The sequence below is a fragment of the Microcaecilia unicolor genome, chromosome 3 (assembly GCF_901765095.1).
Source record: "Microcaecilia unicolor chromosome 3, aMicUni1.1, whole genome shotgun sequence".
NCBI classification, from domain to species: Eukaryota; Metazoa; Chordata; class Amphibia; order Gymnophiona; family Siphonopidae; genus Microcaecilia; species Microcaecilia unicolor.
In genome coordinates, this window is record NC_044033.1 from 168,353,412 (window position 1) to 168,641,769 (window position 288,358).

General features: G+C 43.0%; 3 protein-coding genes across 7 annotated transcripts; 1 reads left to right on the plus strand and 2 right to left on the minus strand.

The window, feature by feature from the left end:
- Positions 1-3,740: 3,740 nt before the first annotated feature.
- Positions 3,741-111,523, minus strand: STX7 (syntaxin 7). Of its 3 annotated transcripts, none has more exons than XM_030196556.1 (10): positions 111,419-111,523; positions 87,023-87,157; positions 64,086-64,155; positions 52,286-52,376; positions 47,880-48,017; positions 42,399-42,451; positions 36,338-36,434; positions 31,770-31,842; positions 16,004-16,086; positions 3,741-7,370 (listed from the first exon to the last, which is right to left on the minus strand). In XM_030196556.1, exons 2-10 carry the CDS (start codon positions 87,105-87,107, stop codon positions 7,278-7,280), a joined length of 783 nt encoding a protein of 260 aa, XP_030052416.1. In that variant the 5' UTR covers positions 87,108-87,157; positions 111,419-111,523; the 3' UTR covers positions 3,741-7,277. The 3 variants fall into 3 exon arrangements, with proteins under 3 accessions (XP_030052416.1, XP_030052414.1, XP_030052415.1); XM_030196554.1 differs by having other exon boundaries at positions 87,023-87,183; positions 111,414-111,523; XM_030196555.1 differs by lacking the exon at positions 111,419-111,523 and adding an exon at positions 88,743-88,878 and having other exon boundaries at positions 87,023-87,183.
- A 23,504-nt stretch (positions 111,524-135,027) lies between these two features.
- On the plus strand, positions 135,028-179,676 carry LOC115465813 (pantetheinase-like). Of its 3 annotated transcripts, XM_030196557.1 has the most exons (8): positions 135,028-135,265; positions 138,827-138,957; positions 144,524-144,716; positions 149,849-150,140; positions 152,782-153,152; positions 156,873-157,043; positions 157,488-157,567; positions 179,347-179,673. In XM_030196557.1, the coding sequence occupies exons 1-8, from the start codon at positions 135,053-135,055 to the stop codon at positions 179,402-179,404; spliced, it is 1,509 nt and encodes a 502-aa protein (XP_030052417.1). In that variant the 5' UTR covers positions 135,028-135,052; the 3' UTR covers positions 179,405-179,673. The 3 variants fall into 3 exon arrangements, with proteins under 3 accessions (XP_030052417.1, XP_030052419.1, XP_030052418.1); XM_030196559.1 differs by lacking the exon at positions 156,873-157,043 and having other exon boundaries at positions 179,347-179,676; XM_030196558.1 differs by lacking the exon at positions 179,347-179,673 and having other exon boundaries at positions 157,488-157,769.
- LOC115465814 (trace amine-associated receptor 5-like) lies at positions 169,607-171,763 on the minus strand. The gene has a single exon (XM_030196560.1). The coding sequence runs from the start codon at positions 171,093-171,095 to the stop codon at positions 170,061-170,063; it is 1,035 nt and encodes a 344-aa protein (XP_030052420.1). The 5' UTR covers positions 171,096-171,763; the 3' UTR covers positions 169,607-170,060.
- Positions 179,677-288,358: the final 108,682 nt, after the last annotated feature.

The following is a 288,358-nucleotide window of genomic DNA, read 5'->3' on the forward strand; positions in this document are numbered from 1 at the left end:
ATTTGCATTCTGCAGAGGGAAATAAGTATTTGATCCCCCACCAACCAGTAAGAGATCTGGCCCCTACAGACCAGGTAGATGCTCCAAATCAACTCGTTACCTGCATGACAGACAGCTGTCGGCAATGGTCACCTGTATGAAAGACACCTGTCCACAGACTCAGTGAATCAGTCAGACTCTAACCTCTACAAAATGGCCAAGAGCAAGGAGCTGTCTAAGGATGTCAGGGACAAGATCATACACCTGCACAAGGCTGGAATGGGCTACAAAACCATCAGTAAGACACTGGGCGAGAAGGAGACAACTGTTGGTGCCATAGTAAGAAAATGGAAGAAGTACAAAATGACTGTCAATCGACAAAGATCTGGGGCTCCACGCAAAATCTCACCTCGTGGGGTATCCTTGATCATGAGGAAGGTTAGAAATCAGCCTACAACTACAAGGGGGGAACTTGTCAATGATCTCAAGGCAGCTGGGACCACTGTCACCACGAAAACCATTGGTAACACATTACGACATAACGGATTGCAATCCTGCAGTGCCCGCAAGGTCCCCCTGCTCCGGAAGGCACATGTGACGGCCCGTCTGAAGTTTGCCAGTCAACACCTGGATGATGCCGAGAGTGATTGGGAGAAGGTGCTGTGGTCAGATGAGACAAAAATTGAGCTCTTTGGCATGAACTCAACTCGCCGTGTTTGGAGGAAGAGAAATGCTGCCTATGACCCAAAGAACACCGTCCCCACTGTCAAGCATGGAGGTGGAAATGTTATGTTTTGGGGGTGTTTCTCTGCTAAGGGCACAGGACTACTTCACCGCATCAATGGGAGAATGGATGGGGCCATGTACCGTACAATTCTGAGTGACAACCTCCTTCCCTCCGCCAGGGCCTTAAAAATGGGTCGTGGCTGGGTCTTCCAGCACGACAATGACCCAAAACATACAGCCAAGGCAACAAAGGAGTGGCTCAGGAAGAAGCACATTAGGGTCATGGAGTGGCCTAGCCAGTCACCAGACCTTAATCCCATTGAAAACTTATGGAGGGAGCTGAAGCTGCGAGTTGCCAAGCGACAGCCCAGAACTCTTAATGATTTAGAGATGATCTGCAAAGAGGAGTGGACCAAAATTCCTCCTGACATGTGTGCAAACCTCACCATCAACTACAGAAGACGTCTGACCGCTGTGCTTGCCAACAAGGGTTTTGCCACCAAGTATTAGGTCTTGTTTGCCAGAGGGATTAAATACTTATTTCCCTCTGCAGAATGCAAATAAATTCATATACTTTCCACAATGTGATTTTCCGGATTTAATTTGTGATGTGCTATCTCTCACTGTTACCAATAACCTACCCTTCAATTATGGGCTGCTCATGTCTTTGTCAGTGGGCACACTTACAAAATCAGCAAGGGATCAAATACTTATTTCCACCACTGTATAACAAAAGCTGTGTCATTAAAGAATGCCAATAACCTTGTTCATTATTCTGCATTTATTTGGATCTATTTAAACTATGGTGCCATTCACTATGCAAAATTTGTTGTTTACAAAGTGTGAGTTTGATTAGAATGCAAGTTATGTATCAATCTTGCAATTAAACATTTTTTTAGTAACATAGAAAACAATAGTACATAAAGATGATGCAGCCTATCCAGTCTGTCCATCTGTACCAACTACTAATCTCTACTATCCATCCTTTCCTCTCCCTTGTGCTTGTCCCATGCTTTTTTGAATTTATTTACAGTCCTCGTCTCCACCGGGAGGCCGTTCCACATGTCCCTCTGTCCAGAGCTCCCTTTTAATTGAAAGAGACCTGCTTCCTTTGCATTTATGGCATGGAAGTATGTCTCTAGCATATCACCGCTCTCCCATCTTTCTTGCAAAATACATATATTGAGATCTTTAGGTCTGTCTCTATATTCTTCATGACAAAGACAACTGACTTTACAACTTTTTTTTCTTAAGACCAAGTATGTATTACAAGAACAAAAACAACAGCCAGCTCATTGTTAAATGCACAAACACAGGAACAGTATCTGATAAATACTATAAGCCCCATGTAGCCTTTACATTTTCCTCTGCAGACTCTATCTGAATTCTTGTTTCATCTTCACTTCCCTGTAACTAAGGAGTGTCTGTGGCTATCATATCCCAGGGGCGTAGCTACGGGTGGGCCTGGATGGGCCCAGGCCCACCCAGTTTTGTCTCAGGCCCATCCAGAGTCCCTCGCCGTGTCTCCTCGCCGGCTCGCCCTCTCCCAGCCCCACCGTAGCGCCTGCATTTAATGTTATCGGCGCTGCCTCCTCCTGCACTTCAGTCTCCGCCTCCCACCCCTGCGGCAGCGCTTGTAATTTGCTCGGCGCTGCCAGTCAGCTGACAGATGTGGCGTGATGTCTTGCTCTGGGGCCTTCCCTCTGCCGCGGTTTCAACTTCCTGTTTACACAGGGCGGAACGCAAGTGACAGAGGGAAGGTCCCAGAGCAGGTTGTCGGCGCCTCGTCTGTGAGTTGATCAGGCTTTTTAATATATGGTTTTTGTTTAAATTACTTAGAAACTATTTTCTCTCATTCTTGTGTCATGCCATGGATTATGACAATGCAGCCCTTGTACTCGAGCACGGGTTCAACAGAATCAATAGTGGGTAGTAATAGATTATGAAAATGGCACCTTGACAGTGGTCCAGGGCATGAGGAGAGAGGAACAAGGTAACCTTGGGCCATTCTCCATGAATAAATAATTTAACAGGTACCAGATTTTTTTTTCTAAAGGACCCTGGTAGTTCTTTGGCTTAGGGCAAATTGTATGGTGAGTAGAGACGCTCCTGCTTTATGGCAGTATAAGAAATCCAAGGGCACCGTGAATATGAAATATATAAAATGTAAACAGCTCCCCTCCCTCTTCCGTGGCTAATTGAAGAATCTGAATGAAACAGATGTATCTGATATGCTGACTGTTAACTTCACTACTGTTTAAGAGATTCAGTTTGAAATAAATTCATTGAACATTCTTCAGCTGGTCTCCCTTCAGCATCCAGCCTTGTTCAAACAAAGGGATTTGCTTAATGTGCAGGGCTCACCCTTCTTAAGTAGTACAAAAAAACAGAAGAAACTAGTCTTCGCAAGGAAATCAACAAGAAACAAAACAGCGAAGATGACTAACAAAAACAAAAAAAAAAAATAAAAATAAAAAATATGTATTAAAAATGTCAAAATTAATCATAAAATATGTATTTAAAAAATAAATACATCAAGATCAAAAATTACATAAAAAGACGACACTTTGGATGTAAAAATGAAGAATCAACTTTATTAGCCAAACGGTAGCAGGGAGAAAGGGACTCGACACAGCTGTATTTTGGCCGTACTGGCCTGCGTCAGGAGTCTTCTCTGCCATATGTTGATTATTAATTCTATCCAAATGTGAAAACAATATGTGTGTCTTACCAATAAATTGAAGCTATAGCGCTCAATTATACTCGAAATGGAGTCGAGCGGAGAAAATCGGAGCAGCGTCTCTGATCTATGCATACATTTGGATAGAATTAATAATCAACATATGGCAGAGAAGACTCCTGACGCAGGCCAGTACGGCCGAAACACAGCTGTGTCGAGTTACTTAGAAATCCATCATCAAGTGCACTCTAAGGCATTATTAAGGAGTATCCCAAGAAACACTACTCACACCTACTGCCCACCCATATTAGCTCTGGGCCCACCCAAAATGTCAGGTCTGGCTACGCCACTGTCATATCCTCTTAGATTCTGAATTTTTCTCTCTACTATTTCTATTGGGAATGGTCAGCAAGCTAAGGTGCTCTCATTTACTAAAGAACACTAAAAACTTGCTTTAGTCTATTTATCTGTGAATGTAAGATTCACCAAAGGGTGTTAAACCCTAACTGAATCCTGCACTTGCACTGGACCCATCTGTTGCTATGGCGAGAAAAGTCTACATGATTTTGACCTCTGAAGCCACTATTATAGGGAGAGCAAGCCCTAAATAACTCCCTTCTAACTGCAAATTCTACAGTGAACACTTTCCCCCTCCTCCAGCGCTGATTCCTCCCTAAGAACAACCCAACCAGCATATCAACCCCCACTACTACTACCTATCATTTCTAAAGCGCTACTAGACGTATGCAGCGCTTTACACTTGAACATGGTGGACCTTCATTCTGTCTAAAAACCCTACCCTTAATTCAATAATAACTTCCCCACCATACTTCCTCTAACACCCTACTTAGCCACTGGAGCCCCTGGATCCCTATTGCAAGAGTGAGCCCCAATCACTCCTGTCCTGCCAACACCGATAAACAAACTGGTGCTGACTGTCTCAAGGTTCTCTGTTCTTTTGCATGTGAGGGGCAAGAGGGAATTTTGGGTGGACCAGCACCATTTAGGATTTCAGTGCAGAAGGGATAGGAATGACCGAGGATTACTCCTCCTGGATTTGAGTCCCATGGACTCGAAGCATTTGAACCGGCATCAGAAGGGCTATGAGTTGAAAGGGGGGGGTTGGTATCTACATAAATGGCCAGGCTATCTCTGGAGGCAAGGGGTGTAATGCCAGGCCTGCTTTGTGGGGTCGGTTTTACTGTGTGGTTTTCATCTGTGGGAGAAGAAAGGAGTCACCCAGGATAAAATGTACGGTTCTGGAGATGTAGTTATTTTTCTTTCACTAAAATGTGGTATAATCTGGGTTTAAAGTGTTCTAATGCAGGATTTTCCCACCTGCTAAGCCCAGATTTCATACAGCATTTGTAGGGCTTTCTTTTATTTTTCTTTAATTTTTGCAGGTCATGCACTAATGTCATTGATACCGCTAAGTGCCCCCATGTTAACCCTGTGTTATCCAGTCAATGTACACTAACCCTAATGTGATAACTGGATAACATGGGAACACCCACTCTCAGCCCAACATGCACCTTCCTAAAAATATTTTCCAAAAATAGGTAACATATGGGATATTGCTCACTTACAGTCAAAATACAGCAAAATACTAACATGTTTTGCAGTTACATGTTGGCATGTGCTAACCGTGCATTAAGGGATTAACGTCCTTTAGTAAAAGGGATCCTCAGTATATCACCTATACAGCTCCTGAACTTTTCCTTTTTAATGCCAGGGACTGGATTTCTGAATACATTAGCACTTTCTGTTTTGGATGCTGGGTTTTTCCATCTACTGCTATCAACATCCATCTCTATCACTCTATGGTAATTCTGAATATGGAGAGGAGGGAGAAAGGAATCAGATTACAGATATGTTCATATCAGAAGACATGACAACATTAAAGAAAAATGCTATTACTTTTTACAAATAGAACTTCCACTTCCATATATTCTGCACCCTGCAGAAAAGTAAGAATTGCCTTCCAGTATTCTCAATTATGTGTGAGACATGGCCTAAATGGTAAGAATTTCTGTATCTTCTGTTTTCCTGAACAAAGTGATCTCTACAGTAGTGTTTTGACCTTAAGCTCAAGGCATATCTACAATTTCAAAAACCTTTGTTTGGCACAGCAGCCTCTGGTGTATCAGAGAGGGCTTGTATAGACAAAAGAAAATTTATGGAAGCCCCTAAGGTTGGAAGGGCTCAAAAGAGGCAGATGAGGGGAAGGAGGTGGTGCTGCGTGCAATTTGTGTGTTGCACAAAGCCCAGATATTCATGTCCTAGATGCTTCCTGTTAAATCCCACCCTCCAGAACTCATGCTGTGTTTAGGAAGGAAAGTGTCATATGTGACTGGCTACACATGCTCAGATGGACAGGAACCACTGCAGGTGTCTTGTTGGTGCAAGGTACAGAAAGAGGAATCCATGTGCTAAGCAAGAGGCAGTGGCTATGTTTTTCTACAGCAACGGAGCAGATCTGAAGGTACACTGGCTAGGAAACACTGCTCAACAAAATGGTAATCTAATGACTAGAGAGGTCTGCATTAGGGTCCTGTTTCCTAAACTGCAATAAGATTTTACACTTACCACACCTCATGCAAAACAACGTGTGTCAAGTGAAAAATCTAAATGCCTTGAAAATACGCCCTGATTGTTACACACACACACATAAAGAGGCTTTTCTCCTATTCTGTCTCTATGGGAATAATGGTTACGAAAGCAGGCCCAGAGAGGGAATCAGCGAATATCGGAAACCTCTGAAAAGTAATACTAACCAAACATACTTAAACGTAAACTAGATTCAGAAATAATGGCACATCTTCCAATGTTTTGCAAAACGACCATCAACCGTTTCGTTCACTAGACTCAGTGGTTGAGAATACCACAAAACACTATGCAAAGAGCTGTATAATAAAGTCATCTTCAAATGCACTCATAGAAAGAATTTTTATTTAATCCTGTCACTGTGTGCACTGACAATTTTAGGGACAGATTCACTAGGACAAGTAAACTGCGCTACCATTTCCAGGGGTTACCATGCACATTAATTTCCACCAGTCCACTTTCAATAGGGCCAGCTCACTAAAAGCAACATGGTAACTCGCAGTAACAGAGACAGCACAATGAATCAGCGTGTTATTGGATAGGTGGAGAGAAAGCCCAGGGTACAAGCACCTTTTACTAACGGTAAAGAGAGAAACAGAATGTTTGAAGAACACATTAGGGACAAATTATATGATCTGATGAAAATAAGGATGTGCAAAAGCAGATGCAAATTCAGAGACCAGAGAAGGAATCACAACAGCACTTCCCCACTGCCCATAAACTACAGGTCAGAGCAGTGCTGTTTTTTTGCAGTGCAATATCTAACGTTAGTGCAAAATGAAAGAAAACACATTCCATAATGAGAGGTTTTAACTTGACTTCAGCTGTCATTTTTATGAATTAATTTCTTAGATTTTAATAGATTTTACTAAGGGTATAGATAAATTTCTTATAGAAAAAAAATCAATTGCTTTTTACTCACAATGGCAAAATTTTAAGTGCTATGTCTGATGAAAGCATCTTACTTATAACTTTTGTATTCTGATAAAAAAAAGTTGGCTGGTTATATAAGGGGACCACACACAGGTAATTAATTTTCATTGAAAGCCATCAAAAGCACAACATTTCATCCTTCAAACTCAGATTTGTTTTAGCACTCTAGACAGTCTGCAAGCCTAAAATGTGTCCAAGAAAATGCTCTGGTATTTTGGTCCAGTCAAATCTGGCCTAAAAGCCTCATCTGTGATCAGGAAGATGAGTGATGTGATCAATCACTCAGTTGCATACATTGAAAAAACATAATTATGTAAATAGTTTGGCATAAATGTTCCAAAGGCTCTTCATGGTCTTATTTAACAGATAGCCAGATGATAAGTGCAAGAACTACAGCTGCAATAGCAAGTACAAGAATGATGATACAAATCTTTCTTCGGGACTTGCGCTGCAGGGAAAAACAAAAAAGACAATTTTAGTGTAGAAACTGGAATATGAATACCTGATTCAACATTTTGGACTTAACTGCTCTCTTGTACATATATAATGTATACACTAGAAAAGAATTCAGCAATTAGTTTTTAGGTTTGTTTGTTTTTTAACTATAAGTTTTCATAAACACTGGATCAAGAAACCCTCTTTCTCGGAGGCAATTTCTCCAAATAGGTTAGTTTTGTGAATACCATGACAAGAATGAACCTCACTTCTAAGCCAGAGCATGTGGAGTATGATCTTAGTCTCTCAAATTTACTGCAAACGCTCACTGTAAAACTTGCATTCTGACAAAGAGAGCTTCCCTCTGAAGTCCCTCGTTCTCTCAGGGGCAATTTCTCCAAATGGATCAATTTTGTGCATACTAGCACAAGAATGAACCTATCTTAAGCAAGGGTATGTGGAGTAAGATCTCAGTCAAGGCAGGGCATCAGCCTTCTCATTTTGAACTCGTGGGAGCAAAGCCAAAATGAATTAAAAAACAAAACAGTGCCCACAGTAATTGTCACAGGCTCAGGGCTTTGGCTGTGCAGACATACTCCAGATTATGATATAAGTATCTCGCAGGATCCCAAAAGAGTAAGAGATTTCACGTTGCTTATTAAAAAACTAGGCATTAGATTTTCCCCCATGTCCACCTTAATAACGGTTGATGAATTTTTCTTTCAGGAACCTGTCCAAACCTTTTTTTCAAATCCCGCTACATTAAATGCTTTTACCACATTCTCTGGCAACAAATTCCAGACCTTATTGTATGCTGGATGAAGACACTTTCTCCAATTTGTTCTAAATGTACTACCTAGTCACTTCATTGTGTTCCCCCTAGTCCTTGTATGTTTGAAAAGAGTAAATAATTCACACCTATCCGTTCCACTCCACTCATTTCTTAGGCCTCTATCATATCTCCCTTCAGCCATCTTTTCTCCAAGCTCAAGAACCTTAACCTCTTTAGCCTCTTCTCCTAGGGGAGCTGTTCTACCCCCCCTTATTTCGGTTCCTCTTCTCTGTATCTTTTCTAATTCAGCTATATTTTTGAGATGCAGTGACTAGAGCTGCACACAATATTTGAGGTTTGGTTACACCATGAAGCTATACAAAGGCATTATAATATTTTCTATTTTATTTTCCATTCCTTTCTTAATGATTCCTAATGTTCTATTTGCTTTCTTGGCTGCTGCTGCCGTACACTGAGCAGAATGTTTCAATGTATCACCAACGATGACACCTACATCCTTTCCTGGGTGGTGATTGATATGGAACCTTGCGTCATGCTGCTCTTCCTGCATCACTGGTCAAACCTACTGTCATGTTGGGAGTACTGTGAGGAGAATATGCATGAGATAGATTTACATGGATACTGCCTCCACTGTAGGCACATCTATCTCATGCATATTTATTACCTTTCTTTCTTAATGAGGTTATCAATAGAAATCAAACAAAATAAAACATGGAAAAGAAAATAAGATGATACCTTTTTTATTGGACATAACTTAATACATTTCTTGATTAGCTTTCGAAGGTCGCCCTTCTTCCTCAGATCGGAAATAAGCAAATGTGCTGACAGTGTATATAAGTGAAAACATTCAAGCATTACTATGACAGTCTGAAACGGTGGGAGGAGGGGGGTGGGTAGGAAGTATGCATGGGGACATCAAAGCATATCATTGATATTCTAACAGGATGGGTGTGGATAGGTGAGGGGAGGGTGATCAACAGAGACATACAGCTTTATGGTTTATAATGGGCTAGGAACCCCAGATCCTTGTTAAGTCCTTTCTGTTGGGTGTTAAAATATTCAATCATCTGAGGAAGAAGGGCAACCTTCGAAAGCTAATCAAGAAATGTATTAAGTTATGTCCAATAAAAAAAGGTATCATCTTATTTTCTTTTCCATGTTTTATTTTGTTTGATTTCTATTGATAACCTTAAGAGTGGACTAACACGGCTACCACACTCCTTTTCTTAATGAGTAAATTAATTTCACTATAGTTACATAAATACTTCCACAAAAAGGAACTACATAAACTATGTTCTTACATAGTAACATAGTAAGAGACGGCAGATAAAGACCTGAATGGTCCATCCAGTCTGCCCAACAATCACATTCATTATCAATTCAAGATTAAATCAACAATGAACGTGATATTATATACTTGATCATGGACCTTCTTTGGTGTTTCTACTACTACTTATCATTTCTAAAGCGCTACTAGATGTACGCAGCGCTGTACACTTGAACATGAAGGGACAGTCCCTGCTCGACAGAGCTTACAATCTAATTAGGACAGACAAACAGGACAAACAAGAGATAAGGGAATAATAAAGTGAGGATGATAAAATAAGGGTTCTGAACAAGTGAATAAAGGTTAGGAGTTAAAAGCAGCATCAAAAATGTGGGCTTTTAGCTTAGATTTGAAGACAGCCAGAGATGGAGCTTGACGTACCGACTCAGGAAGTCTATTCCAGGCATATTGTGCAGCAACTGTTTCTGCAACGTGCAGCGTCAGACGGATCATTTAACAAACGGTCTTTTTAAAGACCATTTTTAAATCCTTGTCTGCACATTTCTCATTCATGACTTGAGTTCTCTTCATCAAGTCACTTGATGATCATATTTTATCATCGTCATTAGCCACAAGACTCCTGATGTAGGCCATCCTGGCCAAAACACAACGTTGTGTCGAGTCATTTTTAATATGGAATTGTGTTATTATTATGTTTGAATATTATTAAATTTTGTTTATTTTAAACTTAACTTCAGGTCCAATTATTGGATAGCCTGGCTCATATTCCCACCTTTTTTTTTTTTTTTACACTTTACGTTCCGTGGGATCTATTGAGTTCTCCACGTATGTGGATTCTCTTTAGCAGCAAGATAAAAGGAACAGAGTCTGGAGTTAGCAGTGGAGGAGAAGGGTACAGATAAGAGAGATTTACCCAGTGAATGGAGTTCCCGGGGAGGAATGTAGGGAGAGATGAGAGTGGAGAGGTACCGAGGAGCTGCAGAGTGAATGCACTTATAGGTCAATAAGAGGAGTTTGAACTGTATGCGGAAACGGATAGGAAGCCAGTGAAGTGACTTGAGGAGAGGGCTAATATGAGCATAACGACACTGGCGGAATATTAGTCGTGCAGCAGAATTTTGAACAGATTGAAGAGGAGAAAGATGGCTAAGTGGGAGACCTGTGAGAAGCAAGTTGCAATAGTCTAAGTGAGAGATGATAAGAGTGTGGATGAGGGTTCTAGTAGTGTGCTCAGAAAGAAAAGGGCGAAATTTGCTGATATTATAGAGAAAGAAATGACAGGTTTTAGCAGTCTCTTGAATATGTGCAGAGAAGGAGAGGGAGGAGTTGAAGATGACTATGTTTTTGGGACATAGACCGTCGAAGTCTGCCCAGCTCTATTATGTTCCAACTACTGGAGTTGCCGTCAAAGCCCACTCCAGCCTATCCGAATCCGTCTTGTCATTTGCAGGACACAAATTGTAAAAATCTGCCCGGGACTGTCCTCACATTTCAAACTACTGGAGTTTCTGTCAAAGCTCTCCAGTCCATCCTAAACCAGATTGCCATATATGGGACTCTGACCGTACAAGCCAGCCCAGCACCGGCCTTAGTTGATACAGCCAGAGTTGCCATCTAAGCATCACTTGACATGCAAACACATATGCAACCCTTTCAGTTTTGCTTCTTATACCATTCATTTTTTTCATTAGAGATCCTCTGTGTTCATCCCACGCCTTTTTGAATTCCACTACAGTTTTTTTCTTCACCACCTCCCTTGGGAAGGCATTCTAGGCATCAACCACCCTCTCTATGAAAAATAATTTACTGACATTGCTTCTAAGTCTACCTCCCCACAACCTCAATTCAGGTCCTTTAGTGCTGCACACCTTATTTTCTATTTTTTTGTATAAATGAACTACATTTGTAAATCACCCACAATTTACATGAACATTAATTGTGAATGATGACAACAAATTCTATAACCATCAATGATGACTAGGTTATCCAAATACATGCTTGTCCATATAAGAGTCCAACACTCATCAATTCCTTCAGTAGGAATGATAAACTTATAATCATAAGCTTTTGTCCATTGTTGTCATAATACGGCATTACAGCACTCTTTTCGGCTTTAAATCTCTTGTTGCTTAAAACTGGCGTTAAACCAGATGCAGTCGCTGCATTTCACCAAATGCATCATCAGGGGTTTAACTAAAAATAAAATAACATAACATAGAAGAAGCCTAATGCCATCACTGTACCCACTCCCTACCTATTACAACACTAATATAATCATCACTTTACCTTATAGAAGATTCTAACATTGCTTTGGCTTCATAAACAAAGCGGCCCACAAACCAGTGCCAGGGACAATAGCGCTCTGCTCTCCAAACGCTGGTGCATGCGCTGTGAATACATTCCGCATTCTTTTAAAGGCGCATTGAGCATGTCCGGTGCATATCCCTAACCATTCCACTTCCTTATTTAAACTCAATGGGCTCACTGTTTTCCATTCATAAATCAATCGTTCCTTAGAAAACATTTTCTACATAATTATTCCCCCACCACTAGTCTCAAATTGAATTAAACTCACAAATCTTAAATCTTTGATTTCATGTTTATGAGTAACCCAATGTTCCACTAGAGGAGTTTCTCATTTTGATAATCTGATGGTGCTTGAATGTTGTGCCAATCTATGCTTAATTTTTTTTTAACTGTGTGGCCAATATACCATAATCCACATGGGCAAACAATCTCATAAATAACCATATCTGAATTGCAATCAGATAAAACTTTTTATTTTTTTTATTTGTTTTGGACTGTCAATCCAGCTGGTTTCCAAAGCATACTGGCAACAGGTACTTCCCTTACACTTGGCATGAAACCCTTGCTCGTAATTTTTAATTCTATTTACTGACAGTTTCTCCCCAGTATTCTGCCCCTTTGTGTAAACAAAGCGTGGCACATCCTCAAAACCTTGATGTGTACCCAATATGGTCCAGTGTTTGCAGAAAATATTTTTTACCAAGATGGACTGTGGTCCATATGGTAAAACCCATATCTACCTATCTCCCATAGTGGATTTCTCCATGGGTCGCATCAACCATATTCTGTGTGAATTATAAGCCCATTATATGCTTTATTAATGATCTATTATAATAGAGCAGAGTATTTCTGTCCGTAGGTTTTCTATATGCCTTTGTTTTAAATCTCCCCCTATCATAATTTATCTTAAAGCCCAGAAATTCCACCTCCTGACCTCCAATATGCATTGTAAACTTAATATTTTCATCTGAATGGTTTAGATGACACATGAATTTCTCCAGCTGTTCTTTACTACCACTCCAGATTAACAACACATCATCAATATATCTCTTCCACATTTTGTTGTCCACCTCTTCATACACTATATTACAGCTGTTATCTAATCTGTGTTATCTTGTAAACCTGTTACATTATGTAACCCGCATTGAACCTACTAATCAGTGGGAAAAGCAGGGTATAAGTGTTACAAATAAATAAATAATGTACTAATTGTACACACTCATATACACAAACAGCTCTTCAAATAATGCCATATACAGACAAGCTATTGTAGGGGCTACAGCCACTCCTCTAACTTGTAGAAAATATCTTTGCTGAAAAGTAAAATAAATTCTTAGTAATAGCCATTTCAGCTAAATAATTCAAAAATACAATTTGTAATGTTGATAATTCCAATTTATTCAACATTTGATCTATCATTGTTGTGAGATACGAGTGTACAATGCATTCACATCTAATGTAATTAATGTGATAGTTTGATCTTCTGGAGCTTGAATTTGATTCAATAGTTGTAACATATGAGAAGAGGGTTGAAGGGGAGCAGACTCAGGAGTAATGTCAGGACGTATTTTTTCAAGGAGAGGGTGAGGATATATGGAATTCCCTCCCGCGGGAAGTGATGGAGATGAAAATGGTAATGGAATTCAAACATGAATGGGATAAACACAAAGGAATCCTGTTCCATGGAATCTTAGCGGAGATTGGGTGACAATGCCAGTAATTGGAAACAAAACGGGAGCTGGGCAGACTTCTACGGTCTACGCCATGATCGTGACTGAATAGATAGGGATGGGCTGGAGTGTAAATTTTTTTTTTTTAGTTCCAATATTTTTATTGTGTTTTATAAATGATAACAAATGGCTAAAATAAAGAAATTAGCCAGCTTAACAAGTTAACAGTAACAAGCATCAGCATACATGTTCAAGTTAGGGCAAGTCAGGGATTATTTCGATAACAGATCATAATCATAAGTCACAGAAGTAATACATAATTTCAATTCTGACAAAGGTTATTACGTAGTGGGTTTAGTAAAGGAGACCATATTTTGTTGTACTTAACAAGTGAGTTATGTTTTTCAGCCGCAGCATATTCATATTTAGCTAAAATACACACAGAATTCCACCATGATAAATAAGTTACTTTGTCAAGATCTTTCCAACAAAAGAAAAGTGTTCTAAGGGCTTGATGTAACATTAAATCCAGTAATTGTGCTTGATATTTGTCTATTGATGATTGTAACATTAGTGATCCACATATAACTATATTATATGATAAAACATCTTGAATATTCAAGGTGGAAGATATTGTGTCCCATACAGAATTCCAATATTCTTGAATATATGGGCAAGAATAGATGATATGTTTAAGAATTCCAACATCTTTTTCACAGGTCCAGCATTTATTCGCACTGTTTTTTGGTTTTATTTCAAAGGTCTTACGTTCCTGTATTGTTTTAAAATTACCTTTCAGTATTCTTACTGTGAAATCACTGGTGAAGTTCTGGTCTTGTGAAGTGTTGGCCCACAGGGGTGGGGGCTTGACTGGCACCGGCTATTTTCATGTGATGTCTGTGCAGATTCAATCTTGTCTTAAGCATCTGGCCTGTTTCTCCAATATAGCATCCTTCGTTACATTTTTTACACTGAATGATATATACCACATTGGATATATGATATCCAATGATATATATGATATATACCACATCGGTGCCAGTCAAGCCCCCATCCCTGTGGGCCAACACTTCACAAGACCAGAACACTGCACCAGTGATTTCACAGTAAGAATACTGAAAGGTAATTTTAAAACAATACAGGAACGTAAGACCTTTGAAATAAGAATGATTGAATATTTTGACACACACAACAGAAAGGACTTAATAAGGATCTGGGTTTTCTAACCCATTATAAACCATAAGCTGTATTTCTCTGTTTATTTCCCTCCTCTCACCTACCAACACCCATTCTGTTAGAATATCAATGAAATGCTTTGATGTCCCCGTGCATACCCCCACCCTCCCACGCTGTCAGACTGTCAAAGTAATGCTTTGATGTTTCTCTTATATATACTACCTGCTACCACATTTGCTTATTTCCGATCTGATGAAGAAGGGCAACCTTCGAAAGCTAATCAAGAAATGTATTAAGTTATGTCCAATAAAAAGGTATCATCTTAATTCTTTCCATGTTTTATTTTGTTTGATTTCTATGGATAACCTTTAAGAGTGGACTAACAAGGCTACCACACCTCTCTACTTAAGATTGTATTATGCTAAAATTGTGAGCATAATACCTATGACATATAAATGCTTTAATGTGTTGTCTATTAAGGAATTTTATACAAAATGTACTGACATTGTATCACATCTGTTATACGAATGTTCTACTGTGTTGCCTAAAGTTATTTCATTTGTGTTGTACTGACATTGAATCATATTTCTTTTACATACTGTGCTGTTTTAATGTGTATGCTACCAATCTTATATCATATCATTCAATTGCTAGGATTTGCCTCTCTCTAAATTTACCTCATTGTTCTGTGTATTCTGCTGACATTTGGTCACTCTACTATTGCTACACTGTTAATACAATGTAAGTTGTTTATGTCAAGCTATATTTGATTCTCACCACCTTGGATGAATCTCTTCATAAAGATGGTTAATAAACCATAATAAAATAAAATAAATAATACAAATCATTTAAATTGATTTTTTGCTACGGCACCAAATATCCTGAAAGAAGAGAGCTTACAGTTAAAACAGTTGTCATTCTCCTTTAAATCTTTGTAGAAACAATCACTTTTTGTATTGTGACAACCCTAAAGAACAGCTTAGGAAGGAAACCAAATATGTTTATGTTTATTCTAAAATTTGCTACACCGCTTTAACTAATGAAAGATCAAAGTAATTTACACAAGAATTGTCAACGTTAAAATAGCAAAAAGAAAATAACTCCGTTGAAAATAGAGAAGAGCACACCACCTGTACATGACATACACAATCTAAAAAAGAGAACATTAACACTTAAAATAGGCTGTTTCTCTAAGTGACATCACAGCTGCTAACTAACTGGTAGGTTAAATGCTAATTGAAAATAATGAGTCTTCAGTGCAGACAAACTTTGTAACAGAAAGTTCAGCTCTGATGTTGGAAGGAAGGTTGTACCATAATCTTGGTGCCAGGTAAAAAATGCTGAGGACCTAGTGGTTTCATAATGCACATAATGCAAATAAATGAAAGCTGTTGTACAATGAAACTACGTACCTGGTATTCTTCAGCTCTTGCCAGTTGTTGATTTGCTTGCTGGACATTTACCTCTGCACTCTCCACATTGGCCTCTATGCTATCTAAAAGATAAAAGCATGCTATCTATTAAAATGCATTTGCACTCTTCACCTTCCAAAATGAGCCTGAAATGGTTTGGAAATATATATATATATTTTTAACTGTTTATTTATAATTTTAAGACATCAAAGAAAGCATACAACTTGCAAAGCACTCCAAGTTCTTCGGTGCCTGCTGTAACAGAAGATACCAATATGAAACAAATAATGTTCAACATACTCCCCCCCCCCTCCCCACCAGCTCACATAAGAAAACTCTTACACATAAAACTAGCATCTCTTATCTCCCTCTTCCAGGTATCTATCCCATATTTGTTGAAATTGATGTCTAGTGTGCTTTTTGCAGAGCCATAAGGTTATATTTTTCACACAGCCAACTCAATGAGCACAAGCGTCTTTTAAACTAGGAGGTTCTGATGGTCTCCATTGTTGCGCCAGAACCATACGAGCTGAAGTAAAAAGCAAGCATCATTAGGTTATCTCTTGGACCCTTCAGGCCCTCAATCGGCGCATTCAGTAGGGCTATTTCCATAACAAAAGGAATTGGAATTTCCACTGAAGTTTGCACATAATCACTTTCTTCCAATAGGTCCGAAGAAGTGGACACCCCCATTGTCATGTCTCCCGCTCCTACCTGTGCCCCCGTTGGGGCAGGCGATGGCCCTCGGGCGGCGCAGCGTCCAGGGGGGCAGAGACGGACCGGTCAAACCGAGGCCGGCGGTCCGCTGGACCGAACGCCGGCCTCGGAGGAGGAAGCACGCCGGCCAAAATGGCGGCTCCGGCGTCGGCATCACCCTGGCTAGGGGCGGATCAGCGCAGAAGCTCCGCCCCCTCGCGCCGGATTGGAGCACCGGCGCTGGGACTCCGCCTGCACGGCAGTTCGGCCAATCGGGCCCCCTATTGTCTGCCAGGACCCGGGGATTGGTTCTCTCTCCGTGGGAGGGGCGGATTGGCGCTAAATTTAAATGGACAGACTGGAAGAGTCCAGTGCTTCCGGTTCTTTTGTCCGAAGCCGATGCCACGGATCTGGGAAGCTTGATTCTTCAGAGACTGTGTTCCTTTGACTTGCTGGCCGTCCTTGCCAGCAGCCTTCAGAGACTGTGTTCCTTTGACTTGCTAGGCGTCCTTGCCAGCAGCCTTCAGAGACTGTGTTCCTTTGCCGTGCTGGCCGTCCCTGCCAGCAGCCCTCGGAGACTGTGTTCCTCTTCGGGCTAGCCGTCCTTGCTAGCCACCGCCAAGGGATTGTGTTCCTCTTCAGGCTAGCCGTCCTTGCTAGCCATCCCAAGAGATTGTGTTCCTCTTCAGGCTAGCCGTCCTTGCTAGCCCTCTCCAAGAGATTGTGTTCCTCTTCAGGCTAGCCGTCCTTGCTAGCCCTCTCCAGAGATTGTGTTCCTCTTCAGGCTAGCCGTCCTTGCTAGCCACCTCCAAGAGATTGTGTTCCTCTTCAGGCTAGCCGTCCTTGCTAGCCACCTCCAAGAGATTGTGGTCCTCTTCAGGCTAGCCGTCCTTGCTAGCCACCTCCAAGAGATTGTGGTCCTCTGCAGGCTAGCCGTCCTTGCTAGCCACCTCCAAGAGCTTGTGTTCCTCTGCAGGCTAGCCGTCCTTGCTAGCCACCTCTAGAGACTGTGTTCCTTGTCACGCTAGCTGTCCTTGCTAGCCACCTCCAGAGACTGTGTTCCGATTCGAGCTAGCCGTCCGCTAGCCACCTTCAGAGACTGTATTCCCCTTCAGTGCTAGCCATCCTTGCTAGCTGCCCTTCAGAGACTGTGTTGCTGACTACCAGCCAGGCCGGCCGTCACCCCGCGGTTCCAGCAGTCCTGCTGACCGCCTGCAGCTGGGGGCTCAACCCTTGGTGAACGGCGGTCGCCGCGGGTGAAGATTCGGGGTGCGCGGCTGTCCTCGGAGGTCTTGCGGGGCCTCAGGGAACCTAAGGGCTCACCAATAACCGAAACAGGACACCCATCATATGTAGCCAAAGGTGCCCAACTCCCTGCACCCTTTCTAGCACCTCTTATCTCATTTACCAGAAATATAAAAAACTGTAAATGATGTTCTATACAAGCGAACTAACAGCTTTAAGAGCATTTTGAAAATTTGTAGTGACTGTGAGATATGATGTATGCGTGTTAACATGCCTTCCCATTCTTCAACAGAAAGGTCCCTACCTATATCCTTCTCCCACAATAACATTTACTTCATCTTCAACTCCTTGCCTTCATGCAAAAAAGTCTATACATTTGGGAGCTAAGGCCCCGTAATCGTTCAAATTTGGATTTAACTAATTGCCCAGGTGGAGGACCCCTTGCATATATAAATTTTCACCTGTAAATAAGGGAACAAATTCCCATATTGTAGCTGATATTTAAGCAGGAGATCCAGAAACTCCAGAACCTGTCCACCCTCCACAAATTGGCCCAAAATAGCATAATGACAAGCTCTCCCATTGCCTAAAGACCCCCTCCTTCCCACCCCAGTTGAAAGTCTTGTGTGAACCCTACAGACCTATAAAAAAGCCCTTTTCCTCCCTTCAGTACTTTGAATTTTACTCCCCACCAAAGCTGAATTGTGGTGTTTAGAAAGGGGGGTTTACCCCCTGTATTTCCCCAATAGTCAGATCTACCCAGGGTAGGTATCCTACACAAGGTATTCCTCAATGTAAAGAACCCACTCCCTGTTCCACCACATCCCACTGTGTAGGGGGACAAGTCAACTACCGCCCTAAGTTGTAATGCTTGATAATATTTCTCCAAATTAGGGACTCCCGAGCCTCCCTCACTCTTAAATTTAAACATAGATGTCCTTGCCACCCGAAGGTGTCTACCTCCTCATAAAAATCTTCCTATGCCAATTACTAAAGCTCTCAGAAGTGATTTCAATAGGCAAAGCCTGGAATAAATCCAAAATCATTCTGTGATATTTTTTTTTTTGCTTGAGCTCTCCTTTGCACCAATGGATCCTTTTCCCTACTCATAAAGCAGGTCATACTTTAGATTTGGTTTTTACTGTACAAGATTATCATTTACTTCCAACATCCTTCGCATTTTCTCCACTTCCCTGTCCAATCACTTCTTAATTCTGTTTGAGCTTTCCCAGGTCTCAGTCCCTCAACCACCCCCAAAGTCAATTGGCTATTGGACTACTGTTCTTTCTAAGGTCGATCTAACTGCACTATCCCCCTCTCTTTTTGCTCTTCCCCCAAATTTTTCCTTGAAATCCTTAAATGATCAAATTGGTCCATGGCATTCTATCTTAGAAAGTGGCCTTGACACAGCTGTCCCTAAAATTTTTAACTCTTGCTCCTCTTACAAAAGATCTACTCAGTACTCCCCTGAACTCCAACTCCTCAAGTGTCAATACCGTAGAGAAGACAGACTTCAGAAAAAACCTAGATCCCATCTGAATTCTTAAAATGCAGTCAGGTTCAACAGGCATATCATTTCTTCCTTAAGAAAGAAAAAAGGCATACATTGCTGCAAAATGTTTGACATCTCCAAACCCCTCTAAGGATCTCTATTCCATCTACTATCATCTTACACACTCACATGCTTCGGCAACATTAATTTCAATATTTTCAGTTGACACTCCTTCTCTATTCTTTATTAATAAAATTGACACCATCCTACAATCTTTTACTACAGTGTCTGGTCTGCCCCCTGCCGCTCAGATGAGCTCCTCATTTTCCCCTACAATCTTCTACTACAGTGTCTGCTCTGCCCCCCTGCTGCTCAGATGAGCTCCTCATTTTCCCCTACAATCTTTTACTACAGTGTCTGCTCTGCCCCCCTGCTGCTCAGATGAGCTCCTCATTTTCCCCTACCCTTGAGTTGCCTTTCTGATATGTACATCTGTTCTTCCTTCCAACCACAAACCCTTTATTCCTTGCAAAAATCTTTGGCTACATTGATAACCACCTCCAGCCATTGTGACCCTCTTCTCTCCTCCTGTATAAATTCATCTGAATTAGGTCTACTACCCCACTCTACTGTCTTTAATAAACCTCTGTTTATCAACCAGCCAACTCCCTGACCTATGGAAATTGGCCATAGTCCATCCTATTTTAAAAAACCCTCCTTAGATCCCGCTATTCCCAACCACTATTGTCCTGTGTCTAATCTCTGTTATATGTCAAAGCTTCTGGAAAAAAACAGCGTTTGATCAACTCATCTCCTTTTCTGAGAAAGTTCTGGCTCTACAACCCTGCCAATCTGGTTTTAGAAGGCATTTCAGCACAGAAACAGTTATGACAGCTCTTTTGAATGAATGAATTGAACTCACACTTTGAGAACCATAGAATTGTTTTGGCGTTTTCATTAGACTTATTTGCCCCTTTTGACCTTTTCAATCATTCCTTTCTTCTTTCCATCTATCATCTTCAGGTATCTCTGGTCCGGTCTTGTCTTGGTTCACTTCTTTTTTTATCCCATCGCGCTTTTAGGTTATCACTTCTGATGTCATCTCCGAGAAAAGGGAACTCCGCTGTGGTGTTCCCCAAGATTCAATCCTCTCTCTTCTTCAGTCCTCCCACTATGCTTATTCAAACTTTTGCAGTTCACATCTATGCTGAAAATATCCTTTTCCTCTTCCCCACTCTCTCCCTCAAATCGGTCCCCTTCAAACTTGCCTTGATTCAGTCGCTAATTGGCTAAAAGATCACCAGCTAGTATTAAATGCTGACAAAACCATTGTCTGTTGGTTTTCAAATACATCATTTACTCCTTCCTCTCCCATTCAGCTCAATGACACATCAATCACCCCAGAGCCCAGTTTCCGTTATCTTGGTATAATCCTCAATTCTTCACTCTCCTTCCAATCTCAAATTTCACATTTGTCCAGGGTCAGTTTTCTTCTCTTTTGGGCAATATATCACCTCTTTGACCGTAATCAGTTCCATGCTCTTATCCTCTCCTTTTGCACCTCTCAACTTACTATTGCAGTATCAATTATGTTGGTTTACCTCATATGTCCTCTAAGAAATATGGCTATCACATTACTTTGTTGCACTCACTGCTTTGATCATACAACCCCTTTATTGAAACAATATCACTGGCTACCAGTTCACCAACGCATTATTTACAAAGTGACTATCCTTACATTTAAAGCTTTCAGGCAAGGCTCTCCTATCTTTCATCTCTCACATAGTAAATAGTAACAAAGTAGATGACAGCAGATAAAGACCTGTACAGTCCATCCAGTCTGCCCAACAAGATAAACTTGTATTTGCTACTTTACATGTATACCTGACCTTGATTTGTCCTTGCCATTTTCAGGGCACAGACCGTAGAAGTCTGCCTAGCATTAGCTTTGCTTATTAATTACCCGGGGTTGACACCCAATCTCTGCTAAGCTTCTGTGGATCCATTCCTTCTGAACAGGATCCCTTTGTGTTTATCTCACTGTTCCCTACTCACCAGCATAAGTTCTCTGGTCATTTCAACGATCATTGGCTAGTCCAAGTCCCAAATTTACCCGTCTTGAGTGTACCAGACATAATGCTTTCTTCTTTTTATCATTACACAACTGAAATAATCTTCCCTTTCTTTTCCATAGTAACCTGTCTTTTAGCAATTTTATATGTGAATTGAATACATGGCTATTCAAACAGACTGATAGAAGCCACAAACGAAACTCACCTGGCCAGTCTTTACTCTCTTCCTCTTCCCTCACCCTTTTTGCCTTAGTTTGCTTTTCTCTCCTTTGTGTGACTGTTTTAATTTCCTATTTTTGATGGAATTCCTTTCTTTATATTATGTAAACCGCATGGCTCTGCCTACCAGTTAGAAAGGTATAGTAAATTGAAATAAACTATAACTATCCTCACTGCTTCCATCCTCCCCAACCATGAAACAAAGAGCTTATCCCACCTCTCCAAGACCCTACTAACTGATGCTAGAAACGGCTCGAAATTATGTTTATACAGGTTAATCCAATCTGCCCCCAACTGACACCACCAAAATATTTGATGGGTCTTATCACCCAACAGAATGGAAGACGACATTGCAGCTCACGTTGCCTCTGGAACTGACAAACTCAAAATTTCTGTTTTAGAGAGATTGGCCTTAAAACCAATCTTTTGGTTCCCATAGTGGGTCATCTGTTATTGGACAGCTTCTAGTGTTTCCCTTGTCCTGGAGGTAATAGCCAAAATATCATCTGCAAAAAGAGAACGTTTGTGTTCCTTCCCTGATATCTCTAATCCATGTATACTGTAGCTCTACACTGTCTAATACCTTGATCAAATGATTCTATCACCAATGCAAAGAGTAGAGGAGACAAGGGGCAAACCTCTACGCAATTCAAAAGATGGGGGATAAGCACTATTTATTTTCACACAGGCAATGGATGCCAATGGATAATTTTATCCAATTAATATGCTGTGGTCCTATGCCCACTCTTCACAACACACGTTCCATAAACCTCCAGTCCACCTGATTGCATGCCTTCTCGGTATCAACCACCACCGCCACCCATGGTAGCCTACTGCTCTACCAGGCAGACCATATCAAGCTAAGGACTCTCCAGATACCATCAGAAGTCTGACACCCTCCAATAAAATTCATCTGCTCTGGATAAGAGTAGGCATATAACAGGCCAGCCTATCTGCTAATTTATTTTGGTCTATACCCCCCATATTGAGTGGTACCCTTACCAGGTTTGGGTAAAAGAGTTATACTAGCCAATCTCAAAAAATAGAGCAACTGTGCACCCTCCTGCAATGTGTTGAACACATTAACCAAAAGAACAGCCCATGCTGCTTGCTCAAGCCAAGTAAAATGTAGCCCCTCTAGAAACTGTTCAATCTCCGTCAGATGCTTGGTGCTCTGGAGTATAAAGCTCCTCATAAAATTTCCCAAAACAGGCCAGGATCTCCTCCTCCTCCTCCCTAGTAAGAACTATTCCATACTTATTTTTAATAGACATAATAATGTATTTAGTCTTCTGAAGCTTCAAACGATGTGCTAGCAACTTCCCTGCCGTATTTCCTGCTTCAAACATTTTTTTTATTTCAAGCACTTCAATTTCAATCTAACTTCCTCATCCCACATTGCTCCTAAGGTGTATCTAATCTCTTGACTCTGCCTAAATATAGTATCTTCCTCTGCCCCTTTTTATGTTGTCCCATTAATTCTACTTCCTTGTCTCCCACTTAGCCATCTCTCTCCTCTTCAATCTGTTCAAAATTCTGAGTACGACTAATATTCCGCCAGTGTCGTTATGTCCATATTAGTCCTCTCCTCAAGTCACTTCACTGGCTTCCTATCCATTTCCGCATATTGACCTATAAGTGCATTCACTCTGCAGCTCCTCAGTACCTCTCCACTCTCATCTCTCCCTAAATTCCTCCCCAGGAACTCCGTTCACTGGGTAAATCTCTCTTATCTGCATCCTTCTCCTCCACTGCTAACTCCAGACTCCGTTCCTTTATCTTGCTGCACCATATGCCTGGAATAGACTTCCTGAGCCGGTACGTCAAGCTCCCATCTCTGGCCATCTTCAAATCTAAGCTAAAAGCCCACCTTTTTGATGCTGCTTTTAACTCCTAACCCTTATTCACTTGTTCAGAACCCTTATTTTACCATCCTCACTTTAATATTCCCTTATCTCTTGTTTGTCCTGTTTGTCTGTCCTAATTAGATTGTAAGCTCTGTCGAGCAGAGACTGTCTCTTCATGTTCAAGTGTACAGCGCTGCGTACATCTAGTAGCACTTTAGAAATAAGTAGTAGTAGTTGTGCAATGCATGTTCCTTCTCCTCCCTGGCTTTTTTCTTGTGTGTTGCAATGGTGATAGATTCTCCCCGTAACATAGCTTTGAGACATTCCCAAATACTTAATGCTGAATAATCTTCTGGCTTATGACTAAGGAATTCAGAAATAACTCCCTCTATATACCGGACCATTTCTGGGTCCTTGATCAAGCTGTCATTTAAGCCTCCAATAATGTGTGCCCTGATGGCCCAAACAGAGATCTAACCATATTGGAGCACAAGTCAGGAATCTTATGGTATTGCTAGACTCATCACTCACCCTGATCTCACAAATTCAAACAACCTTTAAAAATTGTCTCTATCACCTGCAGCAACTATGAAATCTCTCTCCATATACTGATGAGTCTGCCCATCTCATGATAACATCACGATTAGGCTACTGTACACTGGTCAAACCAAAAAGAGTTTACATCAGCGCCAACTAATTCAGAATGCTGCAGCCTCACATCTTTCCTGCAAAAGTTACACTGGCTACCAGTACCTTACAGGGCTAAATTTAAAACTCTATGGGGAAGATGCACTAAAACAATCGTTAATGCCCTTCCCTTACCAATTCCTTAGCGAATCGGTAAGCAACGGGAATGCATCAAGGAAAGGGAATGCAAATGAGCTGCTCGTTGTAGCTCACTTGCATTCTCTATTCCCTCGGAAGCCGGTCGGCCGGTCGAGCATGCGCAGAGCAGCCAAGCATTATGTCAGCTGCTCTGCGCATGCCAAGGAAGTCCTTTATGGATGTCCTTCAATCAAAAAACAACAAAAAAAAAAGATGTCCCTGAGGAGCAGTAAACTTATCAGCAGCCTGAACCTCAGAAGAGAAAGAGTGCTGAAAACAGCCCCAGTTAATTTAAGTGCTACTGCTCTTCCCTTGTGTAACATTTCCATTGTTTGCTGCTTTGCATATTAAAGTCAGGCTTACATCAGGCAATTAGGAAGGACTTCTGTGAAGAAAAAAAAAAAAATCCAAGTGCTCGTCAGGGACTTCTAACAGGAGCTGGACATCTTCCTGCAGCTTTTGTGATGGGCGTCCTTCTTGGATGTGTTTTTCCTACCTGCAATGTTTCAGCTTGCGCCCCCCCCCCCCCCGGATCGGAATGTGCGAGGACGTCCAAATCAAAACTTTTCTTACCTGCCTGAACTGACCACAAGCACAGTTCTCTTAACAGTCCCCTCCAAGGTTGTTTTCAGCTTGCGCCCGCCCCCCCCCCCCCCCCACACACACACATACACAGAGGACCGGGACGTGCAAGGACATCCAAATCAAAACTTTTTTGACGTCCCTCCCTCCAGGTCTCTCTCAGCACGTTCCAATCTTGTGGGGGAGGGGGAGCCCAAGCTGAAAACAACCTTGGAGGGGACTGTTGAGAGAACTGTGCTTGTGGTCAGTTTAGGCAGGTAAGAAAAACAGGGATGTCCTTTTTTTTCTCTCTTCAGAGAAGTCCTTCCTAATTGCATATAAGAAAAACACGTCCAAGAAGGACGCCCATCACAAAAGCTGCAGGAAGACGCCCAGCTCGTGTTAGACATCCCTGACGAGCACTTGGATGTTTTTTTTTTTCCTTTCGATTCCCTCACAGCACCACCCTGTGTGGGGACAGCAGAATCCAAGGCACACAAACCCTCCAAACTACCCAGATTTTCAGGGAACAAGACAAATAAGCAGCGCAGGAAGAGAGAGCATCCTCGTAGCCCTGTCTGATCGCTGCTTCCCATGAGTGTTTTGGAGAGAGAAGGCAGAGTAGTAGCCCTTCACTTAAGCTGCAAACGTCCAAGTGCTCGTCAGGGACGTCCTTTTTTGTTTTTGTGAGGATGTCTATGCTAGGATGTCTATGCTAGGCACTTTAGAAGGACGTCCCTGATGAGCACTTTTTTTTCCCCTTCTGATTCCCTCACAGCAGCCGAACGAGAGATGCAGACCTCCCGTTAGGGTTTCCATGGTAAGGGAATCGGAAAATGGTAGTGCATCTCATTACAATACGATTTATACACATTGGGGTACTAATTTGCTCATCTGCATTCCGTTTTCGTTACTTGCTACTGTGATCGGAAAATAGCTCGGAGAAGCCTTTTGTGCATGTCACGGTTTACTACTTGCTCGTTAAGTTTAGTGCATCTGGCCCTACGTTTGATAGTCAAGGTCCTTGGACAAAATGGGCCAGAGTACTTAAAGAATAAGTAAGCCCTTTACATACCTTTGAAACGTCTAAGGAGCATCACTATCTGTACCCTCTTCAAAAGAAATTTTACAATGTGATAACTACCAGCAAACCTTCTCAGGAGTAGCCCTCACACTCTGGAATTTACTCCCAGAGGGGCTATGTCTAAATCGAAACTACCTCTACTTCAGGAAGCAGGTGAAAGCCTGGCTTTCATCCCAAGCCTTTAATACACAGATGCTATATACACTATAACTTAGACCAGTTCCTTATATCTTGTCTAACTTTACAAAGAACTTGTCTAGAGTTTAGCCACCCATCTATTTATCCCAACTGACTCTGTACCACCCATCTCATCCCCATCTATATATCTGCACTTGGCCCCTCGGCTACATGGTTAAGTTGTGTTGTAGAAAAACATTAAAATCTATGTTATTTGAATGTTCTCATTTGTGCTTATTAGAAGTTTCATTAGTATTATGCTGACATCATATTATACCTCTGCTGTTAAATGAGTATATTTCTGATACTGTTTCATGTTAATCCTATTATTAGGTTTTTATTTGCTGCTCCCAAGTTTACCTCATTTATTATATTCATATTTGGCCATTTTTACTATTGTTATGCTAACAAAATTGTAAGTTTTATATTAAACTGTACCTGCTGTACACCACCTTGGGTGAATCTCTTCATAAAGGTGGTTAATAAATCCCAATAAATGACTAAATAAATAAAATATATGCACAAAAATATCCTGAACCAATAGCGAGGGTCTCTTGCAAAGTGAAGTACCTGTGTATTCTATATGTCATGCAACCACATTTTTATTCCTTCAACATCCATCCCTAATCCGCAAAATAAAGAAATATTGGTGTCCATGCCAGTAGCTTTAAATTCTATTATACATACATGCAATAAGCGCACGCTCTTGTATAGAAAATTTAAATTTCATCAGTAAAACAGGAAATTTGCTGGCACAGGTTATTAAAACCTCATCAGGTAAGAGACATGTCCTGGCCTTTAAAGATTCAAATGGTTGTATAAAACTAGGGCAGAAGACGTAGTTAATTATGCTAGAATTTCAGCAAAATATATATATAGGAAGGGTACATCTCCCTCTAAGGGCTGTATTCAGACCCATTTACAAAATTCTGGTTAACCTTGGCTATCCCCAGAGATAATTGAACAGCTGAATAGGTCCTTGCAAGCCAAAGAGATACAAAAAGCAATTATGGACCGATGATCAGAAGCCCCGCGCTGTTCCAAACAGTGCTTTAAAAATAGCGCCAGAAAAGCGCGAGGCTATAATGCCACTATGATCAAAGCTAATAGCATGCAAATTTATGTGCGCTATTAGCTCTGATCATGGGGGTACTTCTGCAGGAGGATTGTACCTGAATATGTGTGCAAAGTACAATCCTCCCGCAGAAGCCGTTTGACAGGTCCAGGCTGTCAAAAGCCCGGATCTGTCAAACAACAGAAGAGGACCTGTCAAACCTAAGCCCCCCCCCTCCCCAAAACACAAGATCTGGAGGTCCGGTGGACCTCCAGGCCCCCCATCCCGAAAGCAGAAAAACCCTGGTGGTCCAGTGGGACCGCTAGCTTTCCCCCTCCCACCACCCCCACCAAACAAAACACCCTGGTAGTCTACTGGGACCCCTATCTATCCACCCCCTCCCCCCAGCAACCTACCTCGTGGTCGTGGTAGTAGGAGGAGAGGGGACTAGCGCTCCCTCCCTCCTCTTCAGGCACCTTCCCAAAATGATGACGTCCCACCCTGCCTGGTGCATCCCGGGATGCGCCGGGCAGGGTCATGGTAGTGGGAGGGACCAGCACTTCCTCCCGCCTCTTTGGGCACCTTCCCAAAATGGCGGCATCCCACCCTGACCGATGCTTATCAGCTTAGATGTAGAGAAGGCATTTGATAAAGTGAACTGGGATTTTTTATTCCCCACTTTACAGTATATAGGCATCCAGGGCTGGTTATATCATGCGTACAGTTACTGTACACAGAATCTAGAGCTTCCTTGATAATCAATGAAGGGGGAACAACAGGGGTGCCCACTAGAGTGTTGCACAGGGGACAGAAATTTCACCCATCCCCACCCACTCCCAATGGTACGTAACCTATATCCACCCTTAGCACTAAGATCCATTCATTCCACACCCATCTCCACAATTAATCTCCTCCATCTCCACAGGAATCAACACTAAATATTATTTACTTGCTGACAGCCTTCTGTTTCCTCTGAACTACTAAAAGCTTCCCATGATTTTTTGGATGGTATTCACTATTCAACCAATGAGTGTTCCAAGCCTCAGTCTATTGTTCCAGCTGCCTCTCTGAGCATTTCAAGTTTCATTCTAGCGCTCCAACTGCCTCTCTCAGTGCATTCCAAGCCTCTGGAGTTATCAGAGATTTTGACTACAGTACCGCGGGAACTCCACTACAACTTCTTCCATCCCCGCAGGAATTCTGTGGCAAGTTCTTCCACACCTGCAGGAATCCCACAGGTTCCGTGGGATTCCCACAGTCCCTATTCCCATGCAGCTCTCTACTGTCCACTCCCACCCTTGTTCTTTCTCCTATCTTTAGAACCTTTACTATGCACCCTGCATAGAGACGTCAGCGTAGAGGGGATGACCATTACAATTGTGGTTTTGAAAGTATTAGCGTTTGCAGACTCTCTCTTCCTGATACTTAACAATCCGTAAGCATTGTTAAACAGTAATGTTAACTCTGGTGACAGACTATGGGAAGCTGTCTGGCTTTACTTTGAATCTGAAAAAAAATCAACTGCTCTCCCCATATTAGATTCCACCAGGCTGTTGTCCTTGCCAACAAAGTATCAAAAAAGTATGAGGTAGAAACAGAAGGCTGACTAGCCAGGTCAGAGTACCTCTGCTGCTCTCCAATACATGCATGAAAGACACCTGTGACATATCTGATGTTATGTTTGTTTATTTTTTTAATATTTAATGACTTGCCATTTCCAAATCCAGGCTCAAGGCATCTCTCTATATAAAACGCACCTCCAATGTTCTAATGAAGCCTCCACAAGTCCCAACGTTCTAAATCCATGGTGGTGTAGATCAAAATTTGCCCTTGAGTGTTTGCCCCGCCCTCGCGTCAAACGTGATGACATCGAGGGCGGAGCAATGGCACTCGACCAATTGCATCGCTACGCCCTCGACGTCATCACGTTTGACGCGAGGGCGGGGCAGACATCGATCTACACCACTACACAAACGTTGGAACTTTCGGAGGCTTCAAAAGAACCCTGGAGGTGCGTTTTAAATAGAGAGAAGAAAGATGAGGAAAACCAATAGGTGGCTGAAGAGGGGGCAGGGGAGAGATGACAATCGCTGGGTGGATGCAGAGGAGGAGGATGGGGGGGGGCAGGGGCACAGCACAATTGCTGGGTGGCTGCAAGGGGGCAAGGAAGAGAGCAGATTCGCTGGGTGGCTGCAAGGGGGGCAGGGGAGACAGCAGAATCGCTGGGGGGGGGCCAGGGGACAGGCCAGAATCGCTGGGTGGCTGAAGGGGGAGGGCAAGGGAAACAGCAGAATCGATGCTGCAAACCACGCACACACTCGTACGGTGCTGCAAACCACGCAGGGGGGTGGGGGGGAGAGGCAGGGAGTCCTGAAACCACAGGGGGGAAAGGGGAGGGGGTCCTCAGACCTCAGAGGAGTCCTGAGACCACAGAGGGAGGGGGAGGTATCTCTGTCACACACACACTCTCTCACAGTCAGTGTCTTTCTCTCTCTCACACAGTCTCTCACACTATGTCTCACACTGAATCACATTCACTCTCTATGTGTCACACAGTCAGTCTCACACACTCTCAGTCTCACACACTCACTCAAACACACTCTCTTGAACTCACAGAGAGTCTAGGTATTGCACACATACTCTCGCACACACTTTCTCTCACACACACTCTCTCTTACACACAGTGTATGTGTGTACAACACACTCTCTCTCACAGTCACTGTCTCTCACATACACACTCGCATACACTCTCTGCCTCACACACATACTCTCTGTCTCACACACACTCGCACATTCACTCTCTCTCTCACTCACACAGTCACTCTCACATACACTCTCTCAAGCAAACACACTTCTAGGAAAACCTTGCTAGCGCCCGTTTCATTAGTCTCTAAAACGGGCCTTATTTACTAGTATTATATATTTAGGTATAGTTGGTAGGTCCCTGAACAAAAGAGCTAACTAAGATGTACCTAGGGCAAAGAAGATTGAATTAACTTGCCTCAAACCAAAAGGAGAGTCAGTGGGAGAAGCTGAATTTGAACCCCCCCCCCCCCCCCCCCCCCATTACTCTAGCCACTTGGCCCTGCCTCCATTATAGGCCACTCCTCTTCTCTTCCTCCAATATTATTCTCTTCCAAAGTCAAATGAACTGTAACCCCAATTTGCAAAGAGGTATACGTATACTTAAATTATGTGATTGGTATCTAATAGGGAAAGGGACATCTTATGATAAATAGCTTGTAAGAGAAGTGACATATGGTCTGTTTATGTTATGAAAATGCACAAATTTCATTATATCACTATAGCAAGTACAATAACAGTATCTGGGCCATGAAAGTAGCGGAGGGGGAAAAATCATTTCAGAATACAGTTCACTCATATATCAATTACCTATCCTGACAATGATGACAAACAGTCTTACAAAATCTGTGAGATGTATTTACCAGCATACATCTAGCAAACGTATTTATAAAAGATTGGTGCAAAAATAATTTTCGCACTATTAACAGAATGAGAACCAAGGTATATTAAACTATGTTTTTATAAAGGGGTTTCCATGTGCAAAGGTTACTATACATGCTTTTAAAAATCACCCTGTAGTATGCGCATGTATAAGCACACATGGTAACAAGATAGTGTGCACTTCTCTGTGTATTACATGTACACATTCCCAGGGGCATACATTTTGTAGAGAAGGCAGAGTTGCAATGTATGCCCATACTACTACTACTACTAAGCATTTCTATAGTGCTACAAGGCGTATGCAGCGCTGCACAAACATAGAAGAAAGACAGTCCCTGCTAAAAGAGCTTACAATCTAATACAAAAGTAGAGTACCTGCACACCTTTACACCTTCATCTGGTGCATTAGCATGTGTGCTTACAAGGGCTGATTCTGGGAGTCTACTTCATAAAAGCACATAGAGGCGTATTTTCAAAGCACTTAGACTTACAAAGTTACATTGTAATCTATGGAACTTTGTAAGGCTAAGTGCTCTGAAAATGAGCCCCATAGGCACCTATGATGCCTTTATAAAAACAAGCTTCAAAGAGATGCGTCCTTCTATAAAATCATGCCCAGAGGAAAGTTTCAATGGGCCAGAAGAGCAATGCCCACAGGCCTTCAAGCACATTTTCAGAGGAAGACTTCACAACTGTCCAACTGTTCATGCAAAGGGGAGGCTCCTCTCCATATATTTAGCAGGAGTAAAAATATTCAGGGAGAGGATGGCAAAATCAAGCAAGAGGACTGCAAAATGAAATTCCCATTTATACTTCTAGCAACCTGCCCTACCCCTGACCATTTTCTCCCACAGAGGGGGAAGAGTGATTTTCTACAGGGGGAGGGGTTCTTCCATAGATAAAGCTCCATTTACTCATGAAATCCTTTTAAAACTTGTTCCCATATTGTGGTGTTGTAATTCAGGTATTAATTGTATTATTTATACAGTATATATAAACTATACACAAATCTTTATAAAACAAACTTACCTATCATGTCTCCTTGCTCATGCACCATCATGCCCAAATCTTTAAATATTTCATTTATGTTCATAATATCAGTCTGTGGTAAAGAAACCTTTGTTAAAATCAGTCTATAAAATTGTGATTCTTCACCGAGACCTGATTAAAACAAACCAGGTTCCTGCTAATGCAAGTTATTTAACATATTCCTTTCCATTTACCAAAAGCAATTCATAAGGAATTAGTTTAAAGTTAAGCAATGCTTTCCTAATCAAGGGCCCCTTTTATAACACTAAGCACACTGAACAGGTGTTTTTGTGTATGCTGCCTTCATTCCAATAGGAGTAAACCAAGATAGAAAGATAAGGGTAATGGATTTGATATACTGCCTTTCTGTGGTACAACCAAAGAGGTTTACATATTATATTCAGGAACTTTCTCTGTCCCTAGGAGGCAATAGAGGGTTAAGTGACTTGCCTAGGGTCACAAGGAGCTGCAGTGGGACTCAAACCTTCTCAAGTCCACCGCACCAACCATTAGGCTACATCTCCACTCTTCAAACATTTTTCAAACTCTTGAATAGATAAAGTTTGACAATGTACATCACTCGAGAGTCAATATTTATCAGTACAATAATAGAGGGGGGCCAGGGCAATTTCAGGGATGGGGTTGTAAGTTATGTAAGACCAGTAAAATCCGGCTGCTATCCCTTAACTTGTATACGTCTTGCATCAGTTGAACTTTATATGGAGAAATTATCCAAGTTAAGCATTTTGCAGCCAGCTGAACGTTGCACACAATGAATACAATTACACAATGTACTCTCTAACCTACAGTAAAATAGATAGTAAAATGGTGAAATACCTTGATAAGGAATGAAGGGTGAGAGGATGTAAGTGAAATGAACAGTGGTTTAAACTAAAGGCAGCTACAGAGAGAGCAATATATCTTTGTTTAGATGGTAAATAACATTAAGAAATAAAAAGACCAATATGATTTTTCAAAAGAAGTGGTTAAATAATACAAGGTATCCACCAAGCAAAGCACAATGAAGAATATCTAGTACAGCTGAAAAAGGCACAAAAAATGGTAGAGAAGCAAAGGTACAAGTGAAAGAAATGCAAGTTCAACCGATAAAAGTGCTGGCTTTTTTCTTTAGGTATTTCAGTGAAAGGAGAATGAATAAAGGTGGCACCGTAAGATGAAGAAAGGAAATGGAGAAACATAAGTAGAGAAGGCAGAAATATTAAACCAATACTTCTGTTTGGTTTTCAAAGAAGCAAATGGAGAAGATCTGCTAATTTCTAGCTTTGATAGATGCTATGCCATGCCATTCACGTAAGACAGTGGTTCATTCAGAACCAGAAAAATTCAACTGGACAAAGCCATCAGACTGGATGGGATATTGCCTAAGATATTAAAGGATGTCTGAAAGAGGTTTAGGGTAGATCTGCTTGAAGGACCTATTCTATGGATCTCTGAATTGGTCCCATAGACCAAAGAAGTGTGAATATTGTCCCTCTTTATAAAGGTGGTAAGTTAGAAATATATAAAAGTGTTAGCCTGATTTCAGTGATAGAATACTCATGTACACTACTATTCTGAAGGAAAGGATGGTGAAGCATCTTAAACCTGTACAACTGAAGGTTCTGAGGCAGCACAGCTTAACTAATGGGAGATTGTGTCAGACTAATTTAATTTTTTTTGACTGGATATGGTGCCTAAGTTAAGTGGGCTGGAAGGTGTCTATTAGAGGCAAATAGGCACCTATTTCCCTTTATAAAATACTAAAGCAAATCCAGCAGAGATCATTGCCCTTATTAAGGATTGCGGGTGTGGGCACTGTGTCTGCTTGAAAGCAGGTGTACATGTCCTGATGTAGATTATCAAAGACCCTTATTTGCTTATATATACTTCAATCTACACTCATTTCACAACTTCACTTATGCTCTCTGCACAAACAGTGCTCCTGGCAATGCCTAAAGTAAAAGTGAACACATCCAAGCCATATTTGGAATTATTTTATAAATGCTATTTTACGTGTATATATTATCAGACAGACTTTATAAAATTACCCCTTGTAGGTCCTGCCACCTTTGCTGGAAAAATTTCAGCCTCACTCCCACCAGTAGGCCATCAAGGATGGTTACTTGGATTGCAGCTTTGCTCTCCTGAACCCAGTCAAAAGCTCGTCCCTTGCTTTGAATGGGGAGTCAGCTGGGCTTTTGTGGACGTGACTGACATGACTAGGATTGCTGGACAGAGTGGGAAGGCGGCAGAAACCTACACCTTTGAGAGTAATGGTGTCACCACCTAGGCCCACTTGAGGACCTCCTAGTACAGGAGGGTGCAGCTGGAGGCTGCCAAGAGAAGGACTGAATGGTGTCAGTATGCTTCTTGATGAGGTCAATGACCTCCTCCACCTTGTCCCCAAAAGGATTATTGCGTCAGCATGATATGCCCACTAACCTCTCTTGAACCGCTGGTTCCAGGTCAGAGAAATGTAGCCATGAGTGTCTACACATCCCCACACCCATGTCAGACAGCCTGGATGCAATATCAAAAGTGTCATAAGTGCCCTTGGCCAGATAGGTTCTACAATCCAGCTGCATAGTGGCCAACTGACGAAGCTCAATGGCCTGCTCCTGAGAGAGAGCGTCCACAAGACTAAGCATACTGCGTGCCAGAGACTTAAGTATACGCTCATGTAGAGCTGGTTGCTCTGGATGCGGGCAATAAGCATCAAGGCCTCATAAAGTTCCCTTCTAAATGAGTCCAGGGTTCAGGCCTCTCTATCTGGGGGAACCGAGGCATGAGTCCTAGAATGATTTGTTTGGGCCCTTGGAAGCTTGGTAATTCTTGTGGTGCTTACAGCACGATTCCTGTTTTCCCACCTCGACTCAGCTGTCTGTGGCTCAAACTTATGGAGAGCCAAGTCATGGTAGGAAGCAGCAATTCCACTGTTTTCTTCTGCAGCCGAAGCCAAGTGAAGGGAAAAAAAACAAAACAAAACTGGGTGAAGGCTGGGGGGAGGGGATATTACATGAGTGAGAGAAACTGAGTGAAGGCTGCTGGGGGGGGGGGGGGGGGGGGGGGGGGAGGTTACAAGAGTGCGTATTTTGGCCCTCCAAATGTTACAAAATATAAAATGTGACCCCCAGATAGAAAAAAGGTTGGACAAGTCTGCTGTACAGGATTGGACAGAATCACAATATGAACCCTGAACCTTCTGTTCTATATCACAATGGAATGACACCCCCCCCCCCTTAAATTTACCATAGTTTAAAAAAGCATTCAAAACTCTTTTATTTCTTTAGGCTTTTGGTTCCTCTGATGTATATTACTTTGATACCATGTAAATTTTAATCTGCTGTATGTTTTAATTTTAGAGTAACATAGTAATTTTTGAATAGTTTGTTGTGTAAAGAAATAATTTTTATTGTTCTGTCCTTTTATATTTTGTATGTGATTTGTTCCCCGCTTAGACTTTTATAGATATAGCGGGTTATAAATAAAGCTTTATTATTATTATTATAGTAAATTATTCAAATAATGATCACTACCTCAGGAACTGCATGCACTCCTTCCACTGACAGACACTTTGTTTAAAGCAGATGGGTTTCCTATGATTCTCATGCTTCTCTCATGATTCTTTTCTGCAAAATCTGCCGGTTTTGATTGCCTTTGAAAGCAGAAGGAAGCCCGTGCAAGCCTTTAAATGCTGGTCATGAGAAGCAGAAGACCCAAACAAAAACACATGTTGGTGTCTGTTTCCTGCATCTAAATTAAAGCGCCCATGCTTAAAAAAAATTAAAAATGTTTATATTTAGGCTGCCGAAAACAGAGACCAATGTATGCTTCACATCTGGTTTTTGGTTTTTACCAGGCACGTACGCATAGGAGCCAAGCTTACCACAGAACTCTTCTGCGCCAAGAACAATCCTCCCCTCAAACTCCTTAATGCTCAACACTATGAGCGCGCCTATATTTGCATCTCATTAGCGTTGAACATTAGGGCGTTGTTCTTCTACGTTGTTCTGGTGGTAATTTTACGGCGCCGGAGTTTTGAGCACCCGGGCCTGCCATCCATCTTCCTGTTTCCCTCCCTCCCCACTCCCCCTCAGTGTCATCACTTTGAATACCGACCCCATAATTAACTGGATAGCACCGAATATCTGCACCATCCGCTTAGCGTTAACCTAGACCACTTAAATAGCTGTTCTAATGTTAACTGGATCTGTTGCTACTCTCAGCTCTTACAGTCATTAGAGCAAAACCCATAAACACAATAGCTAGAGCCATGTAGGAAATGTAAATTCAAAAGCCACAGAAGGCTTTCAAGCTGTTGCTGTTAATTTTCCCAGTAGCATGGCTCCAACACAACATCCTGAAACCTATTGATGTCTACAACATGGCTTTATTTGCATGCTTTTTTGGCTGTTCCCTAGTCTAAGCAGTGGTCCTCATGATCAGAAAACCTCTAGCAATTAACTCAATGTCAAAGCTGATTGCACTGGTAAATTACCTGATAATTATGAGAAGTTTAGTGTACGCTGGAAATTCTAAGGTTGAGGAATTTGGCTTCTGTCACTTACCTCAAGCTGCCTAATGGAAGACTCTCTCTCCTCAATAAGACGAAGATCATCTTCTGTGATGTCCTCATCTTGCATCTGAGCCTGAGGTTGGGTTTCCCTGTAAACATAATCATCAAATATTAATAAGGCTTTCTCATAAAAGTCTGGAAATACAATAAGCACACCCAATTTCTGTCTGGGCCTAAGGTGAAACTTGTTATCTAAGTAGCACAAGTGGATATAAATAAGCTGGGAATTTTCAAATAAATTGGTCGTCCAAGCTATCTGCAGAAATTTCTAATCTTTGTTCCTCTTCACCTTCTAGAATCAGTATAATAAGCCCGAGAGATAGCTGATAAAAGCCTCTTTTGGCACTTCCATCTGGTATTTCCACACCATACCACCATACTTAGAGGAGATATCAATGCAGTCCTTGAAAAATTCAGGAAGTGCAAATCCAAATGCAATCTTGATTCTCTGGGCCTTCTATTTTGAAACAATGTGGTTCTTATAAGGGCACTAGAACAAATTCAATTCCTGTACTTGTTCTACTCTTCCAGATCTCTCCACAGGACATCCCAGTTGCTCTTTGTGCCTACTAGTTTGGGTCTGTAGCAAAGAACAATGCTCACTTTGCCTAAACTCCTTAAGAAGGAACTTTTCATGATGGTTATTCTGCCAAAGTCACGTTCCAGGCTCTGACTGGAACCACCAAGGACCACCAGGGATAGCAACATCCCTTACAGCCAAAGTCTCAATGACTTGGGGACCCACATGCAAAACAGATTCACTCCCCAACTCAGAGGTGGCCTCACAATCTAACCACCAACAGTGTAGAGCAATGTTTCTCAACCCAGTCCGATTTTTAGGGTATCTGTAATACATATGCATGAAAGAGATTTGCATACCACAGAGGAAATACATGCAAATCTCTCTCATGCATATTCATTGTGGATATCCTGAAACCCTGACTTGCTGGGTGTACCCGAGGACTAGGTTGAGAACCACTGGTGTAGAGGAGGGAGGAACCATTGTTTATGAATAGAGAGATGTGGTAGCCGTGTTATTCCACTTTTAAAGGTAATCAATAGAAATAAAACATGGAAAAGAAAATAAGATGATACCTTTTTTATTGGACACTAGTAAAAAAGGCCCGTTTCTGTGAGAAATGAAACGGGCGCTAGCAAGGTTTTCTTCAGAGTGTATGTTTGAGAAAGAGTGTGTGGGAGAGATGGAGTGTGTGTGTCAGAGAGAGAATGAGAGAGAGAGAAAGTGTGTGTCAGTGTTTGTGTGTGAGAGTGTGTGTGAAGAAAGAGGCTGTAGCAAGTGTGTGTGGTTGTGACAGAGAGAGAGTGAGTGTGTGGGAAAGAGTGTGTGCCAGGGTGCCCCCCTCCCCCAAGGTGGCCCCCTTCCCTCCGTGGTCCCTGTCTGCCAGATGCAAGTGTATGTTTGTGACAGAGAAAGTTAGTGTGTGCAGTGTGTTTGTGAGAGAGAGAGTGGGTGTGTGTGTGCTTTCATCCCTCTGCCTCTCTCCCCACCTCCTACTCCTCCTGCAGCTTTTCGTGGCTGCTAGCCCTGATGTGTGCTCCTGCTGCTCCTGCAGCTTTCCGTGGCTGCTATCAGTGATGTTTCCTGGACACACCTCCCCCCCTCCGAGATCGATGCAGGCATCGTTTTCAACTGATTCACCTGACTGAAGTACTCCTGATTGTAAAAGATGCACAGAAGAGCAGAGGGCAGGCTGGTCTTGAGCCTTTCCCTGCTCTCTCTGCATCCCAGCCAACAGGAAATGAAGGTGGGGCGCTGAGAGAAAGGGAAAGGGTGAAGGCGAGGCTGCCCTGTGCTGTTCTATGCTTCTTTTACAATCAGGAGGACACTTCAGTCAGTCAGGTGAATTAGTTGAAAGCGATGCATGCATCGACCTCGGGGGGTGGGGTGGAGGATTCGCGTCGATTTTGGGGGGTAAGTGCGAGCTGTGCACCCGCTCCTCCTGTCGCAGCGGTGGGGTGCTTCCTTTTGAACACAGCTGACATCGGACGGAGGAAGGGGGGGCGATGTGTGAATCCGCTGCTGCTGTCGGTGCGCTGGGCGACTTCCTTTTTAATAGAGCTGACCGGAGGGGGGGGTGCAGCGGCGATGTGTGAGGCAGGCATCGGTGCTGCTGTTGCTGCGGTGGGCCGGTTCGTTGTGTAGACAGCTGACGTGGAGGGTGTGCGTCAGTCGCTGTTTGTTGTTGCAGGGGGGTGGAGCATCGGGGTCGGTGCGCGTGGGGGGGGTGGAGCGTCGGAGGGTGGTGGAACTGGGGATTGGTTGAGTGTCACAGCCCTGCCCTCGACTTCATAACGTTAGGACACGAGGGCGGGGCACACACTCATGGGGAAAAATTTTGGTCTCTGCCACCTCAAAAACGGAAGTGGCAGCTTCATTTAGAATGTTGGGGTTGCGAATTATGTGCGGAAGGGGCGTGGCTGAGGGCGGGTGTATGAGTGAGAGTGAGTGGTGCATGAGTGACAGTGAGTGTCCCTGCCACAGAGTGAGCTTCAAAGCTTCAGAATGTTTCAGGTGAGATTTATTTATATAGATAACTTAATACATGTTTTGATTAGCTTTCGAAGGTAGCCCTTCTTCGTCAGATCGGAAATAAGCAAATGTTGCTAGATGACAGTATATGTAAGTGAAAACAAAAAAACAGCACCACGGGCCTTTAAAATGGAACAAAGTTCTTTAATGAATGAGCCTTGACCCGACACGGGCCGTGTTTCGGTGACTAGCACCTGCGTCAGGGGTCACAGTGATGACGTGGAAAACTTGGGGAATAACTCGAATATTTTCATCTACAATATTCCTTACCCCACGTCTCACGTAGCAAAAGTTATAAAGCACCAAGGCACCTTCAAATGGATACAGAAAGTGAAGGTGCCTTGGTGCTTTATAACTTTTGCTACGTGAGACGTGGGGTAAGGAATATTGTAGATGAAAATATTTGAGTTATTCCCCAAGTTTTCCACGTCATCACTGTGACCCCTGACGCAGGTGCTAGTCACCGAAACACGGCCCGTGTCGGGTCAAGGCTCATTCATTAAAGAACTTTGTTCCATTTTAAAGGCCCGTGGTGCTGTTTTTTTGTTTGGACTTTAGTTTGTACTTTGTTCCCTCTCTTTTGTTATACCCAGTATATGTAAGTGAAACATCAAAGCATTTCAGTGACAGTCTAACAGGATGAGGGTGGGTAGGTGAGACAGGGAGAGTCCGGAGGATGAGGGGCAGGGAGATATGCATGAAGATAGGAGGGTGACAAAGCAGTACACTTTTATGGTTTATAATGGGCTAGAAAACCCAGATCTTTGTTAAGTCCTGTCTGGTGGGTGTCTAAATATGTAATCATTCTGACTTCAAAGGTCTTACGTTTCTGTATTGTTTTAAAGTTCTCTTTTAGGATTCTTACCATAAAATCACTGGTACAGTGTTTTGGTTTTGTGAAGTGTTGCCCCACAGAGGAGACATCCTGGTTGGTACTGGCATTTTTCATATGGTGTCTATGTAAATTAAATCTCTTCTTTAGCATCTGACTTGTTTCTCCAATGTAGCACCCTTCACTGCATTTTTTATACTGAATGATATATACCACATTGAAAGATGAGCAGGTGAAACATTCCTTAATGTTGAATATTTTTCCTTTGTGAATGACTGTGGGGTCCTGTGAAATGTTTTGGCATAGTTTGCAGCTGGATATATTGCAAGGATGTGTCCCATTCTCTTCTTTTTGAGTCTGTGTTGGGAGCTTACTTCTAATTAGCTTGTGTTTTAAGTTGGGTGGCTGTCGGAAAGCCATCACTGGTGGGGATGGGAATATCTCTTTCAGTAATTAATCCTCCTGGAGTAGAGGCTGTAGATCCTTTAATATTTTTCTTAATTTTTCCAGCTCTGGGTTCTATGTCACTATAAGGGGGATTCTGTCTGTGGCTTTCTTTTCTTTGTACTGTAGCAGATTTTCCCTGGGTGTTTTGAGGGAGGAGGCAATATTCTTGGAGATTATTTTGGGGTTGTAACCTTTCTGTTTGAAGGATGCAGTCAGGATTCCAAGGTGTCTGTCTCTTGTCCCCTGGGTCGGAGCAGATACGGTGGTACCTTGCGGATTGGCTGTAAATAATGGATCTTTTTGTATGTGAAGGGCAGAAGCTGGAGCCGTGGAGGTAGCTGCATTTGTCTGTGGGTTTCTTGTATATGGATGTTTGTATACAGCCATCGCTGATTGAGACTGTGGTGTCCAAAAAATTGACTTTTTCTGGGGAGTAGTCAATTTTGAATCTGATTGTAGGATGGTATGTATTGAAGGAACTGTAAAATTGTTTCAGAGTTTCTTCCCCCTCAGTCCAAATCATAAAAATGTCATCGATGTACCTGTAGTATTTTAGGGGTTTGGTCTGGTATGTATTCAGAAACGTCTCTTCCAGTTCAGCCATAAAGAGGTTGGCAAATTGGGGTGCTGTCCTGGTGCACATCGCAGTGCCCATGATTTGTAGATAGATATCATTGTTAAAGCGGAAATAGTTGTGAGTTAGAATAAATTTGATTAATTTTGTAATAGTTTCTGGGGAGTATAGATGGTCCAGTGTGGATGTTTTTAGGAGCTTCTCACATGCATCTATGCCATCCGTATGGGGAATGTTGCTGTATCGTGATTCTACATCCATCGTGACCAGAAGGGTACCCGGTGGTAATTGCTCGATATTTTTCAATTTATTCAGAAAGACTGTGGTGTCTTGTATGAAGCTGTTTGTCTTGTGTACGAGAGGTTTCAGAATCCCCTCTATAAGTCCAGATATTTCCTCCGCGAGTGTGCCAATACCAGATATGATTGGTCTGCCAGGGTTTCCAGGTTTGTGGATTTTGGGTAGCATGTAGAATGTGCCCACAGAAGGCTGGTTTGGTATGAGTTTCTTCAGATGTGGTTGTACTTGTTTAGGAAATGTTCTGATAAGATCTTTCAGCTGTTTTGTATAATCCTGTGTGGGATCCTCAGTTAGTTTCCTGTAGTATGTACTGTCTGAGAGCTGTCTGTGCCCTTCTTCAATGTATTTTTGTGTGTCCATATTGTTTATGAAGAAACACTGCTGCAGGTTTCCACACACAGAACAGCTTTGGTAGACAAAATGGAATTTAGCTTTCCAGTGGCTGATGAACATCCAGGCTTCTAGAGAGTCTCAAGACACTCCAAGCTGAATGAGAAATAAATCATCTCACATCATACAGGCCCTCCTCTATCCAATCCATCCACCAGAGCTCTGCTTCCAGCTACAGGCACCACAAAGGAATCCAAGTGTTGCAAGCCCACTGGCAAAGAAGTCACAGGCTCAGTGAGAAAGACATGAGTTGTCACTTTGCACTTCCCCCATGATGGGCTTGCACAAAAGCCAAGTGAACTGCAACTCTCTCAGACCTCAATGCTTACAACTCTGTGAGTGTTCCTGATGCCACCTTGGCCACCTCTCCCAGTAGAGATCATGTGTGAAGGCCATGTAGGCACCTTTTTCAAGTCAATTTTATAAAGACATGTATGCACCTATGTATCTTTATAAAATACTAGAAGCAAAGTGGTAGAAATCACAATTAGACTGAAGCTGCACACACATACTCAGGAGCAAGCATAAATATTCGTACTTTATAAACACATGTAAAGCAACTATGCTCACACTGCCCCGCTGAACACGCCTATATGTGGGTCATGTAAAAAACATGGGCCTTTTTAACGGCACACATACTATCAGATGCATAATCCCTGGGCTAAATTTTACAAATCTCTTTTACACACAAAACAATTCTTTATACAATTACCCTCATAGTGACGTAAATGGTCAACTGTCACCCATATAAGTGCCAACAAAATTTTATTTTATTTTGAAAAGGCAGTTGTATGATTGGCGCTTGCTACCAACAGCATATGAGCTTTTGAATATCCAGCACATTATGCTTTTTCACAAATATATGATTTTGCACTCACCAGTGTTTATTATTCAGATATGATCGGTTAGACCACCAACAGTATATCCACAACTATAAATGAAACAAGGTAGTCTCTTACCCTTCCCATGACACCAAAGTTGCTTCTTTATGACTCTCATCAGGAAAGCTGCCCTTTTTTCATTATAAAACATAGAACACATACAGTTAAAGTATATTCAGCAGGAATTTTCCATTATATCCTTACAAAATAGTTTTTACAATGAAACTGTAAAATCATAAACTTGTTCAGCATTCTGTATTAACAAAGTGAGGCTTCTTATTTTATATACAATCATTAGTATTACAAGGATCAGTATCTTTCAGAATACTACAGTTATGACATACCAAGAACTAAGCACTATAAAAATGTAACATGTTTAATAAAAGCAGAAGGAACAAATGAATGAGCCTTAGGGGCAGACGCATCAAGTGAAGAGAATCTTCTAAAGACAGAAGGAAAAATTTTCTTTTCTTGAGTCTAACCAGTCCAGTCCAGAATTCACAGGTTGTGTCCATCAGCCAGCAGATAAAGACAGAAACTTAAGAGCTGTAAGCTCTGTCCTATAAAAGGCAATGTGCAGGCATAGCTCACTAGTACTCCTTACTCTTCAGAGTTCAAATGAAGAAGAAATGAGAATACAGAAACAATATCAAGTCCAGGCCACAGGGACTCAAGAAAAGAAAATCAGATAAAAGACCAACTTTTTCCTTCCTTTTCGTCCCCAAATTAAACCAGTCCAGGACACATAACAAAGCAATCTTCACAATGGGTGGGATGAGAAAAATTCTGTCAACAGACTATTACATCAAAAGCATCCAATCTCTAAAGCTTAGTAAATGAATGCAAAGAAGACCAAGTGGTGGCCTTACAAATCTCCACCAAAGAAATCACCCTGGCTTCCCACCCTCATTACAAAGGAGTTATGGACCTTTAAGCTGATAGGCAGAAATTATTGTCTCCTTCTGCCAACATGCGATCATCACTTTTGGAACAGTTTTGCCCTTTTTAGCTCCATCAAACAATGCAAAGTCGGGGTGACCTGCAAAAATGTGTTACCTCCAGGTTCTGCAACATTACTCTATGCACATCTAAGAACTTTAAAATCCCTTCAAACCTTCTAACAGAAGACAGGCAATTCCACAATCTGGTCAACAAGAAAGGCCCAAAACACTGTCGGAAGAAAGGAGGGAACCATCCTTATCACAAATGCCTGCCTCCAAAAAGTCAAAAAGAGAGACATAGAAAGACCCTGAAATTTGAAATATCCACCCGAATATAAGATTCTTCAAGGAAGTTTTCTTCAGAGTATCAAAGAACTCAGTCATTCACTCCCGCAAAACCAAATTGAGATTCCAAGCCAGAACCACCCAAAGCAATGGGAAACATGAGTGTGCAATGCACCTAAGAAATTGAATATCAGGATACAAGCTTACCAAAGATCCTTCTAAATGAGTACAGTAACACTAACATTGCTACCTAAACCTCAAGGGAAGTCAATGTTAAACCCTTTTGGTGCCTTTCTTGCTAGAAGGACAACATTAAGGGGCTATCAACACTCAAAAAGGTGAAAATCCCCTTTCACCATATCATGTCTCAAAAATTCTCCAGACTTAAGCTAATGAAGTACAGTGCTTGCCAGCCTGCGAGAATGATAATCACTGTGTCCATATAACTTTTGTATCTCACACATGCCCTCTCAAGGGCCAGGCCCTAAGACAGAAGGGTCACCCATGATTATCAGTTCTTGCTGAAAAAACCAGTCCCTTATAGAAGTTTTGAACTCTCCTCTGCCTGTAAGCAAACCAAGTCTGCATAACCACGGACGCCTAGGCCAATCCAGCACCAACAGAATAACCAATCTGGATGAAATGACTGAATATTCTTGTCCCCCACTATGTGCACTGTCTTGGAATTCTACAACATGTAGGTGACTGCTAAAGGTAAAGAAGAAATTTGGCTATTTCAACTACACAATGCAGCTAGATGTGCAACTGTTGTAAATAATGAGCACTGTACATAATAATTTTGGAGTGGTGGTAAAAAGATCTCAAAGCACTGTATAACAGATGGTTGAATTACCAGTACTATGTGACCAAGGTGGTTGCTACAGGCATGGAAAATTGGTAGCTGCTTAAGCTGAGTAATACTGACTGCTTCTGCAACTACAAAACTACCCAGGTGACTGTTGTAACTACACAACAGACGTAAAAGGTAGCAAGAGCCACACAGGTACACGTTGCTGAACAGCTAGACCGACAGCCGTTTTAGAACAGCAACCCAGGTGGCCTGCTGCAATGTGCAACCCAGATGGCTGCTGCAACCATACAAATCTAGAAGGCTGCCATCCTGTGCAAAAGAGTTGGATACCGTCACTCTGCAACACAAGGAATGTCAAGTCAAATGCAAAGCGCTGATAAGGAAGGCTAAGAGGGACTTCAAAAAAAAGATTGCGTTGGAGGCAAAAACACATAGTAAAAATATTTTTAGGTATATTAAAAGCAGGAAGCCGGCAAAAGTTTCGGCTGGACCGCTAGATGACCAAGGAGTAAAAGGGGCAATCAGGAACGACAAAGCTGTAGCGGAGAGATTAAATAAAATCTTTGCTTCGGTCTTCACCCAGGAAGATTTGGGTGGGACACTGGTGCCGGAAATGGTATTCGAAGCTGATGAGTCGGACGAACTTAATGAATTCTCTGTAAACTTGGAGGATGTAATGGGGCAGTTCTACAAATTGCAGAATAGCAAATCTCCTGGACCAGATGGTATTCATCCCAGAGTACTGATAGAACTGAAAAATGAGCATGCGCAGCTATTATTAATAATATGTAATTTAACCTTAAAATCGAGATTGGTACTGGAAGATTGGAGGGTGGCCAATGTAATGCCGATTTTTTTAAAAAGGTTCCAGAGGAGATCCGGGAAATTATAGACCCCTTCCACTGGCAAAATGGTCTCCTTATTCACTTTTTTTTTTAATGTCTTTGAAATGATGCTCGTCTCGTTGTTACAGCATACCCTCAACATACGAGGTTTGCTGACTCACAGCTCGTTCTAGCTTGCTAGCTGCATACTTTCAGAAGATCTCTTCATCTTCCAGAAATCATTTTAGCAATAACACACAGAGACTCCTGAGGCAGGCCTGAGCGGCCGAAACACGACTCGTGTCATAGTAACATAGTAGATGACGGCAGAAAAAGACCTGCACGGTCCATCCAGTCTGCCTAACAAGACAAACATATGTGTAAACCTTACCTCGATTTGTACCTGCCTTATTCAGGGCACAGACCGTACAAGTCTGCGCAGCAGTACTTCCCGCCTCCCATCACCGGCTCTGACACAGACCGTATAAGTCTGCCCTCCACTATCCTCACCTCCCAACCACCAACTCCTCTTCCACCCAGATTTTAAGAATAAACTTTTGCTGTGAACTTTTTTGAGTCCAGTAGAAGTTTTTTGGCATCATCCATTTTGTCTCCTTCACTGTGACTTTCTTCTCCTTAGTCACTGCCATAACCAGGCAGTCCATCCTAAGAAGCTGCAATTATTTTTCTCCTTTGGAACTAACAGGTAGAGGTGAGCGAGCCATGGCTCTTCCCACTCTCAGCCCTGCATCTGGTGAGACACAGTCTGCTGTACTCAGGTCATGAATGTCTGGATGAATCAGCAAGGTCTTAGAAGGACCTGTAAACCCCCTCATGATAGACAGAGAAAACTCCTGATGGCGAAGCAGAAGGCTCCTCAATAGAAAGCACTACCAGTGCCTCAGAATTATGAGTACTGAGTTCCTCTTTATGAAAAAACCTCAGACAGACGCTGCTCCTCACTGGCAATCGGCACCGAAAAAATGGTGCCCATTCTCACGCTCTCCTGCAAGAAATTGTGCCCCGGCCCTGCCAAAGAGTCTGAACACCCCAGCATATTCAGATGCTGTGATGAATCCAAAGATATGCTGCCACCGTTGGTTTCCTCTGCGTCCCACAGGATTCCCAGTTTACACACACTATAACACCCAGACGCTAGCCAGCAGGTCGCATAGCAGGAACACTGCTGCTCAACTGCCTCCACAGGAGTAACCATTCACCCAGACTGTCACAAGCACAGCACAATGTGTCCCAAGCTGTGATTCAGGATCCCATCCCTGCAACAAGTAGTGCATGCAGCCCTCCAAGCAGTTCTAAGTCAAACTTTAGTTAGACATGCCATTGCTGGCTGCTCCCCCCCATCTCACAGTTTTCACAAGTCTTTCCACAGATAAGAAAGGCTCCAGACTGTAGACCCAAAACAGTTAAAACAATTTCTAGATGCTAGAGTGGAATTGAATGTTGTGTGCCCTCCCTAAATGCAGGCTGGGGTCTGAACCAGAGGTTGCAACCATTAGTCCGTAATTATTGCTATATGTTTTACTTTAAATTCTAAATTCTTGGATTCCAAAATTTCCTAAACTTGTGGACACAAAGGCTGTTAATGATATTTCTTTTTATTTTTGCCTTTTGTATAAATGCCGATTGCATATTCACGTATTGTGATGATATATGGAAATATATGAATAAAGAAATAATAAAAAAAAAAAAGAAAGGCTCCAGACTGATACTCAGTTCCACACTCTCCAGCAAACCTATTTCTTTCTCTCTTTTTTTTTTTTTTGTATTTTGTTTAAGGTTGTTCTGCTAGAAAAGGAAAGCTCCACAGGAAATAGGGGAGAGATGAAGGGAGGGAAGGAATAAATTCACAGGGCACCAGAGACAGGGATCTGAAGACCTCCAGATATGACTCTGCAGACTCAAGCTAGCCGCAAAGCTCAACTGGGAACCAGTTGACCAACTGGACCAGGAGCAAATCACTCAGAACCAGAAGCTGAAAAGTGTGTCTAACCACCTAGTGGAGACAGAAAATACTGACATGCTGGACTGGATTCTAAAAGAGATATGTTTCAGCTCAGTTTTCAGTTCTCCATCTAATGGACACAACTATTCCACAGGTTTTGGAATACTGGGAAGCTACGTAATGGAAAAATAAGTTTAGGGTCATTCCTTATATTTGCTATTGAATCTATTTGCTTGATGTAGTGACAAGGTCATGAGTTAGTATGTGTGAGGTATCAAAGCCCTTCCTGAACAGGACAGAAATCTCCTCCAGTATGATATGAATTTTATTTACTCTGCAAATATACCAATCATTAAACCTGACCATATTAAAAGGGCCAGCAGTGCCTGAAACATGAGCCTGTTAAAATAAAGACATCTATGTGCAAAGATATAATTACTTCTCCTGCCAACTTCACCTCCCATCATGCTTATCTATAACAGGTCTGACCTACAGCAATGTGCTCGTTTGCCTGCTGAGCCCCAGCTGTAAGTTTGCTGTAGCAGAGTGGAAAAATACAAGGAAGTATAAACCTAACAGCAACAAGGTTTAAAGCTTTGATGACTGGCATTCCTGTGCACGAGTTTTACATTGGCACTATCACCTTTCCCATTACACGTGTGTGTATTCTTCCATTAAACATTTCCAAACTCCTGAAACTTCTTTCACTTTTTTGGGTACTGATGCTTTACTTACAGATATTCTAGAACCAGCTCTGACTCTGGCAACAAAGTCTCTCTCTTTCTCTGCAGCTTGTCTTTGGATTCTCTGAAAGTTGGTGAGTGCTGTTGTAAATTCATTCACAAGACGATCTTTCTGAATCTTCCTTTGGCGCTACAAGATAAACAAATAGCTAGTTTCTCCAAGCCTTCATTTAGAAACTATTGCATATATCCTGTAGCATTTTAAAAGTACTATAAGCAGTAGTGGTAATAGTAAGAACATTTCTTTCCTCCTACTTTATCAATTTCTATGTATGAAAATGAAAATACAAATTCTGTCCCCTCCAGTCTCTTATCTCTAACACATTTGAACAAAAACATTTGGCTACTTCGCAGGCTTGACTAGCTTTCCATGCTTTTCAGAAACATTCACTTATTTGTTCTCACAACATGCACATTCTTCAGCTAAAAATCAATTGCTGCTTTGTACAACTGATAAGCAACATTAATGTATCATTTTATTTTTGTTCATTGGGGGGGGAGGGGCAATGCAGAATGCCACACAGTAGAGCTACATGACTCATGCACTGACAAAAAGGTACACTTAAAAAATAAAGTTGCCAGGTCTGCATCCTCCACCATCACCCCATATCCCTGTTAATCTAGAGCTCCCCACCACCATCCCAACATTAAAAAAAAAAAAAAAATCCCTTAGTCTAATGGCCCCTTTCCCCCAACACTAATTAAAAAAAAAATACATTTCTCTGGTATTCTAGTACAGTGTTTCCCAGCTTCTTCAAGCCAAGTACCTCCTACTTCGAACAAATTTCAAACGAGTACCTCTGAGCTCCGAGCAACAGAGATTTTGAAATTGACATTCTGTTGTTAAACAGTTAACTAACTAGGCAACCAGGACTTGTTTATAGGGATTTGGCGACTCAGCAAGACTTTTATTAGATTAAGTCACTGCAACTGGCATACAGACCAAGACAAGGCTGGCATGATCTGATATATTACTCAAAAATCAGGGTGACCTATAAAAATTGGTTTCTAATGTCAAAATTGAAAAACTAGTACAGAAACCACACTTAAAGTTCAATAAAATTAAGAAAAATTGTGCATATTTGTGAAAACGAAAAATAAAAACTTTTATATAAAATATTTGTGCTCAGTTTTTTTGGTGTATAGCAGTGAACTGACAGTTCAAATCATGTATGAACACCACATGTACATCATTGCACATCCCCCATCCTAGCCATAGTACAGAATAGATGAGTAGTATGCAAACGTCTAAAACTTTATCTATGAGAATTATTTTATAACAGCCACTTAGCTTGGGTCAGGTTTGTGCATGTCCAAAGAAATCTTCTTTCAGCAGATTCCTAATCACTGCTATACTTTTTAAATATCAGTCTGTGGGAATATTCAATAGAAAGTTTTCAAGATTCCTGGTTCCCTACATGGACCATGTTTTGCCAAAGTAACGGTGTCTTCAGGGGAACTGATTGTTCAGCAAAACCCAGGGAAGAATACCACCCTATCCGGTTGAGGTGAGAAAGGAAGTGATGAAGAATGACACCTAAGTAGCAGTAGGATATAACCAGAGGTACAGATCTTTCAAAAAGTATTTACGGAGAAAGTAAAAGCCTGTTTTGAGTACACTAGAAATTTGAGGTGAGAAAGAAAGTGATGAATCAAGAATGACACCTAGGTAGTGGTAGGATGTAACCAGAGGTACAGGTCTTTCAAAAAGTATTGGTGTTAATGATAGTGGTGACGTAGCCCTGGAGATCCAACAGGCCACTGTTTTATCTGGACTGAGTACAACTCAATGTTCCTGAAGCCAGCTGTCTACCTCATGGAGACAAAGTTGTAGGGGTTGATGAGCATGTAGGGGGTATAGTGTACGAAGAGAATATCATCTGCTTAAGAAAACGAGCTAATACCATGTGTCTGAATCAAGAAGGCTAGCGGACTTAAGAGGTTGAACAGAAGAAGGGAAAGAATAGATCACTGCGGTACTCCGCAGGATAATGAACATACAGAGAAGGAAGAGGTCGACTGCTTCACCTGAAATGTGTGAAAGGCCAAAAAAGAGGACAGCCAATTAAATACCATTCCAGTGATATCCAAGATGACAGAGAAGTAAAGAATGGTTCACCAAATCAAAAGCAGTTAATAGATCTAAAGACACTACCAGTGCTATACCGCCTGCATCTAAATGACTGTGTAATTCAGTAACCAGTGCAGTGACTACAGTTTCTGTACTATGTCCTACCCGAAAACCTGATTGTCGCAGATGGAGAGCATTAAATGATTCAAGATGAGATTGCAGTTGATTAAACACCACAGTTTCAAGTAGTTTGGAAAGAAATGAAGTCATTTATCTTAATTCCAACAGAAGCTAGGTCCCGCAATAAAAAAAAAATAAACACGCTCAATCTTCTTCCACGCAGACCTGATGAAAACAGACACATCTAACAAACATTTGCCCTGTGATCTTAAAGTTCTTAAATCCTCATAATAGAAGTAATGGCTAAAGGTTCATCATTAATTAGTGCTAGTAAGCAATCTACCAAAAGATCTTATGGATTCAAATGGAAGAGATATGCGGCTTGGTGTGCTAGCCAAAATTCTGATCCTGTTCATTTGCCTGTGCACTTGCAATCCCTTCTCCAATTACTGGACACATTACTTGCTACTTTGACGTCAGTCAAAGTACACCTTAGTGCTATATCTTCGTACCACGAGCAAGTGGATGCACAGTTAGTATAAGTATTTTCTAGCAGTTAGATTCATGAAAAACTCTTCAATTTCAGACCACCAGTCCATGGGATCTTAATTTAGATCTTTCACAATTAATGAAATTGCCTCTGAGCCATTAGACTCTTCTGACCTGAAGTTTCTTTCCTGGAAAATGCATCAGTGTCTTGCAAGCACAGTACATGCAGGTTTTTTTTGTTTGGGGGGCTTTTTTAAATAACAGAGTGGTGCTACATACTGTGATGTGGATAGTGAGCCTGTACTGGAGTGCCTGTTCCTTTTAATCAACAGTTAAATCCTTTTCACAGTTCATTCCATGGAAGTAAAATGAGTCAGTCCAAATTTTCCAGTTAATCAAATTAAGGGTCCCGTTTACTAAGCTGCGCTAAGGATGCACCAGTGTTTTTAGTGCACACTAAACGCTAAAGTCGCCCAAAGGAACATATGGATGACTAGCGTTTAGCACACGCTAAAAATGTTAGTGCACCTTAGTAAACAGGGCCCTAAGTGTTCTTTTGCTGTTTTTTTTCCCATACAGCTTCTTTAGTGTCAGGAACTCAAAGATTTAGGGAAAAAAAAATCAACACCAGTCTCAAAGCCGAACAAAACATTAGCTGAAGTATATGCATCTTAGCAACAAAATTAAGTACAGTTCTTTCAAATCAAGTCTTCCTTTCTTCTCCCCAACTGAGGTTCAAGTTTAATTCATCTGAAAGGCACACCCTTATCCTTCACTTGACTCACAGTCCCAAAAACAGCAAGCTCCCCTCCCGGCACTCCACATTGAGCAAGGTTCCAGAGGGGCTCACACTTAGTGCAAGCTCTTAGCAATCATAGTCTAAATCCTGAAGCTTCCCAAGAGATATCTCCCCCATCTCTTCTGGCTTCCATTTCCTTTGCCCCCCCCCCCTCCCCCGAAACCTGCTTCTGGAATGCAGGGAACAGGATTCTCTAGCTCTGGATGTTAGCTGTCAATTCATCCTGCTGCCTTCCTTCTTCAAGGAAGAGTTTTTATATGTTAGGCATGGCTCCTAGGCTTCCAGAGCTCCACCATAGCTTGACTCTGACTGGCTTAGCCTTTCTGCCCCTGGATTCGAGGACATTTTGTGCACTCCAACTGCTAGCATTCTAGGTTCAAACTATCCGCTTCCTGGGGTTGTACTGCCACTGCCCCTCCTCAAAGATCACAGCAGCTCCTCTTCCAGTCTTGTCTGCTGCATGGGATTTCTGGCAGTTGCCACTTTATCAGGTAGGAGGGTTTATTTCCCTTTTCTGTTGTCTGGTCTTGGTTCCCATGATAAGATATTGACCCCCTTTATTCCTTCCCCTAATCACTATATGTCATCTGAACCTACTGAGCATTAACATAGTAACATACATAATAGATGACGGCAGAAAAAGACCTGCACGGTCCATCCAGTCTGTCCAGGTTTCTCCTCTGACACTGGAATTCTAAACCTGTCTTACGGTAACCCCTGGGGATAATTCTGGTAGAGGGACACAACCCACAAGTCTCTGGATTGATCTGTGGGCGCTATGGAAAAAGTGGTTACAATTTTCATATTAACCAGCCAGTAGTACTGCCTGTATTTTACCCACCACTGCACGGTTCCTTTGTTACAGGGTAAGCAACTACACTTCTCTGTGCTAATATGATCAGCATTTTAGCAACATTACCTGTTCGGTTATTGAAGGCAGGGATCCAAACTGCTTTATGAATTTCTCTGTCTCTTTGGCAAGTTGATTTGTATATTCCTTCTTCTGCTGCCTACAGTAAAAGAAAATAAAGCATTATGTTGTTTATTATCGCAGAACAGTCTGGGGGCCAACATTCAAATAAAGTTATGCATTCACCAGCCACTAGTGAATTTATATGTTGCTATCTGTGTATTTTTAAAATATATATGGATAACATTAGGACATTTAAATCAGCCCAACATAATCTACAGGGTGAGGCCAAAAAAAAAAGTAACCCTTACTGTTTTTTGCAGTTCTCAGCAACCACTTTGAATTTCAATGAGAAATTTTACATGCTTATTTACTCATCATACTTATGTGTTTTTATTAAATATTTAATTAGCTCAAGCTATGTTGATGTTACTGGCATTTTAGTATTACTATGGGTAAATTAGACCTTACCTGCTAATTTGCTTTCCTTTAGTCCCTCCGGACCGGCTCAGAATGTGACTGATGGGTTGTGCACGCCTTCCAGCAGGTGGAGAGGTGAGAAAAAAAACTGTGACTCTAGCGAGCCAATAAGAGCCCTAGCCAGCCAGAGAAAGATCCAGTAATAAAGTACCAAAGCAGAAGTAAACCGAAAGAAGAAATAAATGGCCTGTGCATCCAAAAACCTGAGCAGCTACCGGCACATTGCCAACATAGGGTGAGTGCCTACAAACATATTGTGTCCAAAGATATGCCTCTGCATATCAGGATACTTAAAGATCCAGAAAAGATTCATTCTTTGTTTTTTTGTTTTAATAAAGAAATAAACTACAAAACCAGCAGCACAGCTCCGAACACAGAAATATCTCTTAACGCTTGAAAACACAGAATACCTGAAGGGAGGTATCTGGGCTGGTCCAGAGGGACTAAAGGAAAGCAAATTAGCAGGTAAGGCCTAATTTCCCCTTCCTTAGAGTCCCTCCGCACCGGCCCAGAATGTGACTGATGAGAAGTAACAAAGTAGTTAAATTATGGGAGGGACTCTAGTAGCCCCGCCGTCAAAACGTGCGCCCCGAAAACAACTTGCTGACGATTCAGGACGTCCAAGCGATAGTGCTTAGAAAAAGAATGCAAAGATGAACAAGTCGCCGCCCTACAAATGTCCTCTGGAGGTACCAGACAATGCTCTGGCCATGAAGCTGCCTGACCTCTTTTAGAGTGAGCCTTAACATGCTCTGGAACAGGCTTGCCAGAAAGAAGGTAAGCCGAGGCAATCATTTCTTTAAAATCAAATCCAAACAAGCAGCATGGTGTTGTCTATATCAAAACAAGGACATCAAAGCAGTCCAACTTAGGCCATGAAAAAGAAGGAAAAGAGGGGGAAAAGTCTCAACAAGTGGTGCAATATTGAATATTGTTCATTAATTGCATGCACAACAAGTCATCATAGACTGAAACCCCCCCAAAAAAATAAGTCTATTTTTATTTTCTTATATTTATAAATGCTTATATTCACACATAGTTCCAGCTCTAAAAAGTCAAACAAAACCACAAAATAACTTATCTTTTAACAAATCTGTCCTGCGTATAGACTCCGACGGTCCCGTTTCGTATTTCTTCCTCAGGGAACCCAGACGCAGACTTGTGCAAAAATTGAGTGACTAAAAAAACACTGGACGCTGATTGCACCATTGCTCCCCAGACATGGTCATCCAAGGAGTTTAGGTTTGGCAAATTTGGAAGCCACTGGTCCTATGTAATAAAATCTAAAGAGTTGGCATGGAGCCAGCCCTACGTAATGTGTGCTGTGTGAACTGGTACACCATCTTACTGGAAGATGAATCCTGTGGGCAGAAGTTGACTGCAGTCCTCAAAGGGATTAGGAGGAAGCCAGCCAACGTAATATGCAGAGTCAATTTTAGCTTTTCTGTCCACAAAGTACAGTAGTCCCTTGCCACCGAAACATACACCAGCCAAGACCATCATATGCTCAGCAAGCTTTTCACACTGGACCATGACACAAGCTGGCTTGATGTCAGCTTTCTTCCCACTCGCCTAGACTCGATTGTTTTGGTTATTTATTTATTGATTACTACCTTTTTGAAGGAATACTGACAGGAGTGTTCAAAATAGAAGATTTTCTCATCAGTGAAGAACATGCTTTTTGTGTCATGAACTTTAAGATGAAGCAGAGCTGTGGTGCACTCCACTCATTTCTATTTCATGGCGTTGTTGATGACTTGTGCTGGCACACAACGAAAGGCAGTGAGATGGGGATCTTCCTTCACGATATGCTGGACAGATCTGTCGCTGATGTCGAGCTCTTCAGCAATTTCATGGGTGCTTAAATGTTGGCCTCTCTCACCTTCCTGGGAACAAATCAACTCCTCAACACACACAGTGTTTGTCTCTGTACGTGTAGATTTCGACCACTGACTGCTGGCCTTGCATTTCGTCACAGAGCCCATTGGATCAACACGCTGTCAAATTTTCTTCACAATGCTGAGCTTCCAGTACTTGAGATGATATGCAGCTACTATCACCTTTTCTCCGAAACCTTGTTCGTGCAGTGTCTGGATTCTCATTTTGACTGCTACTGACACCTTGCCCTTGATTGCCATTCCAATCCGAAATGCTTTAAAAGAAATTATCTGTAAAATTATATTATCAAATACAAATTATTCAAATTTGAAGTATTTTTTAGAAAAGTCTATGTCACTGCTATATCATTAACAGTAAGCTGGTATCCCCCCCCCCCCCCCTTTTTTTTTCTTTTTTCAAATAATGGTAGTTTTACAGTGCACCAACCCAGCCATAAGACCATAAGAAATCACCACCAACCCAGAATGAGTGCAACACCATATCTATATATAAAGAATACAACCTTCAGCCTAAATGGAGGAAAAAGACCTCAGTGGCAGTTCAAGTTCTCATATACATAGACCGAACATATCTTACAGAAATCCAATCAGTCAAAAAACCTCCAAATTCTTCATACACATATCCCATTAAACTTAGAATACATTATCAAATAACTGTGAGCATGAAAAACATGCTGCACAGATAACTTTTCATACACTATCCCAAAAAACAAGAACTGGGAACTTATCTTTGTCAGGCTCAACGGAGCCGCCTGTTTCACTAAAGCTTCTTCAAGAGCAAGATCCCAATTATGAAATATTCAGTTCACACTGCTCGCATAGCAATCTTTTTCTACTCTATTTTCAGCCTCCTTGATTCTATTTCAGAGCAGAGACCAACAAATCACTCCAATTCCATCACATGCTGCGCAAGCTTTTCACACTGGACAGAGACGAGTTGGCTTGATGTCAACTTTCTTCTCACTCGCCTAGACACGGTTGTTTTGGTTACTGACAGGGGTGTTCAGCAAGAAGTTTTTCTCATTGGTGAAGGACACACGTTTTGTGTCACGAACTTTGAGCAGACAAAGCAGAGCCTTCGAATTAGAGAAGAAATACCTGTTTACCATTACTAAGGATTGATTTACCTTTATCAAATAAAGAATCAATCACAGTTTGTTCTGTAAGTTGAATAAAAATTGGGTTGAGAACAATGCAAGACACTATGAGAATCTAAAAATTCAGTTAATTATAGTAACTGTACCTTCCATCAACTTAGCAAAAGGTATAGATGTTACTGGTCTATAATTAGATACAAGCAGACTATATTCTTTTTATATCCTTCAAAATGGGTGTAATGATTTCACCTAGATTCACAGGAAAAACACCCAGAATCAACAGCGAATTTAGCCAGCTGAAAAGTTTCTATTTAAATTCCTTTGAAGTTGATCTTATGATGGAAGGTGGGCAGGAATCAAGTTTACAATAGCATTTAGGATATTTCTTAAATAAAAGATTGACTTGACATCAGTTTGCAGGACTGAAATCTGCCCAGATCCTATCTGCCAGAATAGCCTTATTTACTAACTGACCACCTGAAAAATAAATCTGCTAATTGTGAAACTGTAGGTGCCATGCCTACTGTTAGATCTTGACAACAGTGTGTATTAGTAAGATTATGCACAACCTGAAAAAGAACTTTATTATTAATCATATCTGTCCCTATTAATTTAGAGTAATACTCTTTCTTTTTTTGCTTTTAAGACAGTCTTGTAATCATGAATTGCTTGTCTCCAATTTTCTTTGTTGGAGATTGTATTATTTCTTTTGCCATGCACTTTCCAACCTCCTACAGTATTGTTTTAACTTTAGCAAATTCACATTAAACCACTTATTATTATGTTTGGTGTACTTCATCTTGATCTGTAAAGGGGCAATTTTGTCCAGCATTTTAGTACTCATTTCCCCAATGACCTACAAAAGATAAAGGGTCATCATCATCCCATTTAAATTAACTTTATTCCAAAGCAAATTTTGAACAATTTTCCCTCTTGTTTCAATGAATTTTATGCAATCTTAACTTCCCTTTAAAATTGCATACAGTTTATATTAAATGAAAATAAAAAGTGATCTGACCATAGATTGTTTAACCAAGAACAGTCCAACAAGTGAAATATTATTTGATTTCAACTCATGACACCCCTTGATATAAGTCGAATAAGATCCTGGGATATGAATTTAATGCCGAAAGAAATTTAAAAAGATCTTTAACATGAGGATCATCCACTTGTTCTAAACAAAGATCAATATCACCTATAATCAAATTATAAAAAGAATGTGATGAATTCCTAAATATAAAATGGAAATTTTGCAGTGGGCCATTTCCCGGGGGGTGGGGGGAGGAGTATAAAACAGCATACAAGTCAAAGTATCAGTTAATGTATTAACTTTGAGTTGGCATGCTAAAATTACTAATTCCGAAGTTAATAAGAGTCAATATAATGTAATATCAAAAAAGTCCTTACTAATAAAAGCAATACCTCCCCCTTCATAAATGGAGTACTTTATTAAACAATTGGGAAAAAGTTACTCATTAATTTCGGGGTTGTCACTGGAATATAAACAGGTTTCCATGAAGAACAGACTACCCCATCCCTAATTATTTGTCTTATTTCCAATTAAACAAATATTAATATACTAACAAGGAATAGGAGCTACAGAGAAGTTGGGCACATCCACAGAAGAGGTAACTTATAAATTGGCTCTGGTCTTAAAACTATTACCTGAAGAATGAGACTGCTGTAAACTTCAACAGTCCTTAACATTCTCTCCTCACAATCTAATAAAGTTCTAACTCTAGTTACAAAGTTAGAACAGATTTCACACATCTATTCAAAGAAATAGTAGGAATGTACCTAATATACAAAGAATAGCTAAAACAGAAACCCCAACCACTCAATAAGAAGAAATAGATCAATATCAGTTTAACCCACAACAGATCCTATATAATAATTCTCACCTCTAATGTTCTGTGCTTGGGACCGTGGCTCCCTGCAGGTGGTCTGCTAGGCAGAAACGCACTGACATCACTGACATCATGACAGCTGATTCCAAGGCAAGGGGAGGAGTCCCTACTCCTCCCCCTGCCTCGGAATCATCTGTCACCCCCCGCGCTACGGCCCCCTCGACACCCCCCTTCCGCGAACCTGTCGACCCCCCCCGGCCCGCCGAAGACCGCCCCCCGCCGCCGTTGTGGACTACCTGTGCTGATGGGGGACACAAACCCCCGACAGCCGAAGTGCTGTTGTGCCCTTCGCGTTGCTTCCTCAATCATCTTCTCTGCAAGTTTCTCTGCGTGCGTTTGACGTCAGAAGCACGCAGAGGAACTTCCAGAGAAGATGATTGAGGAAGCAACGCGAAGGGCACAACAGCACATCAGCTGTCGGGGGTTTGGGTCCCCCGTCAGCACAGGTAGTCCACAACGGTTGCGTGGGGGGCGGTTTTCGCCGGCACAGGGGGGGGGTCGAGGGGGCCATAGCGCGGGGGGGGGGGGGGGGAGAAATTGCCTGCCTAGGGCCCGTTTCCTTGCCTTCAGAAAGGGCCTTTTTTACTAGTAATTAATAAAACGTACCTTTTCTGACAAATTTGGTCCAAAACTACCAATAATTAACAAAAATAATACAGCTTATAACTTTCTGATATTCATGCAGTAGACACTCTGTTGCACAGGAAGGGGCACACAAAAGGGATAGGTTGAAAAGAATGACAACAAAATAAGAAACCACATAAAGCAAAGAGCACATGTACAAAGTTTTTAAAAGAATGAGTTAGAAGACCTCTCACCAAGTTTTACTAACACAGCCAGCATACAGATAATGCAACTGTGAGCAATTGCTAACAGTTTACAGGCCCACAGGTACTTTGTCTCCCTTTGAACATCCACCAGTGGGACCTTGCTGTGAAAAGTGTTTAACGGGCATATTTTGATAAGTGCAAAGCATGTGGATTAAATCATTGAAAAAGCTGGAATGGGGCTTTGAAAATTAAAAATTCCACACTTGCTGCCCCATCCCCAGTGCTGTTTTCTTTCCCTGTCTGGAAACATCATCAGTGCACACATGCTTCCCCTATAGAATGAACAAGTCAATTTGTAAAGGGGCTTTTAGTCTATGGGTAATCACAAATTTACCTGCACAAATCATTTTGCCGTAGCGAGGGTGCCTGACACCCGGGGCGAGTCACTGCTGCGCACCCTCCCCCTCCTCCGGGTGCAGGGCACGGTGCACCCCCCCCTCCGGAGTGCACCCCCCCCCCGAAATGCACCCTACCTTTCAGCGGGGGGCAGGCGGGAGGGCCGATCCGCCCCCAGTGCACGTCACTGGGAGCTGCATCGACTCTGCTGCTTCCCTGTTTTCTCTGCCCCGGAACAGGAAGTAACCTGTTCCGGGGCAGAAAGAGCAGGGAACCAGCGAGCCGACCCCCCCCCCCCCCCCCCCCCCCAGCGTGTGCACCCAGGGCGGACCGCCCCACCGCTCCTACGCCACTGTGTCTACTTGATATCCCTGTAGCATGATGAGAGAGAAGTGCTTTCTTATTATTAAAAAAAAAAAGTCTCTGTAAGAGTTTACATAAAGATAATGGGAAACAGCAAAAGAAATGGCAAGTTAAATGTAAAGGCCTTGTGGTAACTCCAAACTGACGCGCGTTGGGTGCACGTAGGCACCTACGCAGCTTAGTAAAAGGGCCCCTCAGGGAGGGCAAAGCCATAACAGAGAAACTAAATTAATTTTTTGCTTTAGTCTTCACTGAGGAAGATACCCATGCCAAAACTGATATCTAATGACAATGAGTCAGAGGAACTGAAGCAAATTTCTGTAAACCTGAATATGTAATGGGACAATTTGACTAGCTAAAGAGTAGCAAATCACTTGGACCAGTATATACCTTACAGTAAAGACAGAACTAAAAAAATGAACTTGCAGATCTTTAAAATCAAGCTTGGTACCAGAAAATTGGAGGCTGGCCATTGTAATGGCAATTTTTTAAAGGGTTCCAGAAGTGGCGGGGCAAATTATACACAGGTATGCCTAATGTTGGTGCCAGGCAAAATGGTAGAGACTATTATAATTAATAAAATTACTGAGCATATACATAATAGATTAATGGGACAAAGCCAACATGGATTTCGCCAAGGGAAATCTTACCTCACCAATCTATTACATTTTTTCGGAGGGGTGAATAAACATGTAGATAAAGGTGAGCTGGTTGATATTGTGTATCTGGATTTTCTAAAGGTATTTGACAAGGAGCCTCATGAACGACTCCTGAGGAAATTAAAAACTCATAGGATAGGAGACAGAGACCTACTGTGGATTAAGAATGGCTAAAAGTCAGAAAAGAGAAAGTATGATTAAATGGTCATTGTTGTCAATGGAGACGGGTAAATAGTGGAACTCTCCAGGGATCTGTGGTGGGACTACTGTTTTATTAAAATTTATAAATGATCTGGAAACAGAAATAAGAAGTGAGGGAATCAAATTTGCTGACAACACAAAGTTATTAAATCACAAAAGAATTGTGAAAAACCGTAAGAGGAATTACAAAACAGGGCATCCAAACAGCAGTGACATTTAATAAGACAAGTGCAAAGTGCTGCATGTAGGAAACTGGAACCCAAACAACTGTATAGCTACAGAATGCAAGGTTCCACATTAGCAGTCACCACCCAGGAAAAGGATTTAAGTGTTATCATTGATGATACAATGAAACCCTCTGCTCAGTGTACAGCATCAGCTAAAAAAGCAAATAGAATGTTAGGAATTATTAGGAAAGGAATGGTGAACAAAACTCAGAATATTATAACACTAGTAAAAAAGCCCCGTTTCTGATGCAAATGAAACCGGGGCTAGCAAGGTTTTCTTCTGTGTGCATGTGGGAGTGTGTGTGTCCCTGCCCTCTGCCCTCTCTCCCTTCCCCTGTGCTGTCTGTCCCCTCCCCTCTCGGAGTCGAGTCCTTCAGTGTTAAGTTTCCTGCTGTGCTGTGTTTGTGTTACAGAGATAGTGAGGGCTTCTGCCCTCTCTCCCCTCCCCCCTCTGAGTCCTTCACTGTTACAGAGAGAGCGATTTGATTTCGTGCTTTGCTGTGTTTTCCTTCACTATTTGTGTTAAAGAGAGAGCGAGGGCGGGGCAGACACTCATGGGGAAACCGGATATCTCTCCCCCTTCACACTTCCGGCTGGAGGCTTCATTTAGAACGTTGGTGGTGCCTTTTATATATAGAGATCTTTGTATCACTCTATGGTATGACCGCGCCTCAAATATTGTGTGCAATTCTGGTCACCGCATCTCAAAAAAGATATAGCAGAATTAGAAAAGGTACAGAGAAGGACAGCAAAAATGATAAAGGGGATAGGATGCAGAGCCAGTGTTAGACACGCTGGGGCCCAGGGCAGAAATTAAAGAGGGGGCCCCCAATCCCCTCTCTTCCCTGCCCCCTCTTTCGATTTCCCTACCCATCATTACTACCACACAAAAAAAACCTTAAATGACTTTTTCACACACACAAATCATTTATTTATTTATTAGGATTTATTTACCAAGGGATCACAGATTAGAAATATGAACACTAAAACGGAACTGGGAACCCCAAGAATTTAAACTCGGCAAAGTACTGCAACACTGGAGAAATAAAAATAGAAATGCACTTCATTTTCTACTGAACACAACGAAAGGGGGGGAGGGGAGAGAAGACATAGACCTCCCCCCCCCCCCAAATTAACACCTCCCTTGCTGTGACTGGTGGGGCTCCCCAGCTGCTCGCCTTTCACACATTCATGAAATCTGAACATGCGTGGTGGGGGGGGGGGGGGCAGTAGTAATTTGGGGATACTGCCACCAATTGCAGAGGTTGGAGATTTCTAGCTGCCAGACTGGAGGAGGAGATTTCAGTTGGCGGGGCTTCGGGGATTCCCGCCAGCTCAAGTATTTATATTTTGCATTGGGATGGGGAGAAAATTTGGTGCCCACCCATTTTGGGCTCAAGCCCCCTCCCTCCCTCCCCCAAATCAGCCATCTGGCTATGCCACAGAATACAATACAAAAACCATCTGTGATGCACATATCCAAAAGCTAACATATTCCCATTAATAAATTCAAAATAAAACACTTTTTCTACCTTCGTCTGGACATTTTATTTTTCCATCATCTTGGTTCCAATTTCTCTTTTTCTGCTTTCTTGTCTGTCTTCTGCTAATTCTCTTTTCAGCGTCTGCTGTCCATTTTTATTTTCTCCTCTCTTCTATCTCGTTCCATTCCCTCACTACACCTATCTCTAACATGTTGGTATTTCTCTTTCAGCTATTTCCTCCCTTTTTTTCCTTTTCTGCCTCTGTACACTCAAATTTCACCCTTCCTTCTTTTTAAATTTCAGCTACTTATCAATTTTCCCATCTCCTCTCAGTCTCTAGCTCTCCCATTTCCCATCTCACTCCTTTCCCAGCCTTCTATTTCCTTCCATCTACTCCACATTATCACATTTCTATCTCTGTACTCACTATCTTCTTGCCACCCCCTTTTATTTATTTATTACATTTGTACCCCGCGCTTTTTTAACATCTCCCATATGGTTCCACCATTTCCAGAATCTCCTCTCCCTCTTTCCACTCTTGTAGCCCATCCGAATCTCATTGCATGACATCTCCCTGTCCCTTTCCTTCCACCCCCTAGCATCTTTCTCTTCCCTTCTGCCCCCCCCCCCCCCAGGGTCCATCTCTCCTCATCTCTCTCCCCACCCCATGGTACAACATTTCTCCCTTCTTCTTCCCTCCCCCCCTTGATGTAGCATCTCTTTCCTCTCTCTATCCCACTGTTCAGCATCTATCCCTCCCTTCCACCCCCAGACTCAACATTTCTCCCTCTCTCTTCCCTCCTCCCATCCCCAGTTCCAGCTTCTTTCTCTTTCTTCCAGAATGCCCTCCCATTCAGCATCTCTCCTTTCTTCCCCACCACCCCGGGTCCACCATCTCTCCCTTTCTCTTCGCAACTACTCTTCCATCTCTCTTTCTCTCCCTCCGCACCACCCCCAGGCCTCTTCCAAACTGCCCTCCCATCCACTATCTCTGTCCCCCTCCCTGCACATCTCAGGTCCAACTTCTTTCCCTTTCTATTACCTCCCTCCATCTTTCTCCCTCTCTTCTATTTCCAAGCCCATTATTTCTTCCCTTTCATCTTCCCTCACCACCCTCGTTCCTACATCTCCCCCTCTCTTTGAACCCTCCTCCCTCAGTTTAGTTAAAAAACTAGTCCCGGGTGACCCCATGGGCTGTATGCCTTCCCCTTCTCTCCATCCCATTCCAGCGTCTCCTTCACCTTCCCAGTCTAACTTTAAAAAAAAACAATTCTAGGTAGAGGGTTTCTGGCGCAGGCATGCAATGAAGCTACCAAGTAGTAAATTTAAAACAAATCATAGAAAATATTTCTTCACTCAACATGTAATTGAATTCTGGAATTTGTTGCCAAAGAATGTGGTAAAAGCAGTTAGCTTAGCAGGGTTTAAATTAAGTTTAGACAAGTTTCTACAAGAAAAGTCCATAAACCATTGTTAAGATGGACTTGGGAAATATACTTCTTATTCCTGGTATAAAGCAGCATAAAATTGGATTTACTCTTTTGGGATCCTGGATTAGCCACTGCTGGAAACAGGATACTGGGCTTGACAGACATTTAGTTTGTCCCAGTATGGTGATGCTTATGTATTCATTGAAACTTTGCTACTGGTCAGAGACAGAATACTTGGCTCCACTGATCACCAGTCTAATCCTGTATGGCATTTCATATTTGACAGCTTGTCCTCTAATGGTGGACCTACCACTTGAAGTCAACCAGCAGCACCCTTTTGAACCTAGGGCTCAACAGGGAAACAGTGACTGGGGGACCACTCCTGTCTACTACTAGACACCAGGGAACCCCCGCCCCCAACCAGTATGTGCCAGAGGGGTGGGGGAGGTTGTGATTTGTGTAAGGGACAGATGATGGAGGCGGGGGGGGGGGTTAAGAGGCTTCTTAAGGTCATCAAGTCATGGTAAAAGCTGTCATTATAATTCCATGAATAAAGCAGCTTAGGAAGTAAAATACAAGCTGTGTTATTGAATTTGTATAATAATTTGTTTTTGGACAGGATAAATATTGAATGAAATAAACAAATGAGACACTTTGCTTCTTATTACTATTTAATTCGCCCTGAACAAAAACACAAAAAGGGTGCATTGAGAGCAAAACCACACAATTTTGGCAATTGATGCACGTTATTTGATCCAAATCATGTGTTATTCCCTCTAAGTGAATACCCTGGGGACTGAGAGAAAACGAAGAAAAAGACATTATACAGATATTTGTTTTACCTTCCAGACTAGCAATTTTCTGTCATGGAATTAGTGATTTAAAACAACTACTTACAGCTGTTGCCTCAGTTCTGATGTGTCCTGTGATGTTCCTAATAGATTGACAATTCTTTGTATCTCAGAAGCTGTTAGAAAAATTAAAAACAAATCCATTGAACAACAATACTTCATATAAAATCTCTGATCTGACAAAGTTGTTCCATTCAATAATGTTTATGAGGAGGCACTTTTTAAGCACCACCATATGATATCCTACTTAAACACTACACTACTAATTAAAAAAGAAGAATAGGACACAGTTGTCTCTATCAAAAGCATCATGTTTATTTCCTTCATGCCTTCCACAAAATTCTCAACTACGTTAACAAATTGAAAAAAATATAATAATGCAATACTAAGAAAATTAATTTAAAAAAAACACGTGAAGCCCAATTTTCTTTAGGACACCCAAGTCAGGATGTTCACAATTTGTGGCCTATCATGGAAAAGGAATGCTGAATCTGAGGCCCTTTGAAAGTGGCAACACTTACCATGAGTCCAAACAAAAAAAACAGCACCACGGGCCTTTAAAAATGGAACACAGTTCTTTAATGAATGAGCCTTGACAAAAAGACCCGACACGGGCCGTGTTTCGGTGACTAGCACCTGCGTCAGGGGTCTACATAGAATACAAAACATAGAAATAATATATTTAAAAAAAATTTTTTTAAATATAATGAGTAAAACCAAAGATTAATATTTAGACTGAGAATGTTAAAATATTAAATGCAATGTTAAAATATTAAATGCTTTAGGTGTTTATATAGGCTTATATATGTATGCTTGATGAGTCTAAATATTAATCTTTGGTTTTACTCATTATATTTAAAAAAAAATTTTTTAAATATATTATTTCTATGTTTTGTATTCTATGTAGACCCCTGACGCAGGTGCTAGTCACCGAAACACGGCCCGTGTCGGGTCTTTTTGTCAAGGCTCATTCATTAAAGAACTGTGTTCCATTTTTAAAGGCCCGTGGTGCTGTTTTTTTTGTTTGGACTTTAGTTTGTACTTTGTTCCCTCTCTTTTGTTATATCCAACACTTACCATGAGAACATCCATTTTACAAAAATAAATAAATAAAATAGAATTCAAAAAAGAGCAGTTATCACTTGTATGCTGGCACTATATATATATTTTTTATTATTCTTATATTCAGCCTGCAAGCCCATAAGCTATCAAAGCAGTGTACATTGAGGAATAGTTGTTTTTTTTGTTTGCTTTTGGGGGGGGGGGGGGTTGTCCCTGGAGGGCTCATAATCTTAGGGGGTCTCTTACTAAGCCGCGGTAGCGTTTTAGCTTGCGGTAGAAATCAGCTGGCGGTAAACACTGAGACACCCATTATATTCCTATAGGCGTTTCAACATTTACCACCAGCTGATTTCTACCGTGAGCTAAAAAAGCGACCCTGGCTTAGTAAAATGCCCCCTATGTTTGTACCCGAGGCTACACAGGCTTACATGCAGGGACGTAGCTATGTGGGGTCACGGGGGCCTGGGCCCCTGTAGATTTGGTCCTGGACCCCCCTGCTGACGACCCTCTCAACCTCCCCTCCTGCTGTCAACCCTCCCACGCCGTGGGCTACCTTTGCTGGCGGGGGACCCCAGCGCCCGCCAGCCGAGGTCCTCTTGCTTCCCGCGCAAGGCTTCATTCGGTTTCTGACGTCCTACACGTACAGACTCACTGAAACAGAATGAAGCCTTGAAGATCAAGGCTTTGTTCTGTTTCAATGAGTCTGACGTCCTGCATATACAACGTGCAGGACGCCAGAAACAGAATGAAGCCTTGCAAGGGAAGCAAGAGGACCTCAGCTGGCGGGGATTGGGGTCCCTCGCCAGCAAAGGTAGGCGGCGGCGGGTTGGCGGCAGGAGGGGGGGTTGAGAGGGTCGGCGGGGGGGGGCAAAGTTGGTGGTGGCGGCGGGGGGGGGGGGCTAAAATGTGCCCTCTCACCTGGGCTCTGGACCCCCCTCTTGCCGAAGTCTGGCTACAACCCTGCTTACATGACTTGCTCAGGATCACATGGAGCTGCGGTGGGATTTGAACCAGGCTCCCTCAAACATTCCAGTTAATAATCCTCAAACCATTGGCCTACTCCTCCACTCCACATATTTAAGCGGTAGATTTTGCTACTTACACAAACACCAGTTTTTGTAAAACTGCACATCTAGGATGAAACAAATACAAAGCCAAGCTCCAAAACACAATCTTTTGCTGTTTGGAAATTCTGAGTGCTAGAGAGGAGAGCACATTACCTCCGCCACTCACTCCTCCAAACCCCTGGTCCAACTGAACAGTTAGCTCATAGTTATCATTCTCAAAAGTGGTGTAAAGACCAATGGGGAAACTTTTTGAACTATGTCTCTTTCAATTGCAAAATAGGGATTTACATATGCTGGTAGTGAGAAGGTATTTTCCTTCCAGGTCCCTCTTCAGGGTCCATTACAGCCAGTCCTCTTCCCTTCTTCAGCTTTCAGGTGTTTATATATAAAATATCATCCATCAGGAGCTTGAGATAGGTATGGAATTTCAACGTCAAGTAAGCCACGTTTCCATTAGACAAAATAGATCTAATTTGTAACGCAAGATATCTTTAAGTAATATTTGCTACAAAGTGATCAGACATCAAGAATATATATGTTGATCAATAGAGAGAAGGTTGTGAAATATTAGCTACATACAGAGGTATAGTAATCAAATACTTTTGCTGAACAGAACAAGGATGACTCCTGGGAGGCAGACTAGAAGACCAACTGACTGGAATAGGTTGACCCATCCATAAAATTTCACAATAAGCCCAAATAAGAGAAGTCAAGGAATAGTGCAGTTAGCCAGAAAAAGTACAACTGACAAAAAAGGGTGCATACAAAGGAATGCACAAAGGAGAATGACCTGCTGCTCCTTGTGTGCACACGCCGCACAAAGTAATAAAATTTAAAATCAAAGTCAGCTGATGACACCATCAGGAGGCATGGTCTGAGTCGGGCCAAGAAATAAACATCACATTTGTGGCCAGCTTGAAATAATGCATCTGACTGCAGGGGATTAGAGATAACACACATGTAAAATAAAAACTTACAGCTAATACAGTAAACAAATAGCATGAAAATGATGTGCATGTAAAAACTGTAAGCAAACATGGGAAATCATGCCAATCACCACAGAAGAATGTGTAAAATTAACTCTCAGCTCCCGGATTAACTAGTTCTGGTGTTAATTTGGTTTATAATGTTCCTTGTATCACCAGACTTTAAAGCGAATGCTACATACCTGTAGAAGGTATTCTCCGAGGACAGCAGGCTGATTGTTCTCACTGATGGGTGACGTCCACGGCAGCCCCTCCAATCGGAAACTTCACTAGCAAAGTCCTTTGCTAGCCCTCGCGCGCCCGCGCGCACCGCGCATGCGCGGCCGTCTTCCCGCCCGAAACCGGCTCGAGCCGGCCAGTCCAGTATGTAGCAAGACAATACACTTCAAGGGAAGACACAACTCCAAAGGGGAGGCGGGCGGGTTTGTGAGAACAATCAGCCTGCTGTCCTCGGAGAATACCTTCTACAGGTATGTAGCATTCGCTTTCTCCGAGGACAAGCAGGCTGCTTGTTCTCACTGATGGGGTATCCCTAGCCCCCAGGCTCACTCAAAACAACAACATTGGTCAATTGGGCCTCGCAACGGCGAGGACATAACTGAGATTGACCTAAAAAATTTACCAACTAACTGAGAGTGTAGCCTGGAACAGAACAAACAGGGCCCTCGGGGGGTGGAGTTGGATCCTAAAGCCCAAACAGGTTCTGAAGAACTGACTGCCCGAACCGACTGTCACGTCGGGTATCCTGCTGCAGGCAGTAATGAGATGTGAATGTGTGGACAGATGACCACGTCACAGCTTTGCAAATTTCCTCCATGGTGGCTGACTTCAAGTGGGCTACCGACGCTGCCATGGCTCTAACATTATGAGCCGTGACATGACCCTCAAGAGCCAGCCCAGCCTGGGCGTAAGTGAAGGAAATGCAATCTGCTAGCCAATTGGATATGGTGCGTTTCCCTACAGCCACTCCCCTCTTGTTGGGATCAAAAGAAACAAACAATTGGGCGGACTGTCTGTGGGGCTGTGTCCGCTCCAGATAGAAGGCCAATGCTCTCTTGCAGTCCAATGTGTGCAGCTGACGTTCAGCAGGGCAGGAATGAGGACGGGGAAAGAATGTTGGCAAGACAATTGACTGGTTCAGATGGAACTCCGACACAACCTTTGGCAGAAACTTAGGGTGAGTGCGGAGGACTACTCTGTTGTGATGAAATTTGGTGTAAGGGGCCTGGGCTACCAGGGCCTGAAGCTCACTGACTCTACGAGCCGAGGTAACTGCCACCAAGAAAATGACCTTCCAGGTCAAGTACTTCGGATGGCAGGAATTCAGTGGCTCGAAAGGAGGTTTCATCAGCTGGGTGAGAACGACATTGAGATCCCATGACACTGTAGGAGGCTTGACAGGGGGCTTTGACAAAAGCAAACCTCTCATGAAGCGAACAACTAAAGGCTGTCCTGAGATCGGCTTACCTTCCACTTGGTAATGGTATGCACTGATTGCACTAAGGTGAACCCTTACGGAGTTGGTCTTCAGACCAGACTCAGACAAGTGGAGAAGGTATTCAAGCAGGGTCTGTGTAGGACAAGAGCGAGGATCTAGGGCCTTGCTGTCACACCAGACGGCAAACCTCCTCCAATGAAAGAAGTAACTTCTCTTAGTGGAGTCTTTCCTGGAAGCAAGCAAGATGCGGGAGACACCCTCTGGCAGACCCAAAGAGGCAAAATCTACGCCCTCAACATCCAGGCCGTGAGAGCCAGGGACTGGAGGTTGGGATGCAGCAGAGCCCCTTCGTCCTGCGTGATGAGGGTCGGAAAACACTCCAATCTCCACGGTTCTTCGGAGGATAACTCCAGAAGAAGAGGGAACCAGATCTGACGCGGCCAAAAGGGAGCAATCAGAATCATGGTGCCTCGGTCTTGCTTGAGTTTCAACAAAGTCTTCCCCACCAGAGGAATGGGAGGATAAGCATACAGCAGACCTTCCCCCCAATCCAGGAGGAAGGCATCCGACGCCAGTCTGCCGTGGGCCTGAAGCCTGGAACAGAACTGAGGGACCTTGTGGTTCACTTGAGATGCGAAGAGATCCACCAGGGGGGTGCCCCACGCCCGGAAGATCTGTCGCACCACACGGGAATTGAGCGACCACTCGTGAGGTTGCATAATCCTGCTCAACCTGTCGGCCAGACTGTTGTTTACGCCTGCCAGATATGTGGCTTGGAGCACCATGCCTTGACGGCGAGCCCAGAGCCACATGCTGACGGCTTCCTGACACAGGGGGCGAGATCCGGTGCCCCCCTGCTTGTTGACATAGTACATGGCAACCTGATTGTCTGTCTGAATTTGGATAATTTGGTGGGACAGCCGATCTCTGAAAGCCTTCAGAGCGTTCCAGATCGCTCGCAACTCCAGAAGATTGATCTGTAGATCGCTTTCTTGGAGGGACCACCTTCCTTGGGTGTGAAGCCCATCGACATGAGCTCCCCATCCCAGGAGAGACGCATCCGTGGTCAGCACTTTTTGAGGCTGAGGAATTTGGAAGGGACGTCCCAGAGTCAAATTGGAGCAAATCGTCCACCAATACAGGGATTCGAGAAAACTCGTGGACAGGTGGATCACGTCCTCTAGACCCCCGGCGGCCTGATACCACTGGGAGGCTAGGGTCCATTGAGCAGATCTCATGTGAAGGCGGGCCATGGGAGTCACATGAACTGTGGAAGCCATGTGGCCCAGCAATCTCAACATCTGCCGAGCTGTGATCTGCTGGGACGCTCGCACCCGCGAGACGAGGGACAACAAGTTGTTGGCCCTCGCCTCTGGGAGATAGGCGCGAGCCGTCCGAGAATCCAGCAGGGCTCCGATGAATTCGAGTTTCTGCACTGGGAGAAGATGGGACTTTGGGTAATTTATCACAAACCCCAGTAGCTCCAGGAGGCGAATAGTCATCTGCATGGACTGCAGGGCTCCTGCCTCGGATGTGTTCTTCACCAGCCAATCGTCGAGATATGGGAACACGTGCACCCCCAGCCTGCGAAGCACCGCTGCTACCACAGCTAGGCACTTTGTGAACACCCTGGGCGCAGAGGCGAGCCCAAAGGGTAGCACACAGTACTGGAAGTGGCGTGCGCCCAGCTGAAATCGCAGATACTGTCTGTGAGCTGGCAGTATCGGGATGTGTGTGTAGGCATCCTTCAAGTCCAGAGAGCATAGCCAATCGTTTTGCTGAATCATGGGGAGAAGGGTGCCCAGGGAAAGCATCCTGAACTTTTCTTTTACGAGATATTTGTTCAGGGCCCTTAGGTCTAGGATGGGACGCATCCCCCCTGTTTTCTTTTCCACAAGGAAGTACCTGGAATAGAACCCCAGCCCTTCTTGCCCGGATGGCACGGGCTCGACCGCATTGGCGCTGAGAAGGGCGGAGAGTTCCTCTGCAAGTACCTGCTTGTGCTGGAAGCTGTAGGACTGAGCTCCCGGTGGACAATTTGGAGGTTGAGAGGCCAAATTGAGGGTGTATCCTTGCCGGACTATTTGGAGAACCCACTGATCGGAGGTTATAAGAGGCCACCTTTGGTGAAAAGCATTCAACCTCCCTCCGACAGGCAGGTCGCCCGGCACTGACACTTGGATGTCGGCTATGCTCTGCTGGAGCCAGTCAAAAGCTCGCCCCTTGCTTTTGCTGGGGAGCCGCGGGGCCTTGCTGATTCGCACGCTGCTGACGAGAGCGAGCGCGCTGGGGCTTAGCCTGGGCCGCAGGCTGTCGGGAAGGAGGATTGTACCTACGCTTGCCAGAAGTATAGGGAACAGTCTTCCTTCCCCCGAAAAATCGTCTACCTGTAGAGGTAGAAGCTGAAGGCTGCCGGCGGGCGAACTTGTCGAATGCGGTGTCCCGCTGGTGGAGAGACTCTACCACCTGCTCGACTTTTTCGCCAAAAATGTTATCCGCACGGCAAGGCAAGTCCGTAATCCGCTGCTGGACTCTATTCTCCAGGTCGGCGGCACGCAGCCATGAGAGCCTGCGCATCACCACACCTTGAGCAGCGGCCCTGGACGCAACATCAAAAGTGTCATAAACTCCTCTGGCCAGGAATTTTCTGCACGCCTTCAGCTGCCTGACCACCTCCTGAAAAGGCTTGGCTTGCTCAGGGGGAAGAGCATCAACCAAGCCCGCCAACTGCCGCACATTATTCCGCATGTGTATGCTCGTGTAGAGCTGGTAAGACTGGATCTTGGACACGAGCATAGAGGAATGGTAGGCCTTCCTCCCAAAGGAGTCTAAGGTTCTAGCGTCCTTGCCCGGGGGCGCCGAAGCATGTTCCCTAGAACTCTTAGCCTTCTTTAGGGCCAAATCCACAACTCCAGAGTCATGAGGCAACTGAGTGCGCATCAGCTCTGGGTCCCCATGGATCCGGTACTGGGACTCGATCTTCTTGGGAATGTGGGGGTTAGTTAATGGTTTGGTCCAGTTCGCAAGCAATGTCTTCTTCAGGACATGGTGCAAGGGAACAGTGGACGCTTCCTTAGGTGGAGAAGGATAGTCCAGGAGCTCAAACATTTCAGCCCTGGGCTCGTCCTCCACAACCACCGGGAAGGGGATGGCCGTAGACATCTCCCGGACAAAGGAGGCAAAAGACAGACTCTCGGGAGGAGAAAGCTGTCTCTCAGGAGAGGGAGTGGGATCAGACGGAAGACCCCCAGACTCCTCGTCAGAGAAATATCTGGGATCTTCCTCTTCCTCCCACGAGGCCTCACCCTCGGTGTCAGACACAAGTTCACGGACCTGTGTCTGCAACCTCGCCCTGCTCGACTCCGTGGAACCCCGTCCACGATGGGGGCGTCGAGAGGTAGACTCCCTCGCCCGCATCGGCGAAGCTCCCTCCGCCGACGTAGTCGGGGAGCCTTCCTGGGAGGTGGCCGCGGTCGGCACCGCACGCGGTACCGACGTCGGGGACCTCAACCTGGGCGATGGGCCAGCCGGCGCCACGCTCGACGGTACCGGTGGCGCAAGCACCGCCGGTACCGGAGGGGTAGGGCGCAACAGCTCTCCCAGAATCTCTGGGAGAACGGCCCGGAGGCTCTCGTTTAGAGCGGCTGCAGAGAAAGGCTGAGAGGTCGATGCAGGCGTCGACGTCAGTACCTGTTCCGGGCGTGGAGGCTGTTCCGGGCTGTCCAGAGCGGAGCGCATCGACACCTCCTGAACAGAGGGTGAGCGGTCCTCTCGGTGCCGATGCCTGCTGGGTGCCGAATCCCTCGGCGACCCAGAGCTCTCGGTGCCGACACGGGGAGGAGACCGGTGTCGATGCTTCTTCGATTTCTTCCGAAGCATGTCACCGGAGCTCCCCGGCACCGACGAGGAGGACGTCGAATCCACCCGTCGCTTCCTCGGGGCCGAGACTGAAGAAGGTCGATCTCGGGGGGGCTGTACCGCAGGAGCCCTCAGGGTAGGCGGAGACCCACCCGAGGGCTCACCGCCACCAGCAGGGGAATGGACAGCCCTCACCTGCACTCCACCCGATGCACCACCGTCCGACGACATCAGCAGACGAGGTCCTGGTACCACCGACGTCGATACAGCTATCCGATGTCTCGGCGCCGATGCAGAGGCCCGATGCCTCGATGCACTCGATGCAGGGGCGGCCGAGGAAGATGGTCTGGACGCTGACGACGTCGATGCACTCGAAGATCCCGGTGCCGATGCCGACGAAGAGCCCGAGAACAACACGTTCCACTGGGCTAGTCTCGCTACCTGAGTCCGCCTTTGAAGCAGGGAACACAGACTGCAGTTCTGAGGGCGGTGCTCGGCCCCCAGACACTGAAGACACGACGAGTGTCGATCAGTGAGCGAGATAACCCGGGCGCACTGGGTGCACTTCTTGAAGCCGCTGGAAGGCTTCGATGTCATGGGCGGAAAAATCACGCCGGCGAAATCAAAAGCCGAAATGGCGAAATTTGAAGCACCAAATTTAGAGGGAGAAAAAATCTCGACCGAGGCCGAAAAAAGGCCTACCCCGACGACGAAAGAAAACTTACCGGGGCAAAAAAGCTGGAAGTACGGGGAGGATTTACACGAAACCCGGCGGGGGGTTTCCGGAGCACTTCCCGACTAGGACAATAGCTTTCCCGAAGGAAAAAAACCACGTTCAAACAAATTGGACGCGCGAGGTCGACTCTCCGGGGCTCGACACGGCGAAAACACGACCGTACCGAGTGCGGACAAAAGAAGACTGGCCGGCTCGAGCCGGTTTCGGGCGGGAAGACGGCCGCGCATGCGCGGTGCGCGCGGGCGCGCGAGGGCTAGCAAAGGACTTTGCTAGTGAAGTTTCCGATTGGAGGGGCTGCCGTGGACGTCACCCATCAGTGAGAACAAGCAGCCTGCTTGTCCTCGGAGAATTCTCTGTATACTTTATTTGATATTCAGTTGTTCTTTATTTCTACTACCTATTACAATTTTATTACTATTAACCATCCTTATGCTGTTATTATATCATGGATATCCTATTTTCTTAATGCTGTGAATAATCTGTTGAAAGCCACATTGAACTCGAGAATTCTTGGGATAATGGGATATTTATTTATTTGTTACATTTGTATCCCACCTTTTCCCACTTATTAGTAGGCTCAAAATGGCTTACATAGTTCCGGAGAGGTGGTTACAGACTCCGGTGTGAACAAATACAGTATAGGGGTACTACTACAGTGACAAGTACAGTAAAGAAGTATCGGTAAATAGGTTGGGGTGATTCAGGCAAAATATTAGGATGTGATCATGTGTCGGGGTTGAAAACTGTCCGTTTCCTGATTAAAATGCCATATTTCATTATTCTGTGTTTATATCTGATACTGTGGGGTATGCCTTCTTGAACAGGTGAGTTTTTAGGGTTTTTCAGAATGCTAAATGATTATTCGTAGATTTCAGGCGTTTTGGTAGAGAATTCCACAGCTGTGTGCATATGTAAGAGAAACTTGACGCGTATATTGATTTAAACTTCAGGCTTTAACAACTTGGGAAGTGAAGAGTTAAGTACGTTATGGCTGATTCAATTGTGTTTCTAATTGGTAAGTCGATTAGTTCAGACATATAGCTCGGAGCTTGACCATATATTATTCTGTGAACAAAGGTACAAATCTTGAAAGCGATACGTTCCTTGATTGGTAGCCATATAAATGTCATAAATAAATAAATGCTAGTGTGTCAGGCCCAGACCATAGTTGATCTTTGCACAGAGATTGTTCCAGGAACCAAGTAGCATTGTATGTACATATACCATAACATAGGAATATTGGGTTAGGCATATTTGGAAAGCCAAAATGTATATTCCATATATTTATTTATTACATTTGTACCCCATATTTTCCCACCTCTTGGTAGGTTCAATGTGGCTTACAGTTATCTGGAAGTGAGTGGGTTATAGGTTATATTGGTTCGAGGAGGATTACAATAATCTTAAATGGATAGGTCATACTGTAAATATAAATATTCTATAATATTTAAATTTCTGCAAACACATTGCCCACATTTGGCAGTATAATTACCTCTGCTCCTCAACCCCTTGCTGTTTTTATCTTACTTTATTCACTAGATTATCCACCTATCTCCTTCAATAAAACAAGAAAAAAAGTTGCAGATAGTTCACTCTGGCATGAGAAAAAAAAAGAGACACAAACCCCTCACTAACACAAACTTTATAATTCTCCTCAAGACCATACATTAAATCTCCAGGTGACAAGCCTCTGGGTCTTGTGTGCACTTCTTTGCATCCAGGTTTAATAACCAATGCCTTTATTGCCACTGGATTTAAACAAACAGTGCACTGATGGCCATACCCTTCTTTGCGCAGTTTCCTGTGTATAGGGCAGCCATAACAGCACAGAAAATTGTGCACAGGACTCATGCTGTGCATTAAGTCTCTTTAAATCTGAGAAGCTGATGAGCTTCTCAGATTTAAAGCACAAACTAGTTCTGTTGCATGTTTCAATAAATCCATTGATTCACTTTTGAGTCTTTGCTCAATTGCCAAAGCACATAAGGTCAAAAAGACCATTAATAAGTAGATCCTACTCCTGGGAGCGATCAAGAAGGAATAGATCTTCCCATTAGGATCTCCTGGGTTCTTCCAAGTGACCCAGACTAGAAAGAAATGAATAGCTTGATGGATTGGACTATTAGACTCGGTATATCATTTTATATGTTTCTCTGTATGAATACGTTGGGTGCTCAGGAAAAACAAGTAAAAAAACACACACAAGCACACTGCATGCAGCGAATATTAGAGAAAATATTAATTCAAATTTTAGTCTCATTTTCCATCAGTTCTCATCCTTCCCTTGTAGGTGTTAGCCTACCATAAACATTAATGTCTTGAAAAGAAGGAAAACATAGTAAAAGAAAAAATAATATAATGAAAACAAAATATACTACATTTCTGGCTGATGTGAAGGGAAGGCTTCAAAAGTCTTCAAAGGAGAGCTTGAAAATATAGACCACTATGAAAATTCAAAAGCAGTGCTCAAAGGACACTTATGTCCATATGTTTAAGAGCCACTATAAAAAGATAATACACCAACTGTTTGCCACTGAGGGCTCCTCAGCCTCTGAGAAAGTGCGACAAACTGTAACACACATTTAACTCAAACACTTTTAACACCCTTAACTTTTACAACTTTGAAGTATGTATCTCATCCTGATGTTACATGAATAACTCCTTGAAGGTTACAAAACTATAAACAGTCGTCACAGGATGCTTCTATACAATCAACAAGTCTCTGATTTGGACTGTTGTATTCTTTGTACATTCAGTGCTTTCAAGTGTCCACCCGCCTCCTGTCAAGGAGCTTCTTTTCAAATGTAGATAATCAAGAGTCTTGCATGGAACAAGTAGTTAAGGCACCATAGCTTTATCTAGCGCATACATAACACAAGAACAAACTCATTGTAAACACACACAATGGTAAAACACCGCAATTCAACACTTCAGTCATCAGAGTAAATAGGAGGAGACAGCATGAGAAGGCCTACGCAAGCAAAACTTCTGATTTCTTATTCTTAGAATACTTTCTAAATAGTTCCACAATTGTTCTTTCATATTGAAAGTGTGGAGTATGTTGTGTAGATCAATAAAACAAACTCCTACTTTAATACACAGTTAGACTCGAAAGTAAGTAAGAAGTTTTCTTTTATCAATTTATCCTCCTGTGAGAGCTCTATTTACAAAGGAGTGTTCTGAATAAAGGGCTTGTCTTTGTTCCAACAGTTTGGTTTGATCCTTTTGAGATGAGTGTATTTCTACAGAGATTTGTTCACGTTCTTAAACCGAAATTGCTTTTCAGGACCATGTTGAGATATCTAGAGACCCTGCAGTTGTGACTTAAGTCTCAGTGGGTACCTCGTGAACAAGTTGAGCCTTTAATAGTTGCTTTTGAGAGGGCAGTTGAAGTGATTTGCAGATTTCTGAGTTGTTTCTTGCTTTCCCCTTTATGAATCTAAGTGGAAATATGCGACAACAGCACCATTAAAATCAGATACTAGTATTGATTAAAGCCATGGATAAGGATGGTAGTGTGATAATTATGGATAGATCTGCATTTGAGATACAGGTTGTCAGAAAGTTAATGGATTTGACTTGCTAGGATATGGATTCCCCTTCAGAACTTGTATTTCTGAAGTTGTCTTAGGAGCTTTGAAGGATGGCTTTATAACAAAGATAGTAGTCGCCATTTTTGACTGAAAGCTTTCCACAAATTCAGACTTTAAAACATTAATAGTTCATAAATATTTATATACAATATCAACCAGAAACTTATAAACAGTATTACTGAATATTAATAAATATAGTGAATAGTGCTCAGACAGTGCATATCACTGATTAGGATTCATCTCCTCTATATTACACTGTATTCCACCATCACTGCACTAGAATCCACCTGCCTACCACTCTGTTTTGTTTTTTTGTTTTTTTTTATAACCTCTGGTTCAATAGTCTCAATGTTGTTACATCAAAAATTAAAGATAGCCAACTTCTTTCATTCCCAGCACCTCAACTTACCCAGGAGTTACAGGAGCAATCCCCATTTTCTCCTGCTCCAACAGCTCCTTCTACCAAAATGTTGGTAGAGAGTACAACTCAGGCAGGAGATAGTGGAACCACTCCTGCATCTCACATCCCGTGGAATCCCTGGATGAGTGAGGAAGGAGTGAGGTGGGGGCAGGGCCTGATTGCAGATTTATTTTTAGGGTATTGGGGGGGGGGGGTTGTTTTGTTTTTTTAACATTTTAACTTCATCTTTGAGTTGGGATGGGAGGTTGTGGAGGGCCACTGACTCAGCAAAGCAAGTAGGGACCAGGGATGCTACAGGCCTCTGACTCAGGACATAAAGACCCTTTCTTTCAACAGGCCAGAAAATGTGCCTACTCCTACAGATATGTAGCTATTTTTATGTCAGACATTTTTGAGTTGCTTTGCATGATTGCATTACAGCAGCTCATTAATGGCAAATGTAAATATATTTTTGCACAAAAATTTGCTAAAGTATTCTTGTGAAGTGATTTTGCACAAGTGCACTTCGCATGAAAAACTGAGCAATACACCTCAAATGTATTATTTCATGAGCATCCAGGTTTTTTGTGTTGTTTTTTCATGTGAAGGGCATTCCATATTCATAGAGGTCCTTGAAAACTAGGAGTGATGCTTCTTATTTTATTTTGGAAAAGAATTATAATGCTTTCTATGGTGTCTTTGTCAAGTTCTGCATAATGTCTTGTTTATCATTTGCTCTAAAAATGGGATGGTTTGTCCTTTCTTTCTTTGATTTTTGATTGTCAAAAAGTGAAGGATTATCTGTAGGCATTTATTTTATTTGTGTTTATTAGGTGATTGTTTACTTTGATTACTTAGTAAGTGGAGATCCTACTTATATTGTTCTTTTTTTCTTTGTTTGTTTATAAAATTGTTTTTCTCGTTTTTAGTTAAGCTTGTCCCCCAGACTGCTTTGGGTTCTATTCAGTTTTATTATTGTATGAATTAGGATCGAGTTAAAAGCATATTGTTCAGATCTGAAATGGAGTATTGAAATGTTCATAAATGTGTTCATATATATTTGTACACTGAGAAAACATTTCTTTATATTTTGCATTGAATATGTTAGCAAAATTTGAAAATATGAACCAACTGTATATGCACTTTGTTCAAAGCTTTATCTTTTATCTTTTCTGCTGTGTTGGAAACAAAATCAGGAGGTGGGGATGAGGACAATGTCTCCAAATATAGTGAATCCCTTGATGCAGTGACCTTCATTGTGGCAAATTCCTCAACAAAGGCTTAGTACAGCTCTGAAACTGTATTTGCAAGAACATATTTTCTAAAGCATAACAACCTAGTAATAGGCTTATGCTGCCCTTTTCCCAAAAGGGAAAAACAACAGGAGAGCAAATTAAAGTCAAAACTCATCTCACACTGTCATTAGCAACAGTTGGCAGAGAAAACATAATGAGATGCTATTTTCTCAGTTCATATTATGGAACCAATCATAAGATTTCTGTTCTATTACTGCAATCTCACCATTTAACACATATAAATGGGACCTACAGTGATTATAATCTTTCCAAATGCCATCCCTTTAGTAAACAATGTTGTGAGTATCTGACTGCTAGGGTCCCCTTGTCCTTCTTGGCCTAGGTACGCGAGTGCTAAGGCCTTTGCCCCTGTGTTCTAGGCTCAACCAATGCTGTTCTATATAATGACTGTTGTATCATTAGTATTCATTTACAACCTGGTGCCTTATCAAGTTCTAAAGGAAAGTCAGTTGAAAAACCTTTTGAGGCATGAGTTTCATCTCTTATCTCATTTTGCCTGATTTCAACATAGGCATTCCATCAAACAAGCAATGAGTCTCTGGGGAGATCAGGTGGATGAGTGGAATCTTAAACTAGTATCCAGTTAATTTTCCTCTCTGCCTTACGTCTGCTTCCTGATTTTATCAAATTTTAAGCTAGGATGCTGCAACTTCCAGTATAGGAATTAAGGAATTAAGAAAATATGGGAACAAGAACCGAATAATTCCCTTGCCTTTGTGAAAATTTGGCTAAATAACTACTGGTACAATCTCTCTTTCTGCTGGCCCACCATACTTTACGGACTCCTGTGAAGACCGCTTTATTCAGGACAGCTTACCCTGCAGCTCAGCACTGCCTTAATGTTTTCTGACCCATTATGTTGTGCGACCATACTGCATTCCTTACCTCCTCTCTCACTTCTCTCCCTCTGTCTCTCCCCACCAACTACCTCGCCCTTACTATGTCTGTTTATTACTAGATTGATGTGTCCTTTTATACTGCTGTTAGCCTTTTTGAACTAATGTAAGCCACATTGAGCCTGCCCATGGGCGGGAAAGTGTGGGATATAAATGCCTAAATAAATAAATAAAACTGGTAAAGCTAATAATAGTTTGGGTTGGTCATGCCAATATGATATATGCAGATACCCCAACATACGCTCTGTATGAGTATCCCAATATTAAAAATTTACTGGGGAGTGAGTGATCTGGTCAAAATTGTTTGACATTTTTAATTTAAATGAGCTATTGCTTAGTCGGGATATGGAAATCTTTAGCTATAACTAAAGGGTTAACTAAAGAGGCTACTTCACTTCTAGATTTCCTATTATCATTGCAGTCAAATTGTGTTAAATAGCTGGAAAAATATGATTGTGGTTAATGTACATATGTGGTGGAATACTGTCATTTTATTTCAGAAGTATGAAAATGAGAAGTGTTAGGCACATGAAAAACATTACATGAGAGGCACAATGTAACTATCGGACTCAAATCTGTCATCCTACAGCTGTTTGTTTCTTTTTCCTGTTGCAATTTCTGATTTGTGTTATTTTAAATCCAATAAAATATATTTGAACAAAACACAAAAAGAAAAGAAAGCATAAAAGTACTATAATACATAAACCATTAGATGTCACTGTCAACAGATTTCAGATATATTTTGCAATTTAACCACAATGGGTAGCTCTCCCACAGAAACGGGCAGAGGTTTTCAACCTAGTCCTCGGGGCACCCCAGTCAGTTGGGGTTTTCAGGATATCCTGAAAACTTCGACTGGCTGGGTGTGCCCCAAACGAATGGGTTGAAAACCCCTGCTATAGGGAATAGGGAAGGATAGGATTTGATGTACCGCCTTTCTGTGGTTACAATCAAAGCAGTTTACATATTATATACAGGTTTGGTCACTAAAATGAAAATACACACCTGAATCACTAAGAAGCAGCCCATAACAGATGAAGGTGGGGCAGTGGTAGTGCATGATGGGGAAAACATGTCTCATAGAATTATTTCCAGTCCTTGTGTGATGCATATATCTATCTATCTGTGGGAGTTTATCCATATGTATTCGTAAGTATAACTTCATTTATATGCTGCAGAAGCTGAAGTGCTTCTCCTACTATAGAAATGCATTAGACCATTCTCTGTGAAACTTTATTTCACTGGAACCCCTGGTCTGAACTGGCCAAGTTTTCCAAACTCAACACATCTTTACACTTTTCCCCACACCAAATCTGGTTCTGTTCTCTCCTTTCAATGAATGTATTTCTCCTTCTTTTTCTAGTAGTATATTTTTGATTTATTGTGAACCGCTCTGAATGCGGTCTCATTGGGTGAGTTATTTTGCCCCCAGACAGACATTATGAATATTTTTTCCACATCTATTTCTGAGGAATGTAAGAATTGCATAAATAAAGCTATGGATTTTTTCTGAAGTTCCCCACCCCCATTTTTGCTTGCTTACCAGTAAGTGACCTTCCTTGTTAACATCTTTCTCCTCTTACTGCATTTTGGTTTTTAATGAAGCTAAGATAAAATAATCTATCTAGCATCTTTTGCTTGTGATATTATCCAAGGGGATTCTTTTACAATAAGCTTTATACATTTTTTGGACTTAATTTATATGCTGGTTAGTAATCAAAAACTCTAGCTGCTCTCTGGTTTATGCTTTCAGAGCTCCGAATTACTGCATGCTTGACTTTCTGAACTAAGCAAGTAAAGATGATATGAGAAAGTAATGGCTTCTTGCTTGAGAGGAAACACCTGTAAGCTGAAGACTATTTATAGACTAACTTCTTTACGGTTAATATTTAAACCAGTGATCTGAAAACAAATGTTTATTGTCCTTTTCTGAGGAAGCTGTTTTAAGTAAAACACTGGCTATAATTTGAAGATTATGTTAAATAAATTTACAAATAACATTTCTACTAAAACACAAGACAACAGCAAGATTTATTTTCTCTCTTGCTCTCTCTCTTGCTTTTCATAGGCACCGCTTTTCCTAACAGGAAAATAAAGAACCACTCTTTCATTCAAATATTATGACTCAACGCCATGGAAAGCCCTAAACGCTGAACAGATAACTTTAAATCTAAGTTTCAGTGGAAACTGATATAGGTAACATAACAGCACAGTCACTGAGGCATATTTTCAAAGCACATAGCCTTCCAAAGTTCCATAAGTTTCTATGGAACTTTGGAAGGCTAAGTGCTTTGAAAATATGCCTCATCTCCCATCTTTTATTATGCATGATTACCCTAGGTGGTGGTGTACACAATACACTGAAATCTACTGCCTAGTGTGCAGAAGCGGTCAAAAAAGCAAACAGGAAGCTAGGAATTATTAGGAAAGGGATGGCAAATAAGACTGCGAATACTATAATGCCTCTGTATCGCTCTATGATGCAACCTCACCTTGAGCACTGCGTTCAGTTCTGGTTGCTGTATCTCAAAAAAGATATAGCAGAATTAGAAAAGGTTGAAAGAAGAGCAACCAAAATGATAAAGGGGATGGAACTCCTCTCTCAAGAGGAAAGGCTAAAGAGGTTATGGCTCTTCAGCTTGGAAAAGAGACAGCTGAGGAGAGATATGACTGAGGTCTACAAAATCCTGAGTGGTGTAGAACTAATACAATGAATCAATTTTTTACTCTTTCAAGTAAAAAGACTAGGGGACACTCAATGAAGTTACAAGGAAACACTTTAAAACAAATAGGTGGAAATATATTTTCACTCAACGAATAGTTAAGCTCTGGAACTCTTTGCTGGAGGTCGTAGTAACAGCAGTTAGCATATCTGGGTTTAAAAAAGGTTTGGACAAGTTCCTGGAGGAAAAGTCCATAGTCTGTTATTGAAGTGGAAATGGGGGAAGCCACTGCTTGCCCTGGGATTGGTAGCATAGAATGTGGCTACTATTTGGGTTTCTGACAGGTACTTGTTACCTGGATTCATAAGGAAATCATCTTTGAGTAAAAATGGAAGGCTAATGCATCTGCACTGGGCATGATAGACTAATAAGCCTGTTTAGCTTGAATGATTGATTGTTCATAGTAGGCTGCTTAAATTTTATATCTGTCTAGCGTGGAGGATAGCCTACTCTTTTTCCAGCTGCATTCTAATTGCCTAAGCTGTCTGCAAAGATGACAAAGAGCAGGAGTGAACCAGGGTTCACAGCAATGACGAGCATGAGCAACAGGAAGTAGATGCTAAGTGATTGTAGGCCGCAGACAAGGAAGTGTCCCAAGAGGCAGCCTGATCTTCCAGGGGAAGAGCAGAAAATTGAAGAACCTGGAGAGAGAATGAAAACTTCAAAGGTAGTAGTGGAAAGATCAGTAAAGTCCCTCCTTAGTTGAAGGGGTTGGTGGCTGTAATACCAGGGAGACCTGAAGGCAGAACTGGAGAAAGAAATGATCTGTCCAAGGTATAGGTAGAGATGGAAGTTCTGAAAGTGTACAAGAGGAACCTGATGAAAGATCATCATCAAAATGAAGGGCTGCCAAAGGGGGGGGGGGGGGGATTGTACACCTCAGGATGCAGGGAAGAGCTCCATGCGTGTGGGACCCCAACAGCAGCTCAGAGCTGTCAATAGTTTTTAGTCGTTAGGGCAGGGCTTTTCCGTGTGCCGTTTCTCTTAGCGTTGCATGGAATCACTAATGGCCTCATCTAAATATCAGCAAGCTTATTTGCTTAGGACTTTTGGTGGCTGCTTCCATGCATGGTAAAAGCAGCCACAAAAGCCTCTGTACATTAACCGCACAACAACATTTCATTTACACTGTGTAGTGGAGGAGTGGCCTAGTAGTTAAGGTGGTGGACTTTGGTCCTGGGGAACTGAGGAACTGAGTTTGATTCCCACTTCAGGCACAGGCAGCTCCTTGTGACTCTGGGCAAGTCACTTAACCCTCCATTGCCCCAGGTACAAATAAGTACCTGTATACAATATGTAAGCCACATTGAGCCTGCCTTGACTGGGAAAGCATGGGGTACAAATGTAACAAACAAAAAAAACAGTCTAAATGAAACATTGCAAGCCCAGTTTGCTTTGAGCATCTCCCCTAGGTGTGTTTGAAAGGGACATTAACAAAGAGGAAAAAATCCCTAAGAAGTTGTGAATGAAAGTTTGTGGCACCAGATCCCAAACCTGGTTTCAATTGTGCTACAATATAAGCATAATAGAGCAAGAGGAAAACTACCATGTCACAAAGAGTTAATTTCTTTAATCTTTTACTTAGTGCAATACTTTTTTTTCCTTCCACTTCCTCCATGCATGATACAGCTGCAAAAAAATGTGTCAACAGAAGCAGTGAATTTGTAGGTCCAGTGGCACTCAAATTGTAAGCAAATGCTACACAAACAGTAATATATATACAGACCGCCCGGTAATTGGAATGACAGCCAACCAATCTTCACAGACTTCATTTCATCTACTTGTGTAAACAACTCCAACACACTAATCCTAGGTGACATTAATCTCCACCTAGAAGACCTCAACTCTACCAACGCATGTGAATGTAAGGACTTCCTACACTCCTGGGATCTCAAATGGCCCCACATGCAAGCTACTCAAACCAAAGGACACACACTAGACCTCTTATGACACAAATTGTCCACAGACCATAACCTATTAATAACAGATATCAAATGGTCAGAAACACCTTGGACCGACCACTACAAACTGAACTTATCACTAAACTGGCGGAAGAAGGGATTAAATTGCATACCAGAACAAACATCATACAGTACAAGAGGGCAAATAGACCCAAAAATATTCTGGCAACAGATATACGACAACGAATGGACAGCACAACCGAACGCCTTACATTACCTTACTCAATGGGATGATAGATGTAGAAGCATATTAAATGAAATAGCACCCTTAAAAACAAGAATATCAAGAAGACAAAACTCGATACCATGGTTTAACAACGACTTTAAAAGACTCAAAACACAATCCAGGAAACTTGAACGAACATGGAAAAAAATGAAAGATGAACATACACTCAACACATGGAAACAAATACACAGAAAATACAAATATGCAATAAGACAGGCCAAAAGGTACTACTACAAAACCAAAATAGGACCAGATTATAAAGACATGAAGAAACTGTTTCAACTCGTAAATAAGTTATTAGACACCACTCCAATCACCACAACCAAAACAGACATCCCATCCGCAGACAAACTTGCTAATTACTTTAATGAAAAAATAACAAAATTACGCAGTATACTTCCTCAGCACAACACCGACATAGAAAACTTCATTGATGGTCTGTACCTAACTCCTGATGGATGCCCAGCTGACCATACCTGGACAACATTTACTCCCCTCATCACTGAATCAGTTAAACAAGCAATTCATAGGTTCGCCAACACCCACTGTAAACTGGTTACCTGCCCCTGACCGCTTCATAGCAGACCTCACATCCCACCTAAACTTCATGCTACAACAAGGTCACTTCCCCGAGGAATATGGTAACATCCTTCTCACCCCATTACAAAAATACACCAAGAAAAACACAAATGATCTCACCAACTACCACCCAGTTGCATCCATCCCACTAGTAGTCAAATTGATGGAGAGCTTGGTGACCAAACAGCTTACCGATTACATGGACAAATTCTCAATACTACAGAACTCACAATCAGGATTCCGTTCCCACTATCCCACCATAGTACTGAAACTGTCCTAGTCACTCTTCTGGCTAAATTCAAGTAGGAAATAGCTACAGGTAAAAGCATACTTCTCCTCCAATTCGACATGGTAAACCACAATATAATAATGAGACTCCTTGCCCAATTCAGGATTGATGGTAATATACTCAATTGGATCAAGGGTTTTCTTACCTCCAGAACATACCAAGTTAAATCAAATACAAACATATCTTCACCGTGGAAAGCAGTCTGCGGAGTACCTCAAGGATCACCACTGTCACCAACATTCTTCAACATATTGATGATCCCACTGGCAAAGTTCTTATCCAATCAAGGCCTCAATCCGTTCATCTATGCAGACGATGTTACAATCTACATTCCCTTCAGACATGACTTGTCAGAAATAACCAATGAAATCAAAGCAGGTCTGGACATCATGGACTCATGGGCTAACTCATTCCAATTGAAACTGAATACTGAAAAAAACACATTGCCTCATCCTCTCATCTAAACACAACAAGAACAAACCCACAACCATAACCACCCCAGAACACACCCTCCCTATCTCAGACAGCCTCAAAATACTTGGCGTCACAATCGACCGCAACCTCACTCTTGAGAGCCACATAAACTCTGTAACAAAGAAAATGTTCTACTCAATATGGAAACTCAAACACGTAAAAACTTTCTTCCCGAGGGAACTATTTCGAAACCTAATACAATCAGTGGTTCTAAGCCATGCAGATTATTGCAACAGAATCTACGCAGGATGTAAAGAACAACGCACAAAAAAACTCCAGACTGCCCAAAATACAGCGGCCAGGCTGATATTTGGTAAAACACATTTTGAAAGTGCCAAACCCCTCCGAGAAAAGCTGCACTGGCTTCCAATCAAAGAACGGATCACCTTCAAGATCTGCACCCTTGTCCACAAAATTATCTACGGTGTAGTCCCAGGATACATGATAGACTTCATAGACCTACCAACCAGAAACAGATCATCTCGCACATACCTAAACCTTCACTAGCCAACTTGCAAAGGACTCAAATACAAAACAATCTATGCATCAAGTTTTTCCTATATAAGCGCACAAATATGGAACACACTCTCAAAAGCTGTGAAAACAATCCACGACCACCTAAACTTCAGAAAATCACTAAAAACCAACCTCTTCAAAATGGCCTACACTACAGATCCAACGTAAATACCCACATCCGGCCACACAACTAAACCAAAGACCGTACTGGACAATATACAACCTCCCTCTTTTCGACCCTAATGGAGCTTGGAATACATCTCCCTTATTCAAACACAACATAACCTTGTATCTGTGCTCTACCGGATTTGGCAATGCCTTACGGTACTGTGTAAGCCACATTGGGCCTGCAAATAGGGGTACAAATGCAACAAATAAATAAATATATTATATCAGAACCCCAACTCCTTCAAATTAACAACCAAAAATTTGAAAACAACAAAAAAACAAACAGAAAAATGCTAAGAGAAAAAAGAAACTATAGCTCACTAACCTGATAAAAAAAAATTAACACCAAGAAACCAGAAGAATACTTTTCAGTACTGGCATTTTCCCATTATACCACCCCAAATACATGTTATACATTATTCAAAATTTCAATATTTTTTTATGAACTTAAAAAAAATAAAAAGGGAATGCCAGGGTTCACCTACGCAGAAAGGATGTCCAGAGTAAAGTTATTTTCCTTTCATAGCAGATAACTGAAGAGGGACTATGTAACTTTTTAGGTCTAAGTGCTTTGAAAATATGCCTCCAAGTAACCCAAAACTGTAATGAGTACAATACAGAAAAGTCTCACAAATCAAAGATATGACAATACTGAACAAATTTAAAGTTTCAAAATAGATATAAGTACAACTTACAGCACTGAGTGATCTTCTGGATATTGGTGGTTATCTTCTGGGCAAGCTGGGTAGCATCTTCCGCAACCCCTGGATTATAGGACATGGTTGATACTATTGTAAATTAAGTTCATCAGCTGGGAATGACGACTCTGGAAAGTAACTACACAAAACGTAGGCACCTGAAACACAGACATGAAACATACATACTTAATATACTGAGTTGTTGCATATTTTCTTTAAATGTAACAACCATGAAAATGAACCAGCGTCATAAGAATGCTGAGCAACAAATAACACAAAATGCTACGTAACATGATAGTAACATAGTAGATGACGACAGAAAAAGACCTGCACGGTCCATCCAGTCTGCCCAAGAAATGTGCCACTTTTTTGTGTATACCTTACCTTGATTTGTACCTGTCTTTTTCAGGGCACAGACCGTACAAGTCTGCCCAGCACTATTCCCGCCTCCCACCATCGGCTCTGGCACAGACCGTATAAGTCTGCCCAGCATTATCCCGTTATCTGCATCAGTGGTTCTCCACGCAGTCATTCTGGGTTTCAAATTAATTCTAATCAATATGCCATTATGCAGTGCATGGATGTGTATGCAAATCAACCTCATGCATACAGTGAAGTCAGTAGACGTGGTCTTTTAAAAATATTTTTATTTTGATATATAGCGTGAAATGTTTAAAATTTTTACACACGTAGTGAGCAAGAAATTTCTAGCAGAAATTATGAGCAATTCCGTGAGACAGGAATCATTAAAGGACTCAATTTACTTCCCTTTCCCACTTGATCTACTAAGCGTTTTTCTTCATACAGAGTTGTATTTATTAAACTGGATATACACCTGATTCAGAACCCTTCAGTGGTTTACAATTAAAATCAAACATTTCACATTTATTTTAAAAATAAGCCAAGATATTACGTCCATTTTACACAATACCTGTTCAAAAAAAAAAATCAGGCATTGACCACTTTTCAAAAATGTTAAATTATTTCTCAATGAAGTTAGTTTCCTTATGATACAGCCAGGAACATTCCAGTATGCTAATGCCACAGCTAAAAGAACATGTATACTAGTAGAACCCATTATCAACCCAGAACATCAGGTGGATTCTGAAATGGTCAAGGATCCAAGGAAAAGAAATTGTCAGGTAAGGGTAGTTTCACCTCTCGTAGTCTGCTGGACCAGGGATTCTCAACCCAGTCCCTGGGACACACATATTAACAGGTTTTCAGGATACCCACAACGAAGAGGCATGAAATAAATGTGTATACAATGGAGGTACAGCATGCAAATCTCCCTCATGTTTATTCATTGTGGGTATCCTGGAAACCTGACTAGCAAGGTGTGTCCCAAGAACTGGGCTGAGAATCCCTGTGCTAGCTAGATCAGTACAGACTAACCGGATGTATCAAATCTTTATCCTAGCAGATGAGAGGCTCACTACAACATGGCTCTGTCAAAGGCAGCATCTCCTCTGGCCTGGCCAGCAATCTGGTATTCTTTAAGAAAACAATACAGTGAGGACCAAGTTGCCACTCTGCAGATGTCTTCTGGGCTTGACCATTCAAGCTTCTAACTAGGAAGTCACCTGAGCCGGGGGACCTTCTTCTGATTCAAGCAGTAGGCTGCTCCTATTGCCTTCTTAACCCAGCAACAAACCAAAGACTTTAAGGCCACTTCCCTTTGCATGACCTATGAAACAATGCAAAACGTCTGACTTACCAAAAGGAATTTTTGACTCCCAAGTACTCTAAGAGGGCTCTGCAGACATTCAGCTTGTGAAGGGTTTAAGTGGAACCCAATTTCTCTGAAAAAGGCTGGAAGCAAGACCACCTAATTTAGGTGGAAGGGAAACACCTTCAGAAAAAGGTACCATCCTGATAGAAACAGAGTCAGCTAAAAAGAAAAGATAGGGATCCGTCAGAAAAAAGGCTGGCAATTCAGATATCCTCCTGGTCAAATAGATGGCTACTAAAAATACTGCCTTCAATGACAAATCCTTTGGCAACGTATGCTTCAAGGGCTCAAAATATGGCTTAGAAAGTGACTGAGGGACTAAATTGAGATCCAAAGAGGACACAACCCCTCAAAATGGGGGATGAATTTACTTCACTACTCGCAAAAAAGCAACCTTATGCCTGTTTTTGGAACACTTTAGGTACTTGGGGGATCATTATTGACTCACAGTTGTCTTTCACAGCGCAAGGTGTTGACTATGCAGAAGCGTTTTTTGTTTTACTCCTGTTGCGTTCCATACACTTTTGTATACGTTGTATCTGTCACGGCTAGATTATGGCAATGGTCTTCCTCTCTTTCTTAGACAAACATATGATTATTCTGAATTTAGAAGATATTTCTCTTTAAAAAGTATTTTCTGGGTTTGGATTCTTGACCTTTTTGTTGGTTGGTTTGTCGAATCTTTGCATTGGAATCCTTGAAGAAAGATTCAGTTTGGTCATTGTTACCCACACTGAACTTGTTGGTTTTTGTGGGATATAAGAGCATGATGTAATGTAATGTGTATATACTGGGATATGCCACTATTCCAATTAGGTGCTTACAAACACTGCAGAATGCAGCAATCCATTTTTTGGAAAGGGTGCAGCGATTTGACTCTGTCACACCTTTATTTCATCAATATCATTGGTTGCTAGTGGCTTACCAGGTGATGTTCAAAAATGCTTATTCTAGCACATAGGGTGCTATATGAACGTACTCCTTCATATATGGCATCTAATTGGGTTTCATATTCTGGGGAGATCGCTTCGCTCGGTTAATGCATGTAGAATGGCTATTCTGGCTCCTTCAGTGGCTCGCCTTACCTCAACATGGAAGTATGCTTTTTTTTTTTTTTTTAGCAGCACCTGCACTGTGGAACAAACTTCCACTATATTCATACTAAGGCCTCATAAACAAATTTACAATAATGTTAGAAACATATTTCTTTCAACAGGTGATTGGGACAATGTTAGATGGTAGCACTTCTCAGACATCTGGAAGCGGCTGGATGAGGTTTATACTCTCTTGTGTGATTGTGCTATCCTATAATGTTGTAGTTCTGCTCTTTTAAGATATATTTTACTGCAAACCACCTTGACCATCAATAGATTTGGCGGTATATCAAGAGTCGAACTGTAAACCTACATCCAGCTATGCAGACAGAGTCTGTCAATCCTACCTCTAAAACAAGAGAGCTGTCACTCCAACCTTAAAGGAATTAAGAGCTAGGCCCTGTTCAAGATACACTACAGAAAGGCCAGGCTGAAAGGCAGGACTGTACTCCGCATTACAAGCTGACTGAAGTCAGTGGTTTTGGTTCAGACTGAAACCATTTTGGCTGTGGAACCTGCAGGGGCAAGAGCAATCTCCAGTCACTCTTGCCCATGCAGGTTCTTCAGCCAAAATGGCTGCCAAGACTGCCGCTTGAGATCCCAGCAGCCATTTTGCTAGCAACCTATGGGAGCAAGAGTGACTGGGGATCGCTGTTGCCCAGGCTGTTTAAAGGTAGGTCCAGGAAGGGCCTTCGGGTGGTGGGAGGGCATAAAGGTAGGGGTCAGATGGCCAGCTGGTCAAGGAGGGCCCGCCCTCTTCAGGGGGGAGGATAAGTGGTGGCAGTGGTACAGAGTGATCACGGGAGGGGAGAGTTTCAGTTTAACCAAAAACGCATGAGCATTTTCGTCCGAAACCCAAACCCAGATTTCAGGTCTGTTTCGGTGCCAAATCTGAAACTCGGCTGGCCTCCACAGAGATAGCTCCTGCTCTGCACACCAGCCTTCAAATGTTGCCAGAAACGTGGAAGAACAATGAATCTACAGCAAGGTTGTGACAGGGGGCTGGTAGCCCCACTACCTAAGCTGCAAGCTCTCAAGGGCACGGTCATAAGCCAAATGAAATCCAGATCTTCCATCAGCACCAGCTCCTGCTGCAGGAGCCTAGACCCTCCTGGTAGCAGAATGATTGAATCAGATCTGCATACTTCGACCAGCAGACCCAATCCAGCTCTACCATGATCACAATAAATGAATATTTCATCACCTTTCAAAGGATCCACTCAATCAAGAACTACAACTGAAGGAACAGAAAAGTTCCACACCCGCCCATATCTTCAGAAGGGCACTGATCCCGCTGAACTGCTTTCTTTCCCTGTGGCTGAAATGCAGGCACTTTGGATCCAATATTCAGAAAATACCGAGTTCATAAATTAATGCTCCTAAGTCAGGCTCATAAATTTGTACCCTATTTTCAGCCACTTAGGAGCACAAGTTTCTACTTAAAAGTTCATCTTAATTTTGGGGCTTAAAACTTGTGCTTATAAAATTCATTTACCTAGATTTATGAACCTAAAGCTGAAAATCAGTGTTAAGCTCCTAACTTCTTTTCCCTGCCCTAAATCTGCCCGTTGCCACTATGTTCCTAAATGTAGAAGTTTAGTGACATTTTGAGTAAAATTTATACACTCAGTTCTAATAAATTTTCAAAGAGGCCAATTCGAGCATAACTCAAAGTCAGGAGCATAAATCCTTTGAATATCTACTATCCACTAGGATCTGGAAGGTCAAGGGACTCAACTCTCATTCCCCTGGATCCAGAAAGTACCTGCTAAGAAAGCAGGATTAGTCAAACTTCAAATGGACTATATGGGCTGCCTAAATCACTACCAGATGGCATTTTGTCCAGGATCAAATCCAGTAGACTTCCAATACTACCGCTGCACTCCTGGTCTCACCTAGCTTATTTGAGGTGCACCACCCTGTCAGACAGCACCCTAACTATATTCCCTTGTAGAAGTGGCCAGAAGTGCCAGAGTGCCAAGTAAGTGGCTCTGGCCTCCAAATATTGATATCCCAAAGGAACCAATGTCCCTGTACAACTTCATCAAGCCAGTAAGCCCCCACTCCAGCACTCCAGACTTGCATTGGTGATGAGCACCTCCCAGTCTAGAGGTCCAGCATGATGGGCTGGGGAGTCACACTTCACAGGCTAGATCTGCAAACTTCTGTGGATGGGAGCCCGACCTCAAATTGCTGGGACTTGGGGGACCAGAACAACAACACCCACTGAAGGGGTCTCATGCAAGCTCTAGCGCAGGAAACCACTTCAAGAGTTCCTACCATGGAGCACAAGAGCTTCAGTTTCAAGCCCAGGGTGTCGTCTGCACACAAAATGACTTTCTCTGACACCAAAGCTTGTACATCCACTCGTGAGTTAGAAACACCATACTGTGCTTGGTGTTCAAAATAACCCCCGAGGTAGTCCTACATATAAGTACATTAAGTGTTGCCATACTGGGACAGACCGAAGGTCCATTAAGCGCAGCATCCTGTTTCCAACAGTGGCCAATCCAGGTTACAAGTACCTACCTGGCAAGGTCCCAAAACAGTACAATACATTTCATGTTGCTTATCCTAGAAATAAGCAGAGGATTTTCCCCAAGTCCATCTTAATAATAGCTTATGGACTTTTCTTTTAGGAATCAATCCAAACATTTTTTTAAACCCACTAAGCTAACTACTTTTACTACATTCTATGGCAACGAATTCCTGGGTTTAATTATATGTTGACCAAAGAAATATTTTCTCCAATGTGTGTTAAATTTACTACTTTGTAACTTTAATGCGTGTCCCCTAGTCCTAGTATTTTTGGAAAGAGTAAACAAGAGATTCAGGTCTACCTGTTCCACTCCACTCATTATTTTACAGACCTCTATCATATCTCACCTCAGCTGTCTTTTCTCCAAGCTAAAGAGCCCTACCCATTTCCTTTCCTCATAGGGAAGTCGTCCCATCCCCTTTAGCCCTACTCTGTATCTTTTCTAATTCCATTATATCTTTCTGAAGATGCAGTGACCAGAATTGCACACAGTATTCAAGGTGCGGTCGCACCATGGAGTGATGCAAAGGCATTATAACATCCTCATTTTTGTTTTCCATTCCTTTCCTAATAATATCTAACATTCTATTTGCTATCTTAGCTGACACCGCACACTGAGCAGAGGGTTTCAACATCTCATCAACGAAGACACCTAGATCCCTTTCCAGGTCAGTGACTCCTAATGTGGAACCTTGCATCACATAACTATAGTTCCTCTTTCCCTTATGCATCACTTTGCACTTGCTTACATTGTCATCTGCCATTTGGATGCCCAGTCTCATAGGTTCCTCTTGTAATTTTTCACAATCCTCCCATGATTTAACGACTGAATAACTTTGTGTCATCAGCAAATTTAATTACCTCACCAGTTACTCCCATCTCTAGGTCATTTAGTAATATTTTTAAAAGCAGGGGTCCCAGCACAGACCCCTGGGGAACCCCACTAACTACCCTTCTCCATTGAGAATACTGACCATTTAACCCTACTTTCTGTTTTCTATCTTTTAACCAGTTTTTAATCCACAATAGAACACTACCTCCTATCCCATGACTCTCCAATTTCCTCTGGAGTCTTTCATGAGGTACTTTGTCAAATTACTTTTGAAAATCCAGATACACAATACAAACTGGCTCACCTTTATCCACGTTTGCTCACCCCTTCAAAGAAATATAGTAGATTGGTGAGGTAAGATTTCCCTTCACTAAATCCATGTTGGCTTTGTCTCATTAATCCATGCTTTTGAATATGCTCTGTAAGCTTGTTCTTTATAATCTAATCAAGAAATGTATTAAGTTATGTCCAATAAAAAAGGTATCATCTTATTTTCTTTTCCATGTTTTATTTTGTTTGATTTCTATTGCTAACCTTAAGAGTGGACTAACACGGCTACCACACTCCTCTTCTTTATAATAGTAACCATTTTGCCTGGCACCAACAATAGGCTCACCGGTCTATAATTTCCTGGATCACCTCTCAAACTTTTTTTTTAATCGGTGTTACATTGGCCCCCCCTCCAATCTTCCAGTACCATGCTTGATCTTTAAGATAAATTACATATTACTAACAATAGTTCTGCAAGTTCATTTTTCAATTCAGTCCACGATTTGCTACTGTTCAGTTTGTCAAATTTGGCCAATCATCTTCCAGGTTTATAGAGATTTCATTCAGTTTCTCTGACTCGTCAGCTTCAAATACCATTTCTGGCACCAGTATCTCTCCCTAATCTACCTCGGTGAAGACCGAAGCAAAGAATTCTCTCTGCTACAGCTTTGAATTCCCTGAGTGCCCCTTTTACCCTTCGGTCATCTAGCGGTCCAACTGATTCTTTTGATGACTTCTTGCTTCTAATATATCTAAAAATGTTTTACTATGTGTTTGTGCCTGCAATGTAAGTCCCTCTTTGCCTTCCTTATCAGTGCTTTGCATTTGACTTGTCATTCCTTATGTTGTTTCCTATTATTTTCAGTCGGATCCTTCTTCAATTTTCTGAAGGATTTTCTTTTAGCTCTAATAGGTTCCTTCATCTCATTTTTTAACCATGCCATATGTTGTTTTGCCTTCCTTTCTCCTTTTTTAATACATGGAATATAACTGGCCTGGGCTTCCAGGATGGTATTTTTGAACAGCATCCACGCCTGATGTAAAATTTTGACCTTTGCAGATGCTCAAGTTTTTTCCACCGTTTTCATTTTATCATAGTCTCCTTTTTTGAAAGTTAAATACTAATGTATTGGATTTCCTGTGTGTACTTACTACAGAGTCAATATCAAAGCTGATCGTATTATGATCACTGTTATCAAGTGGCTCCAGCGCCATTACCTTCTGCACCAGATCATGTGCTCCACTAAGGACAGGACTAGGTCTAGAATTTTTCCTCCTCTTGTTGGCTTCTTACCAGCTGCTTCATAAATTAGTCCTTGAGTTTGTCAAGGAATTTTACCTCCCTGGCCCTGATGTTATATTTACCCAGTAACTGTCGGGGTAATTGAAATCATCCATTATTACTGTGCTTCCCAGTTTAGAATCCCTAATTTCTGATAACATTTCTACATCTGTCTGTTCATCCTGACAAAGTGGACGGTAGTACACTCCTATCACTATCCTTTTCCCCTTTACACGTAGAATTTCAATCCATAGGGATTCCAAGATGTGTTTTGAGTCCTGCTGAATTGTCAATCTATTTGATTCAAGGCCCTCCTTAACATACATGCTACCCCTCCATCAATTTAATCCACCCTATCACTTCGATATAATTTGTACCCTGGTATGACAGTGTACCACTGGTTATCCTACTCCTACCAAGTCTCAGAGATGCCTTTAAATCTAATTTTTTATTTAATGCAATATATTCTAACTCTCCCATCTTATTTCTTACACTTCTGGCATTTGCATATAGACATTTCAAACTATGTTTGTTGTTCCTATTTACATCTTGCTCAGCAGTTGACAGTGATAATTTGTAATCTTCTGTCTGCTTTTTATTTAAAGAAACCTGGTCTATTATGGACTCCATTGCAAACTCGCTATCAGGCTACCCTATCTTCCCTGCTTTGGTGATATCTTTGAAAGATACCTTGTTCCGAACCATGCACTTTTGAGAGAGTACCAGCTGACTCTCAGCAGGGTTCACTACATAGGCCAAGGATTTCGAGCTGCTGTACCACTTGAGAGATCAACAGCCTCAAATTCATCTCAGAATCAGCCCAAATCAGTCAATTATCCAAGTACAGGCAGATTTTAACACCCTACTTGTGCAGAAAGAACCCTTCCAAACCTCTATCAAACATCCCATTCTTCCATCAGGCACGCCTCCTTCCCCTTTTCCCTCTAACTCCTTTCCTCAATAAGCACCCTTTCCTCCCCCTTTAGGCACCTCCATCAACCACCCTGACCCCAATTTTCCCATTACCACACCCTTCTCAAATAGGCACCCCTTCTTCTTTTTATGTTCCCCCTTCCTCTACCTCCCTCATCAAAGAATCCACCTCTTTCCCCAGACACTTTCCTCATTTTTAGGTATAACTTGTCTGGAATGTTTTTACGTTTGGGGAGCGTGCCAGGTGCCCTTGACCTGGATTGGCCACTGTCGGTGACAGGATGCTGGGCTAGATGGACCTTTGGTCTTTCCCAGTATGGCACTACTTATGTACTTATGTACTTATGTACTCTGCCTTTTAATCTGACCACTAACTGCATCTTTGCCTTCTTCCCTCCAACCCCCATGATCCACACGACCCAGAGCTTGCACCTGCTCTGCCTTTCTTTGTTCAAGAGCTAGCAGTCAGTGCCTCTCTGCATTTCTCCAGCTGATGGTGTCACATCTCTTCCAGAAGTTAAACAATTTCTTGTTTGAACTACAGAAATGGGTACCTATGAAGCCTGCATGCTTCAAATAGAACACCAGTGAACTTTGGAAGGGCAAAGGCAGGGACAGCACTGGTACTAGATGAGCTGCATGAAAAGGAGTGGGAGAGCAGCAGGATTCAAGCCTAACAATGTGATTTTTTTTTCCCAGTTCTTGTTCAGCGTATTCTATTCCTTATGGCTTCTGCCACCTATATCTCTTCAGAGTAGGACTATAAATGCTGGCCTGCCTCTTTTTGGGCCCTGAATAGCCCCCACAGCTTCATCTCTGGCTCCCTTGAAATCCAGTTCTGCATTTCTATTCTGCTCCTATAACATCTAGGACTTGTATAATTAGCGGAGGAGTAGCATAGTGGTTAGAGCACCAGTCTTGACATCAGAGGTGGTCGGTTCAAATCCTACAGCTGCTCCTTGTGATCTTGGGCAAATCAATTAACCCCCCCCCCCCCCCCCATTGTCTCAGGTACAAAATTAGATTGTGAGCCCTCACGGGACAGAGAAATACCCAGTGTACCTGAATGTAACAGCTACTACTAAAAAAGGTGGGAGCAAAATCCAAATAAATAAATGAACATGCATACGATTATACATGTAATTCTGCATGCAACAATTGTATAATTCCCCCCAGTTTACTGATGTTGTATTTTGACTTTCTGTAAAGGACACTGTCAGGCTTATTTTCGAAAGAGGACGCCCATCTTTCGACACAAATCGCAAGATGGGTGTCCTTCTCACAGGGTCGCCCAAATCGGTATAATGGAAATCCAATTTTGGGCATCTCCAACTGCTTCCCGTTGCGGAGACGACCAAAGTTCCCAGGGGCGTGTCGGAGGCGTAGCAAAGGCAGGACTTGAGCGTGCGTCCTCGACCCATAATGGAAAAAAAAGGGCAACTTTACCTGGTCCTTTTTGTCTTACAACGAAGCCTCAAAAAGGTGCCCGAACTGACCAGATGACCACCGGAGGGAATCGGAAATGACCTCCCCTTACTCTCCCAATGGTCACTAACCCCCTCCCACCCTCAAAAAAATTTTTTTAAATATTTTTTGCCAGCCTCTATGCCAGCCTCAAATATCATACCCAGCTCCATGACAGCAGCATGCAGGTCCCTAGAGCAGTTTTAGTGGGTGCAGTGCACTTCAGGCAGGTGGACCCAGGCCAATCCCCCCTCCCCCGTAACACTTGTGGTGGTAAATATGAGCCCTTCAAAACCCACTGTACCCACATCTAGGTGCCCCCTTTCACCCATAAGGGCTATGGTAGTGATGTACAGTTGTGGGGAGTGGGTTATGGGGGAGCAGGGAGAGAGAGACACACACAGGGGCAATGCTAGAGAAAGAAAGAAACAGACACAAACACACAGGGGCAATGCTAGGTAGGTGGATGATGCTGAATGGCATGGAGAGAAAGACAGAGGAAATACTGCATGGGGGAGTAGAAAAGGACATGGGCAATGCTGGATTGGGGAAGACAGACATAGGCAATACTGAATGGTGCAGCAGGAAGAGGGAAGAAAAAGAGAGAAAATGCTGCTGCTTACCAGATATACAGAGACAAGGACAATCCTGGATGGTGAGACAAGAGAGGATATATTCAGGGTTTTGAGGGGAGGGAGAGAGAGAGAGAGAAGAGCTGCTGGATGGCAGGGGAGAGACAGAGAGAGAGAGAGAGAGAGAAGAGCTGCTGGATGGCAGGGGAGAGACAGAGAAAGAGAGAGAAGAGCTGCTGGATGGCAGGGGAGAGACAGAGAGAGAGAGAGAGAGAGAAGAGCTGCTGGATGGCAGGGGAGAGACAGAGAAAGAAAGAGAAGAGCTGCTGGATGGCAGGGGAGAGGCAGAGAAAGAGAGAGAAGAGCTGCTGGATGGCAGGGGAGAGACAGAGAGAAGCTGCTCGATGGCTGGAGAAAGAGAGAAAGAGAAAGGAGCTACTGGATGGCAGGTGGTAGCAAGAGAGAGATGGTGGGAGGGAAACAGTTAGTGAAAGACAGGAATAAGAGGAAGGAGACTGGGAGGGCCAGGGTGAGAAAAAGAGATGGAAAGCTGAAGACAGAAGTAACGAGGGAGATATTGGATAATATGAATGAATGAAATCGAAATGGAAGAAACTGGATGTAATAGAGGAGGTGAAGAGAAAAATGACAAATGGAGAGGAGACATTTGGAAAGAGAATGAAAAGAAGACAAAAAGCAGTAACCAGAAACTGGGATCAACACAATTAGAAAAAATAAGTAGACAGACAACTAAGGTAGAAAAAGACATTTATTAATTTTTTTTAATATAAGACGACTTAGAGCCCTCTTTAGTGTAGGCCATGCTGTAGGTGCGCTAGCATTTTTAGTGCATACTAAAAATTAGCATACACTAATGCTAGAGACACCCACAGTAATATATGGGTGTCTCTAGCATTAGCACGTGCTAAATTTTAGCGCACACTAAAAACACTAGTGCGTCTTAGTAAACAGGGCCCATAATGTGATAGCCATGTTAGCCCAGTTTAAAGGTTAAATAAGAAAAAATGGAAAATAAAATACCTTTTTATTGGACTAAATACATTTTTTTTTTACTATTTTCTAGTTTTCGGTGACCAAAGCCTCCTTCCTCAGGTTGGCACAGTATACTGCTATTATAGTATCCTGTCCTGACCTAAGAAAAGAGGTTTTGACCTTCAAAAGCTAGTCAGAAATTGTTACACAACAAACAAAAAAAAGAGGTATCATCTTATCTTCCATTTGTGTTTTATTTATTAGTTTATAATAGTGATAGGAATATGACAGTTTTTGAAATTTACATCTGCTATCTTTATTGCACAGCATAAGGGGACATGCATCACTGCTTTTTTTTTCCCTCGTTGTTGCATTATAGGTACAGTCAGGCTTCTCGGGGGTTCAATTTAATGTTTGTGTACATATTTCCATTTTAAGTCTGCGATTACTTATTCTGTACTTGGTAAGATCAGTCTGTGTTCTGCATGTGTGAAAAAAAACAAGGTTCTCTGTTAGCACTGAATAACTATCTAGGATCAATCCTTACTAATCAGGCTTTAGTTTTACTTGATAGGTTCCGAGTGGCTTTTGTAGAGTTTTTTTTATTATTATTATTATGTCACAATATACCTGTTGTTGGATTTAGGATTTAGCTCGCAATATTTTTCAGTTGTAGTTCAATGTGAGTTACACTCAGGTACAGTAGGTATTTTCTTGTCCCTGGAGGGTTTACAGTTTGTTTGTACCTAAGGCAATGAAAGGTTAAGTGAGTTGTCCAAGATCTGAAGGAGTGCAGTGGGATTTCAACCCTGGCTTCCCTGGTTCTCAGACTATTGCTCTAAGCATTAGGTACAGCTACTATAGATAAAACGTATTTCATACGTTTGGAAACTCAACAATAAACTAAAGGGCAGCAGATCTGAAGCCTGGTGGCCATTTGCAAAACTACTAAAAACATTGATAGGCAAATAATTTTATGGCTATCATTAACCACAGGATTTTTGATACAGTGCTGCTGAACACCACTGTTCACATGGCCAACTGGAAGATGGTGGACTGCAGTGCTCGGGCTGACTGGGGGCCAAGTGTTAAAGTGCCTGCATATATTTCCAGAATACTACAAACATTGTTATACTTAATATATTGTATTTAGTACAGCTAATATGAAACAAAACATATTTTATACGTTTGGAAACTCAATAATAAACTAAACGGTAGAAGATCTGAAGTCTGGTAGCCATTTGGAAAACTACTAAAAACATTGACAGGCAAATCATTTTATGGTTACCATGAACCACAGGATTTCTGTAATAGTGCTACTGTTCACACAGCCAACTGGAAGGTGGTGGACAACTGTGTCAGGGCTGCCTGAGAGTAAGTGTTAAAATGCCTGCATATATTTCCAGAATTCTGCAAATATTGTTATATTTAATATATTGTATAGCTCTGGTGCATTATTTGATTTTTCTTTTTGTTATATAATTCCTGGAGCGTAATCAGTTTGCATATTACCATCAGTAACAGAGATATTGGGGGGGGGGGGGGGCGCGGGGGAATCCCTTGCTCTGTTCAAAAGTGCTCCACTGTCCCTTTTCCTGAAGATATAGGTATTTCCCCCACCCCAAGGATTTTAATTTGCTCAATTCTGCCTATACCCCGCTTTAGCCTCCCCAAACAGCTACATCCCAAGCACCTATGCATTAGATCTTGTGTTTTTGAGTAAAGAAACTCTGAAGAACTTGTTAAATTCTGTACTATTTTGTTTTCTATCAACCACCTTTTGCACAAGAACTTTTCTTTGAGAGACTGAGAACCGATTCCCTTAGGGCTAAGCACAGTACATACCTTGCTGATCCGTGCAGGGACAAAACTGTGGGGGTCGGGGGTTATCAATCTTTGGTGAAAACTTTTTGTGTGTCTTTCTTTAGATTTGTGGAACAGAAATTATGAATGAACAAATAAGTAGCATTCATTGCCAATTCTCAAGGGCCACAAGCAGATCAGTTTTTTAGGATATCTCTAATGAACATGCATGAAATATACAATACTAGTAAAAAAGGCCCGTTTCTGACACAAGTGAAACAGGCGCTAGCAAGGTTTTCCTCGGAGTGTGTATGTTTGAGAGAGTGTATGTGAGAGTGAGAGTGAATGTGCGTGTGTATGAGAGAGAGAGAGAGTGAGTCTGGGTGCGAGTGTGTCTGTGAGTGTGTGTGTGAGAATGAGAGTGTGTGCAAGTGCGTATGTGAGACACAGTGTGATAGTGTGTTTCACACAGATACAGTGTGTGTGAGACACAGACTCTCTGTGAGACTGAGTATATGAGACCAAGAGAGCGTGTGAGTGACTGTGTGACACATAGTGAATGTGATACAGTGTGAGACATAGAGTGTGTGAGAGACAGTGTGTGAGAGTGAGAAAGACATTGACTGTGAGAGAGAGAGAGGGGGAGAGTGTGTGTGTGACAGAGATACCTCCCCCCCCCCCTCTGGTGTTAGGCCCCCCCTCCCTCTCTCTGGTGTCAGGCCCTCCCTCTCTCTCTCTGGTGTCTGAGCGTTACTGTGCAGGACGCTGAGCTCTGGCTGTGCTTCAAGGAACTGACCAATCCTATTTAATAGAATGCACCTCCAACATTCTGAAGCCGAGAAACCTCGTGTGGTTGGTCACTTCTGCTTGTGACAAACCCGGAAGTACATGTCAATTCAGGATGGATATAGAGAGCAGGAATGCCTCAGCCATGCATGCAGTCAGCTTCAGAATGTTGGAGGTGCGTTTTATTATATAGAATTTCCAGAGTACATAGAAAACAAGACTCATTCTTTACTAGAAAATTTCTTGCATGTATTGATTTGGTTCCATTATTATGGATTTGATTAGATATAATTGTAGTTTATTTTCTTTTTTTTTTCTTTGGATATACTGTTTTCCTTTAGATACTTATTTGTATCACACCATATTTCTGTACAAAAATTATGTTTGGTAATTGTTCAATTTGCAAAATAGAAATATGTTTATTGGTCATTTGCTATACTGGCTTTTACCATAAGCAAAGTGGTTTACGATTTTAAAATGCATAAAAATTGGAAAAGAACTACAAGTTACATTAAAAGGAAGAAAAGCTGAAAGAAGAAAAAAACAGAAGGCAGCAAGGAAAACAGAAGAGATAAAACATCCATCCAACTCAGCTGCATCACGCTGAAGCTCCTGAGAAGGCTTGAGAAAAAAAAAACAAAAAAAAGGATGAGTCTTCAATAAGGCTCTGAACTTCAAATAAGAGGACTCAGCATGAACAAAAAGCAGAAGAGCATTCCACAGACTTGGGGCTGTGCAATAAAAGACATTATGCCTTGATTCAAGCTTAGAGAAATGGACAGAGGGAATTACCAAACAGTGTTTACTAGCTGAACAAAGGAAACATGACGAGGTAATAAGAGAGGGAGCTGGTTTGAAGAACCTTATAGGCTAACATCAGAATTTTACGTTGTATGCGAAACAAAACTGGCAGCCAGTGGTGTGTGGATAGTGAGTAGCACGGGAAAGGAGATGGACTGCAGTATTGTGGATCATCTGAAGTTGAACCACATGACATGACCCATTTGCATTCATACTACTCCCGTTCTATACACATCACATCCATAATCACTGGGGTACCCTGGCAATCTAACCAGTCTGTGGTCCTCACAAACCATCAACGAATACCACTGCTCTAGACACCAGGGACTGAACTTTGTACTATATATTTACAGGGGCAATTAAGCCTTGATTTTTGGTCTCACAGGTTAGACTTTTCGCCTCATAACTATACAGCTGACCTTTAGCTGCTGAACTTCAAGCAGAAAGAACCCAGAATACAAAACAATTTAACATATTTTTAAAAAAGTGGGGGGGGGGGGGGGGCAAAGCACTCCCAACACATCTGACTTTTCCCTACAGCTTGTGGTTCTGCAGTGTCCTGGTCTCCTCCTACTGACAAGATCATCTTCCTCCCTGTTTCTATGTCCCTACTCTTATGCCTCATCTTTCTCTGTTTGTCTTTATCCCCCTCTTACCTATTGTATCAGCTGGCTTCATGTTGGGCCAAAACCTGAGTGTCTCTGGCATAGCCTCTTCTACTTACAGAACATCCAAAAGTAATGGCTAGCTGAAAACTATGATAAAAGAATTCATTGTTGTACTGTGACCTAGTCTACTCATAATTTTTTATTAAAGAATTTACCCATCTCATTTATCCTGTCACAGCAACTGCTATAAATGTTTAGTACACAAGGCTAATTATGAACATGATTATCACACTCTTGCGTTTAATCCCTTAGAGTGCACATATACAAAACGGCACGGCTTCATTAATGCAGAGTGCACCAGTTATGTGCATTCCTAGAACCTTTGTGTTTTAGGACAATTCTGCAGACCCGACTAATAAGTCACTTGGACTATGCAAATGCATTTTCCTTAAAGACCTGAAACTTGATTGCTGATCTGCTGTTTAGTGTTCTGTAAACTGTCGTTAAAATCGTCCGTAGTACCTGAAGATTGGAGGGTAACCAATGTAACGCCAATTTTTTTTTAAGGGTTCCAGGGGTGATCTGGGAAATTATAGACCAGTAAGCACGACTTCAGTGCCGGTCAAAATAATGGAAACTATTATAAAGATAAAGGAACACAGACAAATATGGTTTAATGGGACAGAGTCAGCATGGACTCAGCCAAGGGAAGTCTTGCCTCACCAATTTGCTTCATTTCTTTGAAGGCGTGGATACAGGTGAGCCAGTTAATGTAGTGAATCTAGATAAGGCTTTTGACAAAGTTCCTCATAAGAGACTTCTGAGAAAGTTATAAGGTCATGGGATAGGAGGTAACATCATTTTGTGGATTAGGAAATGGTTATTGGACAGAAAGCAGAGGATAGGGTTAAATGGGCATTTTTCTCAGTGGAGGAGGGTGAATAGTGAAGTGCTACAGGGATCTGTACTGGGACTGGTGCTATATAATATATTTATAAATGATCTGGAAATCAGAATGACAAGTGAGGTAATTAAATTTGCAGATGACACAAAACTATTCAAAGTTGTCAACACATACAGACTGAAAAATTGCAGATGACCTTAGGAAATTGAAGACTGGGCATCTAAATGGCAAATGCAAAGTGATGCACATTGGGAAGAATAATTCAAATCTTAACTACCTGATGCTATGGTCCACCTTGGGTGTAAGCACCCAAGAAAAAGATCTAGGTAGCACTGTAGACAATACGCTGAAATCTTTTGCCCAGTTTGCAGCGGCAGCAGCCAAAAAAGCAAACAGAATGCTAGGAATTATAAGAAAAGGGATGGTAAATAAGACCAAGAATAGTATAATGCCTCTATCGTTCCATGGTGTGACCTCACCTTGAGCATTGTGTTCAATTCAGGTCACATCTCAAAAAAGATATAGCGGAATTAGAAAAGATTCAAAGAAGAGCGACCAAAATGACAAAAGGATGGAATACCACTCATATGAGGAAAGGCTAAAGAGGTTAGGGCTGTTCAGCTTGCAGAAGAGAAGGCTGAGGGGTGATATGACCGAGGTCTACAAAATCCTGAGTGGTGTAGCGCAAGTAAAAATGAATTGATTTTTCACTCTTTCAAAAAATACAAACAGCAGGGGACACTCAATGAAATTACATGGAAATGCTTTTTAAACAAATAGGAGGAAATATTCAAAGAATAGTTAAGCTCTGGAATGCATTGTCGGAGGATGCGATACAGCAGTTAGCTTATCTGGGTTTTAAAAAAAGGTTGGTCAAGTTCATGGAAGAAAAGTCCATAGTCTATTGAGACAGACACAGGGAAGCCACTGCTTGCCCTGGGATTGGTAGCATGGAATGCTGCTACAATTTTGGTTTCTGCTAGGTACTTGGGATCTGGAGTGGCAACTGTTGGAAGCATGATACTGGCCAGATGGACCATTTGTCTGACCCAGTAGGTCTAGTCTTACGTTAATCCTTCTATGGGAGGCCAATAAACAACTCTAAAGGATTCAGAACTTAGCTGCTAAAGTAGTTACACACAATTGTCCCCGGGACCAAGCCAGCCCCTTGCTGCATGTGCTTCATTGGCTGCCAATGGACAGTTGAATTAAAATGTGAACTATTATGCCTTTGAGGCACTGAATGGAATGGGCCTTGAATATCTGGCACATAAATTGTGTCTGGAAGTTCACTGCTTTCTTAGTACCACAGGAATTTTGTGATTCCATATCTTCATGATTCTGAGTACCCTCAATATGGCACTCCTTTGACTGCTCAGATTTGCATTATGGAATAAATTACTTAATTTAAAAACAAAAAAAACCACCTGAAAACATGGCTTTTTATACACACCTTTAGACTAATTTGAAAGCACATGCAAGTAGCTTGGGGAAGGTCTTGTGTTTCAATTATTTTATCTACTCTGTACTCTGAGGGAAAAGAGCAGTAAATAAATGTTTAAATTAAAGCTGTACGGGATTTACAGTGCTTTTAGGGGGTCTTTTTCTAAAGGTTAGCTCGTTATCTGCCACAAGTCCCATTTTATTCCTATAGGCCCTGCTGCAGACAACTCGAAGTAATCTTTAGTAAAAGACCCCTTTAATGCATTGATTCTAGACATTTACTAACATTGAAGGGACTTCATTTCAGAACAAGCCTCAATCAGAAAATTAAAAATTTGAAGGGCTATGAGTTCTTCTACTTTGTGAAGCGCTGCGTACGACTGGTAGCACTATAGAAATGATTTATAGTAGTAGTAGTAAAACCTTTGGTTTTATTAAAATTGTGTCTTATGTGTCATGATAAAGCTGTATCTTCTGTTTTCTAAGAGACAAAATTTAACATTAAAGTAAAAAATAAAAATTCAGTCAGTCAAAATCATTAGGATTCACCTCCACATTTTTATTTACATAGAAATACATTTTAAAAATTCTTTCCCACTTGTTTTATAGACCCTAGTTATCAGCCAAAGGCATTTAAACATGTATGCAGTTCACGAGTTATCAATGGCACTCCTTACATTAATTAAAATCAATAACAATAAGTGTATGCACTTTAATCCTGAAGATATAACAAAATATAGATATCAAAAGCCAAAAGTAATATTTTCACCAGTAGTACTACTGCTGTTTGTGAAACACCACATGACTTTGACAGTGATCAGGCCGAGTTTTGGTGTTTCAACACATCCTCCCCAAGCAGCTCAGAATTTTCTAAGCTGCAGGCAGATACAAAGACCCCACAGGTGTGATTTCAATATACCCATTAAAAGCTGATCCACATCTTTAAACTGCAGCCTCTGGACAGTATCGTTCTAGTGTGGTTATCGCGAAAAAGTGAAGATACCTGTAGCAGATGCTCTCCAATGATAGCCGGAATAGTATTCTCACATGTGGGTAGTGCATTTTTTCTAGCGAAAAAGCTGCCAGTACTCAAATGCCAGGCCACCCTCCAGTGACCCACCCCACTATAGCCAGGCCCCCTGCAGCCAGTCACAGAATCTATGACAAGGCAGAATTGGTGTGCACAGCCTGAGCTCTTTCATTAAAACTTGGGGATCATGTGTCAATTTTAGCAGACAATGGAAAAGATGCCGGTACTCAGTACACCCAAGTACCCCCTCAAAAAAGCCCTGCATGTGGGTGACATCATGCAACAGAGCCCCGATGTGGATTCTACCCAGCGTTCTATTACTTTAAGGAGCCTTTGGCAGTATCCTATCACGTATGCGCAAGTGCCTTCCTGCCCAATGAGAGCACACGGGACCAGCAATACAATAACTAAGCATAAAGAATACAACTCCCAGAGGAAGTGGAAGGGTATGTCAGAATACTAGTCCTGCTGTCCTCAGAGAAAACTTGCTACAGCTGAGTAACTTCACTTTCTCCAAGGTCAAGCAGGACTTAGTTTCTCACACATGGAAAGACCTAGCTACTAGGCACACCGAAAACAACAACAGTCAATAGTGACTTGCAAGAGCAAGGTCAACCAGAACCAATAACAAATTATATAGGCCTGTTGTGAAGGTGCAGCCTGGAACAGAAAAGAATGGGCCTAGATGGGTGGAGTGGGGCTCTAGACTCCAAACAAATTCTGCAGGACTGTCTGACCAAACCAGCTGTCGCATCGGGTATGCTGCTAATGAGATGTGAATGTGTGGACTGAAGACCACGTTGCAGCTCTCCAAACCTTCTGAATGGAGTCTGACCTCAAGTGGGCTACTGACGCAGCAGCCATAGCTCCAACATTGTGAACCATGACCTGATCTTCTAGAGTCAGCACCAGCCTGGGCATAAGTGAAAGAGATGCAGTCTATTGTGTCATTGCATATCGGACATTTGCCACATTTGTGATGTTTACCCTTAGACAACTTTTTTCTTGTGACAACTTTTTTCTTGTCCAAACATCTGAATTACAAAAGAAGGATCAGAATATGGAAAAATGGGCAACATAAGATTGTTTTAAAACAAATTGAGTCAACCAATTGCTTTCATCTATCCATGTGAGAAATTATATATTGGGCATACATCATGAAAATTTAAAACTAAGGTCATCGAACATAGACACTGTATTAGTAATAAGAAGTTGGAAGCACCAATGGTACGTCATTGTTAAAGTTCAAGACACACTTTTCAACAGTTGTTTTATATGGTTATTGATCAAGTCCCAATGGGTAGGAGAGGAGGGGATTAAAAAAAAAAAACCTTCCGTGGCGTTTCTTTCTTTACAACATCCGTTAAATCCGCCCCTTTCTTTCTGAGCACTCTACCAAAACCCTCATCCACACCCTTGTCACCTCTCGTTTGGACTACTGCAATCTGCTTCTTGCTGGCCTCCCACTTAGTCACCTCTCCCCTCTCCAGTCGGTTCAAAACTCTGCTGCCTGTCTCGCCTTCCGCCAGGGTCGCTTTACTCATACTACCCCTCTCCTCAGGTCGCTTCACTGGCTCCCTATCCATTTTCGCATCCTGTTTAAACTTCTTCTACAAACCTATAAATGTATTCACTCTGCTGCTCCCCAGTATCTCTCCACACTTGTCCTTCCCTACTCTCCTTCCCGTGCGCTCCGATCCATGGATAAATCCTTATCATCTGTTCCCTTTTCCACTACTGCCAATTCCAGACTTCGCGCCTTCTGTCTCGCTGAACCCTACGCCTGGAATAAACTTCCTGAGCCCCTACGTCTTGCCCCATCCTTGACCATCTTTAAATCTAGATTGAAAGCCCACCTCTTTAACATTGCTTTTGACTTGTAACCACTTGTAACCTCTCGCTTCTACCTACCCTCCTCTCCTCTTTCCTCTACACATTAGTTGATGTGCTTGCTTTAATATTTTTTGTCTATTAGGTTGTAAGCTCTTTGAGCAGGGACTGTCTTTCTTCTATGTTTGTGCAGCGCTGCGTATGCTTTGTAGCACTATAGAAATGCTAAATAGTAGTAGTAGGAAGGAACAACAATGGATTTTTCAACTAAACACTGTGAAGCCGCGGGGCTTAAATAAAAGCATTGAATGGATGGCGTTTTTTAAGGTAGTGTACCTTTAAAAAATAAATCTGAATCTGATTGGAGGATGTTTGAAGTGGCGTCCTTTTGAATTCCGCAGCCATCTTGTGGTTTGCGATCAAGTATATACTGGAAAGAAGTTCTTCCTGAAGCAGCGAGCTCCAGCGAAACAAGGCACTCTTGTAAAAGATATTGTTCTTTGCTTTTGGTTTTTTACTCAGAAGCAGCGAGTGGATGGTGACGCCGTAGAAAGTCGTTGGAAGACAGTAGGGGATTTTGATCTACACTGCCCCTTCAGTACTGACTGGTGCACCAGTCTGGGTTTTTTTTTTTCTAATTTAAATCTGCTGATTATTTTGGATAGATTGTTTATTTTAAGAGTAACTGAGCACTTCCTTGCATAATCTCATCTTCTTTAATTAAAGATTGAGAAACAAAGGGGGATTTTTTTAGGAACTAATGGTTTTTGTCTGTATAAACAGTTTTCTATACTGGGTTGTTTTTTTCCCTCTTCATTGATTATAGAGACCAATGATATTACTTTGCTCCAAATACAGCAGAGTCACACACGTTGTGGGTGCAGATACTCATTACTGAATTGTCTCACTAGGAAGCTTTGAGGTCTCCTTTATTTAAAATATTAATTAGTTCATAAAGACTGTGATGAACTGCTCAGTATTCAAGCTATTAGATCTGCAGCACCGACGTTATACCAGTTTGTTTCCCTTATAGATAGATAGATATTTTTGAAGAATAATCTAAACCATAGTTACCTGATGCTAGGGTCCACCTTAGGAGTCAGCACACAAGAAAAAGATCTAGGTGTCATTATAGACAATACACTGAAATCCTCTGCCCAGTGTGCAGCAGCGGTGACCAATAAACCAAACAGAATGCTAGGAATTATTAGGAAAGGGATGCAAAATATTATGCCTCTGTATTGCTCCAGGGTGCGACCACACTTCGGTACTGCATTTAATTATGGTCGCCATATCTCAAAAAAGACATAGCGGAATGAGAAATGGTTCAAAGAAGAGCGACCAAAATGATAAAGGGGAATGAACTCCTCCCATATGAGGAAAGGCTATAGAGGATACATAGGAGCTCATTTTCAAAGCACTTGGATTTACAAAATTCCAAAGAATAGTTAAGTTCTGGAACTCGCTGCCAGAGGATGTAGTAACAGCAGTTAATGCATCTAGGTTTAAAAACAAGTTCCTGTAGGAAGATTCCATAGTCTGTTATTAAGATGGACATGGGGAAGCCACTGCTTGCCTCGCGATTGGTAGCATGGAATATTGCTACTAATTGGGTTTCTGCCAGGTACTTGCGACCTGGACTGGCCACTGTTGGAAGCAGGATATTGAGCTAGATGGACCACAGATTTGATTCTTAAAGCAAAAAAAATAAAATACACTGCTTTTCTGTGGTTATAACCAGAGCAGTTTATACATTATATGCAGGTACTTATTTGTATGATTTAAATGACTTGCCCAGGGTGACAAGGAGCTGCGGTGGGAATTGAATCCAGTTTCCCTGGATCTCTGGTCACTGCACTAACCATTAGGCTACTCCTCCACTGCTTCAACACCAATGCCCCGGAGTTTTCAGTACCATGCTTTGAGGAGGACCAATGCTTATGCTTCTCCACCTTTGCTCAACGTTTGGCATTGGGATCCCTTCAGCCCAAGAGGACGATGTTGAATCCAAGTGTGTCCTCGGTGTCAGGTCCGAAGCAGACCAGTTCCGAGACTGCCTAGGAGACCTCCTCGATGTCGGTGCACTACCAGTTACAAGCAGCTCATGCAGCCATAGGGGGTCAGTGCCTCCGATGCAGATGGATCATTTGTAGAAGTGCCAAAAAGTTTCACTTGCTGGTCCAGACTGCTTTTCCCGAGTTCTTGTCTGCATTTTCAAACAAATAAGACAGATCACATGGTCAGGACCTAGGCATGAGACACACTAGTGATGGGGTCAGGTCCTGATATGACCCTGTTACACCAAGTACACCACTTCACCATGGAGCTTCTTAGACATGAAGGGAAAAACAACCAAAATGAAATCAAACAGTTTAATTGTGAGGGGGGAAAAAAAAAAAGACTCACAGCGAAGGAAAGCAACACGACTGGAGTTCAGGTATAAGTGGGCCTCAGGAGCCACCATAAACAAAGAAAAACTTGCTATAAACACTGAGGGACTAAAGGGGGTGTGGGGGGGGGGGGGAAGATAAATAAGAAAAAAAAATAGAAAGGGAAAAAAAGGGGTACCGCAGGAAAGGCTGCTAAAATAGCAGATGTATTGGAGGAAAGCTCACAAATGCGAGCTCCACAGAAAACAAAAGACTGCTGGTCCTACGCACTCATGATGGGCAGGAAGACACTCGTGCACGTGCCATCGGAAGATGCCAAAGGCTCCTTAAAGTAACAGGTCGCTGGGTAACATCCACATCAAGGCTCAGGCAAATGTTACCCACATGTGAAAAACTAAGTCCTGCTTGTCCTCAGAGAAAAAAAAAAGTAGTAAATTTAAAACAAATCTGAGAAAATATTTCTTCAAACAATGGGTAATTAACTCTGGAATTCATTGCCAGAGAATGTGGTAAAAAGCAGTAGCTTTGCAGGGTTTTAAAAAGCTTTGGATAATTTCCTAAAAGAAAAGTCCATAAACTAATATTAAGGTGGACTTGGGAAAATCCCCTGCTTATTTCTAGGATAAGCAATATAAAATCTGTTTTACTGTTCTAGGATCTTGCCATATACTTGTTACCTGGCTTGAAGGACTTAATGTACTTAAAACATCAACACAAACAATTCTGAATGTGTATCTGCAGAACGCATGAAAAGAGCTGTTCCAAAACAAGTCCCAGGAGACTGGCAGCTAACAAAACCATAAAATCTGTGCCGGCACACCCTGCCAGAAAACAGAAGTTAGGGGATGTATCTTTTACACTAGGACACCAGATTGTTTTTTTTTTTTTTTTTTTAAACCCAGAACTACCAAGTCACGCGCGTTCGGCTGCCAAACACCCCTCTCGAGACTCTGGTCTCCGCTCCCTTTCTCTTCCACTATCCCCGGACCAATATGTCTCCCCTTCCCTCCCTCTTCTCCTTCTCTCCATGTCCGCGATCCGACACCCCACCCCACCCCACCATCCTACTATCAAACTCATACCTGGGGGGTCACCCACCACCAGTCCCGCAGATTTTCTTCTCCGATGCCCCTACCCTTCTGACACAACTCTCTCCCTCGGCTCGGAGAATGCGCCTCGCCTTGCCGGAAACAGGAAGTTGCATTGGGTAGGGTTGGACGGAGCGCAGGAAAAAGAAAGCAGAAGGACCCAAGGAGGTTAGATTGACATCAGGAGACAATACGAGGCTATCCAATGAGGTTTGAAGTGACGTCAGAACGGTGAAACCACTTAGGTCAATCTATGTTTCCTCTTCCCACCGAAGCCGTCATCCCCATTCACTCAAAACAAAGCAAGCAAACCTATGAGCTGCTGCATTCACCTTGTCGTTCTTTATTGTTGGCAGCATTTTTATTTAATCTCACGTATATTTTCAAACACGCCAGCTTGTACACAGAGGAAGTATAATAACGGAATAACTTTTCATAGGTACAGTAGTAATTTGTTATAAATCTTAATCATAGTAACATAGTAACATAGTAGATGACGGCAGAAAAAGACCTGCACGGTCCATCCAGTCTGCCCAACAAGATAAACTCATATGTGCTACTTTTTGTGTATACCTTACCTTGATTTGTACCTGTCCTTTTCAGGGCACAGACCGTATAAGTCTGCCCAGCACTATCCCTGCCTCTCAACCAGCAGCCCCGCGTCCCACCACCGGTTCTGGCACAGACCGTATAAGTCTGCCCAGAACTATCCCCGCCTCCCAACCACCAGTCCCGCCTCCCGCCACTGGCTCTGCCACCCAATCTCGGCTAAGCTCCTTAGGATCCATTCCTTCTGAACAGGATTCCTTTATGTTTATCACACGCATGTTTGAATTCCGTTACTGTTTTCATTTCCACCACCTCCCGCGGGAGAGCATTCCAAGCATCCACCACTCTCTCCGTGAAAAAATACTTCCTGACATTTTTCTTGAGTCTACCCCCCTTCAATCTCATTTCATGTCCTCTCGTTCTACCGCCTTCGCATCTCCGGAAAAGGTTCGTTTGTGGATTAATACCTTTCTTAATCATTGGTCAGTTGGAGGGGCTGGTTACAGGGACACCCTAACACGTGTTATATTCGTGCAGAGATTTTTTTTTCTCCAGGTAATGGGCCACTAAAACAGACATCATGTTATGAGAATCAGGTGCTCAACATTCAGAGTTTTTTGTCTATTTATTCATTTATGACATTCTTATCCCACACTTAACATGTATTAGGTTGAAACCAGGGAGCAATTGAAAGCTTTTTTTTTTCCTGTGCCCAGATCAAAAGAGAAAGATGGTTTGTGGAAACTTGCTTCTTCTGTTTTGAACAATGCAGTGGTATATTATAAAAATGCACTTAATATTATTTATTACTATTATTTACTACTGGTTGATATACAGCAGAAGTTAACCAAGTCAAATTCATGCTTTGTAATATAATTTTAATAGCATTTTCTCAGTTATTACCCAAATACAAATAAAATTATAAAGTTAATTATATGAACGTGTCTGCCTCTTATGGTAGTTAGGATAACCTGGTCCTGGAGTTACCCAAGGCAGTCAGGTTTGTCAGGATATTGACAATGAATATTCATGAGAGAGATTTGCATACAGTAGAGGCAGTGCTTGTTATGAAATGCTTTGAGTCCTACTGATCTGTACATCTGTTGTGTTATTTTGGCAGGTGGAAACAGTCAGGTAGGTTTATAGGGAGGGAGGGGAGTAATGGAGGGGAAGGGTTCTTGGAGTATGTTCTCTGTAAAAGTTTTTATTGTGCCATGTTGGTTGGTTTACTGGTTTTACTTGTTCTGTGTGAAACTTATTAACCAACATGTTTTGCTTTTAATAAAGATGATCAAACATAAAAATAAGTATTGGATGTTACTGAATTCTATTATTCTGTCTCACTGTATTTCCAGTTATGGCACAGTATAAGCCATCACAAGAACAAAATATAAGAAAACCAATGGACTGCATTAGGGGCTTATAGCCCATCTATCTATATAATTCACAACCCCAACGTTCTAAATGAAGCCACCACTGGAAGTTGAAGCATCAAGATTGAGGCGTCGAGATATCCGCTTTCCCCATCAGTGTTTGCCCCACCCTCGCGTCACTACGTGATGACGACGAGGGCGGAGCACTGACACTGGACGAAACGGAGCGCCAGCACCAATGAAGACATAACCGCTCACTTACACTGCAGCACCGACAACACGGACAGCGCTGACAGAAGAAATCCATTTTGATGGCCAAGCTCCTGCTCTGCGTATGTGAGTCACCCCCCCCCCCCCAAAAAAAAAAACAAGCTAGCGCCCGTTTCATTGCTCTGAGAAACGGGCTTTCTTTAATAGTTTAGTTATGTTTCAAAACCCTAACTTCCTATTCTAGCAGGATATCTTCTACTAGTGAACATTTATGAAAATACTTTGGCCCAGCAAACTATTTAAAATTATTATTATTATTATTAATTATTATTATTTGCATTTTTACCCCACATTATCCCACCTATTTGCAGGCTCAATGTGGCTTACAGAGTGTTGTTATGACAAAAGTCATGACAGGATCTAAGATACAATCGGTAGTAATCAGAAGATGTATGAGGAATTAGAGAGGTAAGTGATTAGGTAGGGTGGTGTAAGATTAATTAAATTAAATTAAATTAAATTGTCCTATCTTCCAGGCCTACACTTTATTTTAGTGTCCCTAACTTCTCAGGAGTTGTTAGAACTTCATACTGCTGCACTGTCTCTCATTCAGCCATTCACAGTCAGCACAACACCCAACATTCCATGACACAGAACACCATATGATTTATGCCTGATTCCCCTTTAACATAGTCAAACAATAAGATTCCTTTCCAACAACTGAATTAAAGTTACCAGTTGCCTTCCGAAATAAGAGGGAAACAAGACTGAAACAATCTTTGTAGCTATTTTTCTCTCTATTTAGAATAGCCAATATACACTGTAACTCTCCCCTCAAATAACATAAGGTAATATCCCTATTTGGAGCACTACTCTTAGTGTACAATCACTCATGTACTTTCAGCTCTCAAAACTTTCATTCAATAGTTTTAAACATTTCTTCTCTCCTTTTAGTCACTGCCATTCAGCCCTGCACACCCTCTCTCACCAGCAGCTTCAACTCCACTCACAACTGTCGGCTCAGCTGTTGCTAAGCCAATGGAAGCTTGGCTTGAGCACTTGAGGACTCTCAGCCAATAAAAATGACTTTTTAGAATCCTATTTTTTTTTCTGTCAAGTTGGAATTCCAGCTGATCAAGCTAAATCTCCATTTTATTTTTTTTTTCCCATAGGAATCAATGTAAAAATAATATCTTTTTGAAAATTAATGTCAAACATACCCCGAACTGTACCAAATTCACTAATACGGTCAGGCATCACCCGCCCCCACGGAATTATGGCCTTACTTCTCAAATTTAACTATTTTTAATAGACGACCCTGAATTTTCTCACCTAAAACCCTTTTCAAAAATCCAAAATAAATTTAAACACCTATCACAAATTAAATTAACACTTTCTACACCTGATCTGTCAAATTAATTATTTTAAACCCCCAAGGAGACCCCTTTTTAGCCCCCCTCAATGAAACTACTATCTAAAATCTTATTTTACAATTTTAACCTCCAGAAAATTTTAACAAAATTCCCGGAACCCAAAACTAAAAAAAAAATTAAAATCCATTTAACCCCTTAATTCCCATAACCAAAAACCCCAAAACTCACAAATTAAAAAAAAAACTAAACCAAATTTTGGGCCACTTGACCCCTTACATGTCTCCTGAGGTCACCCTAACCTGACGACCTCTAACAGATCCGGTCCCAAGGGTCTCCTTCCAAAATCGGAACAAAAGGAAAAAAAAAATAAAATCCGCAAAAATCTCTGGAACTCCAGTCAGGCAGCTCAAACATTGAGCCCCAGGTTTCAGTGAGACCCGACCAGAGCTCCAGAGACGAACTCCACGTACGACATGTACGTGGAGCACGCGCACGGTACGTTCTCTGCCCCCCCTCCCAGCAGGCTGGCTATTTTCCTGCCGGGACCCTGACACCTCCGTCATTCACGTCCAGCGCGCCTTCGCGGCTGGACGCGTATTGACGGTGCTCTCAGCCTGAAGCCCTCCGGACCTCCCTCTGACCACCAACGGCAGCCACAACCGGCCTCTGACCGGGCCTGAAGACACCCCCAAACGCCCCCGGACCACCCAAACCAACAGCGCCGCCTCCCACGATCCCCCGATCGGCAACCTTGCCCGGGCGGCCCGTACCGCCACACCAGCCTCCAGGAACCCTCCGGAGCCCCTGAAAATGACCCCCCAGGTAAAAAAATTTTAAACTACCCCTATATTACACTCATACGTTTGCTTGCTTTGTTTTTGAATGAACAGGGATGACATCTGTGCTGGGAAGGGGAAACTTAGACTGTCCTAATTGGCTTCCTTGCTTACGGTGGACTAGATAGGCTCACTTCCACTCCTGTTTATTAAACCTCCTTGAGGCTATCTACATCATAAGTACATAAGTACATAAGTAGTGCCATACTGGGAAAGACCAAAGGTCCATCTAGCCCAGCATCCTGTCACCGACAGTGGCCAATCCAGGTCAAGGGCACCTGGCACGCTCCCCAAACGTAAAAACATTCCAGACAAGTTATACCTAAAAATGCGGAATTTTTCCAAGTCCATTTAATAGCGGTCTATGGACTTGTCCTTTAGGAATCTATCTAACCCCTTTTTAAACTCCGTCAAGCTAACCGCCCGTACCACGTTCTCCGGCAACGAATTCCAGAGTCTAATTACACGTTGGGTGAAGAAAAATTTTCTCCGATTCGTTTTAAATTTACCACACTGTAGCTTCAACTCATGCCCTCTAGTCCTAGTATTTTTGGATAGCGTGAACAGTCGCTTCACATCCACCCGATCCATTCCACTCATTATTTTATACACTTCTATCATATCTCCCCTCAGCCGTCTCTTCTCCAAGCTGAAAAGCCCTAGCCTTCTCAGCCTCTCTTCATAGGAAAGTCGTCCCATCCCCACTATCATTTTCGTCGCCCTTCGCTGTACCTTTTCCAATTCTACTATATCTTTTTTGAGATACGGAGACCAGTACTGAACACAATACTCCAGGTGCGGTCGCACCATGGAGCGATACAACGGCATTATAACATCCGCACACCTGGACTCCATACCCTTCCTAATAACATTCTATTCGCTTTCCTAGCCGCAGCAGCACACTGAGCAGAAGGTTTCAGCGTATCATCGACGACGACACCCAGATCCCTTTCTTGATCCGTAACTCCTAACGCGGAACCTTGCAAGACGTAGCTATAATTCGGGTTCCTCTTACCCACATGCATCACTTTGCACTTGTCAACATTGAACTTCATCTGCCACTTGCACGCCCATTCTCCCAGTCTCGCAAGGTCCTCCTGTAATCGTTCACATTCCTCCTGCGACTTGACGACCCTGAATAATTTTGTGCCATCGGCGAATTTAATTACCTCACTAGTTATTCCCATCTCTAGGTCATTTATAAATACATTAAAAAGCAACGGACCCAGCACAGACCCCTGCGGGACCCCACTAACTACCCTCCTCCACTGAGAATACTGGCCACGCAATCCTACTCTCTGCTTCCTATCTTTCAACCAGTTCTTAATCCATAATAATACCCTACCTCCGATTCCATGACTCTGCAATTTCTTCAGGAGTCTTTCGTGCGGCACTTTGTCAAACGCCTTCTGAAAATCCAGATATACAATATCAACCGGCTCCCCATTTTCCACATGTTTGCTTACCCCCTCAAAAAAATGCATTAGATTGGTGAGGCAAGACTTCCCTTCACTAAATCCGTGTTGACTTTGTCTCATCAGTCCATGTTTTTGTATATGCTCTGCAATTTTATTCTTAATAATAGCCTCCACCATCTTGCCCGGCACCGACGTCAGACTCACCGGTCTATAATTTCCCGGATCTCCTCTGGAACCCTTCTTAAAAATCGGAGTAACATTGGCTACCCTCCAGTCTTCCGGTACTACACTCGATTTTAGGGACAGATTGCATATTTCTAACAGTAGCTCCGCAAGTTCATTTTTTAGTTCTATTAATACTCTGGGATGAATACCATCAGGTCCCGGTGATTTACTACTCTTCAGCTTGCTGAACTGACCCATTACATCCTCCAAGGTTACAGAGAATTTGTTTAGTTTCTCCGACTCCCCCGCTTCAAATATTCTTTCCGGCACCGGTGTCCCCCCCAAATCCTCCTCGGTGAAGACCGAAGCAAAGAATTCATTTAATTTCTCCGCTACGGCTTTGTCCTCCTTGATCGCCCCTTTAACACCATTTTCGTCCAGCGGCCCAACCGACTCTTTGGCCGATTGAGAACAGGAGACGTAATGACGTCAAAACATTGAAGCTACTGTGTTTCCCCTTCCCCGTGCAGCCGTCGTTCTGCATACACTCAAAACAAAGCAAATAAACCTATGAGCTGCTGCGACCACGTTGTCGTTCTTTATTACTGGTACCATTTTTATTTAATCTCACGTATATTTTCAAACATGCCAGCTTATGCAGGATACGGATGTACACAGAGGAAGTATTATAACGGAATAACTTTTTATAGATAGAGTCTTAATTTGTTACAAATCATAATCTTAGTAACATAGTAACATAGTAGATGACGGCAGAAAAAGACCTGCATGGTCCATCCAGTCTGCCCAACAAGATAAACTCATATGTGTATACCTTACCTTGATTTGTACCTGCCTTTTTCAGGGCACAGACCGTACAAGTCTGCCCAGCAGTGTTTCCCGCCTCCCAACCACCAGTTCCGCCTCCCACCTCCGGCTCTGGCACAGACCGTATAAGTCTGCCCTTCACTATCCTTGTCTCCCAACTACCAACCTCTCTTCCCCCACCTGCTCCGCCACCCAATTTCGGCTAAGCTTCTGAGGATCCATTCCTACTGCACAGGATTCCTTTATGCACATCCCACGCATGTTTGAATTCCGTTACCGTTTTCATCTCCACCACCTCCCACGGGAGGGCATTCCAAGCATCCACCACCCTCTCCGTGAAAAAATACTTCCTGACATCTTTTCAGTATGCCATTGGGCGGGGACACCCTAGCATGTGTTATATTCGTGCAGAGATTTTTTTTCCTGTTAAAGGGCCACTAAAACAGACATGAGAATTAGGTGTTCAATATTCAGAGTTTCTATTTATTTAATGGCAGTTATATCCCACATTAAACATGAATTAGGTTGAAACCTGTTGGAAACCTGGGAGCATTAAAAAAAAAATTCTTCCTGTGCCTGGATCAAAAGAGAAAGAAGTTTGTGGGAACTTGCTCCTTTGTGGAATGCAGTGGTATATTATAAAAATGCACTTCATATTGTTTATTACTACTATTTAAAAGAAAGATATTAAATAATGAGGGCAGAGCTACCTTCATGCAGAAGTCCAGAGCAGTCTAATGTAATGTGCCAACATTTTCCAGTTCTGTGATATATATTTATTTCTTCTTCAAGTCAGTTTTCAACAGCATTTTCTCAGTTATTACCCAATTGTGAACAGAATTATAATGTTAATAAGTTTTGGATGTTTCTGAATTCTATTATTCTGTCTCACTGTGTTTCCATTTTTGGCACAGTATAAGTCATCTCAAGGACAAAATACAAGAAATCCAGTGAATTGCATGTAATGGAAGTGAATTTTGAAGATTGTTTTTCAACCCTGTCTGGACCGACCAGTGCACTCGGGGTCTGTATTGTTGATTAGAAGTAATTCTGTTTAAAAATGGTTGTTTAGCTTTGATTGTGTGAAAATAAGTTGGAATGCAGAAGATAAGACACAGCTCTAACTAATTTTGTATGTGAAGGGGAGGATGGCACTTGTTTTTCTGGGCCCAGCTTGGCCACCTGGACTTTGGAAAACATGTGACCACGTTCCTACAGTAAGCATTCTGTAGCTGTAATTTTCCATAGCTCTGAACATGAGCTCAGAGCCTAATAAAAAGGGAGGGCTTGTCACAGCAGAGCTGGGGGTTCATCTGTGGGCAGACGTGTTGTGCAGAAGGTTTGTTCCTGGTCCAAAAGCTCCTAGCTCTCGCTGTGAACCAGGCTCCCCCCCCCCCCCCCCAGCTGATGATAAGAGCCTGGATGACGGAGAACAGTGATGTTGTATGTATAGTGTATGTATTGTTTCTTTCCTGGTCTAAGAACTCTTTGCATTGCTTAGATGTACAGACCAGTGATGTAATGATTGTTTATGATTGTTTCTCATTATTGTGTGCAGGGGCGTAGCCAGCCTTCCGTGGGAGAGGGGTCCGAGCCCGGGGGGAGGGGGCACATTTTAGCCCTCCCCCCGGCGCCGCCCCCCCCACCGCCGACATTGCCACCCCCCCTCCCGCCGCGAACCCGCCGCGAACCCGCCGCCGCTGCAGCCTACCTTTACTTTTGCTGGCGGGGGATCCCACTCCCCGCCAGCCGACGTCTTCTTCTTAGTCGCTTCCCGCTCTTCAATTTGTTTGCTGACGTCCTGCACGTTGTACGTGCAGGACGTCAGACTCAGAGAACAGAACTGTTCTCTGAGTCTGATGTCCTGCACGTATAATTACGTGCAGGACGTCAGCAAACAAATTGAAGTGCAGGAAGGACTGAGAAGACGTCGGCTGGCGGGGAATGGGATCCCCCGCCAGCAAAAGTAAAGGTAGGCGGCGGCGGGGGCGGGTTCGCCGGGAGGGGGGTCCTGGGGTGAATCTGCGGGGGCCCCGGCCCCCTCAGGCCCCACGTAGCTACGCCACTGATTGTGTGTATACAGCTAATCATTGTATATATCTTAATCATTGTAGAATTTAGCTCCTCTAATAAAGGTTTCATTTACTTGATACGAATCCAAAAGTATCCACGGTAGTTATTGAGCAGTCTGTGTTAGTGAGACAGGCTGTAAATCCATAGCATTACACTGCATTAGGGGCTTATAGCTCATTTAGGGCCCCCGTTTACTAAGCCACGCAAGAGGCACGTTAGTGCTTTTAGCACGCACTAACCATTAGCATGCACTGTGTAGGCGCCCACAATATTCCTATGGGCGCCTACACAGTTAGCGTGTGCTAATTTTGTGCGAGTGCTACAAACGCTAGCACACCTTAGTAAACAGAGCCCTTAGTTATGTTTAAACAAATGAGATATCTGCATGAAAGAAAATAGTTATTTTTATTATTTTGACTTGTGAAAACCACTTGTCCCTGAAACATGCTCAAAACAGAATAATCCTATCTACACGCTTACTCTAAGAACCTAGACCAGGACTCTTCTGGGAGAACAAGGTACGAGTTCTCCCACACAGATCTCGGTATTGGCGATTCCTCAGGGAGACAGCAAATTTAAGTGATGTGCCTACCCAGTAACACATGTCTAACATGCAGTTCTTCCACATTGGGGGGAGGGTAGGGGGAGGGTAGGATGGGAGGGGATACAAATATAAAACTGTTATGGAGGTCATTGTGTTTTTTGGAGGGGCAAGATATCTTTGAAGAAGTTGTTTTCATGAAAGTGTTATGTTCTTGTAAATGGTAGAAGTTGTAATGTTAATGACACCATACATTAATAAAAATATTTAAAAAAACAGAATAATCCATTTGTTCAAAAGAGATGAGTTGAATATGTGATTCAATGTCCCCAAATGAAAGGAGAGTTTTACTTCCAACCTTTATAACACCAGTCTTCCCAAGGCAGATTACAACAACAGTTAGGAAGAACCCACTGAATATCCTCACTGAAATTTGGCCATGTATTACTGTATTGTATAGAACAGTGTAGAAAAACACGCACAAAATACAGCCTTTATTACTGCCGTTTCTATCAGCTACAATAATGTTTGAAGCTGTTTTAGTGTTTTGATTTCATGATATTTATATCTATATATGGGATACTTTCAAATAAATTAAGAAGCCGTCAAATAAGTAAAAATAACAAAAACATCTTTTGTCCTCCACCTTTTAAGGCACTGCCTATCCAATTAGAGCAGCTTTTGACAGTTTACAGATGGACCACTCATAGGCAGTCCGTTATCTATTATAATAATTTGCACCTCCAACGTTCTGAAGCTGACTCCATGGCAGACTGCAGTGAAGGGTTCGTAACTCTGTAACCATCTCTCTCTGTCCCGCCCTCGCGTCAAAACGTGATGACGTCGAGAGCGGAACAGTGAGAGGGAAGGGAATGCTGCAGAGTTGCTAGGCAAAGGAACGCAACGTCACACGCATGAGGGTCCTATCAGAGGGAAAGAAACGGTACGACAGCAGCACAAGGCAACCAACCAATGGCCTCAAAGAATCGCACCACTCGCATGCCCACACCGACATCCTCAAAGAACTACCCCAAAGGAGAAGGCTGCATAGCAACCCGCAAACAAACGTTAGTCTGTCCCAAACAGCAGCAGCTAAGTCCCGGCCGTCACAGGTCTCTCCTGAGCCACCCAGCGATTCTCCTCTCTCCCCTGCCCCCCCTCCAGCCACCCAGCAATTCTCATCTCTCCCCTGCCCCCCCCCCCTCCAGCCACCCAGCGATTCTCCCTCCCTCCCAGTTCCAGGTTCCCCCCTCCCTCCCTCCCAGTTCCTGGGTCATTCCCTTCCCCCTTCCCCCCTCCCTCCCAGTTCCAGGGTCCTCTCTCCCTCCTAGTTCCAGGGTCCTCCCTCCCTCCCTCTCTCCCTCCCTCCCAGTTCCAGGGTCCTCTCTCTCTCTCCCTCCCTCCCTCCCTCCTTCCCAGTTCCAGGGCCCTCCCTCCCTCCTTCCTGCATCGTTTTTCTTTCATTCCCTCATGCTGTGGTTCTCTCTTCCTCCCTCCTTTCATGTGCAGCCTGTTGCGAATTGGCAGCTGTCCTGACTTCCCCTGCCCCCCCCCTTCTTCCTCTTCCCTCTCATGCCTGTGGCGCTTCTGACCTTTATCCTTGCTGTGACAGCGATCGGCGCATGCTGTCTGCAGCTAATCCTGGAGTCTTTCTTCTGCACGTCCCAACCCCTGCGTAAACAGGAAATGTCATCAGTAGAAGGGCGAGATGTACAGGACAGAGGTACCAGAGGCAGCTGCGGGTGACGAGGGGGTTTGATGTGCTGGGGGGGTGGGGGAGGTTGATGTGCCCAGGGGGGGAGGGGGTGTTTGATGCGCTGAGAGGAGGGGCTTGGGTGATGCACCAAGGGGTGATTTGATGCACCGAGGGGGGGGGGGGGTTGATGCGCCAAGGGAGTGGGGTGCTCCTGCTCCTGACCGCGGCGGCCTGGCTGCTGCCGGCCGCCCTGCTGTTTCCCATTGACATCCCTGGTGGCGACGTGATCCACGTCCACATCATGCGTCCTGCCCACTCACTGGTCAGCCCCGCCCCTAGATAGAAAACAAAGAGTAGGGTTAAATGGTCAGTATTCTCAATGGAGAAGGGTTAGTGGGGTTCCCCAGGGGTCTATGCTGGGACCACCGCTTTTTAACATATTTATAAATGACCTAGCGATGGGAGTAACTAGTGAGGTAATTAAATTTGCTGATGACACAAAGTTATTCAAAGTCATTAAATCGCGGGAGGATGGAGACTGGGCATCCAAATGGTAGATGATGTTTAACGTGAGCAAGGGCAAAGTGATGCATGTGGGAAAGAGGAACCCGAATTATAGCTATGTCATGCAAGGTTCCACATTAGGAGTCATGGACCGAGAAAGGGATCTAGGTGTCATTGTTGATGATACGTTGAAACCTTCTGCTCAGTGTGCTGCTGTGGTTAAGAAAGCAAATAGAATGTTAGGTATTATTAAGAAAGGAATGGAAAACAAAAATGAGGCTGTTATAATGCCTTTGTATCGCTCCATGGTGCAATCGCACCTCGAATATTGTGTTCAATTCTGGTCACCGCATCTCAAAAAAGATAAAGTGAAATTAGAAAAGGTGCAGAGAAGGGCAACGAAAATGATAAAGGGGATGGGACGACTTCCCTATGAGGAAAGGCTAAAGCGGCTAGGGCTCTTCAGCTTGGAGAAAAGGCGGCTGAGAGGAGATATGATAGAGGTCTATAAAATAATGAATGGAGTTGAACGGATAAATATGAAGCGTCTGTTTCCGCTTTCCAAAAATACTAGGACTAGGGGGCATGCGATGAAGCTACAATGTAGTAAATTTAAAACGAATCGGAGAAAATTTTTCTTCACTCAACATGTAATTAAACACTGGAATTCGTTGCCAGAGAATGTGGTAAAGGTGGTTAGCTTAGCGGAGTTTTAAAAAGGTTTGGACGGCTTCCTAAAGGAAAAGTCCATAGACAATTATTAAATGGACTTGGGGAAAATCCACTATATTTGGGATAAGCAGTATAAAATGTTTTGTACTTTTTTGGGATCTTGCCAGGTATTTGTGACCTGGATTGGCCACTGTTGGAAGCAGGATGCTGGGCTTGATGGACCTTTGATCTTTCCCAGTATGGCAATACTTATGTACTTATGTGCCTGCTGTATGCCATCTTGGCTGAATCTCTTCACAAAGGTGGTTAATAAATCTCAATAAATTAAATGTAAACATATGGTTTAAAATCTATGTATGGCAGCAAAAGATCAAAAATTGAGCATTTGGATGGTCGTGCCTTCCAGGCTTTCTATAAACCCATTCTATGAGAACAATTTTCAAATTGGCTGCACGGTCCGCTAATACTTTTTTCCTTTGCCCTTTTCAGCCATTTTCAAAATGAAAGCATATGCATACAACTACTTTGAAAATTACCTGAAGGAAATATTAGTCACATAGACTTGCACCTACTTTTTCTTTAGGTACCTTTTCTGACTAAGGGGCAGTGGCAATCCTAGGTCGGCTGCCACCCGGGGCGGATCGCCGCTGCGTACCTCCCCCCTCCAGGTGCAGCGGCGTCTGTCCCCCCAGGGTGCAGCATGACACACATACACCCCCGGCGCAATAACACCCGCCTCCCAGTTGCAGTGACACCCCCCTCCCCCCAGGGTGCATTCTTGGCTGCTGGAGGGTGCAGAGAGCAGCCGCGCGCCTGTCGGCTCCACTGGCTCCCTGCTCCCTCTGCCCCGGAACAGGAAGTAACTGGTATAAATAACTTTTGAAAATAGCCCTTCCTATATGTGATAGCAATCTCTGACAGATCTATGAACTCCATATAGCTGAAGAGAGAGAGCGAGAGAAAGAGTCTCGGACAGACTTCCTCTCTGAAGATATCCTGAATTTTGAGGACTTGTAGTCACCTATTAAAATTCCTGAAATACACAACTTTGAAAACATCTGAATCATCTGCGGAGTGCCGCAGGGATCACCACTAACACCCATCCTTTTCAACCTCATGATGATGCCACTAGCCAAGACCTTATCCACCCAAGGCCTTAACCCATTTATCTACGCTGATGGCGTTACATTATATATTCCCTTCAAACATGACTTGGCAGAAATCACCAACGAAATCAAGCTCAGCTTAAACACCATGAACTCATGGGCTAACACATTCCAACTAAAACTCAATACAGAAAAAACACACTGTCTCATCATCTCATCACAATACAATACATACAAACCCATAAGCATCAACACCCCAGGATACACCCTCCCTATCTCAGACAGCCTGAAAATTCTCGGAGTAACAATTGACCGTAACCTCTCACTTGAGAACCAAGCAAAATCCACCATAAAGAAAATGTTTTTCCCAATATGGAAACTCAAACGCGTGAAACCATTCTTCTCGACGGAAATATTTCAAAAACTGATACAACAATGGTACTAAGCCATGCAGACTACTGTAATGGAATCTATGCGGGATGCAAAGATCAAATCATAAAAAACCTTCAAACTGCCCAAAACTCAGCAGCCAGACTTATATTTGGAAAAACCACTCAGAGAAAAACTGCATTGGCTACCAATCAAAGTACAAATCACGTTCAAAATCTGCACGATTGTTCATAAAATCATTTACGGCGAGGAACCTGGATACATGACAGACCTCATTGACCTGCCAACCAGAAATACCACTAAATCTACACAATCATACCTAAACCTCCACTACCCAAGCAACAAAGGACTCAAATATAAATCCACCTATGCATCTAGCTTTTCCTACTGAAGCGCACAACTATGGAACGCACTGCCAAAAATAGTAAAAACTATGCCAGACCACCTTAATTTCTGGAAATCACTAAAAACGGTCCTGTTCAAAAGAGCATACCCCATCGACCCAACATAAAAATACATGAACACCTGCGACATAATGCAACCAAAGAACGTAAAGGACATTACCTGACCCCCCCCTTTCTAAGCTCCTCCTCTACACCTACCTTACATGTACCTTATCTATCACAACATCACTTGTATTTATTCATACCATGTATCTGTTCAGACCGGAATCGGTTAACGCCGTTAACAACAATATGTAAGCCACATTGAGCCTGCAAAAAGGTTGGAAAATGTGGGATACAAATGCAACAAATAAATACATAAATAAATAAAATAAATCATCTACAGAAATCTAGAGGAATACTCTGCATTACTACAATCTACACTTGACGATTCTGAAATAACAATCTCAGCAAACATATTTCTATAGTTTGAATGATTATAATCTGGATTTTGGAATTAATTGCTGTAGTTTGCCTTTAAATTTTGGGCATGTATCAACAATGCATTTGTGAAGAAGGGTGCCATCTAGTGTCCAACATTATGAGAGTTTCCTAATTTAAAAAAATAATAATAGTAAGACATTATGGGGCCCTTTTATTAAGCTGCACTAGAAAGCAGCCTGTGCTATTACAAGCTCGTGGGCTTCCTGTGCACTAAGGGGCCCTTTTACTGAGCTGCAATAAAAAGTGGCCTGCGCTAGTGCGGGCACATGAAATTGGTGCACATGTTTTTTACCGCTGCGGGTAAAAAGGCCTTTTTAAAAAAAATGGAGCGGTATACAGCCGTGCACTAATATTAAAATTAGCACCCAGCTATTTACTGCCTGAGCCCTTACCGCCACCTATTTACTTGGTAGAAAGGGCTTTTACACTACTCGTGTGGTAATCGGGCAACGTGGCAGTGCTGCCGATTACCACAGGGAATGTCCCCCACAGTAGAAAATTAGTTTCTACTGCAGGAAACAGCACATGCCAGCTTCGAAACTACCGCCAGGTGCCCATGCTACCTCAGCAGTACTGTCAATTTGGCGCACCCTACCCCATGCAGTAGCCCTACCGCAGCTTAGTAAAAGGTCCCCTAAGGCTACTTTTAGCAAGGCAGTAAAATGGCCTCATTTTCTATTTCCCTTATTAATGGCCATGCGCTAATTTCCCATTAACGGTTGGCCATTAGCGCGTGAGCCCTTATTGTCACCTATTTTTTATTTATTTGTTTGTTTGTTTGTTACATTTGTATCCCACATTTTCCCACCTATTTGCAGGCTCAATGTGGCTTACATAGTACCGTAGAAGCATTCGCCAGCCCGGTAAAGAAACAAATTCAGGTGGTATTATGGTTAAGTAAGGAACATATGTTTCAGTTACAATGGGAATCAAGGAGAGGAACAATTATTTAGTGTCCAGTACAAGCTTTGGTTATGTTGTGTTGCAGAGTGCAGGCATTTATGTTGGGTCGGCGGGGTATGCCTTTTTGAACAGGTAGGTCTTTAATGATTTCCTGAAGTTTAGGTGGTCATAGGTTGTCTTCACAACTTTTGGCAGTGCGTTCCATAATTGTGTGCTTGTACAGGAGAAGCTGGACGCATAGGTTGTTTTGTAGTTTGGATAGTGGAGGTTTAGGTATGTTCGAGATGATCTGGTTATGTTTCTGAGTGGTAGGTCTATAAGTTCTGTCATGTATCCTGGGACTTGGCCATAGATAAAGTTTTTTGGACCAGGGTGCAGATTTTGAAAGTAATACGCTCTTTGATTGCAGTTTTAAGGGCTCTCACAATAACCATTTGCTAATTGGTTAGTGCATGGTGATGCAGCTGTGTTAACTGATTAGCTCTGGGCATGCCTGCTCTCTGCCCCCAGTGCTAAAAAATATTTTCTATTTTTTAAGCACTTGGGTAGTGCATGCAGAACACAAAACTTACCACAGGACGCCTCAGCGCACCCCACGATAGTGGATTTTAACCTGCAGTAAGCATGCATTAGTACTTAACACAGCTTAGTATAAGGACCCCTATATCTGAAAGGAGATTTTGCCTTTATTATTCTGCTCCCCTCCTTACCGTTAGTACTGTACTGGTCTTTTCTTACCTATAGCACCATACCGTCATCAGAGAGGTCAAAGGTAATGCGAGGCAGAGTGTTCCACATAGCTTAGAAGCAGATTGACAGAAAACATGCTGGTACTCTGCTAAGCCATTGTATTTGGTAGTCACATCTCCTCATATTACCTAGATCAGCATTTTTCAACCAGTATGCCGCGGGAGTTGGGCCAGCTTAATTTGTGCCAGAATGCAGTAAGTTTTCTAGTCTCTAGTGGTCAGGGAGCAGTGATTCATACAGCCTGTTTGCATGAACTACTACTACTTATCATTTCTATAACGCTACTAGACGTACGCAGCGCTGTACACTTGAACATGAAAAGACAGTCCCTGCTCAACAGAGCTTACAATCTAATTAGGACAGACAAACAGGACAAATAAGACATAAGGGAATATTAAAAGTGAGGATCATAAAATAAGGGTTCTGAACAAGTGAGTAAGGGTTAGGAGTTAAAAGCAGCATCAGATTTGAAGACGGCCAGAGATGGAGCTTGACGGACCGGCTCAGGAAGTCTATTCCAGGCATATGGTGCAGCAAGATAAAAGGAATGGAGTCTGGAGTTAGCGGTGGAGGAGAAGGGTGCAGATACTCTGGATCCTTCTCTCTGATTTAACTTCTTGCTTTCACATAGGTGGAAAGTGTCAGGTAGAACGCTCCAGGGTTGACACGAGCAGGCTATATGAATTGCTGCTCACTGCCGCTGACCACTAGAGACAAGAAAACTTTTAAAAGGTACAGAGGGGGTGGTGGTGTCAAGAGAGACAAGGGAAGATGCCTGGTTGAGGGGCTGGAGAGGGGACAGGAGGGAAAGATATAGGACTATTTTTGTGGAGATGGGGGTGAGGGGCAGAGAAGGTAAATGCTGAACTCGGTGGGGGTGGGAGAGAGAAGGTGAAATGCTGGACCATGTGTGAGGGTGTGCTTTGACAATGTTAGCGCCGTGTAAGTGTGCCGTGAGATTAAAAGGGCTGAAAATCTCTGACCTAGATCCAAGCACACTTGTCTACCAAGCACCTTAGCAATCTTCATAGTTGTTGTGTCTCAGTGACAGTACTGGCAGTGCACACTTGTAGATCATCTTTTCTTTTTGTTACATTTGTACCCCACACTTTCCCACTCATGGCAGGCTCAATGCGGCTTACATGGGGCAATGGAGGGTTAAGTGACTTGCCCAGAGTCACAAGGAGCTGCCTGTGCCTGAAGTGGGAATTGAACTCAGTTCCTCAGGACCAAAGTCCACCACCCTAACCACTAGGCCACTCCTCCATGGGTAAAGGGTCATGGATTTGATACTGCCTTTCTGTGGTACAACCAAATCAGTTTACATATATTATAAGCAGGTATTTTCTCACATGTGCTATTTTATTGCTCCCTGTTCACTGTCCTAGTTCTCTCTTTTATCTCATATCTCATAAAATCCTTCTTTTTGCTCTCATACTTTTTCACCAACACCACATAACCACTATGATGCTGCACTTTTATGTTCACAGTTGAGTTTTCTAATGCTGCCCTCTCTCCATCTCTCTTGCCCCTTCTCTTTGCATCGCTTTTATATCCCTTACTTTTCTTTTTTCTTTTTTCTTGCCCTTCTAAAATGTTTACATTTCTCCATTACTCAGTCTTCCCTCTACCACTCCTTCCTCCCCATATCTCCAATTGCCCAATATAGTCTTTTCATACAGTATCTTCATATATCTTTCCCTCTTACCTACTATCCTGTTCATTTTAGTTTCTCCTAACACTGCTACAAAATCTCATTTTTTACCATCTCACTAGGCTATTCCTTTGCTAACCTTTTTTTTTTTAACCTATTGCCTTTTCCTATTCTCCTGATGTACCCTTTCTAATCAACAGCAAACAGATCACCCCACACACTTGCACACATTCACATACACTCACTCTCTCTCCTCCTGCTCCAAGTTTGAACACGATCAATAAGCAGAAGTTGAAATCCAATGGAATCGTGTCTGGGGGCTTTGGCGTGAAAATGGGAATGGTCCAATATACCTTACAATTCATGGATTGGATTTCCAATAACAGCTTCATCTGGTATGTTTAAGGATTGCAATCTATCAAAATGCCCATACTGAAGTGGATTTGTGTGGGATGGTTGTTTCCAGAAGTTGACATCATGTTCATCTGTACTAAGTACACCAATTATGTAAACTTCATGAGTCATTCAAGTTCCCGGGCATCCTGCTTTTGAAAGGAGAGAAGTATGCTGTGGTAACCTGAATGAGGATGGGCCTGGTGCCCGGGTAAGACAGAGCCATACAACAGTTGGAGGTAAAGAAAACAAGCATTTATTAGAGCTGTTCCATTCACAAGTAGGAGGAAAAAAGCAACATAAAACTAGTCCATAAATGTAACAATGTCTTTCGAGGCCACTGTGTACCTTCTTGCCTCCCAGTACAGCAGCATACTTTACTCGTCCCTGGGCTGGCCTGGTTCCTCCAAGTTACCAGGGAAGTCTCTAGCAATTATTCAGGTTAAAGTACAAAATCAACAAGGTTCCAAGTGGAGCTTGGCCTACCTGACTGTAAGAGTTGCAGTTCATATGTACAGTGGTGGAGGCACATTCCCGTGGGGCATCACTGCTTCCTTCTGGGCCTCCTTAACCCACTTATGGCCTAAGCTTATATACTTCCTGGACAATGCCTTCCAAGCTCCACCCCTTCCATGTCATTATCCCCTTGGGCAGGATTATAGGGTTTAAGGTAAATCAATTTTTCACTCGTTCCAAAAGTACAAAAACTAGGGGACACTCAAGGAAGTTACATGGAAATACTTTTAAAACAAATAGGAGGATGTATTTTTTTCACTCAACAAATTGTTAAGCTCTGGAACTTTTTGCGGGAGGATGTAGTAACAGCTGTTAACATATCTGGGTTTAAAAAAGGTTTGGACAAGTTCCTGGAAGAAAAGTCCATAGTCTGCTACTGAGACAGGCATGGGGAAGCAACTGCTTGCCTTGGAATTGGTAGCGTGGAATGTTGCTACGATTTGGGTTTCTGCCAGGTACTTGTGACCTGGCTTGGTCAATGTTGGAAACAGGATGCTGGGCTAGATGCACCCAGTATGGCTATTCTTAAGGTGGCTCTGACTCTGTGAGGGAGTGCTATTAAGGAAGAGGGGCAGCATCCTATAGACTCCCTCATATACCCTCTCCCCCAGCTCAACCATGCCCGGTTGAGCACCTGCCACTCCAAGGGTGTTGCTAAGGCAATGGCTGCCACTGACACCCAAGGCTCCTAAATCTGCCCCAGAAAACATAGAAGCCACCCCAACAGGCAAGGCTTCCAAGCACTAAGCTGTGTGTGTGTTTTGCACAAGTTTGTGTATAGTGTTTTGCAGTGGAGAGAGTGAGGGACATAATCGAACGCGAATGCCCATCTCCATGGGCGACTATCTCCGAGGATGGGTACGCGAAGGGGCGGGACAGACCGTATTTTCAAAAAAGATGGGCGTCCATCTTTTGTTTCAAATAATACGGTTAGTGCCGGGCAAATGCATCGGATTTGGGCGGATTTGAGCTGGGCGATATCGGTTTTCAGCGATAATGGAAGCCAAAGGCGCCCAGCTCAAAAAAGAACAAATCCAAGGCATTTGGTCGTGGGAGGGGCCAGGATTCGTAGTGCACTGGTCCCCCTCACATGCCAGGACACCAACCGAGCACCCTAGGGGGAACTTGTAACAATTAAAAAAAAATTAAAATACCTCCCAAGTCCATAGCTCCCTTACCTTGGGTGCTGAGCCCCCCAAATCCCCCCCAAAACCCACTCCCCACAACTCTACACCATTACCATAGCACTTATGGCTGAAGGGGGCACCTAGATGTGGGTACAGTGAGTTTTGGGGGCGGTTTGGAGGGCTCCCATTTACCACCACAAGTGTAACAGGTAGGGGGGGTGAGCCTGGTTCCACCTGCCTGAAGTGCACTGCACCCACTAACAACTGCTCCAGGGACCTGCATATTGCTGTCAGGGAGCTGGGTATGACATTTGAGGCTGGCATACAGGCTAGCTAAAAAAAGTTTTTAAAGTTCTTTTTTTTTGGTGGGAGGGGGTTAGAGACCACTGGGGGAGTCAGGGGAGGTGATCCCCGATTCCCTCCAGTGGTCATCTGGGCAGTTGGGGCACTTTTTGGGGACTTGTTCGTGAAAAAAAAGGGTCCAAAAAAAGCGGCCCAAATTCTCGCTTCTGCCGCTCTTCTTTTTTCCATTATCAGTCGAGGGCGCCCATCTCTCCTCGGCCAATAAACACGCCTCAGTCCCACCTTCACCACGCCTCCGATATGCCCCCGTCAACTTTGTTCGTTCCCGCGACAGACTGCAGTTGGAGGCGCCCAAAATCGGCTTTCGATTATACCGATTTGGGTGCCCACGGGAGAAAGGCGCCTATCTCCCGATTTGGGCGTCTTTCTCTTTCGAAAATAAGCTGGATTGTGTGTTGGCTTACTGAGGTGGCGCCAAAACATCAGAAAGGGTGTAGAGCCTAAATCATGACACACTACCTCTTGAAGGATCTACATATGGTCGTTAATAAAAGGAGCTCATTGTGAACACTGTCCACCCTAGAAGGGTGTTTTGTGGCTCTACATGAGAATTGTGATATTATGATCCCTTGTTTCATATTGTTGACGGTCTGCATTTTCCATGAGGGTGATATATTGGTGTATTAGGGTCTGCCCAGTGTAATATTTATGGTACAATAAGGTTCTGAGTGTGTTTTTGCACAAATTTGTGCATAGTGTTTTGCTGTTGAGCGATTGTGGTTAGTATATGCTTTGAGCAACCACTTTATTCTTTGACATATGATACATATCTAATATCAATAAAAGGTATTAATTGTGACTATTTTATTTTTACTTATTTTTTTCTGTGTGTTGTCAGACAATTATGGATGTAAGCTCCACCCCTGGTCCCACCCCTAACCCTGCCCCCTTTAGCCTCCCCAAACAGTTGGGCTACTGACTGCCTATGCCTGGGGCAATGGAGGGTTAAGTGACTTGCCCAAGGTCACAAGGAACTGTAGTGGGAATCAAACCCAGGTTACCAGGATCAAAGTTGACTGCGCTAACCATTAGGTCACTCCTCCATTACTTACTACACACTAAACTTTCTAATATGGCAGTAGTTTGCAAACCTGATCCTGGAGGCACCCCAGCCCATATGCGCTGACTCCGTGAATGCTGTGGGTGCTCGAGCACTCCCAATAGTCACCCACTGGAAGTTCCCTGCAGGGCGTCCCCCCTCCCTCCGAAATTTAAAAGTCACTCATCTTACCTCCTCATTGGAGGAGTTACATCTGCAGCAGCAGCAGCCCAGCTCTGGTCCCGCCCTTGTGTAAACAGGAAATGAGGGCGGGACCAGAGCTCAGAGAGACCAAACGGAACAGCTCTGAGTCTCCTGCCTGCACGCTTTTTCCTGGGCTGCTGCTGCTGCAGATGTAACTCCTCTGATGAGGAGGTAAGATGAGTGACTTTTAAATTTGGAAGGAGGGAGGGAGATGGGGGGGCCACCCTGGAACTCGGAGGGAGGGAGAGGGGCCTGGAACTGGGAGGGAGGGAGGGTGGGTGAGGGGGGCCTGGAATTGGGAGGGAGGGAGGGTGGGTGGGTGAGGGAGGGAGGGGGGCCTGGAACTGGGAGGGTGAGAGGGGGAGGCCTGAAACTCAGAGGCAGGGAAGGAGGCCTGGAACTGGGAGAGTGAGAGGGGGGGCTGGAACTTGGAGGGAGGGACAGGGGAGGGGGAGAGGAGGGGAGGAGGCAGGGGAATGCACCACCTGTAAAAAAAAAAAATTCAGCACCCCCAATCATTTTGAAAAGTTGGCTCCTATGCCCCAGCCAGTCAGGTTTTCAGGATATCCAAAATGCATATTCATGAGAAAGATTTGCATGCAGTGGAGGCAGTGCATGCAAATCGTTTCATGAATACTCATTGTGGAGATCTTGAAAACCTGACTGGCTGGAGTACTTCCACGACCAGGTTTGGGAACCACTGTAATATGGAGTTAACTTGGGACCACTTATTGCCTCTTAATTTTACTTCTGGTTTTTAAGGTCTTGAATAATTTGGTATCACCTGTGTTTGGTTTAACCCTGCATATTTATCAACCAACCAGATCCTTGAGATCATCCCATTCTAGCTTATTAGAAGCTCCTTCTTTTAGAGTTATTAGATTAGGTGGATATCATTCTAAGGTTTTTAAAGTGATCGGTCTTAAACTGTGGAATGATCTACCACTTGGGTCTGCAAACAATGAAAACTGTTAATCTTTTTAAAAAAAGAGATAAAAACCTTACTGTTTTGCAGGCATTTGGTTCTTAGTACAGTTTTATGCTTTCCTTCTATGTCTTAACAGATTTCACCAAGTTGTGGTTGTATAATGATATAATGTATCTCAGTCTGTGTTTTGTTTAGAAAGTTTTACTGTTTTTTTTTATTATGAATGTACTGTTGTGAACCTCTGAGTACTTTCGGATTGCACAGTCTATAAATATTTTAAATAAAAATAAATAAGTGCCTCTGTGTTACTTGGGAGCAGGTATCGTGCATTAATCTGAATGTTCATACATGACCTGCAATAAAAAAAAAAATAGTGGGAATGACTCCAGTAGGTGCTGTGTTAAGTTTGTAGCTACCATATGGTAACCAGTGGCGTAGCTGGGTGGGGCGCAAGGGGAGCGGCCGCTCCCCCAATCAGATTTCAAATGAAAGCTGTGCCTACCTCACCTGCTGCTGAGCCACCACACAGCAGCATGGATTTTATTTCAAACTTTGCCACCCCAAACAACTGAGTCACTGACCACACACATATATGCCTATGAGGATTTTAACCCTTTCCTCTCTCCCGGCCCTTCAGCCTCGCACTGGCGCCTATTTTACAAATGTCTGCTCCCCCTGATGTCAAAACCTGGCTATGCCTCTGATGGTAACATCCCACATTAAGCCACGATAACTGCAAATTTTACTACAGTTTACAAAAAGGGCCCCCCCTAGATTGCCTCTTGAATAGACACCTAAGTCAGGCAGCTGAAAGGAAACATTATGATAAAAATTAATACCTAATGAGTGCTACATAGTGATGTCCTAAATCTACCTGCTGTCTAATCTCACCAGACATATCTATCCTCTTACCATTGCAACACTTGTTTTTCTATTGCGTATCAATTACAAAATCAGGTACATTTTGTAGAACATTAATAAAGCACTAGACTGTGAGTAAATGAACTTGCTGTATATGACGCCTGTCAGCTTCATATTTCACCATTCTGTGTATTGAGTAATAGTTCTGCTTTCAAATAAAAACACAAAGCCAGGCAACTGTTTTGGTCTCACTTGTCAGTGACTGCAGAATACAGCCATGGTTTTCATTCAGCTGTGTGTCGCCTTTCTATTTTTAGTTTTCCCAGTCTGTAAGTCCCAGGCCTCGGACAAGTACATCGCTGCAGTGTATGAGCATGCGCTAGTATTTCCAGATGTTACTGAGAAACCTATTACTCCTGCAGAAGCTCTGAGGATGATGAACATAAATCTGGATATTTTGGAAAAAGCAGTGAAAGAAGCAGCCAAAAAGGTAGTGTTCATTTCATTTGAAGTATACTCTAAGTGGCATGGGTTGGAAGTAAAAATAGTAGAAAATCCATGATGGAACCAAAATGGTTTTACAAATGCAAAAAAAAAAAAATGCCTCCCATATGGATAAATATGGGTAAAAGTGCTTGCATTATTAACGGCATAAGTACTTTTGCCTTCCATAAAAAGTGTGAGGACAGATCAGCATGGAAGAGGGGAATGTGTGTGCTGAAGTTTCACTTTGAATCTCCATGTGTATTTTGCACCCGCTCCCATGCAGGAATAAAGTATGTACAGATTTGGGCACTGTGCATGCTGTCCTGATTTTCAAAAAGAAATTCTTCAGAAACTTCCCTTTGAAAGAGAGCTTGCCGTAGTCTCGTTGCCTTACATGTGTACACCTGAATGAAGCAACCACATTAGCTGTCCATATCTCTTAATTTTTACCTTTATGCCACTAGAAATTTGCTCTAAGCAGTATCATTTCTAAGCAGAATTTTCATCCAGTATTTTTATTTATTGGATCTACTTTGTAGAATCTGGACTTTCTTAATGCATTTTGACTCAGATATGGCATTGTTAAGCAGACTTCTTGTGCATCAAATACTGAAAGAGAAATTAAATTGCATGTAAGTGAGGGGGAGATACGATGCAGATGTTTAAATACTTCCATGGCATAAATGCACAGAAGGCGAATCTCTTTCAATTGAAAGGAAGCTCTGAAGTAAGGGGACAAAGGATGAAGATGAAAGGGGAGAGACTCAGGAGTAACCTGAGGAAATACTTCTTCATGGAAAGAGTGGTGAATTCATGGAATGGCTTCCCAGTAGAGGGGGTAGAGATGAAAACTGTATCTGAATAATAGAAAGCTTGGCTCCCTATTTCATAGCTGCCAAGGGGGTCCTAATTTTTGAGAGGGAGATTTTAGCACATGCACCCAGCCTGCCCTACTCTGCCTTGGCTCCACCCACTCAACATGTCTCTGCCCCCTGGCACACCTCAATCCCACGGCCATTTCAGAAAATATTTTATTTACTAGCCTAATACCCTTTTCAATTAGTTTCAGAGTCCAAAACCTCCTGCCTCTTCAGGTCAGGACAGTATAATGCTGTTATGGTATCCTCTCCTGACCTGAGGAAGGAAGTGCTGGTCTCTGAAGGCTAATCAAAAATGTTTTAAAATCAGTGAAGGTATCACCTTATTTTCTATTTGTGTTTTATTTGAATTTATTAACCTTTATTAACACAGCTACCACATTACATTATCTTAAATTAAAAATGAAATTATTTTCTGTTCCTTTATTGTCTGGCCATTTACTTTTTCTAATTGTGTTGGTCCCAGTCTCTTGATTCTGCTCTCCTTTGTCATCTCTTAAGTCTCTTGCCAGGGTTTCCTGTCCATTTGTCATTTTCTCTCCTTTTTCTTTGTTTTCTTCTATTTACTTTTCTGCCTCTCTGTCCAGATTTAATTCATTCTTACTATCCATTCTTTAATTTCCATCTTTTACTTCATCTACCTATGGCTTTTCATCTTTTCCTCATCTCCCCATGCCCCTTCCTCTTATTCTCCAGTCTTTCACTAACTCTACCCTCTCCCCCTTTCCATCCAGCATCTTCCCTCTTTCTCTCCTCATCCTTCCAATGTCTCCACCCTTTTTCTCTCTGCTACTTTCCATCCAGTATCTCTTCTTCCTCTCCCTATCCTTCCATCCAGCACCTTCCCTCTCTCTTCTACCCTTCCATCCAGTGTCATCCCTCTTTCTCTCCCCATCCTTCCATCCATCTATCCTCTCCCAATCCTTCCATCCATTGTCTCCCTCTATCTCCCCTTCCTTCAAGCCAGTTCTCTCTCTCTCTCTCTACCCTTTTCCATTCAGCATGTCCTCTCTCCACATCCTTCCAGTGTCTTTCCTCTTTCTCTCCCTACCCTTCCATCCAGCATATTCCCTCTTTCTGCCCCCTCCTTCCAGCATTTCCCTCTCAATCCCTCCTTTCATCCAGCATTTCTCCAGCTGACCAGCAGCTTCTCTCTCTCTCTCTCTCCTGCCCTTTTCCATGTCCCCTCTTTCTCTCCTCATCTTTCCACTCATCTCTCTCTCTCTCTCTCTCTCTCTCTGTACCCCTCTTCCATCCAGCATCTTCCTTCTTTCTGCCCCCTCCTTCTAGAATTCTTCCTCTTTCTCTCCCTCCTTTCATCCAGCATTTCTCCTCTTTCTCTCTTCATCTGACCAGCCAGGGTCTCCCCCTTGCTCCCCTTCCTTCTCTCCAGCAGCTTGTCTCTCCGCTGCCCTTTTCCATGTCCCCCCCTTTCTCTCCCACTCCACTCATCTCTCTCTCTCTCTCTCTCTCTCTCTTCCATCCAGCATCCCCACTCTTCTTTTTTTTCTCCCCTCTGCTCTCTCCATTTATCACCTCCTGCCTCCCTCTCGATGCCCTTTCCCCCTTCCCCTACCCTTTTTCACCCAGTGTTTCCTGGCCGCTGCTGCTTCTCCTGATGTTGCAGCAGCAGCCCAGCAAAACAAACAAGAAAAACGAGGGGCTGCATCAGCCTTCAGGCATGCGCTGTTGGCTCTACTGTCCTCTGTCCCCGCTGACATCAATTTCCCGTTCCGGGGTCAGAGGACTGGCAGAGCCTAAAGGCTGATGCAGCCTCGCGCTTGTTTTTTCTTGTTTTGCTGCAGCTGGTCTCAGAGAAGCAGCGGCAGCAGTGGTGGTAGTGACCCTGGCACAATGTGTCTCAGCAGGAGACTTTCCCACATTGGCGGGAGTGCAGGAGATGACCCGGCAAAGCGGGAGTCTCCCGCTGAATGCGGGAGACTTGGCAGGTCTGCTATTTTTTCATCGGCCCAATTTCAAAATCCTCTGCTTGACCCATAAGGCTCTCCATACAGGATCCCCCCCCTTATTTGTCCTCCCTGGCAATTCCTTATACCCCTAACCGTACCTTTAGGTCTTTAGATGCCAACCTTCTTGTTTTGCTCCCCCCACCCCCCCCCCCCCCCCCCCCCCGTTTGGGACATTAAGAGTCTACCCGTTCCTCTGCCTTTTTTTTTTTTAACTCGACCCTAAATGACCTCCCCCATCATTAGATCAGAACTTTCTTTTACTAAATTCAAATCCCTCCTAAAAACTCATTTCTATTATCTAGCCTTTGGATCTGACCTTAATACTACTTAATTTTGAACCTCCGTTCAGGCTCCTCAGCAAACCTTTCCCTCTAGTGTGTTTGTTTCCTGTCCTTTCTCCTGATGGCATTCCTTTTCCTTTTTTGTTTAATTTGATATTTTATTGTCTTTTATTGTGTACCGCTGTTATCAATTTTGTTGCAACAGCAGTATATCAAGTTTTGAATAAACTATAAGTACACAGAGTCTTTAAAGGAAAGGAAGTGATAGTAGATGGCATGGATGGGCAGATTGGATAGGCTATATGGTCTTTATCTGCCTTCCTTTTTCTCTGTTTCTCTCTTTCTAAATGGAACTTATCAAAACCTCAGTGTTGATTTTACAGACATATTGGCATTTGTTTTTTGATGTACAAAATGTTGTGTCTCTTTTTGAAAGGGTGCACGGATCATTGTCACTCCTGAAGATGGCCTTCATGGTTGGCATTTCAATAGAGAAACTATCGTCCCATACACTGAAGATGTTCCAGATCCACAGGTGAACTGGATTCCTTGCAAATACCCCCAAAGGTATGAGTTATGAATACCTAGGTGCCCCATAGCGGTGCTCGAAATCTCAGTTATCCTTGCTTTAGCTTTACTTCTTCCCTGTTAAGGATCATTTGTGCTTATTACATGTTTTTTCAATTATTTTGCTATCTTTGCTCCCACCGCATCCACCACCCTTCCTGTGCTGAAATATTTACTGCTGCTACTGCAAAGGGTAATCTTTTGGAGCTCCTTATCATGATTCGTTATTCTCTGAAAACTTGTAGCTCCATTATTAAAATGTTTTGAGTATTTATTTATTTGTTACATTTGTATCCCACCTTTTCCCACTTATTAGTAGGCTCAAAGTGGCTTACATAGTTCCGGAGAGGTGGTTACAGACTCCGGTGTGAACAAATACAGTATAGGGGTACTATTACAGTAAAGAAGTGTTGGTAAATAGGTTGGTGTGATTCAGACAAAATATTAGGATGTGATCATGTGTCGGGGTTGAAAACTGTCCGTTTCCTGATTAAAATGCCATATTTAATTATTCTGTGTTTATATCTGATACTGTGGGGTATGCCTTCTTGAACAGGTGAGTTTTTAGGTTTTTTTCGGAATGCTAGATTATTCGTAGATTTCAGATGTTTTGGTAGAGAATTCCAGAGCTGTGTGCATATGTAAGAGAAACTTGACGCGTATATTGATTTAAACTTCAGGCTTTTACAACTTGGGAAGTGAAGAGTTGAGTACGTTCTGGCAGTGGCGTTCCTGGGGGGGCTGACACCCGGGGCAGATCGCCGATGCACCCTGCCCCCCGGGTGCAGTGCCCCTCCTCGGCACCCCCCCACCCGGCGAAAGAACCCCCCTCCCCCGGTGCACACCACTGGGGGGGTGTCGCTCGCCGGTCAGCTTCATTTGTTTCCATGCTCCCTCTGCCCCGGAACAGGTTACTTCCTCTTCCGGGCCAGAGGGAGCATGGAAACGAATGAAGCTGACCGGCGCGCGGCACGCCCCCCAGCGGCATGCATCCAGGGTGGACCGCCCCCACCGCCCCCCCCCCCCTTGGTACGCCACTACGTTCTGGCTGATTCAACTGTGTTTCTAATTGAATGTCACTGTCATATTCTCCTTCTCTCTCTCTTTTCCTCCAAAACAATGAGCCAGATATTCAGCCAGTGGTGATCAGCATTATAATGACCGCCATCGGTATTATGCCCAAAAATTCAATGCTGGGCCAAGCTTTCGCATTGAATTTATGACTTTGCAGAGTAAGCTAGAACATACTCTACAGTATTCTACACTTAACCAGCTATGGGTTAATGCATAAAGGTAGGAGTGACTTTTATGTGGTTAAGCTGGCTGGTTAAGTTCTGAGCCAAGTGCTAGCTCCACCTCCAGAACACCCCCATAATACCTGGCTTTCAATTCGGTGCTAACTGGTTATTTTCAGCTGTACTAACTGGTTAAGTGCCACTGAAAATTAGCGGTTAGCCCTGAACAGTCGATTTAACTAGCCAGGAGCTGCTTTTGGCCAGTTAAATTGGTTTAAATATCGACACCCCCCCCCCCCCCCCCCCAAGGTTTCCCAAACTTGTCCCTGTGAAAATACCTAATCCATCTGTTTTCAAGATTTCATAAGAATATGGGGCAGTTCAATAACAGGGACACCTCCATTTAGGCACCCCAATACGATGTGAGGAGCACTTGTTAAACTGTATCTGGGCACTCTAATTATTTTCTAGAATGCCAACATAAACCTGCATTGACTGGCCTAAATTTAGATGCAGCCATTTACACCAGCTATCTGGCTGGCATAACTTATAGCATACTATAAGGTGCACATCTGCTCTTGGTCCCTCAGCTATATGGTAAGCCATATTGTAGAAAATCTTTAGTGTCATATCTATGTTAATTGTACTCTGGATATTTCTCTGTCCCAGAAGTGCTCACAATCTAAGTTTGTACCTTAGGCAATGGATGGTTAAGTGACTTACCCAAGATCACAAGGAGCAGCAATGGGATTTGAACCAGCCACTTCCGGATTGCAAGACTGGTGCTCTAACCACTAAGCCACTCCTCCGTGTTATATCTCTGGTATTTGAATTCCAGTGCAGTTAAATATGTGTATTTTTTATCTGTTTCACAGTAGTTCTATTATTAGGTTTCAGTTTACTGTTTTCAAGTTTACCTCATTTATTGTATTTATGTTTATTTTTGGTTATTTTACTATTGTTATGCTGCTGACAAAATTGTAAGTTTTACGATAAACTGTACCTGCTATACACCGCCTTGGGTGAATCTCTTCAAAAAGGCAGTTAATAAATCCCAATAAATAAATATCCCGAACCATGCTCAAAAGCGCATCCTTCGTTATAATTGTCATCACCCTAAGAGATTGAAGGATGATGTTCCTATGGGTCAATTGTTGCGCATCAAGCAATTGTAGTTCATGCATCCATGATGGCAGGGAGGTTCAAACAGCCTGGGTACCCCAGTAGGGTGATATGAGCAGCCCATAAATGACTTGGCAAACTGCGAAAGCAAAAAACAGTAAGAAACAGCCGAGCATCTGAAACCTTTTCCTCCTTGTAATAACATACAAAGAAAAGTAGTAAGAAGATAGGGAAGATAGGGTTTATGGATAGTGAGGTTGCACAACAGACCGTGGTAGGCCAGGTGCCCTTAAATACAACTAAAGATCAGACAAAAGATGTCAAATCAATAGTGTCAGGTACTAAGCATCATGCAAATAAGAACAACAAACATACTCTGAAATGTCTATATGCAAATGCTAGGAGTCTAAGAAATAAGATGGGAGAGTTGGAATATATTGCACTAAATGAAAAATTGGATATAATAGGCATTACTGAGACCTGGTAGAAGGAGGATAACCAGTGGGACACTGTCATACCAGGGTACAAAGTATATCGTAGTGATAGGGTGGACCGGACTGGTGGAGGGGTAGCATTGTATATTAATGAGAGCCTTGACTCAGATAGATTACAAATTCAGCAGGACACAAATCACACCTTTGAATCATTGTGGGTTGAAATTCCATGTATAAAAGGGAAAAGGACAGCGATAGGAGTGTACTACCGTCCGCCTAGCCAGGATGAGCAGGTAGACACAGAAATGATAAAAGAAATCAGAGACGCAAACAAAATGGGCAATGTGATAATAATGGGTGACTTCAATTATTCAAATATAGACTGGGTAAATGTAACATCAGGACACGCTAGAGAGGTACAATTCCTTGATGAAATCAAAGACAGCTTTATGGAGCAGCTGATGCAAGAGCCGACGAGAGAAGGAACAATTCTAGACTTGGTCCTTAGTGGAGAGCATGATCTGGTGACGGACGTTATGGTACTGGGGCCGCTTGATAACAGTGATCATAATATGATCAGTTTTGATATCAACCTTGAAGTAACTATATACAGGAAGTCAAATACGTTAGCGTTTAACTTTAAAAAAGGAGATTATGATAAAATGAGAAGAACGGTAAAAAAAAACTTAGGGGGGCAACTGAGAGGGTAAAATCTGTACAACAGGCATGGACGCTGTTCAAAAATACCATCCTGGAGGCCCAGGCCAAACATATTCCACAAATTAGAAAAGAAAGATGGAAGTCCAAAAGACAGCCGGCGTGGTTGAAAAGTGAGGTGAAGGAAGCTATTAGGGCTAAAAGAAACGCCTTCAGAAAATGGAAGAAGGAACTGTCTGAAAATAACAAGAAGCAGCATAAGAAGTGTGACAGATCTGCTACCAGAAATAGTGAGTCCTTGAGCCAAACAATGTTCGGCGGTCGAACAACCCTGGCCTTACCTGCGGTAGGAGATGAAGAGCAGGGCACTGGAAGCTGGAGACGGAACTAGGCAAGGTCTCCAGGCCTGCGGTAAGCAGAAGCAGTAGTCAGGTCCAGGCAAAGTTTCTAGGTAAACGGCAAGCAAAAGCAGTAGTCAGGTCCAGGCAAAGTCTCTAGGCAGGCGGCAAGCAAAAGCAGTCTACCAAAGTAGAAGCTGAAGCAAAGTTAGTAAGGAGGTGCTGCCCTTAAATAGTCTCCAACATTAGGGAGACCACTGTCAGCTGGCAAGAGGCAGGGAGACAGAGATCAGCTGGTAGAGAGAGCACTGACAGATCGGCTTGCAGGAGGAGGTGGAGTCCAGGCCCGATCGGCCAATCCGGACATCGCAGGCGTGGCTACTGTTCCCGGGCCCTACACCCAGAAGAGAGGAGCTTCCCAGGAACGCCGGCGCGGACAAGATGGCCAGCGTTCCGAATGGCTGCCAGAGCAAGGTGCCAACCCTACCCCGACGGCTGGAGGAGCCAGCGGATCGGGGAGAGAGGCGTCGGCCTGGCCAGCATGGCCGATGCTCGCCTACACTAAGGCGGAGTCAAGGACTGCGCTGATCGGGAGAAGCGGACCAATCTGGAGGAGCACCGGACGGGAACGGGTGAGGGACGTGACAGAGTGTCAAAGCAAATGCAAGGCGCAGATAAAGAAGGCCAAGAGGGATTACGAAAAAAAGATAGAATTAGAGGCAAACAAACATAGTAAAAGAAATTTCGGTATTTTAAAAGCAGGAAGCCAGCAAAAGAATCGGTTGGGCCGCTGGATGAGTAAGGGATAAAAGGGGCAATCAAGGAAGACAAAGACATAGCGGAGAGATTGAATGAATTCTTTGCTTCGGTCTTCACCGAGGAAGATTTGGGTGGGATACCGATGTCAGAAATGGTATTTCAAGCGGATGAGTCGGAGAAACTTACTGACTTCACGGTAAACCTGGAGGGTGTAATGAGGCAGTTCAGCAAACTGAAGAGTAGCAAATCTCCTGGACTGGATGGTATTCATCCTAGAGTACTGATAGAACTGAAAAATGAGCTTGCGGAGCTACTGCTAGTGATATGCAATTTATCCTTAAAATCGAGCGTGGTACCGGAAGATTGGAAGGTGGCCAATGTAACCCCAATTTTTAAAAAAGGTTCCAGGGGAGATCCGGGAAATTATAGACCGGTGAGTCTGACGTCGGTGCCGGGGAAAATGGTAGAGGCTATTATTAAAAACAAAATTACAGAACACATCCAAGGACATGGATTACTGAGACCAAGTCAGCACGGCTTTTGTGGGGGGAAATCTTGCCTGACCAATTTACTTCAGTTTTATCACCAGGGGGTGAGGGTTATAACTTAACTGTTGAGTGGGACACAAGGGTGAACGTTTGACAAAGGGGCTTTTGGTATGGGGGGGAGTGGTAACTTTCTCACACTTATAGTCAGGAGAACTACTGCACAGCATTGTCTAAAGTGTAGTGCTCAGTTACCTCCATTTAGCTCATACTAGGAGACTTAAAGTGTGTTGAAACCAATTTTAACACTTTCTCATTATCACTTGGAGATTTATTGCTGTGTCTAATTTTTTTGAAAGTCTGATTATCACAAAATCGGGACCCATAAAGTTGCTTTTGTTCAGTGATGGCATGCTGCCATCTTCTGAAATAACACATATTATTTATAGTCATCAGTCTTCAGTTAAATAGTACTTTATGCATAATAATTTCTCTTGTCAGATGATTTAACTCTTTTCTAAATTTAAATTATCTAGGTTTGGCCCAGCACCAGTACAAGAAAGACTCAGTTGTATGGCAAAAGATAGCACCATATACGTGGTTGCAAACATTGTAGACAGGAAAACATGTAACTCCAGTGATCCACTGTGCCCCAGTGATGGTCGTTATTATTATAATACTAATGTGGTGTTTGATTCAGAAGGGAAATTGGTGGCACGTTACCATAAGGTAAGAGAGATATATATAAGTTCATCAGCTAGTTTATATACCTTTTGTACTCTCTACTTGTTGAATTCTCAGCACGAGTGTGTGTGTGTGTGTGTGTGGGGGGGGGGGGGGGGGTCATTATAAAGAGGTTCCAGTCCCCTTAAACTTTTAAAGAAGTGAGTATTAAACTTACCAGACTCTGGAGCTTCCCTTTCCCTGGTTGGAGTAAAACTAGAAAGAGAAGCATAGCCAGCAGACAGGTAAATGCAAAACCTAGAGTAGATTCCTTTAAACCAGAAGTGGGCAACCTGCAGCCCATGCAGCCCGCAAGACCATGGAAGTATACACAGAAAATGGCCCGCACAAGCATCATTAGCCAGAGTTTCATTATCAGTGGAACCATTGAAGGTTAGAACAGGACAAGATTTGTTTGACAGTGTCAGCAACAGTTTTGGAAGGACATAAGTATAGGGTAACAGACCGTTCTGGCAGTGGCGTACCAAGGGGGGGGCGGTGGGGGCGGTCCACCCTGGGTGCACGCCGCTGGGGGGTGCCGCGGTGTGCGCCTGCTCCGAGTTCGCTAAACTTCGTCGCTCGTTCGCTGCAGATCCCTCTGCCCCGGAACAGGTTACTTCCTGTTCCAAAGCAGAGGGAGCTGCAGCAAAGCGAAGTTTAGCGAACTCGGAGCAGGCGCGCGCCGCAGCACCTCCCCCCCAGCGGCGTGCACCCAGGGGGGGGGGCGCATTGGCGCTCCGCCCCGGGTGCCATCCAGACCAGGAACGCCACTGCGTTCTGGTAATAAATTATGTTCATCCAGTCATCTCGTTGAATTTTGTTGGCAGTGAATTATATGGCACATTTATTCATTTTTTTATGTGGCGCTCACTAGGGATAATGCTGACATTCATGCAACCCTCTGTTATAAAGGTTGCCCACCACCCACCCCTGCTTTAAAGCATGCCAGAGGAATTTACAGGACATTGCTGGACTTAATCTGCCTTTCTCAGCAGTAACAGGGCTAACTTCAATCAGGGCTGGTGCTAGACAGTCAGGGGCCCAGGACAGAAACTGGAGAGGGGGCCTCAAATCCTCCTTCAGCGTGAGGCAGGCTTGGGAGCCCCTTGTAGTATGGGGGCCCAGGTCAATTGCCCTGTTTGCCATCCCCTAACGCCTGCCCTGACATCAATGGGCTGTTTTTGAACTCCGGGAGACTGTTGGTGCAGTGGGGTGTTTCAGTTGAGAGTTGGGCTAAAAGGGAGCCAAGGGAGAGAGCAGGGATTCAAAGGCTGGTCTGTTACTTGGATTGGCCTCTGTTAGACAAAGGATACTGAGCTGGATGGCTATTCTTATGTTCTTATATCTAGCATCTCCAGTCTCTCTCTCTCACCCAACTCACCCCTGCCTCTCTCACTCCCCACCATCCAGCTCTCTCTCTCTCCCTCTCACCCCTGCCTCTCTCGCTCCCCACCATCCCGCTCTCTCTCTCTCCCTCTCACCCAACTCACCCCTGCCTCTCTCACTCCCCACCATCCAGCTCTCTCTCTCCCTCTCCCTCTCACCCAACTCATCCCTGCCTCTCTTACTCCCAACCATCCAGCTCACTCTCTCTCTCACCCTCTCACCCAACTCACCCCTGCCTCTCTCACTCCCCACCATCCAGCTCGCTCTCTCGTCACTTGATAACCATACCTCTGCAAGTCTGCTGCCTTCCTGGTTTTGTGGCATAGCGTCAACAACAAATGAAACCAGGCAATGTACCTTTGCACTGTAGGTGATGCTGCTCTGCCAGTCCTGCCCCCTCTGAGTCAAATTCATGATTTGGAGAGGCGGGATCGGCATAGCAGTGTCATGCATAGGGCAGTGGCTGGGCCAATGAGCCTGGTTTCTATTTGTTGTTTGCCACCAAAACTGTGGACCTGAGGAGGCAGTGGTCCCAACAGGTGAACAAGAGTGCAGGTGGGTGGCTTAGCCCCAATTTTAGGAAGGCAGATAGTGGCTAGAGCTGCCCCTGAGGTTCATGATCAGCAGAAAACCAGCACTTAGATTGGGTTTTCTTTTGTACTGCTAGTTGCTGGTTTCCCCTACATAAACCAGCCTCATAGTCATAGCCTGATGATGTTGTTTGCCCTGATTGATTCTTAATAATGCATCTTCTCTGATTGGCTCCCTACTTATATTTAAACCCTGGAGCTCCCATTCTGCCTTGCCCTTTGATACATTTCATTTGTGAGTTCCCAGAGGCTATCTTGCTTCTGCTGATCTTTGGTAGCTGAACCCTGCCTTCCTTCTGCAAATGAATCTGCTCTGCCAATCCTGACCTAAGTCTGTTTCCTAACCTCCTTCCTGCTATGTTGCTGCTGTTTCTATTCTTCAAGCCTACCCTTTTGGGTCTGACCATAGTATTCCTGCAGCCCAGCCTTCTACTGTTTTCTTCCATTAAGTGAAAAGGATCTACTCTGCCTCTGTGAGGACATTTGAAGCATGTGCCCCAAGTCCTGGCAGTAAATAGAATCTTAAGTATTATGAATACTTAAGGGCCACATCCAAAAAGAAAGGGGGTTGTTATAAGTGAAAATACACAACCTAGCCCCAGGGTTCCCTGGTGTTTCTTGTGGTGGTTGGCCCAGCTGTGGTACATATTAACCTGGAGGAATAAAAAGGTGGGCCACTTTGTTGAAACTAGACAGTATTTTGACAGCCACTTAATTTGAAACAGAAATTAGTGAAAAGCAAACTCTCAATACAAGTTCAAAAAGAAGAGAATGGCACACGTCCCTGCAATATGCTTAGCTGCAAACTGTGCCAAAATATCTCACAGGATTCTACAATCACTCACATGGGAAAAACATTCCGCATAAGGGGATCCTTGACATGCTCATCCTCAAATGTGGTATATATCATTCAATGCAAAAAGTGTGAAGAAGTGTGCTATATTGAAGAAACAAGGCAGATGCTAAAATGTATATAGATACAATATTAAGCATTTCAATGGCAACCAGGATGCTACCTCTGTGGGACAGCACTTCACAAAACCAGAACACTACATCAATGATCTTATGGTAAGAATACTAAATGGAAATTTTAAGACAATCCAGGAACATAAGACCTTTGAAGTCAAAATGATGAAATATTTTGACACCCATCAAAAAATTAATTTGCTCTAAAATTGAGTCCGATCCAAAATATAGTATATATGAAAGAAATTCTTTAAACAAAACGAAACCTCAACAGCCTGGGGTGCCTACAAAGATGGTCTTCCCTAATTTCAATGGCTATCACTGGTTTCAATATTACTCCGAAACCCATTGCAAAGGAAAACAACTCCCTAGTGGAGAAAAACCTTTGCAGCCAAAAAACAGAGGAAATAGTTATAGCTTCAAAATAATATATTGGGTTAGGGTCAATATCATGCTGAAAACGATCCAAAATTTAGAAAAATTATAACATGTGCACAGGGAAAACTTTATCACTTAGCTTAGCCACCTGGGTGGTAAAAACCATATTTAATTCCAACGGACTTACTCCAATATCTTCAACTGTAGCACCATGCAGTATCCTCGACAAAGGGACCCCTGTTTCGTCTCTGCCTCAGGAGGAATCCATCACCAAACAAAATCTCTCAGACATATGTAGGCAACAAAATGGAGACTGACTTTAAGAATGCTAACTTTAGACCCACCCAGTAGATGATGTCATCCTGCATACTAAATCAAAGAGAACCTATACTGAATGTTTTTAACTCCAATAAAACGGTTCCCATTCTAATGGGCCATTCAGTCCCCTAGGAGACGAAGTTTGTAATTTAAAGATCCATCTTTGTTCCTCTTGATGAAGACACTGAGACACATCTCCTCTACATCCATTATCATTAAGTTGTTCAATCACTAAACAGCGTAATTGTTCAAAGGAGTGCTTCATAGATACAGTGTTTTACCAGAGGCATATGAATCTTTTCAGTGTTAATACAATGTTTATGTTCAATCAGACTGGTTTTTAACCTCCGTTTAGTTTGCCCTATATATTTCAATACACATGGACAACGAATCAGATAGATAACTGCCTTAGACGAGCAGTTAGTAGAACATCTGATATAGATCCATTCGTTGTTATAATCATCCCAAAATTTAGAGGTTTCTTCCAGCACATCACACATAATAAACTGGCCACATTTAACATGACATCCACCACACAAGGCTGAACAAAGATCTGGGTTTCCTAACCCACTATAAACCATAAAATTCTACTGCTTTGTCACCCTCTTATCTACCATCCATCTCTCTCTGCCTCTCATCCACCCAGCTCTCCCTGTTTCTCACCTAATCTACCCCTCCCTCTTCCTGCGAGACTGTTATTGGAATGCTTTTGTGTTTCACATATATATTCTAATAATTGTCAACATTTGCTTATTTCTGATCAGAAGAAGAAGGGTTACCTTCAAAAGCTAATCAAAAGATGTATTAAGTTAGTCCAATAACAGGTATCATCTTATTTTCTTTTCTATATTTTGGTTTATTTCTATTTATTACCTTGAAACTAGAGGAACTCTGCCAGTCCCACCCAGTCAAAAGCCACATGCTCGATAAACAGTAGGCAGCATCCTGTCAAGCAAACTCAGATGACATCTGGACCCTCCAAGTAGTTCCTTCATCAAGATAAGGCAAACCCGCATACAGTGGATGTGTTGACAGCAAGGAGCAGGAAGGTACAAGTCCTCTGCTCCAGGGGAAGATAAGACTAGTGAAGAATGCTTTCTCCATTTAATGGCACCTAGTTTCCTTTATAGGATATGCTCCTACTGCAAGCCCTCCAGGTGCCTGATTGTAGGGACCCTGTTACAGAATTACCACCACACTGTCTTCGTTAATCAAAATACATAATGTCAAAACAAATTTTTCTGACCTTCTCCCTGCTGCTGACTTTGAAAAATTTGTGAGATTGGATTAGTTTACTTCTTAAATGTATTTAAATTCATCATTGACTTGTCACTAAAACTGCTGCGTATTTAAGTTTAGGTCATGGAAATTTGGATCAGATTTGGATAGAATGATGTATGTAGACTGTAGAGTATACTGTATGTAAAGTAATTGCATTCTAAGAAGTACATATAGGACTCCCAGTAGATATCTTATAATTTAATTGCATTTATTTTACAGTACAATCTATTTACTGGTGAAGAACATCTTAACCCACCCAAGGAGCCAGAGCAAATAACCTTTGACACGCCATTTGGAAAATTTGGCATTTTTACTTGCTGGGATATCATGTTTTACGACCCTGCTGTGATCTTAGTGAACACCTTGAAAGTGGATACTATCCTTTTCCCAACAGCTTGGTTCAATTTCCTACCACACTTGAGTGCTGTCAAAATTCAGTCAGCTTGGGCTATGGGAATGGGTGTCAATTTTCTATCTTCCAATATTCACAATACCAGTATTGGGATGACAGGTAATTACACTTACCATGAAATATAAATTTATTTATAATATTTATACTCCACATTTTCCTGCCCAAATTTGAGTTCAGTGTGGAGGAGTGGCCTAGTGGTTAGGGTGGTGGACTTTGGTCCTGAGGAACTGAGTTTGATTCCCACTTCAGGCACAGGCAGCTCCTTGTGACTCTGGGCAAGTCACTTAACCCTCAGTTGCCCCATGTATGCCGCATTGGGCCTGCCATGAGTGGGAAAACACGAGGTACAAATGCAATAAAAATAAATAAAACATAACAAGCTACAAGAAGACAGTACAAAATATGAAATAAAAACCATAATCCCACAAATAGCAAAGGAAAGAATTGTAATTGCCTATGCAAGGGTGGGGGGCAGGAGAGAAAAAACTAGGCATCAGCATCAAGTAACAGAACTTATTTTTAAAGGAAAGATTTCAGAAACTTTCGAAAAACTAAATAATCATGCTGGGACCTAGTGTATATTGGCAAGGAATTCCACCACTTAGCACCTTGGTAAGAAAAAGTAGCAGAATAAACTGACTTATAGACTACATTCTTACAGGTAGGAAAATGAAGACGCAGGTAGTCTCTCGCACCACAGGTTGCATTACAAGCAGACAAAGTGACAAGAGGCAACATTTAATCAGGTGCAGTGCCATATAAAGTCTGAAATATGAGAGTACAGAGCTTAAAAACAACCCTGGCCTTAATAGGAAGCCAATGCAATTGAATCAGCAGTGGAGTAGCTCTTCGAAAGCGTGGCACATGCAGGACTAACCTGGCTGTAGTATTCTGGGCAGTTTGAAGCTTCCTTAAAACACACTCTTTGCAATCAGTGTAGATAGAATTACAATAATCGAATTGAACCAAGATTAGAGGCTGGACAAATAACCTGAAAATAGCTATTGAAAAAAAAGGGCCTGATTCGCTTCAGCTTCCAAAGTACCTTAAAAGATTTAGGTCCCCTTTTACCAAGCTGCGACAAAAGGAGGATGGCACTGGCATCGGCGTGTGTTTTATATTCGCGCCGTGGCCCCTTTTAGCACAGCTAGTAAAAAGGAAGTCTCGCCTTCCTGCAGGAAATGGCCGTGTGGCAAGTAAAGCACGCGTTAACCTAGCTGGGTGCATTTCAGTGCTACAAAGATAAAAAAATGTTTGTAGTGCCGGAAATGATGGCGCACTAGGGATGGGAAGTACCACCAGGCTGCTATGGTAGCCCAGCGGTACTTCCTGTATAGCGAGTGATAAGCCTACATTGGTCTTACCGCCGCTTCGTAAAAGGAGCCCTTAGTGACTACAGAGGACACCTGAGATTCAAAGGATAAGTGCCAATCAACAACAAACCCCAATATTCTAAGAGTGGCTTCCAATGGATAAGTAATGCAGTCAATGCTAAAATTGCTGCAGGGATCACGGACAAACGGACCGTTTAATACCAGAAATGTAGTCTCATCCTGATTTCATTTAAGCATAAATTCAGAGGCCCAGGAATCCATTAAGTCAAGGCCAAATTTAATTCTATGGAGGATTCCATATGGAATCCCATAGACTTCAGTCTCCCTCCTAGCGAAGCCAGGATGACAATAAATAGTATTGGAGAAAGAGGAGAGCCTTGTGGTAAATCACAGTCCAGAAATCAAGGTAGAGATAAGGAACCTAATATCTTTACTCTGTAAGACCTTGACTTCAGGAAACTCTGGAACCAGGACATGACTTTCCCACAAAGCCCAAACTGGTCTAACTGGACTTCCTAAAGTCAGAGACTAAAGTGACAAGGACAGACTCGGTACTATAGTGTGGGTTGAAGCATGAAGCAGGTGAAAGGTGGAGAGGTAGTCAGTGAGCTGGGCTGCAACATTCCTTCCATCACCTTGCCTAATAATGCTATTTAAATATAAAGACCCGATACAAAATTAGATTGATAATTTAACAATATTTAAGTCTATTAGGTGCTACTTCTGTTAATAAGGGGCACAGTTATCAACATGAGCTACCATTAAGATGTGTTATTTTACCATGGGTCCCATTTAGTGCAGTTAAACCTAGTTACAAATAACGGGCTCGCATTAAAAAAAAAAAAAGACTTAACAGTAGCCCAGGTTGATAACTATGAGTTGGGTGAGAGAGAGAGGCAGGCAGGCAGGGGTGAGTTGGGTGAGAGAGAGAGAGAGAGGCAGGCAGGGGTGAGTTGGGTGAGAGAGAGAGAGACAGAGAGAGGCAGGCAGGCAGGGGTGAGTTGGGTGAGAGAGAGAGAGAGAGGCAGGCAGGGGTGAGTTGGGTGAGAGAGAGAGAGAGATTCTGTCCTCCTGGACCTCTAATGTTTGCCTATATGTTTTGATGTTTTCACTTCAGTTATGCCCTCTATCTTCTTCTTCTTATGTCTTTAATTTTACCCAACTGGCTTAGGTTTTCAATGACATAGGTCTCATTAGACTTGGACCACTTCCATCCAATATGCTTTTAGTTTCAAGGAGTGGAGGAGTAGCCTAATGATTAGTGCCATGGCCCCTGAACCGCTTTGATTGTAACCACAGAAAGGCAATATATCCAATCCTACTCCTTTCCCTTAATTTATCTAACAATTCATTAAGTCTTAATTAACAATTAGTTATACCAATCTTTTTTATTTATGCATTTACAGGGAGTGGTATTTATGCTCCAGATAAACCAAGAGAATATTATTACAATATGGAAACTGATGAGGGTAAGCTTCTGGTCTCAGAATTGGATGTCCACCCAAAACCCTCGGCCTTGTATTCTGTTGTTGATTGGAACCTGTATGCTAATAGCATCAAAAATTTCTCACCTGCCACAAATGTTACCCGTGTTGTCATTTACTTTGATGAATACATGTTCACGGAACTGACTGAAGCTGAAGGAAACATCAGCATTTGTCATGGAGATCTGTGCTGCCATTTGACTTACCGTATGGCAGAGAAAAGAAAAGATGAAGTGTACGCACTCGGAATTTTTAACGGGCTCCATGTGGTTGAAGGACAGTTCTATCTGCAGGTAATGCTCTAACTAATATAAAGTAAATTGAGCAATAATAGACTTGGAAACAGGTCATAATGGGGGTAATTTTATCATATGGATGCTAACCTTTACATGCCGAATAGGTACATACATGATTCGAATAACAGCATATATGGTGCACATCTACAGTACTATAAGTGTATGTGTGTGTCCCTGACACTTAGGAGCAAGCATTTACACCAACTCTATGACTGGCGTAGATGATCAGGGTGTCTAACCAATAGATGCTCTCTGGGTGCCTACATATAGGTGCAGTGTTATAGAATTGTTCCCGGTAGACCTAAACTAAAATTGATAGTAAGTATTTAAAAACTATGGCCCCAATATTTAAAATGATTTAAATGGCAGGAAAGGCTCCTGGGCATTTAAATCACCTGTCCAGGGATAACCTGGCATATTCAGTGGCACTTAACTGTATTCTAGGGACAGAGTCAGCACATAGCCATTTAAGTGCCGATATTCAGCACTTAGGGCCAGGGACGTAGCTATGTGGGGCCACGGGGGCCTGGGCCCCTGTAGATTTGGCCCTAGACCCCCCTGCCAACGACCCTCTCGACCCCCCCTCCCGCCGCCAACCCGCCATCGCATACCTTTGCTGGCAGGGGACCCCAACCCCCGCCAGCCGAGGTCCTCTTCTTCCTTCATTCTGTTTCTGAGTCTGACTGATGGTCCATCTAGCTCAGTATCCTGCTTCCAACAGCGGCCAATCCAGGCCACAAATACCTGACAGAAACCCAAATAGTAGCAACATTTCATGTTATCAATCCCAGGGCAAGCAATAGCTTCTCCATGTCTATCTCAATAGCAGACTGTGGCCCTTTCTTCCCAGAACTTGTCCAAACCTTGTTTAAATCCAGATGTGCTAACTGCTGTTACCACTTCCTCTGGTAACAAGTTCCAAAACTTAACTATTCATTAAGTGAAAAAATATTTCCTCCTATTCACTGAGTGTTCACTAGTCTTTATACTTTTTGAAAAAGTAAAAAAATTGATTCACTTTTACCCATTGTACACCACTTAGGATTTTGTAGACCTCTCAGCCATCTCTTTTCCAAGCTGAAGAGCCCTAACCTCTTTAGCCTTTCCTCCTATGAGAGGAGTTCAATCCCCTTTACCATTTTAGTCGCATTTCTTTGAACCTTTTCTAATTCTGCTATATCTTTTATGAGATACAACAACCAGAATTACATACAATACTCAATGAGGCATATTTTCAAAGCATTTTGGGAGGCTAAGTTCCATAGGTTTCTATGGAACTTTGGGAGGCTAAGTGCTTTGAAAATGAGCCTCAATGTGTGGTCACACCATGTCACGTCTGTGGCCGTGACCACCCTCAGACTTACCCTGTTTCTGGGAGTCAGTGTCTGTGCTGGCTTCTGCTTGTCTCTGTGTCTGTCTCTGTCTTAGTTTCTCTCTGGCTCTGTGTGCTGATTGCCCTACTGAACCTCACCTGTGTGGGCTATGCCTTTTCCAAGATGGCTGTCGCTGACTCCTCTATGCCAGTATCCAAGATGGCTCCCGCTGGGCTGACTTCTCTGTGTGTCAAGCCTCTGTTTGGATGCAAGGTGATTGCTGCAGCTGTGCCTCTGGTGTGGAAGGGCTTTATTAATCACTTAGAGACTACGGCCCTTGCCTTTGCATTTCGTCTAAGGGCCCTGGTGTGTAGAGTGCTCTGTACACTGTTTCAGTGTTTGCTCTGTGTGAGTTTCTATGTTTGACTAGATAGCTTGGGCACAGTTTGCTTGTTAGCCTGTGTATAGCTTCGCTAGTTCTCTGTGTATGTTCCTAGTGTAGGACTTGTTAGCTTGGGCACAGCTTTGCTTGTTAGCCTGTGTATAGTTTCGCTAGTTCTCTGTGTATGTTCCTAGTGTAGGACTTGTTAGCTTGGGCACAGCTTTGCTTGTTAGCCTGTGTGTAGCTTTGCTAGTTCACTGTGTTTGTTTCCAGTGTATGACTGGTTAGCTTGGGCACAGCTTTGGTTGTTAGCTGGTGTATAGCTTTACTATGTCTCCTGAATTTGCTCTGTGTATGTTTCCAGTGTATGACTGGTTTGCTTGGGCACAGCTTTGGTTGTTAGCTGGTGTATAGCTTTACTAAGTCTCCTGAGTTTGCTCTGTGTATGTCTCCAGTGTAAGACTGGTTTGCTTGGGCACAGCTTTGGTTGTTAGCTGGTGTATAGCTTTACTAAGTCTCCTGAGTTTGCTCTGTGTATGTTTCCAGTGTAAGACTGGTTTGCTTGGGCACAGCTTTGGTTGTTAGCTGGTGTATAGCTTTACTAAGTCTCCTGAGTTTGCTCTGTGTATGTTTCCAGTGTATGACTGGTTTGCTTGGGCATAGCTTTCCTACTAGCTTATGTATAGTTGACTAGTCTTCTGGTGTTTGCCTGCTGGTGTTCCGTGTATGTTTCTTTTGCTTCTGGAGCTTCTGCCCTTGTTCAGTCTGTTGCCAGTACTCCGTGATACTGAAGCTCCAGCCGTAGTCTTGTTCCTTGACTTGACCATTGCTTTGAACCTGCCTGCTGCCGGAACCCGGATATTCCCTACCTGTCTGCCTCGCCTTCGCCTAGGTGCCAGGGGGCACTCCTGGATCCTCATTCCTGCGGTTCCTGCTTGCAAGTTCCAGTTCCGGTTTTTCCTGTAAGCCCTGCCGGCCACCCGAACCTGAGGGCTCAACCCTCGGGGAAAGGTGGTTAAGCGTAGGTGAAGCCTAGGTCCAGTGTGTTCCAGTCCAGCGGGTTCCGGTCCCGTGGGTTCCGCTCCAGTGTGTTCCAGTCCAGCGGGTTTCACTCCTGTATGTTCCAGTCCCGTGGGGCCACTCCAGTGTGTTCCAGTTCAGCGGGCCCCACTTCAGTGCGCACCCGTCCAGTGCGTTCCAGTTCTGTGTATTCCTGTGTAGAACTCCAGTCCGGGGTTCAGGACCAGTCTTGTCTCATCTCTACATTGAAGGTGATCTTGCCTGCCACTGCTGCTGCACGGTAGTGGCCCAAGGACTCACGAACCCAGTGCTCCCGGGAATGAAGCCTGACAGTATGCCAAGGTCCTCGAGCACGCGACACACCATGGAGCGATACAGAGGCATTATAATATTCTGTCTTATTTTCTCTCTCTTTCCTAATAATTCCTAACATTTGGTTTGCTTTTTTTAGCCACCACCATGCACCGGGCAGAAGATTTCAGTGTATTGTCCATGATGACACCTAGATCTTTTTCTTGGGTGCTGACCCCTAGGGTGGAACCTAGCATCAAATAACTATGATTTGGATTATTCTTCCCCTGAAGAGTCAAACCTATATTGTCATGTTGAACTATTGGCAGTGGCATACCAAGGACGGGGCAGTGAGACTGATCCACCCTAAGTGCAGGCAATAATAAAGTACATCAAGCAGTCACGAGGCCACAGTCTTCATGCATGCACTGTCGGCTCTTCTGGTCCCCTGCGCTCTCCGACGTCAACTTCCTGTTTCATAGCAGCGGCCCTGCAAAGCTGACAGGGCACATGGAGGAGTGGGGTGTTAAAAGATGATCCACCCTTGGTGTCAAACTAGGTTCACAACTGACTACTGGTACCAGATGAAACATCCATAACTAGTTTTAGTCATAAAGTACTGAAGACAATTGATGAAAGGGCTAGGTTTTCCAACTGAAAAAAGCATGTGTCACTAACATTTTTTTGTATATGATAACTTGTTTTATGTAGATTTGCACTTTGGTGAAATGCAAAACCACAAACATGACTACATGTGGAAGGCCAGTGGAAACTAGTTCAACCTTTTTTAAAGAGTTTTCCCTCAGTGGAACATTTGGCACTAATTATGTTTTCCCAGAAGTTTTGTTCAGTGGAGTTCAACTTGCACCTGAAACCTTTAAGGTAGGTAACTAATGCCAAATGACTTTTTCATGCCAAAATCTGAGCTACTGGTTATATAAATAGAACAAAAAAGGCTTAAATGGAGTGTTCTACCTCTATTCATCATAATGTATTTTATACAGTTTATTTCTGTTTAGAGCGGGATAGATATTTAATGACAGAGCCTTTTCTAAAGTACATGCAAGAATCCATGTGGATGTGCCAGCTACATGAAGCAGGAGCAACCATGTAACATATGCCAACAGATCATAAATAGGACTTCTAAAGAAGGGCCTTAGGATCCTAAGTTAGGTGCTTGATGCTCCTAGCTTCCTTCCCAGCGTGCTTAAACTTAAGAATTCAACCATAATGTTTTCAAAAGGGCCAATTTAGGCTCCTAACTCCCAAATTTAAACTGCTAAACCTTTTTAATAATAGGCCTATTTATGTTGTGTTTCCTATTAGGTGCTGAAGGATGGACGTTTGATAAGCCAAAGCAGTGTATCCTCCAAACCACTTCTAACAGCAACACTTTATGGAAGATGGTATGAAAAAGACTCTGTTAAACAATTTCCTACCTTGTCTCAATATCAGAATTGAAGTTTACTAAAACTGTCAATCATTACAGAAGAATCAATTGATATGATAGTAAAAAGTCTTAAAACCCAATGAATCTTCAATTAGGAGCTTTTTTCATGTTATTTAAAATAATTGCGTTCAAAATCTGTACCCTGGTCCATAAAATCATTCACGGTGAGGCCCCGGTATATATGTCAGACCTCATAGACTTACCAACCAGGAACACAAAAAGGTCAGCACGCACATTCCTGAATCTCCGCTACCCCAGTTGCAAAGGACTTAAATATAAATCAACATATGCATCCAGCTTTTCCTACATCAGCACGCAACTATGGAATGCACTACCAAATGCCATAAAAACAATGCACGACCTAACAAACTTCCGAAAATTACTAAAAACCAACCTGTTCGAAAAGGCATACCACAATGATCCATCCTAAATACCAGACAACGAAATTCCTCAAGAACTAGACAAAACCGAACTCTCTATACCTGACTGCTTCAGTCACTCTGTCACTAATGACACCGGAAATGAATTGATTATCTAACTTATTCTATAATTTACTCTACCATTTATGAACTTAATACAATACCACTTTGTATTTCTTATTCCGGAAATGGCGATCACCACTACGGCATACTGTAAGCCACATTGAGCCTGCAAAAAGGTGGGAAAATGTGGGATACAAATGCAACAAATAAATTAAATAAATTTTATTACTCTAAAAGTGGGATCAGGACGTCAGACTCAGAAACAAAATGAAGGAAGAAGAGGAGGACCTCGGCTGGCAGGGATGGGGTCCCCACCAGCAAAGGTAGGCGACGGCAGGGGAGGGTTGGCGGCGGGAGGGGGTCGAGAGGGTCATCGGCAGGAGGGGTCAAAGGTGGTGGTGGTGGTGGCAGCGGCGGGGGCGGCAGCAATGGTGGGGGGTGTCGGCAATGGCGGGGGGGTCGGTGGCGCCAGGGGGGGCTAAAATGTGCCCCCTCACCTCGGGCTCTGGGCCCCCCCTCCCACCGAAGTCTGGCTACGTCCCTGATACATAACAATTAGAGAGTTGCACAGGGACAGAAATCTAACCCGTCCCAGCTGGAAATGTAATCCATCCCCTTAGAAATCCAACCCGTCCCACCAGTCCCTGAAGCAAGTAATCTCCATCTCGGCCCCTGCCGCACTACAGTCACCTTGCTCCCCCCCCCCCCCCCCCCCACACACACACACCACCAAGAAAGAGATCTGTTTGAAATATTAATTTTTATTATTTTGACTTATGAAAAAGTACTTGTCCCTGAAACATGCTCACAACAGAATAATCCATTGTACAAAAGAGATGAGGTGAAGATCAAATTCCATGAGCCCCAATGAAAGCAGAGTTTAATTTTACTTCCAATCTTTATAACAACAGGTTTCCCAAGGCTGATTACAACAGTTAAGATGAACCCATCAGTAAACAGGATATGCTCACTGAAATTTGGCCTTATATTACTGTATTGCATAGAACAGTGTAGAAAAAGGAGCACAAAACACAGCCTTAGTGCCAATAGTGCTGTTTATACCAGCAATAATTTTGAAGCTGTTTTAGTGATATTCAGTTTTTATTTCATGTATTTATATCTACATATGGGAAGCTTTCAAATAAATTAAATAGCTGTCAACTAAGTTTTAAAAAAAAATCTTTTGTCCTCCACCTTTTAAGGCACTGTCTATCCAACTGGAACAGCTTTTGACTTTTTACAGCTGGACCACTCATAGGCAGTCCCTTATTTCTAAAAATCTTTTGCTATTGTTTTGGGTGAACTAGTGTGGCGGCAATCTCCACCTACTGGCTTCAACCCATTGGGCTAGATAGCCTTGTACAGTCTTCTTGTTCTCAATCTAACCTCCTGTGGCTTGCTTCCTGCCTGCCCACTACCACTGATCCATCTCACTGCCGTAACTTGTTTAAAATGCCTGCCAAGACTACAAGCAGTGGCCTCGCAAGACTTCCGCTGAAGTCTCGGCAGCTATTTAAAACAAGCAGCAACAGTGGGCAGGAAAGAATGGCGATCTTTTCCTGCCCTGAAGCAAGCCACTAGACCACCAGGGTGGTTTCAGGTAGGTGCGAGGAGGGAAAGCATAGGTTGGTTGCCCTTGTGGTTCCGCGACTAGGTCCATCCCTGTGGATCCCCGGTCTATCCCCATGGACCTGAAGGGGATCCATGCAGAATTCCTGCGATACCCATGGGATTCCTGCTGTCCCCACTCCCGTGCAGCTCTCTAATAACAATGTACCCTGCCTCCATCAATATAGGGCAGAACAATTGTAGTCACTGAACAAAAATGTATCTAAATTGATGTATATTGATTATCAAATCCTGAATAAGAAGACCATTCCTCATCAGTACACCCTCCCACACATAAATATCATGTTAAACTGCTTGAATGGCAACAAGTAGTTCTTATTGTTGGATCTGCAAAATGGACATTCCCTGTGCCCAAGGTTCCACATTAGGAGTCACCGACCAGGAAAGGGATCTAGATGTCATTGTTGATGATACATTGAAACCTTCTGCTCAGTGTGCAGCATTGGCTAAGAAAGCAAATAGAATGTTAGGTATTATTAGGAAACAAATGGAAAACAAAAATGAGGACATTATAATGCCTTTGTATCTCTCTGCGGTGTCACCGTACCTCGAATACTGTGTGCAATTTTGGTCACCGCATCTCAAAAAAGAGTGGAATTAGAAAAGGTACAGAGAAGGGTGACGAAAATGATAAAGGGGATGGGATGACTTCCCTATGAGGAAAGACTGAAGTGGCTAGGGCTCTTCAGCTTGAAGAAAAGACGGTTGAGGGGAGATATGATAGAGATCTATAAAATAATGAGTGGAGTGGAACGGGTAGATGTGAATAGCTTGTTTACTCTTTCCAAAAATACTAGGACTAGGGGGCACACAATGAAGCTAGAAAGTAGTAAATTTAAAACAAATCGGAGAAAATATTTCTTCACTCAATGAGTAATTAAACTCTGGAATTCGTTACCAGAGAATGTAGTAAAAGAAGTTAGGTTAGTGGGGATTAAAACATGTTTGAATAACTTCCTATAAGAAACGTCCATAAGCCATTATTAAAATGGTCTTGGGGAAAATCAACTGCTTATTTCTAGGATAAGCTGCATAAAATGTATTGTACTGTTTGGGATCTTGCCAGGTACTTGTGACCTGGATTGGCCATTATTGGAAACAGGATGCTAGGCTTGATGGACCTTCGGTCTGTCCCAGTATGGCAAAACTTATGTTCTTAAGACGAGCATAAAATGACAAAGAAGTCAGCAGCAAGCTTCAGCTGCTGATGCCAGCACTCCCGCGAATGCTTAGTTCATACCGCTGAACGGAATATGTGCAGGAGCACCAACGGCAGTAGCTGAAGTGTGCCGCTGATTTCCTTGCCACTCAGCCAGCTTGAGAAGGGGCTCAACAAGTGGTCTGCTTCGGCTAGCAGCGTTTGGGCTTCCCCGCCATCCATTCCATGGGTGCACAATTTTGGAGGGGGCCTGAGCTCAAAGTGGCACTGGTTAAAGCAATGATCTAAACTAGGAAATATGTACCTTTGTGTCATCTAGGCATTATTAATATTGAAAAGGCTCAGAAACTGAGTGAAAGATACATGAAAAGCTAGGGGAATGTAACTAGGGGAAGTGCTGTTTTCCAGTGTTTATCCAATTGAACTGCTATGAATTTACAGCCTGCTTCACTGACACAGACTACTCAGTAATTACTACTACTACTACTACTACTATTTAGCATTTCTATAGCGCTACAAGGCATACGCAGCGCTGCACAAACATAGAAGAAAGACAGTCCCTGCTCAAAGAGCTTACAATCTAATAGACAAAAAATAAATAAAGTAAGCAAATCAAATCAATTAATGTGAACGGGAAGGAAGAGAGGAGGGTAGGTGGAGGCGAGTGGTTACAAGTGGTTACGAGTCAAAAGCAATGTTAAAGAGGTGGGCTTTCAGTCTAGATTTAAAGGTGGCCAAGGATGGGGCAAGATGTAGGGGCTCAGGAAGTTTATTCCAGGCGTAGGGTGCAGCGAGACAGAAGGCGCAAAGTCTGGAGTTGGCAGTAGTGGAGAAGGGAACAGATAAGAAGGATTTATCCATGGAGCGGAGTGCACGGGAAGGGGTGTAGGGAAGGACGAGTGTGGAGAGATACTGGGGAGCAGCAGAGTGAATACATTTATAGGTTAGTAGAAGAAGTTTGAACAGGATGCGAAAACGGATAGGGAGCCAGTGAAGGGTCTTGAGGAGAGGGGTAGTATGAGTAAAGCGACCCTGGCGGAAGATGAGACGGGCAGCAGAGTTTTGAACCGACTGGAGAGGGGAGAGGTGACTAAGTGGGAGGCCAGCAAGAAGCAGATTGCAGTAGTCTAAACGAGAGGTGACAAGGGTGTGGATGAGGGTTTTGGTAGAGTGCTCGGAAAGAAAGGGGCGGATTTTACGGATGTTGTAAAGAAAGAAACGACAGGTCTTGGCGGTCTGCTGGATATGAGCAGAGAAGGAGAGAGAAGATGACCCCAAGGTTTCGAGCTGAGGAGACAGGGAGAATGAGAGAGCCATCAACAGAAATAGAAAACGGGGGGAGCGGGGAGGTGGGTTTGGGGGGGAAAATGAGAAGCTCGGTTTTGGTCATATTTAATTTCAGGTGGCGTTGAGACATCCAGGCAGCAATGTCAGACAAGCACGCTGAAACTTTGGTTTGGATGCAAGGTGAGATATCAGGGGTAGAAAGGTAGATTTGGGAGTCATCAGCATAGAGATGGTAGGAAAAGCCATGGGATGAGATTAATGAACCAAGGGAAGAAGTGTAGATAGAAAAGAGGAGGGGACCAAGAACAGAACCCTGAGGTACGCCGACAGGCAGAGGGATAGAAGTAGAAGAGGATCCACCAGAGTGAACACTAAAGGTGCGGAGGGAGAGGTAGGAAGAGAACCAGGAAAGGACAGAGCCCTGGAATCCAAGTGGATTCTTTTGGATTCGTATTAGATAAATGAAACCTTTATTAGAGGAACTAAAATCTACAATGGTTAAGATATATATATATATATATATATATATATATATATATATATATATATATATATATATATATATATATATAATGATTAGCTATATAAACACAATGATTAGCTATATAACTGAAAAGAAACAATACCTATCTATAAACAAGTATTACATCACCAATCATCACTGGTCCTTACATCATCCAGGCTCTTATCATCAGCTGGGGGGGGGGCATTACAGCGAAAGCCAGGAGCTTTTTAGACCAGGAACAGATCCTCTGCGCAGTACGTACGTTACTCACAGATGAGCTCCCAATTTCACTGCAAGAAACTCCCCTTTTTATTAGGCTCAGAACTCATGTTCAGAGCTGAGGAAAGTTACAGAATGCTTCTAAGGAAAATTACAGAACGCTTCTCTGTTTAGGTAAACAAGCCATACTGTGGGAACGTGGTCACATGCTCTCCAACTCCAGGTGGCCAGACTGGGGCCAGGAAGCAAGCGCCATCCTCCCCTTCACATACCAAATTAATTAGAGCTGTGTCTTATCTTCTGCATTCCAACTTATTTTTACACAATCAAAGTTAAACAACCCCTTCTCCCTACTGCGACCCACCTTTCTGATGTAACTTTCCGTTCCTCGGAGGTGGGCCACAGTAGAGAGAAGGGGCAGGGACCAGCAGCAGGGCAGCCTATGGGAATCACTGCTCCACTTTGAAAGACAAGAAAAGAAAAGGTAAATTCAGGGAAGGAAGGGGGTGATGTCACACCATGGTCAGAGGGGACAGTGGAGAAGCAGGGGCAGCGGTGGTGGAGGGGCCAGGGTGGCAGCTCATTCCTTGCCTCAGATGGCAAATTGTCTTGGACCACCCCTGCTTCTCACACATGTTCAGTACGTGCAAGAACTGAGCATGCTTGGGGAGTCCTGGAGTCAGCAGCTGGAAGCATGAAACATAGAAACATGATGGCAGATAAAGGCCATATGACCCATCCAGTCTGCCCATCCTCTGTAACCTCTAATTCTTCCTGTTCCTAAGCGATCCCACATGCTTATCCCATGCCTTTTTAAATTCTGGAACAGTCCTCGACTCCACCACCTCCACCTAAGTCTATTCCCTCTTATCTTTGTCATATGCCCCCTCATTCCAGAACTCACCTTCATTTGAAAAAGGCTCTCTTCTTGTACATAAATGCCCTTGAGATATTTAAACATTTCTATCATGTCTGCTCTCTCCCTCCTCTCTTCCAGCGTATACATGTTGAGGTTTATAAGCCTGTCCCTATAATTTTTGCATTCAAGACTGCTTACTAATTTCGTAGCCGCTCTCTGGACCGACTCCATCCTGTTTATATCTTTCCGTAGGTGTGGTCTCCAGAACTGCAAGCAGTACTCCAAATGAGGCCTCACCAGAGACTTATACAATGGCACTATCACCTCCTTTTTCCTGCGGGTCATACCTCTCTTTATGCACCTAAGCATCCTTCTGGCTTTGGCCATCACTTTTTCTACCTGTTTGAAAGCTTTAAGGTCGTCCGACACAATCACCCCAAAGTCCCGCTCTTCCTTCGCACACTGAAGCACTACACCCTCTATATTGTACCGTTCCCTTGGATTTTTGCTTGACCCTGCATTTTTTGGGATTAAACCTTAGTTGCCAAATATCGGTCCATTCCTCTAGCTTCTTTAGGTCCTTCCTCATGTCATTCACACCCAACAAGGTGTCCACCCTGTTGCAGAGTTTAGTATCACCCACAAAGAGACAAACCTTACCAGACAGCCCTTCCGCAATATCACTCACAAAGACTTTAAAAAGAGCCGACCCTAGGACCGATCCCTGCAGTACTCCACTGACAACATCCTTTTCTTCAGAGCAAGTTCCATTTACCACCACCCCCTGTCTCCTACCATTCAAACAATTTTTTACCCAATCCGTTACTCTAGGTCCCACACCGAGGGCACTCAATTTATTTATCAGTCGCCTGTGCGGAACCGTGTCAAAGGCTTTGCTGAAATCCAAGTATACCACATCAAGTGCCCCTCCCACATCCAACTGTTTGGTCACCCAGACGAAGAAGACAGTCAGATTCGTCTGACACGACCTGCCACTAGTGAAGCCATGCTGCCTCAAATCCCGCATTCCATGTAGTTCAAGAAATGTCACAATCCTCTTCTTCTGCATTTCAGAACCACAAAAAGAGAGTAGCGGCTCAGGCACTGCATTTCTTTGGATGTCAGGGCCTCAACATCCCTGCCAGCAAAGGTATGTTTAACGTGCTTGCAGAGGTGGGGAGAAGCATGAATGCATTGCCTCCCCCAGTCCACCCCTAGGCACTCCCAAAATTGAAGGGCTGGCTACGCCCTTGCAAAACATATGATTAACATTTGATGGGGATGGATATAAGGAGTATGACAGAACTACAGCTTATATATGCACAACACATGACGATACCCTCCCCCTTCCCCACTCCTACCCTTCATTTCAAGTCTAAACTTCCAATTAGCTACCAAAGGAGTGCTGTAGAAAACATGATGGGCTGAGAGTGAGTGAGGAAACCTGAATACACACAGCAATTAGAGGTGACATTATAAAAAAATAAAACTTATTAATGGACAGCTGGGATTTGCACAATGCATCTGCTTTGTCTTTTCCTCATGTCCCAACTTACATGAAACAGGTTTCAACAGAGAATATTTGTTCCAAGGCTACCCCTCTTTTCATTGGCCTTTTTATATTTATCTCAGAGGAATTATAGTGTATCAGCAAATTATATAAACTTTTCATGGTAAATAAATTGGGGGGGGGGGGGTTGTTTGGTGACAATAAGATGATTATGCACTGTCTCCTATAATAAATATCATAATTAAAATGGCTATACGTCCTTAGACCTTTGCCTTTTCCTTCCCTTGCTATCTTGCTGTTCTGGAAAGCAGTGTTTAAGTTGACATTTTGCAAACTGAAAAAGGATTGACAACACAGAAAGAAAAATTAATATGAAATACACGTATTCTTTCAGGAGCTAATTCTGTAAAATACATTAGAACTCAAAAATCAGAGATGGGGTTGTTACTTTTTTAAAGTACTTAAGTAAAAAAGTATTCTTAACTAGTTTGACCACAGAATCTAGTATGTTTATAATCACTGTATTGTGATTATGTACCTGTCAAATTGTAATCTATCTATTTTATTTATTTGGCTTGCACCTTTTTTCAGTAGTAGCTCAAGGTTGAGTTACATTCAGGTACACTGGATATTTCTCTGTACCAGGAGGGCTCACAATTTAAGTTTGTACCTGAGGAAATGGAGGGTTAATTGACTTGCCCAAGATCGCAAGGAGCAGTAGTAGGAATTGAACTGGCCACCTCTGGATTGCAAGACAAGTGCTCTAACCACTAGGCCACTCCTCCAGTCTGTCTCTGTAGGTATAATGGAACAGAAACTTAATAAATAAAATTGCAAATTTAAATTAATACCTTTTTAACAAGCTTGTTAAATTTATTTGTGAGAGGGTGGAGGAGGGAAGGAGTCTTGTGTTTTACTTTTTCAAACGATTGTCACTATAAAATTTTTAATAGCTATATGCTGAACACAGTGTGCACATGATGACTTCAGCACATAAGCACTACTTCCTCAGAGTCCCTCTCGCTTCAATCAGCACAGCCGCACTAGTCTGTTACTAAAATAGGAAAAGGAGGAGGTGGGAGCGGGGGCAACCTCGGAGGACCCTGGGCAGATGAGAGGCTGATGGTACACTTCCTCAGCCAATCATACTCGGAGGGGGGGGGGGGAACTAGAGTTTCCAAATGATGTCAGATACCGACTTGCATCTGATTGGGTCCAGCCTTCCGGTCCCAGCTCAGCTGTTTCCAGGACCAGAAGTTCGGACCCAAACATCTGTAAGCCGGGTCTGACTTTACCTGTAGAGGAGGAGAAGCAGAGGTGTGTTTTCAAATGCTAGGGACAAGCAGGTTCCCTGGAGTCCTGCAGAGCTTGACTTCACCCTCACCGCTGAAAATGTAATAGTGAAACCAGGGCCGTGCCGATGCGGTAAGCGGGGTAAGCGCCGCAGGGGTCGCCATCTTCTGGGGGGCGCTGCCGCTACGTGCTTACCTTGCCCCTCCCGCTCCCATGTAGGAACTGCCCGCCCTCTTCTCCCCCCCCCCCCAAGATCCCTTTCCTTTTTTTTTTTCTTTTAAATTTACCTTCCTCCGGCAGCGCAGCGTCAGTGAAGGAGGCGGCACTCCCAGTCCTGACGTCTCTAGCCTTCCATTGGTTCGCTCAGTGTCCCGCCTTCTTCTGACGTCATCCTTGGGGGGGAGAAGAGGGCGGGCAGTTCCTACATGGGAGCGGGAGGGCAGGGGAGAGAGGAGCATAGATGGGAGGGCAGGGTTCATGGAAGGGAGAGAGGGGAATTGCTTGATCGGGATGAATGGCGGGGGCAGGGGACAGATGGGCATGGATGGGTGGGAGGGTAGGGCTCAGGGAGAGAGGGGAATCGCTGCCTTGGAGCCAGGCGGGGGGGGCGGCGCCGCCGCCGCCAACTGGTAGTCTGCAGGGGGGCGCCAGAGACCCTTGGCACGGCCCTGAGTGAAACTGCACCTCGTGCACGCTAATGATTAGCACGTGCTAAACACTAAGTTGCCCATAGGAACATATGGGTGACTCGAGCGTTTAGAGTGCACTAATTTTAGTGCACAGCAGTGGCATAGCTCCGGGGGGGCCTGCCCCCCCCAAATTGGCTCTGGAGCCCCGGTTTGGCTGGCGGGGGTCCCCAACCCCCACCAGCTGAAGCGTTTGTCCCACTGTGGTCTCTCTGCACTGCCTACACTACTCTTCTCAGTCACCCCGTGCACACTCGTTTTAGTGAAACTGAGCATATGTGACGGCGGGGGGGGGGGGGGGGCAAGCTTTCTCAGTCTTAATTTTAACAAACAAAATTATTCAAAAGAAAGGGAGTTTGAGCCCTCTCTTCTAGTAAGCCTAGGGCTCAAACACTGACAGACCCTAAACCCTGTACTCCCAATCCAGCAGGCTTATGCTGCATTGGGACCCGTCCCACTCTGCCAGCAAACAAAAACTTGAAAGAAACAAAGGCAAGGCCGCCGAGAGACTGGGTCAGGCCCGGGACAAGGCCGCCCCCGGGCCCCCCAACCCGAGGTCACCGGGCCCCCCTCCACCGGGCCGGGCCCTCTCTCCACCCCCGGGCCCTCTGTACTAACCTTAAGCGCCCCCCTCACCTTCACAGCAAGCACCGGCAGACCTCTCCTTCCTTCCGTGTCCCACCCTCGCGGACGTTACATCAGACGAGGGCGGGACACGGAAGGAAGGAGTGGTCTGCCGCTACTTGCTGCGAAGGTGAGGGAGGCGCTTAAGGTCAGTTCCGGGAGCGACGGAGGGCAGGTGGGCCAGACTGCGGTGCCAGGCCCCCCCCCCCCCCGGAGGCCCGGGCCCGGGGAATTTTGTCCGCCCTGTCCCCCCCTCTCAGCGGCCCTGAACAAAGTTATAACTTATTTCTTCGTAGGTTATTCACTCAGTTCATTTCTCTGAAGCACTGCTTAAAACTTGTGATGCTATCTTTATAGGAAGTTAAATATATTGAACTTCCATATCCTCTTCTGGGCTTTCGGCATCTGGTACACCTTCCTCATAGCCTTGAACCTCCTCTGTTCTGGGATATTCCTGGACCTCCAAGGGCTCGCTCTTCCCTTTCTCCTCTTCTGCTTCAGTATGAGTCTTTATATGCTCTTGCTCCTCCCTACGAAGCCTCTCCCCCCCCCCCCCCCCCGGGTGGTACCTCCAGGGTTTTTCTGAATTATTCCACCCTCTTCTGTCATCCCTCCCTCCTCCTGGCATAAGTGAGTCCCAGTGCCCTCTGCTGGGGGAACCTTTTATTTCACTGAATTTTCTTTGCTGATCTTTTCCCCTTGAAATAAGAGGGAAAGAGGGTGGGCTTAGGGAGGTTTCTCCTTTTGCTCCAGTTTCCCCTCTTACAGTTGAAACTGGCCAAAATTAAACTGGATAGTCAATGCTGGCCACCAGAAACATCCCAGCATCGAATATCCAGGCTCAGCATCGACCGTGGGAGGCAGCCCGGCTACTTCCTGCAGTCTGAGTATTGGCCTCACAATTATTAACTAGTACTGATGATCTGTATTTTGTCAGTCTCTTGCTATTGTCATTCTTTCAGAATTCAAAATTAAGCATTTTGGCTTTACCGGTAGTATTGGTTTATTGTCTGCAAAGCATTCTCAGTACACAACTAGCTCTCCATGAGGAGATGCAGAAAGCCATGAATTATACAGAAGAAAAGTGACTCATATATTAGAAAAGTGAAACATACAGGCTCAGAAAGTTATATGTTCTTACTATGAAGGGTTTACAATGCACAATATGTAAGACAATAGAAGCAGGCCAGAAAAAAAGGGCTGAGAAAGCCCAGTAGCCAGAGGACAGACTTGAAAGAGAAAGTACTAAGTGAGTTTCAGAGATTAGAAATAAGATAAAGTCATGGTTAATATTCAGGGAGGATTCTTTTCAAAGAGAGTTGCCCCAGGAAATACCTGGGCCTGAAAAGAGTCCTCTTCTCAGTGGCTTAATCTACTATAGCCACCACAAGGCAACTTTACTTAGCTGTTGGGGACAGACACTGGAGTACCTACAAGACATACCCGCACGGACCCAGCCCTCCATTAAAGCAGGTGTAACGTCCATGGCTTCTTTTGTACAAGCAAACCTTGCAGAAGCAGATTTTGAGAATTAAGTTGAAGGTCTGTTGGTAGAAAAACACCCTGTGACCTTATATCCAACTACCCTACTGAGTACTGGAGAGATTTCTAAGGACTCACACCATTCATTTTCTTTAAATAAATCTTTTTAGATCTAAATAATAAATCAACATAGAACAACTTGATTTCAAAGCCAACTTAATTCCTACAAATGTACACAGGCAGTTACTGATATTCGTTACTACATTACTGTGCAGCAATGCCATCGATACCTGTTTTTAATATCTAGCTACCAGTGCATAAACTGGGACCTGCAGTGGCTCCAGGTGATAATAATTCTAGCAGATAGTGGCTTACTCGAACTCCAGACCAACTGCATGTAAGAAGCTGCCGAGAACTGGAATATATTGAGAATTCAAAAGGGAGCAACAGTTCTTGGAAACATTTGTAATAAATTGAAACTGTTTCCTGGACTTTGATGTTAGCTGTATAATCCACAGTTGAGTTCATGTTATCTTTCTTTATCTCTGAGCCCAGCCACATATTATCTGTTCTTCTGGACCTTGCACAGCAGGGAATCCTAATTCTGCCAGTTCAGTTGGATTATTTAAACTGTTCTGCTACATAAAGACCCCGCACATAGTGCAAAACCTGCCCACAAGAAACCTCAAATTGTTACCAAAATAAAAAATAGTATCATTCTTGATAGAGGTTCGCTGAAGAAGACCCAGGTCGAAAGATCTGACGGGTCACAACAATTTTCAGAGCTTTTCTAAACCAGCTGTAGGAAAACACATAAATCAGTGGATTGCAGGCAGAATTGAAATAAGCAAACCAAATAAAGATGTCAAACAAGAGGGGTGGAGTACTGAAATTAATAAGGCTGTCTATCATACTGTCTATTGTGAAGGGCAACCAGCACAAAAGATAGATGCCTACAGCTATCCCAAGAGTCTTGGCCGCCTTTCGTTCTCTCTGAGATGCCCTCACATTGGTCGAACAACCAGCCATTTTCTCCAAATTGCTGATCTGTTTAGCTTGTCTACTAGCCACAAGGAAGATCTTCACATATAACGTTATCATTAAGAAACAGGGAAGAAAGAACACAGGGAAGTTTAACCACCCCCAGAGTTTATTGAACAGCAGTTGGCAGCTACCAATGCAAGGCATATCCTTTAATAAATGACCCAAGCCTTCTTCTACCACATTCGTGTATACAAAGACCGATGTGTAGGCTATAGGCAGACTCCACCCAACAGCTATGTAAATACATGCTACCTTGACAGTAAATTTAGCAGGATACAGCAGAGGATTGCAGATTGCATAATGACGGTCAATCGAAATAAAACACAGATGCAAGATAGATACCAAACAGAAGACTGTGTCCAGAAAGGTGTGCACCCTGCAGAAACTGTCTCCAAAGAACCAGCAGCTTTCCACTGATCGGACCATGCTAAAAGGCAACACTGTTAGGCCAAGGAGGAGGTCAGCCACAGCTAAGGACAGAAGCAGGAAATTGGTAGGGGTGTGGAGGATTTTGAAGTGAGAGACGGAAAACATCACCAACAGGTTGCCCAGTACCACAAGTAGCATGCCCATTGCACAAAACAGATAGATGGCCAGCTGAACTCCAAGCACATGTGTGGTTTTGGGACAGGAGCCATTCACTTTCTCATAGCATAAGGGGATTGGGGACAGCTCTCCTGTATTGTAGCTCTGGATGGCATTCATCTCTTGCCATAACCAGAAGGACAGCAGCTGTTTCACTTCTTCGCTTCTTCTAATTTTCTCTCACAAGAACAGCCCCCAGATGTTGGCTCACATTTATTCTCTTTAACCTAAAGGAGGGAGAAGAGAGAAAGAACCAACTATGTACTTACATTTTGAGGTCTGAATTTCACTATAGGGTTATGATGTCTCAAGTATCAGAATTATGGTAAAACACACAAAAATATATGTGTATATCTATAGGTACATATATATTCACCCCTCCTCCAGATCCACAGGCTCATAAAATGGTAAATAATAAAGTAAAAGGGTCAGAAACAGGGAACTTGTTAATTCTGTTTGTGACACGTGAGTTGAGAAGCCCAAGTGTCATACAGAACCTTGAGAAAGGGAAAGGGATCACTCTGAAGAGTAGAGAATTGTATGCATCAAACTCTTTAGTGCTGTGAAATCAGAAGTCTTAGATGAATGGTATATCTCTCAATCTTCAGCTGATAAAGCATAAAGTCTTGCTTACTGTTCTGAGAAACTCTGTTGGAAGAGCACTGTGAAATGAATAAACTTGCTATACTAGTGAAACGCCTATATAAACTGTATTCTGAAAGAGGTAAGCAGAAATAGGGTACTGATCTAAATACCAGATTAACCCTCAGAATTCTGTGATGTTCTAAATAAACTGCTTGACATGCCCTGATTACAGAGGTATATTTATTTTCTTCAACAGCTTGATTTCAAAACATGATGCCCTTGTGGAATGTCTGAGAAATTTCGTGCTTGTTATATAAAGTCATAATCAATTACTTCTCCAACCTAGATCAAATATCATTATATCAAAACAATCTTATCTTTTTCCCATGGCTCAGAGCCCTAGTTCTGACATAGATTTATATAGTAACAAAGAGAAGGTTGGCATGGAAATGCAGAGAACGCCAACTTAACTATCAAGAAAAGTTGTGTATATTAATTACACTCTTTACAACCAGATGGACTAAATTCTGAATTAGAATAGATGTCTCCAAGTTAAAAGAAATGTGAAATACTATTTGGGATTGGCTGAAATGAGTCATGTGAGAATATTTAAGATGCTAACATCATATTCTTGTAGGACAGAAGCAGAGAAAGTGGACTATCAGTCTATGTAGATTATCTTATCCTCAACATCACTCTGTATTTGCTTACACCGGAGTCTGCAATCGCATCTCCGGCACTATGTAAGCCACATTGAGCCTGCAAATAAGTGGGAAAATGTGGGATACAAATGTAAATTACAACAATAAGCAATAAGCGAATCTGGTATGTAGGATATCAAAAATAATTGGAAGGAAGGGAAAAGACCTCAGATAGGTGATAGCCAAATTGCTCACTAAGCATCACCGTACTTCAATCATCGGTCAGCCCAACCTCCTCCCTTAGAATGGACAAATATACCCTTTTTTAAAAAAACATTTTTTATAAAGAATGCTACATCCACTGTGCCAATCAAAACTTCAAGACATCAAAATGCAAAGAAAACTTAGCTTGAAGCAGCGTAAGGAACGGGCTCCCGGGGAGCCCGTTCCTTAAGCTGCTTCAAGTTTTCTGGATGTAGCATTCTTTATTTTTTTTTAAAAAAATTTTAAGGGTATATTTGTCCATTCTAAGGGAGAAGGTTAGGCTGACCGATGATTGAAGTACAGTGATGCTTAGTGAGCAACTTCAGCAATTTGGCTATCAGCTGTCTGAGGTCTTTTCCCTTCCTTCCAATTATTTTTGATGTCCCTACATACCAGATTCGCTTATTGCTTATTGTTGTAATTTACAAACTAAAGCGAAAGTTTCCTCTTTTGTGTTTGGTACCTGGATACAAATGCAACAAATAAATAAATAAAATAGAGGCCCCTTTACTAAGTTGCAGTAAAAGGGGCCCTGCACTAGCAGCAGTGGCCGTTTTTTGCCATGCACCAGGGCCCCTTTTACCACAGTGGGTAAAAAGGCCAAAAACTGAAATGTCCATGCGGTAAGTTCGCACTTGCAACGCAGCCATTTCGGTGGGGGGGGGAGCACTTACCACCACCCATCGAGGTGGCAGTAAGAGCTCCCGTGCTAACCCGGAAGTAACTGAGCAGTGTGCGATGCTGCTGCCAATTTAACGCCAGGTAACCCCCTGTGGAAATATTTTTAAAATATTTATGCTAGTGCCAGAAATGGCGAATGCTGGGGGTGGAACTACCACTGGCACCCATGTTGGGCTGGCGGCAGTTCCAGGTTGCCACGTGGCAACCCTTTAGTAAAAGGGACTCATAGTGAACAGATGTTCTCTAATGTAGATACCTATTGAAACATAAGTAAAGATTATTTTAATAAGAGATAGTAGATTTTTATAAGCAATCAGGTATAAATATGATTGTGAATATGAATGCCTTTGAAACAATATAGATTGATGAAGTTATGAGGAAGAAGACTACATAGTGAATTTTCACAAGGGAGTCTTCAGGCTTGAAGGTCCATTTTTCAAATATAAGGATATTTGATCTAGGTTGGAAAAGTCATTTATTATGGTTTAGATACCTTGGTCTCCTACTGAGTTGAATTTGTTGATTGCCCATATTCTATAAAGTCAACATAGACTCATACAATGATCCCTTAGTAGTAAACAAATACATCTCAGGTGAATCTCTTCATGAAGGCAGTTAATAAACCCCAATAAATAAATTAAAATGCTCTTGCACAAATGTACACTTGCTTTGAAGAAAATGTGAATATCTGCATATACTCTTTGCATGTAATCACATAATTTATAAAATATGTGGATACCAGGGGCGTAGCTAGGTGGGGCCATGGGGGCATGGGCTCCCACAGATTAAGCCCTGGCCCCCTTTACTTTGGACCCCCTCCTGCCGTCACCCCTCACCCGTCCACCACCGACCCTCTCCCGTCGCCGCCAGGTACCTTTGTTGGCGGGGGTCCCCAACCCCCGCCAGCCGAAGTCTTCTTCAGCACCGGTCGACTTCGGCGGCTTAACTGATAATCTGTTTCTGACTCCTGACGTCCTGTGTGCACGTCCTGCACGGGGTTACATTCAGGACCCCTGCCAGCAAAGGTACCTGGCGGTGACGTGGGAGTCGGCCCCGGAAGGGGGGTCCAAAGTGGCAGGGGGGGTCAGCAGCTGGGGGAGGCGGGCTAAACTGTGCCCCCCCACCTTGGGCTCTGGACCCCCCTCCCGCCGAGGTCTGGCTACGCCCCTGGTGGATACATCATAGCTCTGCCCCAGCTACACTCTTGGGAATACCTGCATGCAAGTCACATCAAAGCAAACTTTGAGTCCTTTTACTAAGGCATGCTAACGCCCATAGGAATACAATGGGTGCCTTATCATTTAGCATGCTCTAATTGTCAGCACGCACTAAGCCCCTGTTTACTAAGCCACGCTAGCGGCTGGTGGTGCGCTAATGCTGACACAGTCTCATGGCAGTATAACTGACTGGCAGCAGCTAGGTATTTTGAATTCTAACAGAAGGGTGTAGTTTCGTTCACCTTTTCCCAAAAGGGAGCATAACCCTGCTACCTGGCTTGAATACCTGAAGGGGAGAGAGACTGACTTCCAGAAATCACCCGGGTACCGCGGATATGAGACAAACGGGAGACAGAGTAACTTAATGCCCTTGATGCAGCTGGTCATTCTGGCAAAACATGGCCATGGCAGGCATTTTATGTTGAACACCTGGGAGCTTTTAATTCATCAATAAAGACTATTTTTTTTTTTTTTTTACAAGGTCTACCTTTTTGTTTTATCTTCCTTGGATTTGGTGGAACACCTGCTTCGTTTTCTGACTGTAAAATGAGCTTTACAGCAGAAAAAAGCTTTATAAAATTACCCCCATAGAGACTTAAGGTCAATTCTGCATTTTATGTTATTGATTGATTTGTCTGTGATAATGTGATATAGTAATTGAGCATTTTCAAAATTAACCATTTATGATTAGGTACAAATATTTTCATTCAAAAAGTAATAAAGGGCTGTTTGCGTTCTCACTCTGTCTCTCTCTGTTGAAGTCACATCTCTTAATTTTCCCCATTTTAACAAATCACCTGAATCACTTTTATTGAGCTAATATATTTTAGTTATTTTAAATCTTTAAATAAATCTTTAAGAGGTCCTTTTACTAAGATGCGCTAATGGATTTAGCACACACTGATCAGTGTGCAATAATTATTAAAGATACACATAGGAATATAATTAGTGTCTTAATATTTAACTAATAGCACACGTTAATCCGTTAGTGTGCCTTAGTGAAATCACAGCCATCACATGGTTAAGATGTAATGGGTTAGTACTCAGCCATCAACGTCAGCGGTTTGTTTGTTTTTTTTTAAAGCCATCTGTGGCAGTGAAAAATATCCAGATATTCAGCACACTATCCGAATAGCGGCTGGTGCTGAATATTCTGATAAAGCAGTCAGTGCTAGAATTTATCCACTGTTGGCAATAGTCAATCTGCTATGCAGATCATTTATAATTTAGTGTGCATTTTCTCTTTCTTAAGTGACTCGGGTAACTTATCTGGACAGCAGACTGAGGGGCCCTTTTACAAAGGTGTGCTGAAAAATGGCCTGAGGTAGTGTAGACACGTGTTTTGGGCGCAGGCAGAATCATTTTTCCAGCACACCTGTAAAAAAATGCCTTTTTTAAATTTTTGCTGAAAATGGGCGTGCGGCTAAATGAAAATTGCTGTGCATCCATTTTGGGTCTGAGACCTAGCGGTAAGGTCTCACACGGTAACCGGGCGGTATTGGTTTACACACGTAAAATGCCAATCACCACCCATGTGCCAGAAAATTAAAATATTTTCTGGCATGCATAGCAGATATGCGTCAAAAATGAAATTACCGCAAGGACCACACGGTAGTCTACATGCACCCAACGCGCATCAAGTAGTGCACATAAATTCTAATTAATGCCAATTAGTGCTGATAATTGCTTAACATCCAATTAACAGATCTTATTAGCTAGTTATCCAATTATGTTATGTTATGTGCATTGTTGTAGAATACACTTTGATTTCCACGTGGAAATTAAGGCAGGATATATAGAATTTGGGTGTAAGCGTGAATTCCATATTGTCAATTATATGTGTAATAAGTGATATAGTATACTAGTGTAAGTCCCCAGTTATACGTCTAACTTCAGGCATGAGAACTTAAGGTAGCTACATGGCAGACATAAATGCGCAAATCTGAGAGTATTGTATAACCGAAAGCACAACAGCGAAGATGACTAACAGGAACAAAAACAAAAAATAAAAATCAAAAATATATAGAAAAACATCCTCATCTTCATCTCCTCCCTTCCATGAGATGAGGACCTGGAATGCCTGAAGCCTGCTGGAGGAGATCCCCTGGAAGTGGAGAGAGAAGGATCCCTCTAAAAACCAAGAAGACTCCTGACACAGGCCTGAACGGCCGAAACACAGCTGTGTCGAGTCCCTTTCTCCCTACTATTTCATGGCTATTAAAGTTTATATTTTTTAATTTTTACAACCAAAGTGTCGTCTTTTATGTATTTGTATTTTTAAATACATATTTTATGATTATTTTTAGATTTTGATGTTTTTCTATATATTTTTTATTTTTATTTTTTGTTTTTGTTCCTGTTAGTCATCTTCTATGGTGTGCTGTTGTGTTTTTTGTGAAGACTGGTTTCTTCTGTTTTTTGTACCAAGTATTGTATAACCTACATATGTAAGTGTTAGACACGACCCTGACCAGCTCACGACCCTGACCAGCTCATTTCCCTCCCTGATCCACGCCCCCTTACAGTTGTGTGCAATGGATTTTACATGGTCAATTTTTAGAATACTAAGAAGGGCAGTTATACATGTAACTGCAAATTAGTGCCAATTAGCGGCAATTAACAATCATAGCCAATCATTGGTTGTTAACACCAATCAGCAGCTAATTTAACAGTTTTGTGTATAACTGACACTATTCTGTAACTTACACGTGCAACTTTGTGTGTGCTAAGTGACAAATTGAGTGTACAGTTAATAGATTTAAGAAGATGGTGTTTTTAAAAAACTTTTACATAAGCTCCCTGTTGTGATATTACCTCCTCTCTGTAGAGCTATTGGTCAAATTCAACTAACCAGCTGCTGACATTTGAGTATTTCTTGCAATTCAGAGAAAAGGGTTTGCTCATGAGTGAGTGGTTGCACTAACTATACTAGATAGATATTTTTAGTTCTGCTACTTTTTAAAAAAAAATCCATATAAAGCGCAAACAAGGCAGTGTATATGTGGTGGTAGAAAAGATGATCCATCCTTCCTTAACTAGTCACTGAATGTCTCAAATCTCAAGTAAAGATACATTTGCACTGGTACACAGAATGTGGTATTAACAGGGCTGCATTTTCTTCCTAGACCATGGCATGGCTCATCTGTATTATTCTGATCTTTATTTTACATGCCAGAATTTTAGAAATGATGTATTTTTGAAAATTGCCCCCATAATTTTGTGACCATTGTAATATCTGCTCATATCACAATAATCTAATTTGATTTATATAGAACCCTTGATGAAAACAGTCTGTCAGTGGGCCAGGTATGCTCAAGGTTTTTTTTTCTATTTTCCTGTGGATTCTATATAGTACACCTAGAGGTCCACGCTGAAATCCAAGCGGATTCTATAATAACGTGCGTAACTTAATTGGCTTAATAAGCCAATCAGTGTTGTTAACAGCACTTAACAAGCAATAACGAGCACTAATTAACAATAATTATAATTCACATGCACAAATCCCTAAGCATATTCTGTAATGTACTGCACCTAAATTTTAATGCACGGAGGCAAAAAGGGGCATGGTTATGGGCGGGGAAATGGGCATTTTGTGGGCATTCCAAAATTACCTTGCCATATATATAGAATCTGGCCCATTATGTCCATTGTACACGTAGTGGCCCTTTTACTAAGGTGAGTGCCCTGGGAGGGGCCAGAAATTCTCATTTTTGCACGTGTCCAATACGCGCATCGAAAAATATTTTTTATTTTCTGCCATGTGGCGCTAACCGGGCGGTAATCAGCAGTGTACACGCGCTGACGATTACCACCCGGTTAACGCATGAGACCTTACTGCTAAGTCAATGGGTGGCGGTAAGGTCTCAGACCCAAAATGGGCGCACGCCAGTTTTAATTTTGCCACATGTCTATTTTCGGCCCCAAAAAAGACCTTTTTTGCAGGAATGCTGAAAAATGGACCTGTGCGCATCCAAAACATGCACCTACACTAGCACAGGCCATTTTTCAGCATGCCTTAGTAAAAGGACTCCTAGGCCTTGTGTTTTATAATGTAATGTGGTGGCACATTTTTGGCATCTAGCCTAGAAGAAAATTTAAAAGTGATAGGGAACAAAAAGCAGGTTATTATCAATCTGCAGTACTGAGGTAAGGCATAATACCTCTATATTCAAGATAAATATAGTATACTGAGACTTGGTAAGTGCCATTCTCACAGCAGAAATATACATTGGAAACTGTGATAAATCACTACCATTCCTTTTAAAAGGGCATGAACACAATTTTTTACTTTTAAATTCCCTTCTTTCTGACAGAAACATACCTGCTTTTAATGTTTCCTTATGCCAGTGATTCCCAAACCTGTCCTGGGAGAACCCCAGCCCATCAGGTTTTCAGGATAGCCACAATGAATATTCATGAGATTGATTTGCATACCCTGCCTCCTTAGTATGCAGATCTATCCAATGCATATTCATTGTGGATATCCTGAAAACCTGATGGGCTGGGGTTCCCTGAGGACAAGTTTGGAAATTATTGTTTAGTGCTTAGTGCCATTGACTATGAGGAGCTGCACCCCACGCCTGGAATAGACTTCCCGAGCCTGTGCATCTGGCCCCGTTTTTGGCCGTTTTCAAGTCCAAAATTAAAGCCCACCTCTTTACCACTGCTTTTGACTCCTAACCACTTCTCACTTGCCCTGTCCTTAACCTCACCTATTATTCCCTTACCCTTAATTGTTCTGTCTGTTTACCTGTCTTATCTAGATTGTAAGCTCTTTGAGCAGGGACTGTCTTTTTGTGTTTGGTGTACAGCGCTGGGTATGCCTTGTAGCTCTATAGAAATGATAAATAGTAGGAGGAGGAGGAGGAGGAGCTCAGACAAATGAAGTGTTTTTCATTTTGTATTATGCTGTGACCTTTAATACCACTGGATTTACTTTATCTGCCCCATCCTAAACATGTATTGCTCTCTTTCTTCCTACAGCTTCCTAGGACTTTCTCTGCAACATGAATTGATCAGACTTATAGCTGCTGGTGTTTGAAAAATGATATTAAGCATAATGTCCAAGTTAAAAGAAGACATCCATAGTAATAGAAAATAATTCAGTATTATTTAGTACACAGCTAATGCAGAAAAGACCGTAGCACATTCAAAGTCAAGGTATTCTTACAAAGTGGAAATTTTTTTCCTATCACCTTTAAGAGAAATGCCCAAGATTTCTTATTGAAGTGTTTATAGTCTCATTTTTAGACAGATAAAGCTGTTTGTTACTGAATAACAATGCTATATTTAAACATATTATATTAAAGAAATGTGAATCTATAACTAATTTACTCCCTGGAATTATACATATGTAACACAAAAAGTATGCCAGGCTTAAATTTTATCTAAAACAATAAGTAACAATATAAAAAATAAAAATATGCAAAAAATATGTGAAGTAATTTTCTTAGAATCAAATCGTGACATAAATCTGTGAAAAAAAAATCACATTAGCCAGTCACAGATTTATGTTATGTTTTGATTATGAGCACATTACTTCACATATTTTTGTATAATTTTATTTTTTTTTATATCGTTGCTTATTGTTTTTGGTAAAAGTTAACTCTGGTATACTTTTTTCTATATTTAACCAAACATGCACTATTATCATTGAAAAGAATAATTTTAATAACTAAGAAGCATGGGCAGTGGTCAATAACCCACAATGGCATTCATTCATACTGAAATAACTATGGACTACTTATGTGAAAAGTATAAAGTGATGCAGTGGTCTAACCATCCATGGTATAGATAGACAAAAAGTTTCTTAAGTTTATTGAAAGTTTGATATACACCCAATAGGGGTATTTTCTGAGCAGTGCATGCATTTTAAAAATATTAAGATAGATTAAATGGTAGGTATAGAGGAACTACAGTGTTGGATAGGAATGGTAGTTCAAGAAAAACGTAATAGAGATAAAAAAGAAAAAGATAAGTCTGCTATGGGCCCTGAAAGTCCTCACTGGCTATGGTCAAGACATGAAAAGGAAAAAGTTAATCAGGAAAAGTTAATCAGGAAATGCATCCTTAAATAAAATGTTTTTAAACTGGATTTGAACTTTACATGGGAATGTAAACGGATGTATATCTGAAAATTCTGGTTCTGACAGAATCATAACAAATATGACGGAAAGAAGGAACAATCATGTTTGTGAAGAGCGAAGAGTCCTAGTTGGTCAATAAGGAATCAAATGGTGTAAATATGATAGGTGTACTACGTGTACCATACTTAAAATCTTAAAGGTTATGCAGTGAGCAAGAGGTAACCGGTGTTCTTCTTGCAAAAGACGACTGCTACTACTTATCATTTCTATAGCGCTACTAGACGTACGCAAAAAAGAGGAGTGACATCATCAATTTTTTTAGAACCAGTAAGAAACCTAATTGCAGAATTTTGAAGTGCTTGTAATCGTTTTAGTTCAGAGGCCTTAATCCCATGTATCATACTATTACAGTAATCTATGTTAGAAATGATCAAAGAATGAATAAAGATTTGGAGGGCTGACTGTGTAAATACATTTTTTTTTACAGAATATAATCATTTTAATTTGAAAAAACACCAACGAATGATTTGAGATATGTGATATTGAAAAGAAAAGGTGGACTCAAATAAGACTCCAAGGGCTCTGTTTACTAAGCCTCACTGTAGGCGTGCTGGTGGTTATAGTGCACGCTAATGCTAGAAATACCCATATATTCCTGTGGGTGTCTTTAGCGTGCGCTAAAAATCCTAGCGCACCTTAGCAAACAGGGCCTCAAGTATTTAAACAGCAGTGCTAATGGTAATTGGTGAATCTGCTATGGTGATTGGGATTAATGGTGTTTGAGTGCCTGTGCGAGAAATTAGTAGGGCTTCTTTTTTTTCTGAATTTATGGTTTTAATCTAACATCCAAACTGCTATAGAAGATAATTTATTATATCTGAATACTCTCGCGGATCAATCGCTGGAACAGTTTGTATATCGTCGGCATCTACAAAAGCTGTAAGTTCTAAAGGTTGAACAAACGTGAAAAATGCCACCATAAATATATTGAAGAAGGTGGGTGATAACAACACAAAGTGTAACTCTCTCACCTCTTGTCTGGGGGGGGGAGAGGGAACAGTGTCCCCAAATTGGATAGTTTTGTGCATACCATGACAATAATTAGAATGACTGATAGTCATCTAAAGTGTTTTTCTTAGCCAAAGCACCAAACCTACCAAACATCAAACCTTAAAGACATTTTAATTACATAGGGCACGATTATTAGGGATGTCCAGTGAAAATCAATTTAACACAGATTAACCTGTAAATTAACATATCAAAACCCAATTTATGCATGTTAAAATATTCTGACGCGCCTTAAAAATTAGTACATATATGCGAGATAAAACAAAAAGCAGCTGAAAATTGAGAAAAAGGCCAAAAATCTGAAAAAAGTAAAACGTTTTCTCTACGCACATCCTTAATCATTAGCAGCATTCTCCCTTACACCCTCAAAAATCCAATACTTACTGTTTATATATTTACCTACTTTGTAAGGTTTTGTATGAATGGCAGGTAATTCTCAGTGAGAAGGGTTTCCCCTTATACACAAGGTCATCGTACAACGTATATGACTAACATTTGATCTGAAAGGCTTAAATACAGCTTATATACAGAGTCCATGTAGCCCCCCCTCCCCCATTTCAAGTCTAAACTTCCAATTAGCTACCAAAACAGTGCTATAGAAAACATGATGAGCTGAAAATGAGTGAGGAAATCTCAGGGCATATTGGGGGCCCCTCTACAGCAATTAGAGGTGACAAAACTTACTATTGGACAACTGGGATTGGCACAATGCATCTACTTTGTCTTTCCCTCGTGTCCCAACTTGGCAAACCAATTATGAGCACAAACCAACATGAAACCGGTTTCAACAGGGAATATTTGTGCAAAGGCCTCTCCTCTTTTCACTGGCATTTTTATATTCATCTCAGAGGAATTACAATGTGCCAGAAAATGACATAAACCTTTGACAGCAAATCAATTGGGGGTTGGTTTGTTTGGTGATAACACTGCGATTGTGTACTGTCTCCTATAATAAAAGTCATCATTAAAATGGTTATACTTTTAGAAATTTGTATTCAGCTGTATAATGAAAGAAAAAAACAGAACTTAAGTTTACCTTGTGAACTGTCTGAGGCTACACTGGGCATTTTCAGACTTGGTTTGATTGTAAACTGTTGTTACTTGTGTCTTAATATCTTCCTGATTACCTGCTTTCTATTCTAATTTTTTTTTGACTGTCTTTTCACTTGCAGAGGGTCTGACTCTATAGTCCCACCCACCCCAAGGTGAACTCCCTTTATATAGGGTTATCAAGGGACAAGTATCTTCATTACACCATAATTGGTCAATCCTACTCCTTGTTATCTGCTATCATAATTCACCTTTTCACACTTGTGAATCACATCAATATGACCTTCATTCAGAGCAATACATGTTCTGCTTTAATCCTAAGGCAAACTATCTAGAACCTTAGAGCTTGTCCTGTCTCCAAATATCAGCTTTGAAAGATGAAATCAACAAACTCAAGAAAGAATTAGCTACAACTAAAAAAGCATCCAGGATTACTCAATTTCCAGCCAATTTACCACCACCTGCCACAGAGAATGAAACAGAGGAATAGATGGGTCACAGTAGGCTCTGGTAGGCTAAGATCCATGACACAGAAACACTCACCCTCCCAACCTTTGCCCCTGTCAAATTCTTTTGCTGTGTTACATCATTATGATGCTGAAAAAAGCTGTAGTGGAACCAGAGGCAGTGAAAGTAGCACAACCCAAGAAACGTCCCCCAAACAATGACAGATTGGTGAAAAGCAGAAAACTCTTACTCCATTATCAGAGGCATTAACTTAGGAACATAGTTCAAGAGTTCCAGCCTAGTGAAATGCCTTCCAGGATCTTCAGCTACCAGATGTACGGATCAAATACTGAAAGTGATAAGAGAAGAGAGAAAAGGCTTCAAATACTGATGTTGTATTCCACCTGGGGACAAATGACCTGGCCAACAATAGCAAGTTTATAGCACAGAGAGTGTTCCAGAAACTTGGGGAGGGACTGAAATCTTAGGTTCGGACTGTAACTTTTTCTGAAGTAATTCCCACATGGGGGAAGGGAGAGGAAAGACTATGCAAAACTGTGGATTTCAATAAGTGGCTTGAGTCTTGGTGTAAAGAAGAAGGTTTTAGATACATAGGAGCATGGAGTAATACGTGGAAAAATAACAGGCTATACTGTAATGATGGGCTACATCTTTCTGTGATGGGAAAAAGGATCCTTGGGGCAGAGGTGTAGCCAGGTTTTGACATCAGGGGGAGCAAACTTTTGTAAATTAGGCGCTAGTCAGTGTCAGACTGACGGCAGTGCCGGTATTGTCACTCAGGTGCAGTGACTGTGGCCGGCAATGATTAACACAGGCTGCCTCTGCTGCATCCCACCTACAAAGAAACTGGAAGTTACATCAGGATACGGGAGGTAGCAGAGGTATCGGGACTGGCCAGAGCAGGCAGCCTGTCTTCTTAACTGCAAGTAAAATTATTCAAATTGTGGCCATCACCTCAGGAACACTCCTTCCACTAGTAGAAACTTTGTTTAAATCAGATGGGCTTTTGTTTGTGTGGTGACTCTATAGGATGTGGAGCCCACTAGTCCTCAGCACTTCTATTTTTGGTGACAAGGGCCACCAAAGGCAACCCTTGCCCCAGAGCCTACTTTCAAATAGAGCCAGACAGTTTATGAAATAGCACAAATAACACAAAGCCCTGCAAAAAGACACTAAAACCTATACAGAAAACTTACCACACCATATCAATCCTAATTCACCTATGAAAAGCTAGTACCATAAATATTACACTGAGCCCTAGAGCACCAATACATCTAATATAAGTACCTGTATATAATATGTAAGCCGTATTGAGCCTGCCATGAGTGGGAAAGCGCGGGGTACAAATGTAACAAAAAACAAAAACAAAACTACTAGTAAAACAGAACAAGTGAGATTGCTAAAGAATTCTATGCAGAAACTACTTGCCCACAGAATACCACACCTTGGTCACACACCAAATACAGAACAAGGGATCACGAATTAGAAATATAAAGATAAAAATTGAATTGGGAACCCCAAGAATTCAATCTAATCTAATCTAATTCAACATAGGAGAAATGAAAACACAAATGTATTTTCTCTTGAACTGAAAAAAAAATTACAAAAGACATCCGTGATGCACTTTTCCCAAAGCTAACATATTCCACCAAATAATTTCAAAATAAAACACTTTTTTCTACCTTTGTTGTCTGGGTATTTTATTTTTTCAAGCATGTTGGTCCCAGTTTCTTCTTTTCTGTTTTTCTGTTTTCCTGTCTTCTGCTCTCTTTCCAGTGGGTGCAGTCCATTTGTCCTCTCTCCATTTCCCCTCTTATCTTCTTCTGTTCCCTCACTATATCTGTCTCTGACACATTTCCTTTCTCTGTTTTCTGTCTCTCCCCTCAGATTTTATCTTCTCACTCTTCAGTCCTCCACCTATATTTCACTTACCAGTACCTATCAACTTCCCATCTTCTCCTCTCACCCCTACCTCTCCTGTCTCACTCCTTCCCTATCCTCATATTCTCTTCTTTTTCACTCACTCCCCATTATACAATCCTACCCTCTGTAATTACCATCCTCCTCTCACTCATCTCTCCTTGAGAACCTCCATGGTCTCTCCCCATATTGTTCCACCATGTCAACAACTCCCCTCCCTCTCCTTTCTTATTCCCTTGTAGGCCAGCATCACCTTGTCCCCCTGACCCTTCTCTCTCCTCTACCATTATAGCCCAGCATTTCCTTATTCCCTATTCCCTATTCCCTCTCCCTGTCCCCTCCACCCCTAAGGTCCTGCATTTCCCTCTCTCCTCTACTTGTTCCCTCCACCCCTATGGTCCAGCAATTCCCTGTCCCCTCTCTCCCCCATTCCTCCTTATTGTACCAGGAGACATGGCTACACAAATCCCCAATGCCATGTGCCTTCCAAGTTGTATAGACAGCAAACTGCACACCAGAAATGAAAGCCTACTAAGTGTCCACAATCCAGGAAGGAACCAAGCCATCAGGGTTTGTATAGCTTCATCTCCTGTGGGTCCAGCATCATGATCTCTCCCCTTCTGTTACTCACTCTCTCCCTCCTCCTCCTCCTCCTCCTCCTATGGTCCGCCATCTTCCTCTTCTCGTCCTGCTTTCCATCTTTATAACACCAGGCTTCCCAATAGTTAACATAAAGTTGAACCCATCAGGCAACAGGATATCCTCACTGAAATTTGTCCATCTGTATTATATAGAACAGTGTTGAAAAATGAGCACAAAATACAGAGTTTATTAGTGCTGGTTCTACCAGCTACAATAATTTTTAAAGCTGTTTTAGTGATATTCAATTGTTATTTCATGATATTTATATGTACATATGGGAAGCTTTCAAATAAATTAAAAAGCTATCAAATGAGTACAAAAAAAATTTTGTACACCACCTTTTAAGGCACTGCCTATCCAACTAGAACAGCTTAAAGGTTTTATAGATGGACCATGCATAGGCAGTCCCTTATTTCTAATAATCAGTTTTTGCTATTGTTTTGGGTCAAAAGGCTAGATAGCCTCACCCCATCTCCTGTTTTATCTAACCTCCTTGCCTTCAACCCCCTCCCACTCCAGCACACTCTGTTCCCCTCTCTCTCTCTCTGCCACCGCCATCAATGCCCCTCCCTGAGTCCAGCACCCTCTGTTTCCCCTCTCTCTCTCTCCGCCGCTACCCTAAACCCCCTCCCCAAGTCCAGCTGCACTCTCTATTTCCCCTCTCTCTCTCCCTGCTGCCACCACCCCCTGGACTGTCAAGCCTGCTCTGTTTAGCGGTCCCTGCAGCGATAACACACTGCCTGAGCCGGCGTTGGATCCATGGCGTGCCTCTGGCTTAGACACAAGTACTTCCTGTTTATGCAAGGGTGGGACACACAAGCAAAGGGAAGGATCAAACACCAGCTCAAACAGGCAGCGTGTTATTGCTGCAGGGGCTGCTAAACAAAGTAGACTTGATAGTCCGGGACGGGGGGTGGGGGGTGGAAGAAGGAGAACAGGAAGTAGTGTTGGGGACTTGATGGAATGGTGGTGTGGGAACGGAAGGAAAGGAAGGGCAGAAAGTAACACAAATTTTAAAAAGAAATCCTTGCTGCAGTGTACCAGCCCCGCTGGCTGAGAACTGCATATTCACTATTTTTTTTAAAATCTGTTTGAGGGAGCAACTGCTCCCCTTGCACCCACCCTAGCTACGCCACTGCCTTGGGGAGAAATTCAGACAGTATGTTTCTAGACATTTAAACTAGAAGGCGGGGTGACAAAAGGAAACAAGGGAATTCAGAAAGTCACCCCCAGAATAAACATGATAGCAGAGGGAAAGGTCATCTAAATATAGAAAACCACCTAAACTCACTAAGCACATGGAAAGCAATGAGCACAAATGCTTGTAGTCTAGGTAAAAAGGTTGAAGACTTGCAAGCCCTGATGTTTGAAGAAAAATTGGATATTGTTGCTATTACAGAGACCTGGTTCAATGATTCCCATAAATGGGATGTGACTATACCAGGCTGTAATCTTTATAGGAAGGACAGAGAGAGTCAAAGAGGTTTATGTGAGAGACAATATCAGAGTGGCTGAAATGAGGGGAACCTGGGGAAAGGAAGAAGCTTTATGGATCATCCTGGAAAGAGAAGATGGAACCTATATCCACACTGGGGTTATCTATGGACCTCTGGCACAAACGGAGAAGCTTGACAAGGTTCTTTGCCTCGGTGTAACACACTATCACTGTTGGACACTCCCAAGGTCCATATAACCTTGCACTTGTCTTACAACTCTGTCCTCCACAGTGTGTGTCCAAAGGGAAAAACACTCCTCAAAATGTGCTGGTCCCACAGTTTAGGCTTAAATGTTGTCCCTTCTCCTTTTCTGGCCCCTGCCGTTCCACAATTGTTTCTTTTAAAGCATTCCTTTACTCATGCAGAATTTTGCCTTAATTGTCAAATATGGTTACTTTAGTGAAGTTACACTTTGTTTGAATGCCATATGTCATTCTTATATATATATATAGCGATTCCTTCTGAAGAAGCAATAAGGTGGTCATCTGGTCAGTTGGGGCACCTTTTTGAAGCTTGTTCCTGAAAAAAAAGGGACCAAGTGAAATCGGCGAAATGCTCGTTTTTTCCATTATCGGGCGAAGCTGGCCATCTCATAACCACGCCCCCATCCCGCCTTCCGTACCCTGCCGAAACGCCCCCTTGAAGTTTGGCCAGCTCCGCAACGGAAAGCAGTTGGCACCGGCCAAAATCGGCTTTCGATTATACCTATTTGGCCGGGTTCATGAGATCGCCGGCCATCTCCCGATTTGTGCCGGAAGATGGCTGGCGATCTCCTTCGAAAATAAGCAGGATATTATTAATAACATCAAAATACTATAGTGTAGTGCAAATCATATATAGTCCAAAACACTGGTATTAATGTCATGTGAAACCTTTTCATGAACCACCATCATCTGCAATATTGGCCTTTCCAAAAAATCTAAGAGTGGGGCTATTTAATCCACCTTAATATGAAATAAAATAAAACTATGACAAAACTTGTCATTATTATACTAGCCTTAATAATCAGTAATAAACCCATGAAACACTGATTAAATGCGAGAAAAGCTGAGTTTTTCTCGGCTATAATCAGTGTTTTGATGTTATTAATATGCCATTCTTAGTTTATATTTACATGTTTTTATGTATATATTTTTTATACATGTACGTTTACTTATATAGTATAATGGGATTTATATGACTGTTTTATTTGGATTATAAGACTGTGTATTTTGGACATTGTATTTATTAGTTCTTTCTCTGTTTTAACCTTTCATTGTTGATGTTTTATATATAATTCATATTTATGCTCTTATTTTTGACTCAATAAGGTATGTTCTGTTTTTATGTATATATTTATAGTTTACTGCTTCATGTTTTATTTATCTTATCTATTTGTTTATATTACCCACATCTGTTTATCCTCCACTTTAATTTTTTTTACATATATTTACAAGTATTGTATTTCTTGTTTTATTATCTGTATTGTTTTTATTCATTGAGTGTTATTTGTTTTTTGTTTAAGAACCCCTGAAGAAGGCTTGTAAGTCAAAACATGGCCCATGTTGGATTCAAATTGACAACATAATAAACTGTTGTTGATTATCTTGGAGTGTGTGTGGTTGGCTTCTTCCACTATCTTATAACGAATAAGCCACAAAAAGGTGCCCTAAATGACCACTGGAGAGAATCAGGGATGACCTCCCCTTACTCCCCCAGTGCTCACTGACCCCTTCCCACACACAAACTCCCACACATAAAAAATATGATTAAAAACATTACTTACCAGACTCTATACCAGCCTCAGATGTAATACTAAGGTCCATTAGAGCAGCGTGCAGGTCCCTGGAGTAGTCTAGTGGTGGGTGCAGTACACTGCAGACAGTTGGACCCAGGCCCATACCTCCCTCTACCTGTTACACTTTATGGTGAAAACTGTGAGCCCTCCAAAACTCTCCACTATAGGACCACTGTACCCACATATAGGTGCCCCCTTCACCCATAAGGGCTATTATAGTGGTGTACAGTTGGAGGTAGTGGGGTTTGGGTGGGTTTTGGGGGGCTCAGCAGACAAGATAAGGGAGCAATGGTGAGATGTGTACCTGGGACCATTTAACTGAAGACCCCTGCAGTGTACTTTAGGGTGCTCCACTGCTCTGTAGGGATATCTGTGTGGACAGTCTACTAAGAATTCTGGCTCCTTCTACATCCCATTGACTTGATTTTGTGCATTTTTCACTTGGATGGGGGGTTTTTTTGACAATGGACAAAAAATATAAATGCACAGAGCAAAAAAATATCTAGCAAATAGCCATTTTCAAAAAAAAAAAAAGAGAGACATTTTTCTGTTTTGAAAATGGCTATATTCCCCACTTGAATTTTGGATGCTTTTAGCAAAATGTCCAAAGTTGGACTTAGAGGTCATATCAAAAATGCCCCTTGAAGTGTCCTAGTGATGAAATGTCCCACTGATGACGTGTCTCAGTGTAAGGAGTGCCCCAGTGATGCAGTATCCTAGTGATGAAGTGTCTCAGAGATGAAGTGTCCAACTGGTGAAATGCTATAGTGATGAAATGTCCCAGTGATGGAGTGTCTTGTGATGAAGTGACCTAGTGATGAGATGTCCAACTGATTGAATGTCTCAGTGATGAAGTGTCCCAAGTATGTGATGTCCTAGTGATGAAAGGTCTCAGTGATGAAGAATTCTAGGCATGAAGTGTCCCATTGTTGAACTATCTTGTGAGGGAGTGTCCCACTAGTGAAGTGTCCTAGTGATAAAGTGTTTCAGTGTGAAATGTGTTAGTGATAAAGTATTGAGTGATGTGGAGGGGTATTTTCGATATGACATCTAAGTCTGACTTTGGACGGTTTGCAAAAATGTCCAAAATCTAAATAGGAAAGAAAGCTATTTTCGAAAAAGAAAAATATCTATCTTTTTTTCCCAAAAATACTGTTTTGTGAGTTGGACATTTTGTTTTTTGGACATGTTTTTTTTTGGTCCACTTTCGGAAAAAAAACATCCAAGTGTAAAACGCACAAAATCAAGCCATTGGGATGTAGGAGGAACCAGAATTTTTAGTAGACTGGTCCCCCTGACATCCCAAGACAGTAATAGGGCACCCTAGGGGGCACTGCAGTGGACTTCATAAAAACCTCCTAGGTACACATCTCACCATTTCTCCCTTACCTTTTCTGCTGAGCCCTCCCCCCCAAAACCCACCCAAAACCCATTACCCCCAACTGTACACCACAACCATAGCCCTTACAGGTGAAGAGGGCACCTATATAAGGGTACAGTGGGGTTCTGGTGAGGTTTGGAGAGCTCACAGTTTTCTCCACAAGTGTAGCAGGTAGGGGAGGTAGGAACCTGAGTCCACCTGTCTGCAGTGCACTGCACCACTACTAGACTACTCCAGGGACCTGTATGCTATTCTAATGGACCTAAAGTATAACATCTGAGGGTTGGCATAGAGGCTGGCAAGTAATGTTTTTCATCACATTTTTTGGGGGTGGGAGGGGATTAGTAACCACTGGGGGAATAAGGGGAGGTCAAACCTGATTCTCTCCAGTGGTCTGGTTATTTAGGGCACCTTTTTTATGCCTTCTTCGTTATAAAAACTGGTCTAGCTCAAAATGTCTTAGTTTTAGTCCTGGAAGTTGTTCTGTCCTCTGACAGCCTCGCACTAGTTTATAACGTGATCCTAAAATGTGTGTAATGCCTTTACTGTTATTTTCAGTTCTAAGGACTATCATTGCTGCAGTTTCTCACTGCAAAGATACATGAGCAATGCACTGTGGGAAATGTAGTTCACAGGCAGTGCAACCACTCTTACTTGGCTGTGTAAGAACTGTTACCACTGGTTGTGAGGGGACCCAGACCCCCCCCCCTCTCTCTGCCAAGCTTTGCTCCTTTGTCTTCCTGCTATCATTTCCTGGTCATTCTCACTATCCCTGTCCTGAGAGGTCAGCCTAGTATGACCTCTCCCTCCAATTGAGAGCCATCCTCTAGGACCACCCCTTGCTACCCGATGGCAGGCTCTGTCCCCATTGGCCTCTATCTGCTCCTCCCTGAGCCTGTGTGAAGCCCCAACACCTCTTTGTCCCTTCAGCCACGAGGCATTCCAATACCATCTAGCCAGCAACATGGAGCATGCATCATCTTATGCCAGACAGCTCTGTCCTGCTGAAACTCCCTGTAACGAACCTGGAATTTTACCTTGAAAATATCTCCTCCCAAATGAGATATTGCACATTCCAGTCACCCAGCTTTGGACTATTTCTACCTGTTCAACTATCTCCCCCCCCCCCCCCCCCCCCCACTGCAATATAGCTACCTCTCTTCGGATCTCCACCTCCCACAGCCTTCAGAGCAGTTGGGGGAAGAGGGGGTGGTGGTTGGGAGGCGAGGATAGGGGAGGGCAGACTTATACGGTCTGTACCAGAGCCGGTGATGAGAGGCGGGACTGGTGGTTGGGAGGCGGGAAATACTGCTGGGCAGACTTATATGGTCTGTGCCCTGAAAAGGACAGGTACAAATTCAAGGTAAGGTATACACATATGAGTTTGTCTTGGGCAGACTGGATGGACCATGCAGGTCTTTTTCTGCCGTCATCTACTATGTTACTATGTTACTATGATTAAGAAGTCTCTGTATCTGTGAGTAAATTATCTGTGATTTATTCAATAAAAGAGACTTCATAAAATAATAGAGACTTCAGGTGATTGATGTGCCAAGGTTATACTCCAAGGCATTGAGGCCTCAAGCAACAAGCCTCAAGGGCCGAAACAGAAGTTTTTGTTTTGTTCCATTATGGCTGAAAAACATCTAAGTCTTAGATGTTAGGAACGCCCATGCCCCTGACATGCCCCCTTGAGATTTGGACGGACTTCTGACGGACTTCATAGAAAAATGTCTAAAAATAGGTTTCAAAAATACTGATTTGGACATTTTTGTGAGAAAAATGTCCAAATGCTGTTTTATGCCACTTTTTAGATGTTTTTCTCTTTTGAAAATGAGCCTGATAGTATCTCAGCAATGATGTTTCTCAGTGACGAAGTGTTCCAGTGATAAAAAAATGTATCAGTGATGAAATTTACTAGAGATAAACTGTCTCAGTGTCAAGTGTCCTGGTGATAAAGTGCCTCAGTGATAAAATATCTCAGTGATAAAGTGTTGGGTGATAAAGAGAGGCATTTTTGATATATCTAAGTTGGACTTTGGACATTTAGTGCTAAAAGCCCCAATTCTGAATAGGAAATATAGCCATTTTTGAAACCGCAAAATGTCTATCATTTTTTAAAAAATAACACATGTAACATGTTTTTGTGCTCTGTGTGTTTATCCTTTTTTATCCATTAAAAAAACAACATTCAAGTGAAAAATGCAGAAAATCAAGCCATTGGGATGTAGAAGGAGCCAGCATTCTTAGTAGACTGGCCACACAGACATCCCTACAGAGCAATGGGGCACCGTAGGGGGCACTGCAATGGACTTCACATAAAAGCTCCCAGGTACACATCTCACTGTTGCTCCCTTATCTTATCTGCTGAGCTCTCCATAAGCTACACAAAACCCACTGCCCCCAACTGTACACCACTACAGTAGCCCTTATAGGTGAAGGGGTCACATATATGAGGATACAGTAGGTTTTTAGTGAGTTTGGAGGGCTCACACTTTCCACCACGAGTGTACAGGTAGGGCCTGGGTCTCCTTCTCCACAATGCATGCACCAACCACTACACTACTTCAGGGACATGCATGTTGCTCTAATAGAATTGGCTATAACATCAGCAGCTATCATAGAGGGGTGGTAAGTACTATTTTTATTCAAATCTTTGGGGGAGGCGGGGTTAGAGACCACTGGGGGAGTAAGAAGGGGGTCATTTAGGGCACTTTTTATGTCTGAGAGGAGCCCCCTGTCCTTTACAATGGATTGTGTACATTTCAAGCAGCAATGTGATTTACGATAGTTAGCTGTTTCTCAGCAGGAGCCCCTTGCTGTTAGCAATGAATTGTATACACATCACTCTCTGATGTTTTTTGCTCCTACTACAGGGATTAAGATCAGCACCTCTATATATTTTTTGCAGCACATGATTTTTTTAGACACATTATGGTTAAATCTCTGGATGTAGACTCATATACAGATGCTTTAGCAAGCACATGCTAGGTTATTTTGAACGTGAGGTTTGATTTGAATTTATCAAAGATGATTCACAATTGACAGTTCTGAGAACTTGTTAGAGCATCATCGTATACTATTTATAGTTTACACATTTGCTGTTGGTATTATAATGATGATTCAATCATTTTTAAAGACCATCATTCACATCACTTATATATTATATTGCACATTAGTCCATAATATATTAGTTTTTCTCATACATTTGCTTTCACTTCATTATTATTTTATTATTATTATTTTTTCATTATTGTTTTATTACTTTTTTATTATTATTTTATCATTTTTCAAAAAGAATTCCATTATTTATTTATTTATTATTCATTCATTTATTTTTATTTTGTATTTTTTACTCATCCAGGGATATTCTATTTTATGCTGCTCATGCTGGTTTTTTATGAAGAAGATTCCTTATATTCTTGTTTTGACATATAATTTGATAGTAAGTATTTTACATCTATTTGTTTGGCATTTCTTTATTATTATTTTTATTTTTAAATTTTTTTAATTATTCTGATTTTCTGAGCTGTTGTTTTACTATTCCTAGATATTTGAGATAATTATGGGTGCTCTATATATTTGTTCCTTTTTCAGCCGATCTTATTTAAGAAAGATACAGATTAGGTAGGTGTCCTCAATTTTTTGTTTTTTTCCTAATGTTTTTGTTGTTTTTTAATATTTTTATGTTCGTATCCTTCTTTTACTGGTATTTTGGAATATATATGTAGTACATATGTTCTTATCCTGTTGGTTTTTGGCAGATTTATATATTTTATGCATTTTCTTATATATTTTTATATTATATGTTCAAATATTAATTTGATGTCTAATGTTATTTTAGATGTTCACTGTATATTTTGTATGCATATGTATATGTATTTCTATATTAATTAATTCCAATGTTATTTTATAAAATTTTGAATTAAAAAAGCACTTTTAGTGTTTATAAGTCATGTCTATGTTTTACACGTACAGTATAATTCATGTTTTATATTTTATATATATATATTATGTTTTATAATTTCACATATTTCTAATTTTATATGTTTGTTATTTATTATAGCCCCTGACCCAGCCCTATTGTTGGGCGAAACACGGCCTGTGTCAGGCATTTGTTTCATACACGGTATCCTATATAATAAAACGCACCTCCAACATTCTGAAGCTGACTGCATGGCTGAGGCATTCCTGCTGTCCTGAATTGACATCACGTACTTCCGGGTTCGTCACAAGCAGAAGTGACCAACCACACGAGGTTTCTCGGCTTCAGAATGTTGGAGGTGCATTCTATTAAATAGGATTGGTCAGTTCCTTGAAGCACAGCAAGAGCTCAGCGTCCTGCACAGTAACGCTCAGACAACAGAGAGAGAGAGAGGGGAGGCCTGACACCAGAGAGGGGGGGAGGTATCTCTGTCACACACATACACTCTCTCTCTCACACACTCTCTCTCACACAGTCAATGTCTTTCTCTCTCTCACTCTCACACACTGTCTCTTACACACTCGAGAGGCATATTTTCAAAGCACTTAGCCTCCCAAAGTTCCATAGAAACCTATGGAACTTAGCCTCCCAAAGTGCTTTGAAAATATGCCTCTCTATGTCTCACACTGTATTACATTCACTCTCTATGTGTCACACAGTCACTCACAACCTCTCTTGGTCTCATACACTCAGTCTCACAGAGAGTCTGTGTCTCACCCACACTCTCTCTCTCGCATACACTGTGTGTGAAACACACTCTCTCTCTCTCTCTCTCTCTCTCTCTCACTGTGTCTCACATACGCACTTGCACACACTCTCATTCTCACACGCACACTCTCTCTGTCACAGACATACTCGCACCCAGACTCACTCTCTCTCTCTCACACACACACACTCGCACATTCACTCTCTCTCTCTCACACAGTCACTCTCACATACACTCTCTCAAACATACACACTCCGAGGAAAACCTTGCTAGCGCCCGTTTCATTTGTGTCAGAAACGGGCCTTTTTTACTAGTCCTCAATAAAGTCTTTTTGGATATTATACTGACCTGCTGGTTTGTTTTCCACGTTGGATTTTGCAGATCGTTTGTCTTGTTGCTTTCTGGGTTATTCATTTTAAGAACAGGTCTAGATCAAAACATTTTAGTTTTAGTCCTAGATGTTTTCATTTTGTTCCATTATGGCTATAAAATGTCCAAGTGTTAGGAATGCCCTAAGCCCACACTAATCCTGCTCCCAAATTGCCCCTGACATGCCCCCTTGTGATGCACTGCAGACGAATTGTCTGCAAAACAAGTTTTGAAAATTCTAATTTGGACGTTTTGAGAATAAATTTGTCCAAATGCTGCTTTATGATGCTTTTTGGATGTTTTTCTCTTTCGAAAATGAGCCCCAAAGTATCTCAGCAATGAAGTTTCTCAGTGATAAAGGGTTGCAGTGATAAAGTGTCCTAGTGATAAAGTTTATCAGTGTCAGGTGATAAAGAGGGGCATAATCGAACAGGGTACCCAAGTTTTCCTGAGGGCGTCCTCGCAGGACGTCCCCGTGAAGGGGCGGGGAAACCCATATTATCGAAACAAGATGGGCGTCCATCTTTCATTTTGATAATATGGTCGGGGACACCCAAATCTCAACATTTAGGTCGACTTTAGAGATGGTCATCCTTAGAGATGGTCATCCCCGATTTTCGGCGATAATGGAAACCGAGGACGCCCATCTCAGAAATGACCAAATGCAAGCCATTTGGTCATGGGAGGAGCCAGCATTTGTAGTGCACTGTTCCCCCTCACATGCCAGGACACCAACTGGGCACCCTATGGGGCACTGCAGTGGACTTCAGAAAAAGCTCCCAGGTGCATAGCTCCCTTACCTTGTGTGCTGCGCCCCCAAAACCCACTCCCCACAACTGTACACCACTACCATAGCCCTTAGGGATGAAGGGGAGCACCTAGATGTGGGTACAGTGGGTTTTGTAGGGCTCACATTTACCAGCACAAGTGTAACAGGTAGGGGGGGATGGGCCTGGGTCTGCCTGCCTGAAGTGCACTGCAGTACCCACTAAAACTGCTCCAGGGACCTGCATACTGCTGTGATGGAGATGGTTATGACATTTGAGGCTGGTATAGAGGCTGGCAAAAAATATTTTTAAAGTTTTTTTTAGAGTGGGAGGGGGTTAGTGACCACTGGGGGAATAAGGGGAAGTCATCCCCAATTCCCTCCGGTGGTCATCTGGTCAGTTTGGGAACCTTTTTGAAGCTTGGTTGCAAGAAAAAATGGACCAAGTGAAGTCACCCAAGTGCTCGTCAGGGACACCCTTCTTTTTTTCATTATCAGTTGAGGACGCCCATATGTTAAGCATACCCCAGTCCCGCCTTTGCTACGCTTCCAACATGTCCCCGGGAACTTTGGTTGTCCCCACAACGGAAGCCTTTCGATTATGCCGATTTGGGCGACCCTGGGAGAAGGACGCCCATCTCCCGATTTGTGTCGAAAGATGGGCGCCCTTCCCTTTCAAAAATAAGCCTAGGAGTGTGGTAGCCGTGTTAGTCCACTCTTAAGGTTATCAGTAGAAATCAAACAAAATAAAACATGGAAAAGAAAATAAGATGATACCTTTTTTATTGGACATAACTTAATACATTTCTTGATTAGCTTTCGAAGGTTGCCCTTCTTCCTCAGATCGGAAATATGCAAATTTCCGATCTGAGGAAGAAGGGCAACCTTCGAAAGCTAATCAAGAAATGTATTAAGTTATGTCCAATAAAAAAGGTATCATCTTATTTTCTTTTCCATGTTTTATTTTGTTTGATTTCTATTGATAAAAATAAGCCTCAAAGTCTCCAAGTGATGAAGTGTCCCGGTGATAAAATGTGTCAGTTTGAAATGTTTAAGTGATGAAGTGTCTCAGTGCTAAACAGTCGGGTAATAAAGTGTCCCAGTGATGAAGTGTCCGATTGATGAAGCGTCTCAGTGTTAATTTGTCAGATGATAAAGTGCCTGTGATGAAATGTCTCAGTGATGAAGCATCAGGTGATGAAATATCTCAGAAATGAAGCGGTCAAATATGTAATCTATTTTGTTTCATTTTAGTAATCTGATGAGACAATTCTTCCTGGGTCTTGGTCAGACGTGAGATTTTGAGTCATTTACAGCAGATGGCAGTCAAAAACCAACTTATGATAACACATAACTGAATAACTAGAATTTATCACTGTAAACCAGAAAAGGTGTAAACTGTTTTCCTGCTAATGTTTGCCAATTAATACATGCTCAAAACACCACCCCAATGCACACTCGCATGTGATTTGAAACATTTTACATAACTAAGCCCCTCTTATCATATTTAGTAAATACATCACAAATTTCCACTGGGTCTTTTTGTCAAGGCTCATTCATTAAAGAACTGTGTTCCATTTTTAAAGGCCCATGGTGCTGTTTTTTTTTGTTTGGACTTTAGTTTGTACTTCGTTCCCTCTCTTTTGTTATATCACTGTTAATGAAGATCATTTTAAGAAGGTGTGTTTTGGCACGTTAAGCTTGTGTTGCGTATGGAAAAGAGGATTTTCTAAAACTGAATGGTGGTGCACATGTATACAAGAATGGGCACCAACAACTATTTTTGTATGTATGTATTAGGGTTTATTTACCACCTGTTTAAAAAACTTCCTCCAAGGCAGTTTATAGAAAGAACAATCAGGACATATGCAATAGACATTTTCTGCAGAAAAAGTATTCAGATAACAAGTACACACTCCAGCTTATAATCGAACGAGAAAAACGCCCAAGTTCCGACCTAAATCGGGAGATGGGCGTTTATCTCACAAAAACGAATAACGCGGTATAATCAAAAGCCGAATTTGGGACGCTTTCAACTGCACTCTGTCGCGGATGCGGACAAAGTGGACGGGGGCGTGTCGAAGGCGTGTCAAAGGCGGAACTGGGGCGTGGTTATCACCCGAACAGAGATGGGCGCCCTTCGCCGATAATGGATGCGTTTGTAGCTAGAATTTAGGGCACTTTTCCTGGACCCTGTTTTTTCACGAATAAGGCCCCAAAAAGTGCCCTAAATGACCAGATTACCCCCAGAGGGAATCGGGGATGACCTCCCCTGACTCCCCCAGTGGTCACTAACCCCCTCCCACCACAAAAAAATGATGTTTCACAACTTTTTATTTTCACCCTCAAATGTCATACCCTCCTCCCAGGCAGCAGTATGCAGGTCCCTGGAGCAGTTGTTAGGGGGTGCAGTGGACGTCAGGCAGGTGGACCCAGGCCCATCCCCCCTACCTGTTACAATTGTGCTGCTTAATGCTTATTAGTCGTCCAACCCCCCCAAACCCACTGTACCCACATGTAGGTGCCCCTCTTCACCCCTTAGGGCTATAGTAATGGTGTAGACTTGTGGGCAGTGGGTTTTGAGGGGGATTTGGGGGGCTCAACACACAATGGAAGGGTGCTATGCACCTGGGAGCTCTTTTACCTGTTTTTTTGTTTTTGTAAAAGTGCCCCCTAGGGTGCCCGGTTGGTGTCCTGGCATGTGAGGGGGACCAGTGCACTACGAATCCTGGCCCCTCCCACGAACAAATGCCTTGGATTTATTCGTTTTTGAGCTGGGCACTTTCCTTTTCCACTATCGCTGAAAAGCAAAAACGCCCAGCTCACACATTGGCGAATAAAACATGGGCGTCTATTTTTTATCGATAATACGGTTCGGTCCGCCCCTTCACGGACCCGTTCTCGGAGATAAACGCCCATGGAGATAGGCGTTTCTGTTCCATTATGCCCCTCACTGTGGCATAATATGCTATTTACAATGTTAACACAATGCACAATAAAATATCATAATAGTCAGCATACGGTATAATTGGGGTTGGAACAGGGGTTGGAATATATAGACCAGTGATTTTCAACCTTTTTTCAATTGGGACACACCTGACAGACAATGCTCACATACGTGACACACTTCATACATGACCCTCATGGACCTGCAAAAAGCATCCAAAAATCCAGTAGCAAACATAGCCATTTTCAAACCAGAAAAACGTCAAACTTTTTGTTTCAAAAATGGACATTTGCTAGACGTTTTTGTGCTCAATGCATCAATCTTTTAGGACCATTTTTTTGGGGGGAAAAAAAGTCCAATGGAAAAATGCATAAAAACAAGCCATTGGGATATATGGGGGGGGGGGGGGGCAGCATTCTTAGTAGACTAACCACACAGACATCCCAGCAGAGCAGTGGTGCACCCTAGGGGGCACTGCAGTGGACTTAAAAGGTCCCAGGTACACATCTCACCATTACCCTCTTATATTGTATGGTGAGCCCTCCAGAACCCCCAAAAACCTCCTGTACCCAACTGTACACCACTACAATAGCCCTGATGACTGCAGGTGTCACCTATATGTAAGTACAGTAGGTTTTGGAAGGCTCACACTTTCCACAACAAGTGTACCAGTTGGATATGGGCCTGGGTCCCCTCCTCTATAGTCTACTGCACTGACCACTAAGCTACTTCAAGGATTTGCTTGCTGCTCTAATAGGACTGCTTATAACATCTGAAGCTGTCATAGAGGCTGGTCTATACTGTTTCTTTCACATCTTTGGAGGGGGTCAGTGAATACTGGGGTAGCAAGAGGGTTATGCCTTAATCCCTCATGTGGTCATTTAGGGCACCTTTTGGTCACTTAGTCGTGATTGAAACAGGTCTAATCAAAAACATCTTAATTTTGACCCTAAACATTTTCATTTTGTTCCATTATTGCAGAAAAAATGTCTATCTTATGGTGCCGCACATGCCCTGCCCAAAACACACCCCCTTGAAATGTGGACATACTGTGGAGCAAAATGTCTAAAATCGGGGTGTCAAAAATTGCAACATGGATGTTTTTGAGAGAAAAATGTCCTTCTGCCACTTTATGATATTTTTGGACTTTTTTGTTTTGAAAATAAGCCCCTAGGTCTAATACAGTATGGCAGTTCTTATGAATTAAATGTAAAGAATGCTCTGCATCCATAAAAACTGCCCCCCCCCCCCACACACACACACACGCACACGCACACGCACACACTCCACTTCAGGGAACCAAAACAAAACATTTTAACCAAATGCCTTCCCTCCCCCTTGAGTTGAACCCTCTTTCTCAGGGCTCCAACGGCTGGCAGAACTAACCCTTTTCTCACACTACAGAAGGCTTAAACTGTAATGTGACCCACCCCACTTCTGCCAGTAACAGGAACTTCACATAAGAAAGGAGGAGTGGCCTGGTGGTTAGAGCACTGGTCTTGCAATTCAGAGGTGGCTGGTTCAAATCCCACTGCTACTCCTTGTAATCTTGGGCAAGTCACTTAACCTTCCATTGCCTCAGGTACAAACTTAGATTATGAGCTTTCCTGGGACAGAGAAATATCCAGTGTACCTGAATGTAACTCACCTTGAGCTACTACTGAGAAAGGTGTGAGCAAAATCTAAATAAAGGAAAGTATCCCATTTCTTCATTAGTTAATCATTTGCTTCCTGTTTAGAGACACTGCTGATTGCTACCTTTCACCAGTTGTTAAAGGCACTGAACCTCCATCTCTTCCCTGGGATCTCTAGGGACAGAGTATAATTTCCCAGACCACGCCTAGAACCCTTTTTAAAAATCGGCATCACATTGGCTACCTTCCAATCTTCAGGTACTACACACAATTTTAACGACAGGTTACATATTACTAACAGCAGATCAGCAATTTCATGTTTGAGTACCTTTGGATGTATGCCATCCAGTCCAAGTTATTTACTACTCTTTAATTTGTCAGTTTGGCTCAGTACATCTTCCAGGTTCACCGAGATTTCTTTCAGTTCCTCCGCATCATCACCATTGGAAACCATTTCCGGTAAAGGCAGATCTCTTACATCTTCTTCCGTAAAGAAGACTAAACTAGGTCCTTCTGTGCCTTCTAGAGGCTATCTGTTAATGCTGTGGTACAAAGCTCAAGTTTTAAAACTAGGGGGAAAAGAGTATGGAGATTAGTTGATAAAGTTTGCTTTTTAATATTTTTATTCTGCCTATCACTAACCTACCATTCCTTCTTTAAACACCAATCTTTAAGTGCCCAAAGCAAAATAATGTTCACTTACCAGAGAAATGTCCTCTTCTTTCAGAAAGAAAATTAAGTGGGACCTTTCCTCTTTATATAGTTTTGAATCTAAGGGGACTGCTTCAAACAGACCCTTTCAAGCTAACTCAGTAATCAGATTTTCCTTAATAACCTTTGCAAATATTCTACTTCCTCATCATCATCCGCTGCTTTTTAAAATATTTATAAATGACCTAGAGATGGGAGTAACCAGTGCAGTGCTTTTTTTTGAAGAAAAAAAAGGTACCGGTACTCATTATGGGTGGGGATCACCACATATGACTCCATCCCTATTATAGCCACACCCACATTAGCCACACCCCTTATACCAGCCATGGCGCATATAAACAGACATCATAGAAAATATTATACTAGTGTAGGAGAAAAAAATAACGTGATTTTTTTTTTCATTATAAATAATTTCTGTAAGCTGTTACAGCTCCAGTATACCCAGTGCAAAATAAGACAGCAGATGTAAATTCTCAAATTGGACATATTCCAAACACTAAAATGAAAATAAAATTATTTTTTCTACCTTTGTTATCTGGTGACTTTGTTTTTCTATCCATATTGGTCCCAGTCTCTGATTCTGCTGCTCTCCATCTGTTCTCTTAACTCCATTTCCAGGGCTTCCTTTCCATATATTTCTTTACTTTCCTCCTTTCTTCTTCATTTCTTGCCCTACATCCATAAGTAAAAGCTGGGTCCTCCTCCGTGGAATTGACTGGAGGAGGTATAACATGGATCCAGCTTTTGCCTATTTTCTCCATCCATGTGCAGTTTTTCTCCTCTCTTCCCTTTTCCTCATCTCCATCCATGTGCATCTTCTTCTTTTTTCTTTCCTCTCCTCCATCCATGTCACTTCTCCTCTCTCCTCCCCTCCATCCATGTCCAGGATTTCTCCTCTCTCTTCCCTCCCCTGTATCCATATAAAGCAATAATTCTCTCTCCCCTCTCCTCCATCCAAGTCCAGCATTTCTCCTCTCTCCCCGCCAACTCCTCCATCCATCCATGTCCAGCAATTCTCCTCTATCTTCTCCTCTCCTCTCCATCCATATCCAGCATTTCTCCTCTCTGCCCTGCCCTCCCCTCCCATCCATGTGCATCTCCTTCCTGTCTTCTCTCCCCTCCATCCATGCCCAGCATGTCTCCTCTCTCCCCTGCCCTGCCCTCCCCTCCCATGTCCAGTGATTCTCCTCTATCCCCTGTCCTCCCCTGCCATCCATGTCCAGCGATTCTCCTCTCTCCCCTTCCCTCCCCTTTCATCCATGTCCAATGATTCTCCTCTCTCCTCTGCCCTCTCCTTCCATCCATGTCCAGCGAATCTCTCTTCGCTGACCTCCCCTCCCATCCATGTCCAGTATGTCTTCTCTCTCCCCTGCCCTCCATGCTGGATGTGGATGAGGGGGGAGGGCAGGGGAGAGAGGAGACAAGCTGGACATGGATGGGAGGGGAGGTCAGCGAAGAGAGATTTGCTGGACATGGATGGAAGAGGAGGGCAGGGGAGAGAGGAGAATCATTGGGCATGGATGAAAAGGGAGGGAAGGGAGAGAGGAGATTCGCTGGACATGGATGGGAGGGGAGGGCAGGGAAGAGAGAATTGCTGGACATGGATGGGAGGGGAGGGCAGGGAAGAGAGAATTGCTGGACATGGATGGGAGGGGAGGGCAGGGGAGAGAGGAGAATCATTGGACTTGGATGAAAGGGGAGGGAAGGGAAGGGGAGAGAGGAGAATCACTGGACATGGATGGGAGGGGATGGGAGGGGAAAGGAGAATTGCTGAACATGGATGGAAGGGGAGGGCAGGGAAGAGAGAATTGCTGGACATGGATGGGAGGGGAGGGCAGGGGAGAGAGGAGAATCACTGGACATGGATGGGAGGGGAGGGCAGGGGAGAGGAGAATCGCTGGACATAGATGGCAGGGGAGGACAGGAGGCAGAGGAGAATCGCTGGACATGGATGTACATCTTCCTGTCTTCCCTCCCCTCCATCCATGCCCAGCATGCCTCCTCTCTCCCCAGCCCTCCCCTCTCATCCATGTCCAGTGATTCTCCTCTGCCCCCTGTCCTCCCCTGCCATCCATGTCCAGCGAATCTCCTCTCCCCTGTCCTCCTCTCCCATGTCCAGCGATTCTCCTCTCTCCCCTGCCCTCCCCTCCCATCCATGTCCAGCAATTCTCTCTTCCCTGCCTTCCCCTCAAATCCATGTCCAGCGATTCTCCTTTCTCCCCTGCCCTCCCCTCCCCTCCATGTCCAGCAATTCTCCTTTCTCCCCGCCCTCCCCTCCCCTCCATGTCCAGCAATTCTTCTCTCTCCCCTACCCTTCGTCCCCTCCATGTCCAGCGATTCGTTCAAACCCCAGCTCCCTCCCTCAGCTCCCCGACTTTCCTTGAAATCTTTAATTTACCCGAAGTCGCGGCGAACTGGCAGTAAAAACAGCTAGAAGGCAGACAGGCTTGCCTCCTCATCACTTCCCTTCCCTTTCAACGCTTCCTGCCCTCACAGAAAAGAAATTACATCAGAGGAAGGCGGAATGCGCTGAGAAGGAAGGGAAGCAACGAGGAGGCAAGCCTGCCTGCCAGCTGTTTTTACTGCCAGTTCGCCATTACTTTAGGTAAATTAAAGATTTCAAGGAAAGTCGGGGAACCTAGGGAGGGCAGGGGGAGCACGGGTGCACGAACGGAAGGGAGTGGGCAGGTGAGCCGGACCTCACAAAAAAGGAGCCGGTACACCGTACCGGCGCGTACCGGCACAAAAAAAGCACTGGACCAGTGAGGTAATTAAATTTGCTGACGACACAAAGTTATTCAAAGTTGTTAAATCACAAGAGGATTGTGAAAAATTACAAGAGGACCTTAGGAGATTGGGAGACTGGGCATTAAATGGCATCAATTATGTGAGCAAGTGCAAAGTGATGCATGTGAGAAAGAGGAACCAGAATTATAGCTACATAATGCAAGGTTCCATTTAGGAGTCACCAACCAAGAAAGGGATCTACGTATCGTTGTTGATGATATGTTGAAACCTTCTGCTCAGTGTGCTGCAGCAGCTAAGAAAGCAAATAGAATGTTAGGTATTATTAGGAAAGGAATGTAGAACAAAAATGAGGACGTTATAATGCCTTTTTATTGCTCCATGGTGCGACTGTACCTCAAATATGTTCAATTCTGGTCACCTCATCTCAAAACAGATATAGTGGAATTAGAAAAGGTGCAGAGAAGGGCAAGGAAAATGATAAATAGGATGGGACAACTTCCCTATGAGGAAAGGCTAAAGCGGCTAGGGCTCTTCAGCTTGGAGAAAAGATGACTGAGGGGAGATAGAGGTCTATAAAATAATGAGTGGAGTGGAAAGGGTAGACGTGAAGCATCTGTTTACTCTTTCCAAAAATACTAGGACCAGGGGTCATATGATGAAGCTACAAAGTAGTAAATTTAAAACGAATCGGAGAAAAAATTTCTTCACTCAATGTGTAATTAAAATCTGGAATTCATTGCCAGAGAATGTGGTAAAGGCAGCTTAGTGGCAGTTTAAAAAGATTTGGACGGCTTCCAAAAGGAAAAGTCCATAGACCATTATTAAAATGGACTTGGGAAAAATCCACAGCTTATTTCTAGGATAAGGAGCAAAAAATGTTTTGCTTTGTTTTGTTTTTGTTACATTTGTACCCCGCGCTTTCCCACTCATGGTTTTGCACTTTTTTGGGATCTTGCCAGGTATTTGTGACCTGGATTGGCCACTGTTGGAAACAGAATGCTGGGCTTGATGGACCTTTGGTCTGTACTGGTGGACTTCAACTAATTTGACCTCCTATAAGTAAATTACTACTACTACTACTACTACTTAACATTTCTAGAGCGCTACTAGGGTTACGCAGCGCTGTACAAATTAACGAATAAGGACGGTCCCTGCTCAGAAGAGCTTACAATCTAAAGGACGAAATGTCAAGTTGGGGTAGATGAGATTTCCTGAGAAGAGATGTAGTGATTAGGTGCCGAAGGCGACATTGAAGAGGTGAGCTTTGAACAATGATTTGAAGATGGGTAGGGAGGGGGCCCGGCGTATGGGCTCAGGGAGTTTGCTCTAAGCATGGGGAGAGGCGAGGCAGAAAGGGTGAAGCCTAGAGTTGGCGGTGGTGGAGAAGGGTACTGAAAAGAGGGATTTGTCTTGAGAGCGGAGGTTACGGGTAGGGACGTAAGGGGAGATGAGGGTAGAGAGGTAAGGAGGGGCTGCAGATCGAGTGCATTTGTAGGTGAGCAGGAGAAGCTTGAACTGTATTCGGTATCTGATCAGAAGCCAGTGAAGTGACTTGAGGAGAGGGGTGATATGAGTATATCGGTTAAGGCGGAAGATAAGACGTGCAGCAGAGTTCTGAATGGACTGAAGAGGGGATAGATGGCTAAGTGGGAGGCCGGTGAGGAGTAGGTTGCAGTAGTCAAGGCGAGAGGTAATGAGAGAGGTAAATATAAACTGTGTCCACCACTGATATAAATATATAAACTAAATTACAAATTACTAGTAAAAGGAGAGTCAGAATCAGAAGGCAATTGATATGAGAAAAAAACATTTTATTATAATTTACCAATCACAGAAGCTAAATAATCATTTTGAGGAAGCTAGAGAAGGCAGGCTTACTGACGTATACTCCATAGGCCTAATGAAACATATTACCTATATAAGTAAGAGGTATAATCACTAGAGTTCAGAGATGTAATACTGAGCATTCACGTCTTGAGACCAGTTTATCACTCTCTATGAGAAAAGCTGATTTGATGAACTGACTGATTTGAACTAATCTTTTGCCACTGTAACTGTGATTGGTAACTTACATGCACTGAGAAAGTAAAAGCTTCAGTTGCATTGGGACAGGTAATTAGGAAATGTACACTTTTGCTATGAAGTATGGAAAAATATCTCTGGTATTTAGATATATGTAATGAGACCTCCTTTTTATCTATAGATCTGAATTCAAAGCCCAAATCTAATGATAAACAATAGACACAAGGCTCAGATGTTATAAAAAATAAAAAGCTTGGCATCAGGTAGAATAATGGAAAAATTACATCCCACGAAATCAATAGGGCACCTAAGTGGGCACTGCAGTGGACTTCATAAAATGCTCCCAGGTACACATCTCACCATTGCTTCCTTATCTTGTCTGCTAAGCCCCCCAAAACCCACTACCCCCAACTGTACACCAGTACCATAGCCCTTACGAGTGAAGGGAGCACCTATATGTGGGTACAGTGAGTTTTTGGTGAGTTTTGGAGGGTTCACAGTTTCCTCCACAAGTGTAACAGGTAGGAAGAGGTAGAAGGCTGGGTCCACCTGTCTGCAGTGCACTGCCCAGTGGCGTAGCCAAGGGTGGGCTGGGGTGGGCCCAGGCCCAGGCCCAGTCCCACCCACTTTGGGTTCAGGCCCACCAAGTAGTAGCTGCAGCACACCTATAATGTGGCTGGCAGGGACCCCAAGCCCCACCAGCCAAAAACTCCCAACAACTGTTTGCTGGTGGTGAAAATCTGCTATTTAAAAGGTATATGGGGGAGAGGGGATGTTTGAAAGACCATATGGCATGCAGGCGAGGGAGGGAGAAACCAAATCACTTGTAGGACAAGGCGGAGTTCTGCCCACCCTCCTTGGGTCCAGGCCCACCCAAACTAGGGTGTCTGGCTATGCCCCTGGCACTGCCCCCACCACTAGACTACTCCAGGGACCTGTATGCTATTCTGATGGACCTGAGTATAACATCTGAGGTTGGCACAGAGGTTGGCAAGTAATGTTTTTCATCACATTTTTGGGGGGTGGGAGGGGTAATGACCACTGGGGGAATAAGGGGAGGTCATTCCTGATTCCCTCCAGTGATCATCTGGTTATTCAGGACACCTTTTTGTACCTTATTCATTATAAAAACAGGTCTAGTTCAAAACTACGTTTTAGTCCTGGACAGTTTTGTTTTGTTCCATTATGGCTGAAAAACGTCTAAGTCTTAGGAATGCCCAAGTTCCACCCTGAACATGCCCCTGGCACTCCCCCTTGAGATTTGGATGCACTTCTGGTGGACTTCAGAGAAAAACATCTAAAAATATGTTTTGAAAATGATGATTTGGATGTTTTGTGAGAAAAACGTCCAAATGCAGACTTATAACACTTTTTGGACGTTTTTCTCTTTTGAAAATGAGCCCAACAGTATTCCACTGTTTCCCTGATGCAGTATGATAAAAAAACACTGCCAGCTTCAGTTAGAACAGCAGAATGTTTTATTTGCAAAACAAAACTGGGAAACTGTCTGGTCGATGTTCAGCTCTATTTAACTAACCAGAAACAGTCGCTGACCAGTTAAATAATGTTTTGGCAGCTCACTGCTAATATTCAGCATGACATAACTTGTTGTCGCTACTGAATATTGCCGGTTAGCACCAAAGCCACCTAGAGACAAACCCAGGCCTGAGGCTGGGCCTCCGCTACCGCCCCCCTGCACCCTTACCTTCCTATGTCTGCTCCTCCCTCAGTCTGTCACTTTCCTGTTCCTTGTGCCAGGACTCGGGTTATCACATTAATGCAATCGCCTGGATCCCAACACACAGAAGCAGGAGAGAGACAGACCGAGGGAGCAGAACCTTCTGCCTACTTCTGGAAGCCTTGATGGTGCAGGGCCCCCCTTGGAGGCCGGGCCTGTAGAATCTTCCCCCCTCCCTCGGCAGCCCTGGTTAGCACCAAAAAGATAACCGATTATATTACACAATAGCCAGCAATATTCAGCACTGACTGGCTAAGTTTAGTGGTCAAATCAGACTGCCTAAATAGCAGTCCTATCTTTGGCCACTATAAACTTAACCAGTTAAGTTTAAGCTGGCCAAAAAAATAAATGGATATTCTATGCCAGTCACCGTAAATGGCCCAGCATTGAATATGCGGGGTCAGCATCGATCAAGGCACTTAGGCGGGCTGCCTCCAGTGGGCCAAATATCAGCCTCTGTATATTTTATATATATATATATATATTTAAAGACATTTCACATTTTGGACATTGCAAGGAGGTTTTATGACTGATGACATAATCAAACATGGATATATGCGCTAATTAATTTTCAAGTTTAAGCCATAACATTTTGAGGTGTTCCCTTATTAAAATGATATTATACTTTATGCTGGTTCAAATATTTTTTCTAAATTAATACTGCGTAATAGACTCTTTTTTCTTCTGTTAGTTTCCTCTAGTACAAGTTCACAGCCAGGGCGTAGTTGGAAAAATTGAAATGCCAGAGATTGTTTGGCTATCTCCCAAAGTTAGCCAGTCAAACCCTTTGAGTGTTGACCCCCTTGTTGATGAAAGGTTTAAATGATTCATTTCTTTCTAAGCAACATTTTATCTTTTTGTGGAGTTATATTTATATTAAGAAACCATATGTAGATTCCAGTTCTGTGTTATCTATTTATTTAAGTTAACTGTGGAATTTTCATTTGAAGGTTAATAAATAGTCAGTTTTGCCTGTCTTTAGGTAGAATGGAATTCAGAGGAAGCCAGAAGGCTCAGCATTTCATTTCAGGTCATTCCATGGAATCAGATGGTCAGCACTGAGTCAGAAAGAAACAGTAAAACCCATGTGCTGCACAGAGAAGGAAACCATTAATTACTCATACAAGTGCTGTCTCCATGCTGTGTTCGCTGCAGAAGTCAGATTAAATGCAGCCCTGGCTATTTTTATCAAATAATTTCTTTATCCTTGGCTTGATTTCCTGGAATTATGGAGAAATATGTAAGAGGTCACTGCCAATCACTTTTGTACTTTCACGTGTGGCACTGCGATGTAAAACCTAATTGCAAGTTATGTTCAAGAACTCTTATTTTTGCATTTAACTCACTCCTTTCCAGTAGTGGAAATATAAATATATACATAGAAAAGTGTTGACAGATAACGACCACATGGCCTATCCAGTCTGCCCATCCATGCCATCTCTTCGCCCTTTCACTCCCTTAGAGATCCTATGTACTTGTCCCAAGATCTCTTGAATTCTGATACTGTTTTCGTCTCCTTCACTTCCACCAGGAGGCCGTTCCACAAATTCACCACCCTTTCCATGAAGAAGTATTTCCTCAGGTTACTTCTAAGTCCATCCCCTTTCACCATCATCCTATGCCCCAAGTTCTAGAGCTTCCTTTCAATTGAAAGAGACTCACCTCCTGTGCATTTATGCCACATAGGTGTCTATCATATCTCCCCTCTCCTGCCTTTTTTCTAAAGTATACATATTGAGATCTTTCAGTCTGTCCCCATACGTTTTATGATGAAGACCACTGACCATTTTAGTAGCCGCCCTCTGGACCAACTCCATCATGGTTATATCTTTTTGAAAGTGCGGTCTCCAGAATTGTACACAATATTCTAAATGAGGTCTCACCAGAGTCTTATACAGGGGTGTCATCACCTCTATTTTCCTACTGGCCATTCCTCTCCCTATGCACCCAAGCATCCTAGCTTTCACCATCACCTTTTCAACCTGTTTGGCCTTCTTACGATCATCACATACGATCACACCCAAGTCCCGCTCTTCTTTCATGCACAAAAGTTCTTCACCCCCTAAATTGTATCGTTCTGTCATGTTTTTGTACCCCAAATTCATGACCCCACAATTTTTAACATTAAATCTAAGCTGCCAAATTCCAGACCATTACTCCAGCTTCACTAAGTCCTTCCTCATGATTTTAGGTATTTGCACCTAGGCTATTTGTCACAAATACACTTCTAAAATGAATTATATGTTACAAAACCACTGAAAATGACTAAGAAACAGCCTGATAATGAACTATGGTGGTCAGTGCTTTTTGAAAAAATGCTGGCCACCATGGGCAAAAAAATCCAGATATTCAACAGCGGTATCTGGATAGTGGCTGCTGCTGCTGAATATCTGGATAGAGAACAGAAGCGCCAGCGCTATCCGTATGCTGTGAAACTCAGCCACCATGGGGGTAATTCAATACAGGTCGCCTAAAGTTAGTTAGCATTTATGCATCAACATATAGATATGGCTGCTTACACTATCCCCCAGATTCTATATATCGTGCCTTGATTTCTGCGTGGAAATCAAAGCATATTCTATATCAATACGTGTAACTTATTAATTGGTTAATCCTTTAGTGTCCAATGTTCCCGTAATAAGCCATATGGGAACAGATTGATGGGAACATTGAACACTAAAGGGTTAACTAGCTAATCAGTGCTGTTAAGTGGATGTTAACAAGCAATTATCAGCACTAAGTGGCATTAATTGAGATTTACACTCACAACTGGCTAACTGTATTCTATAACATGGTGAACCTTAATTCTAAGTCGCTTAGTTGAAAAGGAGGTGTGACCATGGACAGGGCGTGAGTGCTTCTACAATTCTACAATCTATGTGCATTATTATAGAATACACCTGCTCAGCACCTAATTTAGGCATAGGGATTTGGCTGCAATCAAATTTGGTTGTGTGGAGAGGCGCTCGGCGCATTCTATATACAATGCAGAAATTTAAGCCGATTGTATAAAATTTAGGTGTACTTTAGAGAATATGCCTAGATGTATTTTTCCCCATGCGGATTTTTTCAGGCGCCATATAAAAAATCTACCCCTATGTCAATGGCTGGTGTAAATATCTGTGACGTGGCGTGGAATAGCCTCCTGGTGGAGGTGGTGGAGTCGAGGACTGTTCCAGAATTTAAAAAGGCATGGGATAAGCATGTGGGATCGCTTAGGAACAGGAAGAATTAGGGGTTACAGAGGATGGGCAGACTGGATGGGTCATATGGCCTTTATCTGCCGTCATGTTTCTATGTTTTTAATTGTTGCAATTGCACACGTAGCTGTCAGCATTCTATAATCTTAGGACCCAATATTCATCAAACTTATGCTCCTAACTTTGAGAGTTATGCTCATAAATTGACCTCTTTGAAAATGTAGCTCAAAACATTTCACTAAATTCTAACCCCCCCCCCCCCCCCTCCGGTTACTAAGCTACGCTAGAGGCTGTCAGTGTGTTAATGCCAACACAGCCCATTCACGTTGAATGGACTGTGTCGGCAGTCTCTAGTGTGACTTAGTAAACAGGGAGGTTAAATTTAGGAGCATACAAAGTAGGAGGCAACAGGGGTGGATTTAGGGTGGAGAAAGAAGTTAGGAGCTTAGCACCAATTGTCACCACTAGGCTCATAAATTAGGCTCTTAAATCTAGGCAAAGAAAAGTCAGGCCCAAATTTATGAGCATAACTTTTAAGCCCCTAAATTTAGATGAATTTTCATTTGAAAAGATGTGCCTCCTAAGTTTGGTTGAAAATAGGGCACACATTTTGGAGGTTGACGTGGAGGGGCATAATCGAATGGGGCACCCAAGTTTTCCTGAGAGTGTTCTCGCAGGATGTCCACGCGAAGGAGCGGGGAAACCCGTATTATCGAAACAAGATGGGCGTCCATCTTTCGTTTCGATAATACGGTCGGGGATGCCCAAATCTCCACATTTAGTTCGACCTTAGAGATGGTCGTCCCCGGTTTTCAGCGATAATGGAAACCGAGGACGCCCATCTCAGAAACAACCAAATCCAAGCCTCTTGGTCATGGGGGAGCCAGCATTCGTAGTGCACTGGTCCCCCTCACATGCCAGGACACCAACCAGGCACCCTAGGGGGCACTGCAGTGAACTTCAGAAATTGCTCCCAGGTGCATAGCTCCCTTACCTTGTGTGCTGAGCCCCTAATTCCCCCCCAAAAAACCCACTCCCCACAACTGTACACCACTACCATAGCCCTAAGGGGTTAAGGGGGCACCTACATGTGGGTACAGTGGGTTTCTGGTGGGTTTTTAAGGGCTCACATTTACCACTACAAGTGTAACAGGTAGGGGGGGTGGGCCTGGGTCCGCCTACCTGAAGTGCACTGCACCCACTAAAACTGCTCCAGGGACCTGCATACTGCTATCAGGGAGCTGGGTATGACATTTTTTAGGGTGGGAGGGGGATAGTGACCACTGGAGGAGTAAGGGGAGGTCATCCCCGATTTCCTTCAGTGATCATCTGGTCAGTTCGGGCACCTTTTTGAGGCTTGGTCGCAAGAAAAAATGAACCAAGTAAAGTACATAAGTAAAAGTAATACCATACTGGGAAAAGACCAAAGGTCCATCGAGCCCAGCATCCTGTCCACGACAGCGGCCAATCCAAGTCAAGGGCACCTGGCAAGCTACCCAAATATACAAACATTTTATACAAGTTATTCCTGGAATTGTGGATTTTTCCCAAGTTCATTTAGTAGCGGTCTATGGACTTGTCCTTTAGGAAACCGTCCAAACCCCTTTTTAAACTCTGCCAAGCTAACCGCCTTCGCTAAGTTCTCCAGCAACTAATTCCAGAGTTTAATTTTGCGTTGGGTTAAGAAACATTTTCTCCTATTTGTTTTAAATTTACTACACTGTAGTTTCATCGCATGCCCCCTAGTCCTAGTATTTTTGGAAAGTGTGAACAGACGCTTCACATCCACCTGTTCCACTCCACTCATTATTTTATATACCTCTATCATGTCTCCCCTCAGCCGTCTCTTCTCCAAGCTGAAAAGCCCTAGCCTCCTTAGTCTTTCCTCATAGGGAAGTCGTCCCATCCCCGCTATCATTTTTGTCGCCCTTCGCTGCACCTTTTCCAGTTCTATTATATCTTTCTTGAGATGCGGTGACCAGAATTGAACACAATATTTAAGGTGCGGTTGCACCATGGAGCAATACAACGGCATTATAACATCCTCACATCTGTTCTCCATACCTTTCCTAATAATACCCAACATTCTATTCGCTTTCCTAGCCGCAGCAGCACACTGAGCAGAAGGTTTCAGTGTATTATCGACGACAACACCCAGATCCCTTTCTTGGTCCGTAACTCCTAACGTGGAACCTTGCATGACGTAGCTATAATTCGGGTTCTTTTTTCCAACATACATCACCTTGCACTTGTTCACATTAAACGTCATCTGCCATTTAGCCGCCCAGTCTCCCAGTCTCGTAAGGTCCTTCTGTAATTTTTCACAATCCTCTCGCGAGTTAACGAATTTGAATAACTTTGTGTCATCAGCAAATTTAATTACCTCGCTGGTTACTCCCATCTCTAAATCATTTATAAATATATTAAAAAGCAGCGGTCCTAGCACTGACCCCTGAGGAACCCCACTAACTACCCTTCTCCATTGTGAATACTGCCCATTTAACCCCAGTCTCTGTTTCCTATCCTTCAACCAGTTTTTAATCCACAATAGGACATTTCCTCCTATCCCATGACCTTCCAGTTTCCTCTGTAGCCTTTCATGAGGTACCTTATCAAACGCCTTTTGAAAATCCAGATACACAATATCAACTGGCTCCCCTTTGTCCACATGTTTGTTTGCTCCTTCAAAGAATTGAAGTAAATTGGTCAGGCAAGATTTCCCCACACTAAAGTCGTGCTGACTTGGTCTCAGTAATCCATGTCCTTAGATGTGCTCTGTAACTTTGTTTTTAATAATAGCCTCTACCATTTTCCCCGGCACCGACGTCAGACTCACCGGTCTATAATTTCCCGGATCTCCCCTGGAACCTTTTTTAAAAATCGGCGTTGCATTGGCCACCCTCCAATCTTCCGGTACCACGCCCAATTTTAATGATAAATTGCATATCATTAACAGAAGCTCCACAAGCTCATTTTTCAGTTCTATCAGTACTCTAGGATGTATACCATCCAGTCCAGGAGATTTGCTACTCTTCAGTTTGCTGAATTGCCCCATTACGTCCTCCAGGTTTACTGTGAATTCAGTAAGTCGCCCAAGTGCTCATCAGGGACACCCTTCTTTTTTCCATTATCGGCCAAGGACACCCATGTGTTAAGCACGCCCCAGTCCCACCTTTGCTATGCTTCCGACACGCCCCCGTGAACTTTGGTTATCCCTGCAACGGGAAGCAGTTGAGGATGCCCAAAATTGGCTTTTGATTATGCCGATTTGGGCGACCCTGGGAGAAGGACGCCCATCTTCCAATTTGTGTCGAAAGATGGGCGTCCTTCTCTTTCGAAAATAAGCCTGTTAGGAGCCTAAATTTAGGAGCTCAGTTTTTTGAATACTGGGCCCTCCCACGTCCACACTCCCTGACAGTTATGCACTACAGATTTTCAGCACTAAAGATTATAGAATTCTAGCTAAATTACACATGTAACTGCAAATTAGGACCAATTAGCACTACTTAAAGCTATATTTTTGATAGTCAGCACCTAATTTATCTATTAATTCTATATTTTTGATAGTCAGCGCCTAATTTATCTATTAATTCAGGGTCACTGAGAGACTGAGCCAGGTTTGGGGCAGGGCCGCTACCACCACCCCCAATCACCGCCCCACCCCCCTAATCGCCACCACCCCCAGATCATCACCGCTCCTGCCCCCCCAGGATTGCCGCTGCCGCAACTGAGGTACCTTGGGGCTGGCAGGGATCTCGAGGCCCCGCCATTGGAAGAACCCAGCACTGCTTTTCATTTCACTCCATGCCTGCCCTGCCCCTGCTTTTTTCTCCTGTCACGCATGCTCACTTTCAAAACCGAGCATGCGCCTGAGGGGGGAAAGCAGCCACTTGGCACGGTGGTAGAAGCGAGTGAAGAGGAGTGCTGGAGGGGGGCCAGTGCTGGAGTTTTCTCTCTCCTGCTCCTGTCAGGACCCGATCACTCGAGGCCCGTCAGGAGCAGGAGAGACAGAGAGAGAGACCCCAGCACCAGGCCCCCCCTTAGAGGCCAGGCCCGGGGAATTTTGCCTCCCCCTCTCGGAGGCCCTGTATTAATTACATGCATAACTGCCACTATTCTATACCCTGCACACACAAGTTTGCACACTAATGCCCAGATTCTATATATGGTGACTAAAGTTGCACACACAAATTTGTCAGTGTGGACAAATTCCACATGCAACTTGTTTAGCAAGCCAATCAGAACTGATAATTGGCCAATAATGAGCAATTATCGGCACTAATTAGAATTTACGTATGCAATTTTCTAAGCATATTCTGTAAAATGGTGAATGAAAATTTTAATGCGTGGATTTCAAAAGGGGATGTGGTCATGGGCGGGTTGTGGGTGTTCCTAGAAACTATGTGCACCATTATAGAATATGCCCGATCCACACCTAAATTAGTCACAGGGATTTTCACCAGATTTTAGTTGGCGTAAATGGTCACACCTAAATTTAGTCATGGGTCTGGGTGCTAATTGTAGTCTATAAACTGCACCTAACATTAGAATACTGACCATTTAACCCTACGCTCTGTTTTCTATCTTTTAACCAGTTTTTAATCCAGAATAGGACACTACCTCCTATCCCATGAGTCCAATTTCCTCTGGAGTCTTTCATAAGGTACTTTGCCAAACGCCTTTTGAAAATTCAGATACACAATATCGACCGGCTCACCTTTAGCAACATGTTTGTTCACCCCTTCAAAGAAGCGTAATAGATTGGTGAGACAAGATTTCCCTTCACTAAATCCATGTTGGCTTTGTCTCATTAATCCATGCTTTTGAATATGCTCTGTAATTTTGTTCTTTATAATAGTCTCTACCATTTTGCCCAGCACCAATGTCAGGCTCACCGGTCTATAATTTCCCGGATCTCCTCTGGAACCTTTTTTAAAAATCGGCATTACATTGGCCACCCTCAAATCTTCTGGTACCATGCTTGGTTTTAGAGATAGATTACATATTACTAACAATAGTTCTGAAAATTCATTTTTCAGTTCTATCAGTACTCAGGGATGAATACCATCCAGTCCAGGAGATCTGCTACTCTTCAATTTGTCAAATTGCGCCATTACATCCTCCAGGATTATAGAGATTTCACTCAGTTTCTCTGACTTGTTAGCTTTCTTGAACCGGTATCTCTCCCAAATCTTCCTCAGTGAAGACCGAAGCAAAGAATTCATTTAATCTCTCTGTTATGGTTTTGTCTTCCCTGAGTGCCCCTTTTACCCCTCGGTCATCTAGCGGTCCAACCAATTCTTTTGCCAACTTCTTGCTTTAATGTACCTAAAAAACATTTATGCTATGTGTTTTTCCTTCCAACACAATTTTTTTTTCAAAGTTCCTCTTTGCCTTCCTTATCAGTGCTTTGCATTTGACTTGCCATTCCTTATGCTGTTTCTTGTTATTTTCAGTCGGTTCCTGCTAGAGAGCTGCACGGGAACGGAGTTTGCGGGAATCCCATGGAACCCGCGGGATTCCCGCAGGGACGGAAGCAGTTCTGCGGAGTTCCCGTGGGGACGAAAGCAGGTCCTGTAGGGTTCCCGTGGGGATGGAAGCAGGTCTGCGGGGTTCCTGTGGAAGTGTAAGCTGCACTGCATCAGTCTCTCATCTACCGAGCACCTTGAGTGCTGTCTCCTCCTCCTCCTCTTCCTCCTTGCTTTAACAGCACAAATGTGGAAAGTCTTCCGCTAAGGAGGTGGTAGAGACACAAATGATGATGGAATTCAAAAAGACTTGGAATGAACACAGAGGATCTCTAATTAGAAAATGGAAGTTACAAAAATCCTAACCTTAAATGGCTGCATGTGTGTGGATGTGTCAAGTGATGCTTAGATGGCGACTCTGGCTGTGATTAACTAGGGCCGATACCGGGCAGACTTGTATGGTCTGTGTCTAATATATGGCAGTCTGGTTTAGGATGGGCTAGAAAGGGCTTAAACAGCAACTTCAGTGGCTGGAACATAAGGACAGTGCTGGTCAGATTTTTACGGTCTATATCCCACAAATGAGAAGACGAATAGACTGGAGTGGGCTTCAACGAGAACTCCAGCAGTTGGAACATAAGTATAGGGCCAGACAGACTTCTATGGTCTATGTTCCAGAAACATGAAAGAAAGTATATAATATCACACTTGTTGATTTAATCATGAATTGATAATGAGTGTGACTATTGGGCAGACTGGATGGACTGTTCAGGTCTTTATTTGCTGTCACTTACTATGTTACAATTAATCCTCTTTGCTCCCGGGCTGATGCGCAGACCTCAGGTCTGACACCTGACCTACTGGCGCGTGCATGTGGTGACCTCTCAGCACACAGTGCCAGAAATCAGAGACAAATCTTACATATGTACACCAGAGTGTTCTAAGTTTCAGCTTCCATTCCTTCCTTGCCTACAGTGATGTGGCTCAAATCCAGAGAGAGATTGAGGGAGCTGACCAGAATTTTCTTTTATGTGCCATTAAATTCTTGCGGGGATGGGTTGTGATGGGTTAAATTCTTGCAGGGATGGGTGGGGATGGGTAAGATTCCAGTGGGGACGGGTGGGGATGGGTGAGATTCTAGCAGGGACGGGCGGGGATGGGTAAGATTTCTGTCCCCGTGCAACTCTCTAGTTCCTGCTTCCATTTTCTGAAGGATTTTCTTTTAGTTCTAATAGATTCTTTCACCTCACTTCAGCTCTAAAAGCTTCTTTCACCTCAATTTTTAACCATGCCGGCTGTCATTTGGTCTTCCTTCCTCCTTTTTTAATACACAGAACATATTTGGCCTGGGCTTCCAGGATGGTATTTTTCAACTGCATCCACGCCTGATGTAAATTTTTGAACTTCACAGCTGCTCCTCTAAGCTTTTTTTTTTCACTGTTCTTCTTCTTTTTGAAAGTTAAATACTAATGTATTGGATTTCCTGTGTGTACTTACTCCAAAGCCGATATCAAATCTGATCATATTATGAATACTGTTGTCAAGCAGCCTCAGCACCATTACCTCCTGCACCAGATCATGCGCTCCACAAAGGACTAGGTGTAGAATTTTTCCTTCTCTTGTCGGCTCCTGTACCAGCTGCTCCATAAAGCAGTCCTTGATTTCATCAAGGAATTTAACCTCCCTAGCATGCCCTGATGTTACATTTACCCAGTCAATATCGGGGTAACTGAAATCACTCATTATTATTGTGTTGCCCAGTTTGTTAGCCTCCCTAATTTCTGATAACATTTCTACATCCGTCTGTTCATCCTGGCCAGGCGGACGGTAGTACAATCCTATCACTATCCTTTTCCCCTTTATACATGAAAATTCAATCCATAGGGATTGCAAGATATGTTTTGTTTCCTACAGAATTTTCAATCTATTTGATTCGAGGCCCTCCTTAACATTCAGAGCTACCCCTCCACCAATTCGATCCACCCTATCACTTCGATATAATTTGTACCCGGGAAAATTTTCTGGCCTCCAGTGTGATAGTGGCTCGATGGCTTAAGGAGACTATTTCTTCCGCTTAGATTCTGAGGGGTATATCTGCTCCCATTCACATCAAGGTTCATTCTACCAGGTCTTCGGCAACTTCTTTGGCAGACTCTAGGGCAGTTTCGTTGGCAGAGATATGTAGATCAGCGACATGGTCTTCTTCTCTTTCCTTTCTTAACCATTACCATTTGGATGTGTCTGCTCAAGCAGATGCTTCCTTCGGGGCCACGATTCTCACTGCAGGGATATCACAGTCCCTCACCTCTTAAGGATTGCTTTTGTACATCCCATTTGTCTGGACTGATCCTTGGGACGTAATTGAAGGAAAACTTAGTTAATTGCCTGATTATATTCTTTCCTTTAGTCACAAAGAATCAGTTCAGAGCCCACCCTTTTGTGATGGTTTCGGTTTTTCTGGGTTCTATGTAATTTCAGGTGTTTATGTTGTTCTGGTTCCATTATTTCTAAGATATGAGTTTTGTCCTTAATTCATAGTTCTTTTTCTATTTAGAGGCTGGAGGTTTTTTTCTCTGGAAGTCAATCTCTTTCACTGCTTTGTTATCATATACTGGCTTGGTTGCTAAGTGCAGGAGCTTATGAGGCACAACTCATTAGAGGTCTCTATCTCCACCTGCTGGTGGATGGTCACAACCCATTTGTGTGGACTGATCTTTGGGACGAAAGGAAAGAAAATAATCAGGTAATTAACTAATTTTTCCATATATTACAAGAACAAAGGGACCTCAGTGCATGTGACCCTGTTTATGTATGGTGCTTGCACATGAGTAGTGCTGTGATCCTGAGGGGCACTACTTCACACTCACCTTTCCAGCCTGCTCCTTATGTATCTCCATGCCCACATGGAGACATTGTGGGTTGGGAGGTGGTGGTGATGCTTCAGTATTTGCCTCCTGTGCCTGCGGCAACGAGGATCAGAAGCTCTGTTTCCTGGACAGAAACATTTGGCTCCCTGTGCAATGATATTTTCAGGGCATAGACCATAGAAGTCTGTCCGACATTGTCCTTGTTCTAAAATTTCTGAAGTTTTCATCGAAGCCCTTGAAAAGCTCCATTCCAGACCATCCAAATCTATCCAGCCACGAACAGGGTACAGACCATAGAAGTCCACCCAGTACTGGCTTTGCTTCCCAATTACCAGTGTTACCACCAGGGCTTTTTTTGAGGGGGTACTTGGGGGGGGGGTACTTGGGGGTACTGAGTACCGGCACCTTTTCCATTGTCTGCTAAAATTGACCCATGATACCTAAGTTTTAATGAAAGCGCTCAGCTCTACACACCAATTCTACCTTGTCATACATTTTGTGACTGGTTGAAGGCCTGGCTATTGTGGGGTAGGTTCCTCAGTGATCTCCCCACCCCTGAAGGGTGGCCAGGCATTTGAGTACCGGCACCTTTTTTGCTGGAAAAAATGCACTGGTTACCACCTAGTCTCCACTAAGCTTCTTTTGATCAATTCCTTTTATACAAGATTCCTGTGTGTTTATTCCTCATATTTTTCAATTATGTTACAGTTTTTATCTCCACTACCTCCTGCGGGAGAGTATTCCAAGTATCCACTACTCTCTCAAAAAAATACTTCCTGATATTATTCCAGAGTCAGCCTCCCTTCAACCTCAATTCATGTCCTCTAGTTCTACCACCTTCCTGTTTCTGGAAAAGGTTTGTTTGCAGATTAATACATTTCAACATTGGGACCATTACCGCACGTTTTGCACAGTGTATGTTTGATTGGTGGAAATGTTTATTTCCAGATGTTTAGGAAATTTTCAGTATGTCCTCTTTCAAAATGTTTTTAGTGTATTTTTGAATATCGGAAAATGTTTATTTTTTTTCTTCATTATGGACTTCAGTTTTTAAACACTTTCTGAAAAACATTTATTTCGCCATTTGGATGTCATATCAAAAATGCCCCTCCACATGTTTTATAGGTAGATCACTGCATTGATTATAATTTCCTATAGTGTTACCTTTTCAAATCATCTTCAGTCAGGTATGAATTCATTTTTTAATTTCATGCCCTTTCTTTCTTTCTAAAATATACTGACTTGGAAGAATCACCATGAGTTCAGCATGGCCAACATGTTTCCTCTTTCCATATTCCAGATATGCTTGATGTCATTCTGGCAGTTGCATGTGAAAAGAGGATTTGTAAGGGAAAGAAATACAAAAATGAGTGGGACAATGCATTCCACAGGTTTGAGGGAGAGCTGGCTGTTCTAAGATCCTGAGTAAAAGGTCATTTAAGCAAAAGTTCCAAGATACACACCCACTCCTTCCACCCTGGGAACTTTCTAAACGTAGGGTGCAAATTTTTGTTCCTTGATGCCAGCAGATATCTTTCTGCCAGAAATTTTTCAAACACCTGGATTTGGGTGAGTCAAGCCATTGAGAGAAAGGGGGAAAAATAGTTTTAAGGGAAATTGTTTCCTGGTGAGCAGACTTCCATCAGTTTCCTGAAAACAAAACCAAGCACTGTGTTTAGTTTAGAACTTTAATGTTACGAAACAGAAAATACCCACTAACAGCATGCCTGGCAAACTTTCTTGAAATACTGCATTCACTATAAGCCTGCTATTCATATAAAGTTGCAAGTTCACCAGCAGTTGGTGAATGCATAGGAGCCGGCTCTGTGGGTGCTGTGGGTACTTGAGCACCCCCAATATTGAGAAAATTCCTTGTATATGTCCAGGGAGGGGTTATTTCCACTGAGCTTAGCATCACCAATAATTTTGAAAAGTTGGCTCCCATGGGTGAATGTATAATTTCTCTAGCCATATATTTTCAAAAATTATATGGGTAGTATTGGGCTGATACTATCTGTACAATATTGGGTTGGATTTGGGGTGGGCCAAAAGTTATGCAGAGCAGGAATTTTTTTGTTCAGGCATAAAAAAAAGAACAGGGAGGTGTTCTTGGCATCAAGAAACCTTATCCAGTCAGTGCTGACATTCAGGCAGACAAGTCTGAAGAATATGTTATCTGGATGTAATCAGCAGCACACTTATCTGGATAAATTCCACTGAATATTTAGGTAAAACTACTCAGGCAAGTTTTATCTGGATACCTTTACTGCTCGCCAGCCTGCTAAATATTAAAAAACTAGTAAAAAAGCCCCGTTTCTGATGCAAATGAAACGGGGACTAGCAATGTTTTCTTCTGTGTGCATGTGGGAGTGTGTGTGTCCCTGCCCTCTGGCCTCTCTCCCCTCCCCCCTCTGAGTCCTTCACTGTTACAGAGCCAGCGATTTGATTTCGTGCTCTGCTGTTTTCCTTCACTGACTGTGTTACAGAGAGGGCGGGGCAGACACTCATAGGGAAACCGGATATCTCGCCCCCTTCACACTTCCGGCTGGAGGCTTCATAGAACATTGGTGTTGCTTTTTATATAGAGAGATGAAGAGGTATAAAAATGTTAAAACCCCATGTGGGTAAATGAAAGAATACAACTACAAAAATAACCTCATGCTCTCCGCAAGCTACTGTGAGCAGTATTATGAGGAGTTCATGCTGTGAATGTTTGAAATTGGGTTCCTTGATAAAGCAAGTAGCAAAACATGGTCCATTTCGGAACCCAACTAGAGTTGAGAGAGTGTTTGTTAAGTGAAGATTCATATATTAAAGATTTTTGCCATACAACTATTTGGATGTTTTGGAATATGCTGACATTTTTTCCAGATGATATGTGAGCTTGCACCATACAAAATATTTAATAATTTTATTTATTTATTTATTTATTCGTGACATTTATACCTCACATTAGCCTGAAATAGACTCAAGTTCAATGTGGCTTACAAACAAACAATGAAGTGAATGAAACATAATAATGTACAGAATATAACACACATTACAATAACTTTAAGAAGCAAATTATACATGTGCAGTAAGTAACCAGGAATTTAGACTATCTCAAATAATTAAGGCTGGATAGGTGAGAACATAACTAGGCAGGACTAGATGGGAAACGAGATTAAGAAAAGGGTGTGGGTAAAATTCAAATAGAGTTCTTTGTATTCAAAAATGTCAGACTGAAGAAATATGTTTTTAAAAGGCTTCTAAAAGTTAGGTAATCATCTGTAAATTTAATTGATTTAGGAAGAGAATTCCAAATGCTGGTTCCTTGATAGGAGAAATGAAGATTTGGTTTTTATTTTTTGAAAACATTTTTCTCGTGAGGTTATTTTTGTAGCTGTAGCCTGCTAAATATTGGCATTCAGGGGTCCTTTTACTAAGGTGCGCTGAAAAATGGCCCGCGCTAGTGTAGGCATGTGTATTAGATGCGCGCAGATCCATTTTTCAGCACGCCTGTAAAAGCCTTTTTTTTTGCCCAAAATGGACGTGCGGCAAAATAAAAATTGGCACGTGACCATTTTGGGTCTGAGACCCATTTGTCTTAATGGTAAGGTCTCACGCATTAACCGGGCGGTAATCATCAGAACGCGTACAGTGCTGATTACCGCCCAGTTAGCACAGCGCATTGGAAAATAAAAATTATTTTCTGGCATGTGTATCGGACGCATGTAAAAAATGGAATTACCACCTGGGCCACATGGTAGCTAGGCGGTAGTTCCAAATTGGCATGTGTTTGGACACGCATTGGCGCCTACGCTGCTTATTTAAAGGGCCCCTCAGAAAATAAGGCCACTGAAAATTAGCAGCTAGCCCCAGTGAGTAGCATTTATCTGAGATGTGGCGGGGCATAATCGAATCGGGATGACCATCTCTAAGGGCGCCCATCTGTAAGGACGACACCACAAAGGGACGGGGAAACCCATATTATCGAAACAAGATGGGCATCCATCTTTTGTTTCGATAATATGGTCAGGAATGCTTAGGTCGACTTTAGAGATGGTCGCCCTAAATGTCACCCATAATGGAAACTGAGGATGCCCATCTCTAAAACGAGCAAATCCAAGCCATTTGGTTGTGGGAGGAGCCAGCATTCATAGTGCATTGATCAATAGTTTACAACCATTCACTTTTCAACTGTTATAGTGGGCTTTAATACTCATTTTGTTTTATGCTACGGTTAGGCTGTAGTCTTTATCTGTACGGGCTGCTTGTTTTCTGTTTTGGCAGATGCAGCCATCTTGATAGTTATTTGGGCTCATTTTCAAAGCACTTAGACTTACAAAGTTCCATAGGTTACTATCCAGCTTATTTTCGAAATAGAAGGCCGGCCATCTTCCGACACAAATCAGGAGATGGCTGGCCATCTGTCAAGGCCGGCGAAATCGGCATAATCGAAAGCCGATTTTGGCTGGCCTCAACTGTAGTCCATTGCAGAGCTGGCCAAACTTCAAGGGGGCGTGTCGGCAGGGTACAGAAGGCAGGACGGGACGTGGTACAAGATGGCCGGCTTCGCCCGATAATGGAAAAAAAGAAAGTCGGTCCTGACGAGCATTTGGCCGACTTTACTTGGTTCCTTTTTTTTGAGGTCCAAGTCCCAAAAAAGTGCCCAAACTGACCAGATGACCACCGGAGGGAATCAGGGATGACCTCCCCTGACTCCCCCCAGTGGTCACTAACCCCCTCCCACCCTCAAAAAAACAACTTTAAAAACTTTTTTTGCCAGCCTCAAATGTCATACCCAGCTCCCTGACAGCAGTATGCAGGTCCCTGGAGCAGTTTTTAGTGGGTGCAGTGCACTTCAGGCAGGTGGACCCAGGCCCATCCCCCCCTACCTGTTACACTTGTGGTGGTAAAAGGCAGCCCTCCAACCCCCCCCCCCCCCCCCGAAACCCACTGTACCCACATGTAGGTGCCCCCCTTCACCCATAAGGGCTATGGTAATGGTGTAGAGTTGGGGGGAGTGGGTTTTGGGGTGTATTTGGGGGGCTCAGCATCCAAGTTAAGGGAGCTATTCACCTGGGAGCTATTTTAATTTTATTTTTTTAATTTTTAGAAGTGCCCCCTAGGGTGCCCGGTTGGTGTCTTGGCATGTGAGGGGGACCAGTGCACTACAAATGCTGGCTCCTCCCACGACCAAATGCCTTGGATTTGGCCAGGTTTGAGATGGCCGGCCTCGGTTTCCATTATTGGCAAAAACTGAGGCCGGCCATCTCAAACCCGGCCATCTCTATTTGGCCGGCCCCAACCGTAATATCAAAACGAAAGAGGGCCGGCCATCTCATTCAAAAATACGGTTGGCCCTGCCCCTTCGCAGCGCCCTTAGATAGATGGGCGTCCTTAGAGATGGCCGGTCCCATTCGAAAATGCCCCTCCACACAACTTTGTAAGTCTAAGTGCTTTGAAAATACACCTCCACGTCACTTAAAGATAGATCAATAGGCATTTATAGGAAAATTATCAATGTGGGTTACCATTAAGATGGGTTACTTTACCACAAGTCATGCAATTTTAGCACAGAGTATTAATGCACAAAATGGGAAATAACCTGTCTTAATGGCAGTCCATGTTGGTAACGTACCCCCCCCCCCCCCCCTTAATATATTTGTTTGCTTTTTTTAATTAATGTGCTCTTTGGTATTTATTTGGATATAGCATGTGCTTTTTTATAATGGTAGCTCAAGATGAGTTACATTCCGGTACTTCCCTGTTCCTGGAGGGATTATAATCTAAGTATATACCTGAGACAATGGAGGGATAAGTGACTTGCACAAGCTCACAAGGAGCAGCAGTGGGATCAGAAGCGTAGCCAGGTTGAAGGTGTGGGGGGAGCGGAGGGCAGACAGCCAACGGCGCCAGCACATGTTTTAAATGCGACTGATCTCATAAAGAATAGGCGCTGGTAGAAGTCCGTTTGGAGGAGTGGCCTCTCCCCCTGGCACCTCCCCCGCCTCTCCAGCTACACCTTTGAGTGGGATTTGAGCTGGTCTTCCCTTGGTGTCAGCCCAGTGCTCTCACTGCTAGGCTAAACCTCCACTTGTTGAAACCAGTGTCTTTCTGTGAAAGTTTAAAGTAGTCACAACTGTAAGTGATATTAAGGATTTTTGTAAGTGATAATGAAGATATTTGTAATTTTAAAATCAATTTTATTGTTGCTTTCTGACTCACATCACCATACGAAGGATGCAAAGTCAGTGCTGAGCTCAGTAACAAGGGGGTAATAGTACAAAAGCAAAATGAATGCATGTTTTTCTCTCTAAGGCTTAAGACCTTAAAGTATAGTTGTTGGTGTGCTTCTGACATTCTATGGAGGTTTTGATGCTGTATTTATCAGCTTTATGGACTGATATGCCATTCTTGTAAATAGGAAGGAGCACTGGACTGGTTATCCAGGGGTGTTCAGTTCAACTGATATACACTAGTTAGTACCAAGCTTAATGGAGTGGAGTGGAGGAGTGGCCTAGTGGTTAGAGCATTGGTCGTTGCAATCCAGAGCTGGCCAGTTCAAATCCTGCTGCTGTTCCTTGTGATCTTGGGCAAGTCACTTAACCCTCCATTGCCTCAGGTACAAACTGAGATTATAAGCTCTCCTGGAACAGAGAAATATCCAGTGTACCTGAATGTAACTCACCTTGAGCTACTACTGAAAAAGGTGTGAGCAAAATCCAAATAAATAAATGCAAGGCAATAGATTGTTTCAACGAGAAAGAGACCTCAGAAGCCAATGTTAAGTAGGATAAAAGGCAGTATCCCTGTAGAGGATTTTAGATTGACAGTTCAGAGTTTGATAATCAGTGGGTTGGATTGTTGTAACTCATTATTTTTGGGCCTCCCGAAGTCTAGTTTAAGAGAACTGCAGATAGTTCAAAATACAGCAGCATGAATTGTGAATGGCTCTTCGCAGTTTCGGCATATCAGTCCCCATTCTGAAAGAGTTTCATTGGTTGCCTGTGGAGAAAAGAGTAGCGTTTAAATTTTGGTTGTTAATACACAAGGCCTTGAAACAAGAAAATCATCCAGTCAGAACACTGAAGGCACTTTTAGGCTTACTATTCCAGCACTGAGAAAAGTTTATTTTAAGGAGACTAGGAAGAGAACATTCTCGTTGGCAGGGCCCACTCTGTGGAACAGATTTCCAGTACAGATCAGGAAACTGAATGACAACAACATTTTCGAGAAGTTGCTGAAAAAACATTTGTTTTTGACAGCTTTTTAATACAGGCAGTATAGCCATTAGTATTCAAGGCTATTATTTCTTGTTTGTTTCACCCAAGGTTGGTTTGCAGCCTTACTTTCTGGTTAGTTTGTTTTTTCAACATGTAAGTAAACTCTGGAATTCATTGCCAGAGAATGTGGTAAAGGTGGTTAGCTTAGCAGAGTTTTAAAAAGGTTTGGACAGCTTCCTAAAGGAAAAGTCCATAGACCGTTATTAAATGGACTTGGGGAAAATCCACTATTTCTGGGATAAGCAGTATAAAATGTTTTGTACATTTTTGGGATCTTGCCGGGTATCTGTGACCTGGATTGGCCACTGTTGGAAACAGGATGCTGGGCTTGATGGACCTTTGGTCTTTCCCAGTATGGCAATACTTATGTACAGTACTTATGTTTTAATTGATGATTCTGAATATTGATTTTATTTCCTGACTTTGTTCCTGAGCCCATCTGCTTTTAGCTTTATACCATGTCCCCTAATTCTATAGCTTCTTTTCTTTTGGAAAGGATTTATCAATTTATTTCCTGTGCATTAATACCTTTTAGGAATTTAGGGGCCTTTTTACTAAGCCGCTTAAGCGTCTACGTGTGCCCAACGTGTGCCAAAATAGAGTTGCCGCCCGGCTACCACGTGGCTCTTGTGGTAATTTCATTTTTGGCGCGCATCCAATAAGCACGTTCAAAAATTATTTCTGACATGCATATTGGACGCGTGCCAAGTGGCATTTGATGCATGTAGGTCATCACGACCCGGTTACCGCATGAGACTTTACTGCTAGGTCAATGGCTGGTGGTAAGGTCTCACACCCAAAATGAACATGTGGCAATTTTCATTTTGCCACATGTCCATTTTCAGCAAAAATTTTTAAAAGGCATTTTTTTTGCAGGTGTGCTGAAAAATGATTCTGTGTGCACCCAAAACACACGTCTACACTACCGCAGGCCATTTTTCAGCTCGCCTTAGTAAAAGGACCACTTAAACTTTTGTATCTTATCTCTCTGTCCCTCCTCTAGGGTACAGTATACATATTTAGGACCTCAAGTGTTATCCCATATATTTTTTGCTGTAGAGCCCACACTGGTATTACTTACTGAACATTCTCTATCCCATTCTGAGTTGTCCAGACTTTTATCACTTTAACAATCTGGTAGATTAATTGCTACTCAATATAACTGAACCAAACTGGCCATTATCATTTAATAGCCCTGTTTAGGTAAGAAATACATTTTCTGTTGTACCCACTGAGGAATTTTTTCCTTCATGTGATTCCTTTAGGAAATATGAAAATGTGAACTCACTGCACAGCTCCAAAGTCTGACTTTAATTACAGAGACATTTATTTATTGGGATATATTAACCGATTTTATGAACAGTGGTGTACAGCAGGTCCAGTTTAACATAAAACTTACAATTTTGTTAACATAACTAGTAAAACGACCAAATAAAAAACATAAATACAATAAATGAGGTAAACTTAGAAATATGATGTCAGTACAATACAAACAAAACCATAATAGACAGCATGGAAGAACATTCAAATAACATAGATATGATACAACGTCAGCATAATACCAATGAAACACCCAACAAGCATACATTAGAACATTCAAATAGCATATATATGATACTAATGCTTTTCTGTGTAACTGAGGGGCCAAGTGCAGATGTATAGGGACAAGGTGGGTAGTACAGAGTCAGTTGAAATAAATAGATGGATGGTGTGGAGTGTGTTTATAGTCAGAGGCTTGTGAGAAGCGCCAGGCTTTTCACCTGCTTCCTGAAGTAGAGGTAGTCTCAGGAGTTAGATGTAGCCCTTCAGGGAGTAAGCTCCAGAATGTGGGGGCTACTCCTGAGAAGGTTCACGGCAGATATCACATCGCACTGTTTTTTTTTTTTTCTGAGGGTAGATAGTGATTTTAGGAGAAGAACTGTGTATTTACAGACCCAATGCAATTTGTGATCTTTCTTATAGCAATGCCACTCAGTAGTTTTCTGAGTCTTCGCCAACACTGATTTCATGATCTCATAACTTTCAAGATTTTGGGGTGCGGAGGATACTTTCCTTAAGCAATAATTCACTATTTTGCTTTTGCAAGAAAAATAGCTTGATTGCATACTTTATATGCCTGACTATGTGTTTTGTACATTTTCTTTTTTGTGTAGGAACCAACATTAAATAAGTGTATTTAAATTTACTAATTACATTATCTTTCAGTAGTCAGCTGAATATAATAGTTATTGCTTTTTTCTCTCTTTTCACAAAATATTAGTTGAGTTCTTTAAAATTTTGTGAAATTTAGGGGTCCTTTTACTAGGCTGCATTAAAAACACATCTCACCCTATCACTACAGAAGTTGTGTCCGATACCATTTGTTCATTGTGCTTTGAAAAATCATTGATTTTCAACATGTAGAGTGAGCCTAATGGTCTTTGATCCTGGCAGCCTGGGTTCAATTCCCACTGTAGCTCTTTCTGACCTTGGACAAGTCACTTAACCCTCCATTGCCCCAGGTAAAAAAAAAACTTAGACTGTGAGATCTCTAGGAACAAAGTACCTGCATATAATGTGTTCAGTGCTGCATATGTCTGGTAGTGTTATAGAAATGATTAGTAGTAGTAACACTATGCTGTGTCAGTATTGGTAGCTTTGTATATGGAGTAGGCCATTCATCCACTTTCAGAGAGAGTCATGCTTAATTCAATTATGTCATCCGTGCTCTCCATGTAACACCAATTGTATCTTTTACTCTGGAATGGCAAATGCTATGACGGAACATTGTAAGCCACATTGAGCCTGCAAATAGGTGGGAAAATGTGGGATACAAATGCAATAAATAAATAGTTCTGCATCCCTTCTGACTCTGACACAGGGGCAGCAGCAAAATGATGGAAATGCCTTTTCATCTGCAGCCAAAGCTCACTTGGATTTGCTGTCCGGATGCAGAAGGCTGTTCTGCAACCTTCCTATGAAATGTCAGCAAGAAAAGAGTTCTCAGGGCACCACTGATGTCAGATATTCCACAGGCAGGGAAGGAGCTTCTGAAGCCATGCCAGCTTTCAGAAGAACAGGTCAATTAGGCAGGGCTGCAGGAGCTTCTTTTGGCCTTTTTATACAGAACAGAACAAAAGCAGGGCAGAGTGGAGATTTCCTTACAGTTAGCCTTTAAGCTTGTGTGACCATCCACCTGCACCTAATTCCCTCATCTTAGAAACTGGTTCTACATACTGTGGAAAGTTTTTGTTAGCATGGAATAACTGATGTCAAATCACATGGCACAGAATTTGCCTATTGTTTCTTTCTACACAAACTACTATGTTCACAAGCAAAGGGCTTTTTTTGAGGGGGTACTGAGTATGGGCACCTTTTTCATTGTCTGCTAAAATTGACCCATGGTCCCCAAGTTTTAATGAAAGAACTCAGGCTCTACACAACAATTCTGCCTTGTCATAGATTCTGTGACTGGTTGCAGGGGGCCTGGCTATTGTGAAGTGGGTCCCTCAGTGATCACACCACCCCTGAAGGGTGGCCTGGCATTTGAGTACCCGTACCTTTTTCGCTAGAAAAAATGCACTGCTTAAATGTCACCTGAAGGAAGGGCCAATACAGGCATTAAAGCTCTCAAGCAGTACTTTTGAATATTTCTCATGTCAGTGATTTAGAACCTGCAGTGAACTCAGTTCTGTGCTAGATCCAATATGGCTGAAAAATGCTCTATACACTAAAGGGTGAATTTATTAAGCAAACTGAGGCTGAGCTATTACTGCTCATGGGTCTTGGTAGAAAATTTGCCTCTAAATTCAAGAAGTGGTTTCAATGTTACAGAGCTGCCAAAGAGGTCCAATTTTTGAGTGGGAGGTTTTCAGACACACCTTTAGCCCTGTCCATTCTGCCCTAGCCCCACCTAGTCCAATTCCTGACTCCACCCTGGCACTCCTTAATTCCACAGTCTTCTCTTCCTCCAATTCTTCACGACACCAACAAGCTACCTTCCATCCCCTCTGTTGAGTGTTGATAACGGAAAATGCCTTAATAAAATGTAATCTCATGCTGCCACGAGACCAGTCTCTATGATATGAGTTTCTGCAGTAGCAAGAGATGATATCTTAAAAATGCATCTCCTACTGTCGACGGAGAGGGACCAGAGATGCCAAGGGAGGCCCATCTTAAAGCTGAAGATTTGCCTTTGCTATGCTGGAGATTTCAGGCCAATAAATGAGGGGGGGGGGGGGTTTCATAGGCCCCAGTCATGTCTTACAACAGATCTGGCAGATATACACATTCCAAAAACTGACATATTCTAATCAATAAATAGAAAATAAAATTCTTTTTTTCACTTATGTTGTCTGTCATTTTATTTTTGTAATTGTGCTGTCCCAGTCTCTGGTTTCTGCTTTTCTCTTAACTCTCTTGCTGTGGTCTTGTCCATTTTGACATTTCTTTTCCCTTCATGACCACCTTCCATCTTCCCTATGTTCTTATCCACTCTGTCTACCATCTCCCCTGTGTTCCTGCCCCTACCCTTCCACCATGTTCAGCATCTCTACTCTCTCTGTTCCTTCTTTTGTACTGCCCAGCATTGCCATTCTGTGTCCCTGTTCCCCTCATGCAGCCAGCATCACTCCTTGGTCCCTATGCCCCTGTCACATTGAGCATCACTCCTCTGTTATCACTCCCCTGTCATGCATCACCAGTCACTTTTCCCAAATTCTACCACACCATCATCATTCCTCCCCCCCCCCCCCCCCCCCCCCTTCTGGGGCTACCATGTCTATATCATGTCTCCTCTCCTCTCTACTCTTCCTTCCCCTGAGGACAGTATATCTCCCTCTCTCTTCTTTCCCTTCTGTCCCCAACCCTGGCACCAACATGTCTTCTTCTTTCTTTCCTTCCTCCAGACCCATGGGCGTAGTTTAGCAATTTCATTTGGGGGGGGGAGGAGGAGGTGGCTTGGCACATTAGCATATTCATTTGCATTTATACATATCATACATATTCATTATGGTTATTCAAAAACACACACACACACACAATACTGAATATGAAGCCAGTACTACTACTACTACTTATCATTTCTATAGCGCTACTAGACGTACGCAGCACTGTACACTTGAACATGAAGAGACAGTCCCTGCTCAACAGAGCTTACAATCTAATTAGGACGGACAAACAGGACAAACAAGAGATAAGGGAATATTAAAGTGAGGATGATAAAAATAAGGGTTCTGAACAAGTGAACAAGGATTAGGCGTTAAAAGCAGCATCAAAAAGGTGGGCTTTTACCTTAGATTTGAAGACCATTGGGGTTTTTTTGTTGTTTTGGGGGTTTTTTTGTATATTATCATCATAGCTATGAGCTTTGTTGTTTTACTTTAATGAGTCAGCACCAAGGGAAATTTCTCTCATTATGCCCCTCTCACATTCATGCAAATTAACAAGGGAAGAGTGCACTTTTCCTAGGCCTCACACCAGCACCCTCTCTGTTCGCTTTCTCCAAATCCCAGCTCTTTCTCCTTCCTTATCAGCAACTCTGCATACTATGCCACATGGATAGAAAATAATCCCCCCCCCCCCAAACAGGTAGCATTTTTTTCCTGAGGCCATCCACAGACAGCACTTTTCTATTCCCCCCCCCCCCCCCCCCATCCCTTGCGGCCAACACTTTTTCTCTAGCCCTCCTTCCTCACAGGCAGCACTTACCATGCCCCTCCCCCTTTGGCATAACTTTTTTCCTCTTGGCCCCTTCCAGTGACAGCACTTACTCCCTGGGCAGCTCACAGCAGTCTGCTGCCTGAGGCAAGGGATAAGTTGGTACCCCCTCAAGGCACCCAAAAGAGAGGATCCTTTGAAAAACTCTGATTAGGAAGAAGGATGAGTAGGGCACTCTAAACAGGAGTCAGGCAGTTACTCAGGGAATTTATATTCCCAAGCTACACAAAACAAAACAAAAAACTGCCAACATTGGCTATACTCAACAAAAATTATTTGAATTAAAATATGTTGCCTGGAATTCTAATATATATATATATATATATATATATATATATATATATATATTGATCCCTGACTCTGCATTGTCACAGTATTAAATGGAAGTATATATTCTGCATCCACAGGAGCCTTTCTCATGCAACAGAGGGTGTAGAGCTGAACTAGAGCATTTTCCCATAGAATTCACCACACAAAATAAAATCTGGTTCTGGTTTCTTCTCTGTATCAGCAATATAGCCCCTCTCCAACAGATATATTGGGCCCGATATTCAGCTCACAGCAGTTAGTGTTTTGCTGGCCACTGCTGGCTTTATTCCTGGATATTCAATGTCAAGCTATGTCCATACATCTGCACTGTATATCCAGGCATACGCGGGTGGATAAAACATAGCCTGTGTGATATTCAGCACTTAATCAGCTAAGATGAACTGATTTAAACAGTACTGTGTTTAATGCAGTTATCCTAGCCGCTTAAGTACTTTATCCTCCTTACAACTCAGCATACAAAAATATTCAAATTGTGATCACCACCTCAGGAACAGCACAAGCTTAAAGCAGATGGGGTTTGGTTTGTCCCAGTGCCTACTTTCAAATAGGGCCAGACACTTTCTGATATAACACAAAACCCTGCAAAAAGACACTCAAATCCTATACAGAAAATGTAACACATCATAATAACCCTAACCTACCTATGAAAGGATAATGCTATAAGCCCTAGAGCACCAATATATCTGCTACTAGGAAACTGGAAAAATCTGGACTGTTAAACATTGCTACACAGACACCACATGCTAATCCTTCATCTAACTTGCACATGCTGGACATGGACAAACCCTCACGTTTTACAAACTAGGGAAAAGAGGGAGGGTAGTAGAAGAATCTTCCAACATAGGGGACTATCACACAGGTATTTGCCAATAAAGCCTCTTGACCAATTACCTGCATGTTAATGTCCTAAGTTGGAAGACCCTTCCACTACCCTCCCTCTTTTCCCTTCTACTATTCATAGTGGTCATCTGTTTCTCCACCTCGGTGGTTTTTATCACCATACAAAATAGGGAACCACTGAAATAGAGACTTCTTCAAGAAAGCCAGACTCTGTAAGCAGTGCAAGCACAGGTAAATGAGAAACAGAAATGTAAAACACAAAAATGAAAAGATGTACATTTCACAAAGCAGGCACATTTCAGTTCTTAAAAAGTATTAAATAATTTTTTTTTCTTTCTACCTTTGTTGTCCCAGCATTTTATTTTTCTACTTGGCATGGTCCCAGTTTCTTTTCCACTTTCCATGTGTCAGTCTTCTCTAAATTCTTTTCCAGATTGGCTTTTCCATTTCTTCTCTCTCCTCTTGTCTTCTTCCTTCCCTTCTCTACATCTGTCTGGCACTGACCTTTCATTTCATGTCCTCCCCCTCTTTTAATCCTCTAGATTTATCCCCCTTTCTCTCACCTTTTAGTCTTTGGTCTCTGTTTCACTTCTCATCTGCCTACTAGCTTTTACCATATGCCTGGAATAGACTTCCTGAGCCGGTACGTTAAGCTCCATCTCTGACTGTCTTCAAATCTAGGCTAAAAGCCCACCTTTTTGATGCTGCTTTTAACTCCTAACCCTTCTTCACTTGTTCAGAACCCTTATTTTATCATCCTCATTTTAATATTCCCTTATCTCTTGTTTGTCCTGTTTGTCTGTCCTAATTAGATTGTAAGCTCTGTCAAGCAGGGACTGTCTCTTCATGTTCAAGTGTACAGCGCTGCGTACGTCTAGTAGCGCTATAGAAATGATAAGTAGTAGCAGTACCATCACCCTCTCATTCCTTCTCCAGAACTCCCATTACTCCCTCTGTCTCCTGAACTCCTTACCCCATCTTTTGCCCACTTCCTTAGCCCCCATTCCCATCCTCTTAGCCCGCATCTACCCTCCAATGGATCTCATCACCCTACCAGTCCCCAGTTCCATCCCTGTCTCTCCTTCATTCCCTTGCCTTCTAGGTCATTCTTTTATCTTACCCTATACTCCATGCCCAATAGCATAGGCGGTCGGTGGTCCAATTGTTTGGGGAGGCTAAAGGGGGCAGGGTTAGGGGTGGGGCCAGGGGCGGAACTTACTTCCATAATTGTCTGACAACACACAGAAAAAAATAAGTAAAAATAAAATAGTCACAATTAATACTTTTATTAAATTTAGATATTAGATATGTATCATGTCAAAGAATAAAGTGGTTGCTCAAAGCATATACTAACCACAATCGCTCAACTGCAAAACACTATGCACAACTTTGTGCAAAAACACACTCAGAACCTTACTGTACCATAAATATTACACTGGGCAGACCCCAATACACCAATATACCACCCATACAGAAAATGCAGACCGTCAACAATATGAAACAAGGGATTATAATATCATAATTCTCATGTAGAGCCACACAACACCCTTTTAGGGTGGATAGTGTTCACAATGAGCTCCTTTTATTAACAACCATATATAGATCCTTCAAGAGGTAGTGTGTCACAATTTAGGCTCTACACCCTTTCTGATATTTTGGTGCCACCTCAGTAAGGCCAACACACAATCTCTCCACTGCAAAACACTATACACAAACTTGTGGAAAAACACACTCATAACCTTACCAAGCCATAACAGCACTAATTCCAAGGACAGGACAAGCTACAACCTTATGCGTGGAAAGGCAGCACTATAATTACACTGGGCTCTAAAACACCAGTACACAACCTAGTGAAACAAAAAAAAACAAAACAAAAAGGGCTGCAAATACTACACACTAGCAGAATACTGCATCTTGATCACACATGAAAAACACATGACACAACAGATATGAAGGCAAAATACTGAACTGGAAAGTTACCTCAAGAAGTCAGACTCAGCATGCAGCAATACTAGAAAAATTGAAACTTACATGCAAAATATCACAGATATACATTTCCAAAAGCTGACATATTCCAATTAATAAATTCTGAATAAAATACTTTTTTCTACCTTTGTTGTCTGAGTATTTAGTTATTCTATTCGCTTTGGTCCCAGTGTCTTCTGTTTTATGCAGTGTTTTCTTTCCATTTGATATTTTTTTCTCTCACCATGTCCACCATCTTCTTGTGTCCTTATGCGTCCTGTCTACCACCTGTAGCCCTGTCCCTATGCTTCCTCCAGTTTCAGCATCTGCCCTTAAAATGTTCCGATCCAGCCCTTAAATTCAGCAGTTTCCCATCTATGTCTTTGTCTTGCCTTGGCCTGCATTTCCCTCTCTTTTTCCCTATCCCCTGCTGTGATCAGTATTGCCCCTCTGTGTCACTAACCCACCCCACATCTCTTGTTTCCCTGTCATTCTCCTCTCTCTTCCTTTCATCCCCCACCCTGGGGCCAGGATGTCTCCCTCTTTCATCCCCCTCCCCCACAGTTCAGTATGTCTCCCTCCTAGGTCTCCAGGGCCTTTCCCCCCCTCTCTTTACCTAGTCAGTCAATCAGTCTTTCCCTTGCCCCCCACCCTCCAAGCTGATCCAGCATCTATATATCCCTCTCGGCCTCTCCCTCTCCCTCCAGCACCTCTTCCTGTCTGTCTCTCCCTCTTCCCTCCCATTCCAGCAGAGCAGCACTTAGTTCTCCCTCCCTTTATCTCCCCCCCCTGTGGTTCCAGAGTCTCTCCCTCCGTTGTACTCCCCGTGGTCCGATGGTGCTTACTAAGCTGCCTCAATCGCTGCTGGCAGGGGCACTGCAGCATTGAAATATGTTGCCTGGGTGCCTCGATCTTCCCTGTGATGTGTTCTGCCTTCTCTGATGCAATTTCCTGTTCCGCATGGGCAGGACACGTCACAAGGAAGATCGAGGCACCCAGGCAGCTCCTTTCAATCGCTTCGGTGCCTCTGTCAGCAGCGATTGAGTTAGGTTAGCAAGCATCGTCGGACCGCAAGGAGCTGGAGGGAGGAAAGTTGAAAGCAGCCCAGTACAGTAGATGTCATTCTAGCCGTTGGGGAGGCAGGACCCGGCGGCTATGACAGCGGACTCACGAAGCTGCTGCTGCTGCTTGCTGGTTCTCTCTTGGAGTCTGACGCTGCGACGCACACACTTCATGCTAGAGGAGGTGGGAGTAAGGCTGGCAGGCGGCGGCAGAGAGAGGAGGAGCCTTGCAAACTGCATGAGTGCAAGGCTCCGCGGATGAACTGCACGCTGCTTTTCCTCGGGCAGGAACGATGATGCAGGTAAGAGTAACACTTGCTCGCCCCCCCCAAACTACGTCCATGTGGGGAGGCTTAGCCTCCCCAAGCCTCTTATACGGGGCGCCTATGCCCAATAGCATCTCTTTCACCATCTTTTTAACCCCATTTTCACCATCACTCAACCCCTTCAGAGAGCCATATCCCTCTCCAATACCCCCATCCATTTTCAATGCCTCTCATCCTTTCTCCAGTCTTCCATATCATTCACATTATGTCTCACCCTTTCCCCACATCATCCACTTTTCTTGCCTCTCTTCTCATATCCCTCATTTCACACCCACATTTATTCTCCCATCAATAGACCCCCACTCATATCTAAAACTGCCATGTATTCACTATCCCCTCAAATTCCCACTCCATCTCTCCTATCCATAATTATATAAGTACATAAGTATTGCCATACTGGGACAGACCAAAGGTCCATCAAGCCCAGCATCCTGTTTCCAACAGTGGCCAATCCAGGTCACAAATACCTGGCAAAATCCCAAAAAAGTACAAAACATTTTATACTGCTTATCCCAGAATAGTGGATTTTCCCCAAGTCCAGTTTAATAATTATCTATGGACTTTTCCTTTAGAAAGCCATCCAAACCTTTTTTAAACTCTGCTAAGCTAACCACCTTTACCACATTCTCTGGCAATGAATTCCAGAGTTTAATTACATGTTGAGTGAAGAAACATTTTCTCTGATTCGTTTAAAATTTACTACTTTGTAGCTTCATCACATGCCCCCTAGACCTAGTATTTTTTGATAACGTAAACAGACGCTTCACGTCTACCCGTTCAACTCCACTCATTATTTTATAGACCTCTATTATCTCCCCTCAGCCGCCTTTTCTCCAAGCTGAAGAGCCCTAGCCGCTTTAACCTTTCCTCATAGGGAAGGCGCCCCATCCACTTTATCATTTTCGTCACCCTTCTCTGCACCTTTTCTAATTCCACTACATCTTTTTTTAGATGCGGTGACTAGAATTGAACATAATATTCGACGTGCGGTCGCATCTTGGAGAAATACAAAGGCATTATAACATCCTCATTTTTGTTTTCCATTCCTTTCCTATTAATACCTAATATTCTATTTGCTTTCTTAGCCGCCGCAGCAGCACACTGAGCAGAAGGTTTCAACTTATCATCAACGACGATACCTGCCCTGTTCCTCTTCCCCTCCTTCCCATCCACCCACATCCCCAAGCCCCATTCATCTTCTGCTTTGTTCCCCTTCCCCATAGCCCTATCTCCTACTCCATTCCCCAACACATTTTAACCTCATATTCTACTCTGTTCCCCTTCCCTCTACCCATACCCCAAAGCCCCATCCATCTCTTCCTGTTCCTTCCCCCTCCACATACATCTTCTGCTCCTTCCTTCCTCCCTTCCCCCACTCCAAGTTCCATCCATCTGCTGCTCCATCTTTCCTCCCCCCCACCCTGTCCCATCCATCTTCTGCTCCTTCCCTCCTCTCCCAGTCCCACCCATCTTCTGCTTTCCAGTATCTCCTGTCTATTTGACTTTTTTCTTTCTCCATGTCCACTGTCATTCCCTCTCTGTCCTGTCCAGTGCCTCCTCTCTGTGTCCCTCATCCCCCCATAAGGTATGGTGTCGTCCGCCGGCCCTCCTTCCCTACAAGGTCTGGAGTCACTTGCTTTCCCTTCCTCAACAGCTGCCACCACCACAGTGTCCAGTGTCGCTCTCTCTCTCTCTCACCCTCCCTGTCCCCCAGCTGCAATTTTTCCATCTTCCGGGCCACCAGCAGCATTAGCGATGTAAGCACGCTGGCTTTGCCTGGCCCGGAAACCTTCTCTCTGCAACAAGCGAGCCGCATATTTGGAAACAGGAAGTACCAACAGAGAGAAGGCTTCCAGACAGGGCAAAAGGTGCTGGTGGCCCGGAAGATGGAAAGGCTGTAGTGGGAGTAGAGCAGAGGAGAGGAAGAATGACACCGGACTTTGCAGGGAGGGGTTGGAAGGAGAGAGGGAAATGCCGGATAAAGAAAATGAAGAGGCAAGCCATTTGGGGGGGGGGGGCAATTCCCCTCCTCACCCCCCCCCCCCCCCCAAAACTACACCCATGCCCAGACCCCTCTCTGGGGTTCAGCAACTCTCTGTCTCTCCTTCCTTCTTCCTGCCCCACCTCACCAGGAATCCAACAAGTATCCCTTTCTCTTCTCTCTCTCTCTCTCTCTCCTGTTCCCACCTCCCCGCCTTCTGCAGTTCCAATAACCTGCTTATAATCGAACGAGAAAAACGCCCAAGTTCCGACCTAAATCGGGAGATGGACGTTTATCTCACAAAAACGAATAAAGCGGTATAATCGAAAGCCGATTTTTGGACGTTTTCAACTGCACTCCGTCGCGGATGCGGACAAAGTTGATGGGGGCGTGTCAGAGGTGTGGCGAAGGCGGAACTGGGGCGTGGTTATCTGCCGAACAAAGATGGGCGCATTTCACTGATAATGGGAAAAAAAGTATGCGTTTTTAGCTAGAATTTAGGACACTTTTCCTGGACCCTGTTTTTTCACGAATAAGGCCCCAAAAAGTGCCCTAAATGACCAGATGACCACTGGAGGGAATCGGGGATGACCTCCCCTGACTCCCCCAGTGGTCACTAACCCCCTCCCACCACAAAAAAATGATGTTTCACAACTTTTTATTTTCACCCTCAAATGTCATACCCAGCTCCCTGGCAGCAGTATGCAGGTCACTGGAGGAGTTGTTAGGGGGTGCAGTGGACTTCAGGCAGGTGGACCCAGGCCCATCCCCCCTACCTGTTACAATTGTGCTGCTTAATGCTTATTAGTCGTCCAACCCCCCCAAACCCACTGTACCCACATGTAGGTGCCCCCCTTCACCCCTTAGGGCTATAGTAATGGTGTAGACTTGTGGGCAGTGGGTTTTGAGGGGGATTTGGGGGGGCTCAACACACAAGGGAAGGGTGCTATGCACCTGGGAGCTCTTTTACCTGTTTTTTTGGTTTTGTAAAAGTGCCCCGGACTCGGAGTGTGCCCGGTGTGTAAAAGTGGGACTCGGAGGGTGCCCGGTTGATGTCCTGGCATGTGAGGGGGACCAGTGCACTACGAATCCTGGCCCCTCCCACAAATAAATGTCTTGGATTTATTCGTTTTTGAGCTGGGCGCTTTCATTTTCCATTATCGCTGAAAAACAAAAACGCCCAGCTCACACATTGTTGAATAAAACATGGGCGTCTATTTTTTCCCAAAATACGGTTCGGTCCGCCCCTTCACGGACCCGTTCTCGGAGATAAACGCCCATGGAGATAGGCGTTTTCGTTCAATTATGCCCCTCTAAGTCACCCACAGGTCCTTGCATCATTCCTCCCTCCACCCCTCAGTCTGATCATCTCTCACTTTCTGCACTCTTCCCCTCCCCCCAAATCTGGTCATTTCTCACTCCCTCTGACCTCCAAGCTTGCCTTAGATAGCTGGCAGTGACAGTGCTCCACCCGTGCTATCTCCAGTCAGCCTGTGGGGCCTTTCTTCTGCCAGGTCCTGCAACTCTGATGTATCTTCCTGTTTTCAGCAGAAGGCCTTCTGACGTCATTTCCTCTTTCCACGAGGGTGGGACTCGGAGGGAACGAACTCACAAAGGGAAGGCTTGAACGGCAGGGCTTTCAATGACGCGGCTGCTTCGATGGAGGTAAAAAAGATTTAAACCAGAGGTTGGCCCCGGTGTAAGTGTACTTTCTGCTAGGAGGAGATCTTCTGCTGACGGGGCTTGTGGATCCCCTGCCAGCTCAGGTGTTTCTTTTGGTTTTATTGGGGGGAGGAAAGAACCAGAGGGAGGCAGAGGAGAGCAAGAGAGCACCGGAGGGGGGAGAATGAGGGCAGGGAGAGCACTGGAGAGGGGCTGAGGAGGGCAGGGAAGAGATTAGTTTTCAGGCTCACCTTCTTTGGGCTCAGGACCACCCTAAATTTGCCAGCTGGCTACACTCCTACAGAAAATTGTCTAGATTGTAAGCCCACCCAAGTCCCACCCTAGTCCTGCCCAAAACATGCCTCCAATACGCCCCCTTTTTATTTGGATGAATTCAGTGAAAAACATCCCAAATCTGCCATTCTGAAAATCATGATTTAGACGTTTTGGTGATAAAAATGACCATCTGCCACTTTATGCCACTTTTGGGATGTTCTTCTGTTTTGAGAACGTGAGCCTTAAGTTCTGAACACCAGCTTAACCAGCTATGTATTAGCTGGCACCGCATAAACCAGATATTGGCCAGACAATGAATATCCAGGAAAAACGCTGGCGATGTTCAGCAAAACGCTTATTGCCGCTAGCTAAATACTGACCCCCCATTAGAATGTTTATCAAAACAAATTTGTGAAACAAACTGAGAAAATGTCCAAAAATTGGTAAAAGAATGCCAAAAAGTGACCCAAAAATAAACCTAAATTGTTTTCTTTGCACATACTCAGTACCTAGTAATGCCTCTGGTAGCCCCTGACCAACCTGATAGCTGTGCCCTTGAAATATAAGGGATAATTTTATGCATGTAAAACATGTTTTACATATTCTTATGAAGCTATATGGGAGTATACACATGTGGAAAAAAAAGTATGTACATAGAACAATTTTGCCCATTTTTACCTGAGGTACAGTTCAAGTAGAGCTGAGATGGGGTTGCAATATACACATTTATTTTATAAAGTATACACGTAGATGTATAGAGGACTTGCACGAATTGAATGGTCTTAAGCATAAGTAGGCTAACCCTCAATTTTGCCAATTTGTGGCTTTTTGGATCTAGTGCATCAAGACATCAATATTTGCCTACGGACAAGTGGACTAAGTTAAAAGCCAATGAATTTTGCAGATTTTTGCGCAGGGTTGAATGGGCCACATGGACAATTGGGCCAACCATCTCAGATGTGAAAAATGGGTTAGCCTGCTTCTCCATAAGATCTTCAGTTTACATCTTCATATGCTCCTGGGCTGGTTCTATGTCTTGTCCACAAGGAGGGTGAGCCCTTAGGTCCCGTAAGGCCCAGAAGGACCTCAAAGGACAGCCGTGCAACCCCAAGTCTTCACCCGCGGCGACCGCCGTTCACCAAGGGTTGAGCCCCCAGCTGCAGGCGGTCAACGGGACTTCAGGAACCGCGGGGTTGACGGACTGACCTGGACTGGAACTGGGAGAGAAGCGGGCAGGTGGAATAGAAATGTCCACAAACTGGCAGCAGATCAGGGCAGGCAGCTAACAGCGTAGTCGGAGTCAGGCAAGAGGTCAAGGCAGGCGGCTAGTAGAGAAGTCAAAGTCAGGCTAGAGGTCTAGGCAGGCAGCTTAGCAGAGATAACCAGGAAACAGTCCAAAGTCCAAAATCAGCAACACCAGGAAAACGATGAAACACAGGAACCACGGAGATTGGCCTCGGGAACAGAACCTGAAGCAAAGTTCTAGCTCAGTTCCCTTCCCTAAATACAGTACAACATCAGCCGCCCCACCCCCTTAGGTACAGCCGACCAATCCGGACCTGGGTGTTGGCAGAGCCCCTCTGATTGGCTCTGTCCGATTCCCCAAGCGGGACCACCAACTTGGGCTCCCAATCCGGCACTTCAGAGGCGGAGCTCCAGGCCCTCCCGCCCAGGAGGGAAGAAGACGCCGGCCATCGCGCCTCGGCGCCACCTCCTTCGGCGGCGCAAATATAGCCCCCACAGCCGGTGACCGAGAGACCGGCGGCCGCAGTCGCCGGCCTCCGGCCTCGGTCCCAGACGGAACGGCCATCACTGCGGCGGCCCCGGGCTCCCCGCCGAGGCCTCCGGACCGCTACCCCTTGCCGCGGAGGATGCTGGCTCCCGCCCCCCATGGCGGAGGAGCCGGAAGGAGTGATGGACGCGACATTCTGGGTGCCTATATTGCCTTTATGTTATAAAATTAGCCTCAGCGTATATATAAAAAGTTAACACTTTGTCCAAGGCAGGTATGAAATTCTTGGTCACAATAAGTATGTGCTAAATAGTATATGGAGGAGAAAACACCATGCTGAACAGAACACACCTGTTAAATCCTTGTTTGCATCTGATCTTCACTTACATTTATGCTAATACCTTTTCAGACTAGTTTAGTGTGCACCCTAGGGCCTTCATGTACACGTTAAATGGGCTTTGTGTGATTGCCAACCGGTGGTCCATACACCTCCAATGTCATGACTGTGACTGTATTCCATGCCTACACTCACTTTGCCCCCGGGTCACCGGGTCCTGTGATTGCTGTGGACTCTCTTTTCATGTTTCCCAGACAACTTCCAGGTTATATGCCGGTCCTGATGTTCCAGCACTCCAGACTTGCCCCAGTGTTTCTGCTGCCAAGCCTCACCTGTGACCTCATCTGTAATTGCCTTTATTAAGCTCCTGAGAAGTGTCAAATTTGCCTTTGCAACAGAGGTCTTCAGATGTGCTTTCGTCTGTGAGTGCTTGTTGCAGTTCTAGCTCTGCTTTTCTTGTTTGTCTTTAGCTTCAGTTCCTTACTGTTTGTAGCTGCCTTGTTTGTCTTCAGTTCTAGCTTCCTTACTGTTGTTTCTGCCCTGTGTGTCTTTAGCTTCAGTCCCTTACTGCTGTATCTGCCCTGCCTAGCTTCAGTTCCTTACTGTGTGTCTCTGCTCTGTCTGTCTTCAACTTTTGTTCCCTTCCTGGTTGTTTCACCCTGTTTGTCCTTAGCTTTTGCCCTACCCTGCTTGTGTCTGCCTTGTGTGAATATCCTGAATCCAGTTCCAGTCCAGTCAAGCCAAGCCCGTTCCAGCATTTGGTTCCAGTCCAGCCAAGTCCGCTCCAGCATTTGGTTCCAGTCCAGCCAAGCCATGTCTGCTTCAGCGTTCTGTCCAGCCAAACCTGCTCAAGATTCTTGTACCCTGTACCAGGTGTTTGGCCTCGCTTCCCGCTTGGGTGGTTCTCCTGCTGTTTCCGGTCTCTGGCCACAGCCCAAGGGCTCACTACTCCGCATCACCCGTAGTGGTGTGACAACCAATGTACAAAATGGAAGTGTGATCAGCCACAGATGGAATCACAAGGCGGAGCCCAGTTGTAGAGGGAGTAATATTAATTCAGAGACCCATCACGGATCATGTTTCGGTGAATGCCTGCGTCAAGGGTCAGATTAAATACAATATAGAACATAATCCTCTCAGAAGCTTCACTGCAGGCAAGCAGCAAACACTAATAATGCCTCAGTTAACAAGTAAATGGCGGCACAAACCTCCAAGAGGTTACGTTCTATGTTCTATTTAACTTGACCCCGATGCAGGCATTCATGAAAGCATGAGCCATGTCGGGTCTCTGAATAAATATTACTTCCTTTACAACTGGGCTCCACCTTGTGTTTCCATCTGTGGCCGATTGCACTTCCATTTTGTACATCACACCTTTTGTATTGGTGATTTCCTCTGAGCTGTTTGTTCTATATACCCCCAATTCTCTCCACTGGGTACCAGCATTGAGCAGTGGCTGGGATTCCCTCCCAAGGGCTGTGAGATGAGGAGGAGGGTTATTGGTTATTTCATTGATTTTCCAGTGTTATGTTGTGGTCTTACGATGTTTTTTTGTCTTGTTTTATGATGTTCATAAGTTTTTTATATTTTGTGTAATATGTAAGCCGCTTTGCTCTAAAGGCGAATTATAAATCTATCAATTAAATTAAATTAAACTTTAGTGTTCCACATATTTTGCCCTAGTTGCAATCGTCATGGATGTCTTAGTGTACTGCTACCATTTACTTAGCCTGTTAAGCACACAAAGAACACCAGGCTGCCTAACATGAAAGGGAAAAGTCCTCAATTAACCTCAACAAATGTCTGTAAATAATCAAAACTTTAGATACATCAGTGTAATCCAATACATTTGAAAACATCTGGATGTGATTCTAAGTTTAATCACATTATACTGTGTTAAGTAATTATCTTCACAGAAAAAACAGCTGTTTTTCACAAAATACCAGTTCTGCCATACTTAGGCTTTAGTGCAAGTAAATATGCAACTAAACCAATTTTTACTGTAATGATAACTTACGCAGGTGAAAAACTGAAGTAGCCACACAAATGAGAAAATATCGTGAATTTGTTGTTTATGGAGAAAAGCAGGTAAAAGAGTGGGAATGCATAAAGAAAATTAGCTAGACTGTTTATTGCTTGAAATGTAAATGGTATTTTAAAAGGAGAAAGTCTTGGGGCTATTAAGAGGCCTGTTTCACTTACTAAAGTGTGATAAGCAGTTACTATTCAATCACAACAACAATTACTATCAGGCTCATTTTCGAAAGAGAAAGACGCCCATCTTTCGACACAAATCGGAAGATGGGCGTCCTTCTCCCAGGGTCACCTAAATCGGTTTAATGGAAAGCCGATTTTGGACTTCTGCAACTGCTTTCCGTCACAGGGATGGCCAACGTTCAAGGGGGCGTATCGGAGGCGTAGCGAAGGCGGGACTTGGGCATGCCTAATACATGGACGTCCTCGACCCATAATGGAAAAATAAGGGCGTCTCTGACAAGCACTTGGATGACTTTACCTGGTCCTGTTTTTTTTTTTACCACAAAGGCACAAAACGGTGGCTGAAATGACCAGATAACCACCGGAAAGAATCGGGGTTGACCTCCCCTTACTCACCCAGTGGTCACTAACACCCTCCCACCCTCAAAAAACATCTTTCAAAATTTTTTTTGCCAGCCTCAGGTGTCATACTCAGGTCCGTGACAGCAGTATGCAGGTACCTGGAGCAGTTTTAGTGGGTGCAGTGCACTTCAGGGTTATGGTAGTGGTGTACAGTTGTGGGTAGTGGGTTTTAGGGGGGGTTGGGGGGCTCAGCAGACAAGGTAAGGGAGCTATGTTCCTGGGAGCATGATATGAAGTCTACTGCAGTGCCCCCTAGGGTGCCTGGTTGGTGTCCTGGCATGTGAGGGGGACCAGTGCACTACACGAACAAAGGGCTTGCATTTGGTCATTTCTGAGATGGCGTCCTTGGTTTCCATTATCGCCGAAAATCAGAAACGACCAGGTCTAGCGACGACCATCTCTAAGGACGACCAAAATTTCAAGATTTGGGCCATATTATCGAAACGAAAGATGGACGTCCATCTTGTTTCGATATTACGGGTTTCCCCGCCCCTCCATTGGGACGTTTTGCGAGGACGCCCTCAACAAAACTTGGGCGTCCCTTTCGATTATGCTCCTCCACGTGTTAATTCACATGGCAACTGCTTATTGTGTCAGAGACCAGGACCCCAATGCAAAAAAAACCTAATGCTGGCATTAGAGGCAATTAGTGCTGGACTAGTGTGCCCATTAATGTGTGCAGAATGTTAAGTGGGTTCAAGTGGAATAAACAACAAGAGCACCAAAGACAGCCACAAATTGCATTTAAATGTTCTTAAATGGATATTAATGAGGTCATTTGATATTCTCTTCCAATGCTCAGAGGACAGCACAGAAGCAAATGCTGCCATTAATGACGAAAACATACCGCCAGCTCGGGGGTGGCATTGAAGGTTTTGAATGGAGGATTTCTTCAAAATTTCTCACTCTAAACAGCTGGTTTTGTCTTAAGTACATAAGTACATAGTGCCATACTGAGACAGACTGGTCCATCAAGCCCAGCATCCTGTTTCCAACAGTGGCCAATCTAGGTTGCACGTACCTGGCTAGATCCCAAAACAGTACAAATACATTTTATGCTGCTTATCCTAGAAATAAGCAGTGGATTTTCCCCAAGTCCAGTTTAATAATGGCTTATGGACTTTTCTTTTAGGATGCTAGCCAAACCTTTTTAGAACCCCGCTAAGCTAACTGCTTTTAAAGTTTAATTTCTTTTATTGAGTTTTGATACAGATACCATCAAGAGCTCACAACACAACAACAAGTAACATTTTACAAAGTAAGGCAATACCGGAGCTCACATGTAAGAAGCAGCAATCTATATTCAGAATCAAATTAAGTGAAAACAAGAGAGAGGGAGGAAAGAGGAAAAGAAGAGGGAAAGGGGAGGGGGGGGGGGCTGGAGAATACAAATCAAAATATAAAGCATGCACATGCCAAAAAACACATCAAATTTAGTACTTATCTTTGTACCGTATCAAAATAAGCAACAAGTGGTAGCCATTTTTCCCTATATGAAGCAAAACGAGAAGATTTCTTTGCAAGGTGTGATTCAAATTTGTAAATTTGGAGCACTAAGTTCCACCATTCCTGGTAGGTAGCCTGATGTAAAGACTTCCAATGGGAGAAGATTACCTTCAATGCTAAAGAAACCAGGGTGCTAACAAGAGCCCCTTCACTAGGAGTCAGCAGACTCTTGTAATACTGATCCCTGAGAATCACAAATTGATAAGTAAGTGAGCCAGAAAGGTGAAAAATGTCTACCAGCTGCGACCAGCTTTCCAGCCAATACTGACGAAGGCACACACATTCAAAGGTAAGATGCTTTATAGTACCCACTTGAGACTGGCAAGACCAACATATACTTGAGTTAGAGGAATTGATAACATGCAACTTATAAGGCGTCCAAAGAGATCTATAGAGCACCAGAAGAGGGACTTCCAAAGCTGTTCCCACTGCTTATCAGACATAGGTTGGTGTATGTCTTCCTCCCAGCATCTACATAAACCAGTACATTTAGTACGGGAGTGGCTAAGAAGGTGCTTGTAAATGTGGGAAGCAGCGTGACCAATGTGCTGAAGCTTCAGATTAAAATCAATAAGCTCTGGAGTTTGGGCCAGGAACCGGGCATGTAACCTGACTTTGGAGTTCAAGCCCAGCATCCTATTTCCAGTGTGGCCAAACCAGGTTACAAGTGCCTTTTTTGGCATTTTGCCAGGTATTTGTGACCTGGATTGGCCACTGTTGGAAACAGGTTGCTGGGCTTGATGGACCTTTGGTCTTTCCCAGTATGGCAATACTTATGTACTTACGTACTTATGCCTGGCAAGATCCCAAAACAGTACAATACATTTTATGCTGCTTATCCTAGAAATAAGCAGTGGATTTTCCCCAAGTCCATTTTAATAATTGTCTATGGTCTTTTCCTTTAGGAAGCCATCCAAACTTTTTTTAAAACCCCGCTAAGCTAACTGCTTTTACTACATTATCTGGCAATGAATTCCAGAGTTTAATTACACATTGAGTGAAGAAATATTTTCTCTGATTCGTTTTAAATTTACTATTTTGTGGCTTCATTGTGTGCCCCCTAGTCCTAGTATATTTGGAAAATGTAAACAAGCGATTCACGTCTACCCGTTCCACTCTACTCATTATTTTATAGACCTCTATCATATCTTCCCTCAGCCATCTTTTCACCAAGATGAGCCCTAGCTGCTTTAGCCTTTCCTCTTTAGTCGTCCCATCCTCTTTATAATTTTCGTCACCCTTCTCTGTGTACCTTTTCTAATTACATCATATTTTTTTGAGATGCAATGACCAGAATTGAACACAATATTCGAGGTGCAGTCACACATGGAGCGATACAAAGGTACTATAATGTCCTCATTTTTGTTTTCTATTCCTTTCCTAAGAATACCTAACATTCTATTTGCTTTCTTAGCCGCCGCAACACACTGAGCAGAGGGTTTAAATATATTGTCAACGATGACGCCTAGATCCCTTTCCTGGTCGGTGACTCCTAATGTGGAACCTTGCATTACATAGCTATAGTTTGGGTTCCTCTTTCCCACATGCATCACTTTGCAGTTGTTTACATTAAACATTATCTGCCATTTAAATGCCCAGTCTCACAATCTCGTAAGGTCTTCTTGTAATTTTTCACAATCCTCTTGCGATTTAACAACTTTGAATAACTTTGTGTTGTCAGCAAATTTAATTACCTCACTAGTTACTCCCATCTGTAGATCATTTATAAATATGTTAAAAAGTCCCAGCACAGACCCCTGGGGAATCCCACTAACTACCCTTCTCCATTGAGAATACTGACCATTTAACCCTACTCTCTGTTTTCTATCTTTTAACCAGTTTTTAATCCACAATAGGACATTACCTCCTATCCCATGACTCTGGAGTCTTTCATGAGGTACTGTCAATCACAGTAAGTTGTTAGCCACATTAAACCTGATCTATTGGGATAATGTGATATATAAATGAAATTAATTAATTAATTGTACATAACAAACATCTATTCTCCTGTTTTGCACTTTTGAAATCTCAAAATGACAAACCTCGATTAAGCAGGATAACACATTCTTCATTCTGAGATGACACACTGAAAAAATATACATTTTTAGCCTTCTTTTAAATTGATTCAGTGATCTAATCACTCTCAGTGTTGGTGGTGATTTATTTCATGGTGTAGGTCGTATAATATAGAAGAATGAGGCTCTGTATTGCTCCAAACACATCACTGGAAAAGAAAGTATAATCAAACAAATTAGATGTAACAGATCTCAAAGATCTCACTGGCTGATCCAAATACAAACCTGTTGACATAACAGATGGTACAGATTTAGTCACTACTTTAAACAGAAATAACAGTTTATACTGAATCCGGAACTCTATCGGCAACCAATGCAACTTCATTAATATGTTCCTTCATAGAATAAGCTCCTTCCAGGCATCCAGTTACAGAAGTACCCGTTAATGCCCTGTTCATCAGTGACTATAGGTGAAATGATCACATATTTCAGGAATACTAATATTGTGACATTATAGTTCTGCCCACCATGAGATCCAGCAATTCTAAGTGCACAGAAAACAAATTAATCGTATGAAGCTGTGTGATCTGACAGGTTCCTGTCTTCCAATTTTAATAGCCAATAGTATTTTAAAAGTGGCTTAAAACAACTAACAGAATACAGCAATGGAAGACTTTTCACATGCAGCAGTAAAGTGTATTTACAGATCCCATCTGTTCCTATTGCCTTTTCCCCACCTAGAAACAGCAAGGAAAGAGGCATGTGGAGGAGGTAGGTGCAATTAAAAAGACCTTATTTGACTATTTAAAGGCCATCTGGAAAACTTGCCTCCGGCAAAACTGTCAATTAAAGCAATATAACACAGAAAGACAATGCTACTGCATTGTCAAAAAACCCCACAGAAAGTCTGATACAGTAACAATGGCTAGTGGGCTGTATATTGCAGTACTTGTCCCCTCTTTCCTCCACCTCCCAACTCCACTTAACACATGAATTATTTTCAAAGATCTTTTTAGACTTGAAGAAAATAGAAATTTGATTTTGAGCTTGAAATGCTTATTTTTTTTTTTAGTCTTAGTATTTTTATTGAATAAATGACAGAATAATACAATACAAATCATTATAATAGCATACAAATTTCAAAAGGCATGAAGGAGGAAAGAGAGAGAAACAAAAGGGGGGGGGGAGGACTTCTCAACATGCATCTTTAAAGTAAGTCAATAACAAAGACCACTTCCCCTTATAAGAGATATATCAACATGACTTTTTAGCTAGAAAGGTTTCATACTAAATTCCACCAGCCTTGGTGTGTGGCTTGATTCAGAGTCTTCCAGTGACGGAAGACGACCTTCAAAGCTAAAGTGAGCAAAGTATTAACAAAGGCTTAACATAGACTGAAAACACTGATCTTGAAGCAACAAATATTTGTACAACATAGGACCAGTGAAATGAAAGACATCTGTTAAGGTGAGCCATATGTCATTCCAAAACGATTTAATACATACACAGTCAAAAATAAGGTGTTTGATAGTACCCTGCTGAGCATGACAAGACCAACATAAACTGGAAATGGAAGGGTTATTTTAATACATTATCTAGTGATGGAAACTATTTCTTCATGGAATGGGTGCGGATGCCTGGAATGTTCTCCTAGAGGAGGAGGTAGAAACAAAACAGTGATGGAATGTAAAAAGAAGGAGGGTGTATGTGTATATATATATATATATATATACACACACACAGAGGATCCCTAAAGGGAAACCAGACATTGAGCTCTTCAGCTCAAAACAGCAGTGACATTACCTTTTCTGCACTTGCAAAAAGACATTGGGGTGGGGAGGGGGAGGTCGTAACTTACACAGGGCAGAAGTTACAATCTGAACCACTTTTCTGGCCAAACTGGATGAGCTATTTTTGTCTTTATCTACCATCATCTACTGAGTTATTATAATCGGATGCTGTATCACCAACATACCCTATTTCTGGCTTCTTTTCATTACATATGGATTTAATGATGATGGTGTTGGGTACTTATAGTCCGCCACTCTCCATAAATGTAGTTTCAAAGAGGGTTAACATCAATAGTTGTATATATTTTTTACAATGATTAAATTAACATCTAGGGGTCCTTTTACTAAGGTGCACAAATGGATTTAGTGCGTGCTAATGATTACTTTGTGCTAAATGCCATGCAGCTCAAAGGAATATAATGGGCTACGTGGCATTTAGCACATGCTAGTCATTAGCAAGCGCTAAATCTATTAGCGCACCATAGTAAAAGGACCCCTTAATTACAAATTCCCATATTAGGATCTTGCCAGGTATTTGTGACCTGGATTGGCCACTGTTGGAAACAGGATGCTAGGCTTGATGGACCTTTGGTCTTTCCCAGTATGGCAATACTTATGTACTTATGAAGGATCTTTTTGTATAGATTTCTTTTCTCTTGCAGATTCTTCCTCATTATTTAGGGTTCCAACTCAAGCTATAGCATCACAAGCTTTCATTCATAACTTTCCCAAAGTTTTTCCTATATTCAAACTGCTACGTCCTCTCCTAGCCCTACCACCGCAACAACAGGTTGAGAAACAGAGCCTGTTGTTCCGTGTGATACCAGTGCTTTTGTAACTCAACTATTTGGGCTGAGAGCATCAGAGCAGGACATGTTAGGAGGAAACAGAAGACTAGAGGGCTAGAGAAGAGGGCTGGGAAATGGAAGTCTGGGAGGCGAGAGCATGAAAAAGTTGGAAAGTGATGATCAAAGAGAGAGACAAGAGAAAAGGAAGTAAAGGACAGGGAGCAGGTAGGACAAGAGCAAAAGAGAGGGGAATGGGAGGTCAGAAGCTGAGCAGAGAATAAGGAAGGGGTAATACAAGAGGAAAAGACTTGACGGCTGAGGCTTTAGGAGGAATGGAAACTGGGAGAGAGAACAAGAAAGATGGAAAGGAGGGAGACCTGGGAGCTGGGGTGACAAAAAGATTGGGAAGCGAATGAGTTGTTAAAGAAGTGGAGGGCCGAGAGAAGAAAAAGGCAATGGAGTGGTCAAAAGGGGCAATAGAGTGAGAAAAGTAGAGATAGTAAGGGAGAAGTAAAGATGATAGATGGGAGACAGAAAGGAAGGAAATGGTGAAGAGCTGGTAATAAAGGAGAGAGAGAGAGGTTGAGAAGAGAAATATAAAGAAATTACATTAAAGAAATGTCTGAAAGAGAGGGCTGCAGAAAAGATAAAATGGAAAGAAGGTCTGGAAGAAAAAAAAGAGAAAAGATGAAAACAGAGAAAAGAGAGGGGTAAAAAAAATATACCTTTTTAAGCATCAAATTTGCTCTCCTCGTTTCTGGACTTTGTGGTCCATTTCCCACCTTAATTTTTTTGTCTGACATCTAAGGAATGCCACTTCAATAGTTAGAGTTTTTTTTTGTCAGAAAGATCATAATGGCTGGAAATGACTCATCCAAAATTTGTATAGTCCACTATGGGCTACTGCAAGTATTTGCACATTCCACGTTTGTTTAATGTTTGAGACTGTTAGCAGGCATATTGAGGGAACAATAATCAAAAAGCCCATTTCCTTGGGTAATGCAGCATTTTATCCACAGAAAGTGTTTCATGCATTTATGGGGAAAATTTTATAACTGCACTCATACATTAAAAATATGTATAGACCCTTTTGTGCTCACTTCACCAAATTGTCAAACAAAAGTATGCACATTTTTAAAACTGCATATCTAATATGTGTATAGCTGTACCTACTTTGAGTGGAGATATTCCCTAGAATGAGGTTGGGCAAGGTTGCATTGTATGCACATACTTTTGAAAATACGCACGTCTAAATTAACCCGAGAATTTTATGCATGATTAAGAGTAGGTGTAAATGGGCACATAAATTCTGTGGGATAATTTTCAAAACAGAAGTACACAGATATTTTCACTTGAAGAGGCGTCCCTGCAACCTGCTTATATATGCACTGAGTATTAAAAAAAAAGGAATGGAGAATAAACCAGAGGATATCAGATGCCTCTGTATTGCTGCTTGGTGTAACCGCACTTTGTGTGCATTTCTGGTCATCGCATCGCAAAAAAGATATAGCAAAGGTACAGAGAAGGGTGATCAAAATGATAAACGGGATGGAAGCAATGTTCCTTCTAAGGACTGAGTTGATATGAGCACAAATTTTTCTTCATCAAAAATTGTCCATTATATTAGAAGAGAGAACTTGCCTGGAGCTGTGGTGGTGAAGCCCTGCTTGGTAACATCTTCTGGCAGTCCTGAGACACTCCCGGAACACAGACAGTCCCAGTGATGCCATTGAAACGGGATCTTCCTTGGAGGATAAAGGACGGCATGCTCTGCAGCACAGCTCCAGGGTATGGCCAAAAGGTCATGCCCTAATGAGGCATGCTAAGCTCCTTGAGAGGCCCTTGCAGCCAACTTGGAGTAGTCATCGGAAAGAAACTCCACCTTTTTGGTGAGGTTTTTTTTTTTTTCTTTTACTTCAAAATGGGCAAGTGAAAAAATAAAGGGGAAAGTGGTTCAAATACTGTTTCTTCAGTAGTTGGCCCTATGGATAGGCATTTATAGACTTTGTTGGCTTTATCTAGCCCTGTGGGAGCATTACCTGAGTTGGTCCCCTCCAATGACTTCTGCTTTTTCCCCTCAGCAACAGATTGAAGTTGGTTTGCCTGCTTAGAGGGGTTTATCTGACACTGATATTCCTGTTTTGGCTAATTCATCTATGACTGTCTCCAGACCTGTACCAATGCCTATTCCTATACAGTGCCCTTCAGAACAAGATTGATCTTCTCTTGCTCTGAAACTTGTGGAAGAAGTGACAAGACAGCAGAGGTGATCCAGCGGCAAGAGCAACTAATTTCTATGAGCCTTTCCCAGAAGATTCTGCTGGAGCAGGCCGGGAAACTGCTCAATGAACTGCAGGAAGCCACAGAGAATGCCCAGGTGACCAAGGAACGATATGAGAGTGGAAGTCAAACAGCTGCAACAGGAGCTTACGGGCACAGTACCCTGTGGCAGTACACTGAGCTGCAAGGGCAGCTAATGGGAACCCAGTGGAACTATAATACTGCTAGAACAAGTCCTAATACTGGCCAGCATGAATACTGCGCTACAACTGCAAATTCAACAACATCAGGGGAAAGAAGCAGAGCTGGACATAGGCACAGGGATCCTACCGTTTCCTTGTCTGTGCTCACCTCGCCCTCTGGTGGCCAGAACCGGTGACTGCTATGAACTGTCACCTGTTCCAGACTTCAGCCCAGTCCGGCCCGGATCTTCTGGGCGGCCAGACTTGCTTCTCTTGTTTGTGCCTGAACAGCACCCATAGCTGCCTTGTGATTCCTGCATCTGAACTTCAGCAGCTGATGGGCTTTATTAATCACCTGGAAACTTCTGTGTTTGCCTTTGCATTGTCTAAGGTCCCTGGTTTGTTGGTGTTTTGTTGCACTTCTGCCTAGTCTGGTTTCTTGTATAGTTCCTTGTCTCTTTCTAGTTAGTCTGTGTGTAGTTTAGTTTAGGTTTATTGCTTGTTTCCTAGTCTTGTTTCTTGTTTGTATTTCTGTGTCTAGTTCTTGGTTGTCTGTGTCTCTTGCTTTGTGGCTGCTTGGCAGCTTTCAGTTCCTGTCCTTTAGCTTGTTCATTTTCCTGCCTTGTGGAGTATTGTCTGTCTGTGAGTCCTAGCCCAGTTTCTTGCCTTGCTGCCCATGTATATTCCCTTCCCCTCTGACCCTCAGTCCCTGCTCAGTCTAGTTGGTATCCAGTTCCTGTCCCCTTTCTATCTAGCATCTGCCCATTCTTCCCTCTCTTTCATCCAGCACCTGCCCTTTCTTCCTCCCTTCTATCCAGCATCTGCCCTCTCTCCCCTTTCCTCCAGCAACTGCCAACTTTCTTTCACCCCCTTTTCATCCAGTATCTGCTTTTTATCTCCCCCTTCCATTCAGCATTTGACCTTTGCTCTCTTTTTCTCCCATCCAGCATCTGCCCTCTGCCCTCTTTCTTTCCATTTTTTCTGTCCAGCATCTGCCCTCATCCATCATTTGCCCTCTCTTTACCCCTTTCCTCCAGCACCTGTCTTCTTCTTTCCTCCATCCTGTCCAGCATCTGGCCTCTTTATCCCCCCCCCCCCCTCCTTCACATCTGGCATCTATCCTTTCTTCCATCCAGCATTTGCCCTATTTCCCCCCCATTTCCATCCAACATCTGCCCTTTCGTCTCCCTTCCATCTAGTATCTGCCCTCTTTCTCTTCTCCCTTTGCATCCAGTGTCTACCTCCTCTTTGTGTCCTTATCCCTCCCCCTCTCCGAACACCCCAGCTGCCCCTGCTGCTGTTTTCCCTGATCAGCAGCATCAGTAGCAAAACAGAAAACCTTACTTGTCGGACCATAGTTTCTCTTTCTGTGGTTACCGGCTCTGCCCCGGAACAGGAAAGTAACTTCAAAGGGGGGTGGGACTGGCAGCTGCGGAAAAAGAAACTACGGCCCCACGAGTGAGGTCTGCTGTTCTGCCGCTGTTGCTAGTCAGGAAAAGCAGTGGTGATGGTGGGAGTGGTGGTGAGAGGGAAGAAGGTCTTGCTGACTTTGCAGTGCAGTAATCTAAAAAAGGTGGCTGTGTTAGAGGGAACAGTGGATGGAACGACTCCCCTATGAGAAAAGGCTAAAGAGGTTAGAGTTCTTCAGCTTTGAGGGAAGATATTACAGAGGTCTAAAAAATCCTAAGTGGAATGAAATGGATAAACTTGAATCAGTTGTTTACTCTTTCAAAAAGTACACCGGGGACGCATCATAAAGTTACCACATAACACACAAAAAATAATCAAAGAAAACATTTTTTTCACTCAATACACAATTAAGCTCTGGGATTCATTGCTGGAGGATGTGGTAAAAGCAATTAGCATAGCTGAGTTGAAAAAAAAAAAGAAAGAGCTGGACACTTTCCAGGAGGAAAAGTCGATAAACTGTTATTAACAAGGCAGACTTAGGGAAACCTTCTGCTTATCCCTGGAGGTAAGCAATGTGGACTCAGTCTACTTTTTGGGATCCTGCCAAATATTTGTGACCTGGATTAGCTGCAGTTGGAAACAGGATACTGGGCTTGATTGACCTTTGGTCTAACTAGTGTGGCAGACCTTATGCTCCTACATGAAAACATGGATGGATAATGGAGGTTCAGGCAGTTTGGGTTCAGGCCCACCCAGCAGTGGAGGCAGCGGAGCGGAAGGAGCAGGCTGAGCTCCGTTCCTGAATCTGCCTCCCTCTCCCAGACGCTGCCTACCGCCGCCATGATCGCAGGATCTACCTCCCTCCGTCTCTCAGCACTGCCACTCATCATCAGCAGCAGCAGCGCCGGTAGCGAATCATACATGCTGCTTTCTTCTAACCCGGAAGCGTCTTCTCTGCCGCGTCCGGCCCCAGCAGAAACAGGAAGTTCTGATAATGGGGGCGGAACGCGGCAGAGAAGACGCTTCTGGGTTAGAAGAAGGCAGCGTGTATGATTCGCTACCGGCGCTACTGCTGATGAGTGCTGAGAGACGGAGGGAGGTAGATCCTGCGATCATGGCGGCGGTAGGCAGCGTCTGGGAGAGGGAGGCAGATGCAGGAGCTCAGCCTGCTCCCACTATAAATTTTGGGGGGGAGAAGAGGGCGGGCAGGTGGAATTGAATGGGAGGTAAGGATGGAGCCCGGAGGGAATTGCAGGGGAGAGAGGAGAATCGCTGATGGCTGGAGGGAGGGGACAGGGGAGAAAATAGAATTGCTGGGTATGGATAGATAGAGGGGGCAGGGGCAAGAACAGAATTGCTGGGTATGGATGGATAGAAGGAGGCAGGGGCAAGAACAGAAATGCTGGGTATGAATGGATAGGGGCAGGGCAGAGATGAGAATTGTTGGGTATGGATGGATGGAGGGAAGAGGAGAGTTGCTGGACATGGGTGGATGGAGGGCAGGGGAGAGGAGGGTTGCTGGACATGGATGGATGGATGGACGGAAGGGCAGGGGAGAGGAGGGTTGCTGGCATGGATGGATGGAGGGGAGGAAAGAGGAGATAGGACGGTTGCTGGACATGGGTGGATGGAGGGCAGGGGAGAGGAGGGTTGCTGGACATGGATGGATGGACGGAAGGGCAGGGGAGAGGAGGGTTGCTGGCATGGATGGATAGAGGGAAGGGCAGGGGAGAGGAGGGTTGCTGGACATGGATGGAGGAAAGGGAAAGGAGAGAGAAGAAATGCTGGACATGGATGGAGGGAATGGAAGAGTGAGGAAGGCGAATAGAAGAGATGAGGGAAAAGGAAGAGAGGAGAAAAACTGCACATAGATGAAGAAAATAGGCAGAAGCTGGATCCACTGGACAGTCGTCTGCAGAGGACCCAGCTTTTACTTAAGAATGTAGGGCAAGAAATGAAGAAGAAAGGCGGAAAGTAAAGAAATAAATGGAAAGGAAGCCCTGGAAACGGAGTTAAGAGGACAGATAGCAGCAGAATCGGATACTGGGCCAGCATGATCAGAAAAACAGTCACCAGACAACAAAGGTAGAAAAAAAATCACTTTATTTTCATTTTAGTGTTTGGAATATGTCCACTTTGAGAATCAGGTGCTCAACATTAAAAGTTTATATTTATTTACTTATTTATGGCATTTTATCCCACAATAAACATGAATTAGAGTGGAACCTGGGATCATTTAATTTTTTTTTTCCTGGAGAGAGTAATGCATTGCCTCCCCCCCCCCCCCCCAGGCTCTCTCCCCAGCTATAGCCAGCTCTGCAATTTTGAGGGGAGGTGCACGGGGGGGGGGTGCAGAGGTGGACCGGGGAGAGAGCCTGTTGTTAAACATTTACCAGCACACCACTGTCTAGTGCCCACCCATCCAACCTGTTGGCCCACCCAAAAATTGACTTCTGGCTACGCCACTGGGTTCAGGGATTCTGGGTCCTTCTTGCTTTATCTGTGGTTTTGACTCTGCATGTCTTTGAAATTTTGTAAATTAGATTGGAAAAGGGTGGTGTGGGAGGAATGGCAGATTGGAATCTTTATTATGGTTATCTTTACATAGATGATATCTAGTTTTTTGCTCCACTTAGAACAGGAGGGGGGAGGGTCATGCTAGTGGGGGGAGGGTCATGCTAAAACAGGAGTTAGAGGAGTGTTTTTAGGCCTTGGAGACATGGATAAAACATAATCAAGTAATATTCAGCCACACAGCAGTCAACAGATTCTTTTGAACCCTGGGCAAAATGTTTTTAAAAAGTATATTCAATGCTGCTATACATATACCCCCAGGCTCTATAAAAGTCATCCAAACTTGTGTGCTGATCCCAGATGTGCACGCAAACTAATTAGTTAAGGAGCCATTAACAATTATTGATGCTAATTGGTAGTAATTAGGACTTACGCACAGATCCGCCTATGCGCTATTCTATAACACTGCGTGACTAAATTGTCTCGTGTACAACTCAAAAGGGAGCATGGCCATGGGAAGGGCATGGGCAGGTCAGGGGCCAGTGGCGTAGCCAGACCTGATATCTTGGGTGGGCCCAGAGCTAATATGGGTGGGCACGCACTGTCTATATAAGTATGAGTAGTGTCTCTTGGGATCCTACAAAATAATGCCTAAGAATTCACTTGATGATGGATTTCTAAGTAGTCTGTCCAACAGCTGCCCTGCATCAGTATAACCACATACATACTTAATGGAAAAATTGATATTTTAAAATATAATTACATTATCCCACAATCTCTCCACTGCAAAATGCTATACACAAACCTGTGCAAAAACACACTCATATCGTTAAAACCATAACAACACTAATTCCAAGGACAGGATGAGCTATAACCTTATGCTTGAAAAGGCAGAACTGTAATTACACTAGGCTCTAAAACACCAATACACTACCTCATGAAAAAAAGCAAAACAAAAAGGGCTGCGAATACTACATGCTAGCAAAATACTGCACCTTGATCACACTTGAAAAACACATGACACAACAGACATGACACAAGGAACTAGAAATAAAAAAATATGAAGGCAAAATACTGAACTGGAAAGTTAACTCAAGAAGTCAGACTCAGCATGCAGCAATACCAGAAAAATTTAAACTTACATGCAAAATATCACAGATGCACATTTCCAAAAGATGACATATTCAAATTAATAAATTCTGAATAAAATACTTTTTTCTACCTTTGTTGTCTGATCTATTCGCTTTTGGTCCCAGTGTCTTCTGTTTTACGCAGTGTCTTCTTTCCATTTGATATTTTTTCACTCTACTACTACTACTACTATTTAGCATTTCTATAGCGCTACAAGGCATACGCAGCGCTGCACAAACATAGAAGAAAGACAGTCCCTGCTCAAAGAGCTTATAATCTAATAGACAAAAAATAAATAAAGTAAGCAAATCAAACCAATTAATGTGGACGGGAAGGAAGAGAGGAGGGTAGGTGGAGGCGAGTGGTTACAAGTGGTTACGAGTCAAAAGCAATGTTAAAGAGGTGGGCTTTCAGTCTAGATTTAAAGGTGGGCAAGGATGGGGCAAGACGTAGAGGCTCAGGAAGTTTATTCCAGGAGTAGGGTGCAGCGAGACAGAAGGCGCGAAGTCTGGAGTTGGCAGTAGTGGAGAAGGGAACAGATAAGAAGGATTTATCCATGGAGCAGAGTGCACGGGAAGGGGTGTAGGGAAGGACGAGTACACTCACCATGTCCACCATCCTCCTGTGTCCTTATGCGTCCTGTCTACCATCTGTAGCCCTGCCCCTATCCTTCCTCGAGTTTCAGTATCTGCCCTCAACGTGTTCCAAACCAGCCCTTAAACTCAGCAGTTTTCCCTCCATCCATATCCAGCATTTCTCCTCACTCCCCTCCATCCATGTGCATCTACTTCCACTGTCTTCCCTCCCCTCCATCCATGTCCAGCATTTCTCCTCTCTCCCTTCCCCTCCATCCATGTGCATCTCCTTCCTTTGTCTTTCCTTACCTCCATCCTTGTCCAACATTTCTCCTCTCTTCCCTGCCCTCCACTCCATCCATGTCCAGCATTTCTCCTCTCTTCCATCCCCTCTATCCATGTGCACCTCCTTCCTGACTTCTCTCCCCTCCATTCATCCATCCATGTTCAGCAATTCTCCTGTCTCCCCTGACCTCCCCTCTATCCATCCATGTCCAGCAACTCTCCATTCTCCCCTGCCCTCTCCTCCATTCATCCATCTCCAGCAAATTTCCTCTCTCCCCTTTCCGCTCCATCCATTCATGTCCAGCAATTTTCTTCTTTCCCCTGCCCTCCGCTCCATGTCCAGCAACTCTCCATTCTCCTCTGCCCTCTCCTCCATCCATCCATCTCCAGCAAATTTCCTCTCTCCCCTTTCCGCTCCATCCATTCATGTCCAACAATTTTCTTCTTTCCCCTGCCCTCCGCTCCATGTCCAGCAACTCTCCATTCTCCCCTGCCCTCTGCTCCAGCCATCCATCTCCAGCAAATTTCCTCTCTCCCCTTTGCCTTCCATCCATCCATGTCCAGCAATTCTCCTCTTTCCCTGCCCTCCACTCCGTCCAGCAACTCTCCATTCTCCCCTGCCCTCTCATCCATCCATCTCCAGCAAATTTCCTCTCTCCCCTTTCCCCTTCATCCATCCCTGTTGTCCAGCAATTCTCCTCTCTCCCCTGCCCATCCTGTTTCTGTCCATCCCCTTCCCCCTTCTATCCAGCGTCTCCCCCCTCCCCCTTCACAGCATCTCCCAGCCACCTGTAAAGAATGACAACTTCCGTTCCATTCTACTCCCGAAGTCGCAGCGATGAACGGGCAGGCAGCGCTGCGGTAGTAAAAGCAACAAATCGACTGGTTCGACTCTCCGTCCTTCACTTCCCTCCCTCTGCGTCCCGCCTTCCTCTGACGTCATTTCCTTTTGGGCGGGACGCAGAGGGAGGGAAGTGAAGGACGGAGAGTCGAACCAGTCTCCTTGTTGCTTTTACTACCACAGCGCTGCCTGCCCGTTCGTCGTTGCGACTTCGGGTAAAAGTCGCCGTTCCAGTCGTCATCGTTTGGGTGGGCCTGAGCCAAGATTGGGTGGGCCTGGACCCACCCAGGCCCACCCGTAGCTACGCCCCTGTCAGGGGCATTCGCAAAATGTGAGTGCAGTGTTATGGAATAATATCATTTACATGCCTAAATGCTATGAGATGCGTACCAGCATTTATACCAGGTTTCAGCAAGCATAAGTCCTTGCGCCCAAACCTGAGCACAGGAATCAACGCAAAGTGCTATTCTATATAAAGGTGCTGAACAGAATAGCGCTTGGAACAGATTCTCCCCGGCGCCTAACTTTGGGTGCCATTTACTGAATCTGGCCAATGATCAGCAGTCCTGACTATTCATACAGACCACTACCTGCCAGCAGCTATATGTATAGTGGAGGTATTCAACTGCTACAGTATAGCTAATTGACTTAATTTACAGTAGGACTTCTTTTTGTTGATTAATTATAAGAATGGTGTAAGCTATTCGTAAAGTTGAGTGGAACACTCTTGCTTTGCCCTGGCACAATCTGGATACTTTAGCAGTGACCGCTAAGAAGAAAATTCAAAGAAGAGCAACCAAAATGATAAAGCAGCTGGAACTCCTCTCGTATGAGGAAAGGCTAAAGAGGTTAGGGCTCCTTAACTTGGAAGATATGGATGAGGGGAGATATGATTGAGGTCTACAAAATTCTGAGTAGTGTAGAATGAGTAGAAGTAAATAAATGTTTTAATTGTTCCAAAAGTACAAGGACTAAGGGACACTCGATGAAGTTACATGGAACTACTTTTAAAATAAATAGGAGGAAGGTCACGTGATACCATGCAGGAGTGAAGACGCTGAGAAGCGGAGCTCCTGCGCTTCCTCTTCAACTTACTCCCTAATCAAGCCTGGATGTGCACTTAGCAGATTTAGAATCTCGGTGGATTACATTTATACCTTGGGGCAGGGTGCTGTATCGGCGAATTGCCCGAGAAGAGTGAGATGGCAGCTAAACTGCAGAAAAAAGAAAAGGACAGAAGCAAGAATCTTGATCCCAAAATGGTGGATGTGCCGACTTCGCCCTGCTCTAATGTATGCTCTATGTGGACAGCAGAGATCACTGAGGAAGTCACTGCCGCAGTGGAAGCGGCACTGGACAAGAAATTGCAAGCCTTGTTTGATACAGCGGAGTCCGAGCATGAAAGTTTGGATGGTTTTCACTTAGATCTTAATCATATGCAACAGAGAATAAGCGACATAGACCGCATGGCGGAAGCCGTTGAACTGGCGGGGGCCTTGCAGAAAAAAACTAACAGAACTGGAATTAAAGTTAGATGACTTGGAAAATCACTCCCATCACAACAATTTAAGACTCATTGGCCTACCTGAGCAGATAAAAGATTCGGAGATGGTGAGTTTTCTAGAACACTGGATTCCCCAGTCACTGCAGCTTATCAACTGCATGTGTCCTGCTAAGAATGGAGAGGGCGCATCCGGTGGGCCCGAGGAGACAGAGCACTGCTAGGCCGCAAGCGGTGATACTGAAAATTTTGCACTATGGCCATAAACAAGCTGTCCTGCGAGCACTTCGTTCTGGTCTTACTCTCTGCCATGAGGGACAGAAAATTTTATGCTTTCAAGATTATTCTGCAAGGGTCGTGGCAGCGAGAAGGGTGTTCGCACCTGTTTGTGCAGCGTTATTTGACCGAAAAATCAAGTTTGCTTTAGTCTATCCGGTTAAATTGAAAGTGAACCAAGAGGGATCAGAAAAGTTCTTTGATACAGTAGTTGCTGCACAAGAATTTCTTAAGTCTTTGGCAAGTGTGTCCGCTGAGTGAATACTCAACAAATTATTATTAATATGTCTACTGGATTTGCTATATTAGACCTCGCAGTCACCTCATTGTGGTTCTGGTGGGGGTCTCTGAAAAGCTGACATGAGAACTGGCATTTGGATATGGGAGGTGAGAAGCGAATCTGATCTACGGTGAACGTCCTGAGAGACTTGCTAAATTCTGTTTACTTGCCACTGACATTGGACTGTTTGATATCCTCTCTATGAGAGTTTTTATGAAAGCTATCTGAAGACACTCTCTTGGCGTTTAGCGGGTCTAAGTGGGCTTTATGCCTCGTGGTTGAGGGGCGGAGGGGTTGGGAAATAAGCAGGATGTACTAATAATAAGGAGTCTGTTATAAAAAGTAGACCGATACACATATATAAAAACAAAGAAATAATTTATTCAAACCAAGATAAAAGCAAGTAGACTGTTGCCTTTTTTGTTTTTCTAATAATAAGGAGGATAACTTTATGGGCTGTTCTAATTAAAAGGCTTATAAGTTCTTATACGATTAGCTTCACCCTTTTTTTTATTATTATTATTCCCCTTTACCAGAACGAGAGTAGCTATGTGGATTTCATGCAATTTGAACATGCTATGTGGGTACTATTATGGGGCTCTGGTTGTTGGGAATAGCACTTGTTTCTCTAGGTGGTATAGGCCAGAGCTATGCCCTTCAGCAATCATAATGTTTTGGGGAGTATTAGCTCCTCCCCCCCTTTTTTTTTCTCTTATCCTTTCTCTTTAGGTCAGCATTGAACATCTAGGAGTCCTTAGTAGGGTAGAGCTAGTCTTGTTGGTCTTTATTCTTAGCCTTAGCCTAATCACATTTATATAGGGAAGTAGGGTGCCTATTGAGCTTATTTTCGAAAGAGATCGCCGGCCATCTTCCGACACAAATCGGGAAATGGCCGGCGATCTCCTGATCCAGGCCAAATTGGTATAATCGAAAGCCGATTTTAGCTGGCCCCAACTGCTTTTCGTCACGGAGCCGGCCAACCTTCAAGGGAGGGTACAGAAGGTGGGATGGGGCAGGGTGGGGGGGGGCGTGATGGGGGCGTGGTTACGAGATAGCCAGCTTCACCCCATAATGGAAAAAAGATGGCCAGCTCAGACGAGCATTTCACTGGCTGCACTTGGTCCATTTATTTTTAGGTCCAAGTCACAAAAAAGTGCCCTAATTGACCAGATGACCACCAGAGGGAAACATGGATGACCTCCCCTTACTCCCCCAGTGGTCACCAACCCCCTCCCACCCAAAAAAAAAATTTAAAAAAAAAAACAACTTTTTGCCAGCCTGTATGCCAGCCTGAAATGTCATACCCAGCTCCCTGACAGCAATATGCAGGTCCCTGGAGCAGTATTTAGTGGGTGCAGTGCACTTCAGGCAGGTGGACCCAGGCCCATCCCCCCCCTACCTGTTGCACTTGTGGTGGTTAATGTTGAGCCCTCCAAAAAAAACCCAAAACCCACTGTACCCACATGTAGGTGCCCCTCTTCACCCCTTAGGGCTATGGTAATGGTGTAGAGTTGTGGGGAGTGTGGTTTGGCGGGGATTTGGGGGGCTCAGTACCCAAGGTAAGGGAGCTATGCACCTGGGAGCTATTTTTTTTTAATTTCTAGAAGTGCCCCCTAGGGTGCCCGGTTGGTGTCCTGGCATGTGAGGGGAGGCAGTGCACTACAAATGCTGGCTCCTCCCACGACCAAATGCCTTGCATTTCGCCGGGTTTGAGATGGCCGGGCCCGGTTTCCATTATGGCTGAAAAACGAAGCTGGCCATCTCCTCTAAACCCAGTGATCAATTTAGCCAGCCCAAACCGTATTTTGAAAATACAGTTGGCTCTGCCCCCTTGCGGAGCCGGCCCCGAAGCATTCGATTATGCCCCTCTTATATGTGCGGAGTTTACTTCAGAATTCTTAGGATAGGGTTGAGAGGGTACTTGGGGTTTTTGGGGGGGTTAGTATTAGTTTGGGGATGGGCAGTGGGTGGGTTCTTTATGGGGGGGAAGGTCTGCTCCATGGTCATTGGTGGTGTGATGTGGGGGAGAGGGATTGGGGCTTCATTCGGTTGTGTGTGCGGAGGGAAGGGTGTAGGCTGGGATGCTCTTCCCTTGTTGATAAAAGTCTAAACCTGAATATGTTCTCTCATGCATGGGACGATCCCAAGGGGTCACATGGTTACATTTGTGTCATGGAATGTGGGGGATATTTCTTCCCCAGTCAAATGTAGTAAGATCTTACAGACGCTGAACAAAATGGAGTAGGTATGCAGGAAGGAAAGTTCATCTTATAATAAAAATCGGGATAACTTAGCTTAAACCATCATGAATATTAAGCTTCAAAATTAGTCTGAGCAATAGAAAATAAAGAATTAGATATTGTGAAAGTCCAGTGTACATCTTATTAATTGACAATTAGGGTGCGTTGTTATGGTAAGCTTTCTTGAATAAATTGGTCTTCAATAGTTTATGGAAATTAATTATGTCATGGGTTGTTTTTATGGTTTTTGGTAGTTCATTCCAGATTTGCGTGCCTATGTAGGAGAAACTAGATGCATATGCTAGTTTGTATTTTAGTCCTTTACAGTTAGGATAGTGTAGGTTCAGGAACATAAGAGATGAGCTAGTAGAGTTCCTGGTTGGTAGGTCTATGAGGCCTGACATATATCCCGGAGCTTCACCATGTATGATCTTATGAACCAGGGTACAAACCTTGAATGCAATGCGTTCTTTTAATGGAAGCCAATGTAGTTTTTCTCTTAAGGGTCTGGCGTTTTCATATTTCATTTTGCCAAATATGAATCTGGCTGCCGTGTTTTGTGGAGTTTGAAGTTTTTTAATAATTTGTTCTTTGCACCCGGCATAGATAGCATTGCAATAGTCTAGCTGGCATAGTACTAATGATTGTACCAGTCTGCAGAATGTTTCTCTTGGGAAAAAAGGTTTTATTCTTCTAAGTTTCCACATTGAGTGAAACATTTTCTTTGTTGTGTTTTTCGCATGGTTATCTAATGTAAAGTTTCAATCAATTGTAACTCCTAGAATTTTCAGACTTTCTGAGACAGGAAGGGTAAAGTTTGGGATATTTAAATGAGTGGGCTTGTACTTGTTGTGATGAGAGAATGAGACATTGTATTTTGACTGCATTGAGTTTCAGTTGAAAAGCATCTGCGCATGAGTTCATAATTTTTTATTTATTTTTGTTACATTTGTACCCCACACTTTCCCACTCATGGCAGGCTCTATGTGGCAGGCAATGGAGGGTTAAGTGACTTGTCCAGAGTCACAAGGAGCTGCCTGTGCCAGGAATCAAACTCAGTTCCTCAGGACCAAAGTCCACCACCCTAACCACTAGGCCAATCTGGAAGCTGTAGTTGATTTCTTTAATTATTTCTGTTAGGATATATTTAAATGGGATGTAGATCGTGACATCATCTGCGTAAATAAAAGGATTAAGGCCTTGGCTGGATAATGTTTTGGCTAATGGAGTCATCATGAGATTAAAGAGGGTTGGCGAGAGTGGTGCTCCTTGAGGGACTCCACATTCCAGTTTCCAAGGTGATGATATAATTGAATTTGATATTACTTGGTATGTTCTTGTTGTTAGGATGATATTACTTGGTATGTTCTTGTTGTTATAATGTTGTTAATGGCAACATTAAAAGAGTGATACGTTTTTTTATTTATTTATTTTTATTGGTGTATGAAGTCAGTCTTAATACATCTTATGGCATGCGTGTGAACGACTCCCTGATGGATACATTCACCTTGGGGGGGGGGGGACCAGGCAAGGGTGCCCGCTGTCGCCCTTATTGTTTATTTTAACATTGGAACCACTAGCAGCCAAAATAAGACAGGAGTCGAATTTGAAAGGGCTAAGAGTGGGAGGAGAAGAACATAAAATAAATTTATTTGCAGACGATATGTTGCTGCTGATAGATGATGCGACTGAAACTCTGCCTTTAGTGATGCACACTATTCGAGTTTGGGGAATTCTCGGGCCTCAGCATAAACTTTGAGAAATCAGAGGCGCTGCCCGTCAGTGCATCGTGTCGATGTAGAGAATCGCCGACTTTCCCGCTACGCTGGGCACCGGGAGGCATTAAATATCTTGGGGTACTGTAACCTGGGGTTAGAAAATTAAAAAAAAAATACTTTCCTGGGCTCCAGGAGTTTTGGGGACGAGGCACTGCACTTTCCAGGGTCCGGGATGGTTGGGAACGTCCCCGGGCCTGCAAAAGGGAATTCGGAGCGCTGGAGGGGAACCAGGAAGCGAAGTGGCGTTTTTTTTAACTCCCGGGGGCCGATGGAGCGTAACCCCGGGAGTGAAGATTGTTTTCGGGCCCGAAGAGGGAAACCGGAGGCCGGAGGAGCGCTGCAGGAGGCAGCGCTGAAGTTTGCCGGCTGAGGGAGGGCGCCGGGAATTGTTTTTTTTAAAAAACAAGATGCCGGCGAGTAAAGAACGCCGGCGCGAGTGTGCATGAGGCGGCGCGCCTCATGCACGAATCGCGAACGCGCGTCTTCGCGAGTAGGCCGAAGCCGGGGCCTAAATTTTGGGCCGGCTTCGGTTCTTTTTTTATTATTGGATCCGTTTTCGTACCAGGACGACCGGGACCGGAACCGAGGGTAGGCATCGAGTGTGCTGAAAATCACGGACAAGGTAAGGGGTTTTTTTAACCTAAAATTTCTATTTATTTATTTTTAAATTGTATAAGTTCGGTTTTTGATTTTTAAAAAATCAGGGGTTTAAGTTTTTTTAAATTTGGTTTTTAGATTCTTGATCAGGGGATTTTTCTTGATTTTTCTATCGGATTAGTTTTTTGAATTTAAATATTTTTAGGGGTTTTTTTGAAGGGGTGCTAGTTTGAAGGGGTTAATAAAGGGTTAAATTCTTAAATTCGACAGGGTAGATTAAGGAAGGGGTATATTAATTTTTGAGATGGGTTTTACAAATTTGGGTAATTTTGGAGGGGTGTTAGAGGGGATAATGTGCGGCGGATAGGAAAATTGGGGTATTTTTAAAATTTAAAAGTATGGTTAGATGGGGAATTCGGGGTTTTAGTGGCAGGGAAAATTTGGGGTGTTTTGGGGAAAATTGGAAGGAGTTATAGTTTAATTTTATAATTTCCCATTGAACTCTATGGGAAATTATAAAATAAAATGGAGATTTTGCTGTGCTTCTCAAGATTCCGCTGGTCAGCTTGAGGGTTTAGAATGTTGGAAAAGGCTTGGGATTGGTCAGCAAGGCTTGGAATCCCAAGCCAAAGCTTGGTCTCCTAGGAGATGAGGCTAACTGACAGTGGCAGTGAGAGGCTGGTGACTGAAGAGAGCGGAAGCGCAGCTCAGTGTGGGAGAGTCAGTGTGAGATTATTGGTGATTGGAAGTTAGAAAGTGAGTTTAGTGTGATAGTAAAAAGTGTGAGAGTGATAGTGAATTAAAGGAAAAGTCTGTAAGGGGTTTTATTTGATTTTTGATTAATTATAATAAACTTGGGGGGTATGAAGTGTGATTGGTTTTGGTAGTGAAGTGTATGGATGATAGGGGAAAGGGTATGAGTACATATGAGAATAAGAAAGTGATTAAGGAATGTTGGGATGCAAGGGACTGAAAGGGTTATCAGCCTCTTCAGTTTAGGGAATAAGTGATTAGCATAGGTTTGGAGCAATACAGGGATTTGTATTTAATTTTATTTAAATAGTTTAGTTGGCCCTAAGTATTAAATAAATAATTCACTAGAACTAAAGGTATTAACAACATGTGAGAATAGATAGGGTTTTTCCTCCTATTAAGTTTTAAGAGATAGGTTTAGGGAGAAGACCTGGAAGAAGAACCTGGAAGTTGGAGAACCAACAAGGGCCCCTCCGCAAGACAGACTACACATCATCCAGTGAATTGACATAAGCTAAGTGACTATTGAGAAAATAGAGAAAAAAAATAGAAAAGAAAAGATAGAGAAAGACAAAGACAACACTAAATATACTTACCTTGCTTGCTTCTCTAGAGTGAAAACAGGTACCTGTAAAAAGAGAACAAAGAACACACAAAGTATCAATTCTAATAATTTACTGTATAGCTTATTTGTCATCTGATTTAATTGAAAAGAAATTGAGAAAGGTTATTTGAGATACTTATCTGAAAATTCTTGAGACCTAAAGTGATTCCTGTAAAGAAAAAGAAAAAGGAAACTAAGTTAATATATTAACCCTAAGTGGAGAAATTATTTAGTTAGAATTGTGATACCAATAGAAGGGAATTTGGTTAGAAATTAAAATGTTATTGTTCCTAGTTTTTATGATTACTAGAATGTGTTGAATAAACTTGTGTTATTTATATTAAACATAATAGAGTTTTATTGCCTCCTTCAAATAAGGGATAATCCTGAATCTAGTTTTTTTTTCCCCTCATGGTCCTAGGGATTATGAGGAGAGGTTAGTTTTTGTAGCTTACCCCTTTCATTCTGAGGTAGAGTTCCAGAGTCACGACTACTGCCATCTGGAAATTTGGGCTCTATTTCTGATAACATCTTGTGCCAGAGCGAGAGGGGTACAGCCAACAATTGGCGTAGTCGGCAGGATTCTTCCCTGAGTTTGAGGGTCCCCAAAAGCTGAGAGTAATATTCTGAAGGAATTTTAGGTGTTGGACCATTTTCAATAAATTTTGAAAAAAAAAAAAAAATTTTTTTTTGAAAAGTATTTTGAGCGACAAGGTAGACCGGGTTTTGGGTTCTCCCGGGAGTCTCTGTTTCCGTGGCAACATCCATATAGTACCTGACTCCAAAGAGACAAGAGAATGGAAGGTGAAGCTTCTGGAGGTCGGGCTACTCCTGTTCCCCAGATTCACACACACACAGTGATCATCCCGCAAGACAGGAATGTTCCAGATTTCAGTGGGTTCCCCAGGACTCCGGAAGACTTGAAGATCGAAGACTGGGTGGATAAAATGAAGTCACGGATGAGGTTAATGCGGGTTCCGCCAGAAGATCAGGTGGAAGTGGTGCGTGATCACCTCAAAGGCATTGCTCTCGACACAGTGAAGTACTCGCTATCAAAAGACTGTTCAGCAGAAGATATCTTTGACCTTTTGAAGCAAGTATATGGGGACAAAGTGGCATTGGGCCTACGTATACAAGAATTTTATAATATCCGTCAGGGAGAGAAGGATTCTATTCGGGTATATGCTTACAAGCTTCAGGAGAAGCTAGAGGCCATTATGTCCCGGGATCGTCGAAGAATGGGCGATCCAGATGAAACTTTGAAAGAGCAGTTTGTTATAGGCCTCCGGGATGAAACTTTGAAAAGGGAGATGTCAAAAAGAAGTGAAGATAATCCGGGACTGTCATTCGCTGAATTAATGCAAGCTGCCATCCGTTGGGCTGGAGAGGAAAGAGGTCTGTTGTCCGGGGAGTTGACACCGAAGAAAATTCTTCAGAGGCCAAGAGAGGATGCAGGAGATTACTGCCGTCCAGAGCAGTCTGCAACTGTTGCCATGATGCAGCAATTAACCAATATGTTTGCTAAAATGTGCGAACGCCAAGAAGAGGAGTGGCGAAGGCAGAGAATGGAGAGGGATAGTGCAAGGTTTGCAAATGTTCAAAGAGAATACCAGAGATATAGTCCTAATGTTAGACCTCCCTCAAGAACTCCTACAGGTGAAATGATTTGCTACCGGTGTCAGGAGCCTGGCCATATAGCCAGGAACTGCCAGAGTGAGAGGGCCAATAGAACATACAGTGGAACCAACAGAAGCAATGTTGAGAGACCAAGCACCAGTGTCAATTATGTTCCTCCTAATAGCCAGCAGGCCGATTCTGCTCCTCAGAAGGGAAGTGAGGCGAAACCTGCAGTTAGGATGCAAAAGTCTTTGGAACAACAGGGAGTTCTGGAAGAAAACTTGTTTGGAGAAAGAGCCATTGGGGAGAGTCCAGTGCTCAAAGTAAAGATAAATGGTGTGGAAACGCTTTGCACACTGGATACGGGCTCTAGTGTTTCCACCATCCTTGCGAGTTTTTTTTACAAAAACTTTGCTGATACCAACTGCTTAAAAGATGCAAGCCAGCTAACTTTGGTTGCAGTAAATGGGACAGACTTGCCTGTGTTGGGATATATAGACGCGGATGTACAGTGTATGGGACAAGTGGTACCGGAACGATGCATATTTGTTGTAAAAGACAACTTTTGCAATGGGCAAGTTGAAGACCAGACAGTACATGGCATAGTGGGCATGAATGTCCTTCGGTACCTGGAAGGATTATTCAGAGACCTGTTTTCTTTGATGGGCGAGCCCGTGAAGATGGCGAGTATTCGGTCCAGCATTTCCCAGAAGCGTTGCAACAAAAGTAGGGAATCTATTGGCGTGATAAAGATGCAGGGAAATGTGAGCAAAATTATACCAGTAATGTCAGAAAAGTTCTTGATTCGTCAGCGAACAAGGAAGAGTATAGCAGCGGCACTGGCTTCTGATACCAAAAAGATGCACTTACCCGAGAGGAGCCTAGTAGCTAATACCCTGATTATGCAGAAGCAAGGGGAAAGACAAAATGAAACAGAGAATAATAAATCCTTAAAAGGTACTTGTTGTGAAAAGAGTAAAGAAGAAGTGATCGGGAGTGGTTTGGAAACGAGCAAGAAGGAAATGCTGATTTCTGGACAGAAGAAAGAGGAAAAGCTAATCCGTTGCCCGGACACTGAATATGAAGAGAAAGAGATACAGAAAGTGCTGGGTAACTTTGAGTTGTTGGGAATAGCAGAGTTGGTGGTACCACGTGAAGAGGATCTTGATCCTTTCAACATCATGGACATGACCAAAGAGTTGGAAGAGAGCAAAGAGAACGAGAGGCCTGCAAGTTTCCAGAGTGAGATGGTCTGGCTGCAGCAGTATGGTCTGGAACGTGAGAGGGAGGGACAGGATCGGAAGCAAACACTGAGACAGAGTACCCTGAAACTGGAGGCTCAAAAATTGAAAGAAGACGTGAACATTAAACAAGCCATGGGACTAAGTCTTCAAGATTTTAACCGCCCATTTCTGGATGATACGAGTTCGGAAGAATATCCTGAAAGAGTGGATGTTTTAAATAAAAAGTACGCAGAGGCTGAGGCGGTAGAACTGAAAAGGAAGGCTGGGACAGTTACCCATTCTGGTCGTCTTGTCATTGGAGATAGACAGGGTCCAGCAGCTGAATTGTCCTTGAGCAAAGAGAAATTCAACCAGAGTTTATGTATCTCCTCCAGACACAAGAAAGGATGCTGGTCCAGGTTCCTCACAGATGTCTTGAGTGCTGCAGGTGGGGGATTGGGTCTTGCTCCGGAGACAGGGATTCCCGGGGAGACACAAGATTCAGGATGTTTGGGAAACTTGTCCCTATAGGGTGGTCCAAATATATGGGGAGACCGGTAATGTGATAACGATTCAAAATGATAAATTCGGGAAGAAAACTGTTAATAGAGACTTAGTAAAGAAATATGATTTGGAGGTGGAAGAAATTGTAATGACACCAACTCAGGTTGAAAAAAGTGATAAAAATGTGGGTTTACCAGTACCTGAAAAGGTAACTGAAAAAAATTTATGTGATTATATTGTGTACACTGAGATAACAATTAATTCTGCTGGAAATACATGTGAGTCTGTAAGCACTGGAGAAATCAGAAGTTCAAAAAGATGTAACAAGGGAATGTGTTCTTCATTTCTTAAAGACAATTTTATTTTGGGTTGATTTGGGAAAGGATGGTTAAGTTGAGAAAATTTAGTTATAAAAGGTTTGCTTAGTGGGAGGGAGAATAAATAGTTCCTTTAGTTGAATGAGGTGTGTATGGAATAGGGTTGGTATTGGGAGTTGTAGGGGATGAGTGAATGGATATTTGGAGAGAATTGAGATGTGAGAATGGATAATATTGGGGACAATATTATGTTTTTTCTGCATGGGCGAATGTAACCTGGGGTTAGAAAATTAAAAAAAAAATACTTTCCTGGGCTCCAGGAGTTTTGGGGACGAGGCACTGCACTTTCCAGGGTCCGGGATGGTTGGGAACGTCCCCGGGCCTGCAAAAGGGAATTCGGAGCGCTGGAGGGGAACCAGGAAGCGAAGTGGCGTTTTTTTTAACTCCCGGGGGCCGATGGAGCGTAACCCCGGGAGTGAAGATTGTTTTCGGGCCCGAAGAGGGAAACCGGAGGCCGGAGGAGCGCTGCAGGAGGCAGCGCTGAAGTTTGCCGGCTGAGGGAGGGCGCCGGGAATTGTTTTTTTTAAAAAACAAGATGCCGGCGAGTAAAGAACGCCGGCGCGAGTGTGCATGAGGCGGCGCGCCTCATGCACGAATCGCGAACGCGCGTCTTCGCGAGTAGGCCGAAGCCGGGGCCTAAATTTTGGGCCGGCTTCGGTTCTTTTTTTATTATTGGATCCGTTTTCGTACCAGGACGACCGGGACCGGAACCGAGGGTAGGCATCGAGTGTGCTGAAAATCACGGACAAGGTAAGGGGTTTTTTTAACCTAAAATTTCTATTTATTTATTTTTAAATTGTATAAGTTCGGTTTTTGATTTTTAAAAAATCAGGGGTTTAAGTTTTTTAAATTTGGTTTTTAGATTCTTGATCAGGGGATTTTTCTTGATTTTTCTATCGGATTAGTTTTTTGAATTTAAATATTTTTAGGGGTTTTTTTGAAGGGGTGCTAGTTTGAAGGGGTTAATAAAGGGTTAAATTCTTAAATTCGACAGGGTAGATTAAGGAAGGGGTATATTAATTTTTGAGATGGGTTTTACAAATTTGGGTAATTTTGGAGGGGTGTTAGAGGGGATAATGTGCGGCGGATAGGAAAATTGGGGTATTTTTAAAATTTAAAAGTATGGTTAGATGGGGAATTCGGGGTTTTAGTGGCAGGGAAAATTTGGGGTGTTTTGGGGAAAATTGGAAGGAGTTATAGTTTAATTTTATAATTTCCCATTGAACTCTATGGGAAATTATAAAATAAAATGGAGATTTTGCTGTGCTTCTCAAGATTCCGCTGGTCAGCTTGAGGGTTTAGAATGTTGGAAAAGGCTTGGGATTGGTCAGCAAGGCTTGGAATCCCAAGCCAAAGCTTGGTCTCCTAGGAGATGAGGCTAACTGACAGTGGCAGTGAGAGGCTGGTGACTGAAGAGAGCGGAAGCGCAGCTCAGTGTGGGAGAGTCAGTGTGAGATTATTGGTGATTGGAAGTTAGAAAGTGAGTTTAGTGTGATAGTAAAAAGTGTGAGAGTGATAGTGAATTAAAGGAAAAGTCTGTAAGGGGTTTTATTTGATTTTTGATTAATTATAATAAACTTGGGGGGTATGAAGTGTGATTGGTTTTGGTAGTGAAGTGTATGGATGATAGGGGAAAGGGTATGAGTACATATGAGAATAAGAAAGTGATTAAGGAATGTTGGGATGCAAGGGACTGAAAGGGTTATCAGCCTCTTCAGTTTAGGGAATAAGTGATTAGCATAGGTTTGGAGCAATACAGGGATTTGTATTTAATTTTATTTAAATAGTTTAGTTGGCCCTAAGTATTAAATAAATAATTCACTAGAACTAAAGGTATTAACAACATGTGAGAATAGATAGGGTTTTTCCTCCTATTAAGTTTTAAGAGATAGGTTTAGGGAGAAGACCTGGAAGAAGAACCTGGAAGTTGGAGAACCAACAAGGGCCCCTCCGCAAGACAGACTACACATCATCCAGTGAATTGACATAAGCTAAGTGACTATTGAGAAAATAGAGAAAAAAAATAGAAAAGAAAAGATAGAGAAAGACAAAGACAACACTAAATATACTTACCTTGCTTGCTTCTCTAGAGTGAAAACAGGTACCTGTAAAAAGAGAACAAAGAACACACAAAGTATCAATTCTAATAATTTACTGTATAGCTTATTTGTCATCTGATTTAATTGAAAAGAAATTGAGAAAGGTTATTTGAGATACTTATCTGAAAATTCTTGAGACCTAAAGTGATTCCTGTAAAGAAAAAGAAAAAGGAAACTAAGTTAATATATTAACCCTAAGTGGAGAAATTATTTAGTTAGAATTGTGATACCAATAGAAGGGAATTTGGTTAGAAATTAAAATGTTATTGTTCCTAGTTTTTATGATTACTAGAATGTGTTGAATAAACTTGTGTTATTTATATTAAACATAATAGAGTTTTATTGCCTCCTTCAAATAAGGGATAATCCTGAATCTAGTTTTTTTTTCCCCTCATGGTCCTAGGGATTATGAGGAGAGGTTAGTTTTTGTAGCTTACCCCTTTCATTCTGAGGTAGAGTTCCAGAGTCACGACTACTGCCATCTGGAAATTTGGGCTCTATTTCTGATAACATCTTGTGCCAGAGCGAGAGGGGTACAGCCAACAGTACACCTTAGTGCAGATCAGGCCTGGGTATATAAAAGAAACTTAATCGACCGTATAGAAGAGGTAAAAAAAAACTCTGTAAACAATGGAAAGAGTGATATGTTTTAAGGAGCTTTTTTTCTTTTCATACACATTCTAGAGTGAAGTGATCTAAAAATTTATTTGCTTTGCTTTCTGCTTTACAAGATGAGCATTGCATCATCAGTCAGAGGCACTATAGGCTCAGCAATGTTTAATTTAGTTTATTTGCACCCTTCAAATATTGAATCAAAGTGGTTTACAGATAAAAACAGGAATTAAAATAACTATAGGAAAGTTACTGGCTTTCTTTCATCCCTCTTTTGATTCACATTTTGATGCCATCTATTTTGGCACATGAACCACCATCCAAAGCCTCTGCTGGACTACAGACAAAATTGAGCAGACAAGGACCACACAGTTCATTCATTCATTCAAACTTAATATGTCAAAAAAAAGCACAACTTGTTTGAAAATAGGACCCAAAAAGTAAAATGTACTTGGGTAAGTCTTTTCAGTTTTTCTACTCACTGTGCACTTTCAAGCACTTCAGAACACTGTGAAACCTTTCCTTAAACAAAAAAACACAGATGTGAAATAATTCGTACACTCTCGGATAACTGTGGTATACTACACTGACAGGCCCTTTTACTAAAGAGTGTTAAACACTTAATAGCTTAATCTTTCCTTACACCCTATGCTATCTGTTAAAATGTTTTATTGTATATTGTGTTGACATTGTAATGTAGCATACTATCCTGCTTATAATCGAACGAGAAAAACGCCCAAGTTCCGACATAAATCGGGAGATGGACGTTTATCTCACAAAAACGAATAACGCGGTATAATCGAAAGCCGAACTTGGACGTTTTCAACTGCACTCCATCGTGGAAGCGTACAAAGTTGACGGGGGCGTGTCGGAGGCGTGGTGAAGGCGGGACTGGGGCATGGTTATCACTCGAACAGAGATGGGCGCCTTTCGCCGATAATGGAAAAAAAGTATGCGTTTGTAGCTAGAATTTAGGGCACTTTTCCTGGACCCTGTTTTTTCATGAATAAGGCCCCAAAAAGTGCCCTAAATGACTAGATTACCCCAGAGGGAATCGGGGATGACCTCCCCTGACTCCCCCAGTGGTCACTAACCCCCTCCCACCACAAAAAAAATGATGTTTCACAACTTTTTATTTTCACCATCAAATGTCATACCCACCTCCCTGGCAGCAGTATGCAGGTCCCTGGAGCAGTTGTTAGGGGGTGCAGTGGACTTCAGGCAGGTGGACCCAGGCCCATCCCCCCCTACCTGTTACAATTGTGCTGCTTAATGCTTAATGCTCGTCCAACCCCCCAAACCCACTGTACCCACATGTAGGTGCCCCCCTTTCACCCCTTAGGGCTATAGTAATGGTGTAGACTTGTGGGCAGTGGGTTTTGAGGGGGATTTGGGGGGCTCAACACACAAGGGAAGGATGCTATGCACCTGGGAGCTCTTTTACCTTTTTTTTTGTTTTTGTAAAAGTGCCCCCTAGGGTGCCCGGTTGGTGTCCTGGCATGTGAGGGGGACCAGTGCACTACGAATCCTGGCCCCTCCCATGAACAAATGCCTTGGATTTATTCGTTTTTGAGCTGGGCACTTTCATTTTCCATTATCGCTGAAAAACAAAAACGCCCAGCTCACAAATTGTCGAATAAAACATGGACGTCTATTTTTTCCGAAACTACGGTTCGGTCCGCCCCTTCACGGACCCGTTCTCGGAGATAAACGCCCATGGAGATAGACGTTTTCGTTTGATTATGCCCCTCCAAGCCATAAATTTGTATTGTTTGAATATTTTTACTGCTGTAATTGTCTATTGGCTTATGTTTGACTTATTCTTGCTGTACACTGCCTTGAGTGAATGCTTTCAAAAAGGCAGTAAATAAATCCTAGTAAATAATAAAATAATAAATAACATTCGCTCATGGCCATTAATATAAAAAAAGTACAGAGAGGCCGTTTTTACAGTTGCAGTAAAAATGGCATTAGCACATGGGAAAAGCCCAGGAAAGGCCACACTCAGGGGCCCTTTTACTAAGCTGTGGTAAAAGGGACCCTGCGCTAGCGGCAGCAGCCGTTTTTGCTACTCGCTGAGGCCCTTTATACCACAGTGGGTAAAAAGGCCAAAAAAAAAAATAGAAATGGCCATGCAGTAAGATTGCACATACCATGTAGCCATGAGGGAGAGAGCACTTACTGCCAGCCATTGAGTTGGCAGTGAAGGCTCCCACACTAACCCGGCGCTGCCCGATTACCGCCGGGTGACTGCTGTGGTAAAAAGTAGGGACCTATTTTCCCTAGAACCGGAAATGCCGCACGCTGTGGGTGGAACTACCACCAGCGTCCATGTTGGGCCAGTAGTAGTTACGGATTGCCGCACGGTAAGCCTGCGGTGGGCTTACTGCTGCTTAGTGAAAGGGTCCCTAAGTGCGCTATTTGCCGTAAGCAAAGCTGTGGAGTAAAGTTCAGAGGTACCTTTACAATATCCTGAACCAACTGATTTACAACTGCACTCAGATACAACCCCACCACATTTGAAGATAATCCCCCTCAATGCCCACAGCCCCCCTCCAACACTGGGGATGTGCAGAACTGATTTTAAAGAAGACAAACAGGGTTCTATAAATTCTATGTAATAATTTATACATAATTCCATACTTCTATTACATATAGAATTTTTTGTAGACCGACCTCAGTCCGCTTCATCTAATTCCAGTCCCAAATCACAATTCCAATGCTCAATTAATTTAGAGTCTCTATCATGTTCCTTCCCCCCCCCCCCCCCCCCCCCCCCAAAGCTTAAAGCAAAGTAGAGCTTAGAAATTAATTTAGTCAATCTAGGTATAGCTAAAAGTTTCTCAATAGTAATCCTAGGATGAAGATTACTTGATAGCCCACCTACCTGATTTGTTGCTCAAAGGCATTAACCGCCTATAGGTAATGCAAAAAAACTACTGTTAGATTAATGTTTAGTTTATCAAAATTTGAGTCAGTTAAAGGTTACTATCTGCAGCTCCATTGGTTGCCAATAGTTGCTTGTATACAGTTCAAGCTAAACCTCACAGTTTTCATAATTCTCTATGGAAACTCTCACAGTTATGTGATGAATTTAGCAGTCATTCTTTGTTTTTGTTACATTTGTACCCCATGCTTTCCCATTCATGGCAGGCTCAATGCGGCTTACATATTATATACAGGTACTTATTTGTACCTGGGGCAATGGAGGGTTAAGTGACTTGCCCAGAGTCACAAGGAGCTGCCTGTGCCTGAAGTGGGAACTGAACTCAGTTCCTCAGTTCCCCAGAACCAAAATCCACCACCCGAACCACTAGGCCACTTGTTGCTTCTCATTATGCTACTTGAAATCAGTTTATGCTACATTTCCCAGATTCTCTTAAATTAAAATCAGTTAAACAGTTTACCTCTTCTTTACAGTATCAATTTGCTACACGCTGGAATAGTTTGCTGTTATGTCTAAGGTTGTCTACAATCTTACAAAAAAGGGGAAGAAAAACCAATTCAGTCGGAGTATATAAACAACATTACACCACACTAAACTCCAACTTATATATGCAAATTTCTCTTTATTATAAATACTTATGCCTTATACCAGCTATTAACTTTAAACATTAAACCACTAATTCATCACCTTTCAACCACCACTCACCCTATATACTAGTTGTCTAAAATGTCTTTAGAAGTTTAAATATCAAACCATTATACATGAAAAAAATCCTGCTTCATCACATTGATGAGGCAGACAGTTCATAGCACTCAATGATGTCCACTGCTGTAATATGCTGTAAAACCGTCATAACAACATCCACTGTGTGATCTTTTGTTAGTCAATTTTCAGCAGCTGATTATGTCGCTCCTCCTTGGCATGTAGGAACTATTGCACACAGAAATTGTCAGCACTGCTGTTTACAAACCGCCACATTGTCCTGTGGCTTTCATTGTATAGGTTTCACAAGTATCGGGTGAATGGGCAAGCCCTCCACAGGGGAATCAAGTTGTTTGTAACTACCCTGTGGAGTTACTTTTGCCTTTTTCTTTTTGTTAAACTGTTTTATTTCAAAGATTTTTCGGAATTTAAGTACACGGGAAAATGGAGCACAATGCTGGGATTGGGGGTGACAGAACAAGAACTTTTGCGCTGTTTTCTTCTGGCATACAAGATAACTCCTAATGTGGGTCTCCACAAGATCCAGTTTAAGATATTACACAATGCATATCTCACTAAAAGCAAGGGCAAGGCAATGGGTCTGTGGGATTCAGAGGAGTGTGATAAGTGTTTGAGAAGTAAGGGCACTTTAGTGCATCATTTTCTGGAATGCCCTGTGAGGCAAGTTTTTTGGAGGAGTGTCCTTGCTCACTTAGAGGAGGTCTTGGATACCTCTCTACAATGGACCTACAGGGTACTGCTCCTGGGTTCAGATTTAGACTTGGCTCCACAAGGGTTATCCATTTATCAATGTTGGTTCACCCTCCTGGCTTTAGTGTTGGCCAAAAAAGTCAACTTGCAACATTGGGTGGATAAGACTCCCCCCCCCTTTTTAAATGGTACACTAGCATGATACAGATGGCGGGGTGGGAGGGTGGAGGGTCTTTGGTAAATGAAGTGATCTGTGGCGGAAGAGCCTTGAGCGACTGCTGCAGTTGTCCAATGCACAGTGCATCGTTGAGATAGCATAAGACAGGGATCAGCCTTTGGGGTGGGGGCTTTGGGAGGGTGGGCAGCAATAAAACTCCAAAAGAGGGAATGGCACGGTTAAACTGATTCATATTGGCTGTGTATAATAGGCTATTTTTTTCTACTAGTTGGGCTTGTTATTCGGTGTTAATACTATGTTTTTGTACTAGAAGCATTTAGCATCTGTTTGCATTTTTCTTGGTCACAGATATATGTAATGTACTTTACTTGTACGTTTCTCTTGTCAATAAAAATATTTTCCAAAAAAAAAAAAGAGTGGTTTCATTTCCATTCTTAAAATGTAAGGTTACCAGGAACGAGATCATCCCCTTAAAGTATCAGGAAGCGATCCTCTAGCTGAGACCTTCCTTGCAGGTGGTGCTTCATCCTTTCGCACTAAGCCTATGGCTGTAGAGTATGTACCAGAAGTGAGGACATAGGATAGCCATTATTATTGGCAATTTTTTTCTTATGCTGTTAAAATGCAACTTGGACTGACTCAGATCACAGCCAGCTCTGAATTACAGAAATTCACTCCTCTGCATAATTTTTTCCAGATATTCACATTTTGCTATTAAAAGGGACCTAAATTTATGATCATGTACAGCTAAGGGTGGACAGATGAACCAAAAATAATATTTTATTTACATTTCAGCACATGCCTTTTCAATTAAACTCAAGGCAAGTTGCAATTAAATAAAATGTTCCATTTTACAATCACTAAAACAACAAATATGTAAACTAAAACAATTTAATCTCCAAGCAATACCTCTATGACACCAGCAAAACAACTAATCAAAGAGCTTAAGCCCGGAAGTCACCTTGCTTAGATGGCCTTACCCTTACCACTAAATTTTTATAAAGGTTTTGTGAATATTCTAGCACCAAGTTTTGCAGGCCTATTTAATTTTATCATTGATAGTGGGGAATGGGTGGCATCTATGTTAGAAGAGGGCAAGGATTCACAGTGCTATGGATTATACCACCCAATTTCTCTTTTAAACTTAGATTGTAATGATCCCACCAGGTCTGCTCCCTTTTATACTTTCCTTGGAAAAGGTCAAGAATAATCCCCCGGATCCAGATCCCGCTCCAGTCCAGGATTTCCAACTCTACAGCTCAGACAGTCACACAGCATACAGGTTCCAAAACATAAAAAGCTTTTATTCAGCACAAAGAATTAGATGTCATAAGCAAAGTTCAGCCTCCAAAACACAGCACAAGTCCCCCTGACGTGTGCATCAGGATTCAAAGGAAAAAATAAACCCAAAAAAATTCATGCAAAAACTGCACAGGAAGGGTTTCTCTTTTCTTCCCTAACCCAGCTTGCATTTTAAGTCCATAGCAGTTCATACGTTTCTCATAAGTTTGAACCAGCATTTCCAGGACACAGCCTAGAGCTGTGCCCTTAATGAACCTCTCTCTGACCAGGTTAATTCCCCACCTGATCCCAGCCGTAGGCTAGGACTGCTCAGTAACAGTCTCTGCACCCTTCACATGGCTGACCCTGACCCCCTCTCTCTCTTTAGGCTAGTCAGTCCCTGTAACACAACAGCATTTTTCCCTGGTGAGGACCAGACACCAGTTCCTTCTCTGAGCCATAGGCTAGGACTGCTCAGGAATAGTCTCTGCACCCTTCACATGGCCGAACAGCCATAGGTTAGGACTGCTCCACAAACAGTCTCTGCACCCTTCATTTGGTTGATCCTGACCCCTTCTCTCTCTTCAGGAAATTCAGTCTCTGTCTCACAACAGCATTTGCCCGGTGAAGACTGGACACCAGTTCTTTTCTCCTTCTCACAAACCAGGCACTGAATTAACTTTAGGGTCCTCTTGCCCTGGGTTAGTTAGCCCGTTTACTTCTTGCGGCCATTTCTCTGTGAAGAAGGTCGCTCCTGCCCTCAGGTTCCTCTCCTTCTCCTCCTCTCTCCCAGATAACAGCAGGCTTTTAACCTTGATGTCTTCCCCAGAAAGAAAGGCCCCTAGCTCCCAGGGTATACTGCTTACTGAGACAGGAGCAAAGGCTGGATCTAAGTCCTGGCATGTCCCTTAAGACTGACTCCTTTCCCACCAGGAAAGCACTAAAGGTGTGGAGCACCTCCCTTCCTAAGACCATGCCAGGTTTTCTCCCTTCCAGGGGTTCTGTGTCTGTCCTGAGAAAGACCTCACTAAGCACTACTGGGAAGGGTTTAGAACCTGGAGGATCTGCCCTCTTGGTAATTATGCTCGCCCATTTCCTGCTGCAAGTCTTCCAGGGAAACACAGCCAGCTATCCAGGTAAAATTCCTCTCCCTTTATATTAGTATTTTCAGGGGCAATAAGATATGAAAACAACAGGGTGACCAGGAGGGTGTCTCATACATCACAAGGTGTTAAGATATTCTGCGTGGGACTGTCTTTTTACTTATTTATTTTATTTGTGGTATTTATATCCCACATTATCCCAAGGAATCTTGAGTCAATGTGGCTTACAGGAGTGGAAAAAAACAGAGTAGTACCAGAGGAGTAAGTTAATTAGAATACTAGTGTAAATTTATAGTTTCACACCTATCTGTAGACATGAGCACTTACATCACGTCAAAGGCTGGTCTAAGTGCTGGCGTCTGACTGTTGGCAGTTAGACGTGTAACTCCTAGAAGTCTATAACAGGCACGCTTAACTTGTAGGCAAGCCCCTGACCTGCCTATGCCTCTCCCACATCCATGCCCACCTGGAAGTTGTGTGCGATAGAATTTGCATACGAAACTTCTAGAACAGTAAATAAGAGCAGTTCGGCCCGCAATTGCTAACTGGTGCCAATTAGCACCAATTAAGTCCAATTATAGCCACTAATTGGCTGTTAACTCCAATTAACAGCCAACTATTAAACTGAGTTGCACGTGAAAATGACCTTATTCTATAAATTATGTGTATAAATTTGTGTTCTAAGCATAAATTTAGACATGCACGTTTATAGGAATGAGGAGGAATATGTGCAGTTAAGCAAATTTAATAATGTGAGAATGCAAAAAGGAGCTTCCTGTGGTCTGCTTATAATCGATTTATTCCACATAGGGCGCTTAAGACCTTAGAATGAAAATGTTTTCCTGGCCTGGAAAGTTCTGATGAGGAGTAGACAGGAGGAAGAGTTGGGGTCCCTGATCTAAGGCGTTATTATACTGCTGCACATTTAAGGGCTGTGCTCAAATAGTATAGAGGGTCCCCTAAACATTGGGTTTGGATAAAATACCATGATCAGGCATGAAGGCCTTTTTAAACTGAACTTTGGATCAGGAGGCTTCAGATTCCTAAAAAGGGGAAGTGACTCTTTGGTGCTGATCTCACAAGATATGGGAGCTCAAGTGTCATGATTTGCTGGAGGAGAAGCATATCTCCTGCAGGATCCCCTTGAAATCTGTCCCAGATTTTCCAGCGGGTGCATGAAAAGTGAGAGTGAGTTGGTTGGAAGTCCTTGAGTTGAGTGAGGTTGGACAGCTCTTGGAGGAAAATGCATTCAGGGATTTCAAGTCTATTTGGGAATCCTTTGGGGTTCCCTCTAAAGATTATCTTTACCTTCAACTATACCATATTTTTAACAAGTTCCTTTTATAAATGGGGGGCACTCATGAATTGCATCCTTTGAAAAGCTTCTAAAGAGAGGAGCAGGAGAGAGAAAACTACTCTCTGGGCTTTATAATATGTTAGAAATGGGGGAAAACAGGAGGCCCAAGCATATAGGGGGTCATTTTATAAAGTGCGTTAAACTTTAGGTGCCAAAATGCAGCGCACTGAGCACAAATTCTATAATGGAATCTGGGCAATTACAGAATAGCACTGAGCATGCACCTAGCACAAGAATGTTACATTTATGTGCGTAACTGCTAGTACTCTATAATCCTAGCATGGATATGGCACTTACCTGTAGGCACTAAGGTAATGGAATTAGGGAGGGAAATATAAGAATAACCTTACTGGGTCAGATCAATGGTCTATTTAGCCCAGTATCCTGTTTCCAACAGTGGCCAAGCCAGGTCACAAGTAACATAGTAGATGATGGCAGAAAAAGACCTGCATGGTCCATCCAGTCTGCCCAACAAGATAAACTCATATGTGCTACTTTTTGTGTATACCTTACCTTAATTTGTACCTGTCCTTTTCAGGGCACAGACCATGTAAGTCTGCCCAGCACTATCCCTGCCTCCCAACCACCAGCCCCGCCTCCCACCACCGGCTCTGGCACAGACCGTATAAGTCTGCCCAGCACTATCCCCGCCTCCTGCCACCGGCTCTGCCACCCAATCTCGGCTAAGCTCCTTAGGATCCATTCCTTCTGAACAGGATTCCTTTATGTTTATCCCACACGTGCTTGAATTCTGTTACCGTTTTCATTTCCACCACCTCCCGCGGGAGGGCATTCCAAGCATCCACTACCTGGCAGAAATCCAAATAGTAGCAATATTCCATGCTACCAATCCCAGGGCAAGCAGTAACTTCCCCCATGTCTATCTCAAAAACAGACTATGGACTTTTCCTCCAGGAATTTGTCCAAACTTTTTTTAAACCCGGATATGCTAACTGCTGTTACCACATCCTCTGGCAGCGAGTTCCAAAGCTTAACTATTCTTTGAGTGAAAAAATATTTCCTCCTATTTGTTTAAAAAGAATTTCCATGTAACTTCATTGAATGTCCCATGTTCTTTGTACTTTTTGAAAAAGTAAAAAGTGAATTCACTTCTACCCATTCTACACCACTCAGGATTTTGTAGACCTCAATCGTATCCCTCCTCAGCCATCGCTTCTCCAAGCTGAAGAGCTCTAACTTCTTTAGCCTTTCCTCATATGAGAGGAGTTCCATCCCCTTTATTTTGGTTGTTCTTCTTTGAACATTTTAAAATTTTGCTATATCTTTTCTGAGATACAGCATTCCTAGTGCCCCCCCCCTTCATTTCCCCCCCCCCCCCCCACTTCTCTTGTTTTCCTGCCAGGATCCTTGTAGCTTTTGCAAGTTGTAGAGTCCAAATTAGTCCATTTTAGCCCATTCCTCAAAGGAGGTCCATGTCTTTGTGAAGGAGTCCAGCTTCCCCCTCCTAATAGCTGTGAGCTATATGAAATGGAACCAAACAAACTTAGTGGTGCTTAGATGGCAACTTCAATAATTGGGAACAAAGCCAGTGTTGGGCTGACTTCTACGGTCTGTGCCCTGAAAACGGCAAGGATAAATCAAGATCAAGTATACATTTATAGTATTGCATCATACCTTATGCTACTATGAGTTATCTTATTGGGCAGACCGGATGTGGATGGACTGTACAGGTCTTTATCTGCCGTCATCTGCTATGTTTCTAGGTTAGTTGTCCTGGGATGTGGGGCTTTCTCTATGCCTGCAACACTAGGCTTTTTATTGCAGAAATCAGGGTCATAAGTATCCTCAAAAGTTTATCATGGATATATTTAGGTAGTAATTATAACAGGAAAACTTTTGGTAACAACAGATGCACCATTTCATCTAGCATCACAGATTCCTACCCAGAATCTCTGAACTAGAGAATGACACAGGGAGGGGGACCCGCAGTAACCGTGGGGATGGGGACAGAGACAGAGCTCACGGGGACGGGGCAGGGAGAGATCCCACGGGGACGGGGTGGGGACAGGGACAGAGCTCACGGGGCGGGGATGAGAACAGAGACCACAGGGATGGGGACTAACTTTGTCCCCGTGTCATTTTGTACTTTGAAGCCTGTTAATGAACTGGACTGTTATTTATGTTTGAGTGATGCAGACAACGATATTTTGATTTTTTGGAAAAACAAGCAAACATGCTGGCCAAAACTAACAAAAATTGCACGGTGGATCCTGTACATCCTCCTACCATCACATCTTCTAAGAAGACATCTTCTATTGCAGGAAAGACTATGGAAGACAGGAGAGCTAGATTGAATCCTGAGATTGTTGATGACTTCTTATTCATCCACAGATTAAAAAATCATAAGAGTGCTTTATAGGACATATTTTCCCCTCTAGAGCATGGGTTGTATTTTATATCCCTAGACCTTTTAACAGTGTGAATTAGGATACCTTGGTGTAGTAGAAATCAGCTATTGTTGAGGTTGGAAGGGTAGAGGGTGGTGGTGGTGGGAAGGAGGGTTACTATAGCTGCTCCTTGTTATTATTGTTTTCTATTTGTAATTTATACACAACAGTTGCACAGCATATTGTATCTTTTTTATACTTTAATAAAAAGATTTAAATCATAAGTGTTCAAGGCTTCTGCAGATGAGGACAGAGCCCACGGGGATGGGACTGGGACAGAACCTATGGGGATGGACAGGGACGGAGACAGAGCCTACAGGGACGGAGTGGAGATGGAGACAGAACCTGTGGGGATGGGGTGGGGATGGAGACAGAACCTGCGGGGATGGGATGGGGACAGAGACAGAACCCACTAGGATGGGGTGGAAATAGGGAAAACCCCGCGGGGGTTCCCTGTTACTGTTAAATCGCTGCCTTTTACAGATAAGTGACTGTTTAAAAAGGATGTATATATTTATTGATGTGAATTTGCACAGTTTTGATATATAAAAGATGGATGTATATCGATAAAAAGAAAAAAGAAGTAAGGGGATTTATATGAGGATTTGCTCCACACCAATTCGCCTGTGCGAGGGAACAACATTGTTCATATGGTTGTGGGAAGCATTCTAATCTGATTATCCCCATGCATTAGACGCATTAGATGATATGCTGTGAATTCCTGCTTCAGATATAACTGTTTGGGACATCTATTACTTGCTTGGATGACTAGTCCCCACAGTGTGCTATTTGGTGATATTTAATTTAAGAGTATTCTTTACACAAGTGCACACAAATCTTTTAGGGGCCCTTTTACAGAATGGCTGTAAGTCCAACACGGGCTTAATGCTTGCTCTTCAGGGACTACACAGGCCCAACGCAGCCACCATTGGTAGTCCCATCCCAAGCGCGCGCCATTTCCAGAGGAAAAAGAAAACCCCTGGAAATGGCTTGCATGGCAATAACCCAGCAGTAATCAGGCATCGCCGCTCGCTGCCTGGTTAGCACTGGGTTAGTGCAGGAGCCCTCATCGCCACTTCAGTGGGTGGTGGTAATGGCTCCCTGCCGCATGGCCATGCGGTAAGAGTTTTCTTACCGCATGGCCATATATGCTGGGGCTTTTTTACCCACTGCGGTAAAAAGGGCCCTGACAGGTGGGAAAAACAGCCCCCACCTCTAGCACAGGGCCCTTTTTCCCGCAGCTTGGTAAAAGGACCCCTTAGTGCATAACTGGAAAGGGGGCATGGTCATGGGAGGGGCATGGATGGGTTGGAGGCATTCACTAAAGATGTGCGCAGTATTATAGAATTTGGGGGATCGGTGCTTAATGTGAGGATTTACACCGGGTTTCAGGTTTCAATATTTTAGGGGTTCTGCCATAGTAAAAAGTTTGGGAATCATTGGTGTAGAGGAATGTAACCTGCATGGAGCTGCAGGTACAACCAGCCACCTTATTGGATGGAGTAGATGAACCATATTGGTCTTTGTCTGCTGTCATTTGCTATGCATGTTATTCCGAAGCCATTGGGCGTAGAAGGAAAAAAAATAATTCTGGTCTCTGATTTCCTCTCTGTTGAAATAGATAGGGTTGCAAAGAAGTCATCTGTGATGATCTAAATCTTGAGGAACAATACAAGCCAGAAGGCCTGTTCGGTACCTAGGACCCATCTGGTTAAGGAGGACCTCTTAGACCAAGGATAGCACTTTAACCTTTGGTTCCCAAACCTGTCCTGGGGGACTCCCAGTCAGTTGGATTTTTATGGTATTCACAGTGAATATGCATGAGATAGATTTGCATGGAATGCCTCCAATAGGATATAGTTATTTTTTATTCACTAAACTTGGCAAATACATTCAATCCACAAATTGTACTAAACTTGTCTGTTGGATCAATTGAGTTCAATGAGTCTACAGACACAATGGAAAGAGGGACCCTCCCATCCTCCTGAGCAATATAGTCTCTTTTTGTAATATTACCAGTATCCACTTAGGGCTAGATTTTATATGTGGTGCTTGAAAAATCTGTTCAGAAAGCATATTCTCTAAAGTATGCCTAAATTTTATAGAATAGACTTAAATTTCTGCGCAGTATATAGAATACGCTAAGTGGTTGCCAAACTACCAAATTTGGTCGCGTCCATTTAGACCTTGTTTCACTTGGCGTAAATCCCAATGCCCAAATTAGGCACAGATCAGGTGTATTCTATAATCGCATAGCTTTTAGAAACGTCCATGCCCTGCCCATGGCCATACCCCTTTTCAACAATGCAACTTAGAATTTAGGCACACCACGTTATAGAATACACTTAGAGGCATATTTTCAAAGCACTTTGGGAGGCTAAGTTCCA

What these genes read in the sequence shown, in the direction of transcription:
- LOC115465814 (XM_030196560.1), bottom strand. Translation starts at nt 171,095, where the DNA reads ATGAATGCCATCCAGAGCTACAATACAGGAGAGCTGTCCCCAATCCCC.
- STX7 (XM_030196556.1), bottom strand. Translation starts at nt 87,107, where the DNA reads ATGTCCTATAATCCAGGGGTTGCGGAAGATGCTACCCAGCTTGCCCAG. An exon ending in CCAGAAGATCACTCAGTGCT is followed by an intron (nt 64,156 to 87,022) that starts GTAAGTTGTACT and finishes TTTTTCTAACAG; the next exon opens with CTTCTGAGATACAAAGAATT. An exon ending in TGCCTTCAATAACCGAACAG is followed by an intron (nt 48,018 to 52,285) that starts GTAATGTTGCTA and finishes TTTATCTTGTAG; the next exon opens with CGCCAAAGGAAGATTCAGAA.
- LOC115465813 (XM_030196557.1), top strand. Translation starts at nt 135,053, where the DNA reads ATGGTTTTCATTCAGCTGTGTGTCGCCTTTCTATTTTTAGTTTTCCCA. An exon ending in AAGGACAGTTCTATCTGCAG is followed by an intron (nt 153,153 to 156,872) that starts GTAATGCTCTAA and finishes TGTTTTATGTAG; the next exon opens with ATTTGCACTTTGGTGAAATG. An exon ending in GCAACACTTTATGGAAGATG is followed by an intron (nt 157,568 to 179,346) that starts GTATGAAAAAGA and finishes TTCTTCCTACAG; the next exon opens with CTTCCTAGGACTTTCTCTGC.